At 38.2% G+C, this 256,521-nt stretch overlaps 26 protein-coding genes across 49 annotated transcripts in view; 11 read left to right on the plus strand and 15 right to left on the minus strand.

The window, feature by feature from the left end:
- LOC111324565 (uncharacterized) overlaps nucleotides 1–1,382 on the minus strand; it is a 43,224-nt gene extending 41,842 nt beyond the window's left edge. Inside the window, exons 1-2 of the mRNA XM_088742459.1 lie at nucleotides 91–1,382; nucleotides 1–12 (exon numbers count right to left, since the gene is read on the minus strand). The exon at nucleotides 1–12 is cut by the window's left edge and continues 2 nt beyond it. Coding sequence (XP_088598585.1) covers nucleotides 1–12; nucleotides 91–1,382 — 1,304 coding nt within the window. The remainder of the gene's footprint in view (nucleotides 13–90) is intronic.
- A 4,381-nt stretch (nucleotides 1,383–5,763) lies between these two features.
- Nucleotides 5,764–11,944, plus strand: LOC111324569 (organic cation transporter protein). Its single transcript, XM_088744093.1, has 9 exons — nucleotides 5,764–6,362; nucleotides 7,817–7,963; nucleotides 8,608–8,888; nucleotides 9,282–9,521; nucleotides 9,813–9,947; nucleotides 10,411–10,496; nucleotides 10,906–11,014; nucleotides 11,187–11,259; nucleotides 11,509–11,944. The coding sequence occupies exons 1-9, from the start codon at nucleotides 5,970–5,972 to the stop codon at nucleotides 11,773–11,775; spliced, it is 1,731 nt and encodes a 576-aa protein (XP_088600219.1). The 5' UTR covers nucleotides 5,764–5,969; the 3' UTR covers nucleotides 11,776–11,944.
- A 629-nt stretch (nucleotides 11,945–12,573) lies between these two features.
- Nucleotides 12,574–16,907, minus strand: LOC111324560 (uncharacterized). The gene is made up of 4 exons (XM_022928157.2): nucleotides 16,682–16,907; nucleotides 14,862–15,263; nucleotides 13,469–13,600; nucleotides 12,574–13,041 (listed from the first exon to the last, which is right to left on the minus strand). The coding sequence occupies exons 1-4, from the start codon at nucleotides 16,755–16,757 to the stop codon at nucleotides 12,758–12,760; spliced, it is 894 nt and encodes a 297-aa protein (XP_022783892.2). The 5' UTR covers nucleotides 16,758–16,907; the 3' UTR covers nucleotides 12,574–12,757.
- Nucleotides 16,908–17,274: 367 nt separating this feature from the next.
- Nucleotides 17,275–27,891, plus strand: LOC111324559 (sphingomyelin phosphodiesterase). Its single transcript, XM_022928156.2, has 13 exons — nucleotides 17,275–18,427; nucleotides 19,126–19,249; nucleotides 19,868–19,968; nucleotides 20,162–20,233; nucleotides 20,406–20,506; nucleotides 20,793–20,903; nucleotides 21,773–21,853; nucleotides 22,041–22,128; nucleotides 22,825–23,003; nucleotides 24,423–24,519; nucleotides 25,207–25,293; nucleotides 25,422–25,516; nucleotides 25,983–27,891. The coding sequence occupies exons 1-13, from the start codon at nucleotides 17,963–17,965 to the stop codon at nucleotides 26,149–26,151; spliced, it is 1,770 nt and encodes a 589-aa protein (XP_022783891.2). The 5' UTR covers nucleotides 17,275–17,962; the 3' UTR covers nucleotides 26,152–27,891.
- Nucleotides 27,892–28,774: 883 nt separating this feature from the next.
- LOC111324608 (DEP domain-containing mTOR-interacting protein) lies at nucleotides 28,775–36,727 on the plus strand. The gene is made up of 8 exons (XM_022928215.2): nucleotides 28,775–29,398; nucleotides 30,878–30,998; nucleotides 32,312–32,490; nucleotides 32,796–33,014; nucleotides 33,370–33,441; nucleotides 33,945–34,015; nucleotides 34,548–34,652; nucleotides 35,897–36,727. Exons 1-8 carry the CDS (start codon nucleotides 29,152–29,154, stop codon nucleotides 36,029–36,031), a joined length of 1,149 nt encoding a protein of 382 aa, XP_022783950.1. The 5' UTR covers nucleotides 28,775–29,151; the 3' UTR covers nucleotides 36,032–36,727.
- A 9,318-nt stretch (nucleotides 36,728–46,045) lies between these two features.
- On the plus strand, nucleotides 46,046–47,470 carry LOC111324585 (protein yippee-like 1). The gene is made up of 4 exons (XM_022928183.2): nucleotides 46,046–46,375; nucleotides 46,487–46,530; nucleotides 46,621–46,729; nucleotides 46,952–47,470. The coding sequence occupies exons 1-4, from the start codon at nucleotides 46,274–46,276 to the stop codon at nucleotides 47,039–47,041; spliced, it is 345 nt and encodes a 114-aa protein (XP_022783918.1). The 5' UTR covers nucleotides 46,046–46,273; the 3' UTR covers nucleotides 47,042–47,470.
- Nucleotides 47,471–51,001: 3,531 nt separating this feature from the next.
- Nucleotides 51,002–70,730, plus strand: LOC111324570 (two pore channel protein 1). Of its 10 annotated transcripts, none has more exons than XM_088744084.1 (30): nucleotides 51,002–51,185; nucleotides 52,104–52,154; nucleotides 52,269–52,333; nucleotides 53,074–54,280; nucleotides 55,847–55,960; nucleotides 56,492–56,622; nucleotides 57,247–57,335; nucleotides 58,050–58,084; nucleotides 58,335–58,393; nucleotides 58,500–58,599; nucleotides 59,209–59,282; nucleotides 60,020–60,062; nucleotides 60,479–60,542; nucleotides 60,745–60,805; nucleotides 60,981–61,032; nucleotides 61,168–61,237; nucleotides 62,862–62,906; nucleotides 63,622–63,678; nucleotides 64,094–64,162; nucleotides 64,625–64,697; nucleotides 65,282–65,374; nucleotides 65,447–65,518; nucleotides 65,888–65,977; nucleotides 66,412–66,491; nucleotides 67,116–67,162; nucleotides 67,491–67,559; nucleotides 68,041–68,128; nucleotides 68,506–68,600; nucleotides 69,325–69,396; nucleotides 69,568–70,730. In XM_088744084.1, the coding sequence occupies exons 4-30, from the start codon at nucleotides 54,137–54,139 to the stop codon at nucleotides 69,748–69,750; spliced, it is 2,169 nt and encodes a 722-aa protein (XP_088600210.1). In that variant the 5' UTR covers nucleotides 51,002–51,185; nucleotides 52,104–52,154; nucleotides 52,269–52,333; nucleotides 53,074–54,136; the 3' UTR covers nucleotides 69,751–70,730. The 10 variants fall into 10 exon arrangements, with proteins under 10 accessions (XP_088600210.1, XP_088600214.1, XP_088600215.1 ...); XM_088744088.1 differs by having other exon boundaries at nucleotides 53,086–54,280; XM_088744089.1 differs by having other exon boundaries at nucleotides 53,100–54,280.
- Nucleotides 70,731–71,667: 937 nt separating this feature from the next.
- Nucleotides 71,668–75,057, minus strand: LOC111324633 (uncharacterized). The gene has a single exon (XM_022928239.2). The coding sequence runs from the start codon at nucleotides 74,977–74,979 to the stop codon at nucleotides 72,238–72,240; it is 2,742 nt and encodes a 913-aa protein (XP_022783974.2). The 5' UTR covers nucleotides 74,980–75,057; the 3' UTR covers nucleotides 71,668–72,237.
- Nucleotides 75,058–76,667: 1,610 nt separating this feature from the next.
- On the minus strand, nucleotides 76,668–78,770 carry LOC148718237 (uncharacterized). The gene has a single exon (XM_088744094.1). It carries the CDS (start codon nucleotides 78,706–78,708, stop codon nucleotides 77,659–77,661), a length of 1,050 nt encoding a protein of 349 aa, XP_088600220.1. The 5' UTR covers nucleotides 78,709–78,770; the 3' UTR covers nucleotides 76,668–77,658.
- A 2,036-nt stretch (nucleotides 78,771–80,806) lies between these two features.
- On the minus strand, nucleotides 80,807–83,945 carry LOC148718238 (uncharacterized). Its single transcript, XM_088743475.1, has 2 exons — nucleotides 83,783–83,945; nucleotides 80,807–82,034 (listed from the first exon to the last, which is right to left on the minus strand). The coding sequence occupies exon 2, from the start codon at nucleotides 82,019–82,021 to the stop codon at nucleotides 81,380–81,382; it is 642 nt and encodes a 213-aa protein (XP_088599601.1). The 5' UTR covers nucleotides 82,022–82,034; nucleotides 83,783–83,945; the 3' UTR covers nucleotides 80,807–81,379.
- A 980-nt stretch (nucleotides 83,946–84,925) lies between these two features.
- Nucleotides 84,926–87,221, minus strand: LOC111324629 (uncharacterized). Its single transcript, XM_022928238.2, has one exon. The coding sequence runs from the start codon at nucleotides 86,915–86,917 to the stop codon at nucleotides 86,540–86,542; it is 378 nt and encodes a 125-aa protein (XP_022783973.1). The 5' UTR covers nucleotides 86,918–87,221; the 3' UTR covers nucleotides 84,926–86,539.
- A 4,157-nt stretch (nucleotides 87,222–91,378) lies between these two features.
- On the minus strand, nucleotides 91,379–106,175 carry LOC111324591 (uncharacterized). 3 transcript variants are annotated; one of them, XM_022928189.2, is made up of 3 exons: nucleotides 105,999–106,175; nucleotides 105,833–105,880; nucleotides 91,379–94,978 (listed from the first exon to the last, which is right to left on the minus strand). In XM_022928189.2, exons 1-3 carry the CDS (start codon nucleotides 106,028–106,030, stop codon nucleotides 91,579–91,581), a joined length of 3,480 nt encoding a protein of 1,159 aa, XP_022783924.2. In that variant the 5' UTR covers nucleotides 106,031–106,175; the 3' UTR covers nucleotides 91,379–91,578. The 3 variants fall into 3 exon arrangements, with proteins under 3 accessions (XP_022783924.2, XP_088599613.1, XP_088599614.1); XM_088743487.1 differs by lacking the exons at nucleotides 105,833–105,880; nucleotides 105,999–106,175 and adding an exon at nucleotides 102,248–102,455; XM_088743488.1 differs by lacking the exons at nucleotides 105,833–105,880; nucleotides 105,999–106,175 and adding an exon at nucleotides 97,447–97,853.
- An 873-nt stretch (nucleotides 106,176–107,048) lies between these two features.
- Nucleotides 107,049–109,694, minus strand: LOC111324543 (bolA-like protein 2). The gene is made up of 2 exons (XM_022928130.2): nucleotides 109,553–109,694; nucleotides 107,049–108,161 (listed from the first exon to the last, which is right to left on the minus strand). The coding sequence occupies exons 1-2, from the start codon at nucleotides 109,664–109,666 to the stop codon at nucleotides 107,967–107,969; spliced, it is 309 nt and encodes a 102-aa protein (XP_022783865.2). The 5' UTR covers nucleotides 109,667–109,694; the 3' UTR covers nucleotides 107,049–107,966.
- On the plus strand, nucleotides 109,681–125,696 carry LOC111324544 (RING-type E3 ubiquitin-protein ligase PPIL2). Of its 2 annotated transcripts, none has more exons than XM_088743490.1 (26): nucleotides 109,681–109,834; nucleotides 109,992–110,041; nucleotides 111,055–111,103; nucleotides 111,821–111,883; nucleotides 112,205–112,256; nucleotides 112,912–112,963; nucleotides 113,054–113,145; nucleotides 114,510–114,599; nucleotides 115,276–115,351; nucleotides 116,018–116,118; nucleotides 116,253–116,303; nucleotides 116,542–116,617; nucleotides 117,211–117,258; nucleotides 117,695–117,753; nucleotides 117,936–117,996; nucleotides 118,291–118,319; nucleotides 118,482–118,515; nucleotides 118,710–118,772; nucleotides 118,870–118,924; nucleotides 119,358–119,414; nucleotides 119,599–119,668; nucleotides 119,890–119,952; nucleotides 120,476–120,520; nucleotides 121,085–121,188; nucleotides 121,464–121,565; nucleotides 125,558–125,696. In XM_088743490.1, exons 1-25 carry the CDS (start codon nucleotides 109,803–109,805, stop codon nucleotides 121,549–121,551), a joined length of 1,560 nt encoding a protein of 519 aa, XP_088599616.1. In that variant the 5' UTR covers nucleotides 109,681–109,802; the 3' UTR covers nucleotides 121,552–121,565; nucleotides 125,558–125,696. The 2 variants fall into 2 exon arrangements, with proteins under 2 accessions (XP_088599616.1, XP_088599617.1); XM_088743491.1 differs by having other exon boundaries at nucleotides 121,464–121,574; nucleotides 125,558–125,690.
- Nucleotides 124,247–126,382, plus strand: LOC111324572 (BTB/POZ domain-containing protein KCTD21-like). Its single transcript, XM_022928170.2, has 2 exons — nucleotides 124,247–124,312; nucleotides 125,558–126,382. Exons 1-2 carry the CDS (start codon nucleotides 124,247–124,249, stop codon nucleotides 126,380–126,382), a joined length of 891 nt encoding a protein of 296 aa, XP_022783905.1.
- On the plus strand, nucleotides 126,378–129,975 carry LOC111324542 (uncharacterized). The gene has a single exon (XM_022928128.2). The coding sequence runs from the start codon at nucleotides 127,172–127,174 to the stop codon at nucleotides 128,255–128,257; it is 1,086 nt and encodes a 361-aa protein (XP_022783863.2). The 5' UTR covers nucleotides 126,378–127,171; the 3' UTR covers nucleotides 128,258–129,975.
- Nucleotides 129,025–136,408, minus strand: LOC111324573 (lysophospholipase D GDPD1). 2 transcript variants are annotated; one of them, XM_088743492.1, is made up of 11 exons: nucleotides 136,193–136,407; nucleotides 135,826–135,868; nucleotides 135,331–135,391; nucleotides 134,992–135,066; nucleotides 134,186–134,231; nucleotides 132,905–133,029; nucleotides 131,948–132,037; nucleotides 131,612–131,745; nucleotides 131,160–131,210; nucleotides 130,972–131,023; nucleotides 129,025–130,493 (listed from the first exon to the last, which is right to left on the minus strand). In XM_088743492.1, exons 1-11 carry the CDS (start codon nucleotides 136,326–136,328, stop codon nucleotides 130,305–130,307), a joined length of 1,002 nt encoding a protein of 333 aa, XP_088599618.1. In that variant the 5' UTR covers nucleotides 136,329–136,407; the 3' UTR covers nucleotides 129,025–130,304. The 2 variants fall into 2 exon arrangements, with proteins under 2 accessions (XP_088599618.1, XP_088599619.1); XM_088743493.1 differs by lacking the exon at nucleotides 134,992–135,066 and having other exon boundaries at nucleotides 136,193–136,408.
- Nucleotides 136,409–144,305: 7,897 nt separating this feature from the next.
- Nucleotides 144,306–173,564, plus strand: LOC111324551 (uncharacterized). 5 transcript variants are annotated; one of them, XM_088743486.1, is made up of 10 exons: nucleotides 144,306–144,499; nucleotides 144,946–145,188; nucleotides 159,654–159,801; nucleotides 162,759–167,458; nucleotides 167,976–168,213; nucleotides 168,593–168,669; nucleotides 169,081–169,297; nucleotides 169,646–170,958; nucleotides 170,995–171,138; nucleotides 172,329–173,564. In XM_088743486.1, exons 1-9 carry the CDS (start codon nucleotides 144,467–144,469, stop codon nucleotides 171,127–171,129), a joined length of 7,104 nt encoding a protein of 2,367 aa, XP_088599612.1. In that variant the 5' UTR covers nucleotides 144,306–144,466; the 3' UTR covers nucleotides 171,130–171,138; nucleotides 172,329–173,564. The 5 variants fall into 5 exon arrangements, with proteins under 5 accessions (XP_088599612.1, XP_022783880.2, XP_022783882.2 ...); XM_022928145.2 differs by having other exon boundaries at nucleotides 169,646–171,138; XM_022928147.2 differs by lacking the exons at nucleotides 144,306–144,499; nucleotides 144,946–145,188 and adding an exon at nucleotides 156,223–156,361 and having other exon boundaries at nucleotides 169,646–171,138.
- A 5,329-nt stretch (nucleotides 173,565–178,893) lies between these two features.
- Nucleotides 178,894–192,924, minus strand: LOC111324604 (protein moonraker). 3 transcript variants are annotated; one of them, XM_088742941.1, is made up of 19 exons: nucleotides 192,299–192,924; nucleotides 190,120–191,002; nucleotides 189,228–189,287; nucleotides 188,445–188,690; nucleotides 188,071–188,203; nucleotides 187,785–187,888; nucleotides 187,509–187,604; nucleotides 186,961–187,218; nucleotides 185,784–185,866; nucleotides 185,527–185,560; nucleotides 185,021–185,076; nucleotides 184,669–184,756; nucleotides 183,682–183,765; nucleotides 183,444–183,520; nucleotides 182,878–182,971; nucleotides 181,960–182,041; nucleotides 180,828–181,016; nucleotides 180,507–180,726; nucleotides 178,894–179,336 (listed from the first exon to the last, which is right to left on the minus strand). In XM_088742941.1, exons 2-19 carry the CDS (start codon nucleotides 190,999–191,001, stop codon nucleotides 179,213–179,215), a joined length of 2,910 nt encoding a protein of 969 aa, XP_088599067.1. In that variant the 5' UTR covers nucleotide 191,002; nucleotides 192,299–192,924; the 3' UTR covers nucleotides 178,894–179,212. The 3 variants fall into 3 exon arrangements, with proteins under 3 accessions (XP_088599067.1, XP_088599068.1, XP_022783945.2); XM_088742942.1 differs by lacking the exon at nucleotides 192,299–192,924 and adding an exon at nucleotides 191,788–191,936 and having other exon boundaries at nucleotides 185,784–185,863; XM_022928210.2 differs by lacking the exon at nucleotides 192,299–192,924 and adding an exon at nucleotides 191,788–191,936.
- A 143-nt stretch (nucleotides 192,925–193,067) lies between these two features.
- Nucleotides 193,068–200,879, minus strand: LOC111324588 (uncharacterized). Of its 2 annotated transcripts, XM_022928185.2 has the most exons (8): nucleotides 200,123–200,879; nucleotides 199,736–199,786; nucleotides 198,373–198,429; nucleotides 197,781–197,931; nucleotides 194,728–195,088; nucleotides 193,986–194,098; nucleotides 193,824–193,889; nucleotides 193,068–193,485 (listed from the first exon to the last, which is right to left on the minus strand). In XM_022928185.2, exons 1-8 carry the CDS (start codon nucleotides 200,487–200,489, stop codon nucleotides 193,344–193,346), a joined length of 1,308 nt encoding a protein of 435 aa, XP_022783920.2. In that variant the 5' UTR covers nucleotides 200,490–200,879; the 3' UTR covers nucleotides 193,068–193,343. The 2 variants fall into 2 exon arrangements, with proteins under 2 accessions (XP_022783920.2, XP_022783921.2); XM_022928186.2 differs by lacking the exon at nucleotides 199,736–199,786.
- Nucleotides 200,880–201,020: 141 nt separating this feature from the next.
- LOC111324586 (transcriptional adapter 2-alpha-like) lies at nucleotides 201,021–213,726 on the minus strand. Its single transcript, XM_022928184.2, has 20 exons — nucleotides 213,585–213,726; nucleotides 213,401–213,513; nucleotides 213,071–213,130; nucleotides 211,839–211,930; nucleotides 211,670–211,710; nucleotides 210,402–210,464; nucleotides 209,631–209,690; nucleotides 208,290–208,378; nucleotides 207,814–207,886; nucleotides 207,657–207,720; nucleotides 206,878–206,921; nucleotides 206,759–206,789; nucleotides 206,412–206,491; nucleotides 206,036–206,107; nucleotides 204,969–205,057; nucleotides 204,065–204,108; nucleotides 203,858–203,901; nucleotides 203,209–203,282; nucleotides 202,583–202,820; nucleotides 201,021–202,214 (listed from the first exon to the last, which is right to left on the minus strand). Exons 1-19 carry the CDS (start codon nucleotides 213,601–213,603, stop codon nucleotides 202,629–202,631), a joined length of 1,344 nt encoding a protein of 447 aa, XP_022783919.1. The 5' UTR covers nucleotides 213,604–213,726; the 3' UTR covers nucleotides 201,021–202,214; nucleotides 202,583–202,628.
- Nucleotides 213,727–214,643: 917 nt separating this feature from the next.
- On the minus strand, nucleotides 214,644–216,520 carry LOC111324541 (uncharacterized). 3 transcript variants are annotated; one of them, XM_088742944.1, is made up of 5 exons: nucleotides 216,293–216,520; nucleotides 216,021–216,110; nucleotides 215,748–215,869; nucleotides 215,455–215,574; nucleotides 214,644–214,850 (listed from the first exon to the last, which is right to left on the minus strand). In XM_088742944.1, the coding sequence occupies exons 1-5, from the start codon at nucleotides 216,336–216,338 to the stop codon at nucleotides 214,728–214,730; spliced, it is 501 nt and encodes a 166-aa protein (XP_088599070.1). In that variant the 5' UTR covers nucleotides 216,339–216,520; the 3' UTR covers nucleotides 214,644–214,727. The 3 variants fall into 3 exon arrangements, with proteins under 3 accessions (XP_088599070.1, XP_088599069.1, XP_022783862.2); XM_088742943.1 differs by having other exon boundaries at nucleotides 215,748–215,917; XM_022928127.2 differs by lacking the exon at nucleotides 216,293–216,520 and having other exon boundaries at nucleotides 216,021–216,235.
- A 2,258-nt stretch (nucleotides 216,521–218,778) lies between these two features.
- Nucleotides 218,779–226,795, minus strand: LOC111324623 (uncharacterized). Its single transcript, XM_022928232.2, has 14 exons — nucleotides 226,580–226,795; nucleotides 226,353–226,488; nucleotides 224,973–225,145; nucleotides 224,538–224,645; nucleotides 224,263–224,356; nucleotides 223,253–223,302; nucleotides 223,073–223,154; nucleotides 221,946–222,031; nucleotides 221,518–221,633; nucleotides 221,094–221,172; nucleotides 220,760–220,855; nucleotides 220,082–220,324; nucleotides 219,403–219,488; nucleotides 218,779–218,972 (listed from the first exon to the last, which is right to left on the minus strand). Exons 1-14 carry the CDS (start codon nucleotides 226,688–226,690, stop codon nucleotides 218,867–218,869), a joined length of 1,566 nt encoding a protein of 521 aa, XP_022783967.1. The 5' UTR covers nucleotides 226,691–226,795; the 3' UTR covers nucleotides 218,779–218,866.
- Nucleotides 226,796–227,262: 467 nt separating this feature from the next.
- Nucleotides 227,263–229,142, plus strand: LOC111324540 (coiled-coil-helix-coiled-coil-helix domain-containing protein 2). Its single transcript, XM_022928126.2, has 3 exons — nucleotides 227,263–227,571; nucleotides 228,363–228,603; nucleotides 228,894–229,142. Exons 1-3 carry the CDS (start codon nucleotides 227,362–227,364, stop codon nucleotides 228,902–228,904), a joined length of 462 nt encoding a protein of 153 aa, XP_022783861.1. The 5' UTR covers nucleotides 227,263–227,361; the 3' UTR covers nucleotides 228,905–229,142.
- Nucleotides 229,143–230,346: 1,204 nt separating this feature from the next.
- Nucleotides 230,347–232,019, plus strand: LOC111324628 (putative coiled-coil-helix-coiled-coil-helix domain-containing protein CHCHD2P9, mitochondrial). Its single transcript, XM_022928237.2, has 3 exons — nucleotides 230,347–230,625; nucleotides 231,233–231,431; nucleotides 231,884–232,019. Exons 1-3 carry the CDS (start codon nucleotides 230,464–230,466, stop codon nucleotides 231,892–231,894), a joined length of 372 nt encoding a protein of 123 aa, XP_022783972.2. The 5' UTR covers nucleotides 230,347–230,463; the 3' UTR covers nucleotides 231,895–232,019.
- Nucleotides 232,020–237,273: 5,254 nt separating this feature from the next.
- On the minus strand, nucleotides 237,274–250,871 carry LOC148718239 (uncharacterized). 2 transcript variants are annotated; one of them, XM_088743924.1, is made up of 2 exons: nucleotides 250,537–250,871; nucleotides 237,274–238,584 (listed from the first exon to the last, which is right to left on the minus strand). In XM_088743924.1, the coding sequence occupies exon 2, from the start codon at nucleotides 238,571–238,573 to the stop codon at nucleotides 237,458–237,460; it is 1,116 nt and encodes a 371-aa protein (XP_088600050.1). In that variant the 5' UTR covers nucleotides 238,574–238,584; nucleotides 250,537–250,871; the 3' UTR covers nucleotides 237,274–237,457. The 2 variants fall into 2 exon arrangements, with proteins under 2 accessions (XP_088600050.1, XP_088600049.1); XM_088743923.1 differs by lacking the exon at nucleotides 250,537–250,871 and adding an exon at nucleotides 242,235–242,395.
- Nucleotides 250,872–256,521: the final 5,650 nt, after the last annotated feature.

Here is a 256,521-nt window from a genome sequence, read left to right on the forward strand (position 1 = left end):
AAACCAACTGAGCTATACAGAGGATTGGACGTTGTTCTTTGGGAGTTTTCGAAGTATGTCCGTGAAGTTGAAGGCTTTATTTTCACATGCTAGTCGTGTTTTCTGACCTCAAAAATCTCTCTTTTTCTAAAGGTCAAACTTTTGCTTTTCATGTATTCTCGCCTATGAAGGCTTTTGAATTTAATGAAAGTTAAGTACAAAATGATACATTTTACACTTCTAATTATCTTCATACCCAAATTTTGTCTCTTGACCGGTTCTTCATCTTCGTACTCATCCTCGTCATAGTCTCTAAAAAACTCGTCGACTTCTTCGTTGTTGTAATTTCCACTGCCATCCTCGCCCTGGCTTGCCGATGTGGAGGTTGTGTTTCTTTCATCTGGTTCTTTTCTGGCGTCGCTACTTTCATCACTTTTATTCCTATCGTCTTTGTTTCCATTTTTCACTTTGTTCTCCGCGTCATCATTATCTTTATAATAAAAATTTCCTGAGCCAGAGCTTTGGTCAACCTCCTCCTTGAAGTAAGGTGTTCCAACAGTCTTATGAGCATAGGCTGTATCGACAGGTTTGGTTTCCAGTTCTCCTGCGGCATCATCCTTTGGCTCCTCTGTCTCGTCCATGCGTTCGTCTTTCGCGCTGCCCTCGGCCGAGCCTTTGGGCATGACGTCAAGTGTTAATGGAGACATTTGAGTCTCTTCAGATCCAGTGCTCATTGTTTCATTCGGCATTTCGCTCACTTGGTTGGAATCAGTTATACTGTAACTACTGTTGGAAACATTTTGTGCGTTTTCGTAGCTGTCTTCAGCAACATTTGGCACGTATTGGACGCTATTATTTGCAACACTTTGTGTGAATTCGTAGCTATTATTGGCAACGGCTTGTGTGTTTTCGTAGCTACTGTTAGGACTTTCCATATTCTCAGTGCTGCTGTTGGTAGGACTGTCCACGTACTCAGAGCTGCTGTTGGTCTGACTGTGCATATATTCATAACTGTCATTAGTCGGACTGCGCGAGGTCGCCTCCAAAGAGCTATCTGGAACAAATGATGGGTCATTTTCCTTGGACATATCAGCCACGTGATTAACACCGTCATTTGTGGTATACTCCGTGATGTAACTACTGTTATGTTTTGCATCGACGTCACCTATGTCTCGTTTTTCACGAATGTTAGACGCAGAGTGCTCCGACAGATAAAAAGATTTTGATTCAGCGGCTGAGCTCTCTGCCTGCCTCTTGTTCACAAATGAGGGCTGTGAATCCTCCACAGTGTCTGGCTCGTAATATACAGGTCCATAATTGTCTTGGCTGTACCATTCTTGGGCAAAAGAATAGTTCGCTACAAGAAGCAACAGCGTGCTTCGTAGCAATAATGAAATAATCATCTCAGCCCTGCAAAAAAAAAAAAAAAAAAAAAAATTCAGCACCTTAATATATTTTCAACCTTTCTCTTCAACTCAGAAAAGACAACCTGGACGCAGGAACATTCTGTGTAAAAATTTGACGTCTTTGGATCAAGACAGATAATGGACGAAGCGTCAATGATAACTTTTATACATCACTGTGTCTCTAATGCGACATCCTGAAGCGGAAATATCTTCTCTAAAGTTTTCTGAATCGGTCGATTTGTTGTGCTTGTTGATGTTTTTGTTTGTTTGTTCTAAGAGCTATGTTGGGGTCCATGACTGGCAAACCCGACTATGAAGCAAGCCGAGTCCTTTTGTCGCTGCATGCCGCCGCCTATCAAGACAATTACCAAACTTAGCACAGCGACAAAACACGAGGTGGCGAGACATGGCATTTTTCACTCTAGTAGAAAGGTGTCAGAGCTTTGCCGTCAAGGTCAAAATTCAACTCCGAAACATTTCTTCTTGTACTTTGGCAAGTAATCAACATCAATCACTAAACAGAGGTTTCGGATTCTTTAATATTTTATGCACTAGAACATTTTTTACAGTAAGTGTTGATTGCGTCACTTTACAGTACATCGAATTTATCTCATTGCTTGTGGAACATAACACTTCTAGGCGTTCCACCTGTCAAGATTTCGCTTTAAATTATAGACAATAACTTAGTTATAATACCAAGATCTAGACCGACCTGGAGGTCTTTCTTGGGCGACCTTTGGAGTCGACTTAATACCATTTATTTCTTTTTTTAAGTACGATCTCTTCCAGACAGACTCTAAATTTGCAATGACTAATTTGTGTCAACTTTTTATATTAGTCTATATCAAGCAAAACATTATTACAGCATAAAATGCTGATAGGTATTTGTTTGTTTGTGTTAATGTGAACATTTTTTTGACACTGACATACAGGTTCTCAGTTAGAAGCGTAAGGATACAATCTTATAAACGTCAAGGATAAAACAGGTAATTATCAGTCGAATGTTCCACAGAATTATGTCATCCCTGAAAATTAACCGTTATCCTTTCACTACCATCTACGAGAAAAGTCCGAAAACTAATTTTGTGAAATAAAAAACAATAAAAGGCACGACACAGCGTATAAGATTTGGAGAATTTCGCCTAAAGACACATTATAATAAGTAAGATCTTTTGACAGGGAGCCCACGTCACAAAGTGTGGTTTTCAGTGAGGCCCTGCATAAATCTAACGTAAGGATAACAGAAAATATAAATATGGTTATCAAGAAAAGGATAAAAGGGCATAATCAATAGAAGAGACTACATATTTTTAACAAGACGTCTAAAAACTGAAAAAGCGGAAATGTTCCTAATGCCGTCTGGGAGAGCGTTCCAGTCATCTACTACATGACAAACAAACCGATGCTGACCCCATGTACGCTTTTTTCAGCTCCATGATTGACTTTGTGGGTCACAGGATTAATTTCAAAAGTGCAATGAAAAAAGAAAAACCTTCCATGTAGCATGTTGTTACGTAAAGCGATAATTTCAAAACAGATTAAAATCGAAGAATCTAGAAAGTTATGTAACTTTTCAAAATCCGTATCAGTTGAGAGCTTATGGAACACTTCTATGTCAAACACCGATTGAAGCAGATAGGTGAAAATGTACGTATTCAAGTATATTCGTCATATCTTTTGGGTGTCGGAGGCTTTGCAGTAGCTCAGATTATGACTAAAGCCGGTTTTTTCAAGTCTAAACACTGCTCGGCCTGAACAACCACCCACGGGTAAAAAACGAAAACAGACTACAATGGCAAAACCTCAAAACGTCCTTGCCGGTTCGACATCGCCAAGGTCATCTCATTTTCTTCAGTATCCTAACACCTACGCCCCATCATAGGAAAAAAATCTGTACAAGAACTTAGAATAAACTTTAAAGACAAAAAATGAACTGATCACCAGGAGACGTTTCTATTTTCCTTTTTCTTTCTTTTTTTTTTTTGTCTTTGGCTTGATAACGTAAACTTTTCAAAGGAGTTCAAGGTCATGCGTTTTCAAAAAGTTACAACGTTGATTTCGTTGCCATATTGCTGGTAATTTTCCCGTTTTCGTGTCAAGAAAAGAGATTGTATAGCCTAATGGAGATTTATAGAATGTTCAGTCGGTTGATTTTTGATTTGTTCCTGCTCGTAATCTGATTAAAATTTATACTATAAGAGACGAAACAAAAGAAGCGAGGATCTTGAGGATGTTGAACCTCAAGACTGATAGCACATTAGCTGTGATGAATATAACTCGTTTAAATTACAGCCGAGGAGGATGAGTTCTACCTTCCATGATAATCGAGCGGTCTTACAAGCCAAGTTAAATTATTCCAAGCATTTACTTAAATTTGCAAATGAGACATCTTACCGTTGTCGTTCATTAATGTGCCAGTTTGGGAGGCTGTGCTCTATTGTAAAGAGATCCTTGATGTAAAGTTGTATACAAGGTTTTACAAAAGGGCAACTAAAAAATTCATGTCGGTCATGTTATGGTCATGTCACCAGTCTGTAAGCACTGCTCATGCCTTGGATTTCACTGTTATAAAATAGCTTTTTAAAAAAAAAATAACTGGTATGTCGAAAAACTTTTCGTATCATCGACTCGGTGATGGTTACGCCTTGATCGTCTTAATCACTTTTATCTGTGCACCGATGGGTGAAAGAGAAAAAATGAGAGATAGCTCGACTGTTTCGAGCTAGCTTGGTTTCAAACAGGCCTCTTCTTCTTCAGATATCGTTGCGTTGTTTATAAATATTATCATTTTAGTTTGGTAATTTATTTTTAGTACCAGCCTAAACGAAATAACACGGAAATTCCTAAGTCACTTTTAATCAGTTCCTTTTGAAAGTGAAAACACTTACGAAACTTGAATATATATGAAGCGTTAATAAATCGGGCTTAATATCACGAAGTTTTTTTTATAATATCACCTTTTACAACCCTTGATTCTGACCTTGACACTGTCAAACCACCAGATTACCTCATTACCATATATTCAAATTGATTTGATTTGTTTCCTTCAGTCGACAAATCGCTTTAGTTTCCAGTGAAGATGGACTTAACTTTTCCGAGGCATCGTATTCACTCGTTGAAAAATCTCTTCAACAAAGGATCAAGATAAAATATTCCAAAGGAATATTGTCTTCTAACAACTAAAAAATAATTTTCAAAACTTCATTTTAGTGAAGAATGCAACTGAAAACTTGGGAAAATAAAACAGTGTAAGATCTAACTCAGACAAATTTCTGCAAATTAGTTCTTAGATGAAACGTTTCCAAAGCGTTTTTCGTTTTAATAATCTTCGTTTTTCCAGTTATGTGTGAAAGAATAGCCTTGGGACCTTTGAACAGCATTCAACACACACCTCGCACACCCACCACTAGCCACTGTCTTAAAGCCCGTCTCGGTAGCATGTTAGAATTATTTTGACTGGTGGAAAACGGTTAGCTTTTGTTTTACCTCTTTATGCCATATTCAGGATAACGCATTATCAAACAAAGGTGAAATATCAAAATGGATGTGCCTTTAAAAGCCATAAAAACGCGTACGACAGTGTGTTTTATACTCTACACGCAAAAATGAGACAACTCAAGTCATTCTACGAAAAGTAGGCGAAGTTCATTTACTCATTACGCAGCCGACCCAATCTCCTCTCGTTTTCTTCCCTTCTCTACTAATATTGCACTTCGTCGTCTGAACAAGCTCGAACTTTATGGAAGTTGTACGTTGCGTTTGACCATCTCTGCTCTTGATAAACCCTGACAAGCCAGTAAAATTGTTAACCAGGAAAAAAGAGGTTTAATGAGTGAATTAAAAAAGTATCACTTAAGTTAACGTTAGCATTGCGCTGTTATCAGTGTCCTGTTGTTAAAACTTAATGGTGTAACACGACACGGGTTGTGGATAATGTGATTTTATTTTCGAGTGGGCATTTTTGGGTTTTATTACCCCTTTAAAATGGCACATGGTACTCTTTTTCCAATCATCCAAGAATTTCGAAGAACGTGTTTTCCCATTAATCTTCGGCTGTTCTTCCATATGTCAATAGTCTGCAGAGCAGACGTAATTTTGGCGACCGAATTCTCAGAATTTTATCTGCCATCTTTGATTTTCAGAGCAGCAGAAGGGTGGCGAGAGAAGAAATTTGAATCCAGGGGTTAAGCGACAGTAACGGCTCCCCGCCCCACCGTCCCCTCTAACTCAAACATGGTCCGTCGAAAAAACGATCGTCAACCCGCCCCTCGCTGCAGGCTACTATGCCTATGTCACATGACACCATAGAGATGACTGATTTCAATTTTCATCGCGTGACTGACGGTTTTGGGCGCGATCGCATAATCAACAGTACATTTTAATTTCTTTGTTAATTTGACAGTAACATTTAATATTTGCCACGCTGACATAAATATCGCTTCTTGAGTCAACCCTCTGGCACGTTCAATTTCAGTTGACACTTGTCAGTGATATTAAACTGTCTGACGTGACATTCAAATTCTCAGTTTTTAGGGTTGTCACTTTCTTTGTAAATCTATTGACAAATTTCCTGAAATTTGGTACATGCTCGATGCCAGTAAGATTTTTACGATTCGTAATACAATGCACACTGATGGTAATAACAGCAATAGTGGCAGCCTTGATATAAGTCACGATACGAATGACTTCCAAGCCGATGCAAATTCATCGTCAAAGAAGACCTACGAATTTGACGATTTGCTCCGTCTGGTCGGCGGATTCGGTCGATATCCCATGCTGTTGTACACCTTTATGTGTTTGATGACAGTACCTATCGGCCTTCAACAGCTAGTGCTTGTATTTTATGGCGCTTCTCCGTCTTTCCACTGCGTCGCTTCGAGCTCCACGATAAACAGTTCGGATTGTGAGATTGACAAATGCTGCGCTAATTGCACTGAATATGAATTCAGAGGTAAATATACAAGTGCTGTGTCTGAGGTAAGTTTTGAGTTTGAGGATGTTTAGGACAGTTGACCCCCCTTAAAAATAGAGTCTTTTCGTAAGGGTGTATGCTAAAGAAATAACCATAACACCAGGTAACAGTAAAGGAAGCTTGATTTTAACAGCGGGATTCGATATTTCCTTTACGGAGGCTCTATCTGGGAGTATGCCAATATTTGCCGAAGAGCGGTTATAATTATCACACATCTGATAAATGTCCTCTATCACAGAAATGTTTTTAAAAAGCTTCTTTTAATCTTTGATTAGTTGTTTTCGTTTCATTCGACTTTTCCCCACTAAAGACGTTTATGGAAAACCGTAATCAAAATTTTCTAACGCATTTGGTTTTAATCAGTTTGCGAGGCTGAATGCACGACACGATACTTCAAATACAGACGGTCAAGAATTCTAGAAACACCCTTTGACTCCCATGATCGAACTTGAGGCAGTTGGGAGCAGGTCTTGTATGGCGTTCCTGGGTTTAAGCCCTCTACCCTACTTCTATTCAAAACTGAGCTTCTTGTCATATCATCTCATAACCATGCTCGACCAGCCTTGTCACTTATTCATGTCTGTGATGAGAGAGTGCTGGCTTCTTCAAGAGCAAGTAACATTGGAGTTCTTTTTGATGAATCTCTAAATATGGCTCTTCAAGTTTGCCCTCAAGCTCCTCAAGTTTGCTCCTCAAGCTCCTCAATTTGCAAATCGGCATTCTATCATCTTCGTAAACTTAGTATCATTCGAAGATATCTCACCGCTAATGCAGCTCAGCTTCTTCATGTTCATGCCCTAGTCACATCAAAACTTGATAACTGCAACTCGCTATTATGTGGTTTACCTAAGTATCTGATTAAACAGCTTCAGCGTGTTCAGAATGCAGCTGCTCGTGTTCATACTGTTTCACCAAAGTTTTTCCATATTACACCTGTTCTCAAAAAACTCCATTAGCTTCCGGCCGATTGATCACCGAATTGAATTTAAAATACTTACTATTACCTACAAGGCTCTTCATGGTCTCGTTCTAACTACATTAAAGACCTTCTCAAAAACTATCAACCACCACGCAACCTTAGGTCTTCAACGAAGAATCTACTTGTCGTTCCTGCCTTCCACACAGATAGTTATGGTCGTCGTGCTTTTTCTGTTGTCGCACCGCTTCTCTGCCGGAACAGTTTTCCTCAGCATGTTAGGGATGCTGGATCACTTGACATTTTTAAAAGACGGCTTAAAACTGCTCTTTTTATACGTGCTTTTTAAATTCATGAAATGATCTTGGTGTTTTATAATCTTAACTAACTAATTTTGATTATTTTAAACTATTTTTGAACTGTGACTTTGTGAATAGCGCCTTTGGACCCATGGGAAAGGGCGCTCTATAAATGTCTTATTATTATTTCACAAAATGAGAATCTATCAACCTCATACCGAAACAAAATAATTTTTTTTTTCAGTGGGAGTTGATCTGTGACAGAAATCATCTCAAAGCGTTGTCTCAAGCAGCATACTTGGCAGGACTTCTTATTGGTTCTTATGCCTTTAGCAGCATATCTGACCATTTGGGACGAAGGATCGCTGTTTTCCTCAGTATCGCCTTCTTGGTGAGTGCATCTCGCAATGAACACTCTGGTGGCGGATCCAAACTTTGAGCTAAGGGGAGATCCGGTTTTTGTGTGTTTACCCAAACTAAGTGGGGACGGGCTCCTCTCTTAGATCTGCCACTGCACACTTGATAACTAGTCTGTTGGAGTGACCACACACACACACACACACACACACAACCATGTGATCCCCCTGGCTCCTTCTCTTCCCCCCCCCCCCTTTTTGGTGAAAATTAATGACTAGTCCCTCAAAAATCTGTCTTCTGACATAAAGTACGCGGATGTTTGAAGACAGACAAAGACTTGATACTTTGCAATTATCATAAACTCTACCCGTTGACGAAAATCGGAGATTAATTTCTGCAGAAGTGCACACTGGGAATTCTCGCCCAAGAAACATCATGTCTCTTCATTTTCAAAGTCATTTTTGCCAACAAAACTAATCTCCACCCTGTGGAAGATCCAGTGCAGTATACATCAGTGACACACTCGGCTGCCCCTTTTGTGTCACCTTTTTTTTTTTCTTACCCCATTTTGACGTCATCTGTGAGCTATTACTCAACAAACGCACGGCAACATGGTATCTACTTGTTAAATGTATCATCAACAAAGCTGGTTATGAGCAGGGCTTGTCCCTATTTCAGGCAGTGTGTGGCGCCGTCTCTGCAGTTGCAGACTGCCTCTCTCTTTTCGCCTTGTTCCGTGTCGGTGCAGGAGCAGCCGCCGCTGGATGTCTACTCTCTCGCTTCGTTTACTGCGTGGAGCTGTCAGTTACGTCAAACAGGACTGCTGCGGGGTTTGTCAGCAACATCTTCATGACTGTGGGTTACGCTATTTTATCTTTACTGGCCTACTTCATCAGAGACTGGAGACATCTGATGCTTGCAGTCTCGGTACCAGGCGTTTCATTGCTCTTTTTCTGGTGGTAAGTTGTTTTTACTGTAATGTGAAAGTAGGAAATCATCTAAAAAATTTCTCTACTTTTACCGTCATTAGCCTATTAGCCTATTAGACCAATTTTCAATTTTTCCAATTGAGTGTCGAAGGTAATCCGGAAGTCGTCTATTTGTGCTTTACTTCGCTTTGTGATTGGTCCTGAATACTCACGTCACTCTCTCAACCAATCAGATCCAAAATTGAAACCAATCGCGACTTGGTTGCACGCCTTTTTCCCCGTTTAAAGCAGTTGGTCGGTTTTAACTTTGAGTTCCCATTGACTCTTAAAGGTTGTTTCCTTTCTCCTAATTGACCGTTGTGTTTACTTTGGTTTGGTTTTACTATTGCTAAAATAGCATCACTTTCTCTTGACATCACAAAGGTGGATTCCGGAGTCTCCGCGCTGGCTTGTTGCTAACAATCGTCTAGATGAGGCTCATGGCTTGCTCATGAAGTACGCCGCCAAAAATGGCGTCATTGTTGACCCTAAACAGTTGAGGCACGTGATCTCGGAAGTAAGGAAGGCTGACGTCAGGAAAAATGACACTCGGAAATACGGGACTTTCGATTTGTTTAGGACACCAAAGCTGAGAAAGAGAATTATTATCTGCTGTTTTAATTGGTAAGAAAAACGTGATCGGAAGATTATTTATTTTGTGTGTATATATATATATTGTGGAAGGAAAAAGACAAGTAAACTACAAGTTCAAGATGAACTTGTAGTTTACTTGTCTTTTTCCTCCCACAATATATACTTCGCTCTACTTCTATGTATTGAGCACTGTTCTACGAAAATCAAGTCACACTATATATATATATACAAAAAATATATATTTTTTTGTGTGTGTTTCGGTTCTTTGGTGTGTTTATACGCTTGAATGGATCCATTTTGTGTTTCGTTTTTGACGTTTAGGTTTGTAAATGCTCTGGTGTACTTTGGAATAAGTTTGAACGTGAAGAATCTCGCCGGAGACATGTACCTCAACTTCTTCATCTTGATTATCATCGAGTTACCCAGTGCATTGTTGGCGTGGTTTTGTCTTCAGAGGTAAGAATATTTGCAGATACAATTTTAGAAACCACCGCAACTTTATGTTTCCAAAAATGCGCACAAATCGTTACACGAATACATTCATTCCATCCATGTCCAATCGGTAGAACTTTTATACGGAGTTTTTTATACAGTCATTTTATATTACATGAAATTATTATTTTATAAATGTATAAGTGAATTTCTTGCAAGTCGGCCTTAGGAGTCTGTGAATTTGAATATTTTTATTAACTATCTATCTATCTATCCATCTATCTCGTTTTGGACAACGGTCTACAAACTAGTCAGCAGAGCTTTCCGACCAATGGTTATTGGAAAAGAAAACTTCAGTAACAAACTGACTCTACAAATAATGTGGGCATTCAGTTGCTGACAATTATCGACGTACGAAAAAAAAGAAAGTTCCAGGAGCGTATAAAGATTGGTTCAATTGTTTAATAAAACAATTTTTTTTTTTAAGGTTCGGTCGCCGCATTCCTTATTGTGCCTTCATGTTGATTGGTGGAATTGCCGGCATGCTGGTGTTAGCTGTTCCAAGCAAAGCGGGTAAGAGGGCTGAATTATAAGTTGTCGAACGTACTGCTGACGAAAATTATGGTTAAGAAACTATTAATCAGCTTCACTTCACTGCCTTCCAACGCAGTATAACAGTTTCCTTGACAAACATTTCTAGTTGAGTCGGTCAGCCAGTCATTCTCTTTTATTACACCATCCACTTACAGTATGTCTGCCCGCACATTTATCTTTCCACCCTTACGTTCCATCATTCGTTCGTCGATCGGTCCGTCCATCAATTAGACAGACAAACTGTCAGTCAGTAAGGAAGTCGGACAGACACTTGATCAGTAGGTCAATCAGTCTGACAAACAGTCAGTCAATCATCTACATAACAGGCAGTCGGCCAGAAAGCTATTTATGACTATCAAAGCTCAACTCTTGATCGTGTTGTTCTTAGGCTACCAAGCAGTGATCACAACTTTGGCCATGATCGGAAAGTTCTGTATCTTATCCACTTTTCTGACCATCTACGTTTTCACTGCCGAACTTTTCCCGACCGTCATCAGGTAAGTAAGAAGTCAGAACGATACCAAACTTTCTTCATTTAACAACATACATGATTTCATTGCAATAAATTAAATATGCTATTTGTCGAAACTGAGATTTTATTCTTGGTGACTCGCGTTTACACCACTTGATTATCTCTTCAGATTCTATTTGTTCAATCTATATCGTTAGGAACACTGCTGTGGGTGTCTCCTCTATGATGGCCCGTATTGGAGCAATATTGGCACCTTACATAGTTCTACTGGTAAGATATCTATCATCCTTAACCTTTCATCGACAAATGAATAAAGGCTGATAGTTTCGAAAGAAACTGTTTGGGACTTCGTTGGTGGGAGTAACGAAATAATTTGGATATATCAACAAAGTTGAAGTGGTAAATTGGCCACTGTAACGATTACAAAAGCTGACGTTTCGAGCGTTAGCCCTTCGTCGGACAAGGCTAGCAGCCCCAACTTATATCTTTTTTGTTAAGTTGTATAATTTCTCCCTCAAGGCGGACCTTCCAAATCTTAATAGAACGCTTCCGCTGGTCATCTTTGGAGTACTTGGAGTAACCGCTGGTATAGTGGGTTTATGGCTGCCAGAGACGCTATTCAGTCCCATGCCCCAAACCGTGGAACAGGCCGAAGCCTGGGCTGAGGACTATAAGCTTTATTGCTGCAAGAAGCCTGGGTCTAAGAAATCAAATGAAGGGCCGAAAAAAGTCAACAATGGAAAAGAGGAAGCACAGAATCTTTGCAATATTGAAAGTCAGGTGTAGTGCTAAAGTACAGAACGTAGTTTTCTTTTAAAGAAGTGTCTATGATATTTTGGAACATGCAAAATTACGTATGTATAAAGGTAAAACCACAAATTTCTTCTTTGTTAAAGTAAAAAAACTCAAAACTGGGAGAAATAAACGGTAAAGGATCGATCTTCTTCAAATTGAACTTTTCAGTGAAGTGTTTTGTGTTGTCCTAATCTGTTTAAATAAGCTTTGGGGACCGATGCGTTGATTTTAAGTCAGAAAAAACTACGCTAAATCTGTGTTGTTGACCCAACAAGAGAGGAACACCCCTTGTGCAGCCAGCAAGCGCGTTTATTTTTTGTTCAGTAAATCATGAGCTGGGAGTCTCTAACCCTTGGATATGGTTGGACGTGAGGCGAAGTCATAGGTGAGAAAGGTCTGTGGGGCAAAGAGATGGGATTAACTTGGACTGCGTCACAGTGGCTGGCTCGGCAGATAGCTTTGTAGGAGGTGGTGAGTGAATTTTCCCGATTCTATCATATCGTAATGTACCAGTGCCGGATCTAGGGAGGGACACGGGGGCTGGCCACCTCCCCTTATTTTGGGTAAAAAAGTAGATGCAGAGGGAAGAAAAGCCGGGGGGTGAACACACACAAACAAGAACGCCCCAACCCCCACCCCACCCCACCTCCTTAATTAGCTCAAGGTCTGGATCCGTCACTGTGTGCAGTATGCAAATGTTCGCAAATCGATAAAATTGGATGAACTGTGAATCATCTCACCCCGAAGTACATGTATTGAAAGCGGGTGATAAACAAACGTTTGGCGATGGAAAAAAAAAGTGAGAGCAAGGTTTGTTCCCAATTTATTTCCCTCGTGGATTAAAACTCGAAAGAATTCAACCGCACCATACAGAACAATTATTTCCTTAATATCTTATGGGGTAACTTACAGGTTTGAATAACCATACTGATCGATCAGTTAAGATTTAGATGTGCTTATATCTTTCAGCAAACTAGACATTATCATTAATGCAACTGTTTTCATACGTTGCGTTAGTAAGCCGGGTGTTCTGATTTCCTAAGCTTTCATCTTGAGGCATTGGTGAATTCACCACTGCGGCATTAAGTTGTGCCTTTGCTCGTCTTCTTTGCTTTGAAACTCTTCTGTAGAACGACACCAGAACCAGCGCCATTGGAAGGAGAAGAATAAGTGATAACAACTGTATCACGAGTAGAGCCATATTGTACGAACTGCTGGCTTTTTGTTGAGCTTCTTGTGACCAATACATCCTAGGATCTGTGCGAAATAGATGAAAAAAAAAACAAAAAACAAAAGTTTTCTGGAGGAAAGTTTCAATATTCCACTTGACCTTCTATTATCATAAACACGCTATCCTTGACTATATGCGCGGGGCCACACACGCCTCTGTCTTGTTTTACTCTCTTTCTCTCCAGGGCTCTGAGGAGACTAAACGTTCCTATCGTGAAATAGGACTTGTTTTAATGTTTGACGTTCTGGAAGCCAACATCCTTGAGACCTTAGAGTGTGCTTTCCTAGCCATTTTAGACCTGAGATCTAAGCATAGTAGGGGGTGCTTAACCATCTTACGAACTGTGCATAGCGCGACAAATGAATATTGCAGTAAGCCAACACTTCATTATAGATATGACCTACTAAGAACTTTAAATAATAATGAGCCAAGGCTTTCTACGTGAGCACTCACCTAAACATACGGCTCCATTATTTTCAGTGATAAATCCATCTTTACACTTACAAACTATGCGATCATCTGATGACAAACAGAAATGTTGACAGCCGCCGTTATCTTCTGTACACGAAGGCAAACCAAGAATTTCTGTTGAAAAAAAAAAGGAAGAAAGAACACCTTCCCACTTCTTTGGAAAGCTAACACGTTATTGTTTTATTCAGCATTTATTTATTTCTCAATGTTTATAAAATCCTGTGATTTGATTGGAGAACCGACTGAGTAAGCAACACGAAGCCCTACACGGGATTATCCGCTTTGAGATACAATGAAATATATGAAGTTCATATATTTTGTACTGCGGTATTAGATACATATGATGCACGATCCTCGCAGTAGATAGCGCTATTTAAGCAATAGCGAAAATCAGACCTGAAAAAAAATGGCCTGTACGGGATTCGAACCACTGACCTCTGCGATACTAGTGCAGCGCTCTACCAATTGAGCTAACAAGTTAACTGGGAGCAGGCCGTTAAGTTGATTCGTAATAAACCCGTGAAAGTGATAAATGAGATACAATGAAATATATGAAGTTCATATATTTTGTACTGCGGTATTAGATACATATGATGCACGATCCTCGCAGTAGATAGCGCTATTTCAGCAACAGCGAAAATCGGACCTGAAAAAATTCGCAGAGGTCAGTGGTTCGAATCCCGTACAGGCCTGATTTTTTTCAGGTCTGATTTTCGCTATTGCTTAAATCGCGCTATCTACCGCGAGGATCGTGCATCATATGTATTATCCGCTTTGTTCCTGCAAAAGCGAGATATCCTTAGATGTAATCTTTTGGCCACAGAATAAACCTTCAACTGATACCTAAGCTTGTTCGATGGAAATGGTGACATATTTGCCAAGTTCTTTTTTGTCTTTTGTTGACCGATACGGTAGATATTAGCTACGTAGCTTTTCTGCGTTTCTATAAGAAGGCTGCTTAGAGATCGGTCAAATGTCATTTATCGCCCGGGGGGCGAAGGATTTTGGGTTGTGCCGTGACAAAATTTGCCCGATCCCCTTATAAGACTCTGAAATATTCCTATGACGCCCCTCCCCTTCTCATTGGCAGTTAATTGGCTGTCAATTTTCTGCCCCCCTTTTTATACTCTGTTACCGATGACTGACACTCCCCTTCTTACTCCCTGAAAATCATGTGATCACAAAATCACCTCCCACCCCCCTGCCCTCCCCCCAGGCGATAAAAGATGACTGGTCTCTGACGAAACTACATGTGTACCCCGTACACTTTCTTCTCGTAGGCATTCATCGGAGCAAGAGATTAAAGTTCGTTTTTGTTAAACGGCCGTTATCGTAGAGATGGGTTGTTATTAAATAGAATAGTTTACACCTTTACCTTTCTCACAAATGAAGCTTGAAGCCCGGGAGCAGTTTAAGTCATTCCATTTCACCACACCGTCACGAACTTGAAGAACATACATCTCCCCACAAAACTCTTCATGGCGATAATTGTCAGGCTGCCCCGAGTACCAGTCCTTGAATGTCACTGGGGATGCGTCGACCCAAAACCACTTCGAGGGACTGGAAGGTGATCTATGTAAGCCGAGCCAAAAATGCCTACTGTGTTGTTGCGTGGTGACGAATTCTCGAATCAGGAAAGAGTTTTCTCTTGCGGTTGAGACTGTAACCAGGTGAGCGTTGTACTTACTGCAGCTGAACTGAGCAGCGCGCCAGTCTAGGGATGACTTTGGTGATAAGTAACACGACTTCTCGAATCTTTTCCAGTGTTTCGGACAACCTTTTGGAATCATTTAAAGACAACCGTGGTGTTAGCTCTCGAAAAGCGTGAGCAAATAAAGCGAGCATGGCAAATAGATACAAACACTTGTGAGAAACACAGATTTAAAAAAGGGGGGGCTGGTCTTATTGACAGGGTATTGATACGGTTGAAGATGCTCAGTTACTTCTTACGCAATTCAGTGACGGAGGTAAAATGAAAATTCCTCTCATATTTTGTTAAAATGACTTAATTCATGTCCATGAACACCTGGTCAAACTGAAGAGCCATACCAAAGCAACTTTCAGTTTCTTTCGGAAGCAAAGTCTGGCTTCCTCTTGCTGCATCTTTCAATTAGTTAATTTTGATAGGAAGGGGACGTTAAAGAACCCACATCACGAGATTACTGTGATGTGGTCTGGCCTGTTTACTGGGAATTGGGGGGAGGGGGCATCAGTAAAATCTCTCCTTTGTTGATTGTAAACTAGCACTGGCAGTCTGGTAAAGTCCCCGCACAGTGTTGTAAAGTGCATTAGATCATTACATGGTAAATGCGCTATAGAAATTGATAAAATTATTATTAGGGACCTTAAGCAGTCAGGACGGCAACGCCAAGGAAGACTCCGATTAAAAAATGAATTTCTACTCTTAGTTAGAATTTCAAACATGGCTGCTGGAGCTTACTGTCTCATATGGCGCCACAGCTCAACTTCAGCATGACGTATAAAAGTAGCGTTGAGTTCCAAATGAAAATTAAAATAATTTGCCGTCGCGGTTTCGGTTCGCAGACGACGCAAATTTTGGCGATTTCACGTTGTTGTTTTGCATAGGACGGCTAAGAAATGTACAAAGTTTCAAAACGCACGTGCTGAGCTACTGTTCTGCCAATTAGATCTCTTCTTTTTCCACGTCCTCGTTGCCGTCGCCGTCGTGGTTGCTTAAGGTCCCTACTATTATTATCAGTACGGGGACCTGTGAATTCAGTAGCACTTGGTGCGTTCCTACATTTTGTCGTTCAGACCTATGAACCAGTGCCGTAGTTCCATCTTATACCTCATGTTTTTGTTTGAACGAGAGTGAAAACGTTTTAGCAGCTGCTAAAGAACCTTAACGGCTACCTGTCGGGATTGGAAATATTTTGTTCTCAACGAGACTTAGGATCCCAATTTATCTTGCCCGTCTATCAAAATTAAGAAGGCTTTTAAACTTAATGACACGTAGATACTGGCGAATTAGTATCGAAGAAACGATAAAAACTTGTAGTAACGATGCTCTGTTGACAGGAATTTGCTGGGGTAAACTGCTTTAGACAAAAAATATCCATGCATTTACCAATGGCGGGTACCTGTCGACAGTAATACTCTGTTTCTTTCTTTGGCGTAGAGCGATCTGCATAGACTGAGGCGTTAGAAACTCTCTGAATAAAACCACTTACTCACCCAGTTGCTTATTTGAGCAAAATGTCCCTGCTGCATGCAGCATTATAGCAATTCCAACGATATTCTTAAAATGCATTAATATCTTGCTGTATTGATAGCCTCAAAGGGATGCCTTTATGTCTACTATTTTCCTACGATGTGGAGGATGCGGCTCTCAAAAGTTTCTTTTTCTTTTTAAATGATTGGCGAGGGATCCTTAATTTCAGTTTTTGGCAGGTGTTCTATGCCTAATATTAATGAGTCAGGTGGCAGCAGGTTATGTACCATAAGCTAATGAGGTCACATGTCGGTGCATCTAATTAAACGACGTACAAACCTCGTCTACGCCAATCTTGTCAAATATGAAAAAGCTTTCCGTCTCCGCTACTGTTTTTGAATCGTTTTTAAGAATTGCACTGTGTACATCACTCCGGTCTGTTTTGAAAAAGAAATTCAATAATCGATTCCGAGTCCCAGTCTTCTAAAGCCCCCGCTGCCCTTCCCGCTGGAGAAGGAGGGGGCGGGGAATGAGACTGGCCTCAACTTAGCAATGGGGAAAGCCTAGCAATAGAGCATGCCATAATGATCGTAAGAGAATGACATTTATTCAGCTGAAACAAAACTAGATATGCCACTCCCGACTCCCTTGGGAGTCCGAGGCTTTGCCGGTCACATGACTTTTGGCTGGAATCGCCATGTGCTCGGGTTTGCGGATGTTTGTTTAGTTTTTTATCCATTGAAGAGAGTTTTAAAAAGAGCGTTATTGTGTCTTTCGTTGGCTTAAGCGAATGGTTCGGTGAGTTAATATTTGTTTTTTTTGTCGTTCAGGCAGGTATTTGGAGTTTGATGCCTTCTTTGTTTGTTATTTTCAGAAAACCTTACTTACTTACTTTCACTTTCATTGACCGAGGCCGTGCGGCCAATGTATGAGCTCGAGTTTTCGACGTTTGTTTGAGATAAATAAACACAGTACTACGGTACGAACAAGATATTTAAAATTTTTCATAGCCAGCCTTGGTAAAAACAATTTCGTTTTCACTCTTCTTTCTGATATCGTTCTGTAAGGCTTTCCATTAATTTTTTTTGTAGTTCATTCTCGTACAAAGAAAAGGAACAACGGTTTAAAAAACATCTGTTGATTGCTTTCGCAAGCTATTCCGAAATTTAGAAGGACAATGCGCAGAAGTCGCGGTAGTGCGGGCGCATCGTTAGAGTCACGTGCTCAATCATACGATCTCCACACCTCCACAACTCCCACAAAACAAACGTCATATCAGTAAAGGTGAAAGAGAATCAGCGGCGATGGCTTCCAAACTATTTCTAGTTTTTGTTCTTCTCATTTCTTTCGCGTTATATTCGTTTTCAAAACCGGCTCATGAAGAAAATGGTTTCACATCTTGGGTGATGCGTTTAGAAAGCGAGGTACGGAACGGAATATTGTCAACTGGCCTTTGTTCAGCTTGTAAACTATTGACGTTTGTAGCTCAAATTGCGCTCTTGACAAACAAAATCGAGGCGGACGTGGTTTACGAAGCCCAGTTAGTCTGTAAAAAACTGAAGATTGAGGATTCCCGAGTTTGTACAGCTGTTATCTTAGAGTTTCGAAACGAAATATTGACAGTCGCCGACAAAGTGTTCCTCGACCCGATTGAAGTTTGTGGAAGTCTGTTAGGTCCCTCATGTGCTCATGCCAGAGATCCTGGGAAATTTTGGAATTTAACCGTGCCTGGAAATAAGCCACCAGTTAAACCTGTTCCACCTCCAAAGGTTGGTTTTTCTACTTATTGATTTCGTACAAGTGAGTCTTATATACTCCTATTATAGGAGTGTCTCTGTAACGGTTTCAGTTTTTGTTTACAGACGCTTATCTTGTTTCCTACATTTGTGGATGGGAATTGTCACTCAAAATCTTAAGTTCTGCGAAATTTTAATAAAATTTTAAGAGTATCCCAGCCTTAGAGTTTTTGCAAAACCCATCCGTTGTGTGATTTTGCAAGGCCGAACGGGCAAGTAACCGGCGAAAAGAAGTAAAATGATATCTGAATCAGGTGACATGGAAATTTCAGTCTTGTAACTTGTTCAATTACGCCGCTTACGTAACGCATCGTTCTCAACAAGAGTTACCTACTTGCAAAATTTACTCGGTAAACTACTGAAAATAACTATACGACCCCTATAACGACGATTTGGCACGTAAAATGGCCTGATTCTCTGGAAACAAAGAGAATGATCACATGACAACTGAAATATTATCGTAGATTAATTAATTTTAGAGATACTGACCCCTTTGAAAAGATATTGTGAAATTTAATTCAATTTTTGTGAGATTTCATTTAAGTATATGCTTTAGACTGAGATTTTAGTTCTGATCACTCAGGAATGAAAGGGTTATTTCAGTTTTCTGATGTAGATATGTAGATGGAGAGTTATAGATTATTGAGTGAAAGATTTTTCTTTCTTCTTAGCCTGGCTCACCAATTTCCCGTGTGCTACACTTTTCTGACGTTCATCTTGATTATTTGTATCAAGAAGGAGGTAACCCTGATTGTGGCGAGCCTCTGTGTTGTCGCAAAAATGATAAGCCTCCAGGTATGTTGTGGTATTTCCGACATTCATGACTGCTACAGATCAGTTCCATACAGTCTCTAAAAGATGAGACAAATAAATGCAGAGTAGATTTACCATTTTGTATAATGTGAAAATCAATGAGCCTAGCTTCTGAGAATAAGTGATGGTTTGATTTGGCACCATTGGTCTCAAAAGGCTCCCTATAATGTAATTTGGGGAAATTCACCTTTCTGCTCAAAATTTCCACAACTGACAGAGAATATAATGACGTTGCCAACTCTGAATTGAAAGTTTCCTTTGCTTAACCCCTCACACCATAGTATCAGCATGTATATTCTTGATACTCTTCTCTATATATTTCTTTGGGTACAGACAAGGAGAATTTGTTTAACAATCAAGAGCTTGTTAAGTTGGTGATCATTTCCTCTACTCTCCTGACCTCATTGTGTGATTCAGGGGTGATATTGTAAGGAGAAATTAGATGCTGGTCACTCTTACTGGTCAAAGGGGGTTAAATAAAGCTCAAAGCTTTTCTAAGGTGATTTTTGTGTAGGAAAAAAAAAACCCTGAAACCCCGTCCTGCATTAGTCTTTGATCTACAAGTCTGCATCATCTAGAAAGATACTGTTTTGATTACAGCACCTGGAAAGCCCAAAGCAGGAAAATACGGAGACTATCTCTGTGATATTCCGCTAATAACTTTCGAAAGTATGTTGCAGCACATCAGCAGTACACATCAGGTAAAGATATACAGAGTTCTAATATAATTGTTTTATCTTCTCATTTTTTGCTAGAATGGACATTGCCTGTATGCATTAAACACATGCTTCCTTTTTGTGGAAGGAAAGCTTTGATTTAAGGAATCAATTTATCGAGTTAAATGCTGCATTTTATATTTTTGTTCACTTATCTTTGCTGTTGTTTATTTTACAGAACATTGATTATGCGATATGGACAGGAGACATTCCCCCGCACAACATTTGGAATCAGTCACGTGTGGATCAGGTGATGTTTACCTAATGCTTATATATACTAATAATGATGATGAGGTGTTACTCAAGGTCAATAATAATTGATTGCTCAAGGTCAATGATAATTGAAGGTCAAAAATAATCGCATTACAAGACCAACTGAATATTGCCCATGAGTAATACATGTAATTATCTTTTTTGTGCAGGAAGAGGCAATAAACCATGCCAGTCAACTCTTAGAGAAATATATGCCAGGTGTGAAAATATTCCCTGCTGTGGGCAACCATGAGGGTGCACCAGTAAATAGGTGGGTTGAAATTGTTAAATAACTATTATAATAATTATTGTTTAAACTACCAATGAATTTAGAAATAAGAACTGTGCACTTTACAAAGTACAAGTACAAGGTGCTGTGCCATCCAGAAATACTAATTTATTATATAACACACAGTTTTTGCAAAAAAATAAAAAAAGATATTTGTCTCTGGTCCTGTAAACTATTACTTATTCTGTTCTAGTTGGTATCTATTTATGACTCTATTATATAATGTTACGAGTGCTAAATTTTTCATTCATTTGTATTTTGTTTACAGCTTTCCTCCACCATTCATTACTGGTGACAACTCAAACCAGTGGCTAAGAAATACTTTAGCTAATGACTGGATTCACTGGCTTCCAAATGATACAATTCCTACAATTCACAAGTGAGTCATTATCCATAATTATTTAATTTTGAAATTTAAATGAATAAACTTTAGAGTGAGCTAAGGTGGATGGTTTTGTTAAGAATGACAAAAGGGTTAGCTGTGAAAACAAGTGACCTATCCTTGAGGGAGCTTGTCTAGGGTTATGAAGTAACTAGGAGTGTTGCTACTCCCCTTGGATGTTAGAGCATTGTGGGTCTAACTGCCATGTTTTGTGAGGTTTTCCAGGCAGTGAACTTGTACCCATGTTTTCTCGTGGCTGGAGAGAGGTGCTGTGAGTTTGGGATACTAATAGAATGCCCTTGCTAGGTTTCCAACTGAGATCTGTTAATGTGTAGTCCAGTGAATAAGCCACTGAGCTACCAGCTACTGTAAATGTGGATCCCTTCCTATTTAATGTTTAATTCTTGGCAAGGTAATTTTGGTTTTATCAACCAAGTTGATATATAAATGTAAATTGACCACCATAAAGAGTTTTGAAGTTGATGCTTCAAGCATTAGCCTGTTGTCAGTGAGAGCAAATGAAATAAACCTGATGGAGGGCTAATGGTCAAAACATCAGCCTTTGAAATTCTTTACAATGGTCAATTTACATTTTTATTAACTTAGTTGATATAACCAAAATTTCGACCTTACCTTAAGCACTGGCGAAGGGCTAACCCTCAAAACCTCTGTCAGTGTTTAAACTTTTTACAGTGATCAATTTACATTATCAACTTAGTTTATTAAACCAAAATTACTTTGTTATACCCCCCCCACCAACCTTGCAACACAGTTTCTTTTAGAAACTTACCCCCTTTATTAATTCTTGGTAAGGTTAGATACATTTGTCATGGCTGTAATTGCTTGATATTGTTCTCTACCCTTAGAGGAATCTTCTACACAGTCTATTTGTCCAAAGGATTTAGGATAATTTCAATCAACATGAACTACTGTAACAATATGAACTGGTATGTCAACCATTTAATATTTGGTCTAACAATTTTTTTTATATTTGATATTTATTTGCCCATATTATATTCATTTGAAAGAACAACACAACTATTTCATAACTGGTAATTTTTTACATGGTTCAATTGTTACTTTGATTTCCCGTCATGCATAAATTCACATAAATTCTGTATTAACCTCTTCCAGGTGGCTTTTAGTTGATAATTATGACCCTGCTCATCAACTACAGTGGTTGATAGACACTCTACAAGAGGCTGAAGACAATGGCGAAAAGGTTGGTTTTATCTAAGAGAGAGAGAGAGAGAGAGTGTTAAGCATTTCAAAATTAAAGTGAATGACACATTTTGTACCACACCTTCTCCTTCAGCTGTGATACCAATACACCACATTTAACAAAATGGTAAACACCACAACATGTACTATCGAGTTGTGGATGCACGCAGGAGGTTGCTAAACACTAAAGAAGTGTGAGAGCTGCATGAAGCAATAGCCTAGAGCAACTCTAGTTCGTTGCAAAAATGGCAACCCTTTCGATGAAACCAGTACCATTCAGCTTGAGAAAAAATAGATGGGTCTGAATGGAAAAGTTGTGAAGTATTTTGGGAAGTGACTTATCAAGTGTACTTTTCAAATTGTAGTTGTCTTGATAAATTTGAATTTTTCTCCTTAATCTTTTAACTCCCAGAAGTGATTAACATGTAACTTCTCCCTTTTATATCCATATATATATCTAGCAAACAGGTAATGAGAATACTCAAACTTATCAGGTAAAAGATGCTATCTTGATCCAACACCAAATTCTCATAACTACTTTACAAGGAAATGTGTAGTAACTATAGGAGAGAATTAACAATCACATCTTGGGAGTGAAAGGGTTAAGCTTTACTCTAACAAGACTTAACAAGCATGCAGATGTCTGCTTATTTGATGGAGCTAAAAAGATATGAGCAAGATGTCTTCATGATTTCAGGTTCACATTATCGGCCATATTCCTCCTGGAAGTGGTGATTGTCTCAAGCCATGGAGCTGGAATTACTACAAGATTATAAATCGTTATGAGAGTACAGTTACAGCACAGTTCTTTGCTCATACTCACTTAGATGAGTTTGAAATATTTTATGATGAAAAGACCAGGAGAAGACCTACAAAGTAAGAGGTTACCAGTATATCATATCTTTTCAAGCAACCATCTTTCAGTCAATAAAAACATGTAGAAGTGCAGAGGATCAAAAGTTTAAATTAATTACTAGGGAGTGGTCTTCCAAAAAGCTTGAGATTGTTAAAAAATTCTCCTTGTCAGCACTCTAAGAATGTATGGAGAACAGTAGGGAGAAAATGCATACTGATGTTAAGCCACAAGGGTTAAAGGAAGTGACACTTAAACAGAGACAGTTAATTGTTGTACCTTTTCGTTTAATCTACTGAGTTGATAATGCATACATACATACATACATGCATGCATGCATGCATGCATACAATCATACATACATACATACATACATACATACATACCTACATAGGTTAGTTGACCACTCCCCGTGGGGACTTTTCAGGGCCAATTCCCACCCATCCCACCCCAGTGGAGGACATCTACGACACAGTAATCTCATACATGGGAAATTAACGTCTCCTACCCCTAACCCTGCTGGAGACGGGGCCTACGTTTTATTTGTTTGTATCCTAGAAGACTAGAATATCTATCCATTTCTTGACTATAGAAAGGTAGCAAATTCTCACATATTTTAAGACCATGATTATTGGTCCGGCCGGGGCTTGAACCCTTGACCTCCCGCTCAACAGAATCCGGTGCTCTAACCAAGAGGGTAATTGGCCATGGCAAAGGGTTTCAAAGCTGATTTTTCGGGTATTGGCCTTCCGTCAGAGCGAATGACAAAAAAAAATGAAATATTAGCAAAGGATGAAATCCAACCATCTCCCTCAAACCGTAGCTTTTATCCTAAGCTGAGTGATATAAGGAGCCACATGTAACGAGCTACCATAAAGCACAGATTCTCAAAAATTGATCAAGAGAATGTGGCAGAAAAAGTTATCCAGTGGAAAGCATCTAGCCCGGAGGACTTCATCTACTTCCAGCCATGTGGAGATGATTGTCTCTTCAGCCACAACAGATGGAGAAGACCACACTACAGAACAGGATCCCAGCACCCTTCTGTTTGTCCATCAAAGTGCCTGGCAGCGCAGACTCCTGAAAAGATATGGCAACATTTGTCTACTGGATGCCACATACAAACTACCCGTTATGCTTTACCTCTGTTTTTCCTTGTGGTGGGCACAAATGGTGACTACCAGGTAGTTGGATCATTTGTGGTGCAATTCAAAAAGCATTCTGATAAAAATCAAACTGGGCTTAGTTGACAAAGGGCCAATGCTTGAAATGTCAACTTTGAAACCCTTTAAGGTGGCCAATTTCCATCATCAACTCATGTGATAAAACCAAATTACCTTGTTACCCTCAACATCACGGCACCACAGTTTCTTTAGAAACTGACCTCCCTTAATGGTTGTACCTATCTGGCTCACTGATAAACTGTTGATTATTCTTGACAGCATTGCCTTCATTGGACCAAGTGTTACAACTTACAAAGGCCTTAACCCTGGATACAGGATTTATGAAGTGGATGGTGATTATGCAAACAGTTCCAGGGTAAAATGAACTCTTCATTTTTTTTTTTTTTTTGTGCCATAATTTGCACCACCCTGCAAATGAGGCCCTTTCCATCAGTCACAATTTTCAAAGTAAAACAATCATTTTATGGAGTGGTTTACATGCAGACATTATATCTAAAGAATAATTATGTCTGGCCATGAGTTTGGAAAAATTCAACAAGTGCTTTCCCTTAAAATTGGGTGCCCTCTGAAACAAGCATTTATCTCCTGGAAAAAGTACACAGTCAGGTGCTTTTTTAAAATTTCTGCTAAAAGAAGCAGTGCTGATATGAAAGTGGTCACTTAATGTAGGGGGGCACTTATTTTTCTCTTGTACTGATTCTGCTGTAGTTGAAGCTTTAAAGTTATTAAATAAAGTGACAATAGAAACAGGTTTTCTTTTTATCTCTACTATTTATGAAAGCAAAGGAGGAGAGGGCACCTGTCTGATATTATGACCAAAGGTGTGGGCACTTATTAGAGGGGAGGAACTTATTAAAGAAACGGTACATATGCAAGGAAAAATGGTATTTGCCTTGGGCACCAAATGAAGGATTTAAAAGAGAATAATTTGGAGGAACTTGAAGTGGTGATGTCTCCTCTGTTTCTACATTGATTATGTACCTAATTTGTATTCCTGAGATTTGTTTTTCCCATTGACCTTGTGTTTTTTTTTTCCCCAAAGGCTATCCTCAACCATGAAACTTACATTTTGGACTTGGTGGAAGCAAACAAAGGGAATGTCGAGTGGAAATTGGAGTATTCTGCCAAGGTATAGTACAAAGATAGTTGGAAAAAAGTGATGTTTATCTATTTTTTGGGGAGAAGAAATGAAAGCATCATTTTTATGACAGCTCTGTTGATTGTTGTCTTTTTCTTTTGTTATATTTACTTCATTAGGAGGCTTATGGAATGAAATCTCTTTTGCCTGAAGATTGGGACAAATTGGTACATCGCATGGCAAGCAATACAACCTTGTTCAATACCTTCTACAAGTAAGTAGTGCAGAAAAAAAATTGTGGGTTGAATTTTCTTTTAATTGGTAGTCAGTATTCTTGTTTGTGTTTACTAATGGTAGGTACGGACGTTTTCAAGTTGTAAACCCAAAAGGGGAGGGGAGATTCATTTCTCTTAGGTGTAATTTTTCTTTACAGGAATACTGCTGAGTAATTCATTAAGATTGTGAGAATAAAGAAAATTATTGCCAACCTAAGTAACCTTGATTGTTAGACAAATTCTTCTTGTCACCACCAAAGGAAATGTATAGAGAACAGTATGGAGAATATGGGTACCGATGTAAGGGTGTAAAAGATTGGAAAAAAGTATGCCTGTGATATTTTAGTTGATTGTTTGATGTCAAGGCACTTCAGAAGTGGGTGATTTCTCCCTGAATGTCTCTGTTTGAGGTCCTTATTAATGATTTATTTCCTGGACTTAAAAGATTTGTTGAAATTTGTTTAGATTTTATTCAAAATCTGCACCATCTGAGTCATGTGATGATAGTTGTCGTAAGTACACACTCTGCCGGCTGATGACTGGGCGTTCCCATGACGACAGTGCTTGCACCCTTAAAACAGCCCTAACTCAAGAGGAGAAGAATTTCTTTGATCAATCTCTGAAATTTTGCTAAAGTTAGAATCTCCATACAATTTTCTTGCAATTACAAATAATATAATACTTTGAAATTATTATTTAAAGTATGAAAAAAAATGTTGATGACATGATACCATTTAGCTAAATTAATTGTCAGTTAGTTATTTATGCCCCAATTTTTCTTTGCTTGACCATGCGAAACTGTAATAATTTGAGTATATCAACTTACATTAATTTGAGTATATCAACTTACATGCTGGCGCCTGAGTTGGTGGCGGTGGGGGTGGAGTAGTATAAGGAACAGACGGGCGTCCTGAATAAAAAAACTATCATTGGTTAGCATTGCTAAATATAAATGCATTGAGCTTCATGAGTAAATCGTTTACATCTCTATTTTGTCAGTAATAACTACATACAATTCGCACAAGATTCAAGTTCAATCAAAATTTGGGCTGAGAAAGTGATGGCTGCTCTGATCTCCAAGTGTTACTCCAGGAGTACCATGATATCTTGGTTTTTATTTATAATAATTTGAATATATCAACAAAGTTGAAATGGTAAATTGGCCACTGTTACAATTATAAAAGCTGACATTTCGAGCGTTAGCCCTTCGTTGGAGCGAATAGAGGAATTGTGGGTTGTATGTGCTTTTAAAGGCAGGAAAAGGAGCTACATGATTGGTGGGAACATGGCAACAAGAAAAACACGAATAAATTAGTGGAATGAAAAGCGTTCATTGATACCTGTGGGATTTAGACTGCCACAGGCTTTTCATTCCACTAATTTATTAGTGTTTTTCTCATTGCCATGTTCCCACCAATCACGTAGCTCCTTTTTCTGCCTTTAAAAGCACACACAACCCACAATTCCTCTATTTGCACTGATGAAGGGCTAACGCTCGAAACGTCAGCTTTTATAATCGTAACGGTGGCCAATTTACCATTTCAACTTTGTTGATATACTCAAATTACGTATGATGCACAATCCTTGCAGTAGAGAGCGCTATTTATGCAATAGCGAAAATCAGACCTGAAAAAAATCAGGCCTGTACAGGATTTGAACCACTGACCTCTGCGATACTAGTGCAGCGCTCTACCAATTGAGCTAACAAGCCAACTGGGAGCAGGCCCTTGAGTTGATTCTTAATAAACCCGTGATGATAATTCAGATATGATGAATATATGAAGTTCATATGTATATATATATATATATATATATATGTGTACTCTAGTTTGAGCACTCTGGCATGGCTTAGACGATACCACAAAGGTTGGATCGTTTGGGGTGACCATATTGGTTCTCCTCCATCCTAGCATTAGCACTGCACTGATGAGGCCCAGAAGGCCGAAACAGTACTGTCTGCAGTTATATATATATATATATTTTTTTTTATATATATATATATTTTTTTTTTTGAACTTCATGTATTCATCATATACTCAAATTATTTCGTTACCTCCACCGACACAGCCCCAAACAGTTTCTTTGGAAACTATCAGCCTTTATTCATGCGAAACTGTGTTTATATTTTGAGAGTTTTCATTTTCTAGTTGCACTTGGTTGATCTAAATGATACTAAAAAAATAAGATATCTAACCTTTGAAACTCGCCATCTTCTCATTGTGAGAACATTTTGTATAAAGGAGGTATTTAAACGGTAATTAAACCATGGTCAGGTTAAGCTATTAAACTAGAAATATGAACTATTTTAAACCTTGTGGTACTAAAAATTTCTTATTCATTCGTCACAATGAAAATAAATGAAATATCTTTTTTGCTGTGTGTGTTATGTTCATTCCTTCAAAGTATGCAAATGGTTTCAAAGTGATCAGATTTCTTGTCCAATAAACAAATAACAGGGCTGTGGTCTGGCAGTGCCTGGTGGCCCCTGGTGCCTTACTTTTTGCTCTTGGGCAACTCACGAATTTTAGTTTTTTTCGTAAAAGCCTCTGCTGGGCACCCTGGATTTCACAAATTCAGGGCACTGGGCTCCATTCAATTTTCCTTTAGAACACAGCCTTGATAACATTTCATTAGTTATTCAGCTGAGGGAGCTGCAGAACGTTAAAGGGCATGTTGCTTGAACAACACTGGAATGTTTTTGTGTTGCTGTCACATGTTTTTACAGCACAATACAAGTTGTGGCAAAAACTTTTTGGCAGAACTAAGAGTATGTTGCTTTCTAAAGTCAACTCTCTTCTTAAGGCTACCCCTGAGGGATGGGGAAGGTGGATGTTGTAAAGAGTTCACCCTTTTCGGAAGGGGAGCCAGATGTGATATGACAACTATAATTTTGGTATTGAAGGATGAAAAGCTTTTATTAATAAAAAGGAGCTCTGTTTCCAAAAATGCTTCAAAGATGTGGGAGAGGGGGAGGGGCAATGACTGAAACCAAATGACTGAAACAAACAACTTGTTCAGTAAGATGCTGTTTGATGCTACAATACAATCATTACTAATCAATCCCTGGATGAGTGTAATTATTGACATTACAGCATGAATAGATCTGCATAATTGGTAAGTTGTGCATATCTCATGCATCTGATGATTCAAGAACCATCTAATTAGGAAAGATTTTAAACAGTTGAACCAGTGAAAATGGGGTAAATTAACCAACAGAGTCAGAAGAAAAATTATTTGCAACATGTGCTAGTAACTCTGGCAGTCAAGAACAAAGTCATTCAGGCAGTCCATGACTCCCAAGTGTGTGAGTTGTTCAGTAAGCCTGGTCGCCTCGATAGTCAGCTCCTAAGCTAGGCAGTCTTTCAAGCACTCAGACAGTAAGTCAGTTGTACAGTTAGTCAGCCAGATCAGTGAGTTAGACCCTTAGTCCTTCGCTCGGTGACTTAGTCGTATCACTCGGGCGGTATGATGGCCTGATCCTGGCAGGCAGGAGGCGACTTCACCCCAGTCCGCTCTCCTCACCTGTTTCGGATTCCACACGACGAGAACATGTAACAGCTTGTAGCAGTGCTGGGTGGAGTTTGCATAGCTCTTTTGGCTATGAGGCCTATGTGTGATCTTTCCATTAGTGAAAATGACCGATCAACTCTCTCTAAAAGCTTTGCATATCATCATGGTTGGCGAGCACTTGAGAAGCCGGTTGCACAGCGAAGAAGAACCTCCAATGATCCGAGACCGGCGTTATCACCTCCGTATGTACCCTTGCTGTTTTGTGGGTCGAGACGTTGTTGACTGGTTGATAAAAAATGGTGACGCTAACAGTCGTGCAGGAGCTGTACAATGCATGGATATTCTTTTGGAAAATGGAGTAATCCATCACGGTAGGTGAAAAATAAGGACACTTATTCTGTGCTTCTTCAAAGCGCTCAAAGTGCATCAGCCCATGTCGACCTGGTAATCCAAGGCTAAGCTGCTAATTAATCTTACAACTTTCAAACAATACAATTTTTTAACAACACAGTACTTGCATTATTTTTCGGATTCGGCGAGAGGGAAGAATTTACTCACGCTATTATCGGTAAATTAGCCTGATGTGAAAGCACTTAGCTGAGAGAGAGATGTTTTGTGACGTATTGTGCTGAATGGCCTAAATCCAACTAACAGCCATAACAATGCAACGAGTATCGGATAAGCGTCTTTTCCAATGTTTTCACCTATGTATAATTCCATACAAATAGAAACTTTACTGTCTTTACCATAGAATTCGCTCCGACGAAGGGCTAACGCTCGAAACGTCTGTTTTTACCATATCTTGGTTTGGTTTATACTGCATAGCACCTCAACTAAACCTAAGTCTTGACTTAATATGCCCGACGTAAGCCTGACTTAGTTAGTGTCATTTTGACATTTAGCACTGTCGTCCGTTTTGAACTTAACCGTAACCGATTAACGATTTGACAGACACGTTGTATTCCTTATCTTGCATTTGTAAGATTGATTACAGTTCTGGATCGAATGATTATCTTTAAGGCTGACTTTAAGGGATCTTTAGCAATGTAACATGTGGAATCTATTGGTTTAATAATTAATTTGAAAATCTTAATCATACAAGCATTTTGATTGGTTTTTACTAATGATCCATTGGAGGACAGACGCATAGATAAAATCACCATTAGAAGATTTTTTTTTCACATTAGACAAATAGATTCCATGTTGCCATGCATCTGTTCAGTTATAGTTAACAGAAGACATCAAAATCTGCTAAGAATGTTAGGGACACACTTGACTGCATCTTGTGAGCCACTTTCTTGTTCTTACCACATTTTGACATAATTAATCTGTGATACATCACTGAACAGTTGTAGGGTAGGTAAAGGTAAAGCCTGCTTACAAGCCAAGTGGCCCATCGGGCTGTTGCTGAAATCTGGTTTCCGTAGCATGAAGCAACTAGCAGTATTTCTACTCCCCCCTAGATGGGATGCTAGTCCATCACAGGGTTACCCCCAGCATTCAGTTAAATTCACTGGAATCCATTTATACTCCTGGGTGAAGAGAAGCACTGTGAGAGTGAAGTGCCTTGCCTAAGAACACAACACAATGTGCCCAGCCAGGGCTTGAACCTGGACCACTTGATCCAGAGTCGAGTGCACTAACCATGAGGCCACCATGTCTCCTTAGACGTAGGGTATTATAGAACCTATGTGTTAAACACTTGAGGGGTTGATTTGGCACACCAAGTTCCCATGTCATTTGATGCAACTTCTAGAATGCTGACCATTTAGCCATGTCTCCAGCAGCAATTTTGCTTTTAAAGACTTAACTATAATCTAACTCCTCTCTTCTCTTTTCCTCTTTGACAGTTGTCGATGACCATCGTTTCAAAGATGAGATGTTGTTTTACAGATTTCGAAGAGATGACAATACAGCTGTGAAAAACTCTGACCTTGAAGTGATATTTAAGGGTTGTGATATTTACTACAGGTGAGGTGAAATTAATGAAAGAATTCTTAAAGCTGGTCATTCATATTTTGTGACAACTCAGGTCTCTCTGCTTGAATTGAATATGATAAATTAAGTGCACTAAGGCAATGGATCTTTTGTCCACCAGTTCTCCCTTCTTGTCCTTGTGGTTTTTAAGGATGTATAATAGTGTAGGACTGAAACAGTAAATCTCTACCCATAGGGTGTATATGTTACAAAAAAAAAAAAAAAAATGGGTCTTCACTGGATATTGATTAGTGTGTTTATCTGTGGGAGTTTGTTTTCATATAGCCTGCAGTGCTGGCTTCTTATGAGGGCCAGTTAATGGTATTAGCTCATGATCGTTTATCCGGTTATCCGGTTAGCTCAATGGATAGAGTGCTGGACTGTTGTGTGGGAGGTTAAGGGTTGGAGCCCCAGCCGGACCAACACTCAGGGTCTTAAAGTAGTTGAAAAGAATTTTTTGCTACCTTTCTATAACATCAAGAAATGGTTAGATATTCTAGTCTTCTCAAATAGGGATGAATAAATGGAGGTCCTGTTTCCTGCAGGGTTGGGGTAGGAGACGTTAATTTCCCACACACAAGATTACTGTGTGATGGATGTCCTCCCCTGGGTTGGGACGGGTGGGTTGTTTAGGAGTCTCATTACTGGAACATTAGTTCTGTGAGATCTCTCCTGCCAAATCTGGCAAAGTTTATAAATATTAAATACTAAAAAAAAAAAAAATAGATTCAGAGTGGATGGTGGGGGCAGGTGGCAGGGGATAAGGGCAAGAAGAATCCACCACCCCAGCCCCTTACCTTATTTCTGACCATCACCCATCCTCTTGGAAAAAATTTTTCTCTCTCTCCCCAGCCTTCTGCTGCCTTTAATATCAAAGATGGTCAGTGGACATTTATTGCTCAGTGAAAAAATACTGAGCACTGGCTCGCCCAAATTACCCCTGCTCGACCTGCTATCCAACAGATAGATCGCTATCCAGTGGACAAGTGATAGCAAAATGTACTGCACTATCCACTGGATAGAGATTTATTCAGTGAACAGCATTCTCCAACCTCTGAAACCTTGGCCTGATAAAGTAATTCCTCCATTCACTCGCAAGATTTCAAAGAGTAAAGCTCATCCCATTTGTAAAAAAACTAACCTGGAAACAGCAAGATTGCCTAGTTTGTGGTTTTGACATTGGCTTGTATATCCTAAACTTAATTGTGATAGGGATCAGTACATGATTGATCGATCATAATCAATCAAAGTGTTCATGGTTTTCTGAGTCTCACTGTAACTGACTCTTTACTTCTATTATGTTGCAGGGCAAAGAATGATGACAGCCACCTAATCAAGTCACATCCTTGTCATGACTTTGTTTATAGGAATTGTTTCACAGGATGCGAGCTGGTAGACTGGTTAAAACAAAAGAATGAAGTTCCTGACAGAACACATGGAGTTGTGCTTGGAAGAAAGCTGTTAGACCAAGGAATTATTAAGCATGGTACTTAAAAAAAAAAGACTTAGAATGCAGGAAGTTCATTTCTCCTTACAATAATACTGTTGAATCTTTCATTGAGACCACAAGAATAAAGGAAATGATCACCAACCTAAGAAACTTTCAACAAATTCTCCTCGTCAGTGACAAAGAGAATGTATAGAAGATGGTTTGAAGAATATCAATACTGATGTTTGGGTGTAAGGGATTAATTGTCATTTTGAAAAAAGAGGAAGCTCTGTGCCTGTTGAGAGAGTGCTCTGCTTTCGTTACAGGGCTATTTATAATCTTCAATATTCCTTCCCTTTCAGTTACGGACGAATTTCACTTCCGCGATGAAAACATTTTTTATCAGTTTATGATTGACAAAGTAGTAAACAAGAAAATGGTAGATGCTTTGGGAATTGTTGACAATAAGCAACCAGGCTCACCAAGAAATTTCCGAAGAAGGAATCTTCCTCCTCTGAACACACAAAGGTCCAGCCCAGTTCCTTTTGCAAAAGAAAGACCAGGATTGGATGAACAATTTGGTGAGAGAAGGGAATAATTCTGTGAGGGCAAATGTTGCCATGGAGTCATTTCATCTTATCTTCAGTTCCAATGTAGTAGTCTCCGTTGTCCCAAAATAATGAAATGAACAATTGACTGAGGGCTAGGTGCAGTTTCCCACTCCAATTTAACATCTGTATCATAGTCAAGCCAGTATTTTGGGTTGCTTTGTCTTTCTGAAACATAACTGCTCTACCTTCAAGAATTAACTGGCCTGGCTAAGGTTCTGAAAGCTTTGTCTGGATTGGTTTTTCCTTGACTGACTTCTTCAGTGTTAGACAAACATGATATAAATATCTTATAATTTTGCCTGAATTATTATTTAATTAATTGCAGATTATGAAAGATCTCCAGACAGTCCAGTTTTTTTTCCCTCAAGTGGTAGTCCACGCCAATCTCCCAGACCAGGTACAGAGTGTGACTAGACAGTGAAGAGAACAGTAAACTCAGTCAGTGATGTGACCCATTCATGAATTTTGTATTGTACTTTTGCTCACCACCCTTACGAAAACAGTCCTATTTTATCCATATTTTATAACTATTTTAATGCTGTCACATATATTTTTTCCCTATTTTTTTCCCACTGAGCTATATTTTATTCATACTTTACCAGATTGAGAAAATAGAGCATCTATTATATTTGTGTTTTACTTTTATTTTAAATCTATTTTCTACAGGGTAGTATATTTTATCTCAGTCTATTTTTATCATGACATTCTGAAAAAATAGCCTGCAAAACAAGCTATTTTAATTGTATTTTACATTCTGATATCAGTTTTGTGGTATAAAAAAGTCTATTTTATTTATATTTTTCTGCAGAAAGGAAATGTGATTGCAGCACAAATGTTACTGAGAGGTAGCTCTGTATAAGGTATTAATGTTGTTTTTTTTTTTTCTCTCTTTTTTTAAAGTTATTGTCAGAGAAATAACTACAAGAGAATTAATGGATCCAGAAGGACCTTATGTCATGAAAAATATAAGTGTAAGTGATCCATCCCTTCTTATGGTGTATGAATAGAAAAAAGTATTTTGTTGGCAATGCTTGCAGAGCAGAGATCAACTGAATGTCAGTGTCTGAGCAACTGAGTCCCCACCCCTCCCCTTGTTCAACAACAAGTGAGGGTTAATTTGGGTTTGGGGAGGGCAAGATGTAAATCCTCTAATAAGCTCCCTGGGGGGGGGGGGGGGCTTATTTATTTCAGTACTTTGGGTGGTGGCTCTCTAGAGAGGGGGGGGGGCTTAATAGAGGGGGGGTGTTGATTAATTTAGCCAAATGTTCACTACCAGGATACAATAGGATATGATGTACCTTATTTATTAAAAAATTGTTCTCATTTTATATTTTTTTGCAAATTTCTTACTTTAAAGAGGGGGCTGGCTTATAAGAGGGGGGCTTAGAAAAATTAATTTCTTTCTCTAAAGAGGGGGGGCAGCTTATTAGAGGGGGGAGCTTAATAGAGGATTTACAGTAACTTTGATCCCAGAACAGCAAGTCTTTTTTTTGGGCATTATAGGTTAAGAGTGACGCAGTTGGTTTTGGCTTTGTTGTTCGAGGCTCCAGTCCTGTCTATGTACAAACAGTTGATCCTAATGGTCCTGGAGCTGCTGCGGGTTTGAAGGTAAGAACATTATGACTTGTTTGTCATAGCAATATCCTTCCATCCTCTGCTGCTTCTTTTTTACCTCTTAACATGTCCATTTTTCCCTGTTTACACCAGTCACAGCTGAACACGACCTACCTAAATCAGTTTGTTTTGTCCAGAGCCTGTCTTTGCATTGGTTGCAAAAAGGACATTCAACAGTTATTGCTGTTCTGGGTCAATGTCAGTGTCTGGGCAGCATTGCACCCACACTTAAAACAAGTTAGGGTTAATACTGGGTTATGGGAGGGGTGGGTGCTCAGTTGCTCAGATACTAAGATTCATCAACTCTTCCTTATGAGTGTGTTATGGAATGTTTACACCCATTATTAGGATTTTGCTTGTTTTATATTTCCCATGATTAGCGACGCACTAAGTGAGTTATTGGTTCTTTAATAGAGACCGGTAGAATGTAACCAGAAATATTGACAAAGAATGAGTAGAACGATCGACAAACAATGATGTAATTAACTAGATAATTGCTGGTGAAACCGCGTGTTAAGATTAACGATAATAAGATTTTTCTAACAGACCCATGCAACAGGAATTAGTGGGATCAACCGATTAGGAAATTAATAGACAATTAAGCCCTATCCGACCACACCAGACCTACATATCTGGGTGTGGATATCTGTAGCCAATAAAAGTGGCACTTGTGATCCTAAGTTAGTTAGATCGTAGGGCGGAATGTGAATGTTGTGAGCTGAAGAATAAAAGCCAACTTAAAAGAGAGTATACAGTCCTCGTTTGTTGAACCAGCATGTGCGGAGAGCAAATTCCGCGAAAGAGTGTGATACTAGTCCAAAGCAGTTACCCTCTCCCTGGCACTTTGGGAGGACATTATCCTGGCTGGAGGCAATCACTGCAGAATAAAATGTAGAATAGGTTCAGCTCCCAGCTGAACTTATTTCAAAGTCACATGTTTTATCTCACTTTCACTTTAGACCATGAGCATTTAAAGTAATAGCAATATTGCACCCTGCTACCTAACTGCTGAACTCAAATCGCCAAATGGTCACCCATGCAGCAATTTAGTCTCCAATTTTTTTTTATTCTCCATGGGGGCTGAAAACAGTAGCAGCTTGGAGTATTGGTACCACAAGGCAATGGCCTTGAAACAGGGCTTGGTCCATCAATTCATTGTTGAGGATGTGAACCACTGCTTCCTCAACCTCACCTTGATTGTGTAACACTTTGATTAAATGAAAACTTTCCTCTTGTAGGTACGAATGTTTTTAAAATCAGTTAATGGCAAAGATGTCCTCTACTGGAACCACAGACAAGTGTCTCAGGAGATTCTGAGAGGACAGAATATCGTGAACTTAGTTGTTATGACCCATTTTAAGGGTGTAAAGTAGATGCTATTTGACCTGACTCGAATAACCTGTAAGTACACCCTCATTAATAGTGCTTCAGTAAGAGTTTTTTTCACCCTTGAGCAATTTTAGCCCAGGAGAGGTCATACATTTAGTACCAGATTACTTGCAGACCTCTCATGCCGCAGCACTAATATTGAGGGCCTGCTTCAACCCTTCTACACCCTAACATCAGTATGCATAGTCTCTATACTGTTCTCCATATATATCCTAAGGTTTTGATAAGGAGAATTTGTTTAACAATCAAGATGTTCATGACCTCAATGTTTGATTCAGGGCTGAAATTGCAGGAAGAATTGATACACTAGTCACTCTTAAGTGTTTAAGGGTCAAAGCTATGACACCACTCACCCCCCCTCCCCATATTACAATGAACAAAACAGCTATAACTACTGACTGCTTTCATTGAGTGTTTCTTTTACACACTATGGACTGAATCAGTTTTATTCTACAGAGGTGATGTTGATGTGAATGTTACCTGGTACATATCACAGCTCATAATTTGTTAATAGTGATTTTTATACAAGAAAAACCAGATGATTAATTTATGAAAACAAGAATTTTATTACATTTATATGAAAATTTGATGGATATATTTTATTTAAAATGTTTATATAATTTTATTTATAAGTATTACCAACATTGTAAACTGATGGTAATAAACAAAAATTGAGAAGGTTTTGAATCATTGCACTCTGATAACTACAGTGTTTATTCTTCTTTTCATGTGTTAAGTTTCACCAAAAATGTTTTTCTCATGTGTATATTGCTGGCCCATGTTTAAAAGTCTTACCAGAAATGTTGTGGTTGCAGGTCCTGTTTGACCCGAGATTTGTGTTTAGTTAACATAATCTTGATGTCAACACAAACTTTATTTCAGTGTCATTGCAGCTAAAATTATACTTATACTGGTACTTGCAAAATATTATATTTAACAATTATTCGCCGAAGGCGAGGTGAATATCATTGAATAATCCCTGAGACAAAGTTGAGGGGACTATTCGACATTATGATATGATTGTGTCTCACAAGGACTGGGAACTACCGAATTCAGGAATTTGATTGGCTGAAATCAATATTGAAAGCGGTCTAGATTTTCCCATCTAGACCGGCATCTAGACCCGTCTAGAAAAAAAAAGGTACAAAGAATATAAAAAATTGGCACAGCCATAGAATAAACATCTTATTAACCAAGCTAGGTCGGTCTGTTTGAGAGAATCGTGACCTCGGTCACTGGTACAGACTTCACTGCGTTCAGTCTGTACTGGCGACCTTGGTCAAGATTCTCCCATACAGACCTTCCACTCGGTTAATAAGAACTAAATCTTGACCTCGGTTGCTGGTACAGACCTCACTGCATTCGGTCTGTACTGGCAACCTCGGTCAAGATTCTCCCATACAGACCTCCCGCTCGGTTAATAGGATATATATATTCACCAAACCTGAGGCGAATAGTTGTTTTAGTATAATTTCAGAGCTGAACAACAGAGAAATTTCTAAAATCATAACATTTTGGTAACATTTATTAACATTTTATTTTAAAATTTTATATAAACTGCGTGGAGTGGTTTATATAGTGTCATATAAGGAACCGCTCGACCAATCAGATTGCTGGAAACTCTTTGCTCAGCTCTGAAATTATACTAGAAATGAATACTTCGAGTATCATTTTGTTCAACTCTGTAAGCTTCTTTCCCATGTTCACAGACTTGCATGGACAATTTCAAATTTAGGCTTGCATATCAAATGAAACTCAAAGTAACCCATTAGTGATGAGAAACAAATGTTATAGGAGCAGAATTTTTCTAGCCAGTTGACTTGAGTTTCTAGTTTAATAGAGATATGTATTGCATGATTCAGATCATAATAATTTCTTATCTCAGTTTACTGGATACATGAGCTTCACCTTTCACCCCAGCCTTCAAATTATTTAGTGAAGTTAAAGTAATTTCCGGTGAGTTTTTGGCACCAAAGAAACAATGTTAGGAGTAATACCAGTAATCACATTTGACATGCTCAACAGTGGGTGGTCTCTGGGAAGAATTGGTGGGTCTGTGACATCCAATGTTGCTGCTTTGATAGCACCCTTCTGTAATGCGGTAGTAAGATCATCATTACTGACAGTTCCTTCATGGCCAATGCTAATAAGAGTTACTGCAGAATTCATAGAAAGTTCCTCAGCAGAAATGAACTTGATTGCTTTAAAAGACAGAGGCAAGCATAGAACCACTAGGTCAGACTCTTTCAAGAGCTCTTTTAATTTTGAACAGAATGTAGCACCTGAATGAAGAGAAGAAGTTAACACTCACTCACATAGGGGCTCACTGCACCTATTTTGTCAGCACAATTTTTTGTCCAACATTGAACACTTAATTGAGTCTAGAAATGGATACTGAAACCTAAAATAGAATTCTAGTGTCTAAAATTGGGCTTTATTGTAAAAATCATATGCTATTGTCTGAAAACAGACACCAATGTCTAAAACAGACTCTCCAGTCTAACAAAGGGCCTAAACTCAGACATAGTCCCAAACATCAGATGCTAGTGTCCAAAATTGGACATTAGTGTCTAAAACCATACACTATAGTGTCTAAAATGTGACACTAGTGTCCAAAATCAAACAAAAACTAGACACTTCTATACAAAATTGGATAATAGTGTCTAGAATTGGAAATGAGCGTCTAAAATCGAACAATAGTGTCTAATATCAGACACTAGTGTCTAAAGTGGGCTACTAGTGTCTAACATTGGACATGAGTGTCTAAATAGGGAAAACTGAAACCCACATCAGATACCAAATCGAAAAGCCAGTACAATTTTTGACAAAAACTGAAAACTAATTGCTAAAGAATGGAAAATGTGGAAACTGTAAAGAACATCAAATCCAAAAATCTGAAGTTTTTGGGCCCAACAACTGAAAAAACCGATCTAAAATAATAGCTAAAACTGCAAAAATGAAAATTCCAATGCCCCCTTCCTGTAGGTTGAAAAAATTAATATAGCCCAGCCTTGAATAAGCACGTATATTCTCCCCTTTCTCTCTCGTAAAACATTTTTAAATTCCTGTAAGAATTCTTGTTGGGCAAAATTCACCCAGCAAGAATTTCAACACTTTGGCTTTATTAAAAGATGTAGATTTAAAACCAAAGTTTGTCGTATTCTTATGTGGGATGATGGGCATGTTGATACCTCTAATGTTTTCATATCTTTTACAATAAACAAGTTGCTTATATATTCTGGTAACATGCCATTTACAGCTCTGAAAATTTGTATCATTTATAATGGCATTGTCCTGTAGTCAACAACTGGACAAATTTAAACCACTTGCTGAACTGAAAATGGTGGAGATTTAAAGAGTGCCCCTCTTACAGGGTATGCACTTAATTGAAGTTTGGTGCCTCATTTAATAAATACAGTACTTTTACTTTTCTAGAATCCTGTTGACTTGTTCAATCCTTCATAGGTGACTGGTTCAACTCTAGTTAAGTTCCTTCACATAAGATCCATTCTAGGCTGAAATTTCAATTATATATGTTCTTTTTTTAAGAATAAAGATTCTTTTCAAATATATTGTAGTAAATCACATGCAGTGCAAAAAGAAAAAAAAAAAAAAAACACTGACAGTGTCATAAGATCACAATAATGTACAGTCAATACATCCAGACAGGTATTTGTGCAACATATTTAACTGTGTGTATAAGTTAACCATATAAAGCAGGGCACTACCAGGCTGGTATACAGTGCAATGTCACACTGACACCCATCAGTAGAAGTTTATTTTTTTTCAAACAAAAATTAAGAAACTGATATAGAACTGAAGAAGACTGACTTCACAGTAAACACCATTTATAGAAGAACCTGTGGAGGCTAACTTGGAAAACCAAAGTTCTTATATGCTAGTTTTTACTGTATTAAAACAGACTGTTGAGATATCTGGACTATCTGGAGATCACGAATCACACATTAAGCTACCCAATAAGCCCTGTAGTGAAATTTAAACCCTATACAAAATAGTGACAGATAGGCTAGAAAAAACAAATTCCAAGTTAAATCAAATTGGATTTTTATTTTTCCTCATCTTCAAGACATTTACTATCATTATGTTGAAAACAAGTACAGTCAACTGCTTAAATGTTTCCATGTTAGGGAAAAGAGTTCCATATCACCCCATACATTAATTATGCATTTCAATAAGACTGTGTGAAAGGAATACCATGCAACAGTGGATTTAAATATTCAAGTATGAGAGTGGACAGAGAAATTATGGACCTACTAGTCTACTACTGAATTTAAAAGTGATCAGTACTCCAAGTGTAGGCATGGATCGCATTGATGTAGAGGAAGCTACCACGCATGGAATTCCTGTGGGTTATTTTCTGGGCCATTTTACCAGCGATTTTATCGCAGAGTTTGCTTTCAGTTTGCTGTTGGCATCTGCGAGGTCAATTATACTTGCACATGAAATAATAGCAAAGTTCACTGATGCTGCAAAATCAGCGGTAAGGTAAAAAAAAGAATTCCAACGACTTACAGAAATTTGCAAAAATGTCCCAAAGTCTTTTAGGCTGTGGAGAAGTTGAGGGAACCAGAGACAAGTGGACATAAAGACATGGTAAAAGATTTCCAAACACATTAAACAACAAAAAGTACTGTGATAATATTAAAAAAATATGCAGTCTATGACTACACGTTGAAATGGTAAATTGGCCACCGTAATGATTACAAAAGCTGACGTTTTGAGTATTAGCCCTTTGTCGGAACTATCCAAATTATTTCATTACCCCCACCGATGCAGCCCCAAAAAGTTTCTTTAGAAACTATCAGCCTTTATGACTACATTTGCCTAGTGATATGAAAAATAGTATCATCTGCAATGATTATATAATGACTTTGAAGGCCAAGTTTTAGAAAATTGAAGGACCATTTTTGGAAAGGTTTGCATAAGTGATTTTAAAATTATTTATTATTATTTCTCAGCTTTTCCATGAAAGATTGAAAGCACTGTAATTTTTAACTTGAAAATTGTTAAAGAAAAAGCCCTGCAAAAATGAAGCCCTAGTCCTCAAATTCAACTACTTTCGAGGCTTTTTATTTTTAAATTCTACTTTTTATTTTTAAATTCAAGCACTTTCAAGGACTTTCAAGGCTTTTACAAACCCTGAGTGGGTGATGTATTTGCCTTTAACCACAAGAAGGGAATTTTTCATCTATTATTGGTACTGAGTCATAGTTTATTGCCAAATGTTCACACCCAAGGGAAGTTGTCACAAATCAGTAGATTGGAGCAGTACTACTGTTCAATAGTTCATAGCTTTTAATAGAAAAGTCTCTGAATATTGAGTATTGCTGACGGCTGCAACAAGAGAAGCAGTGCTGTTTACAGTTTTAGTATATTCAATTAAAGGCAATTGACTTTCATTAAATACCAAAAGGGAATACACATACTTTGACGTTTTTGTGGGTTTAAAAATATGTCATACAAAAAACTGAAAACCACATCAAAATCCCCATACATTCACTATTATTTCTTACAAGATTTTCAAGAATTGATTTGCTGTCAACTGAATCAGACAATATTCCTTCACTGTAATCACTTTTAGGATCTAAACTCACTTCAGTTCCACAAACATCAACAGTTTTTGGCAAATCATCTGATAGTAAATACTTGTTCAAAGATGAATTTTCGTGTAATCTTTCGCCTCACTGAATAACATTAGATAAGGTGTTTGAATTCCAATAACTACATGATTTTATTACCGAGTAGCTGAGTGAATAGACAGCCACAACACAACTCACATTGAACTTTCTGGTTTCACAGACATGACTCTGAAAAAGGGTACTATTTTGAACTATATTAATTTTAACCCCTTTCAACTCAAATATATCATTATGTATACTCTGAAAATAATGTACTCAGCTATTCAGTGATGATACTTCAAGCTGCACACATGTACCTTGAGGATGGCTTCTACCATAAATAACCCTTGCATGAGAATCAAATATTTTCAAGCCCACATTACCTCTACAATAGATAGAAACTACAGTACATCCTGTTGTCAAGACAAAATTGTTGAAATTTTCAGATACAAGTGATTGAAAGGCTCTCTCTAAGGAGGTACAGTACTGATATCCTTATATTGTAGCTTCTTGATGAATAGTACCAGTGTAGCTTTCACTGTATTGAAGTTCATAGTCAGTCTCAAACACATGTAAAAGTGTGGATAATTTTGTCTGCATTAAAAATGATTGTCTGGTTAACTGAGACAACCTTGAATACAACTGATTTCCAAATTATATTCATTATTGACACGAGATCATTAGCAGAATTGATTCCTTGTTTGTTATTGTAAATCAAAGAGCATAACCTCATTGCAACACATTGTTGTCCTGAATTTTGTCCAAATATCAACTCATTAGCTTGGCTACATGGTGCTGTTATTGTTTTGTTAGGGTCAATGTACATTGGAGTAGGACCAGGGTTTGTCTCTATATCTGAGCTCAGTTGAAATTTACAATATAATTTGGATATATCAACAAAGTTGAAATGGTAAATTGGCCACCGTAACGATTTCAAAAGCTGACGTTTCGAGCGTTCGCCCTTCGTCTTTCGCTCCGAAGAAGGGCTAACGCTCGAAACGTCAGCTTTTGTAATCGTTACGGTGGCCAATTTACCATTTCAACTTTGTTGACATATCCAAATTATTTCGTTACCCCCACCGACGCAGCTGCAAACAGTTTCTTTCGAAACTATCAGCCTTTATTCATTTGAAATTTACAATCGTTTGATACGTGTCTCTGACTCTTATAAAGACACATGGGTCTATTCCAAGAAAACATTGATAAATACTGACTTGCTCTTTACACCTAGACGCGTCATTTCTTAAGTCACGCTATTGTCACGCGTTACGTACCTTTCTTTAACGCTTTGATTGACAGTTTTGTTTACGTCACCCTAATCAGATATTCTTAGAAAAGTACACAAGTGTTTCTACTTCTATCGATACTACACACATCTCTCTTCATCGAAAGCTTGTGTTTCATCATCTCTATCGCGATCATCCAATACCCTCACAGAACAATTCAACAAATACTTCTTCTCAAGTTGTGTAACTTTATTTAATCTTACCCTCTTCGTATCAAGCTTACAAACATTCTTTGTAACTCTTCTAACCTTCACATAACGACGTAGCCATGAAGACTTCGGTATTCTTGGAAGCTCATAAACAAATTCCTTCAGTTTTCTGCCCTTTCTCCTGAGACGTTTCAGAGTATCTTCTGGTATTCTACTGGGTTCTCGATCACGTCTAAATAAACGGTTGTGTTTACATGTAAACATAATGAGACAGCTCGTTTCGCTTTATATTTCTCGATAGAAGGTTCACTCGTAAAGGATCGCTCGTAAATTGATCTCTCGTAAAGTTCGCGGAACGGCCCGTTCCCAAATCGCTCCACAAGTTTTAGTGCGGTTCTTCCGCGAACGGTGTGTGACAAATGGCTTTTTATATACATTGGGCGTAATAGCCAAAGAATTCCTTTCGGGTACACTTAGCAAGAACTTGTCCACGAAGGCTCTATGCACTCTAGGGTTTATTCTACGCATGCGCTCACATTTTACGCATGCGCTGTAGTGGAGTAAACTCGAGTTATGAACACACACGTGTGCACGATAACAAAAACACACAAAACAACAACTTTATTTATACTCGATCAATTGGAGCTTGTTAGGCTCCTAGCATGTACAGCTAGTGTGTCGAGTTAACAAATAAAATATATAAATTAACTATGAAATAAAGGTATTGAGTCAACAAATTGTCTAAAAATATTATATATTAGGAAATGATTTACAACTAATTAATTATTAAGAACATATTGATATAAAAGCAAGAAGATTGGCCTTGGGCTCTACGAGCACTAGGCACAAAAATGATTTGATGTGGCTCCGTTCGCGTGAAAAACGCAAAATACTATGCCTGTTTTGCAGGTTACAGACTATGACTAGTTTCAACTAGGCACTGCAGTACGTTACTATTTCTCCAATTGCGTGACATCCGGTGAGTCTGGTTTGTAACAAAAAAAAAAAGCAAACAAAACAAAACAAACAATGACCTCTGACGTCCGGGCCTGAAAATTGGATAAAACCGCACTCCTCCGCAATTACAGAGTCTGCTAGTCCGTTAAGATTTTGATGTTTGTTGTAAATTAATCTGGGACAAATCTTTTCCAAACTCTATCGATCTTCAACTTATTTAGCCCCTCTTTTATCTAACTCCATTCTTCACTATGGTGGCTTTTTCTTTCTGAGAGTTCGCACATACATCGAAAATAAATTATGAAGCCTAATTATTGTCAGTCAAGTTGAAATTGTATTTTTTAAGAAAGTATGGCAGCATATTATATTTTCCGGAGAGAAACTTATTTCAAGAATCAAGTTGTTTCGGAATTTTGACACAGTAGAATTACTTTACCTTAGTCTCCTTCAACGGAAGGCTAGATAGAATTACTTTGTTTTGATCCCCTACAAAGACAGTATGCTAGCGCGCGTATGATCACTGGAATTTGATTTGTTAACAGTTGCAGCTCTTCCGTTACCCCCTCGTTTGTAGTTCAAAGTGCTCAATAAGAATTGATTATGGTAAGCCAGCGAGCAGGACCTCTGCGCCCGCGAGTAAGTTTAAGGCCATGAGCGAATGGCTAGAGGGAAGAGGTCTACGTGGAACCTGGCACCTCTGACCTCTCGCCGTTTACTTCGAAGGCGAAGAACTACTCGTACCGAAGGACTGATGATGAGGGCCAACCCGTAGGCTAGAGAAGGATGCAACAGATCAAAGAAACAAGAGCCCAATATGGGGTCTTATAAAGCGCAGTTGCACGATCATGGAAACGATTAATAACTGCATATACAGTCTCACGAAAGGTCTATTCATCTGTTCCCCAATCTATAAGTAGCTTGGTATACTCAACCAGAATCGCTCTGAACCGTCGATATTGTCACGGAATGAATAAAGGCTGATAGTTTCGAAAGAAACTGTTTGGGCCTGCGTCGGTGGGAGTAACGAAATAATTGGGATATATCAACAAAGTTGAAATGGTAAATTGGCCACCGTAATGATTACAAAAGCTGACGTTTCGAGCGTTAGCCCTTCGTCGGAGCGAAGGGCTAACGCTCCGACGAAGGGCTAACGCTCGAAACGTCAGCTTTTGTAATCATTACGGTGGCCAATTTACCATTTCAACTTTGTTGATATATCCAAATTATATTGTCACGGAATGGTTTCGCTCGCACGATTCAAGTTTCAACGGAAGTTCAGCTGTTAACTATCTTTATCCCGATCTTTATTTTATGATGGGTGTATCTGATGATTTAAAGTAAGATTTGAACGATTAAAAACTCGCAAAAACGACAATTCCAGCACATAACGTTCACGAGACGAAATTGTGTTGTTAATGGTAACGGTGATTTTCAATAACGAACTGCAAAAATTCACACGATCAACATCAACGATAACAAAGCCATTATCTAAATCCTTTTTGTTCCTAAGATGTGATTATCTTTATTTTAAATTTCTCAAATTGCAAAGAAAAAAGTGGGACTCTGTAAAATCGTGTACTGAACTCATAAACTCTCCCAGTTGGACACCTCATGAACCGTGCCGTCCGTCACGCAAATATAAATCTGACAATGGATCTTACACCTGTAAAATTAATAAAGAGTTCCGACTGATTAGGGAGAAAAAAAAATATAATTTCTGAACACGAGAACAATCTTTGTTGTTAGATCACCCCACCATGTTTCCATGCGGAAAAGCATGACGCAACGGGCTCCGTGATTTTCTTATTTCCGGTCGTTCTTTCCCTCTTTCGCTTTTGTTATGTATTTTTATCGAGTGTTTTGATTGGTGTATCTCGCTCAGGTTATCTAAACGCGCAATTCTAATTGGTGGAAATGAACAAAAACCCAGCTTGTTGTCACGTGTGTCAGGAAAACAAATTTCCAAAACAAATTGGACTGCGACAGAAAATTTTTACTGCTCGGAGGGAAAATGTGAAAATAGTGCATTGGATAAGGCTCAATTTATACGACCAACCGCTGTTGATATTTCTGGCTGAGACGTGCTCGGGTTTTCTAGGATTGAAGTTTACTGAAAAAGCTAAGTTGGGTGTAGAATCTTTCATTTTGGAAATTATTTCGTGTAAGGAGAACTCTCTTTCGTTTCCTTCGCCACTATGGTTAAAACGTTTCAAGCGTATCTCCCACACTGCCATAGAACCTATAGCTGCATTCACTGTCGGGCTCATCTGGCGAACCACGACGAACTCATTTCTAAGGTAGGCGAAATATCTTTATCGAAATTAATTGACTTATACGTTTGAAGAGATGATCGTTCGTGGTTCATGACAACAACACAACCATATTGATTCAATCCATTTTATTTTTAGTCGTTCCAAGGTAGTCAAGGGCGAGCGTACTTGTTCAATAAAGTGTGAGTATAATTTTGAAGTTTCGTTTTCGATTTATGATTTGGCAATCGAATTTCGTCTTTGATTATCCTTCACGATTTGTTTTTCCACAGAGTGAACGTCGGCTGCGGTCCAGCTGAAGAGCGAGTTTTGTTGACAGGACTGCACGCAGTTGCCGACATTTATTGCGAGTGTTGTAAAACCACCTTGGGTTGGAAATACGTGAGTAGAACTCTTTGAACTTCGTTTTCTTTCGCTTTTACGGAATCCATCATGTTTTTTGCATCAAATTTCCGCTCGATAGTTTTGCGTGGGTTTTGCGCGGGATCGAAACAAAACAACTCTGATATGCAAATTTTGCCAGGTTGAAAACATGACAGCAACTAAAGGTCTTTGAACGAGTGGTCTAATTATGGCTAAATTTTATCTTTACTTTTTTCTTAGGAACACGCCTTTGAGAACAGCCAAAAGTATAAGGAAGGAAAGTTCATCATCGAAATGGCCCATATGATCAAAGACAATGGATGGGAATAACTAAATGATAAAATAAGACCATTCTACAGCAGACTGAAAAATTTTATAAACCCCGTGAACAGACCTTGGATTTTGTACAGAGATTATGTTTTATTCATAAAGTTATATGTAAAAGAGCTTTTATACTTAAACAAAACCATACAGACATTCTGGTGTACGAACAGAACAACTTAGAACTCTTTCGTAAAGAAATCGTGGTCGTTTTCTTTGTAAATAGAAGAAATTTCTAATCTCGGGGTTGGTATTGCGCTGGGAGATATCTCGTGAAAGTCATGAGCCTACTCTAAGCTTGTAATGAGAAAGCTTGTACAGTTAAATTCGCTAATATACTTGAAATCTTGTAAATATGAAAATCTTATCGTAGGATATGTTTTATTTGACTTGTGTGCCGAGGAAGACAAAATTAAAATTGTTTTGTGTTGGTACAAATTTATGTACATTGACTGATTCAGCTTCGAAAGCTGTGTAATATTCATACGGACGAGGAAATTATACAGCGATTGATTTCTTATCTGTAAACAAACCAAATCGGTCAAATTTGAGGGAGGGTTTCATTTTTATCGCCCTCCTCTCGTTTTGATTGCGTATTCACGAACTTTATCCCTTTCCTTTAGATGCGGTAGGGCTTTTTATGATGGTAACTTCAGATTGAAAGCAGAGCGTTTAAGGCTTAGCATTTGCATAATGTTGATATTTAAAGTTATCGTTTTCTAGAAGAAACGAAATTGAAACCGTGTCATTTATCTAAGGGAATGCGATGTACATGTATTAAGGTAGTTGAGAGCGGAGGCGGAATGTTCCCATTTTTTTCAGAAAAAATCGGTCGCTGTTCATGGCAAATTAACGAATCTTTCGAAGGAAAAGTGGTTTGGATCGAATTGCCAGCGAATTTATTTTAGTATTGAATGTAGACATGTACTCTCGAAAGGAAAATTATTTCCCTTAGATGCCGATTTTCCATTTTGTTTTCGGTTTGAACCCTGATTGCTGCCGAGATGCCGACAAAATTTACCCAACAGGGGAGGGAACGGAACTGAAAAACGGCAGAAAACAACCTTCATTAATTTAAAAAAATTCAAGAGGATTAATCCCGCTTTTGTTAAAAGACTAACAATAAAATGGTATTTAAAGTTTCATTTCAACAAGCAGGCATGCTGAGCGAACTCATTTTTCAAAACAGTCTATGAAATATTTATTTAGGGGTTCAACGAGTACGTGATGTAAACAGAAAACGCTTAGCAATGCAAAACATTTTAAGATCCTGCTTCCGGAAACTCCATAAACCCCTTCAGTCTCTTCAGAGTGAGAAAGAAAGTGAGGCGACCCAATATTTTTTTGAACACGTTCATAGGAATTGTTTTCCGGACGAACAGGAAACCGCAACAGTTGCTCAATATGATAGTGAAAAAAGGATGAAAGAAACAGAATTACGAAAAAAATAAACAGTCGTTAGTCTATCAAGGATTTATTTCGCCTTTTTCTCTGGTTAAAAGTAAGCATAGAAAATGAAATAAAGTAGCGTCAAATTAATTTTAGGCTGATTAAAAGGTTGATGAAATCGGTTTTATACCTCAGGCTTGAACAGGTGGTTTCCCTAAAAAAAAAAAAGCAACTTCCGCTGTCGGGTAACAAGTGCGCTGAGGTCAGCTAGTGGGCTATGACTTCCGGTCGGTGGTATATTTTTCTTTTTCCTAAGGTGGTATATTTTTCTTTGTTTCAAGCCGTAAGAGTTTGTTTGACTTCCCGAATAGAATGGACTTCATTTCTGACTTTCGATAGGATTTGTAGCTCTGGCTAAAACACCCCAAAGATATCATTTAAATAGTATAACCATAGTAGTGCGTGAGATCTCCGCTGAAAGCCAATACTATGCAAATGCAAGGAAACTGTACATTTGACTATGTATGGAAATCGATGCGTTTCAACACCTTTTCCCTCAGGATATTATATTCGACTCGGCAAAAAGTTGCCGGAAAACTTTTGTCCGGAACTTATCCTTCCATTACGGTTCACTGCCTGTCTCGAATGGAATTGATCTTGAGGTCAAGAAAAAAATCACTTAGATAGTGGACCTACTCACGTACTTTGCAGTCCCTTCACCCGTAAAAACGAAACATCAGTGCGACCCTCCCCTCCCTACTTCATCTTTGCGATGAAAAACCCATGAAGCTGTCACAGCCTTATTAGTTCAAATAATTGATGGAAAGATTCGTTCTTTTTTCCCCCTCCTTTTTCAAACTATCTTATGGTCATCATTTGAGATTGAATTCAAATTTCTTTAGACGACATAGACAGAGAAAACGCTTTTTTGTTTAAAATTGTGACACACCTCAGTAACTGACCTTGATATAGCAAATCTTAATATTTTCTACAGTTACGTTTTCACTTTAGTTGCATAGATATATCTTTTTTAAGATAATATTTTGTCTAGATATAGACTTGCGTTGAGTATGATGAAACTGTTTTGAACATCAAAGGAAAAAACAATTAATAATATTGACAGTAACTATAAATAATTGTCCTCAACCGTACTTTTTTAGTGGCTTAACAGACTAAATGAGCGGTTCACAATACATTATGTGATTTTTCACATATTTTAGATTTCAAACATAAAAAAAAGAACAACATAGGCTTCAGCAACACCACATCTTAACAAGTTGTAATTTGGTTTTATTTCATAAGCAACAAACTTGTGGTCCCTTTCCCCTCTTATGATCTTCAGAATTCTTTTAAAAATGGTTTAATGACAATCTTTTGATTTTAAAAGGTGTTATTTTACAGACGCTATGGTCGTCAGACCATCCCTTCTCACATCCCTTGGGGGCCAATTTGTAACCTTTACTCTACTCAACATAAAAGTTTCTAAGATAGCAATTTTTGAAATGAAAGATAAAAAAAAAAAAAAAAAAAGAGAGAGAGAAAAAAAACCGGCACAGAATATTCACTTATCCATTTCCCCACGAAATAACACAATATTACCGATTACCATTATCTTAAAGTTGCCACCAAGCTACGATCTATTTATAATTATTAAAAACTGGATCATTAGATAATGCAATTGAAGACTTTTATTGGCTTAGCCATTATGGTATATGAGCCAATATACCATAATCTACAAATATGGTAAGCGTAAGCGTCAGCTTAAAATTAAAAGGAAGCTAAAAATTTAATAAAATTTAATAATTTAATTTAACGTTTTAAATAAAACAATTATTCCACGAGCGCTTGTTGGATATGAGATGATTATAGCCAACTAGGCGCTACGCGCCTCGTTGGCTATAATCATCTCATATCCAACAAGCGCTCGTGGAATAATTGTCAAATATAACGCCTTAGCCCCCTCGAAAGTTTGGGGTGCTAATTGAAGAACTAGATTATCGCGATATATTGCAACTCTGAACTGAACTGGAGATATATAAGGTCCTATTTATTATATTTATTGTAAGGTCCTATTTATTATCCTGTAATCATTCCCTCTTCCCCACCTCTCTGCGTCTTTCTTACAACTTTCTTGTGATGAAAGAAAACAAAAGAAAAAAAAAGGAAGATAAAAGTTAATTCGATTATAGTACTTACTGAAACGCGGACGGCTGTGGGGGATTTTCTGAAAAGTTTCTACGGTTACCCAACAGCTTTGTCAACCAAATAATAGGTTTAAGACAAAACTCATGTTCTAGCTATCTTCCACTTAAATTTGATTTCGATCGAAGTCAACCAACTGATTAAGCCGGTTGGAATATTATGCAGTAAGTGGATTGAATTCATAAAATAGTTAAAAAAACGTGACTTTGTGTATTGCGTTGTGATCATTCTTCCTTCGAATGCACAGCATAATAAATTTTCATTCTTTGGAAATGAAGTCATCTATATATTTTGGAAATGATCAATATATACGATCACGTTTTTCCTCTAACGATACAAAGAAGCCGATAGATATGCAAGGAATCGATATCTTGAGTGGCAGTTCGCGATGAAAAATAAGCTCTAGATCTAATAGGGTCAGCCTTTAACAACTTCTGCTTTACTGTTTCGTTTACCTAACAATCGCCAATTTTTTTGCTCGCCACCATTGAAAAAGAACGGACTAACAACAGTCAATATAATTTGAAGACAGTCAACCGCAAAGTGATAATCTAATGTGCAAGTAAGCGTTGTTGTAAGACTTAAAAACCAATAAGAGGAAATTTTATTACTGTACCACTTGTCTCCTCAAAACTACCACATTATTTCATCGTACTTTCAACATTTTTTTTCTGAAAATACCAAGCAGCGAGAAAATCACGAGGGAGTTTTATCAAGTATAGCTGATTTTATTTCAACGCTTTCCGGGAACAAATTTATGCGGCTTGAGAAGACTTAGAATTCCAACCAAAAGCTAATCTTTGCGATTTTCTGTTAAAGCGACAGAAAGTCAAGCATATGTTCAAATTTTCCATCTTGGCCATGAATCGTACTGGACGGGAGCTATTGCTGTAGATGATTCGTAGATTGATATTTCGAGTAAGTTCAAATAAGGTCAGGCACTCAAATCGCCTGTAAAGTTTCCATTTTCTAATTTTTTTTGCGATATTTCGTTGTGCAAAAATTTCTTTTTATGTAACTCTACCAGTGGATCAATGGCAATCCGCCTGCAACTTAAAAAAAGTTAAAACGCACAAAATGTTATCGTTTAATACAAGGTAGATCCTACTGAAGATAAGATTGATACAGAACGGAATAGGGAACTTTTCGTTACTGAATCGCCTCATACATCGCAACATTATAGTGCAAACTCTCCCGACAAAGTTTCGTGACGAGACTAATTAAAAACGGCTGCGAGGGAGACTAGTTGGTGTCCGAGGATGAGGTAGTCTCCTTTGCAGCCGCTCGGGCAGGAGTCACGCAGTTGCGTGACTCCGGCCCGAGCAGCTGCGAAGGAGACAAAGGATGAGGCGGGTTGATCCTCCAACACCACATTACAATTACACAACTATTTACTATGCAGTTATGTCAGCGGTCTTCACTTTAAAAGAAAAACAAACTACTACCATGAAAATATTGAATCTACGAAATATCTATTAAGGATGTGGAAAGCAGCTGAAATCATTTATTGGAATGTTTAACATACTTGAAGGTAAGAGGAGTCTACGATAAACATCCATGTAGCTACTGCGAATTCATGTACCTTACTTCCGGTTTTCGCTAGAAAGGAACTTTGTTATAAATAACAGATTCATTTGCAATTTAGAACAAAGGCCGGCTGGTGTGTTGCACAAAGACATGGATGAAGGGTTTTTAAGCTATCGTTATCAGGTAAGTTCAGCAATTAGCTGACAAATATTTATCGAACGTGTAGCGAATTAAATTAAGCCAGGTAAAAGCATATGGTGAATTAGATGTTTTGCACTTCCTTCTACCAATTTTAACCGACATGGGGGAATTGGAACTCGGTGGAGGTAGACTTAAGAAAGAGTTGGTAGGTTTTGCTACGGTAATAGAACAAGAGAAGGCACTAGAGTCCGTTTAGAGTGATTTTAACCTGTACAAAACTGTTTCAAGTGTCAAGTTGGAACGTTGCTTCTGGAAACTGCTGTGAGAGAAACATTCATGTTTTGACACATCATAAGCTTATAAAACAGGCTTAATTAAAGCTTGTAATTTGGATATATCAACAAAGTTGAAATGGTAAATTGGCCACCGTAATGATTACAAAAGCTGACGTTTCGAGCGTTAGCCCTTCGTCGGAGCGCCGTTAGCCCTTCGTCATTCGCTCCGACGAAGGGCTAACGCTCGAAACGTCAGCTTTTGTAATCATTACGGTGGCCAATTTACCATTTCAACTTTGTTGATATATCCAAATTATTTCGTTACTCCCACCGACGCAGCCCCAAACAGTTTCTTTCGAAACTATCAGCCTTTATTAATTAAAGGTTGACTCCGAACATGAGAATGTGCCCCACTGCAGAAACCGCGGATGAAGTAAAAGCTTTTACACTTTGGTTAAATCTTATAAATATAGATAATAATTATCATTTGTCAATTGGCGTTTACAGTGGATTGTTCAGATGTGTCTTTTCAGAAAGGCATGACATGACAAGATTTCTACAGAGTGGATGAGAATGTGCCCCACTGCAGAAACAATGCGTGTTGTGAACGCTTTACACTTGCTGATGTCGGATTACATGCACGCATATATATCTAATCATTATTATATGTCAATTGAAGGTTGCAGTTAATTTCTATGAAAACTGTCTTAACTTCCACGAAAACCGAATGAGAATGTGCCCCTACTGCGGAATTAATGCATGTATTAAAAGTTTTCACACTTTGGTTTATACTTGTTGACGTAGGCATATATTTATATGCAAAACAACTTTTAATCATGATGGAGTTAAATTTCAGTCGATGGTTATGGTGAATTCTTTAGATGTGCCTTTTTTTAGAAAGTCATGACATGACATGAGTGTCTCATTTTATGCAAAAAGATTTACTTTTTTAGCAGTTTGATATGTGCTGTGTTTCATGTATTAGAAACAAACAAATTCCTCTGTTTGCTGTATTAATAAAGTTATTTACATAAAAAGTGGCCTTTCTTGAGCACAAAGAGCAATCAATTCTGTATTTAAATAATTATAAGTAATTGTGATAATTAACTTTGAGGGTAGCAAGGGGAGGTGGGGGTCCTGATTCAATTTTGAGCAGAAATTTTTAGAAAAATTTATGGTTGACCTGTTCTGCAAACAGTATATCACAGGACAAAAATTCAAAAGAGAATTTTTCTAATCTCACCTTGCCTTGCCTTTCTGTAAAATTCACACTTCATATGCGAGGCTCTGCTCTAAAGAACATTGAATGGAGCCCAGAAACTGTGAAAAACTAAAATCAGCAAGTCACCCAAGAGCAAGTAAGGCACCAGGGGCCACCAGGCACTGCCAGATTGACCACAGCCTTGATATATTAATTTTGAACTTAATCAGGAGCCACTCATAAACCCTATGCCACCCTCTAACACGATTAATGATTACCAAACAGCAAACTCTTTCATAGGATGCAGCAATATATCTCCAGGAGGGAAAGAACAATGACCGCTTTGCCACCCATCCCACCCCTCAAACAATGCGATGGTACCTTCTAGCACATTCTAGGTATTACTATGTTTTGGAGCTGATGGCTGCATTGTTTCTTCTTGCCTTGGGACTAACTGAAAAACCACCAGCAGGAGCATCGACAGACGTCAATCGTTTGACTCTTCCAGTTTATGTAAGTGTATACTTAGTGCATAGGCTGAGGTGTCAGGGGAGAATTTGAAAAACAGAGCAGGGGTGGGGTGGGGCAAGGGAGGGAAAGGGGGTCAAGTAAAGTCCTACAGCATATGACTTTAAAAAGTAGGAATAAAGGGAAAAAGTTTCAAAGGAAACTGTGTCCCAGCATTGGTGGGGGATTAGACAAGATTAAATTTAGTTATATCAACTGAGTTAATAATGTGGATTGACCACTGTAAAGAGCTTCTAAAGCTAACATTTCAAGCGTTAGCCCTTCATCAGAGCAAAAGTATGATCCTGACATACAGTAAAAACCTGCAAGTAAGAACCTACATTTTTAGGAGTTAGCCTAAACAGGTTCTTATGTACATGGTACTTAGCAAAATTTTAGGCTATTTAGGTTCTTAAAACAGGTTCTTATTCTTGGAGAAAAACACACCTGCATAACAAGTTGGTAATTGTCCTATATTTTAATTTTATTCACCACACCACCCCTACCCTACCCCACCCAACCCCCCCCCCACACAAAGGGAAACAATATAAATTTGTATATTTACGTCTAATTATATGCTTTGCCTAGCTGTACTAAGCTTTAACTGTAACATTTACCATACAGTAGTATGGATCTACACTTGCTTAGTATGCTTTGTAACTACATATTTTGCACTCATTTTTCTTAAAAAAATCATGTTTTACAGCAATGGCAATCTGGTTTTTCTTCGATTATGATTACAGTAAATAATTTCAGTGTACCTGTAATGTACTATATGATTTTAGAAAATAAGAACCTATTTTAATTTTCTTAGGCTAAATAGGTTCTTGTTTATAGGGGGTATAAATGGCAAATTTTTAGGCTAATAGGTTCTTAATTTTTAGGTTCTTACTTGCAGGTTTTTACTATAGTGTCTCGAAGCCAAGAGAAGATTCCTGTTTTCCACTTAAAACACTTTATTGGTCTGTGACCTAACTTTACAGTGGTATCTTAAACTTTTGAAAACCTAACTAAATCTTACGATCTCGAACCTCATTATAGCAGTTGATTACGTCATACCTATTTTAGCAGTAAGAAAATTCTAGATGCTAACGATGAGATATCCTTAAAATAACCCAACAGAATGTTCTGGAATAAGGAGAAGTTTCTAGCACAGCTTATAAACATGGTGATGTGGTAATCCAATGTTATAAATTGTTCTCTTGATTTCTGGAAACTTTGTCACACATAGAAACTTATAAAGAGAAAATATGAAGATGAATATCTTACCCAGCCAATTTTATACCAGAAAGTGTGCCCTGACTTGAGGGCAACTACAGCTCTCCCCTCTCCCCTGGCCTTCCCCCTCTCCTTTACAGCTTGAATTACACTTAGTGATTATGGTGCATTAGTATTTTTAAATAAATGCAAAATTAGTAAACTTTAAGTTGTCTTGTAACATAATGTCCTTATGTACAGAAGAGCATTACTGAACAATAACGAGTGCTTATTACTTTCCATGGGTAATTGATAGATGAGGTAAATATTTTTTGTTATTATTTACAATAATGAGCTTTCAATAATGTTTACTAGGTTCATGCAACCCTGGAAGTCCTCTCACTAATAATTATCTTTGCTGGACTTGCTGTAAAACTGAAATGGCAGGGAGGAAAACTTTTCTTCACCCATAAGAGAACATCTCTCAAGGTAAAATACAGTCATGCGTTACTTTCAAAATTAATTAATTGGTATAAGCAGTCATTTTCCATCACAGAAGGTAGATAGAGGGTGTTTCAATTTAAAATATTAAAAAACAATACCAAACTAATTACAGCAGGCGGTCAGAAAAATGGAAAAAATTACCAGAAGCCAATCAGAACTTGAATTAAGAACAAACAAAATTCTCGGAGGATGGAAGTATAAAATTGCAATTGGTTGAAGTTTTACATCTAGTCGACTGAGAAATTTTCTGTTCCAATCAATGCTTGATTAAAAATCTCTTTATCTGGACAAACTGGGTGTGGATGTTTAGCAAGATAGTAGCACCATCACATAATTAGTGACAAGAGATTTGAGACTCAATACAACTTGGATGCTCTTTTTCAAAGAGATTCTTACTATCTAGAACTCCCTTAAACCATTATAGATCATTGTTCATCTGGCTTGTGCTTTTTTGCTTTCTAAAATACCAATCCAGTTAACATGTTTACTCAATTCAAATGTTTCACTTACCATCAGGTTATTATCTGGTGTGTGGTATTTGTAGAAGCCATTGTGGTGCTGGTGAGAAGGGAGAATCATTTCCGAGTGACAAGGTCTCTAAGACCACTCTTTCTCATTGACACACATTACTGTTTTGGGGTGAGAAGGTGAGTCTCAATCTTTATGATAAGATTGTTACTGTACAGTAACTGTGGTTTGTTTTGATAAAGTTATTGTTTATTGCTCTTACCTCAGAATTATCAATTGTGTTAAAAAATTGGTGATTGAGAATTAATCCACCAAATTCCATATCTATGGTGAAAAGCTACCAATCTCAAGGGTAGATGTCAGGGGAGGGATCAGTTTTGGTGTTCACTAGCTGTTTCAGGGCTATCGACCAGGCTACTTCTGGGATCATCCTATAGAGATTACCACTCTCTTTTCTCTGTTACCCCTGTTTGGGAGTAGTGACATATCCTGATGACATAACCAAAAGACATTGGCCTCGTGTCCAAGGAACTTTTGGAAAGTTCTTATTAAATAAAGGTCAGATGAGGGTGTATGATAGAGCGTTGCGTTGGTAATCTTAACAGCGCTAATTGAATAATGATGAAGATGATGATAGAGGCCAAGAGTAGTGTGTGATTCCCCCCCCTCCCTCACACACACACACACACGCACGCCTTGGCAGAGTGCTTCTATCAATTCAAGACAATGGCAGGTCCATAGCTTTTCTGACTTTGCTTCCAAATATAAGAATGAGATTCACTATTTTTGCTTTTAAATTTCAGGGTTCTCAGACAAATTTTACTTTCACTTCCCCCAATCCTGGACATGCTTTTTTTGTTGTTGTTTGTCATGGTAATCTTTGCTATGTTAGGTAAGAAATACAAAAAACTTAATCAAACTGTGTGCTTTAGAAATCTTATTTTAGCTTTTATCTCATTCAATAAAGGTATTTGATAAAGAAATTTTACTTGTTTGATTATACCAATTTTTTTAGATCTACTGTAGAAGAATAGCCAGACCTTTCTTACAGGTTGTGTACAAATGATTGGTGCATTTGTCATAGCTGAACTACTAATTTGCAGAATTAGTATTCAAATTAGAGCACCTGTAGTTAAACCTTTTACACTTGTGAAGAGTAGCTTAAAAAAATGTCTGGTTCCTCCTTGGAATTGTAAAACTTTATAATTTCTAAAATTCCATCAAATACTAAAGGAAAATTCATTACCTGACAAGGGAATTCTACTTTAAAATGCACATGGAAACCGACATTGCATATATTGTGAATTGATGATTGTAGTGTCGGTTTTAAGTCAGATAATGGATTTTCCTTAAATCACATATTTGAATAAAAATAAGAAAAAATGGAAAACAGCAGTAATATTGCCTGTTTTTATCCTGAGTGCAAAACAAGAGATGCAGAGCAATATCAGTACATAGCCATGCATTCAACTCACAATTCCACCCAAAATACCTTGCTTTGTCAACCAATCAGAATATCTTTTAGAGGTGGCGAGACATATTAGCTCAGATCTTGAATTCAATTTATTAAGGAATGTTTCACTCCAAGTCTCTCTATTTCTCACAGGGTTTTATCTGTTTTCTGACAATGAAAAAGATGAGGTAATTTTATTTTGTATTAACAAAGATTTATTAATATATAGACAGGTAAAAACGAGCGATATAATATCCCGCCGTTTCGGCGACTTCATGACGCCTTTATTTTATTTTGTTACTACAAAAACTTATTGAACATGTTGATATACTTGATAGATCAAGCTTCTTTCACTATTATTACTCCCAGGTCACATGCTAGCGGATTATTTAATTTAGGAAAACTTAATCACTAATTATCTCTTTTTTGCAAAATTAGTCTTTCAGAAGCTTCTGGAGAAGTTTTATCAGCTTATTTGTGTTACTTACAACAGCAAAGTAGGTGAACTTAATGTTATTCATGTGTTAAGAGAGAATGACTTTAGTTCCTTGAAATATTCTCACTCTCATTAATTACACTAAATTTATGAATTCTATTCTACAGTTATCCTGATGTGATGATGCCAGCATATAACAGATCCCGATGGTCTGTTATCTTCTTTGTTATATACATTGCAGTTGTTCTTTACTTCCTCGTGAATCTGGTAAGGTTTCAAAAGACTGCAATACATATAAATTGTAGCACAGACATACATCAAATTGTTGTTGATACATATCTCCACAGGCCTCAACCAATCTGTCAATTGTATATTAATTGCCTCTCAGTTGTCTTTACTTGTTCCTATTAAACCTTTAACCTCTAAGACTAGGATCTAATTTCTCCATACAATATCACCCCAGTCTGAGTCAAATTGAGGTCATTAGAATAAAGGAAATGATTGTGAGTTCAGGAAGCTCTTGACTATTAAGTAAACTATCCTTTTAACCACCATTAGAAACATGTAGAGAACAGTATGGAGAACTATGGAAAGGGGTAACCCTTTCACCCCCAGAAGTAACCAATCAAATTGATTTTTCCTAAGAAATATCTTTATAGTGTCAAACAGGCAGGAAATAAGAGTAAAAATTACAGAAAAATATTGATTAGGGGATGTCTTTTCATTTTACCAGCCAGACCATAAATCATTCATTTCTTTTTCATAACAAAAAGTTTTGTACCGGTAATTTTTTCTCTTTTTAATTTTAGCCCTAACCAATTTTATTCTAAGTAGCCCATGATAGTAATATAATGCTTTCTGCCTTTGACATTGCAGCTTTTGGCTGTGGTGTATGACACCTTCACAAACATTGAAAAGAATAAGTTTAGAAAACTCTTTCTTCATAAAAGGTAAGAAATTCTGTAAAAAAAATCTGTTGAATTCAGCCCAGTGTACGTAGCTAGATGGACTTAATGATCTGAACTCAATCCCATTCACAAGATGATAAGTTATCTCACACTGTAGAGCCCTGAACTGCAGTGCAGGAGGTCAAGGGTTCAAGCCACAGAGCGGACCAACACTCAGGGTCTTAAAATAACTGAGGAGAATGTGATGCCCCATCCTCGGAGACCCAGGTGCTGAGTCGATTTCAAGTTAGGCTCTTCATGCCCTAACTTGAAATCGACTCAGCCCCAGGGTTTCCGAGGATGGTGATGCCCTTGCTATGACATCTGCAAATGGTTAGAAATTCTAGTCTTCTTGGATAAGGATGAAAAACCATAAACCCTGTCTCCTGCTTCTCCTTTGTACTGGTTAGCAGGAGACGTTAAAGAACCCACACACTTATCGCAAGAGTAGGAAATGTAGCTCACGGTGTTGTGGTCTGGCCTTCTTATTGTTTAGACAGGCCCCCATTTAAGACAGCTTTGAGCATAACTGGGCCAGCTTGCCTAAATATCGTTTATATATATGGTATTACATACAAGATCTCTTTCTTTTCCCTCTATTCTCCTTCTCAAGGGTCTGGGTAAGGAAGAGAGGGTTATCATAGATCTTGGGAAACTGACTTACCCAAAGTACACAAAGTTTCTCAGACTTACAATGTTTATTACAGTCTTGACTGGCAGTTTTTTTTTTTTCCTTTAAGGCAGGGTGTGAGAAAAGCTTACAAACTTCTCCACTCTGAATGTGTAAGTTATGAATAAGTTAGTAAGGTATCAATCCATTATAATTAACTAATCCGTAAGTAAGTCAGTCAATCAATTGGGCTGTTTTCTTTCTGTCAGTGGAGCCATGAGCCAGGAGGCACGTGGGCCATGAGTCAGTTGGCCAATAATTTAGGAATTAGGTAATCAATCTATTGGCCTGTGTGTTTGTCATTTAGTCACTCAATCATTTACCTGATGTATTAATTTAGTGAAAAATTCCACTTTAAAATAACTAAATAAATATATCAAAATTTAATGTGATAACTTCAGTCTTGAATGGTAGTTAATGTTATTAATTGAAGATAAGGAATGGTTTATCCATCAATAGTAAATTTGCTGTCACAACAAAATTAATTCAGATGGTATAAAAATTAATTATTTTATACTTTTTTTAATAGCCTCCGCATAGGATCTCCTGGGATACTTTCAAAGGCTTGATGTCATATTACAAACCCAAAAGGAGTAAGTGCTTTTACTTCTAGCTCATAAATAAGTATTGTGTTCAAAGTGTTGATTACTTTTCATGATTCACAGTTAACTATAATTATGTTTTTTTTCCATTGTTATTAGCCGTCAGTCAATAAGAACCCAGGATTGTCTCAAATCTTCCTAAGAGCAGAGAAATGCACCTCTTGCAGCATTAATAATATTACTTTTTCAACAGCTGACTTGGAGAAATATCTTGTTTTCAAGTCACTAAATACAAGTCAAACTGGAGAACTGAGGTAATGTTCTCTTTTAAAATGCATTATTTGTAAGTTTTTCTTGAGATCTGAATTAGTCATTCGTTTTTCAGCTTATTTAGTCTGAAATTTGTTTTCTCTCTACACCCGGTACCTTTGTAGCTTCATTGTGACTCCACATGTATACTTACTGGTAATTATTAACTTTTATTTCTAGCCTGGATGAATTTTACAATGTTTTTGAAAACAGTCAGATGAAGTGGAAGCGGGTATGTGCCTATTGTTTCATCAAAAGAAATTGAAGGACATTATTTTTGGCAAACACGATTTGAAAACCTGCTATAACTGCTGTGAAATCATTTCATGATTTATCTCACATGGTTTCTGTTGTTGTTTCACTTAAGGTAACAGAACATTACAATCAGTGGTTCAGCTGTTTTCAGTCCTGTAACTGTTTGTACCGCACACTCAAAGGTAAGAATTACATGTAAAACCCTGAGGGACACCCTGACGCCTCTTTACACCTCGTCAGAAAAAACCGGCAGCTAATTAGTGAACGTGTAAAAGAGCCTCTTGTTGCAACGATCAGATCACCCCCGATGAAGGCACTGGACAGAGTGTCGAAACGTTGAGTCGATGAATTGTAATTTCGGTTACATTCATTAATTCTTTAAACCAGAATAGCTTCAAACCATGTCTGATTGTCCACCTGGTTGCTGTGTGGACTTAAATATAATTAATACCCCTGTTCAGTGTACTTGAACTGTCTTTTTTATAGCGCTCCTCGATTGAGTGTCGTAAAACCAAAACCGAAGAAATTACAACCGCTGATCACAAGAAATGAAAATACTCTACAGTGCTGATGAGAACTCAAAGTGAAAACAAGCAAACCGCCTAAAGCGCGGGAAAGCGCTGGAATGTGCGGGAAAACGATTGGTTTGAGTTTTGAATCTGATTGGTTGAGGAAGTGGCGCGAGTTTTTTTGGATCAATCACCTAACGAAAGGAAGCAAAACTAAACCAATTCCGAATTACTTTCGACATTCTCAATTGAAAATTGCTTTATAGGCGAGGATTAATGGTTAAACTAAGACAGGGAAGATCACGACTATGTAACAGTTGATTTTACCTCTGGTCCCTTTGTCCTTTGATAGCTCAACAATTGTATCTTTTTCTTTCTCGGTTCTGATTGGTTAAAATGAATGCAGTTTTCAGTTAATTCAGTGCAGAAGAGGGTTAATTCAGTGCAAAGAAAGAAACAAACCAGACATTCTGATTGGTCAGAATGATTGGTTAATGTCAATGTCAAGGTCAATGTCGAGGTCGATGTCAAGGTCAATGTCACTTGCAGAGTTTGAATAAATTATTTTTGCACATGATGCGCGCGCTTTTCTTCTGCGTAGTTATGAGAAGCTACGTCGTATTTTTTCATGTATATCATTAATAGATAATCACATGATTTTCTCGTGCAATTTGGAATAAATAAGCACTTGTAAATTTTTTCAAAGACCATAAATTGCACGAGCCCTACGGGCTCGTGCAATTTTGTTACTCTTTGAAAAAATCTACTCGTGCATATTTATTCCAAATTGCACTCGAAATCATGTGATTACCTATACAAAACGGAGAGCTGTGAATAGTTGCCAGAAAATTGTTCATCACAACTTTTCTGACAAGTAATTTCTTTAATTTATCTTTATCCACTTCTAGTGCGCTTTTTGACAGTTTTTTCAAAAACATTTTGCTTGACTTTTTTTGTAAGTCTTTTCCTGTATATCGCCCTGGATTTTTAAAGGGCATTTTCTTTGTAATTCTACCTTTGTGGGTTTGTTAAAATTCTCCTGGTTGAGCCTTTTAAATATAAACCCATTCGTAATTTGCTGAAAGAAATATGAAATTATTCAAATAATAATTCCGCGAAGAGATTCGAAAATGCTAGGAAATTGCTCAATTTCACGGTTTTTGCCAGTCTTTTAAACAGTCAAATCACGAAATTCATTTTGGCACAGTCAAAAAGCTTTCTCTGCTTGAGTGTTATAGTTTTAAAACTTTGGTGGGTAAATGAGTTATGATTATTAAAGTCTAATTTGTTTTCACAGGTATACGCTGGCTCATATTACAGAAAGCTTTTGAGTGCGTCATCTGTAAGTTTCTCAGAATGTTAATTTTTAAATCGTAGAATTGCGTCTATAAGAATGTATGCACCTCTTTACGCGAAATCTTGGTACTCTGTTGATCTGGCGATTTTGTTTTATTTTCACTCGAAAATAGCAAATTCTCTCTCACTTTGGAATATTGTCTCTTACTTGGTAGCGATTCCAAGAGCTGAAACTTTGTGAATTAATTCAAATGTTTTGGGGCCTTGTTCAAGACTACTTACCTACTTACCGCCTCCCGGTTAGCTCAATGGATAGAGCGCTGGACTGATGTGCGGGAGGTTGAGGGTAATTGAGAAGAATATGCTGCCTTTCTATAACATCAAGAAATGGTTTAGATATTCTAGTCTTCTCGGATAGGGACGAATAAATGGAGGTCCCGTCTCCTGCAGGGTTAGGGGTAGGAGACGTTAATTTCCCACGCACGAGATTACTGTGTGATGGATGTCCTCCCCTGGGGTGGGATGGGTGGGTTGTTTTCTTGCGTTTCATACATGAGCTTCTGTCTTGGGCAATATGGGTAACCATGCCCCACGTAAAGACATTTAAAACTTTGATTGATTGATTGATTAAACCCACGAACAAACAACACATTTTTTAAAGCTCTGCTTTCAAGCGTTGTTGAGTCTAATATTGATGCATTTAGTTAAACATTTTTAGCTTAAAGTCAGTAATTGTCTTTGAATTTCTTTTCCTTTTACAGATGGAATTATTATTTTAAATGGGATTTCGTTTGTTGTGGATATCATTGTGTTTTCCAGTAAGTTGTTTGCTTTCCTTTTATCTTTAGTTTATCCAATTATGTCGCTAAGGAGCTGTTTACAACTTTGACACCTCATTCAACGTAACATTAAAACTTAAGTAATTTGGTAATATCAACTAAGTTGAAATTGTAAATTGGCCACTGTAAACCTAAGGTGAATTCACGTGATAAATCATGTGACTAATGCCAAACGCGAGAAAAACGGGTGCTTGCAAGTCGCGCCTTGTTTTGGTTTTGCATCTGATTGGCTGAAAAGGTGGCGTGAGTTTTGTAAGCCAGTAAGAAAACGCAGTGTATAACCGTGAAAGAAATTCTGGGCAACCGCACGTAATTGATAGGTGTTCTGAGAATTCTGTCCCAAAAATATGTTAAACTTTTCACGTTAAAGATTTGATTTGCTCCATATTTGCAGACACTCCTCAAAATGAGCGGGAAAATAAAAGAAGAGAGTTTCAGTGGTATCATATAGTCTTCATTTGTAGTGAGTTGATTCATCAGAGTGACATTTATTTTTTTCGTCATAATTTTGTATTTCAATCAATCAAACGTCAATCAATCGTTTATTTACCCTCACAGCGTCTAGTGAGCCAGAAAGCTCGTTCAAAGTACGTACAAAAAAATACGAAATAGCTTTAGACATACAGAATTAAAAATGTATTATGTATGTGTAACAACTAGGTTCGTTATGAAAAGCTAACATGTACAACTGCAAATGTCACTGTAGGTAAGATTGGGATGGTTAAAAACTGATTCTAAAATACAAGATAAAAAGAAATGTATAGCTCGATTTTGCGCTTGATTTATCTTTATAAAAGGTTTAAGGTTGGTTCCTTAAAATCTCTGGACTATTTTGATAATTCACGAAGATTTCCTTAGACTAAAGTATCCCTGAAGCTTTGATGAATTCCTTGAGATGTTCACGTTGCAACTTTAATATTTCCAGTTTATGTAGCAGAAGCCTTACTCAAAATCCTTGGTCTCGGGTTAAGGAAATATTTCCTTTCTGGCTGGAATATGTGAGTATTCAAAAACGGAGCTTTGGCCGTGCTTTCTTGTGTTACATTTAAGGTTATCGTTATTCTGAATCGTCACTAACTTTTTCTCGGAGCTGCGCAATCGCTCAAACTCTGAACAACCGTGAATAACGACACTGGCTGGTCCACTGGTTGCATTTCGCACAGTGTACAGCGCTGTGCATTAAAATAAACAGACATTAAAAGGAAAAAGGATAGATACATTGCCGATACTTGTTTTTATTTATTAATTTTTTTGTTTTGTTTCTTTTAAGGACAAAACTTTGAAATATGTCAAACTTTTATTTACAAACTCCCACAGCGGCAGATGTTAGCCAAAGAAAGTAAATATGTTCTGGAAGAGTTTTCCTCGTCGCAGTAGTTTTATAATCTGGGATCAATGTCATTATCTGTGCACCTACCCCTCCCTTAACTTAACAACAATCTTACCTCAAGTGTTAGTAGTTGACTGTGGTCGGGTTGGGTGAGGGGTGGGTGCGCAGGTGCTTCAATATTCAATATTCAATATTGATCCATATTCTGTCTTATCGTGAACTAAACGATCCTATGTTAACCCTATCCTATAGATTCGATTTCTTTGTGACTGTTGCTGGCTGTATTGGTGCAGTTTCAACATCCTTCAGTTTTATCGTCTGTTTGAGGCCCTTGAGACTTCTCCTGTGAGTACTTAGTTTTTTTAAAAACATGTAATAGAGTTCTTCATGTTACTAAAGCAATTATATTCTTTGCAGACTTTTTAAATTGAAAGAAAGATACCGTGACGTGTTTGAGACAATGGTTGTCTTATTACCTCGAATGGCCAGGTAATATGTTCTCTGTTTTGGTGGAATTGAACATTGTTGGGTAGGCGTGACATTGTTACTTCATGGTCGAGCGCGACAATGGAGAATGATACTTGTCACGAAACGTCTTCATTTTAAAACTGCAGAACAGACGTTCCAGTCTCGAGCCCGATTCGGATTATTTCTCTTGTATTCTTTAGCTGGACACTTTGCTCTTTGTCTTGGACTACGCGGAATTATGGGTGTAGGCGAACTGTCAGAGAAACCTAAGAAAAAGCTGGGGATAGGGATACTTCTTATTTCATTCTCGCTGATCAGGATTAGCTCCTGTGAGGTGGACATTTTCGCCCAAGTTCTGGCGTTACTTACAAGAAACGATTATTCTCTCAGAGTTGCCATAGTCATCCTTTTGATGTACTACTCATTTGGAATCATTGGAATAGAATGCTTCTCTGGACTAAAACTAAAAGACTGTTGTGTGTAAGTATTCTTCGTTCCGATTACAGTCTTCAATAAATTATTCAGTTTTTTCTCATGCATCCAGCGGAACTGACGGGTCAGAGAGGGGGAAGTAAATTCCCTTAAAGCTATTTACGAGTAGTCTCTCAAACGAACTATGGTTTTCCGAAACGACCGCATGAAGACTAAGCTCGAACTAATGTTCCACGTGAAAAGAATATAATGTAAATCGATCGCCGGGGAAGTAGTATTCCGCTTCTGTCTGGAACCAGAAATAGTAGAATCGACGTACCCCATCATCCCTGGGAAAAGCGAAAAAAATCGCTCGCTTGACAAGCATTTTCAGAGCCACTGATACCTGAAGGAGAATGAGTAGGACGGTTCGATTTGTGTGTTGGTATTTCTGAATGTATCTCTTATCTTATTAAATGTATATATATTTTTACTTCGCACAGGAACACATCGTGGGAAGAAGAATATAAAGAGGGTGGTTATTATTATTTAAATAACTTCGATGATTTGTTGCATTCATACGGTAAGTGTCTTTAAATTTTTGTCTGGTTAAATCTTACCACAAATGGGGAAGAACCAGAAATAACTAAGTAGAATGAAAGAAGAACTTTGATGTAACGAACCACCGATGTCTAGTGTAACAATGGCTAGTTTCCATGTTATTGATAGCTAAACCACACCGTAAAGGAAACCTTCTGTTCAGGCTCAATTTTTCTTGTTTTCCCGTATCCAGTGTTCGTTCGAACCTCCCGTCGGGTGAGCGCCATCTCCTTTCCCAAACAGCGGCTGTTAACCAAGCCTAACCGCAATCACCCCGCCGCACTACAAAATACTTCTTTTTACCCTCCAAATGTAAATGTCTGTAAAGAAACTCGAATGTGCATACACTTATTAAAAATATTTCATGACATCACTAAATCATTTAATAGAAATAGTCCATCATGTTAAAAATTTTGAGCCTTTTACTGACACGGTGGGTCCACGGTGGTAATTTGGAATTCAAAAGTTTTTCTCCAACTCAGTTATCACCCCCTCCCCCCTTTCTGCCCCATACTTGCAATATTCTCAATTTCATCAAAATGGCCGCCCTTCCCTTAGAAAAGTCTATCAGATCATATATTTCCATTTTTATTACGTTTCTTCCCAGTGACTTTGTTCGAGTTGACAGTGGTTAACAACTGGTTCATAATAATGGTAAGAAAACACGATGATTGTTTCAGTATTCCATTTGCGTCGTAAGCCTCCGACAGTGTTAAGTTGGAGTAGCCTTTGTAAGTCTGATTACGGAGGCGCTGTGAGAGTAAAGTGTCTTGCCTAAAAACACGACACAATGTCGCCGGCCAAGGTTCGAACCCGTACCACTCGATCCGGAGTCGAGCTCACCAACCATGAGGCCACAGTTTTTCCCACATCAGCCTTAGTAAATGTTTACCTGGTTACCCTGCGGTCAAATTACTTAATTTTTGCAACCTTTTTATTAATTCTTGCCTTTTCATGTCTATCTTTTCATATTTATTGATAGGAGGGGATAGTTTTCATGACATCAGACTGGGCCAGAGTATTCTTTATGTCATTTTACATTGTCACAATGGTAGGTCTTGAAAACGTCACCGATTATTAAAGTTACATAATTTCTAAACAAGGATTGATTAAATGGGGCCTTGGGGAAAGGGTAGGTACTTAGGTCAGTTTTTGCTGGGTATGTGCCGCTGTCTTCTAAGGACCCCTCCCCCATTATCGACTCTTCTGTGAACAATTGTAGACTTCATCCTAGTCACTTTTGGACAAATGTAAGTTAAAAAGAACTACTCTTTAGAGAGTTACTTGCCAGGTTCATATGCGACGCGCTTCCCAGCAGGAATGCAAAAAGTGTCGAGGAGATAGACAGAGAATGAGAGAAATTTTGGCTCTGTTCGTTGAGTGAAGAAAGATTCAAAACATTTTCGAAACATTTCAGGCTTTTGTCGCTTCTCTTATTTTCTTCTATGTGCTTTTAGAGAATAATTCTTTTATCATAGTTTTACCAGTTCTTGATAATCAAGGATCCCCTTTTTCTATCTTATTTTGACCAGGTTGTTATGACGATTGTTGTGGCGTTTATCCTGGAATCCTTCCTCTTCCGGATTCAATATAGAAAAGAACATCTTACGAATGAGGGAGGTGAAGAGCTTCAGATATTACTGTAATCGAGACTGTTCTGAACCACTCCGCTATAAAATAACAACATTGAAGTGTTGAGAACGTTCTCCGTTGTCTCTTTTCTCATTGAACTTCTAATTCTTACTCCAAAGATCACGTTTCTTAGACCGTTCGTGGCATCACAGACGTTGTACAGCGGAAGAAATCCGAGCGGCGTGCGTCATCTTTTAACTAACCAAAAAAAAAAGAAAACTTACCAACAATAAAAGAAAACGGTCGCAAAACGCACACATCCTATGAAGTGGCATCAAGTTTTTGTTTTGTTTGTTAGAATGGGGGATAGTTGCGCTCAGAGGAAAATTTATATAATACTCACAAAATGGTTTATCTCTCGACAGAGGATATGAAGATCAAGATGGAAATCTCTGTGACCTACGAAGAGCTACTGGACTTAGGCGAAAGCTATGTGACAGATCTGCAGCCTAATCAGACCGTAAGAATAACAATGTTTCATTCAACAGTTCGACTCTCAACTCTTTGTTATTAAAGGAACGTTTCTTGAGCCATTAAACACCAATTCAGCGACTTCAACTCATATTCCTGGCCCATTAAGGGACTAATCAGAGATCCCACAAGTATCATAATGATTGTGGTGACCTTGCCACCTTGCCCTGTATCACCGTTAGAGTTATGATGTCCATTTACGTAACATTCCATTTAGAAGCTTCGAAAAGTAACAAAATACAAAGCATCGTCCAGGGTTCCACAAAATAACTTCCTATGCTCGTCAGATAACATTAAACGGCTGAGACCCACAAATTATACCGTAAGTTTTAAGCCTTTAATCCCTTAGAGTGACTATTTCTCCTTACAATATCACCCTTAATAACCTATTAAGGTCATAAGAATTAAGGAAATGATCACCAACTAAAGGAGCTCTTGATTGTTAAACAAATTCTCCTTGTCAGCACCTTAGTAAATGCATAGAGAGCAGTGTGGAGAACATGCATACTGATGGTAGGGTGTAAAGGTTTAACGGGTTTCGTTATTTCAGGATTCTTTTCCATGCATTTTAACAGTTGTTGGGCTGCATTAGGTTGGTCGTTATGCCAAGGTCCTGGCTGCATAACGTTCGGTTGTATTGAGGTTCAGCTGTTTAAATACAGTTTGAGATTGGCATGTTACTCACGTACATTCATTTCATTACACTAATGCAGGTTAATTATACAGGAAAACGTCCCAAGACAAAAATGGATTTGAACATAAAAATGTACGACGATGAAGTACAGGTATAAACTATTCATTGATCAGTTTTTGATGAATTATTCTGTTGTAAACCAGTCAGTTAGACAAAGAAGGTTAAAGCGATAAAGTCATGTGATTTTGTCATCGTGTGCCGTTTTGTTTATTCTATGAATATTATCTCGTTTGTAATGGAACTGTTCCGCTTTTCCTTGTAGCAATGGATTAGAAACGAAAGGCCTCCCGACAGGGGTGAAACTTCAGCGCGCGCTTCTATGATAGAAGATACAAGACGAATGCCTCCTACAAACTCCCCCTCACCGCCAGTCTCCTCGTCAGGCAATGGTATCGTGACTGATGAGATAATGCTGGGAAACAGAAACACAGCGTTAGATGAGTAATAATTAAATTATGATGTCACCTTTTGAAAGGATGCGTGGGAAAAATAGAGGTTGTGAAGCGGATACCCTCCAGCAAGGGTTCAACACATGAAGCGATTAAGGCTGTTCAAAGGTCGAAAAGAATTCCTCTAACGAGGATTTTTTTAAACTTTATATTAACCTAAAATAAAGTGGTTACCTAAAGGATTATTTTCATTCTTAAAATAACATTTCTATACTCCATGAAAGTCTTCAAGACAGACCAAGAATAATGCTATTTGATATGTTTTCTTGACTGGTAGCCCAATCGAACACCAAGTGTTCCTTTCACCGTGCGAAAACAACGAAAAACAATTATTTGAGAAAGGAATATAGTAAAGTGAATTAGTTAGAAGATATCAGAAGACCGAAGGGGTCTTGCTTTCGTCATGCTGTGTCACGCAAAGTTTACTTATGCGTGGCGTGACACCTCTTAAAACGTCTACGGACAAGGTAGGAAAAGATAGATATTCAGTTACGCCATTATTTATTACCTCGAATGGGTAATTGATTGCAAAGTCAGTTGGCTGGGTTTTACCAGCGATTTTGGACTGAGGTTTTTGGGATAGGAAACAGTGTTTTTCATTCATATTTGATGTTGTTTTGATTTGTCATCCAAATATCGACTACCTTGATGAATTGATAAAATTCAGGAAATTTTTTTTCCTGAATTAACCAAGTTGACAAGCCACAAATTTATTTTTTCGAATTCCGTGAATAGATTTTCACAGATGACTACAATGATGAAAAAATTTTAAACGAATTGTCAGTTTTACTATTATAAACAATGCATCGTCATCAAATCCAGGAAAAGGAATGTTCTAGAGTGAATTTTGCAAATGAAAGAAATATTATTATGACGATACTCATGCGACCAGGTCATGTGACCCAGCTGTAAATATATTCATGAATGTTTCCAAAAATATACGGCTAGACGAAATAAAAACTGACAGAAGGTTCCATTTTTTGATTAGTATTTATTGGCCACAAAAGAAGAGACTATTGTCAAATCATCAGCTTCGTATGAAATTCCAAAAGGACGACGAAATCTCCCTCCCAACACTTCCCCCTTTGATCCTATTCGGAACTGAAACCACACAGTGGCTGTTTTAAAAGTAGTAATTATCTTAAAAATGTGACACAATTATCAACCAAATAGAAAACTCTGGATCTCCTTAATGACCTTAGTATTATATCGGAAAAGAAACTAGATATTATCAATTGAAACAACAGTACAAGTATTTTTCCTTGCGAGGTGGGGAGTAGGGGGGGAGGAGGCAGAGCACGACAGTGGGGGAATAGGGGCATTTATTATCCAACTGTGCTTCGTATAGTACAAATAACGCCCAAAACGAGTACAGATATCTCGTGGTATTTTGTACTGCAGAGAACCGGTGAGACAGGTTTTCTCGCATGCGCATGCGACGAATTGGATTGAAGTTACGAAAAAATGGCGAAGAGTCGGAATGGCTGGCGAATATTGATCCAAGTTTATCAGGTAAATCGAACGAAGAAAAGCAGTTAGATCACAGTGAAGAAAATAGAAACAGCAACACGACAAATTCCGTTCCGCTTCGCATACTTCTGTCCCAGTAAATAAATATGCGCGAAATTTCGCCCCGAACTGAAATAACAATTTGGCGTGCTGGATAACAAATTTCTTATTAAAAGTTTTTTCGCCTAGTATCGTTGTGAATTTTTAATAGTTGCTTGTATTTTGACTCACCCTACGACTCGTCAAAATACGGTACAACCCATAAAAATACTCAACGAATGCTACACAACAAAATGTTCCACGATGACGAAATGTAAGCTATAAGTTTCTAGTCTGCGTTCCGAATTCGTCATCAAGAATTCCAGTCCAGAATAGAAAGCGAGTAAACATAAGCTTTGAGAAAGTTGTTTGAACACTTTTGAAATTTAATTTACATATTTCCGACAAAACTAAGCACTGGGTTGTTACTGGATTGAACCAGCTTGAGAATATGCCATACACTTAATTTTTTTTCCTGCTCGTATGCAATTAAAGCGAAAAAGAAAATAATTATACAACCTCAATATTAAATAATTTTACAATAAATATTTCTTGATTCCGTGTATTTAAATGTCTAACTCTAATATATCTCCCAACGCGAAAATGTTTTTTTTTTTCATTTGATATTTTCATCTTTACGAGGTAAACTTAATATTCGCATACAAAACGTACTTATGAGTTTAGGCACAATCCACGTTCCTTTTTTTTTTGTCTCTTTGCAAGGTTTTTTTTTTTTTTCCGAATTTTTTTCACTCTTATTCCACTCGAAATATCATCACTTAATGTCTAAGTCTTTAGACTTGTTGATGTATTTTGAAGCGCCCTCTCAGTGACTCCAGAAAGCAGTTAGTTCGTTTTTGCGGCATTCAAACCTAATTGCTGACTAACGGATATTTTTTCAACAATTGCACGCTACGTAGCAGTTCTCAACACAGTCACATGACCGTACAGCAAGCTGCATTCCTCCTCAGCCTACAAATTGGAGTGAGCACGGTCATCAGACGCCTTGCGATCTCTTCAGTGATGTCGAGCCGATGTACCATAATCCATTCTTCTGCAGGATTCTGACATGAACTTTGTAAACTCTGCACAGCACTTCCGTTCTTTGATCTTTTATCTTCGTTTAGAGCGCGCTCTTCCTCTGGCGTCAATGTACGTTCCAACTCATTGCTTTGGGTAGGAGTTATCGCTTCATGTTCGCCCTCAATAACTAGTTTCTCACTGCCTTCGTTTCCGTCTCGTAGTACCCCTTTGTCGGACGATACTCCTTCGTTAATGACTCGTACTTCTTCGTCTTCGGTATCGGGGTCGGTATTTGTGTTTTCTAGTGCCTCGTCTACACGCGATGTCTTAGTTTCCGGAGGAATAACATGTACTTCGGCAATGGCTTGCGTTTCGTCATCTTCGGTATTGGCATCGGTTCCCGATGTGTCGCTTTCCGATAATTCATCGTCTTCGGTAAACGGATAAGCCAAAGCAGTCACTACTGTAAGATCCGAATCGTATCCGTCAAGATGGCGGTGACGACCTTCAGATCTCGTTTCACTCATCTGCCTTTGGATTCCGGTGAAACCTTGGATTTCGGTGAAGGTATTTCCCTCGTCGCTACTGCCCTTGCTTTCTTCCTCGTGAGTTGCTTGTTTATCTTTCTTGGCCTGCTCGTCAATAACAACTCGTACTTCGACAACATGCCCTCCTTCAGCTTTAGCGGATGTTTCTATTTGTTTGTCCTTGCGCACCAAAGTCTCTTCTGGAATTTCAACTTCAGCTTTCACTTCCTTCTGTTCGTTGGTATTGTTTTCTTGTGGCGACAACTCGTTGTTCTCTTTACAATTCAGCTGACCAGCGTTCTTTTCTTTCTTTTGATCAAGCTCTTTTGTTGTCACATTTTCCAAATCGTCCACCACGTTTGATTTCGCGTCGGTTGTTTTTGTGTCTTGCTTTAATTCGACAACAACAGCACCAGCTGTTTCTCCGAGCGCATCTTTGTCTTGGATCTCAGTTTCATCATCTTCTTTCTGCTTCTTCAACTCTCGATTGCTGTCTGTTAACTCCTTCTTTCTCTTCACTGCCTTAGAATTTTCTTCGCATTCGGTCAACTTTTCTTCATTTTCTTTTCGGGCGACACTTTGTACGTCAACGCTTTCCTCCAATCCAGAACTTTCACTCTTGTCCTCTTCGTCTATCTTCTTTGTTACTCCCATATCTGCGTTGGCAGTATTTTTATCCCCTTTCGATTTTTTCTTCCCTTGTAGAGCAGAACTTGGATTCGTAAACTTCCTGAATGAACGACGCAAAATATTTTCCTTCTTCTTCTTCTTGAGTGAAAGTTGTCTTGTCGCTTCATGCGCCTTGGCGGAATCGTCTTCCTTTTCTGTGCTGTTCTTTTCTTCTTCGAGAGAATCGCCCTGTTTCTCTTCAACAGAGCCCGATTTCTCCTCTGCTGTTGCCTGTTCCTCTTCCATTGCAATCAATTTGTGTTCTTCTCCATTGCCTGGACTTTTTTCTTTAAAGTCAGCTTGCTTGCGCAGTGCATCACCATCCATAACGCTTATGTCATCAGTTTCTTTGCCCACATCGATGTTGGTGCTCGGGTTGATTTCACTATTGTTTCCCTCATCTTTTTTAATTGATTTTCCTTTTGGTTTTTTCAGACTGGGTTTGTTACGCTTGAAGCTTAGAACCGTCACTTTTTTCTTCTGCTTGCTGGTCTCTTTCTTCGCAAGGTCAACTGTTTCTTCTTTCTCATCTTCTTGCTCATTCGATTCACCTTTGTTAGCGACAACAGGTATCTTCGACGAAGTCTCTTCTATGGCCATCTTCTGAGGATCTTCAGAGCTCTCGAATTTTTCAGATGGTTGCCTATGGCCGTCGCATGCGTCAGTGTAAACGGTTTGACTGAAAGTATATTTGCCTTTTGTGGTTCGACGGAAACTTGGAAATTGCTTCATATTCAAGCCTTTGTTGTCCGTCGCTGTGGACTTGTCGTCTTGGACTCCCTCGGGAGAAGTAAACGGTTCTTTGTTTTCAATCTTCATCGTACTTTCAACAGTCTCGAATTTCGCTTCGTTAGCTTTATCCGCTGGTTCGTCACAAATCTCTTTCGCCCTCTCCTCGACGATCTTCGGATCCTCTTCGATAGTTTCACATTTCAAAATTTCAACACGTTTTTCTTCTTCGAGGGAGGTTTTGCGTTTGGAAATTTTCCCTTTCTTAGAACGGCGAAAACTCAATCTCCCTTTCTTGCTGCTGTTGGCTTGATCGGGTTTGAAGGTTTGTTTTTCATTGCTCTTTAAGTCTTGAGTTATTTGAGTGTCCTGTTCACCTTGGCTTTCTTTGTTCGTATTTTCTTTAGCTGTTTCTTCTGTCGTTGCGATTTTCTCGCTGTCCTGTGAGGTGCTTTCTTCTAAACCGGTCGCCGTTTCGTCTGCCTCTTTCCCCTCAACGATTTCGCGTTTTCCTGCCATTTTCATCTCAGAATTATCAACACTATTTTTTTTGTCAGAAGCAAAATAAGAACTTTCCTGACCTTTAAACTCGCTCTCCAAATGTCCTTTAGGTTGTGTTTTTGTTGCCTCTTTTCCACTCTTCGTTTTTGGCGTCGATTCTCGGCTGTGTTCGTCTTTGGCGCCGAAAAGCTGCTCGTCGATTCCACTTGTTTGCGAACTCTCTGCCATTTTAAAACGAAATTTGAGAAAGATCCTAACGCTTGCGTTACAAACTTGCCTTTGCAAAATGATTAGAATTTAAATGAAAGAGAAATATCAAATCTGTCCAATGATCGTCACAGTGACAGTCACGTGATGCATATGCACGTGAAATTAACGAGTGTTTTGTGTGAGACCTTTATCGACAGGTTGACATCGAGCTTTTCGCGTCGTCAATTTAAGTATTGTGCGTTTAACTTTTATCACTGAGATGGTTTAGCTGAATTTTATACTTAGAGGAAAAGGGAAAAGTGTAGGCTCAACAGTGTAACAAACCAATCAGAATAATTTCAAAGGCGGTTCCTTTTTTTTCTGCCACATGTTGGCAAGGTGTAAAAACTAGCACGGTGGTTTAAACACGAATGCTGCGTCACGAGTTTATTTGTGATTAACATGTGTAAAGAACGTGAACAACTACATCAAGACACAATCTGATTTCCTGAATAAAACTTTGATATGTCTTCTTTTCGCGTGAAACGAAAATTTCCACCGAAACAACTCTTAGTCCAAACAGTAGCTCTCTCAAGAGTTCACTTTGGCGGAGCGTACTTAAAGCTCTTTTTTCAGCGCGCTTTTATCGAAATATTTCCTTCCCGAGAGCGATCAATACACGAACAGTTTTCTTCATCCTTTTCTTGGTGCTCATTATATAGCGCTGGGGTCAAGCTCCACATTTTACACGAACTTTTGGCAATGGAGTAGATATTGGCGGCAAATGGCAAAACATTCCGCATTTCCTGAACCATTTTGGTCGCTGGAGAATGTATTTTTTGTTTGCTTAATTAGAATATGCTCTTCTTTACTCGCTCCTTTTTTGGATCTGCACGAGGATTCAACAAGTAAACAAGATAAAGTTCGAGCTTAAAATCCCTTATGACTCTCATGTGAGTTCAGTTAAGGACATTACGTCATGCTAATCTGTTGTTACGAGCCAAGTTACTTGAACTTAAAGGAAAATGCCCTGAAAATATCAGTTTGATAAGATTGAAAACACCAAAATGAACAGAATAAACCAGAAAAGGTTGAGGGTAATTAAGAGTGAAAAATATTTGTACAAATTGCAAATTACGGACTGAACTATTGAGGCTAAATTTTTGCGATATGTGAAGTATAACGCACTCGGTGGGCAAATTGTTGCTTTTTTTCTACGTAAAGTGCGGGCGTGAAAAACTTAAGATTTGCGACAGAGGAGGCTAAACGAGCTTCTATGATTTTCAAGCGACTCAAACGGACTGAATTACTAGAGAAGTAATAAGGTTTTGATTTTCATTGGTGTTGTTAGTTCGACTTTTTTCATACTAAACACAAAAATCGAAGTTAGTAAACAGGGCTATTTATAGGTGCAAGTTATCGATTATTCATTTACTGTAAGAATAACGAATCCGTAGTTTCGATAAGAAAGGACCCTTGATGAAGTGATCTAGAATTATGGCTACCTTGAATTTGGTGAAAATAAATTGAAGTTTCAGAGGTTAGAAAATAGGGTGGTAGCTGATCCCTTCGAGGGCTTTGATGATTCATCGACATTTGTTTTATAACGTTCTGCATGTGTAATGAAGTGCGGACAGGTTCCGTCAAATACTCTTTGGCGGAGCCGTCAAAACTTCAAACGCACGATTTTCCCCGTTTGAAAAAAATAATTGACAGACCTGGAAGCATTTGTTTGATAATCGTTTAATCTCTTGTTATGTTTTTACAGTTTAACCAGTCTTCACTCGAAATCAAAAGAAAAAAAAGGCATTTGGCGGTCTATAGAATAAATATTTGAGCTGGTTGTCTAAAATCTGGTACATAACGAAGACGGTGTGAACTTTTTTACCAAAATATTTTTCTTCAAACGATGCTTTCAAAACCAAACACATTTGAACTCTTCTTAACCTAGACCATCTAAGTTTCTTTACAACCCTAAATATTTTCAACATAATATTTGAGCGTGACAAAATTTGGAGAAATCATATGATAGCGTAATGACTTAAAGTTACGTAAAAAAAAAAAGCAAGGTAAAAAAAAAAAAGTCTCGCTCTTGGAGCTTGAAAGGTTCAGAACCGAACAAATTGCTGCGACTATCTATAATATTTTTATCACTGTGTTAAATGAAATAATTCTTATTTTTCTGAAACAAGCAAGGATCAACCTCGACAAAACGTTTCAGCAATATGATTATTTTTTTTCGCAATAAATTATTTCCAAAAGATAGATTTTTAAAACAATAAAAGAAATGAATTGAAAAATCAAAATATGAAAGAGTCGATTCCTCTTTTTGTGAGCCAATGTCGAGGATTTTCTATTACATAACGTGGTTTGATTTCTTCAGAACGCTCAAAAAGGAACCCCATGACAGCATAGTGACTTCTTTAGTTATGTAATGAGAAAATTGTTAGAACAGTTCAAGTCAACCGGCTTGGTTAAAAAATCCGATACGATGTAAATATGAAATATTGATTTGATTGTCAAGTTTTCTACGAAACAACAGTAAAGTTAACGAGTGGTTGCGAAACAGAAATAGGATCCAAAACATAGCTATTGTTCTTTGATCGTGTCAATATCCTCATTTTTTTTTTTTCTTTAGCTCGTGATGGTAGTTCATGCGCGAGATTCGTGTAACCCAAGTGAGCTACTCAAACTGTCCTCCTCAAAGTTCATTACCTCTCACAGAAGTGTCTCTTCAATCGGTTTTGCCGCTTTTATCTTCTTTTTAGCCTTTTGGAGCATTTTTCGACGTTTGATCGCACTTGTGAAGTACTGAGGGTATTTCTTGATCAAAGGCGCCATGAGATACACCAGAACTTGTCTAGTGGCTTCTTTAGCTTGTTGTGCACGATTCATCAGGGAATTCCAGAGAACGTCTAGCTTCACGAGGCCAAAACCATAGGCACACAAGGACATTTCATACTGAAGTAGGGAAGAAATTGAGTGGGTCAGAAGCGAATTATCGGTGCTTAATCCAAGACCTTTGAACATCGCGTGCACTTCCAAGTAGGTCCCAGTTGAAGGCACGCCAATCTTCTCTTGTAATTCCTGGAGACTCTCAACTTTCTTGATCGCTTCCATTAATTCGTCATCATCGGGGTCGATTTTCTCAGAAACTTCATTTTGAATCTCTTGGATTACTGTCGAAACATCGGCCGTCACATCTGGGACTTCGATGTTTTCGCCCATGGCGTCTGTGACTCCTTCTAATCCAATATGAGGGCTACCTTCGCCTTGACTGACCAGTTGTGGAACAGCTTCCTCAACGTTTAGTTTGTCCACCGGCAGGGCGGCTACTGGAATGGTCTCTGTCGGCAGAGGATCTTGTTTTTCGTTTTCGTCCCGTCGCTTCTTCCTCCTCATTGCAAATGATCGTCCAAGTGTCAGGCCACGTCTGAGTCGACTCTTAGACTTTTCCTTTTCGTCTTCCAGTGTTTTTGCTTGTCCATCCTCTGTTTCTAGTTCATCGCCAGAACTTGGAATGGGCAACTCGCTAGCAGTGACGAGCGAACGATGGCGTCTGTGTCCCTTTTTGACCTTCTTCTTCTTCTCTGGTTTAGTGATTTCCTGTTCAGGCGTTTCTGGTTTTGAATTTTCTGGTTGAGGAGTTTCTTCTTTAGGAATTTCTGGTTCAGAAAACTCTTCTTTTGAAGTTTCGTCTTCTTTTTTATCACTTCTCCAGGGAAGTAATCCAACGAGGCCTCGCTTGACGGAAAAGCTCTCTGCCATGTTCACTTGAATAGCTACAATGACATAATGACAACAGCTGAACTTTGTTAGAAAAAATATATGAATTCGTCTTTATATAGCTGAACGAGTTCAAACGTGTTAATTCTCTTACTGATGCAATGTCATAGCAAATAAGCGTGGCGCTCACCAATGCAGCACGTTGATTGGACAAACATACGATAAGTTAAACAATGACTCCGTTTAGGTTGAGCAGTCTCGATCAAAGTTCACCGGGTTTGTAGTCGTAACGAATTTGTCACTTGAACTTTAATATGAAAATAAAGTGAACATTGTTCGTTGCGTGGTAAAACGCAGAATTATCTCTTTGGGGCTTGAACATACCTTACGCTGTGATCATGTTTCTCCCAAAGTATTCAATCCGATTGCGAAAAAATGAACTGAAACCCTTTGTAGCCCCAAAAGAGTCTTTCCTACGTCACCTAGCCGTGCACAATCAGGACGTCACGTTAGAGGCAGAAATTTTATTAAAGCTAGGTTTATTATAAGTTTTTTTTCGCTCGCTGGAAAAAAAATAGGACACAAGATTGTGTTACATTGCTTTGAGCTGCTGTCACTACCTTTTGTCAGTATCGGTCCAATTGAAAAACGAATGTCAGGTCAAGAGAGTAAAGTGAGAGTTTAAAGTAAATTCTTACAACCAAAACCACAATGAATGTATGATGAGAGTTAAGGAGAATCTGTATCTTGACAAAAGGGTCCAAAGAACTACAGTCGATCTAGATTTAGTAAACATTTCGTGGTTAAAGCTCAACGTTTCCGTTGGAACATGACCCTTGGGAATATTCAGGTGTTGAGGTAAATGTTGATAACTGCCTCTTATGTCACGAACTCAGAAAAAAAAACAAAAAAACGCAGTCGTCTGCATGGAATTCCACACGCTTTTACCTCGGACTTTTTTCATTTATTTGAGTTAAACGTATACGTGAGGGTAATAAAATGTTGTGGCTTACTCGTGGAATGCCTATAGTTGAAGCCAGTATATTTACGTACAATGTGGGAGGCAAACCTTTGAAACGCAGGGGTGCTCATGTACGGTAGGAAAAAAAGCAAGGTGGGCACGCGACGAGCTCGAGTCCAATATCATATCTTAATGCGTTGACCTTTAAAAAATGTTTATTTGGACGATTGCATAATATGTGGCTGTAGTTAATCTCGGGGGTTTAAATAAATGAATGCTTCATCGACTGTTAATCGTGACCGTTCGATTCCTTCACCGGAAATAGGGTAGAACTGATTCAGCCATGTGGATCCCGGTATAGGCCGGGAGGCCTGGAATGTAGCTTCCTCCTCCTCTCCAATCTTTTCGGTTAGAAGTAACATGCACGTTCTGGGAAACGTGCCCAAGATCAAGACCCTTTAATCTTGATCTACAACGCTAGGGCGGATCTAGGGGTGGTTCGGGTGGTTCGGTCGAACCCCCTAAATTTTCTCTCAGAACGCTGGAAATCATGTTTCCGAAGACCTAATTTTCAATATCTTAAACCCCTCAGAAGGGGAACAGTTCTCCGAACCCCCCTTGACTAAATCCTGGATCCGCCCCAGCAACGGTCTTTTTTTTTCTTCTCCGACCTTGTGATTGATTGTCACTTGAAGCTATTGAGCGATGTTAGCTGTGCGATTTTGGGCGCCATCACTGTTATATTTCGATCTTCCCACCTAAATAAATTTTTGATAAAAGCGATATATGTTATTATCTGCAATTGGAAAGGGAGCTCTTGGAATAAATGAGAGAAAAGTACTTTTTTGGACTGATAAATTTCTTTATCGCTTTGGTGACATGAAGTTGTAGGAAATAATTTGTTCAATGAAAAAGCCAGAGGCCCTTTACAATCTAGCCTCCTGCGCTGACGTTCTTAGGCATCATCACGCAATCATTCCTCCCCCACGAACATGACAATTGTTCGTTACTTCCGGTGTGCATTTTCGTTAAGTGATTTGTTCTTCAATTCTCTCGGTGGTTTCGTTGCCTTCCTGTTCTTTCGTTAAGCTTAGTCATCAGTCGACCGATCTTTGAACACCAATACTGCATTCAATACTGAGAAAAGAAGTGATGGCATGAACTTCACAGAAACACTCATTGAAGGATACAGGTGTTATTTATTTCACAATTGTTTTTTTTAGGTATCTTCCGTCACACAGGTTTCTAATTACTTCCATCTCAAATGACTTCCGGTCATCTTTTGAAGTGCAACTCACGGGAAAACACTCTACTATGCTTGTTAAGCTAGATTTCAATAGAAAGTACATTCCTAGAACAAATTCGGATTCCTCAAAATTCCGTCTTAAAAGTCTGACTTTGCTAAAACAGGATTAAAACTAATCCTTTGTTAAAATGTAAACGTATAATCTGGTGGTTTTGAAAAAAAGAAAAGCATTTTGAACAAAATTTACAAAACGTTGGCGTGTTTTGCAACAAGTTTTGTTCGCTCAAAATTCTCCAAATGAACCCATGGCTAAAGTGGCTAAAATGAACAAACTGCATTTCATTTTCGACTGATCCTACAGTTAAACTCCCAACTTAAACTAAAACTATGCTTCTTTTCATAATTTCTTCATTCCCCAGTGCGAAATACTATGAGTATGTGTTCAAAATAGTTTCGTAAAACTCGATTGTAATTTATGAGTTTCTCTCAGTCAACCAACGAGAAGTTTAGAGAATATGACAAAAACGCTCCGGTTCAACTTCTTTGTATGGTGTGCACTTCCTTCTTAAATAAAGTGTTCGCTTTGCCTCTTCCTTCTCGAAAGCTTGAAGATTGAGATCAACTATGGTCCATTCCCCGATTGAGGAGAAAAATACGGGACTCTCAGCGATTCCAAAGACGTAATTATCGGGATTTGGAAGCGATCCACGGCAAGCATTGGAACTTTTAGAACTGGCTTGGTTTTCGTCGAATGTATCCTGTGTCTTTCCATAATAGCAGTTGGGTTTGTGTTTCTCCATTTTGTGTCTCACGCCGTCCGATTTCTTTCTTTTCCAAAAATGAAGATTAAGACTCACATATTCAAAATCTCCGTTTGGGGTATTAATATTTGGATGTTTGTCAGTTTGTAGCTGTGCGATTTCCACCGGCATCAAATCGTGCGTAGTCCGAGTTTTGTTTTGGTAATTAGCTATCTCTGTTGGTGTGACTACTACGCTTGTTTCGGTAATTAACCCATCAGCTCTCAAAACGTGGGTTTGATCCTCATGAAAGTCGTGATTCCACTCCAATTGATAACGACTCGGGGTCGCTGAACAGTCGCAGCGTAAGTTGTTCCGATCGCTGGGTGGGAACTGGTTTCTAGTCATGAAATGGAGAAACCTTCAAGAAAATGAAAACAGAACAGAATGCAGATTCAGTCGCTTGGAATAACCACGTGTAATGTAAGTAAAAAATAGCAACAAAGAAAGTGAAAAAGATACTTCTTTTAGTTGTTGATTACATTGTTTACGGTGATTTCCAATTCGATTTCTCGAATCGAGTTGGTTCTTAACATCTCATTTGGGTGATGCAGTGGCAGAACTGTTCTTTTTAATTGAAATGGTGGATTAAAAGCCGCTTGTAATCAAACAGGAAAAAAGAACAGGACAAAAACTAGTGAACCTTTAGTAGCAATTGGCCATTTTCGATATATTAAAATTCTAACATGGCTCCAGGGCTAAGGGGAATAAAGCAAAAGAAATAAGTTATTCATCCCTCAACCTCGATGTGATTTCCGGTTTGTTTTATTCCCCCAAGCCTCGGAGGCCTACTGACTACCAGCTGCTATAAAGTAATGGAGTCCAGGCTTCCACCTTCTCCTCTCCTAGGGGGGGTCACGGGCACCCCAGGACCCCCCCTGGCTACGCCCTTACGGTGTAAGGGGAAATTAGATACTAGTCAAAGCTTCTCCTGGCGCTTTTTCTATTGCTGACTCCTTTTGCTCAGATTTAAGTTTTACATCGAAAGAGGACGACATTTAAATGGAATAAAACTTGATGACTAGGTACATAAAAAATGTATCGTTTTCAGGGGCGCATCCAGGATTTTTCAAAGCAGGAAATAACTAAGGAATTACGTAACTGACAGGTGTTGTAAAATAATTTTCAAAGCAAAAATAATGGCAATATTTCGTTAAGATCCGATCAAGGACCGCAGGGGAATGATCAGGGTGGCTGAATCGTTTTACTCAATAGAGTAAGCCATGAAAAACGTCTTTTTACAATTTCGATACAGTGTCAAGCAGAAAGATAATGTGAAGATTGAAGAGGACACATATATTGGACATGTTGATTGAGAGCTAAATTCTTAAGCTTGAAATCACAGGAGATATATGGCAGACAGGTAAGAAGAAATTATATAAAGATCTCGGGAGGTGTCAAATTGATGATGGTCTCGTGATCGCCCACCTGAAATGTCTCCGTTCTAAAAATACTTATTCGGTGATATAGCAGTATTGCGGTAGGTGTGTATGATATTATTATTTTATAAAAATAAAATTCAAGGCTGCCCTCAAGTAGAGAAGGATATCATCACAGACAACTGTTTCAACTGATAAATTAGGAGACAAATGTTGACCATTGTCATTTGATTTGCAAGATGAAGGTCATTTAAGTTCGGTATTGTACATAACGTGTCGTGATACTTTAAAAAAAAAAAAAACAACAGCAAAATACTTTCGATCAAGTCCTATTTCACTGCTAAAAAGAATATTTTTCCAAATTTTTCAATCTTAAAATTCAACATACATGTTGGACTTTCTGACGCGAAGTTTGAACTGAAGTTTAACCCGTGAAAGGTCATTCGTTTGGACTGGAAACCGTATCAAATGTGCGTTCGTCACGACGAAATAATTCTGACTAAACGACTCTTTTCTAAAGAAGGTTATTACAAGATTTTTAAAGATCATGATATCGATAGACATAAGCGTACCTGTACGAGACGGTTTGGGCGATATTTTCGACGTGCACAATATACTACTTGCAGTATCCTGATGCAATGTTGGCGAGTTTCTACTTAAATTACAAACTTTTTAGCTGCCGTTTTCTGAATCATTTGCAGAAACAGTCTTATGTCTTTCACTGCCATACCTTATTGGTAAATCACTTCCTTGTTTGTAATACACGAGTGGAGGGGTAAAAATACGAAATGATTCACCCACTCTTCGTTTCTGACTCGTTACTGTCTCGTGATTCAATCGTTTGTTTGCATTTGGCACGAGATCTTGGCGCGTCTTACTGTCACTTATACGAAAAAAAAAAAACTCAGATATTTCTCAAATTTGTTTCTGTACGTACCTTTTCTTCCTATATAATTTCCTTTAGACTACGACGACCAGCCACGAATTCGTTCAAATACCCACAGAGCGAACTGAATAACCTCGGGTGTAAACAGGAAGTGAACTTTAGGCGAGGGAGGGTCGCGCGCGTAAAATTTTGTCACAACCACACACCACAGGTGAAACGCGCGTGTCACTGACGTTACGGGACTTCAACTTTACGTTGAGAGTACAGACGAGGCTAACGTCTTCGAAATAAAGGGCAAAAGGAATATCAAAAAGAAAAAGAAAGAGTTTTCTAGTTTTCTGTAACTTCAGTTCAAAATGTGAAACGTGATTTAACCAAACTTTGATGTCAATATTGTTAATGAAATCATTGGCTACTCGTAATTTCACAATATTTCAACGGAACTTTACAATCCACACTTCACTGTGCACTTAAAAAACCCACCAGGATTCGGTATGCAAAAGCTCTGGAGTGAAAACTTCCCCAAAACCAAATTCCTTCCCCTCCTTCCATCTCATTCTACAGGGAGAAAAAAAGGGTTTGTTGCAGAAATTCTTAGATGATTAGGGTGAAAAAATTTAAATAATTTCTTTTTCCACATTGCCCATGAGGGCAAAATACAAACTCTTAAGGCAAAGGGTATGTGAATTCAACTGTCTTTTAGTGTGTATCTTCAACCTTGCATAATCTAACAACGGCATGCACATTCTCTATACTATTCTTTATACCTTCTCTAAGATGCTGACAATGATAATTTGCATAACAATCCAGAGTCTCCTTAGTTGCTGATCATGTATTTCATTCCTGTGACCTTCTTGTTTGATTTAGGGGTGATATTGTAAGGAGAAATTAGATGTTGGTCATTGTTAGGGATCAAAGGATTAAGGCACAAGTGGGTGAATTCAACAGTCAGTTGGTGTGTAAATTTTAGCTTGTATCAACACAACACAGTTTAAACTTTTTTTTAATAGGGTAGTTTAATTAAAAGAAATTTACAGAACACATCAAAGTCAAATTCCGGCCTGGCTTCTTGCTATAGACATTATAGTAATTTTACTACAGTCTACCCTATGACCACATTCAGTAATTTCCATTTCAGAGCTTGGGTAACTATCTTTGTTACACAATTTGAGTAATTCTAGAATATCTTATTATGAAATTTATGTGGCCACTAATATTCACCACTTAATGTGATCAATAGGTGCATAACTCAATAATGATTAACACGGCATATAATAAAACTGTGATTTTGTTACCTCAAGGACTTATGTGAACTTGATGGTTTTTGTTGAAGCTAGCTATTTCCCTGGTACAATTAGTGACAAAATAATTTTTTACTATGTTCCTAATGTGCATGGAGTTGCAAAGCAGATGTGATTTTTACTCTCCAACATGGAACATGAGAATATAATAAAGTAAAATTAACAATTCCCTCAATAAAGAAAACTGTACCCTCTTGAAAATTCTACATAAATAGTTCTAAGCAGTTGTCTGAGAATGGGTGTATTCTAGTTGTCAGCAAAACCAGAAGACAGAAGAATTTCTCAGACAAAGTCAAGCACCTACAACACATTTAGAACTTTCACTGAAAAACTGATTGGTCTCCTTAGAAAAAAAATGGAATCCCAGTAACATATTTTCTTGCTTCAGTTAGAATGACCAGAGCCACTCTTATCTCTCTAATCAAGATGATTCTAAGAATTTCGTTTGAAGATTACAACTAAATTCCATTCATCCCAGATAAACCAATTATTTAGTCACTTGTAGCATTGGTCTCAGTTAATAAAACCAATAGGAAACTACCTTCAGGAGAACTAATTTAATAGGGCTGAATGGGCTATCAGATAATTAAAATCATGTGTGTTCCATGAAACTAGGTAACCATGAATTGTGTCATATTTATATTGCCCAATCAAGGCTGCACTCTAAGAAAGATTAAAGGGAGCCCTGTGCACTGAAACTGTGAAATCCAGGGTGCCCAGCATATGCCTTTTATGAAAAAACTAAGATTCCTAAGTTGCCCAAGAGCAAAAGTAAGGCACCAGGGGCTACCGGGCACTGCCAGACCACAGCCCTGCCAATTGAAATCCTATATTTCCCCTTTGGGGAAATCAAGGGTGTAATAACATGAGTATAAACTAATTTCAAGTATTATCACGTGCTCTGTAATGGGATAACAATAGGACAATTGTCTACACAAACTCTTTACCCATCAAACCCTTGCTGCCCTTTCACAGAACTTGCTTGACAAATTATCAGGAGAGCAAGCAATTACCTGCAATAAAATGCATACCTACATATTTTTACCCTAGAAATTTCTCTGCTTTCCCTGCCCAATAAACGATACACAGGGCTGTCCTTTCATATCATGCATGATATAAACTTCGTAATGTATCTACTTTAATTCTCTGACCGTGTAATGTACATATTGAAATGAATTAAACTGAAACCATCTCCTAACACTTTCTCCCACCTTCTAAGCTTTGTAAGCTACACAATAGAAATCAAGGAATATTTCGTGGCTTTCATTCGATCAAGAAATAAATTAACGCCTTCTCTAGTTCACATAACACAACAACATACTTGATCCTTTCCATAAACTGAACTCAAAAGAAGCAAGTCCTCTTTCACTTCGTGGGTAGACTTGTTCATATCCACATAGATCCATTCTTCGTACGCCTTGTTGGCGTCAGGTGAAAGTTCTGTTGATCTTTCCATCGACGATTCTCGAAAGTCGGCAATATCCTGATCTGTGATAAAGACTGGCTCGTCTCTCCCAAATCCAAATTCAAGCTCTTCGTCATCACTATCAGCTTTTAAGGGAGTCGTTTCTTCCGTGACTTGTTTTACGTCGATATTAATGTGGTCCTCCACTGGATTGTCGTCGACTTTAAGATCAATGTTTTCGATAGTTGGCGTTTCTGTTCCACTCGCTGCCATGTATATACCTTATCAGTGCACAGCACACGTATGTTTGTACTTTCGCTTCTGGTATGATCTCGTCACGACTTGCCCTGGCCTTTACGTACAGTACTTTTACTTTCTGTTCGCTCTCAAAGCTTAAAAAACCTCAAGTAGTTTTCTCCTGATTCAAAATACTTCCCACAAAAGCTCTCTAATACTCAAAAAGAGATTAATCTTAGATCTTTCTCCATATAATGATTTACTTTCTCTTTGTCGAAGCTCAGGAATACCCAGCCTCGCTTTCAGTAGCCTGCCAACAGGCTCTCGGTTTGGAGGGCGCGAATATCTACCCATAATTCTATTATAGGACGCAAATTGACGCATTTTAAAAAATTCGTAGCTTCAATTCCATTTGATTTTCCAAAGAACAGACCACCAGAATTTTTTGGGTGACTTCGTGTCTAACCTAAAGATCTAAGTCAGTACAAAAACTTTGAACCTCAAACAGCAAAGGTTTATGGTATTATATGTAATGTTTTAGGGATGAAGTCAGCTGAATTAATTCCTCACAACAAATCCCTGGATTAAGGAATAGACGACAAGTCACAGGACAGTACAATATTCACTACAGGATTTTGGTGGTTTTCGTCGCTTTCGCTCGGTTTGAGGAGCGTTACGTGGCATATTAAAAACCGTCTGCGAAGGAGATAAACCCTACCTCTCATTTAAGATCAAAATTTTTGTACATCATTTTTTTCCATTTTCGTGTTCAGTGTGTCTCCTTCACCTACTCTGCCAAATTTCAGTTTAGACTGAGCATCAGAAATATCTTTTTTCGGGCCGTTAAATTCACGATTTCGCGTCCGCCATTATTTGACCATGTTCCGGAAGTTGATCGTTAGACTTAGAGGAAGTGACGTCAAAGGCTTAACGCGAAAATCTCACATCGCAAAATGTCAAGCAAATTAACATAACAGAGTGCTTTACTCTATTCTTACAATAACTAAACAAAAATGACTGGGCATCGAGGCGTAATTCAAAGCTGAAGTAATCGTGCAGACCATGCTGCAGGTATTTCTCTGCATCGGAGCCTTGCAAATAGATCAGAGCGGGAAAAACGGATGCGATTTGTGCGACCTCGCCGAGTAAACTTCAATCCTACAGAAATATTTGTGATCTATTCTGAACACTTTTCGGAGGACTGTTTCGAGAGATCTGTTTACTTTGAAGGATATAGGGGAAGAATTCTGTCGGGTTCAGTGCCTACCGTTCAAGAAGAGAAGGGACAAGAAAAACCATCCTCAGTGCGATCTCGACGCCGGAAAGCGAAGTCTACGAACCTCCACGGATTTTGTCACCTTTACATATGAGCTGATCAATATCCACCTTTAACAACCCTCTGGCAGAATACCTTACAAAAAGGAAAGTACTCGGTGAACATTGTAAATAAGAATGATAAAATAGCCGAATTGAGGATTGAGATTTCTGACCTCAAAGAGCTCACTTTTATACAAAAGAGATGAAAAATATAATTGTGTGCTCTGATTCTAAAAAAAGCTGGCTTTAATATCAGCGAAAGCAGCACAAACAGCTTAGGACACAGAGCGTAAAACACTTTAAAATGTAGGCTTGCAGCCAAAAAACCGAGAAAATGAAAATTTCTTTAAACTATCAACCATCTGACAGCCAAGTCAGCGTGCTATCAAAGGGTCTAAAATTCATCCCAACGCCAGTGACAAACGAATTTAAAATCAGGCCAACTTTTGCTAGATTTATTCACAAGACGAATGCGCCTCCGTTACACCTTTCACGGACAAAACAAAGAACCACTTCTGTTTCATATCAAACTGAATGCCACCGGTTCAGTCTTCTATCGCCCTTCAGAGCTACTTGGAAAATTGTCATAACGCTACTTACAGACTGCATCTAAGCCAAAAAATACTTTGTAACGAGGTCACGGCTCTAAAAGAGTTGAAACAAACTGCTTTAAACCTCACCGAAGCAACACAACAATAGTCATCATGAATAAAACAGAAAAAACAAAAGAGGCCAAAGTGCAACTCAAAAACAGAGTTCACTTCAAACCTGTCAAAGCACCGATAGTAAAAAAAACACGTAGGAAAGGGTTAATGAGATCATTGACCAAATGCATCGGGAAAAACACATTGATGGCTTAGAAATAGCTTTCACAAACTCCCAATATCCGCTTTCGGATACATAATTAGCCATTGTCGAAAATTATTTTTACTAATCGCCCGATCATTTCTTACAAAAAAGGAAAATCCCTCACGACAAGCAAAAATACCTTTCGAAGGCGATAAAGCGATGCTACCACAAAAGCCACATGGGGAGTCCGTGCCGTTCTGTGTATTATCTTTATTCGCATGGCAAAAATTTATCGTTTGTCGGCGCAAAACTATCCACAGAAGCTTCAGATGATTTCTGTGACAATTCATCGTCTGAAAAAGTCGACATTTCCCGACTGACAACGAAACAGTTCTCAAAAAAATAATATGTGTGATTCTCTGTGCAGCGAACAAAGAGAGTCGTGACAAAGCAAAGCATAAGTTTGTTGAGCCTTTGACGTCATGATGACGTTTTTGCGGGCTCGGCTGGAACATGTTTTCAGCAATGGCGGACGATTTTTGAACGACTTTGATGAGGTAAAAATTGGCCATCGAAGGTTTCTTTTGAGTTTTTAATGGCAGAAAGGGTCTTAACTTGACCCAATTCAACATTGTGTAAACAATTTAGGCCAAAATAAAATAGTCAATTTTCGTCTAAGGGGCACTTTAAGCCCTGGTCAAACGGCGCATGATAGTTAACAACTATTCACCGAAGTGGAGGTGGTTAGTGGTGGATATTTAACGAGCCGCGAAGCGGCCAGGTAAATATCCACCGCTAACCACCGACACTGAAGTGAATAGTTGTTTAAGTATATACTAAAACAGTGAGATAACATACACCACCGTCGTTAATTTGCGGTGATTTCTTCGCTTGTCACTGATGCAAACCGGAACGCCATTTTTTCCCGAGTTACTCGGAGGTAAATAGCAAAGGATATTCGGAGTTTGACTAGTCAATCAGAGCGCGCCTTCAACGCTATCCACTGTTTTAGTATATACTAATTGATGATGGTTGATGATAGTCGATGATAGTTGATGATAGTCAATGATAGTTGATGATAGTTGATGATAGTTGAAGCGCGCGCTTCCGTTTGAACACCAACTATCATGCACTATCATCGATTATGGTTCACCACTAAATTTTCTCCGGTTCTTATTGGTTTAAATCGATCACGTGACGCGATAGTGTTTATCCGTGGAGAGACACTAACAGCCCATAGTGCCCGCCCGCGGAAAATACCCGGATGGATAGTGCCCGTCCGCGGAAAATACCTGGATTGATAGTACTCATCCGTGAAAAGTTTTGAATAGTTTGACGGCCGCGAAGTTAGGCAGATCGGAAAAACAGTGACTTTTCAGTTCTGACAGGTATTAACGTATTATTTAGCCAATGTACGGTTGCATATTATTGACATTTGTGACAAGCTGTAGGCGCGGAAGAAAATTTAGTGGTGAACAATAAAAATAATAGAGTGTTTGTCTCGGAACTATCGGTCTGATAGTTGTTCCTTGGAAATTTGATGTTCTTAAAACTAGCATATTTGTTTTAAGAACATCAAATTTCCGCGGGGCAACTGTCAGCCGATAGTTCCTCGACAGAAACACTATTGTTTAGCTATGACCAAATATCATTCATTTTGAGCTTGTTGAAATTCTTCATGATAGTCGATGATAGTTTCTCTCGTTTGACCACGCGTATGATAGTTCATGATAGTTTTTGGTCAGCTGTTTCTCCGAAAATCGGCGAGCTCGTTTAAAATGGCCGCCAAAAGCTCCTCGCGAGGCTCAGCTTCAGCTTCAGAAATTCGTTTTTATACCCAAGATAATAATGAGAAAGAAAATACTGAAAACCAAGAATCTGGTTTTCAATTTCAACATCCCCCTTTCGTTTCTCCTTTTAATCCATTCCCTTGTCCGTCCTCTCTTCCCCAACGCTCTCCAGATTCATCCTCCGTACATTCCTCCAACAAATCGAGTACTAGTCAGCAAGCTGCCACCCTCTTTCGTCGTGATAAATTCATACACAAGTTTGTTTGTCTCAGGCGAAGCCACGTTAGTATTCACATTTTACGCGGAAAGAGCCTGGAACTAGCTGCTCGCGTGACTTTGCTCGCGCGACTGCCAGTGAACTATCATCAACGTTTTTGGCGATTTGACCATGCGAATGATAGTTGATGATAGTTTGAAGACAATCAACTATCATCGACCATCATGCGCCGTTTGACCGAGGCTTTATCCCATTCAGAACTTCAAACTTTCCTACAAAGGGCCATCTTATCTCCTGCCCAGTTCTCTCACATTTACGCGGAAGCCACAAAACCTTCAGAAGACTTTTTAAAGTTGGTTACAAGTTCAGGAAATGACACAAAAGTACGATTATATAATTTTTAATAGCAAATTTTCATTATAAACTCATGCTATCATTCAAACCCAGCTACTTCCGAACACCAACACGAAGGAATATAAATGTTTTATTACGAGATGACACTTGAAATGCATGGCGGTTACACATTAACACTAATTCGACTATGAAATCGAAAATAAACTCAGAATGCCTAGCTATTGTTCCAACTACATTATGGAACACTTTCCACCTCGTCCACATCCTATGCATTTTACAGTTTTTTCGTCGAGTTCGTCAACACTCCGCGTAATTTCTCGCCTTTCGTTCTTCAAGCTCTGTTCCAGCCTCAAATCAACGTCTTCAAACTCTGCTTCCCCCAAGCTAATGGCTTCTTCAACCGGCGATTCTCCCTGTTTTAATGTGTACGTTTCTTCCACAATTTTATTTTCGAACACAAGCGCGGAAAGTTCGGGTTTGAACGAAGATTTTACGACATCATCATGAACACTATCTCGTGAGTTGACACTCTCATTCGATTTCCGAGTGGCATAGAAATCTTTTCCGAGCGATGATTCAATCACGAACTTCGGCTTGTCGTTCTTTGATTTCGATTTCGTCGATTTCGAAGCTTCTTTAGGTTTCTTCTCGCTTTCAAATGGAGCTGTTCCGAATTTGTCTTTGTTGATGTCCTTTTTGGATGGCTCTTTGATGTTTTCCGCTTCGTGTGGTTTTTCAGCTTCTTTTTCAATTTCCTTCTCAGGTTCTGAAGCAAATCCAGGTTCTTCTGAATCAGGACTTATAACTTTCCGTTGTCGACTACGCGACCGCCTGGCATGCTGGGCGTACTCACCCAATGTGTCAATCGCAGGTCCTTCGTTCTTTGTTCCCTCTTTCTCAGCTCTTTCGTCAACTTGTCTTTCAACAGCTTTTTCAGTTGGCATTAAAATTTTCAAATCTGGTGTCTTGCTCTTGTTTTCTAATGTGACGGCTTCCTTTTCCTTGACTTTAGTTGCTTCTTCTCTGACATCTGTGCCATTTTGAACAACATTTTTTCCAGCTATTAAATCTTTGACACCCACTTCGGCTTTCCCCACATCCACATCTTCTTTCGTTGACGGTTTTTCCGCGATTTTCGACTCCTTTGGTGGCTCATTTACGGTACTGGCTGGTTTAAGAACAATGTCATCGATGTTAACCTTCTCTTTAAAGTTTTTGTTGTCGTCCCTCACAGAGAAAACGTAACTATCATCCAGTTCTAGTTGGTTCTCTGTATTGATGTCGGGAGCATAGCTTTTCAACACTTCACTGATTAAGTCCTCTGCCTCTTTTGAATCCAGCATCTGCAGGTCCGAATCATGCGATGTCTCTTCGAGTTCCTCGATTTCTTTCTCTTGTCTCAAAAATTCCTCGTCCTCTTCCAAATCCGCAGCCGGTACAACCACTTCAATGGGCTCATCGCGAAATATTTGTTCCATTTTTCTCGCCTCGGAGAAAATGTACTTATCCAGGGGCGATTCTGAAGAGAAATTTTCTCGTATTGGAGTACTGGGAGGGGTAGCAGGCTCCTTGTCGAAAGAAGGCTGCTTACCACCAAAAGTTGGTATTCCTGTTCTGGGCAACTGTCCGTTGGGTGAGTTCGCCGGGGACTTTGGCGTGGCTGCATGCTTCGGGAACGAAGGAGTTTTACTCTTAGTTTCCACGGGTGAGGATGCCACTGCAGGTATACCCGTCGGCACGGTCTCTTTCTCTGCGCTTGAGGTTTTACGCGTTAATTTGTCGCCAGCATAACCTGGAATCTTGCTCGACGGTGTCAATTCGCCAGGCTTCGGAATCCCACTTGCCTTCGATGCGATTGGCAGGGAACTTGGTGGAGACTTTGCGGCGGTTTTAGGTTCTGGAATCCTGGACCCTCCAGCTGTAGGGACCTTTGACTCAGGGGTCGCGCTGGACAATGTGGAAGGAAGTGTTGGAGTGCGTGACGAGTTCCCAGGGGGTCCATCTGGTTCCGTAGCTTTGGACCCTCCCACAGTGGAAAGCTTTGATTGCGGTGTTTTAGTTCCAGAGGATGCTGACGGCGATTTAGCAAAGGATGGAATGCGGCTGACCCCCATGGGGATGCCGCTGCCCTGCGAGGAGGAAGATGCATTGGGCATCTTACTTTGAGAACCAGTAGCAGGAGAATGTGTCTCTCCTCCGTTCTGCGACGCCTGCCCTTCATTCTGACTGTCTTTGCGAGTCACGGAAGGTATTCTAGACTTGGGAATACTAGACTTGGAGAAAGACGGAATTTTGCTGACTTGCTTGGCAGGCTCAGGACCATTTGGTATACTGGTAGGATCTTTATTTTCCTTTGCTGAATCAGGTTTATTGTGTGAGGATGCTATGGATGGAGAGATTTTGCTTCCTGCCTTGTCTTTCTGCAAAGCGCTCTCCTTACGTCCTGTTGTGGGTATCTGGGATTTATTTGAGGACGGAATTTTACTCTTCGGAGGAGTGCGTTCCTCAGCGCCATTTTTCTTCGTCATTGAAGGTATGCGAGAAATGTGCGAGTCTGTTTTTTCAGCGCTTCCTGGCGACCGAACAAGCGATGGAATCTTCGACATCTCACTGCTGCTTGCCGAGCGGGAGCGACCACTCTCTATTGAACTCTTAGAAGGAGACTTATTCAACGAGCTTGAAGTTAAACTTCGATTACTAGACGTTTTGCATATATTGCCTCCTGTATCCTCGTGAGTTACAGTTGGCGAGTTAGTTCTCAATTGACCGCGCGGCCGAACAATGTCACTTTTTTCTCTCCTTACACTCGGCGATGCACGATTTTTAGTGACGTCACTGCGTTCACGTTGAAGTCCAGCTGGTGATTGTGAACGCGGGCTCGACGCAATCCCGTTTTCCCGTTTTAGACAAGAGGATGAATTTGATCGCGCGCTAATCGGGAGAGAATTGTTATTATTAGCTGATAATTGGGTTCGACGTGGTCTAACAATATCGCTTTTCTCACGACGAAGGCTACCGTTTTTCAAAGAGTCTTGAGCTGTCTGAGGAGACCTGGAGGGTGGTCCTGGTTTTTTAGGGGCAGAAAAACTGGCGCTGCGTCTCGGCCGTGCACCCTGCTTATCTTGGGCGTTGTCCTGTTTAAAACCGCCCTGGTTTGACTTGGCGACCGGTTTTACGATGCGTGGTTTATTTGTTGCTTGGCAACCGTTGTTGACTTGTATAAAAAGCGGATAGCGGCTTGAAAAATCGTTCGGATCGTGGGAATGCTCGGGTAATGAGCACACACTATCAGCTGTAGTATCAACACAATCACTACCAGATCCGCTGCTTAATTTGGACTCTGATCTATTTAACGTTGTTCCGTTACAGTTCACTCCGTTAAGACGATTTTCACTTTCGCTCTCGCTGCGTTTTCTCTGAGTCTGACTGAAGTCCCCTGACCTACGCCTGAGATAAGGTCTTTTTCTGAGCGCTACATCACTATTGCTTCTTCTGACTTTCTTTGGTTCTGGAACTCTTTTGAGCGGGGCTGGTCTAAATTGAATCTGGGGTACAGGTGATATTCCAAAGCTGGGGCTGGCACCAAAGATGGCGGACGCGTTCCGTGCTCTGCTCGATGGCTCAGGGAGACTGAGAAAACATACAAAGGCAATTAATTTTGTTGGCTGGCAAGAAATAATCATGGACGTTTGCAAGTCGTTCACTTAAAGGATCAGTTAAGCCTCTTTCATTAAATTCCTTTGTTGTTTTATTTCTTTATTTTATCCCAAGCAGTTATGAGTTTATAGATTTCTGATCCTTTGTCATAACAGCTGTTTTCTGATGCTAATAATGGCTTGGAATAAATCTCAGCCAAACAAACAATTTTGCTCCCGAACCTAAACATAGCACGCAAGTTCATTAAAAAATATCACTAAACTAACAATAACACTGAGATAAATATCTCCGATTTTGGGGATAAAAAAAAGAAAACTCAGAGTATATACATCATTATATCGTTCAAGTAAAAGGAGACTCCAAATATAGTCTCTGAAATACAACCACACAGAGGTACAAAGCTTTTCTGTTGATTTTCCAAAGGACTGGAATAAATGCACGCGAAGGGTTTATTTGTTTTGTGCATCGGTGGTTTTCCCTTACAAACAATTATTGTAAAGTTCTGTTGTGTGTTTAGCTATGAATTATGCAAAGAAACAAGAGAACTGGCAAAAATTAGGCGATCAACAATCTAAAAGCGCTCTCAAGCTGTTATGCTTGCTTTAAAAACGTGCCAATCTCATCTGACAACATTTCTTGAAAATTACGTGAAAAGACCATACCAGCGTTTAATCACTGAAAGAGTTTAATTCACTTGAGTAAACTACTGCTTCGTTAAGAAGGCGTAACTTCGATAAAAGTTTTGGAAATAACTCGAAAAAAGTTTTTAAAGAATATCGCTAACAGGCGCTCCTATAGGGCTGGATCTTAATTGATTTGCGGCAATATACCAAAATTGAAACACGTGGAAAAATCCCATAATTACGTTGACAATGGAAGCATGTTGAGCTGGGTAAAAAACAAGAACAATATCCAACAGTGAACAAAGAACGCAGCGGTCTGTATTGGAAGCCACGACAATGATCTAATAATAACTTTGATCGATGATTCTAAAGTAACCTAACAAAATACTAATCCCTGAAATCTATGAAAGAAATTGCATTTGTACATTTGCATAAGCGTGCTGTTTTCTTTGGCGCTGAAACAAAAGCGTTGGTGGTTAAAATCGTTCCGCCTTCAGTCAAACACACGCTTTCTTACTAGAATTTACACAAACTCGCCGACAAAGTCAAAACTCATTTAAGTTGCGTAATAACTGCTTCGTATAAATCTAGAACGAACTTTGCACTAGTTATAAAATTCGTCGAATATTATAATTACAATATCTACGGTAAGCTTGATAAATCAATCGCTTTGTTTTTTTTTATATCAAGAAAACCATAACTTTGGTAAACAAAGTTAACAATTGCTACGAAGAAAAGCTTTTGCATTAAAATTACTTCATCTATTGTCGATGATGAGCTACAATCTTGCTTTCAGCCTGTCTTTTAAATTTATCATGCATCAAAATTAAAATAAAATAAACCATGTTGGTTATATTGATAACGTCTGAAACGCGCTCTAGAAAAGTGGAGCAACTAATTTGTAATGAAAAGGGATAACTCTATTAATCTTCAGCATATTCCATTACCAGCAAAAATTAACTTATAACGTTGATTGAAATTTTCTCTATTCATTGAGAGAGGTGAATAATGTAAACAGTTTAAACCGCATAATAAATCTGTCTTCGTGCCCCCGTAACTTAGCCCCACAATACGATTTTAAACACTATGGTAATTCTTATATTGTAGGGATGGAAACCTTTTTGGCTGTTATCAACGCCTTTAAAATTTATTTAAAAATTCAATCCATTTAAAGCACAAGAACTTTGGCGCATTGATTTCGCCAGCCCAACGGCCTTCTCTCTCAGTATGAAATATAATGTTCTAGCGTTCTAATCTGGAAGAAACAGTGAAACCTTAAGGGAGTTAGGTCAAGAATATCTCTTGTTTTGGAAACAAACACATCTTGTAGAGATACCCTAGCAGTGTTTAAACGCACGAGGATTCCAAGAATAATAACTTAAAAATTGACAGAATTCAGGGCATAGAAGACAGCTGCCGATAAAAAGGCTTTCAAATTCAAAACAAAATTGAAACATCAGCTTCGTCAGTTTCCGTAAATTTTGAAAACCTCTTCTGTCGCCAGTCAAAAATATCAAGTACTATTATTTCTGAATCTCGACTTTTCTTCGAGTCGATTTGACGAAACCTTTATAAAACTATACATAAAATAGAGAGCTATGTAAAGAAATTATCAAAACTGTACATTTTCAAACCGGATATGTGTAAGTCAAACACGCTTCAAAATTCGCCAGCCTGTCGAAATTTCTTTCCAAATATAAACTCTCAAACAAAATTGAAGTTTCTTATTTAACGATCAGAACTGTCAATGATGACCAAAATCTCCCCTCTCGCTCGTGATAATCAGAAGCGCTGAATGTTTTATCATCTGATACTTACGGCTGCGCCAATTTTTCCCAGAAGGACGCCATTTCTCCATGCGACTGTAATTCGCTCGCCCGAGATCGTTCGTACTTTTGACAGGTAAATGACACTCCAGAGCGCCGATCATCGAATATTCTTGCCGTTCATTGCATTCGAAACAACGTTTGTGCCATCACGGACGTACTTTTTAAATTCGTGATATTAAAAGCAAGTAGAGCGGTGGTGACATTCCCTCATTCTGACCATTCTGACGTTTCTCCAATAAATACACATACAACCTCAACCACAATTCAGCGGTCATAGACAAGTTATATAGTATTGGCTTCGAAAAATTTCAGGGCTGCGAAAAAGTCATTTGAATTTCCTTCAAAAATCCACCCTTGCGATTGTCTGGCGGTTTTTTCTAAATATATACAGATGACTGAATCAAAACTGACAAACTGAAGACTTATTTACATTTGTCGATGATTTGACTTGCTGTAAGTACGCCTGGCAACAGAGCCTATCAAAACCCAACAGAAGACAATACTCATATTTTTTGACCATTTGGGTGCGACCGACCATGTGATGCATAATTTATGAGCGCCCAAAATAATAACAGTAATAATTACTGGGTCGCGACGACTGCGAAATTTTCTGAACTAATCATTCGGAAGGGAGGCAGAAAATTTTGTTGTGAGCGTCTAATCGCTATAACAAATTAAATACTGGGTGTTCTCTGCGAAAGATGTCTTACTAGACAGTTTTAGAGTAGGCTTTAATACAAATATCCGTCTGATTGTAATTTTGACAGGTGATGGATTTCACCGATGTTTGATAGAGGGCATATGCTTAAGCTAAAAGTAACATTTTTCACCAGCTCTCAAAAAATGTTTCCACAGTACTTATTTATATAAGAAATTTCGCTTTCGCCTGTGAGTGTATTGGTTTGATTTCACATTAAAGGGATGTCGGCTATTCAAAAAATTTTCACCCACCTAACACAATTTGCATAGGGCATAGAGACATTTGTTACAAACGATTCTACGCAGTTATCCATACATGTGAAAAGGGGAAAAGGATAAGAGATAATCTACGTTTCTTTCTGCCTTGAGGCGGAAAGCGGAAAGTTTCGAAAGCACATTTCGTAACGTTTTATTCGGAACGCCTCCCAGAAATCGCAAATTTCGTCTCGTTATTTTCACTCAACCCCATCTGTAGATCCTTTGTAAACGCACTGACAATGTTTACAAGCATGTGCGTCGAACTCATCTTCGCATCAATGTAAACACAAATTCGATAGCAATTTCCACTCTTTCGATTGCACTTTACAAACGTTTCACAATCTCAAATAATCAGATCTCCCAAACAAAAGAAAAGATTTCACATACGTCACAGAAGCATTCTATCCTAGTCGATTAATGTACCAGCTACATTTCAAGAACTGTTCGAATAACAAACCAAGCTACATTTCCGTTACAAAGACTCACAATAAAATTTGGACGCACTCGAAATCGTTCAACTTGCCAGCGTTTAAGTGCGAGTTAGATGTCATCTGCACACACAGAAAAGGCGTTTAAATCGATTCTACTTAAATTCAAACTATCTAGACGCAAAGAAAACAGAAGTCTGAATGAAGTTTAGAAGTTTACACGCGCCCAAACATTTGGTGTTAAACGAAAGCGGGTGTCACTTACCAATGGCTTATTGTGGAAGCGCTGAACGGTATCCCACGATTTCACACAAAAATTTCGCAGCCGATCTCCGTGACTCAGATCAGGTCGTGAATAACAGCGGGTTCATTGAAAAATTTTGCTGAATACATGCTGACAAAGAGACGGGTTATGCAAATGAGAGGTTTCCGCGACAAATTTTACTTCCACTTTGGCACAGCGGAAGCACCATCACCTAAACGCTGTAAAGCAGCCAATCAGGGATCAGCTTTTCCTGAAGCTGCCTCCCGTCATACGAGTTTCTGTTTGTTATTGTTTGAAGTACAGGAAGTTTGCAATTTAAAAGCTTTTCACGATCAAGCGCATTGTATTCAAGGTACAATATCGCCATTACACAATCTGTTTCATAAAGTTAGTCGCACTTTTTCGCGTGACGTAAGCTACTAATTTACAAAGCATCGTAATAGTGTGAAATTTCTTGCGTTTCCTACACGACGTAGGTATGAGAAACTCTATCCCTGCTTGCCATCCTTCTAAATTTTTTCTCATCCCACTTGAGACTCGAAGCCAACACAGCGGTCTGATAACATCTTCAAAATACTGATATTGTCTACTCCAAACAGATCTTTGACCTGCGTGTCCACGATACAACAGCCTTCCACAATGAGAATCAGTGGCGCGCGGAAAGGGTGCACAGTATAATGATAACGAAGTTTCCATTTCATTTCAGAATAAAAAATCATTTGCAAATTCTAACAGCGCCAAATTTACTGGGAGACCATTTGAACTGGGTACAATCGAAAACAAATATCTTCATAAATGGAGTATACCTTTTACTACAGTTTCAAGTTATTGTTCAGGTTGATTGTGCTCCGAGTCAGTGTTTAAAATTGATACGCAAATGACTCGTGATTTGCGTGGCTCTTAATTATATCTGACTTAAAGAGCCTTTGACACGAATCATGAACGCATCCATCCACCAGAAGCACGTACATCACCGAAACAACTGTAGCAAGCAAGAAAACAATAGCATTAAAAACAACAGCGCCAAAGTTATTTGGAGACCCTTTGAAACTGTGTACAGTCGAAAGTAAACATCTTCAAAAATGGACCATGCCTTTCATTAAAGTTTCAAGTTTTTGTTCAGGTTGGTTGCACTCGACTCTGAATATAAACTCGATATGCAATTGACTTGCGATTTGTGTGGCTCGTAATTGTATTTGACTTAAAGAGCCTCTGGCACGAATCATGAACGCATCAACCAGAAGCACGTACATCAACGAAACAACTGCAGTATGGAAGATAGCAACAGCTTTAAAAATAAAACTTTGATCTCTTAAGAGTTAAAACGCTTTAAAATGCCAAAACATACCGAAACAAGTTTCTATGACAGACGCTAATATTTGGCAAAATATTCCATTTATTTTATTTATACGGCTCCTTCATTTTCTGATTTATTTGCAACACAACAAAAAATACGTCCCAAAACTAGTGAACGACCTTCATTAAACTGAGTCCTCCATTTGAACGCTTTGTTTTTTTTTACAATTTTTCAGTTTTGATAAATTATGAAACATGTACTTTCTCCAAACACCTGATCAAAATGGCGATCCAAATTAAAACATTTGAACTGCTGCCAGTGGCATTTTAGAAAGATTTGAAGCCAAGATTCTCTCTGACTTGCAGTAGACAAGTAACAAAACATCTAGCTGAATATTTCCTCCAGGGGTGGCCGGCAGAGGTTATGCGAGAAACCACATGAGAGTTTCAGTCTGCAACCCATTTGCAGAAATGGCTTGAATAACAGCTACACAGTTAGATCTTTTAATTTCTTTTAGTAAAAATCGTTTTTTGTCTGCAGTTAATTAGATGATTACTTCACTCCTATATAAAATCTGCAAGAGCAACAGAATGTGTCTCACCCCATTCCAGTAAAAAACATACAAAAGCTAACTTTAACCCCACCCCTGAGAGATGACAAGATACTTTTTTTTTTCTCATACACATTTTCAACCAACCACCCCTCTCCTGGGAAAAACAAGAGCCTTTGGACTGAGCGAAAAAAGTGTTGACTGCTCAACCTAGCCAATAAAGTCATCCAATATTCACGAGGGTAAAAAGAAAAAAGAAAAAAATTGTTAATTTGTTTTGAATTTTTGACGGTACGATGGACATGAGAAAAATAAAAACTGTTGTTGTGAATAGACCACTTTCATAAATGGCTGCCGGATTAATATTCTTTTGTTTAAATTTAAGTTAGCCTTTCTGGCCTCGTTCTCTAGTACAAAATTCAAAAGAATACATTATCTCAAGCGAGGCCAGAAAGGCTAATTTCAATTTCAACAAAAGAATATTAATCCGGCAGCCATTTTTGAAAGTGGTCAATATCAACCAAATTTGAGCAGATCAATTCAAGTCTAGACATGCATAGTGTCCGGTGATTTTCATATTTCACTGAAAGCTGCGCGGTCAGCGAGTCTTCATTATTAGTTCAAGCTTACGAACTGAAGATTGCAAAGTGGACAACATACATGAATTAGTCATCAAAATTGGAGAATCGAAAACTTCCAGACTTGCACTCGTGTTTACCCTTCGGCGACTGCACACATGATGTAATGTCTATTTTGTCAAAAAATGTAATGGCGTAAAAAGGTTGTGAGTCATCGAAAACCAAACAAAAAGTGAATGAAATTGATTAGTTACATTACACCTAAGTTATTGCACACAATAAAACTGAACAAGTTGTTTTCTGAAACCGCTGTCAAGACTCTCTGATTCCTAATTTATATTTAGAAAGTTGCATCGATCTTCTTTTTCGATTAGGGATTCATTTCATCACAAATCCGATCTATAAAAAAAAAAAAAACAGAGTTGAATGAAAGTCCCAGTTTTAGCCGAAGAAACGGTTGAAAGTGTATCTGATCATAAAGAGAAGAGCGAAAAACGGGAAAAATGACGAGATATGCGAACGGAACGGCGACGAGATGATAAGATCTAAATACTAGTGGCGATGAATATTTTAAGAGCGATCCTTGACAGCGTTTTCATACACGAAATAAAACAAAACCGCGCCATTCCATTTCGACATTTCAGATGAACAAAAAAAGAAACAGCTTTCTACGTAGACGAAATGTAATAGTTAAAATCTACCGCATTACTCTAACCTTTGTGGTTCCCTTTCACCGAAAGAAGCCAGCATATCACTACAGATGTTTGGGCGAAGAAAAATATAACGTATAGACTGCTGACCAAGTTTTTAACGGAAGTGCGGTCGATATTATCTGCCGTATGCGATATTTTTTTGCCCCCAAACAATAAAACCGCGTCTGTTAGCGAGTGGACCTCTATATAAACTCACGAACTGGATCGGAAGAAAAACACCAAAGTTGCCACATGCTTTACTTTGATCGTCCAAACAATCGGATTTACTGAAATGTGATCTGTCTCATTTTTATTACTCGTCACTTTTATCATAATCTATGGTGTCAAAATTAACACATCCCATATGAGTGTCTCAAGTCCGGAAATTTCCAGACGCATCGAGTAAGGTGGTCGAGGGAAAAATCTACGCTTTGCGCGAGAACTCTGGATTTTTTTATCTTCTTTTAATCCAAAGAAGTTATCATGCTCTATCAAAGCAAACTGTTTCCCTCGAGAAGAAGAGTTTTTCAACGATGAGGAAATGCATGCATCGCATGGCTGCAATTTTGAATGCCAAAGATGCCACTCGTTTTCATATCCCAGATAAACTGAGAGGTTTGAAATCGGACGGAAAGGTCCAGTCACCTCGATTTAACCCTTGGCTACATATCGCTTAAAGCATGGGAAGGAGAGAGAGAGCGGATGGCTTTATCTAACCCATGTACCAAACGTCCGTTTTAAAGGAATAAGATAATGGATTTAGTGAATTCTTGGTGAACTCAGCACCTGTTTTCTTCTTCCAGCCGGGGTTTAGCACTTTAAAATAGCTCCAAGGTTGAAGTAAGTTAAGAATTTCAAACACGAGCGCAGTATTCAGTTGTTTTAGAATCTTACATCTCGTGATCTTGTGAAGTGAAATAAACAAGGCTTGACTTTGAGTAATTTTTAAAAAGGGCTGAGCGCAAAACTTGTGATCGGCTTTGAAGAAATCCCATTATTTTAAAGTAGTCATTTGATATGTATGGTCTGTGGTCATGGGCGTAAAAATCATACGAACACAGACCACGCGAAAACGGAGAACGCCCTTAAATTCCTTCACTTAGCTCAAAAGTTATTTTATAAGCTGCGCATCATCGTATCATATACAGCTGGCCTTTCAGAAAACCATCTTAAACAAAATTATTAACACAGGAATCGCTTTAACTTTGATAAAATCTTTTCTACATCAAAATCGACACCGATTTTGACACCTCTACCGAGCAAACCAACCCTGAACACTCATCTTTAAAGGCTAAAGTCCTTGAGCTCATAAAGCGTGGATGGTGAAATCCCGCTCTGATTTGCCAAATTATTACTCTTCTTGTTGTTTCTTTTTCCATTGCATTTGTCCAGCTAGGTTCCACATATAAACCCTGCTTGATTTTTAAGGACCTCGCCTAATCTCAAACGAAAAGGAAAATTAATTAAACTTGTCCATGTCGTTTACGTATATTTCCATGACAATAAACCACAATTTTCTTCCGCGTGAACACGATGAAAAGTCCAGATATGATGGGTGTACGTGATCGAGTTCAATCCCTATTTTCAATAGATTATAATCCACTCAAATTTCATCTTTAATCAGCGCTACTTACATTGAATGTTTTAAGAGGAACAGAAAATGATATGAAATTCTCTGAAATTGAGTATGAATTATGTCTATTGAATATCGAGCCTCCTCGACGACAAATTCTCAAAAACTGAATAACTGCCTAATAGACTAAATTGTCGGCGTGAAATTTAGTTTTAAAAATTAAAGCCATTCATTATTCATGTTTGAATGCATCTAAGTTTTCCTTTCCTTCGATGCTTAGCAACATGACTAACAGATCCCACATCATTAATATAATATCTCACGTTCGAATTCACATTCACGTAGATTAATCAAAGCTTGGATATTAAGAATGTCCTAATTCTCCGATAAACAAAAAGGTGATCCGACCTAATCTAAATATCTTCCTAAACGTGATTTGCAACAGTTAGTAAACTTAAGCTGGAGCCTTTCAGAAAAGTTTGAGGGATATCTATTGTTCTATTTTGTTGAATAAAATTGCCGTGGAGATTAGTATTGACGATAATGAAACAAGAGATTTTGAATTGGAACAATGTGGTAGTAAAAACAAATATGTCAAAAAATGCAATAAAAATTTTTTACTGAGAACGCGTAAGAAGTCAACAAATTTACTATAGAACTAAGTTGTAAGGATTCTCCACAGTATGAAATTATCTTTTATACTTCCTTGCTTACTATGAAACCATAAACAATTTAGCGATTGTTTTCAATTAAGAGATGATGTCACCATGCCTTTATTTTCTTTCGTTTCAGTTTCCGAGTTCACTTTGCCATTTTTCAGGGCACTCAAAGAAAAATTTCGACTACTGCTATGGCAATTGATGGTTTCAGTGGGAACGTTATCATAAGTGAACATTCTTGTTATTTTAGTTGCAACTGAAAATATTTATATCGAAAATAAAGTCTAGTTTTGTTTAAACAGATGTCATTCAGGTTGGAATTTGGAACAAATTTCAGAAGTTCGCAATAACAAACTGACAGCTTTTGTCGTAAAATATCAACTGGATAAGCGTGACTTCGAAGAAGTAAATATTTTTAAAAAATTGAAGGTTCAAATACGAGCTAAGGAAACTAATACAACAGCTTATTCTGTCGATAGTCTAACTTTAGTCAAACACGCATCTTGCGATCTTCATTATATTGTTACTCAAACTGTTACATATAAATGATTTAGAGCGAATCAAAGGTCTTCCCGTTATGTTTCGAATCTACAGGCACAAAATGTTTAAAGGAATAGTATTTTTCTACAAGTCGTGTAATTGTTGTACATAATATGCAGCGGTTTACTCGCTCGAAACCGATGTTGACTATCTTACTTGAATCTAAATATGGAGCACGAATGGGGTTTGACAAAATTACCGATATATCCAGTCCCCGCCGACTTTCAAATCTACTGGGAGCGACGAACACTGTTTTCTATGTTTTCAAACTAGCGTGTGACAAATTTTGTAATTATCAGTCATAATTTTGCTCGAAAGTTCATGATATTTATCACAGATTTATAAAAATCTAATTTTTCTTTATTACCAGGCAACAGATCGAAAAATAACATTACAAATGCTTGATGGTTTCTTGTTTAGTTCCAGACTAGCTTTTAAGAAAAGGATGTATTTAAAAGCGTTCGTTGTTCTGCTCATTGTCTCGTTAGCCTTAAAAAATCGTAGAATGAAAGTAGATGATGGAGATGTTGGTCTTCAAAGCCTTTGATACGTAGAGATTTTGACAAGTACTTCGGTGAAAACATAAAGACTTTTTGTATGACACTTAAAACTACTTTGAAAATATATTTTTGATGGGTTCAGTTAGCGTAAAAAGCGAAGAGAAGCAGTTTTAAATACAAATGTTCTCTAACACCTGCCACTTTCGAATCATTCATCATTCCCGCGAAAAATGAAAACATTCGAACACACACCCTATTTCAATCCCAGGTTTCGTTACAGCTTGACATGACAAAAAAATACTTGAAGAAACCTGTACTATCATAACTTGTACTTACAGAGATGGATCTTTGCGATCAGTTTGCTCCCGAGGCAAATCCAAAATCCTGCAAATGGAAGAGGTTTGAAGATGTGAACTGCGCGAGTAACATTAAACAATACGCCACTCCCAATCCACCAATGGCGATTATGTATTCGAATCAAGCCAATAAAGTTTATGTTTACCTCTTGCGTTCTTTAAGCCGTAAGCCTTCCATAATGTTCTAGACGCTTCGCGAAGGAACGCCGGTTTCTTCCAGTACCCTATGAAATTCTTCGTCATGCGGAAACCGAAAAATAAAAGTTATCTCGATCCTATTGCTGTTTACGGCGAAAAATTCTGACGAGCAATGAACTTAGATGACTTTCGGTAGACGAACAGGTGAAAGAAAAAACACCAACAAAATTTATGCCAAATCCCTCCTAGCGTCCGTTCGAATTATATCATATTCTTCGTTATGATTGGACAGGCGGCAAAAAGATTCATACTTAATTGTATTTAAATCACAAATTTAATGAAAAAATATTCGTAATTCGAGTTTGGTTTCTTGAGGACGCGGCCAGATAAAAAGATCAATTAGATTACACGAGTGCGTCTGAAATTATTTATAAATTGTTTTAATTTTTTGCCCTCAGGCAGACGTTTTTAAGAAGAAAAACTGTTTTGAAATTGAAAATAGAAAACCGTTTAATTGTGCAGAAGTGGATCGCCAAACACCAGAGTTCTCGGATCTTTTTTTCAGATTAGTCCGACATTTTACCTACCAGTTTTCAAAATATTCAATACAATTTTTTCTATTGATTTTTTTTTGGAAAAAGCTAAAACGTTTGATAAGAATCAAAGGTCAAAGATCAGTGCCTGTGTTTGTATAATACCTTTAAGACTTCAAAATTCTTGGTTACATTAATTTCCAGCAACAGCTTCCCACCTTTGCTCCAGAGTCGCTACGAAAGTTTAAAATTCTAGAAGTGTTTCTACAACAAAAAGATACTTTCTGATAACTTTGTTTTCTCTTTTTTGTTTGACTTAAAAATATATGTAGTGATAAATGTGTGCTATTTACAAGGAACAAATTCATTTTCAGGTGAGACGAATTTCAAGTCATGATCTGTAATCGTTTTTGCAACAAAAAAAAGCTTCATTACAGCTCACATTGGGGAGTTCCCAATCTGTGAAAAGGTAAATTTTGCAATTAATCCTATTGTTCCCATATTCTAAAAGTGATTTCTCTCAACTGATAAAAAAACAAAATTTAATAATTTGCTGGTCATGCAAATTTTGTATCACATCCCAAAAACGTCATCTGGTTGATAATCTTTTTAATTCGCACTACCTACCTATCTTTTGACATGCTGTAAATCATTGTGAGGTGCTGATTACACCTCTGAGTCAAAGGGTTAAAAGATTACAATAATCAATAGCACCACAGATTATTCACAAATGAGAAAAAAATTATTAATTAATGAATTACTTAACTCTGAATAGTTTGAGAGAAAATAGAAAAAAAAAAAAACGGTAATGCCAGGCGTCTTTGTAATCAAAATTTTGTATCCATTTTTCCAGATATTCCAAGTTCAGAATGGCTGGAGTGAGTTATAGTGATACAAATTTCTAATTGCAATGTTTGTGAATCTCAAGAAGAGCTGTTTTCTTCCACCAAGTAAGTTTGATAAGAAAAAAAGGTGGATAATCAATCAGTAGAAAATCTTTTTATCGTTCAAAATTGTTTCATTTTGGTCAAACATTGACATGAAATTATTACAAGTACCGGGGCTCAACACTAACTTTTCAACTTACTAGCCCAGTGGCTATTAACAACTTAGATGTTACTGAACAACAATTTCAGTTTGTTTACTTGCCAAACTGGCTGGAGGAAATCCAAAACCACTAGCCAAAACTGAATTTCTACCAGTCTGTGGCTAGTTGGCAACTGTTAGTTTTGATCCCTGAGTACCTTAAAAACATTTTTTTAAAAATACATCAGAAAAATAAAATAAGTTAAACAGTTTTCTTTCAAAGACTTATATTTTAGATAGTTCTACATGTGCAACAACATCACTCAGGTATACTGAACCAACTCAAGTCTTCTTTCATTCAAACAGGGCTATCATTAGTTTCTAATTGACGTCACTGTCCCAGAATATAATTATGCATTAGGTTTCCTTCTGTTTCTCCCACTGTGCAGGTTTCATTGTTTTCAGAGTCAGTGCGTGAATAGTCTTCAATTCCTCCGCTAAGCAATCATTCACCATTCGATGCTGGGCCAGAAGAGGTTTCCCTTCAAATTTGTCAGAAACAATGACTACTGAGAACTTTCCTCCACAACCATCTGTTAGGTCAACCACTTCCTTTATTTATAAAAAAAATATATATATTGTAATGCTCATAAAATAAGATTTCTTCCAAGGTATTAAGCCTTAAAACCTGCAAATTTTTCTTTGCTCCAGGCTGATCACAAGAAAATTTCTCCTGAACCCTCTCAGCACCCAGGAGTGACCAAAAATGAATTTCTCCTTACAATTATTGATACAGTAAATTCAGACTAAGACACAAAAATTAAATGTATTACTTATTTCTTTGTTTAAAACCATCACCCATACTTCATTTTGCATACAGTTTTTTGAAAATAGTAAATTGAACAATGAAAAAACAAAACACTACAACAGGGTTGAAGATAGGAGACATTAATTTCCCACGCACGAGATTACTGTGTGATGGATGTCCTCCCCTGGGGTGGGATGGGTGGGTTTACTGGGCCTGCAGTAATTGGCGCAAGCTGTAGTGGTGTCCCTGCCAGTTGGCGATGCTATTAAACTAAACTAAACTAAACTAAACTGAACTAAACTAAACTAACAAACTACCTTTAGGACTCTGTGTTCAGAATAGTTGGACATTATACAGTAATCTTTTCCAAGGGTTCTGGGTTGAATCTCAAGATGAACGATTTATAATGGTAATTGAACTGAGTGGAGTGCAATTTGGGCTAAAATCATACGCATGATTTCAAAATCACAAGTATGATTTCAGACCAAAATTGCATGACACGAGGTTCAATTACCACTTTATTACATCCATTTTGAAGTCGCCCAAATACAGGAGTTAGTCAATTCAAATATTTTACTGATGCAGTACTGAGCCAGTTTTTTAAATAAAAAAACGGAACCAGAAACGCTTTTACATCTTATTTTGTATGCAAAACAGAAAGACTTTGACGTCATGTGTCAAAAACTCAGTCAAGCATAAAATGCTGCAATTTAGAGCAAAAAATGGTGCAATATTTGTGAATAAATCGCACCAATTAGAGCCAATCAGATTACAGGAACCACCAGTGATTTCAAAATGGATGTAATAAAGAAGCATAATGAAAATCATAGAGAATAAACATATTGGTTTTGGTGAACTTTACAGTTTGCAAGTCAGTTCCTTGGCAGACTTAATCGACAGTTAATGGGAGGTTGAGGTAAATGAAATACCAAATTCGCCACATAACTCCTCTCTATGTATAGAGTTTCAAGATGCTTTACAGTTCATCGTATTAGGGAACATTTTGAATGATCGAATGCTTATTTGAAGCAATTTCTTTCTAAGTTTTCTAAACTGAAATCGAATTCATCTTGTGAACTATACAGCAGGAAGAGATCAATGCTAATGGTAAAATAATTCCTTGAAATAAAAATTACCCCTTAATTAATAGAGAGTAACCGAAAAAATTATGTGAAAATTATTTAAATCTTCTCACCACGTGAATAGGATTTAGCTCCTTTTGAAGCTTTTCCTGTAGAAACTCACAACTGATGCCGCTCATGTCGCGTTGTCGGACCAATAAAGGAATCCGCGTGAGCCTACATGACATTGTTTCTTACATGAAGATTTCACCCAGCTCTCCGCTGATTAATTATACTGGAGGCGTCTAGCAAAGTCTGAAGAAAGGTCTGAGGGAACTGAACGATAAATTTGAGTCGGAAGTTGTCCAAAGTTTAGGCTGAAAAATGGGAAAGAAACAGCATCAGAAGGATAAACTGTAAGTGTAATTGCTTAGGGATTTCATTGTATTGCTTTTAGTGGAAAAAAGAAATATTAGAGCGTTCACCCTTACGTTGAGAACGATAGAATCTGCTGGGGATGATCATAGAAATTATATTTGAGGTTTGATTTTGTTTTCTGTTTATTATTTCAAGGTATTTGACAAACAAGGAATGGAGAGAAGAATGGGGTGGGAAGAAGGCAGGTGAGAAATTATACTGGTGACGTCGGCAAACAAATGCCTCGCGAAAAAATTTTTTTCTCGCGAGTGACTTCAGCATTTTTCATTAAGAAAAAACGGGAAAAACTTCCGCAAAAAAGTTAAAATAGACATGGCAACAAGCGAACAAGCCGATGAAAATCTGCCTACTCTTTCTTTGGGAGTGGATTTATTAACTCCCGAGAAAGAACTCAGAGAAAAGGAAAACAAAACAATAACGCCGGTTTCATCTCCTTTCGCAACTCGAACTTCATTTCCACGCATGAATTCACCTGTCAGTTTTTGACCAGTCTGAGACAAGGTCATTGAAGCATAGCGAAATACTTATCCGAATCAAATAAATAAACAACACATTGAAGAGAGGAGAGGGAATTTCTGCCTTTTATACATAAACTACAGCATTGAAAATGTTATAAAACGATTGGTTCATACGTCAGCTGTGTGTTCATCGCGATATGAAGCACTTGGGAAGTTTGGAGAGCACTCAAGAAGCTAGAGTTGCTCTCGGCTATGCCTTGGGAAACTCTTGCGCATCTTTCGTGCTCTCCAAACTTCCCGCGTGCTTCATATCTCAATGAACGCATGCTGACGTATGAACCAATTGTTAATTTGAGACATTACCTTCATTGTTTCCCCTCAATTTTCGGGGAGCCATTTCCTTACCTACGTACTCTAAAGCATTCACTCATGGGTTTTGTCCCTGGGGTATTCTAATTCTGCAAATATGTTGAAGATGCTCAAGGATGAGGACTGTACCATATGTTTACAAATGACTTTGGAATCTGTCAAGGAACCAACATGGGCAAGCCGATAAGGGTGCTGGATTTCAACCTAGTCATTCGGGGTTCAAACATAGGTGGTTACTTTATAATGGTCTATATCAAAGAAAAACAATAGAAATCTTTAAAAAATGTGTGATGGTTTTAAACAAAGAAATAAGCAATGCATTTAATTTTTGTATCCTGGTCTGACTACTGTAACCATTTTTTAAACCCAAGATGTCCCTGAAAAAGCAAGTTTTAGAAGGTTGCCATTCTATTGCTGTAGGTTAGTTGATTTCATTGTGTTTTTGAAACCTTTTTATTTTTAATAGTAATTGAAAGTTATGATAATTAGTTTTACCTTAAAGTATTGTTTACTAATAAGTAGCCTATATACAGTAAAATATTTTCAGGGCTCAACACTAAATTTTCAACTTACTAGCCAAGTGGCTAATTTAGATATTACAACAATTTCAGTTTGTTTACTAGCCAAACTGGCGTGTGGAAATCGTAAACCACCAGGCAAGACTGAATTTATACTAGTCTGTGGCTAGTTGGCTACTGTTAGTGTCCAGCCCTGTAATTTATAAGCTGGTTTTACCCTCTTCATAAGATATTAGCTGAAATGTCAATTCCAGCCAGGTTGTGAAAGAGAAACAATGAGATTAGGAAATTATACATGGATTCTACAGATCAGAAGTTTGAAATACAGTACTAAGCTAATGGATGTAATAATTATGCAAAGTAGAGTTCAAGATTTTCTGTAAGTTATGAAATGGTTGGATGCCACTGAGTTGTAGGAGCTGGCAAAACTCTGTGCTAAAATATAATATGATTGATATTTGTTTAAAAAAAGTTTGCGTCTGACGAGTCTGGTCATAGGGCTTTTAAGGGCTGCACCAGTTTCTAGCTTTGGTCTTCATAGCTAATATATATTGCTTGATTCTATTGTATGAACTTTGGGTATTTGAAAACTATTTTTTATTATATTATTAATTTTCAGCCTTTCCATGCAGCCATTTGAACATCCTCTTTGTACTAAAGATGGTGTTATATTTGATTTGCTGTAAGTTGTATAATATATGTTCATGCCTAGGTTATGCTTCAGCTCTTATATATATTGTGGGTCAATTTTTATTCTTTGCTTTAAGTTTTTCAAACTGGTGTGAAATTGTCAAACTGGTTTAGAATTTTTAAACACACCACTCAATTTCATTTATTTGTAATTTTACATGTAAAATACCGATACTATACTCTGTGTAAAGTAGACTTGTGCTGTTTCCACTGGGTTTTCTTATATAGTCTGTTTTTTTTTTTTTTTTTCATACTGGGCTGTTTTGCAAATGGTTATACAAATGAAAATGTTCTTCTCCTCATGATTTTGTAGAAACATTGTTCCATATCTGAAGAAGTATGGTAAAAACCCAGTCACGGGAGAGGTATGCACTAATACATCAAGTATATATGATGTAAATAATTTTCATATCCAACAGTTGTACAATTAGATAGACTGTAAGTTATAATAAACAAGCATCTTTCAGTCCCTGATTGCATTGTTAGGGTTACTGAACATTGTTCTCTCCAACATGAACAGGGGAGAAGTGGAAATAGATCTAGGAAAATCTGAAAAAATTCTGAGTATAACTTGCAAATAAGTGGTAAATCAATAATCCTTCTGAATGGAAGAGATAGTCATTGCTTACTTCATGGAAAGAAAAATATCAGCAACGAGTTTAAGTCTTGTAAGCCACTGAGAGGTTCTACCTCTCACACCTCTTCAAATATGTTGTGACCAAAAATTCATTTTTTTTTTTTTATAGTTTTTTATTGATCAACAGAATGTGTGGACTTTCAGTGGGGTTTCTTTAAGTGAAAATTTGTGATAAAAAAAATGTGAACCAATGGGGAATTCAAAGCAAGTTGGTGGTGGTCGGGTGAAAGGGTGGGGTTCAAACAGAATGACTTCTGTAAGAGGGCTGTGTTTTTTTTTTTCTAAAAGCATGCTGTTACGGGTTATTTGAGAATACAATCTATTGTATGAGTGTACAGTCTACTGAGTGCAATCACATAATGATATGAATTCCTTCTCCACAGCCTTTGCAAGCCAAAGAGCTGACAAAACTAAATTTTCACAAGAATGCAGAGGGTAAGTGGACTGATGATTAATTTTGAATAGTTTTCTTCAAACAAAGATTTAATCACTGTAGTTTATTTCAGATCTCATTTTCTTTTACAGATAAATATCACTGTCCTGTTACATTCAAGGTCTTTAATAGTAACACTCATATTGTAGCTGTTAGGACAACTGGAAATGTCTTCTCCTTCGAGGTAACTTTGACTGTGTTTTCCATTTACCATCAGTGTATAAATTCAAATGTGTTGTGTCCTTATCAATTAACCTTTACAGCCCAACATCACTATGCATATTCTTTGTACTGTTTACTGCCCTTTTGCTAAGCAAGAGCATCTTTAGATTGCTTTACCCCCTGATATCAGTATGCATATTCTTTGTACTGTTTACTGCCCTTTTCCTAAGCAAGAGCATCTTTAGATTACTTTACCCCCTGATATCGGTATGCATATTCTTTGTACTGATTACTGCCCTTTTCCTAAGTAAGAGCATCTTTAGATTACTTTACCCCCTGATATCAGTATGCGTATTCTTTGTACTGTTTACTGCCCTTTTCCTAAGTAAGAGCATCTTTAGATTACTTTACCCCCTGATATCAGTATGCATATTCTTTGTACTGTTTACTGCCCTTTTCCTAAGTAAGAGCATCTTTAGATTGCTTTACCCCTGACATCAGTATCCATATTCTTTGTACTGTTTACTGCCCTTTTCCTAAGTAAGAGCATCTTTAGATTGCTTTACCCCCTGCTATCAGTATGCATATTCTTTGTACTGTTTACTGCCCTTTTCCTAAGCAAGAGCATCTTTAGATTGCTTTACCCCCTGATATCAGTATGCATATTCTTTGTACTGTTTACTGCCCTTTTCCTAAGTAAGAGCATCTTTAGATTGCTTTACCCCCTGATATCAGTATGCATATTCTTTGTACTGTTTACTGCCCTTTTCCTAAGCAAGAGCATCTTTAGATTGCTTTACCCCCTGATATCAGTATGCATATTCTCCATACTGTTTCCTTACATTTCCTAAGGTGCTGACAAAGAGAATTTGTCTTACAATCAAGAGCATCTTTAGATAGTGATCATTCCCTTTATTCTAATGACCTTAATTTTTGATTCAGGGGTGATGCTGTGAAAAAACTTTTGATACAAGTCACTCTCAGGGGTCAAACTAAGCCAACAAAAAAAAAAAAAAAAAAAAAAAATGAAATGAAACTGTTATTACATGACAAATTCAACTTTGTTTAATTTCTTCTTGTTGCCTTGAGCTATTCATAAACTATTTTGCTGTTTGGTTTCATTACATTTAGTAATGTTAGAAATCATTATTTATTCCTCTTTCAAAAAGAACCATTTCTGGCCCTCCCTCTTCTTAAAGATTCAAGTAGTATTGAAGGTGATATTATTTTGGCACATGGATAGAGATTGTCTAATTTGGTTTTATGAAGGAGAAGGCAAATACCAAAAGCACAATTTCTGTGATACCATTGAAATCCTATTAGAGTGAGACAAATACTTTGCATACTACTAATTGTTACAATGTCACAATCTCTTTTTGCTAACAGGCTGTAGAACAGTTAAACCTTAAAACCAAGAACTTCAAAGACCTTTTGACAGATGAAGCATTTACTCGCAAAGACATTATTACTATTCAGGTAAGCTTTACTATTAGGACTGAATGCCGTAGAAGAACTGCTAAGAACTGCTAAGAACTGCTAATAACTGCCTTCCGGTTAGCTCAATGGATAGAACGCTGGACTGCTGTGTGGGAGGTCGAGGGTCCAAGCCCCGGCCGGACCAACACTCAAGGTCTTAAAATAATTGAGAAGAATATGCTACCTTTCTATAACATCAAGAAATGGTTAGATATTCTAGTCTTCTTGGAGAGGGACAAATAAATGGAGGTCCCATCTCCTACAGGGCTAGGGGTAGGAGACGTTAATTTCCCACACACGAGATTACTGTGTGATGGATGTCCTTCCCTGGGGTGGGATGGGTGGGATTTATTGGGTGGACTACTCGCATGGTTCGCATATGATCCGTTCTAGTCCTACCCTACTGCGGTAATGCAGTGAAAATTGTTATAGAAATATTAGAGAAATAAGGATTGGATGATCTTAATTGGAGATCTTCCGATGAGTCTACCAATGTTGAGAGACTTAGTGGGATGGAGTTTTAGATAGTAACAACACCTAAAGGTCCCTCATTACTGCCAGGTCAAAGCATCCAATTAGGAATTTACATGCATTAAATCATTTGCAGTCAGTTGATTGCTCACTCACAAGAAGTAAACCATATTTTATCTTAATTTTCATTTACTTTTCGATGTAGGATCCAACAAGTCTTGACAAATTTAATCTTGCAAATTTCCATCATCTAAAGAACAACTTGAAAGTAGTCAATGAAGGTAAAGCCTGCAGTTATTCCTGGCTTGGTGATGTAATGACCTCTATCAGCCAATGAACTAGTTCTAATTCTCTATCTAGTGCCTCCCGGTTAACTCAATTGGTTAGAGCACCAGATTGTGTTGTGCGGGAGGTCGAGGGTTCGAGCCCCAGCCAGACCAATACTCATGGTCTTAAAATAACTGAGGAGAATTTGCTACCTTTCTATAACATCAACGAAATGGATAGATATTCTAGTCTTCTCGGATTAGGACAAATAAATGGAGGTCCCGTCTCCTGCAGGGTTAGGGGTAGGGGACGTTAATTTCCCAGGCATGAGATTACTGTGTGATGGATGTCCTCCCATGGGGTGGGATGTGTGGGGGGAAAAGGTGAGGTCGCTGCATGGACTAGAGCAGCTGCCAGAGGCGCCTGATAATGCTGACATCCAATCTCAACCTTAGTAACACTGTAGACCTTAGCAATTCAGCCTATGCAGCTATTAAGGTATCAAATCATTCACTTTCACAATCAAAGGAAATACATAGCTCTTGTAATAATGGCCCTGTAACAATGGCTATAATGATGATTTCCATGAAAAATTATGACAACGATGACGAATTGCTTGTTGTATTGCTTTCGATTAAGATCATCAGCCTGATATATTTGTCGTTGTAATCATTCCTTAGAGGAGGAAAAAGCGAAGAAAGACCCTAAGTACTACTTGAACAGAGCTAACAAAGACACCCTTGGTATTCTGAGTGAACTGGAGAAAACTTACAAAGAACCTGTAAGTCATCTGTGTGCCATTTTGTAGTCTATTTTACTGTATGACAACAATTCTAGTTATGCTATTGTTTGCCATTACAAATACAAGTAACATTTCATAAGTGCATTTAATTAATAAATAAATTTTTTTTTCAGGAGAAGAAGAATGCAGGGAAAGCGACTGAATCACTCACAGAGAGGAATGCTGTAAGTTTGTGGTGAAGTGTTTCCATATTACCCTTGAAATACTTGCAGTAAATTCTAATAATTATATCCCATTGAACTCTTCAAAAAGGCTTGTTGATGAGGCACCTTACTTTTTAAAAAATTGAGGTGCCTCTGCACCTAGTGTTACAAAGCTTGACTGTGGGTGTAAGACTTAAACTTGCACTTAGATCATTATGTTGTAGTATAAATATTAACTATTTTGAATTGTGTTATGCAGGCTCACTATTCCACTGGTGCTGTAGCCAGCTCATTTACATCAACTGCACAAATACCTGTCACTCAACAGGAGGCAGGTATGTTCATTAAGATTCATCTTACTAGTTACATGTATGTCATTTTTTATACCTAAGGGTTTGTACAGGTCCTGGGAAACCTGGAAAGTTATTTTGACATTCTCCAGGACTGAAGAGTCCTGTAAAAAGACCACAGGTCCAGCAAAGTCCGGGAAATCTGCTTAGCTCAGGTGATAAAGTTTTCAGAATTAGCACTGTAAGAAATGTATGTTGACGGTAAGGAGACTTCGTTTGGAAGTCTTTGGAATGCAAGGGTTTTTAAGGTAGGTAGGCAGTGGGGCCAGGTGTGAAGGTCTTGGATTCAAGCCTCACATTGGTCCTCAGGTGGATGTGTTGCTTGGTGTTCCAATTGTAATGCAAACTGATTTGCTTCCTCCCATTGGAGTTTTTTTAAAAAACATGCTTCATTTGATTTAGATGAGTTGTTTGAACTCATTTGATGGGGTGTTTATAATCTGCTTGGGCCACAGTGCAAACTACAGGTCATGATCAGTGGCAATATGATTATCCTTTACAGTCTTTTCTTTCTCTCCCAGCTGATGATCGCTTCTCGTGATTTTTATCATCTCTAAAAAAATTTTATTTATTTTCAGCTATTGTTGATCAGGATATAGTTAGATACAGAGAAGTTAAAAAGAAAGGTATGGCCATGACTTGTGTCTTTAACTTTGGACGTTTTTCTCGTATTGATAACAAATTTGAAGTATGTTGAGTGACAAAGTCGACTTCTCACACACCGCTGGTAGCCATGTCAAGCTGACTGCCGCAACCTGACCTTTATTGGAAATTCAAAGCTAATACAAGAAGCATACACTAAGACCAGAAATAATTAAAAAAGTTCCAGGCTAGTACATTATACTGGTATTGTATAAACATTTAAAATCTTTGGGTGGGTGGGTGGGAAAGTGAGCAATGGTGGACGCAACAAAAACAACTGCCTGCCCCATAGGTCACGTGACCTATACCCAGACCCCAGCGGCATGTGAGAAAAACATTTTTCACTTATTTCGTTCCACTCGGCCAGTGAAAAATTACTCTTGTTATTTGTAGTAACCAGTTATGTTCTTCTTTGTCAAGGTTATGTGAGACTACAAACAAATCATGGTGATCTTAATTTGGAACTTCACTGTGAAATGGTGAGGGCTGTCAACATTCTGAATTTCATAGATTCATTGATAGACTGATTCAGATAGTCTCTTGATCAACCATTCATTCATTTAATATTTATTCATTTATTATTGCACACATTTCCTCATAAAACAAACTTGCAATACATGTGTACATGTTTTGATCAATGATTCTTCTTAATATGTTTAAGGTTCCAAAGACATGCGAGAATTTCATAAAGCTCTGTGCCTCTGGTTACTATGACAACACAAGTGAGTTCACTGATCATTTTTTTAATACCAATATTTAGGCAGGCTTGTTTGCATCTCACCTTTTTGCATCAAAATAGGGGGGAAAAATTACACTCAGTTTAGGTGTAAAAGTTTGAATATCATACATGACAGCATGGCAGTGTGACAGCTATTTTTTTTAAAAAAAAATGCGAGGAAGTGTTAAGCTTGCAATATTGGTTGGTGATCATTTTTGTGGGTTGTTCATTTAGCATGGATATTGTTCTTTCATTTTGTATAGCATGCTGGTAATATTCCTTTTTTTGTCTTTGTTAGTCTTTCACAGATCCATTAAGAATTTTATGGTAAGTGGTGCCCCAATATTGAAAGCTACCCCCCTTGATTACAATACAAATTGTCACTTCATGTGATTTATTACTTGTTCTTAAAATTGATTCGAGGATTTTAAACTTGTTCTTTACATAAAAATCTTGACATTCTCTCTTTACTCAAACTGTTTTTCCTAGATTCAAGGAGGGGATCCTACTGGAACAGGGCGAGGTACAGTTTTTGATTGACGCGACTCTTAGACCAAAAAAAAAAAAAAACTACAAGAAAGGAAACCCTTCATATTTCTTCCACAATTTTGTGTCTTCTTTTTCATATTATCTCTGTTCAAGATTTGGTCTTGTTGATGATGTGCCTAAGTTTTTCATCATTTAGTAAATTGCTCTATTATCGACTTTGGTTGGCAGGTGGCGAGTCGGCCTGGGGAGAGCCATTCAGAGACGAGTTCAAACCCAATTTGATACATCAAGGTGAGAATACTGAAGACGTGATTTTTCTACGACATAGGGTCAGTTGGTTTCATGGACGTAAGGTTTGACACCAAAAGCAACTTTCTTTTTTCATCAGGGAGAGGTATTCTAAGTATGGCAAATTCAGGACAGCATACAAATAAATCCCAGTTGTAAGTATCGCTCTTTGAGAAACCTTCTACCTTTTTTTTTCTTGTCAGGAAATCTTGAAACACTGACCAGAAAGCTCGCAACCTATTTGTCAATATACCATACATATATTGTCGGATAGTGGGCTCGAACCTAAGTTGAGTTTGCTTGACACTGCACGTGAGTGCAGTGGTACTTGTCGCTTTGAGTGTCTTTTTTCATAGAGAAGGTGCGAGAGAATAAAACGAAACGGTTGTGTTTATCGAAAGAAAACCTGAGATTGTGACTTCGGAATACTAAACTTCTACTGCCACGGAGGCATTCCCGGTACTGTTGAAAAAGAACTTTTTAAAAAATGAGAAAACTCATATTCTGATTTGTTTTTCCCAGCCTAGCTTACTTCCTACGTTCATTCAAAAATTCCTCTATACAAAAGTCTTTTCTTCTTCCTTGTAGCTTTATTACATATCGCTCCTGTCGTCATTTGGATGAAAAACATTCCGTGTTCGGCAGGTAATTATATCACTGTTTCTTTATCCTGCTGTGGTTGTTTTTGTCGTGTGTGTGTGTGTGTGTTTTTTTTCCATCCGAGGTTAATATCTCGGGGAACTAAGGACTTTGATGTTTTATACCATGGTAGACATCCAATTGCGTTCTGAGGTAGCTATTGATTTATTGTTATTTTTTCTGCCTTTAGATTGGTTGGTGGGCTCGAAACATTAAGCGCTTTGGAAAGAGTTGAAACTGATGAGAAAGATCGACCCAAGGTATCAGTATGTAAAAGAATCAACTAACATTCAAAGAAGTTTAGTCCATGACTGAATGTTAAACACGGTTGCTGACTGCTGAACGACGTTACTTGGCTTGGCCTCGCCTCATATAGCATCAATATTTTGACAACTAGTTTATGTGTTTCGTTTCTCACCCTTACATAATGTAGTCTTGCATCAGGAAGCACACCTTATGTTTCATACCCTGTATGTTTTAGGAAGTGATCAAACTTATCAAGGCCACGGTGTTTGTGAATCCTTTCGAAGAAGTGGATGCAGTGGTAAGTGGCATTCTTGCGCTTTTTTGAAGAAAATCCTAACATCTAAAACAAAATAATCACAACAGCCATCCAGTGTTTTCCCTTATTTTATGCACGAAAAAGGTAAAAGAGATTTTAAACCGTTAGAGCTATCCTTTTACCTGTTCAGTGTCCGATTTTAGACATTTGTGTCCGATTTTGGACACTAGTGTCCGCTTTCGAACGCCAGTGTTCGATTTTAGACACAAGTATGTGATTTTGGACACTGGTGTTCGATTTTAGACACAAGTATGTGATTTTGGACACTAGTGTCCGATTTTAGACACCAGTGTCTCGATTTTGTACACTAGTGTCTGATTGTAGACACTAGTGTTCAGAACAAAGGGAAATATTACAGAGAGGGATGATGGCTCAAATCACGATTGGCTTTAGTTTTTTATTTGACTGGTCGGGAAAATGCTTTGAAGTTCTTAGACCAATCACAGGAGGTTAAGTAAACCAAGGTTATCCGGGATTTCGGAAATCGTGTTTATATTATTTTCAGCTTCAAAAAGAGCGAGAGAAAAAGGAAGAAGAAGAAAAACAACAGGTAAATTTGGAAAGTGTTTTGTTCCCAACAAGTCCTGGTTTGGTTTATACAGTTTATAATCTCTTGGTCCATTTTGTTTCCAAGTTTTTTTTGTCCTATCAAAAAAATCGAATGAACGCAGGTATAACTTCAAGCTTAAGTAGAACACTTGGATTTGATTGTTAATTCTCCCCACTAGCATATCTCTTTGTAAAAGTTATGAGAATTTCGTGTTGGATCACGTTGACAATTTTCACGTGATAAGTTTGAGTATTCTCATTACCTGTTTACTGGATAATGTATGGACATTATAGGGAGAAGTTACATTTTCATCACTTCTGGGAGTTAAATGGTTAATGTCAACAGCTGATTAAGGATGAAGGTTTCCCAGGTTTGTGCTACAACGAGCGGTAGATGCTTGTTTGGTAGTCAAACAACTATTGATGATAACAATGGTAACGAAATTAAACACCTGAATAGTGGATTGGAAAATGAACTTTGTTTAGTGATCACTGTACAGTTCGTCTACAATTTGTTACTCGAAGCAGATCATAGGAACTATCCTTCTTTTTTTCATGCGTTTAGGAAGAAGCCGCCCGCAAAAAAGAAGCAGCTGCCACGCCAGCAGAAGCACCGAAGGTTTACCGGTCTGGAGTGGGGAAATATATTAAACAGAAACCAGCCTCAAGGTATGATACGATATATTCGTTTAAAATTTTGTTCAAAATTAGCTGGTGAGCTTGAGATGTTGTTGAAAAGTAATCATACGTTTAAAACTCAAAATACTCCCATCGAAATGCAAGATTGCGGCTTCTAGGTTTAGAAAGGAATTAGGAAAGACAATTCTTTGTCTACTTTCGAGAGTATCCAGTATTTCTGGAAGTTGCTTCAGCCTTTATGTTTCTTGCGAGAGACACTACCATCGCAGTTCTTTTTATTCAATATTTTTGCCCAATTTTTTCAGGGATGCTGATACCGCTGACCTCACCCCGCAACAATCAAAGAAGAAAATTAAAGTATCTGGGGGATTCAAAGATTTCAGCTCGTGGTAACACAAGGATGGCAGGTAATTCCGGTAAAGACATTCCACTCGTTCGTCCGTAAATTAAGGTGGCTGAACACAGTTTTCGCGCGCGCTTTTGCTGATGCAATTCAGCGCGCGCACAAGGATTGGAAAAAACAAACATGCCGTCAATAGAGCAGTCATTTTATTTACTCAAAACGTACCCGCACTATCTGTGCTATTTTTCTCTATAGTTGGCGCAGTGTATCGAGGGCTTTGATCTTTATTACAAAGATATGTTAGAAAAGTTAACGATGCAAAGAACCCAGCAATTCTCAGCTTTTTCGTTATTACTGAAAGAACCCAGTTAAATGCAGCGCATGCGTAGTAAGTAAAAAAATTGCGACTAAATGGAAAATTGCTTTCTCGAAAATATGCTTATTTCTTGAGAACCACTCTTTAGAATTTCACGAAATTTGGCACGAAAATACTTTAGGAAATAAGTAACTGGAGTATTGAAAAAATTTGATTTTAAACGAAGGAAATTCTAGAAAATCGAGTGAACCTTCAACAAGGGATAATTGAAGATCTCTTTGTTAAATTGTAAGCAAAATGGTGTTAACTTGTGAGTATCGTTACAAGCTTGTTGCATGCAAGTTATAAAGAAAATCTAATGACTAGATTTTCTCCAAATAAACAAAACCGATTTTAATTGCCTGTTTATATCTATTCCCGTCGCCATGGCGACGGGACATACGTCAGCTGAACTATCAAAAAAAACAAAGTTTGTGTTGTTAACTTGCTGCCAGTTTTGGTGACCGAGAGATCAAGGGTTTTAGAGAAAATGGTGAAAGAAACAAATGTATCAAAAACTGTGTTCAGCCACCTTAAAAGAAGTACATTTGCTTTCCTGCTGCTAGTGGAAAGTCGGGGAGTCAGGTTTTTGCAGTCTTTTGCTATCAAACCTTGCAAGACTGGGAGCCATGGAACATAAACCGGAAGTGAAGCTTACCACGTCCATCAGGGTGGTTACTTTGAGAGAGAGCTGTTCAACGGCAAAAAATCTTAACCAGCCAAATTTAATTACAAGTTATGGGTGGTTTGACGGTCTATATCCTCAAAGAAATTTTAGTGGCTTCTTTTGATAGGATGTGTGAACCAGCCTCAAAATAAACTGCTGTTTACGTCTGTTCGCTTTGTACAACTGTAAAACAGTATTTTTTCTTTAAATCTTGCCAATTTGATGATTAACTTTTGTCAGTTGTGAATACTCAAGCTGTACAAAGCTATATGTAATAGTGCTCTTACTGTACAACTTGTGATTATTACTTAAGTACTATCAATTTTTTGTTACATGCTATGACAAGTATTCCATTCAGATTCATCTCCCAAGTCGTGCCAGGTCAATAGCTAACTGGCCATCGTTCAAAAGATCTTGCAAAAAGTAATCGTATGTCTCCATAAGTTGGATGTTTTTTTTTTTTTAGTTTTTTTCGTTTGGCCTGCATGCTAAGAAAGCAGCCTTCGGGAAAGGTGATCGGTTGCGGTCCCTATTGCTGATTATTTCCTCCCAATCCTTTATTCATCTCTTCACGTATAATTTAATTCGAAGCGAAGAAGTCGATTTCAGGCGAAGATTTATTTTTAAACACTTTTGAGATTATTTTTCGGTTGAAAAGGCGCGATGGTTCGTGAAATGCTCTCTAGACGCGTCTTAAACGCAGTATATACTCAGACATCACGCGCGCAAGATTTGAGTCTCCCCAACACCCACCATGCTGTTTTTCAATACTGTAAGTCAGTCACCCGAAAGCTTATCTTAGACTTATATTTTTAAAATAAAAAACCTTAACAAGATGTCAATGAAAAGTTGACTATTTATAAGCGTTCTGTGTTCAAGTCAGCTAGAGGAATATCGTTATTTCACCTCATTTTACATTTCGTGATCAAGCGGCCAACTTCAGAGTGACGTGTGTCACGTCCTCTAAGCCACAAAATGTAAATTTCGCAGAACGTGGAATTGATTTAATTTATCTCGTGACTGAAACTGAATTTATTTACACAAAACCGTGTAGTTTATAACTTCATTTTTTTCAGTGAAGCGTGTCAGATTTAAAAGGATTGTGAGAGATGATTGCAGTAAAACTCTTCGAGAAATAAAAATAGCGTGCACTGAATCACGTATTTACAACAGTGCAAAAAAGAAACAAAACAAAACGCTGGTTGATGAAGACATTGAATCCTTTCTACTTTAGTTCCTTCGAATGTTACTGTATTAACATTAAAAAAATTCTTTAAGAATGAGGAAAAGCGTAATCCAAATTAAATTGTGTGACTTTTTCAGGCCAGGAAAACTATGATCACTGTTGCGTGTATAAGGAACTTTTTTTTAAGGGGATTCATGTTTTGAATCACTCTAAAAGTCACGCTACTGTCACAACGGGAAATGTCACGTAGACACCAGATATTTTCGTACAATTTTTTTTCGTTAACTTTCATGTCAAACGTATTTTTAATTGACCCTTTTTTAAAAGTATGGGTTAAAATCAAGGAAATTAGTCGAATATGATACATCCTTTGGTGAAATAAACGCAAATGCGTTTTCGTGATTAAAAAATCGTGTCGGTTTCGTGATAAACCCGCGGAAAACATCTCAGTTTTGAAGGGGTTGCTTTAGTATGCAAATTACTCGTTTACTTTAAATGTATGGCTCTGAGGAATAAAAGTTTCAGATTACCTCACGCATGAACGAGTCAACCTCGTTCGACTTCTGGGCATCAACTTCCGAAGAAACCATGGAACAGTTGACGGTAAAATACCACATTTTTTGTTGCTTTATATCCAGGAAATCGTTGTATAAAACGGTGTTTATTCGAATTGCGAGCTGAATACTCGGATTTTTCCTCCAACTTTGAGTTAACCTTGCAATCGCAAATTCGGCTCGAAATTATTCTGAATTTTTCCCTCGGAAATTACTCGGAAATTGTTAAACCTTTGTAATGAATATGACTTCCTGGTTAATCTGGTTCTCAATTTTTCTCTTAAAAGAAGTTGTCGTTTTGCTGTTTTGAAAATATTTCTCGTTCACTACTAAATTTCATATGTATTTAGGTGGCTGACACAGTTTTTGATACCTGTGTTTCTTTCACCATTTTCTCTAACACCCGTGATCTCTCGGTCGCCAAAACTGGCAGCAAGCAAGTTAACATCCCCAATTTTTTTTCGATAGTTAAGCTGACGTATGTGCCGTTGCCATGGTGACATGAATAAATATGAACAGGCCTTTAAAATCGGTTTTGTGTATTTGTAGAAAATCTAGTATTTAGATTTTCTTTATAATTTGTATGTAACGATACTCACAAGTTAACACCATTTTGCTCACAATTTAGCTGAGAGATCTTTAATTATCCCTTGTTGAAGGTTCACTCGATTATCTAGAATTTCCTTCGTTAAAAATTAATTTTTTTCAATACTCCAGTTACTTATTTCTTAAAGTATTTTCGTGCCAAATTTTGTGGAATTCCAATGAGTGGTTCTCAAGAAATAGGCATATTTCCGAGAAAGCAATTTTCCATTCAATCGCAATTTTTTGACTTAGTACGCATGCGCTGCATTTAACAAGGTTCTTTCGGTAACGACGAAAAAGCTGAGAATTGCTGGGTTCTTTGCACAGTTAACTTTTCTTACATGTCTTTGTAATAAAAGATTAAAGCCCTCAATACACTGCGCCAACTGGAGAAAAGTAGCACAAATAGTGCGAATACGTTTTGAGTAAATAAAGTGATCGCTCTATTGATAGCTCGTTTGTTTTTTGAAATCCTTGTGCGCGCGCTGAATTGCATCAGCAAAACCGCGCGCGAAAACTGTGTTCAGCCACCTTAAATCAGAGTAGTTGAACATAATTGTCACAGAATAAAAGAATGTAGTTAGAAGAAAACCAAAATAATTAAATCTGAACCCCTCATTCTATATATTAAAGTGACATAGGAACCCGAAATTGAAACCGTGTTTCAAAAATTAATGACAAATTTATCTTGTATTGGCATTTCTCTCAGCTCCCGACGATAGTTTCTCTCAATGTTGGCGGACATTTCTTCACCACTCGCCTTTCCACGCTTTTGAAGGACGAAGGTTCCATGTTAGCTGCCATGTTCAGTGGGCGATACAAAGTTGAAATGGACAAAGAGGGAAGATATTTTATTGATCGTGACGGAAGATACTTTGGATATATCTTAAATTACTTACGTGACGCGTCACTTCCAAAACCATGCGTTGCGTTACAAGTGTACCGCGAAGCGGATTATTTCCAGTTAGAGCAACTTGTTCGTGAGCTTGAATGTTATCCATCACTTATCCCACATATTGTTATAAAAGAACAGAAAAGAGACTTAGCAGAAAGTTATCACCATTGGAAACGCGTCCTTTTAGAAACTACACAACGAAAATTTCACAAATTTGTCAAATTCGCCGTTGGTCGTGATTGCGTGATAACTGTCACGCGATACGCTTCTAAAAAGGATTGCAGTCGTAGTGAAGGTGTCTGCAGAAGTTTTATCTCCCTTAGTGACGATACGAAAAATTATCAAAGTCATCAGTTCTTCAGCGTTAACGACACTGGAGAGAAATTAGAGTATTACATTGGTTCCCATCTTCCAGCGGTTGATTTTATTGTCCCCAATGAAGAGATATCAGATTGTCATCAGTTTACGTCATTGGTAGAAAAAGATCTGCGCCTGGAAGGGTTCTGTGTCAGCGGAAGTTTATCGCATGCGTGGAAGTGTGTTCTGTGTGATATGACAGGAACTCTTCACCAATTAGCTTTCAAGTGGGTTCTTCCATATCCGAACACGGACAGCGAGAAAATAATGAAACAGTTTTAAAGAATATTTTTCAATAATGACTTTAAGGAGCAACATTTTAAGTTATGCAAACAAGGACATCTTCAGAACGCTAAACCATTTTATTTTGCTTGATTCCGTTAAAGAACTAAGTGTGGAAAACTTTGAAGGATTTTAATCCTTAAAGCTTGTATGCGTAAGTTTGCAAGCTGGTTCCAATTGTAATTTTCAGTGCCACGGAAAATGTAAGCACTAATTTTTTAGGCCTGATTTCCACCTCTCGATTTCTACCTCAATAACAGAAGCAGTTTGACTATCTTGCTACTTAGCTATCTCTTTTGAGATCAATCTCGTTTTCAGAGCCTGGGTTCCATTTTCCAGCGGGGTTAAAAAAAGAGGACTCTGGCAATATTATCGTTTTGAAATAAGCTAAAAAATCTCCAGCTCAAACCAGAAAAAAGAAAAAAACAAAAACAACCAGCACGATGTCACTCCTCGCTGCGGTAGTCTGACGGGCTCAAACTTGCCCAATCGGTTACCCAACCGGAAGTAAAAGCTACATTTCTCCAAGTAGGGGTCGGGTGAGTGGAAGGATAAGAAGTAAATATTCTAAATCTTTGAAATGGTCTCTAATATAAAGCGAAACAAAATTCAGTAACTTGTGCTTGCAGGTTTTTAATATGCTATCTTGGTTCAAAGATTTATTGCTTTGATTTCCCAAGTTTCGCCTTACCTTACCCCTCCCCTGGAAGTGAAACATTTTGTTGCGCGAAAGCGCGATATATAAACATGATAATTTTCTGAAGCCGACACAAACGTCGAAACAGCAATATGGCAAGCGTAGGGAGCGTCTGTTCTCGACGGAAACTCGTAATTTTTGCAAGCGAATTAGCCAGTGCCATTGGACGGCATAGATATCAATCCAGAGAAGAAACATTTCAGCGAGTTTGGCTTCGATCGCATCAGCAATCATTCGTTTTCGCGTTTGCTTTGAGGTTCCAAAGAGACGTTCGTCCGATCCTGGCAGGTTCAGAGGAATTGTTGATTCAGTTTCCATCTTTGGAAAAAGAAGACGACATCGTCGATTTCGCTACCGTTGTAAGAAAGGTGATCTGTGACATTTCTTTCAGAAGATTGTATGGGCAGATTCTGAATTTTTTGAGAGAAAAGTTGTTGAAAAACAACAAAGAAGAACAAATCCTCGTGTCAGCAAAAGTGATCGAAGAAGTTCGAACTGAGGTGAAGACACTTTGTGAGAACGAAGAAAAACTCGTGGAATCTGCTGTGAAAGAAATTTGTGAGAAACAAGGACTCAACACGAAAGAAGTTGTCAAAGCAGTGGAATCCAGAATTACTAAGGATCGCGGAACAATATTAGAAGGCAGAGCTGTGCAAGAGTTTGAGAAAGCGAAAGGGATCGAAATCGAACGTCCGGTCGCACCCCATCTGTTCTACAGGGATATGGAGTACAACGGAGTACAGTGGAGTGTATGTGGTAAAGTGGATGCCGAGACAGAAGATAGCGTTATTGAAGTTAAAAACAGAAGAAACCGATTTATGTGCCCAGAGTATGATTATATACAGCTCCAAACATACTTATTCATAAGGAGTAAGTCCAAGGGTGTCTTGCTGGAGAGATTGAAAGGTGAAAACAAAGAAACCTGTTTTGAATTTGATGATGAGCTCTGGGAAGAAGTGACCATTGACTTAGCTGAGTTTGTTGCTGAACTGTCAGATGCCATGAGCATGAGTAAAGAGGCATTGTATGGGTATTCATCACCAAGGAAACGAGGTCATGTTCAAGTGGGAGAAGCTATCGAAAAAGTTGGTAGGCAGGCAACAGATGAAGCGCAAGTGAAGAAGATTGCTGTGGAAGAAGCTGCCAATGTTACTGAGATAAAGGATAATAATAATTAGAGATGTTTGAGAAAACAGAGCTCCTTTAATTTTACACTTTTATGTCACTTGAGTGAACTTGAATCGTGTGTAACTGAGTGTACCCCATCCTAAGACCCTACCCCATCATCTCAATTTTACATATCCTTCTGCACTAGAGGGCACTTAACAGGGTGTACTATTCTTCTGACGCCCCGAGAAAGGCAAAAGTGAGTATCATTACTGTAGGTTATATAGTACATACCAGTGGGATTTCTTTGATTGAGATTGCAAACGTTTTTTCATCATAATCAAGAAAAAAATTTACAATCTATACTGATCAAAGTGAGTTGTAATTCTGTTAGAAATTTTTGCCTAGAGTAGTTTGTTATTATTTAAATCCATTAGCTTGCATCATAGATAAACTCCACTGCAAATCTGCCAGCTAAAAGGACTTTGGTTGACATTATTTAATTTAAAAAAAAAAATCTTTTACTCCTGGACTTAATGTTACGAATTTTTCAATTTTGGCTGGGCAAATGACATAAATTAGCAAGAAATCACAAAGTTAATGAGAATAGTTCTTTATTTCTAGACCTCACATGCACTGCAGAGATATACACCCTGATCATTTTAACTTATTGTTAAATGGAGACTACAAAATCATAAATTCATCACATCACATAGTGTAAGCTATTTATTGTTTAGATTTACATGTAGATGATGTATTTAGAATTCAGATTTAAAATACAACTTTTTAGATTTTTTAATTCTAATCTACTTCAGGAAAATGTGTTGCAATGAAGAAATGTTAACAAAATAATTTTGTCTTTTATTAAATAAAATCACTGTAGGCTAGTAGTTTACAATATTTTCAGCACATGAATTATTACAGTATGGTTACACAGATGTTCTTAGGAGTAAATTCTTTAGAGTGAATGATAATCTACTTAGAAAGTTCTCCAATTATTCCTAGAGGATGTGTTCTACTTAAAAAAAAAAATGCTTATTAGCTTCTTTAAACATTTTTTTTACTCTACTTGATAGATGCTCTTGACACAACAAATCTTAAGAGTATACAGGATACTTGTTACATATAAGTTCAGTACATGGCCTAACTCAAAAACAAGCTCTTTGTAACTCAGTGAGATCTTCAGACCACAAATCTGAAGGTCTATGTTTCAGGCACTCACTGTGGACTCAATTGTTTTCTTTTTCATTTTTCTTTATATTTGTTGTTATTATATGGGAAGGTAGTCTTGAGGTAAATCTGAGTGTTTTGATTGGTTCTTACTTGGTCTGGATTTTGCCATACAGATTGTTCCCACAGAAACAGTCATGAGCCATGTATTTTCGTTCTCCAAAGTTGGCAAATTCAAAATAAAAACATTTAGTAGAAGTGCCATAAAATAAACTACTAACTATACCCCGGTAAGCTCACTTGCTTGGGCCATACTGGGCAATATTTGCCCTCAGTTGTTACAGTACAGTTTGGCTCTTGTGCTCAGTAAGTAAGAAGTTATTCTAAATTTCTATAAAATATTGTTTAGTCACTTATTTTGAACCACATGGCCTTTTTGATTTGTGGCATTTTTCTCAAAGTCTGCATTTAGTTGGAATCACACAAGTATATTTAAATAATTGTTAAACTTGGTTGAATGAAATTTCCAAGCCCTCTAGGCTGACCCAACAACCTTAACCATTATTTTATACTATTTTACATCTGTATTGAATAAACATATCAAAACTTCAAGTCAAACCACACCAACCAATGTAGTTTTTGTTTGACTATAGCTTAACATCTAAGCAAACTAGTGACTATCAATAAATAACATTTTAACTGCCATGAGTGATCAAGACAGAATTTCTCCTTACATTATCAATACAATATCAAGCAGATGATTAATGAGAAAGAAGAAATATATCAACTGAGGGATTATTAGATGATCCAATACTAACTTCTCCAAACTAACATCAAGAATTGTATGGCAGACAGTAAGGAAAATTTACTAATGAGATCATGGCAGTGAGAGGGTGAAAGTTACATTGAAAATGTCCGACTATAGTTTGAAGATCAACTCAAATCTGTTTAATCCTTTTTAATCAGTTCACTCCTTTCACTTCCACTAGCAGCTGGCACAGGCTGCCCAGGATTTGTGTTGCTAGTGCACAGATAGTCTCGGAGTCGTGTGGGATAATCTGTCATGACACCAGCAACCTTGAGCTTGTTAAAGGCAAAATCATACTCACTGTCTTCATTAAGTACCCATAAGTAGGTCTGTTGAACAAAATATAATAATGTGAATTAGTAAAAGTCTCTATTTTATATACATTTAGGGAATTAAATTTGTACCTTGAGGCCTGTTTTGGGTGACAAATTTAGTGAAGGAAGGATTACTTTGTAGGTTCTAAAAGTACAATGAAGATTTTCTTTTAAAAATGTCCACAATAAGTTTGAAGTGAAATAATGATCTGCATATTCACTGCCAGTAAATTGTTTTTTTGTTTTCTTCAAAGCCCATAACTATCTATGTTAAACCTGATTATTCTTCCTAGTTTAATTCTTGTTGTTGACATGTACAGTATTTATTTGTCAAAATCTCTGAGAATCAAATGGTAAAAGGTTTGGCAATCCTTGTGAACTGGGGTACACAGCTGGCCAGATTTTCATTCCCACTTAACTTAAAAGTAGGACTGGATATGTTATAAGATGAATTGCGTAGTTATTATTTTACCCATTTTATAAAGTTACAAACCTGAATTCCTCTCTTATCCAAATGTTTAAAAAGGATTGGGCTGATTAAAAACCTAAATACAAAAAATAAAAGTTAATTTAATAGAAACCAAGCCAAAATAAATTCTCCCATGTATCCAAAGTTACTTAACATGTTTTTTTTTCTTTTTGTTAACTAATTAACATGCTGATATGTCCTCTTTCACTCACCAGTCAACTATATGACACAGGATCTTCATAGTGCGAGGTACTTCAAAACGTCTGTGGTATAACAAAAAGGATGATTGAAACCAAAAAGTGTAAATTGTACCAACAACTTGTCTATTCCCAAGCCAGAAATTACAAACTAAAAGTTACATGTAAAAAGGTCTCCAGAAAATTCTTACCAGAATTATAGACTGGAATGTTTGATTGCTCTTAACCACAAAGAGTGACAAGCATCTAATACCATTACAATACCACACATTAAGGTCATAAGATTAATGACAAATGATCAACAACTACAGAAACTCTTGATTTATAAGCAAATTCTCCTTGTCAGCATTTTAAGAAATGTATAGAGAATAGTGCGGAGAATATGCATGCATCCTGATGCTAGGAAGTAAGGGCTAATACCACCCTTTTCTCAATGTACTTTCCTTTTTTGCTCAACACTTGCTTACCTGATCATTGTGAGAGGTAACATGATCTCTAGGAAAGATTCCTTGATAGGAATAAATGGCAGTAGTCCAGAATAAAACAAAAAGACCAATGTGGCACAACGCTTCATTGAAAACATGATGGGAATTTCTGGATCCTGATTGGAATTAAACAAAAGAAACTATTCATGATTGAAAGCACAGCTCCTAACTCAGTAGAACAAGGATATTACATCTTGTTTTAAGGGTTAAATATCCAATTTGATATCAAATGCTAGTGTTAGTCTAAAAACTATAATTATAATAAACATTTTTGGAATAAGTGGAAAGTTCAAATCCCAGTATTGATGTTTTACACACCTTTTTGTAACACTTTTCAGTAACATCTGCAGAAAAATTTCCCCAAACTGTTAAATCCTTCCTGTCGTGCTTGCAGATTAGTTCATGAGTCTAGGAAGAAAGAACAAAAAAAAGTAATCAAATAGTGTATATAAGTACTTAATAATGCAGTTTCAAAAACGCTCTGACTTGAACCATTCCATATAGGCCTGTACGTCACTCAACCACAATTCAACAGCAAACCATTACTCCAATCTACATTCTACCAAATCCCAAGATCTGATTGTTAATACTACCCTCTAAATGCTATACATTCCCTTGTGAGTTAGTAAGAAGAATTTGGTGTTAGATCAAAATAGTAACTTTTGCATAATAACTTTGGGAATTCTTGTTAATTTTTAATTTATTAGATTCGCCGACAGGCGGGGACACCGCAACAGCTTGCGCCAATTACAGCGGTCCCAGTAAACCCACCCATCCCACCCCAGGGGAGGACATCCATCACACAGTAATCTTGTGTGTGGGAAATTAACGTCTCCTACCCCTAACCCTGCAGGAGACAGGACCTCCATTTATTTGTCCCTATCCGAGAAGACTAGATTATCTAACCATTTCTTGATTTTATAGAAAGGTAGCAAATTCTTCTTAATTATTTTTAAGACCTTGAGTGTTGGTCCAGCCGGGGCTCGAACCCTCGACCTCCCGCACAACAGTCGAGCGCACTATCCATTGGGCTAACTGTTACCTGTTTGCTGGATAATGTATGGATATTTTTGGGAGAAGTTACATGTTAATCACCTCTGGGAGTAAAAGGATTATATCTACTGTGGAAATATAAAAATCTGCAATGATTTTCTGCTAGGGTATTGTAAAATTCAGAATGCACTATGTTGAATTTAAGGAATCACTTTTAAAAACTGACACAAAGCATCTAACCTAATGGAAAAGAAATACAATTATAGCTGTCTTCACACTCACCTTGTCTATCAGTAGATCAGAGTTGGTTTTGATATCCACATTTATTGGAACATTAGGAAATGCTTCAAAAACACTATCCAGCAGTGGAATGTGACAATCATTATTTTTCATAACACATGACACACCTAATAAAAGAGCATACAATTTAGAACTCTGTCAAAGGAATTCAAGACAGTGTTTGAATGTATTTCTCTGAGTGTGGCAAACCTAATATAACTAATCACAATACCTAGTTAGAACCTAGTAAGATTAAAGGGGCCAGTGAGAATCCAGAGTACTGGTAAAACAAGAAAACTGCCTTAAGTACTAAGAACATTTGAGTAACTGATTAATATCAATACCAATCCAAACTTGATCACACAATTATAAAAAAAAATGTCAACTTTTAATCTGATGTGTTCAGATAGTAAGTGAAGCCTCTGGACCAGTCAAAGAGCAAATTACTTGCATTACTTCATAGAGATTTTCTCTGACAGTTGATACTTTTGTAAGACATTAGGTGGCCTGCTCCAGGCATTCAGATAGTAAAAAGAAGTGCAATAGTAAACAGTGTAATAGTAGTGGTGAAGGTTTGGGTGGGGTCGCATAATGAACGCTACCTGATCCAAACCTTCCTAGTATGTTTTTGCCTTGTGCTCTTATTGCACTGTTTAATATTTCTCTCCCCATCAAACTACCCGAATGCCTGGCACAAGCTAGACATTAGGTAACTTCAGAACTACCAGGATCATTGCCTCAAGTCCTATCATGACAGCATAAGTAGAAGTCTCTCTCCACTATTGCAATGACTTCTCCACAGGTTGTTGATGATCCTTGGGGTCCCCCACTAGATTAGCCTTTGCTATTTGGATGATCCTAACTCGCTACCTATTTTATTGCTAAATTTTTTCTCCTCATTCCTTTGCTGTACTGTGTTTAGTTGCTATGTAAATTTAACCTATACATTTTGTAAAACTGAGCTGAGTTAAATAAAAAAATAAATCATCAAATAAAAAAAAAATAATAATAAACCATTGACATGTCAGTCACTAGTACCAACAACAGTCAACAAACCTTTAACTACCATGACTGATTAAGACAGTATTTCTCCTTACAATATCAGTACAATATCAAGCTGACAAGTGATGAGAATAAAGACAAAATATCAATTGGGGATCATCAGTTGATCCAGTACCAAATTCTCTAAACTAACATCATACGAATTGTATAGCAGACAGTCAGCAGAATTAGTAAAGAAATCTTGGGACTGAAATCGTTAACATATTCATTGTATCAAGTCACCTGGTTGAAATTGTACAGGAAGTGTTCTGCTAAGTGGAGGTAAATCCTAAATCAAAAGATAGAAAGAAGCAAAATGAGTCATTTCTTGTGTAAATATTTTCAATTTTAATGCATCTATTCAAGACATGTAACTCAAGAGACAAAGATTTTGAGACTTATCAACACAGTCAGCTGCTTATCTTTTTTAACTCAAGAAATTGTTTCAGAATTCCTAATGTTACATAGTCATTTGATCATGTGATCAGAGCAGTGTGGGAGAGGAGTGCTGTTTATGACTGAGGCATCAACAACCTCAATGAAAGTCATCATTGACCCATTTACCCCTAAGAGGGAGTAACATCTGATTTCTCCTTATAATATCATGCCTGAAACACATGTTAGGTCATAAGGTCATGGGGTCACAAGTCAAGAATAACAGAAATGATTGCCAACCAAAGAAGCGCTTGATTTGTTAAACAAATTCTCCTTCTCAGCACCTTAGATATAGCATAAAGAGTACAGTATGGAGAATATAATTATATGCTGATGTTAGGGTGTAAATGTGTGAAGGGTCACTGTCAGAGACAGGAATCACTTGACTGCAACAATGACTTCTTGGGTTGTCACAACTTCAGTCACTACTACTGACAACTAGACTACTCGCTGGAACCATCAGACCACATGCTCAATTGATCCTCCTCTGATCAAACCAGTCACTGTGCTCCATCGTCTTCCAACAAATAATGAAAAATCAGACAAAAGCAGTATGTATTTGTGAGATAAGATCAGATATGAAGATTGAAGATTGAAAAAATAATATTTATTACCGTGAAATTCAAGTCACAAATTTTCAAGTCTGTATTTGTCACACGGGAAAGTTCATCATCATGGCACACAACAACCTGGTGGGAATAAAAAGATGACAAGATCTAATTCAGCTTGGTTCTTCATTTTCCTTTGTGTAAATCATACAAAATCAAACTTCCTAAAGAAAGTAAGCCTCATTGAATCATTCTCTGTTTATTTTGAAATCTGCTTTATGTTGATCAAATTATACACTAAATAATTGTAAATTGGCAATACATTTATTATCAGTAATAAGTAAACTTTAACTATTATAAAGCTGGATGCTGTCCTTCAAATTTCTTTTTCTTTTCTAATTTTACCTGTTTATCTGCTGTCAGGCGAACATCTAATTCAAGCATTTCTGTTCCCATTTTCAAAGCACTTAAGAGAGTAATAAAAACAAAATGTATTAACCCTTTAAATTACAAATATGATTGCTAATTTTCCTTATTAGCTACTACACATTTCTTTGTAAATTAGTGAGGAGAATTTGGTGTTAGATCAAGATAACAACTCGTACCTGATACGTTTGAGCAAATCTCACTACCGGTTCGCTGGATAATGTACGGATGCTAATGGATATTACTAGGAGAAGTGACATTTTAATCACTGAGGAATTAAAGGGTAAAGGTTTAGTTTTTGGATGAGTTTTATTAAATTTTGGCAAAATTTAATGAAACTTAAAAGTTACCAAAAAAAAAGCCAAATTGAACCATTGTCTGATAATCAGATTAAATTTACTTACATCACACTATTCGCAAATTGTTGTTTTGTACAAAATATGTGGATGTATGTAATTACAAAGTTTTTCTTACTGATGATATGCTGTCATCGTATTTTCTAAATTTTCGGCAGCTCCTGAAAAAAAAAAAACACCAAAGAAAGAATAAAAAAATGTCTGTTACTAAGAAAGAAGAGGCAAAACAACAGATTACCTGTGGGGTTACGGCTTTGTTTTAGATTGGTATGGGGTTATACAGAAATCTTTCCTGTTTGCTTGGAACAGCTAACATGATTCAATTACGATACATTTCATTTCTGTCTAACAAAAAATTCTGATAAGGTCATTCTTAAAAATTCCTACCCTGGATAATATCAAAATGAACCGATTGACCTTTCAAATTGATCAGAATACTGTCGAATGATAACGATCGAAGTGGTAATTATGAAAAGCGAATTCACCTCCTCTATGACTTATGTGACGACAACGGAACTTGCTCTGTTTCTTCTTATGAACGAGCCAAGGAAAGTTTAAAAGGACTATGGAAGTTACAACATAGGTTCCAATTACTGGCAAAGCTATTGCCCAGCCTAACATCTTTGGATCAACAAATTTTAAAGGTTTTCGTCCCCTTATGAATTAGTTTCCTGAAATTTAAGTAAACGCTAGGTAACCGCGTTCTTGCTGGGTTATGATGACTCACCACAGGGTTACCAAACAGACCAAACAGGAACCAGTTGCACTCCGCTGAGGGACTACTATTATAATTTCTCACCTGGGAGCTGGCAAGGGAAGGGAGTTGGGAGAATTTTGGTTTTGCCACGATAAATTTTATAGTTGGTTGTAGCAGTTAACTGGCAGTCAGTTTTTTAGTCAGTTCTCAATAGTGAAATAAATGAACCAATGAACCTCAAAATCCTCAACCACACCCCCCCCCCCCAGGGCGATATATATAAAATCACCGGGGCTCATCTACAGACTCACCAGCCAAGCTCATATTAGCATCGACTATGGTTAGTTCACTTTCTCCGCCACTCTACCTGAATCATCTTTGAGTAAAAGCTTTCTCGCAGGTTCAAGACTGCTAATTAACAATTATTCCACGAGCGCGCGTTGGATATGAGATGATAGATAGCCAACGAGGCGCGTAGCGCCGAGTTGAATATAATCATCTCATATCCAACAAGTGCGAGTGGAATAATTGTTTTATTAAAAACGTTAAATTAAATTATTAAATTTTATTAAATTTTTAGCTCTCTTTTAATTTTAAGCTGACACGTACGCTTACCATATTTGTAGATTATGGTATATTGGCTGATATACCATAATGGCTAAGCCAATAAAAATTCTTGAATTGCATTATCCAATGATCTAGTTTTTAATAATACAGGTTAACCACCGTGATTGAGTACTAGGCTCCCGGAGAAAATCCATTTTTACAATTAACTTTTTTTTTTTAATTTTTAAGTTTAATTTAATTTAATAACTTCTAGAGCGCATTTTCATTCAATGATCAACAGCGCTTAACAACTGAGAATACTACAGTAAATTCAAATTTATAAAACTAATTACATGTACATTAATATTAACAATGTATGTTAAAAATAGAATAATATGGAATATCCATAATAAGGATCTTAATTAGGAATAAGGATCTTAACAAGGAACTTAATTAGTAATAGTAATAAAAGTAATTGTCAGAGAAAGCTGCACGAAATAAATAACTTTTCAGCTTACATTTAAAAATGGAAAGTGATTAAATATCACGTAATTCAGCTGGCAGAGCATTCCATAAGTACGGGGCAGCAGCAGAGAATGATCTGTCCCCCAACGTGGCAAGCATTTTCCCCTTACTTGAGGGTCAAGTAATAAACTTTGATTTGATCTAAGATTATATACAGACCTAGGCTTGATGTTAATTAGTTCGATGATATACCTAGGCGCCCATCCATGAATAGCTTTATATGTTAAAATTATGATCTTAAAATGAAAACGATGTTGTACTGGTAACCAGTGAAGTTGACAAAGCGCAGGAGAAATATGCGAATATTTACTTAAACTCAGTACAAGTCTAGCCGCAGCATTCTGCACACGTTGCAATTTGGTTATTTGCGACTTAGGAAGGCCATACAAAAGTCCATTACAATAGTCTAAACGACTAGTGATAAAAGCGTGAATAAGCGTTAATAACGAATCGCAAGATAAATAATTCTTAATCCTCCTAACATTATGTAGGTGATAAAACGCGGAATTACAAATTTTATTAACGTGCGTTGACATTGACAACTTATTATCAAACCATGCACCGAGATTTCTAACACAGGAACTAGGATAAATATCACAATCACCTACGGAAATATTCCATTCATCGTTGATCTTACCTAATTGTTGTCTAGTTCCTATTAAGATCAACTCAGTTTTATCGCCATTAATCATTAGCCTATCCCTAATCATCCAATTTCTTAAATCACAAATACATCTATTCATAGCACTGACAGCTTCATCAAGACTAGACTTATCATCAGACTTGAAACTAAGATACAATTGCGTATCATCAGCAAAGCAATGCACACTAGGAAGGTGTTTCTTTATGATAGCAAATAGCTTTGATGCATAAACTATGAATAATAAAGGTCCAAGGCAAGAGCCCTGTGGAACACCACAGTCCAATTCAAAATAATTGGACAGAGTACCATGTATAGGGACCCGCTGGCTTCTTTGAGAAAGATAGGAGTGAAACCATTTGAGAGCATTCCCACCGCGTAAACCAACATCATTATGCAAACGATCGAGCAACACATCGTGGGACACTGTCAAATGCTGCGCTAAGATCCAATAGAACCAATAACTTTACATGTCGGGAGTTCATCTTTAAAAGAATATCATTCATTACTCTCAGTAATGCAGTCTCAGTACTGTGGTGTTTTCTATATGCAGACTGGAATAAGGGATAAATGCTATTTGCCATCATATGTTCATTCAACTGATTGAAGACAGCTCTTTCAGTAAGTTTTGACACATACTGAAGATTACTGACTGACCTATAGTTCTTAAATACCAGATCAAGACCGATCTTCTTTAATAACGGATTAACCAGTGCACATTTCCAGTTTGATGCGAACGAACAAGACTCCAGGGACAGATTAATGACTTTAGTAATAACTGGAAGAAGCTCGTCAATACAGTTAATCACCAAAGACGTTGGCATGGGATCCAAAATACAACTTTTCTTAGGAAAACCTTCAATGAGTTTACGCACATCTCTTTCTGACTATGGTTTAAAATGATCCATCAAAGCACCAGACCATGATTCAGTATCATCGCTAAAAACTTCTAATAAAGCTGAAGATGTTAATTTATCGAGCTTAGCGTGAATCGTTCTGATCTTATCAATAAAGAACGTGCCCATCTCATTGGCAAGAGTTAATAAATTATTTGATTGTGGAAAAGGAACAACATGATCATGCTTCAGTAGTTTCTTAGTTGCCGTGAACAAATCCCTCGGATTGGAACAGTTCTTATCGATGAATTCCTTAAAAAATCCACGACGCGCAGTATTCATAAGATAAGTGGTGTAGTTCCTCTTAGATTTAAATTCCAAAAAAATCATAAGCACAGCCAGTTCGGCGCCATTTGGTTTCTTCCCTTCGCCTTTCCTTCCTCGCTTGTTTAATATCATTATTAAACCAGGGCACAAGAGGTCTGATTTTAAATCTCTTAGTTAACAGCGGAGCATGACGATCAAGGAGTGAAGAAAGAGTTGAATTATAACATTCAACAAGATTCTCTATGGTGTTAGGACTATTCAGGCACAACTTAGAGTCCGCCAACTCATCACGTAAAATTTGCCGATCAGTATCTTTAATTTTCCTGTAGGATATTTTTTTTGTTGGTAAGGCCGGTTTCTCAACATTGAGATCACATAAGATAGAACAATGGTCTGATAGAAAGTAGTCAGTCGTGGGAGCACTAACCAGAACAAAGTCACATTGTCATATTGTCACATTTTTTTTTTTTTTAATAATTTTATCTTCTAAATATAAAAGGGCCCACCAAAGATTTATCAAAATCCAGCTTTCTATTACCAGGAATAACTAAGGCCGGATGTTTTGACACGAAACTCACACTAATTTTAAGCGTAGGCACAGACCGATGGACGGTGATTTGTCGTGTTTCACCGCGGCCTCATTATTTAATGCAATTAGCTAATTATCTTTATGCAAGCGGAAAGATTATAAAGTAAAGCACAGTTTAGCAGTCTTTTATGCTTTGACTTAATATAATGAGATCAAAGATCTACCATCTCTTTAGCTCTGTTGCCGCATTCAACTTTATTCGTCCTTGAGGGATTGCTGAGAAAAACTTCGTCAGATCTCGGTTCCACTCAAGTCCTGTTGAAAATCCTTCAAAACGAACAAATTCTAGTACAGCATGGTTATCTTTACCTGTCTAAAAGAAAGGTAGTTTGAACAAAACTGTCAGAGAAGCTTTACTTACCGGCAAAACCCGCTGATCTGACGTGTGTCCTCCACCGGGTCGGCTTAATTGAAAAAAGAGGAACCTAGTTTAACCCTCAAGATTCGTGATTTCTGCCTTTTTTCCCCAGCCCAATAAATCATGATCATTGACCCTTTTTCAGTCGAAATTCATTTTTAACTACATTTCGCAATTCACGATTCCCGAGTTTTAAACACCTCAAGATTCCTTCTTCCTTCAACGTTATGATTCGTGATTCAAGATATCCCGCTTCAACCCTGATCCCTCAGCGGGACAACAGCAACGACTGCTGCACTTTAGATCTGTACGTGATTTGCACGTGAACTATACCGTGACACTTGTTCCCTTCGATATGAACTTGTATCTTTCCTCATCACTTAACACTGGAATATTGGGCCTTGATTTAGATCAATTAATCATTCTGACACTGTTTGTAAACTTTTATTGTAATCCATTTTGTTCAAGTATATATAAACTTTGCACTGAATAGTCTCGCTCAATCATTGCAGGATTTTTTTTGCAGATTCCTCTCGTAGTCTTGTGAGACGTTTATCCGTAGACGCTGTCAAAGTGAAATGACGGATTAAAACGCTTTCACAATGATGCATAACCGCCTAAGGGCGAATTCTAAGCCGTGGTTTGGAAGTTAGCTTTTCAAGATTTGAAACCCTTATTACGCGTTTGATTGCCACATAACTTTCAAAAGGTAACTAAAATCTTTTACGTTATGTATAGTAGCGATCGTTACCACCAGCAAGAAAATAAGAGAACTCATTCCAAGACATATCAGTTAATTGATTTAAAAAAAAAAAATTGTTAAGAGGAAAATATGTCGTGAGTAATGCGAGTCCTTAAAGTGCTGTTATCAGTCTGGTTATCAGTTACAGTATCTGCAAGTTCAACAACTTGAGCGGAAGTCATCATTAGAGTCGAGTGGGAAGATGTTTGTGAGTCGAGTGGTATAAGTCTAGTGTTTTGTAATATGATTGGTCAGTTTCACCGAAATGTTATTTGGCTGTAAGACTGAAACCCTAGTTTCAGTTTTTCAGTGAACTTTTCATGGCAAACATCTCTTGCGTATGTCATACGGAACCTAACTTGAAACTTACGGATGGGCAATCTGCTCGAAAATTTCTAGCTTCATACCTCTCTTTCGCTTATGATCAGTCCTGTTAACTTTTTTTTCTGCTCTCAGACAGATTTTTTGTTTCAGAAAACTGTCGCCTGGCGTGATACTTAAACCGAAGTGAAGAGGAAATATTCAATTAAAAACTTTACCTGTAGCTTTATCGTTCTATAAGTTTTGCGTTCGGGCAAATATGAAGGTTTTCTAACCGCTATGTTGGGTAACCTGTGCTCCCTTAGTGGGAGATTGTTTATTCAGTTGGAGGAAACATCAACTTCATAGGAGGTTGTTTGGTGTAATTTTCAACTGGTCCCCTTGCTCAGCCGTTAAAAGTCATGCAGGTGAAATCCCATCAACAAATATTTTTTAAACATATTTGAGACGTTTGTCCAAAGAGCAAGTATGCTCATCTAGAGAACTCATGCAACATCGTGGTGGCCCAGCCCAATCTAGTCATTGAGACAGGAAAAAAAAAACCCTACGATAACCTTCTGGCAATAACAATCTTTATTGACAATGTCAATGAGGAAATTGGTTTCAGCCAATTGTATCTCAAAAATGTACCGATTCTTTGTGAGATTAAACATTAAGAATTTGTATACTTTTCGTAACAAAGAGTGGTAATTCTATTAAGGGATTTTATCAGAAGCGTCCGTGTTTGTTCAAGTCCACTTAACATGGAATTCAAGGCAGTTTTTACCGGATATTATTTCTAAAGACGAGGCCACGAATTATAAGTTTTCATTCCGTGTGCCGTTTATCGGCCTTTGAGATTTGCTGAGGGTATTCCAAGGCGAAACTGCATGAGTTGCGTCAAACACCAATGTCCTTTGTGGCGGAGGAAAAGGGACTCGTGTCCAGGTTTGAACGAAGGCGTTGTCGGGTGCGTACATCGTTTAAATTCATTTCCGAATGAGTCTTCATCTACTAAATATTTAACATTATTACGTGCTTCTTTCGGTGAAATCTATGACTCAGGACATGCGCCTAATGATGAGTGCCTTATTCGGATGGTGATTCGCAATGATGATTTACTTTAAACAGACGCAATTTCATCAAGAGCTGAATCCATTGTCAGACGTAGAATTATGCCGCAGCAGCTTCCAGTCCAAAATTTTCACTCTGGAAGTATACTACTTTGCTCCGAGCACATTCGTAATCTAGTGCGGTGGAAGCTAAATTAAAGAACAATAACGTAAAAAAGGAGCTTTTGTTAAGACTATTTTGAGAAAATCTCGTTTTATAATTAAAACTAAACTTCCAGATGGACTCTGTCAGATTTGCACATTCCCGAAAACGGGAGCCTTCTCTAGTTACAGATACTTTTTCTGCACCCCAATGTTCAAGTTGTTTCCTCATGGGAGCTTCGACATATCATTAAAAAAAAAAAAATCACCCTCATTGCCACCCCTTTCTTCCACTTACCCTCCCCTACTCTCAAAAAACGTAAATGAATCATTCTGACCAGCAAAATTTTATAAGTTTGCTGTTTAGATAAAACACTCCAACTCCCTCCCCCAAACTTTACCCCTCCTCTCTCCCTCCTCCCCCCTCGCTTTTTCTCATCAGAACCACTAGGGAGCTTAATAATACCATGCACTTCTAAGCTTTACGCATTTTCATGATGCGTTCAGCAAAATGCAGTAGTCCGTCAAATTAATCAAAGAGAGGGTACTTGACAAATTTTATTTGCCATTCATTAGACGTAATGGTATTAAATTAACTCATTTTAACCTCCCCTCGCTTGATGATCGTAGAAATGTTATGGTTATTTGTCTTTAAATTTTTAGGTCTTTTATGATAATTTGTTTTGCGGTCGGTCGGTGGAGTTGTTTATTTTCAAGCTTTATATGGGACAGGAAACATTTTAGCAACGCTTCAAGGTCCTTCAAGGACGTTTTTGTATTTGTCCAACCAACCCTTGTTCAAAACAGCTGGCTGGGCCAATATTTCTAAACACACGATGAATCGATTTTCGACAAAATAAGAAATTTTTTACCTCTAACAAAGACAAAATTCTATGAAAAACACGTGAGCTTCTTTTTCTCACCAAATCGTCTGCTAATTATAGGAGTTATTGTTAGTTTCCCTCCTTTCTTATTCTTCTGATAGTCAAATTATAGCGGTGCTATGCACGAATGCAATTGAAACAATATCTAATTTGCTTTTTTGGTTAATCTTATTTCTAATTGTTTGCTTTGCACGTCGACAAAATTTCGAAGACTGCGTAACTATTTCAAGTGTTTATCGAGTATGGTGATGTATAAAGGTTCCCTTGAAATCGACGAAAGTGTTAATTTCTTGTCGAAGAAATTGTTAGTGATCAATTTCATCAAGCGACCATCACTTAAGTTTTAGAGCGTGCCATTCAGGTTAAGCGAAGCTTAACACATTTACTAACTGCAAATTCATTAGCGCGATCCACCTTTGTTGTTGGTTTTCTTCTTGAGGTAACTTAGCCTCTGGCAAATATCGTTTTTGCGCAATTAATACTGCTCTTCTGTGCCTCAAAGTTAATGAACGTTTTTCTGGCAAGTGATGGGGTTTGGAAAAAGATTTCTTGACAAGATACATGCGTGGAGAAAAAAACATACCGCAGAAAGCTACAGTAAAACCTATTAATTTTCATTCTTGAGGCCAAATAATTACGCTATTAAATTAAAATACCCCAAATTTATTCTTTACAATTATATGCAAATTTGGTTCGCGACAGAAGTTAGTCAATATGTTTTTTTCAGAAGCCCTTATATGAGAATTCACCCTTAAAAGTGTTTAACTTAATTATTTTTCACTTTACTGAATGTTTTTATTTCCGATCTCGAAAAAAAAGAAGGGATTTTCGTATTTATATATTTGTTGATGCACTTTGCTAAGTAACTAGTTCAATTTGAAACGATCCAAGTGTGACCTGTTGACAGTTACACGTTATGACGTCACTGGAAGCTGGGTCGAGTTCTTCACCCAAATCGTCTCGAAAATGGTTGACTTACGGCGATTGTCCCGCGATGTAACATAATGAATCACAGATCTTGTATTGTATATTTGGTTGAAGCGAATGTTATACACAACAGGAAATACCTTAAGCCTTTGGTTCTGCTCCCCTGTGAGCTAAATGGGTGAAGCCTCAACGGACGACAAATTGCAGGTTTGACAATGCACTAATTCTGTGCATATTTGTAGGCCGCCAGAGTAGTTGAGTATATCGGATTATTTCGGTAAACTCGTGGCGTGTTTTGCGAAAGTCCTCACTCTTAACTAGTGAGAAACTGCTATGTTTTGAAACTGTTAACGCTGGAGTGCTTTCGGCCCATACTTCACCTCTAGTGATACCCATCTTGTCGTGGAAGTCTACAGTTCTGAAATTACATACGTAGCTGAAGATATGTAAGGAAGCGACAGTTTATAATTCACTATACTAGCTGGGTGTTGTGATATCGGTAGGTATTTTGGACGTACCTAAACTGAACTACAGGGAATTTTTATCCCAGATGTACCGCTTAAGTTTTGGGGTAAATCTATGATGGACTTCTTGAGTGTGTGGAGAAGTATGCGGTCATGAAATCTCACTTAAGTTACATTTTCATCTTTCAGCCGCAGCCCACAACAACTGAAGCCCGCTCGGTGTTTTTGGAGAAAGCAAAGCTAGCTGGAGAAGCTTGCTCGAGAGGAGAGTTTAAAAACGCTGTTGAACTGTATACAGATGCAATAAATCTCGATCCTCAGAACCATGTTCTTTATGGAAATAGATCTGCTGCTTTCATTCGAACACGGCAGTTCGAACGCGCACTCGAAGACGGCAGATATGCTGTGCAACTCCAACCAAGCTGGTCAAAGGTAGGAAATTAGAGAGGAAATAAATGTGGCGTTACGCATCGACAGTATGCTGAAACTATGATAGCGTTAATTTCAAGCTACAAGGAAATCAGTCATTTTCATTTAGCTTGGCGTAAATACTGTCAAGGCCGATCGCATAGTTAAAATGTTTTATATCTCAGCCCTTTAGAGCTACTTGTAATGTTTTCAATAACCGCAAGCGAACAATGAAGATAGCTATAATTTTTGGCTTTCATGTGAACAGCACAGTCAAATACACTTTTTAAAAGAGAATGTATTTCACAGATGTTTTCAAGTTTGCTTATTTTCACCTCAAAATAATTGAGTACGTGTTTGTACTTTTCTGTGCGATGTTTCCTCACAAAGAAAATTACGTCCATTAACCTTACACAATGATGAGAGTTTTCTGTAATTTATAGCATTTAGTACTATTTTGTAATAGCGTGCCCACTCCTGTTATATCATCAGATTTTCAAGTATCAAAAACAATTTTCTTTCAGCGATCTTTGTACTATAATTTTAGAAAGATGTAAACAGAAACTGCAACACGCGATGAAAACAATGTTTAAAGTTTGTTCTTTTAGTCGAGCGACTAATCGGCGTTCAAGAAACCAAATACGTTCATTCACTCAACAAAAGATCGTGCAAATTTTTTTAGCCTTTACGGTTAATAAGATTACGGGATCGTTCGTGATGTACAGAGTTAAAGAATACAATCTCGTTTAATAAATATGTCGTTCGGTAAACATTCATTTCCGCCGAGGTATTTTCAACACGGTAAATGTTTATGCTGAAAATAGTTGTCCATTAGCTGGACCCCATGTGGTAAATTCTCTGTTGCGTGAACAAAATCTTACCTCTTCTGTGCGGATTTAAAATTACTCTTGAGTTGTAAGCGCTAAATCGAGTTTCCTGATTGACAAAAGAGTAGATAGATTCAGATGACCTAAATGTTTCGAAACTTGCTTTACGTAAATATTTGATGAGTAATGTGTTGCAGTCTAGAAAACCCGTTTCAGCCTAGGAGCGGTTTTAACATGTGAAGTAGAATTGTATCTGCCAATATTTCCCACTCACATAAGTAAAGACGGGAAGAATAAGGATGATTAATATTATTGCGTAGTAACCCTGGGAAAGATCGCAATTATTGATTGAAGTAAACGGGTTTGTAAATTTCAATTTGGCAAACTTATTGTAAATGGTACCACAAGTGGTTTCCTTAACTTAAAGTGAGGCATAATTTCTTAATTCGAGAGTCGGTTATCAAAATATTTTTTGGGCAGATTAAAAAAATAAAAATAATGAAATTAGCGACAGAACATAATTAACTGATATTGCATTGCCGTTTGAGATGACACAATTTTCAGAGCACAAAATTCAAATTTTGTTGTTGTTGTTTTTTTTTATAGAATACTTTGGTCTCTAAGATCAATTATACTTCAATTAATCAATTCGCCACAGGAGATCTGTTGCATAAAGGAGGTTTAGAAGAATAATAAATACTTAAAGAATCAAAATCCTGGAACCCATCTGTTGGAATCCTATACTACTTTAAATCATGCATTTGTTAAGACTACTGATGCAGTTGGTAGTCATTTTATTCCATGTATGCACACAATATGTATGCACACGTTTGGATGAAAATGTTTAGAGCTCTTCTGAGTACCTTAGCTTCATAGATTTTTTCACCCATGTAGGTCTGACTCATTAGTTAAGTACAAGTACATTGTGCTGTTTTGAGCTTCATTGTGATTTCAACATGTATCAGGTTTGATACTTGCACAATACCACTCTTATCTTATTTCAAGAAGTCAACACCAATGCTATTTTAGGTATTTTGGATTTATCCAGTTATGTTGGTTTTGTGTCAAGCACAAAGGTCAAATGCACCCAAGAGCACTTCAAATTGATTTTCAAAACAACATTTCTGACTCATTGTAAAAAGGCATGTTTCAGGCCATTGGTACTTGTCATTTAATCTCAATTTACAATAACAGCAACTCAGACAAATTTAATGCAGTCATATCATCTTTTATGAAATGATTCATTGTAAATTTCCATTGTGGTGATGTAAACGTGTTTTTTGTTGTTTTGATAAAGATCCATTGATATAGCATATAGAATCTTCTAGAGTGGTTGTCCAGAATAATTTTGATTGCACTTGTATTTTGCTAAGAAATTGTTAGAAGTAATATCAAACAAATTTAATGTCTCTCTTTGGAATTTAAAGTAGAATTCCACTGCCCTCTACACTTTGTGGCAGTTGAATGTACCTAAAAAGGGTCTCTGTGATATAAATAAGATCAGCAAGATTTGTTTGATACATTTTTTCTAAAAATATACCCAAAGGCAATGATTTCCCAGGCTGAGTATTCTGTATTGTTCTGTTTTGACTGAGGTAAAGTGGAAATAAATTAGAAATGTCTGTCCAAATCAATCAGCGGGGAATATCTTGTATAACAGATTACAAGCTTGTTTCTTGTATTTTTACCCCCTGTAAAGAGATTTTAACTGGCTTGAGTGACTTTTTAACTCCTTTTGTGAATAATTATTGCTTTGTTAACAAACTGGGGTTGATAATTTGTGAATACTTCTATCTTTGTGGAAACATGGAATTAATACATTTTAGTAATGGCTCTGGGTTAAAAGCCATTGTACAAAGCTGTTATTAGTTTCCTTTTTTATTGTTCTTCAATTAAGTATGGAATATCAATATCTTTTGTGAGGGAAATTAATCATCAAGAGCTCTCCCCTTAAAGTCATGGCTGTTTATCACGTGACACATCTTGAGTTCTTCAGTCAATTAAGCACAGCTTTCTGAGAATGTTTTAGTCATTCTTTTTGTTTATTGAAGAAGAATTGTCCTGAAGTAACTCTAGAATCATTGATTATTGACACTAACATCTGGTTTGGATAGGTAAATGCTCCCTAAAGATATCTTGATAAGTGATGGCTTTAACGGCTGCAAAACCATCTTGACTAAAGAAATCTGTATAGCGTTCTTTGTAGTGTCACCAGAAAATCTGTTTTAGGATGCTAACACTAAAATTAAAGAGATCTGATTTTAGAATCCAAAATACTGTTTCAAAAATTTCAGCAATTGGGGATTTCATCAAATTTGTCTCTGCCAGTGATAAAAGATCTAAGAAAAATGATTTTGAATGTCTAACCACTTGCAGTAGAATCTGAAGTTCATGCAAGATTTCAAAGTTCACTTGACTAGATTTCACATAGGTCTTCCTTATTCTTAGATTTAGAAGTTAATTTTTTAGTAGCATTTATATATCCTCTACTCTTCATGCTTTGAAAGAAAGTAAGTTTGTGACATTTTATCAGGCAGAGTCTCATTACAGTCATGTGTGTGACTGTAAGTTGTTAGTTTTGAGAGATATCCAAACCTCTTCCATGGTAGTTTTTTTCACCCCCTAAGTTTCCTGAATTTTGGTTTTAGCTTCTGCCCTGCACATTGTCATACAATGTTACAACTTGTTCTGGACAGCTTTCCCATGTGTTTCAACTCCTCCTTAAAGAAGATTGTTATCGACCAATTATTGCCGCCTTAAAAAATTTGATTACCTTAAGTTTGAAGTGACTACACTGTGAAAACAGGAAAGTGATATATTCCATCCATCTTCACCAATAGCTGTATTTGACCCCACTGATGATTGAGTTTTACTTTAACACAAGTTTATTATCTGTCGATAACTCTGACTTTTTCAACAGTGTTTCCAACCCATCTCCAGTGAAGTGTCAAAGGTGTTATTTCATAGTTTTAAAAGATAACTGTTGCATAATTTTGCTTTCTTCATTAAACCTCTTGTTTGCATGCTATTGTTTTCAGAATAATTTTATGTTATGGGAAAGGTCTTGATGTAATGAATTAATTTATCTTGTAAAGTTGGAAAGATAAATGGTAATATTTGATGTTGTGACCCTCTAATAGTTTTCTTGAATCAAATTGTGCACTTATGAATTCATATAAATTGTTTGGTAGCAGAAATAAGTATTCTTTCTGAAATAATACTCAAATTGCATCACTGTAAGGAAGTTGTTTGTGGTTGTCCAAAGGCTGGATAATACTATCCATTGGTTAAATCTTTGTCCAGTGGTTAGCATAGTGTATTTTGCTGTCACTTGTCTGCTGGATAGCAATTTATCTGTTGGATAGCACTTTCCACCCTTTATACAACTGGCCCGGTTGTTTAAAGGGTGGATAATGCTATCCACAGGATAAATATCTATCCGGTGAATAGCGCAGTACATTTTGGTAACACTTATCTGCTGGATAGCAATTTATCCGTTGGATAGCGTTATCCGCTCTTTGAACAACCGGGCCCTGGACCCAGTAATTTAACTTAATCAGTTGTTAGTTCAAGGAGTAGTTATTATTAAGCACGGTGAATCTTAGAAAAGGGTAGAATTTTTAAAGCAACACCAGACAAATTGCCATAGAAATTGTAAATTTAACCCGTCTTCAAGAAAGTCTTTTGTTTAGGAGTCTGACTGTTGATCCATTGGAAAGAAAGAAATTACTAGTAGTTACAATAGAGAATCCCAGAAACAAGGATGGACACTATATAGAGTTAAACATGTTGTCCTGCTTATGGGTTGGGGAGTTTCTCTTTCCTTCAAAATGTATCTTTTTCCATAATTTACAAACTGTTGTCATCCTTTTCTTTTTCTTAAATCTATTAATCCTGTTATAAGGTAAATTTCAGTCTTCCATGACATGAGTTAAGATACATGTACACTGTGATGGTGAAATAATTTGTTGTTATTAAGTGCACGGTAAAGGCTTTGAACGTAACAAAATGAAACAGTAGGCACTCACAGAAGTGCATGGAGCGAGAGTGAAAGGTAACTCAAGGTATTTTTGCACATCTTAGATGGATGGACAGTACTCATTAAATCAAGTATTTCTCATCAAAGTTTGTGTTACAAAGGTTAAAGGTGACTGAAAGAATTCTAAGAGATCTTGAAGTGTTTTCGTGAGTTTACTTGAAATTTTTCCAAAAGTCATGGAAACATCTAGTCTGATGATTATCATACAACACTGCAGAATAACAGATGCTTTTCACAGGCAGTCGACACTACAAGATAAAATCCTGTGTGAATCAAATCTACATATGCAAGTGTTTTTCAGATTTAGATGCTGAAATAATTCATTGCCTCTAAACTTGCTGTAAAGGTTTTTCAGTGTAAAATTTATTGCTAGGTGTTGTTTACACCAGAATAGAGGGCTAAACTGTGAGACCATGCAATGATATAATTCTTGAAATACCACAATTACCTGTTATTGAATATCACAACTAACAGTTAATTAACACTCTGCACATTTTTCTCTAGCATGGTAACTAAAAGCCCAAATGACATCAGCAACTATTTGATGGTCTTTTTTTGAGAAGTTAAACTGTTGATTCAAGTAGCCGCTTCTTGTTTATGTTGTTGTCTAAAACCCTTCATTCTACACTCAGTTTGATGTCTAAGCTGTTTTACCTGTAATGAAAGGCAAATTCTATCTAGTTTAGGTTACTTCTACCATCTGTTTTGCGAGGATGGGAGAATTTTGTGATTCTTGAATTCCTTCAGTCAGTGACTTTCTGTCACCTTTAGTTTCGTTCACATTGTAAATTGCTGCATTTACAAGGTAGAGCTTTTGTAAACATAAGTAAATCATGGAAGTTAGTATTTTTCTGTTAAGGTTTGGCAAGTTTGAATGTAGTGTCACCTTTCAACCTACTATTTTCATATAGAAGCTTTTGCTTACAGTAAAAACATTTTACATGTGCAATGTTTATCAGATTGTCAGCTTCATCTCAGAGCCATTAGTGATAACTTTTGGCCATAAAAAAAGGGAAGCTTGTTCTTTTCCGTCAGTTTGATGATTGTGCGGCAATCTAATGGATCTAAGCCTTGGATGTGTCTGCTTTTAGTTTTTGCTTTAATTTCAGATAAATTTATTTCCCTTATAGAAAAAATGTCTTTTATCGCAAGTGTGCTTTAGAAAGTTTATTAAGTAGTTAAAGGAGAGAGTCAGAAACCTGGATGACCTCCATCAAAGAATTGGATAATTCGGTGGAAATTTCTGCCAAGGTAAGCATATTATGTGCTCAAGTTATTCATGTCCAAACAATACATGGCTGTGTGCCTATTTTCTTTTTAACATCTAAACCATGAACTTTCTAAGGGATTTATAAGGTCAAACTGTCTTGTTTGTGAGCATATCTAGCACTTCAATTCCTAACTCGAAATCTGCATTCTAGCAAAGCAGAGTTAACTACTAAGCTTCCTGGTGATTTGAGAATTCAATTTCATTTTGAAATTAAAAGAGAGTTTTATTGTTAGCGAGCCATTGATTTTGTTCAACTCTTTAATTTACCCATGAGTAGCAAATGATTTATGAGTTTCAATGGAGTCTTTGTCTTCTCAGACGCATTTATATTAAGAATGGCACAATTTCCGATTGATACATCTGCTTTCAAAATCACGTCCTAAACAGCTGTTTTTGTAATTATGTGCATCTGCATCTCAATAGGAATCGCAGATGTGCAATGGCAACCACAGATGTTGCCCATCTTTTAATTTGTATATTGCAAAACTTGCAGTTTACTCTTGAAACATCGTTTTTATAAATATCTTCTTGTCCCAACGTTTCCTATTTCCGTTTTCACAGCTTGTAATCGTTTTTGAATCCCTGTTTTCTTAGAATTCTCTATACGGCACCTCTTTTGATAAATTTCTAGGAAACAGCATTCGCATTAAACCTAGAGTCAGGTCGTTTACGATCAAATACAATCTGTCATCGTGTAGGGAGTTAGAGTGAATTGTAAATTAAAGCATTTTAACAAATAAGATGTCACATACTTTTCATGTCCTCTAGGTGCAATTGATTTAGCTTTTTTTTCATTTGGCTCTGCTGTAAATCCTTTTAATTTCAGTTCAATTACTATTAATTTCTTCAGGCATGTCTACAATGCTCTTTCTTACAACTTGCTGAAGTTTTTTTACCCTTGAGCTCTCGAGATATGACTGTTAAATCTCCCCTCTAGCTGGTACACATTTCACACATTTCCTTGTAAAGTAGTTACGAGAATTTGGTGTTAGATCAAGATAACTTCCTCCCGATACGATGGAGTATTCTCGTTACCTGTATACTCTAAAGTGTAAGGATATTACAGGGAGAATTTGCATGTTAATCACTTCTGTGAGTTCCAGGGTTAAGCCAACTCCCTGTTGATAAAAATGAAAGAAATTTTCCAGGCAAACAAAGAAAAATTCGTTTAATCTATTCGCATCCAATCTTATTTCGGTTAATACTCATACTAGAGTAATTTGATTTACTGCTAAATTATCGTGAACATTTTAAGTGACATGCACGTAGTGACCGAATTGATTTAGAATTGGAAAGTTATTTAGGTAACTAGATCACCGGCTTGGTTCAATAAGATCTGTTTTCACTAAGAATAATTTCAATTAAGTTTTGCTGTTTTTAGATCCAAGTTGAATACAGAGAAAATAGCGGTATACTTGAGCAATGTTTTTGCAAAAAGATGATCACGTCTGTCAACGACGTAATTCATTCTAAATGTTCAACTATCGGATGCAGTGATTTTGAAAATTTAATTAAAGCGTGCACGTTCGATACCTGAGCACAATCTCTGAGTACCATTTTGACTCCCTAGTCAATGTATGGACGTTTTCGAAAGACTTTCCTTTCAAAGGTAACGCGAAAGCGCGCACAATTTGAAGTATCAAAATAAATTTCAAACTCGCAATAGTACTTTTCAAAGACATGCTTCGGCATGACTCGTGCCATCATCCCGTTATTGTGTTGTATCTTTTAGAAGTATGCTGTAAAACTGTTGGAAGGATAGTCATGTTCCTATCTAACTGGAGCATAACAAGGTCCTTGAATTTTGAGGCAAACTGAGCTGTAATTTCAGTTCAAAAGAAACAGATACAATAGTAGTTTCCTAAACAAAAGATCCGCAAAGAAATTTTCATTCGCCACTGAAACATTGATAAGAGATTAGAAAATAAATACATTTCCTTTACTGTCACCGGAGTTGCTTTTATTGAAGGAAGCAATCACATGATAGGTAACCAAGAAGACCAAATAAGGCATACATGATACAGAATTCAAAAGGAATTCAATGCTCACTTTCTGTAATCCGATTGGACAGTTTTGTAAGTGACCCTGATGACAGAATTCGTACTGTAAACAAAATTTTGCTCAGTAGGTCTTTCCAAAACTTTCATTTCACGCCTTTTCTCGTCGTATGATTAGGAAAGTGACGAATCTTAAATTACATGTAAGCTCTGATAATCGCGCTCAGCCTCCCCTCCGTTATTGCTTCGTCTTTTTGCACCTCGTCACTCAGAACTCTGGGTTGGAGATTACTCTCAGAGAAGAGAAGGAGTTCTTGAAAATAAAGATTGCTATTTTTTTTTATGCGCATATGGTTTAGAATACAAAGTTGTCTTGGGTTGTGAGAACAAAGCCTGGATTACCCGCGTGGTTCATAACTGATCCGTTTTAAGCACGTGTTGCAGCCACGAAGCTGTCTGAAGATAGTTCGAATGTTTCTACGTTTACAAACGGCGATATTTGTACAACTGGTAACAATCATGTCTGTATAAATTAGATGTGGATAGCAAAAGGTAAACGAAACGAGAAGTAAAGTAGGTGCTGTTATCTATTGTGAAACATGTCTGATTTTAACAGCAATCAACGAACAGGGGAAGACTTGGATGTCTTAATGAATTCAGTTTTGAAGAGCCACTTTCGCCATGTCTAATCCCGTATAATCTTACCTATTCTTAACCACTCTTTCAGAATGTACGTTGTTGTTTTTTCGGTATTTTTCTCTCGAAGTATCCTGTCATTGTGAAATTTCTGTATCTTTTTTAAAGGTAATTGCTTCCGCCTTTGTTTGATGCTTCCTCCAAGACACGCAACACAACTGTTATTGGAGAACTTTGAACAAATATGATTAAAGTTGATAACATTGACATCTGCTGGTTGCAAAACGGTTACAAAGTTCCGTTTATATATCCAAAGTTAAGATTATTCCGTGAGATTCGCTTTGATACTCTCAATGAGGAGACAAAAAAGTTATCGCACGGTTCTTTGTCGCCAAATCGAGGTTTTTTTTTTATTTTGCAACTGGGTTTTCCAATCAAATTTTTCGTTGTTTTAGTGATGATACCAACGGCCGAAGCGTTCATTCGTTCAAGTATCTGCCATTGCGTTTCCAACACTAATTTTGTTACGCTTTGGAAAGGTCAATAATAGTTCATATTCTTGAAATCCTGCTGATATTGTTGACGCGGTGGAGCTATAGGAAAAAGAAACGGGTTTTGTTGTTTTAATCTCCACAAACGTACTGCCCTTGAGTTTGTATAAACATTGCTGAAGCATGAGCTCTGTGAACTTGTTTTGACTGTAGACTAGCTTAAACGCGAATCGATGTTCTGTCGCGTGTATGATGGTTTTCCATTCAAACGAAATTGCAGCTGTCTATATGCGCTTTAAGCCTGACCATTGTGAAGGAAAGGTGTAAAGAAAATCGAATATTAAAAGAACAAGAGGGTACTTTGAGATATTGAAAAAGAACAGGTCGATTTTCTTTGTGCTATATATTTTATTTCGGTGTTTCTCGATTATATTTGCGAGTGTCGTTGCTTGAAATATTTGTAGGAGCACAAATTATATTTTTAAGGGTAGGTCTTTGCCGGAATTGAAAGAAAAATTAATGCAAATTTATTTCAGTTTTTGGTCGATCTATGCTTAAAGAGAGAGGAGAAACTTAAAACAAAATCTTATCTTTTTCTGGCTTTGTATTTCATTTTAGTGGCTGTTCAAAGTATTTTATAAGAAGTGAAATTTCATAAACTGTAAATTGACGAAAAATCGTTGAATTGAGATAACAGAAAATATCACGGTGTAAATTTTTTTGTATTCTGTTTTATTCTGATGTGAACTTTTTTTTCAGCGTAACAGGGAACATTTCTTTTATTTGCTTTTGTTTCGGCGTTATTGTTAGCACCACTGGTGGATACAGTGTTTATTTAATTTTCCTTTAAGAAAAGACATTTACAATGAAGTTCTTTTGTCCTCTCTGACATTTTCCGCCCTCGGTTTATCATTGGTTCTTTCGGAGACAGTGTTGACAATTTTTTGGCTGCCTGCGAAGCTACAATAGATATATGGTGAGCCAAGGCTATAAATACCTCCTGGATAAATTTGAATTATATTTTCCGTCATCAAACTCTTTATGAGTTTTATTAGGTGTTATGAGTGTTTCGTTACGCTTCGCTTCAACAGTTTTTTCGCGGCTGTTGAGAGTCATGATAAATTAATATCCAATAGCAGCTATTTGTTTTGGTTATTTGCTAACAAGGCTCTTGGCCTATAGCGTTTTGCTCTATAAGCTGGATTCCATGCGGATTTGGTTGTTTAAACTAGAGCGTATTCAAATGAATTGTGGTTGATCTTACTCGTTGTAGCTAGGCGCTCTATCACCTCTGTTTTAACGCCTCAATCGACCTGCCTGCGTTAAGGACGAAGTGTTGACGGGAAAATTAGAATTTTACTTCAAGTTTTCAACAGCAACTGTCTTTGAAGAGTTGAGAGTTGATTGAGTCGACGGTTGAGAGGACCTGTAAATACAAGCTCCGAGTCATGGCGTTATTCTTCTCCGTACGATAAAGATAGAAACGACGAGTACAATCAATTGAGTTAATTCTTATTACACGAGAGGTTTGCGAAAAGGAATATCATCTTGGCTATCCTTGGTGGATGTAGTGAAAGCTTACTTCGACAGCAAAGTCGAGGACAACGAGTTTCACTGAAGGGCTCGGAGTGACAAAGCTTGGATATTTTAAGTTGGTACCGCAAATTACTCGAACTCGAGAGCCAAAAAACCACACATATTAGTGACTCGTTGAGGAATCTATCGTAGGTACGCAACGACGAATAACTTACCGTTGTAGCCATATTGTTTCGAATTTTCTGGCTTCAAAGTTCACGCAGTAATTCGAACACATGTAGTGACTGGAAGATCTGCGATCAAAGCGCCATGAAATGAAACGACATGCTTTCGTGAAGAAGAACAGAGTTCCTTCGTTGAAACGCGATGATCATGGATATGTTTTTGGTGTTAATAGTTGGGTAAGTCAAAACAAAGGCAGTTTAAAGTGTCTCTCATTAGAGGTTTCGTGCAATAAAGGCGTAACGTAGCTCATTACAAGCAAGATGTAAATAACCCATGAAAAAGAAACTTGTCTTCAATGATTATCGATTAAGGTAAACCTTTTTGGATTTTACCACAGACTAGCATAACGAAGGATATTTTTCTTTTGTAATGGCTTCCCCAAAACTGATTTTCAACTGTGTCCTTGCTTAGATTCTTAGAAATTCAATTTAAGCATCGTGACTAGGTGTTACGTTTCCACTGAATTATTTAAAATGTTTTTGTGAATTCTTTGCTGGGTGCAAACGAAAGTGTGAAGGTAACCTTTTTACTGCCCCACAGATTATACAAGGAAATCGTTGTAGAAATTTGGGAACTCACCACAATTTCGTTCACCATGAAACTACTGCTGACCTCAGTTCATTTGAAATGCCGACTGAAAATGTCATGCTGTCTCAAAATACAATTTTATTCTACATATTTTAAAATTTCCATCGGTGTAAGTGGCCTCTAAGAGTCTTTTTTTTCCTTCGATTTTTTACATTTGTATTTGGTGTAAGTATGATTTTTTTTTTACATTCCTACATTGTTACTACTTGATGCCAGTGAAATGATAGCAAAATTGAATTATGGAAATTTTGATACGTTAGGTAGAGTCGCTATTGTCTGCATTTTATCCGTATTGTACAATTACTATTCACGTGAATGAACATTGTTCATTTCAAGTACTGTGTTCTCAAAATTTCCGGGCAGCAAATTCAAAGTCTTGACTTGGAATGCTTTTAAATGTTTTGTCTTGTTCAATAACTAAGGGGGATATGAACTCTGTAAATATTTTGACATAAATAGTTGCGGGTAACCGATCTTTTTCAGGCAACTTTTACCGTTAAGGACTCTTGGAAGCTGTTTAGAGTGTTTTTAAATTGCATAGAAGTAAAAACATCGAGTGTTTTTTTGTATTTTTGTTTGTGCTCCTAGTTAGAAGAATTTTAGTGGTATCTTGAAAATTAGACGAAATTTGTGTAAGGTGGTCTATCGACGGTGACAAATCTCTCCATTTACTGAATATGACTATTTTTTTAGAAATACTGAACAGAAACATTTCAGGTTTAATCGTAAATGAACTTCGCTATAGTTATATGATGTAGGTAACTTTGAATTGAATTCAACTGAAGAATTAGTGTTCTTAAAAAACCCGTGAGCTTTTATACAATATCAATTAATTAAAGATATATGAACCGCACGCAATTATTTATGATCAAACTTTGGAAGTCGCATTTGAAAAAGTAAGGGGATCTGTTTCATTCTGGTGAATTTTAAACTTAGTTTCAAGATTCATTATTCTTTTCTGCAAACACACTGAATGTTTTTCCAGTTCTGTTGTTCGTGGACGTATTTTTAGCCAGTAATATTGCATTTGTCCTATCGTAATGGCCATTAAACCAAGTGCAATATCTGAAATTTGGCGCCGTTTCATTGTCACTACTTCAATATCACTGAAGTTTTTCTGTCAGAAAAGTTAGGACGCTACCAGAATACGGAATGAGTTGAATTTTGATCATTAAAATATTGCTTTTATTTTTATTTGCACGCGTCCACACTTCTATCCAGTAGCATGAATCTTATCGCGCTCGATGTAAAAAAAAAAAGCAAGATTCCTCATATCTATCAGATTTATTCCCTTTTGATGGAAAGTTATGAGATATATTTCGTTAGTTATTCGGTTTCTATGTGAACAAAAAGCATGGGAGGTTATGAATGAGGATCCTTTGTTTATCGCACTTCAGGTAAGAATTGGAATTTCAGGTTATGAAATTGCAGACAAACCTTTATATTTTTGAATTCTTAGATACCTACTCGCCTTATAATCTCGCCCCACTTATAAATGGCTTTCCTCGCGAAGTCTATTAAATGGTATTTAGTAGATTAGTAACGATAATTGATTGAAGACAGTCAATTTCTAAACAACTGCTGCTTTCATTATGTTCTTAAACGTGCAACTAGTTTATAATCAGGAATTATTTCGAGCTTGATGGAAATTATAATATGTGCTTTCTTCTCGTCTGTGTTTTCCTGTGCGATGTTTTGATACACGATCTTACAATGTTTACGCGTAAGTGATACCAGCGGAAGCCAAATCGTGCAGTATTTCCTATCTCCGGAATAAGAACATTTCAGAATCTCTCCGTCTTGGTTCAGTTATGACATTGATCGTTGTATTTATGTAGTTTCTAGACAAATCCTTAGCTTCTTTGAGAGAACTTTCGAGATTTTTTGTGCAACGGGTGTAGGGAAAGATCCACTGAATAAAATTTAGTGGAATTGTTATTTCTCGTTGAAAATTAATATCTTCTTCAGCAAAGTGCCTTTTACTTTGTGTCTGTATGATTAGGTTGTCACTTACCACAGAAGTTCGCGGTACAGGAAGGAAATAAAAAGTAAACTTCTATAAGTAGTGACAAAATTTACCAACTGGGAGACTCAAGCATGAAATATAAACATGTCTAGTTATGCTGTGTTTTCCTTCGTTGCTTGTATGTCAACAAAAGCGAAAATTTAATTAAAATTTCCCGGCTTATCTCTTAGCAGTTTGGGTGGCAGGTTATGCGGATAATGCAATGTTATATTTAGCTAATAAATATTCCATTACTCCAGTGCAAATGCGCATCAGTTTTCGTGATGTAATGTCGCTTAGAGCGCAAATCTATGCAAGGCTTTAGTCTGCTAAGGGCAACGTTAAATCAACTTTGGTGGTATTCTGATGAAATGGAAGTCCAGGTTTGTGTTGGTACACTCCTAATAAGTTTCTACGAAGAGATTTTTATCAAAAGTGAATCTTGCTGAATCACGAAAGGGTCATCTTAAGAGTTTTGTTCAAAGTGAGATTTATTTACAACGGAAGTTGCGAATTTTTGATACGTAGTTCTTTTATTTCGTCAGTTTTTTTGCGTGTTGGGGTCTGTTCGAGCATGAAATAAGATGAACGATGCTTTTAGAAGATCAGAATTAAGGAAATGTTGTAATACAGTCAACAGGGATGGAAAGGTGTCCGTAACTCTCGCTTTTTATTTCCACAAGTCAAAGATCGCACATTTAAAATAATTTGTGGAGGAATAGGACCTACGGCAACTTAGAATTCATTGCGTTATTCTGCTTGATTTTGATTTAACTACTATTCCTTTTTAACAAGTAGCGTCTTTTGAAGTCATATTTTAAAAGAAAACGCCTCTGTAACGCCCATTGTGTCTGACGTATTGTTGTCGTTTCCAGGCCTATTACCGTCAAGGAGTGGCGCTACAGTGCCTGGGTCGGCATGCGGATGCCCTTGGAGCCTTTGCGTCTGCGCTTGCGCAGGATGATAAAAGCCCTCAACTGCTGAACTCTCTGACTGAAGCCGCGATGAAGTCCCCACTGAGAGGTAAATATCGTATTTCAAGAACTCACAAGAGTATTTATGAATATGCAACTAGACCCCGTGGAGCGAAAAGAGGGACAAAGTGTTTCCGAAAATGTGTTCGCTCCGAGTTCCATAGCAACACTTTCATAAATCTACTTGCTTGCAGTTCGTGATAGGACAGGAACCTGAAGACATAAGCGCTTCAGTTAACAACTGAGACATTCCTAACTCCAATACACTCTTTTTTTTTTTTTTTTTTTTTTTTTTTTTTTTTTAAGAACATCTAATTTGGTGTTGTTTTTGGTTGAACGTTCTTATTTTATTTTCTGTTAATATGTTCTTAAAGATGTTTGGTAATTACTCGTTTCGGACGTGACCAGACTAAGGTCGACTACAAATTTTGTTGTTTTTTTTTCAGCGTATCGTGGCATTGCCTCTAATTATTTGAGTTGACTGTCCTTTTAGACCACAGTTTTTACATTTTTTTACCTTTATTCATACTTCTCACCAAAAAAAAAAAAAAAAAATGAGCAGTTCTCAACTGGCTCTCAGTCTGGCGGCTATGTTCCAACGGCGGAACATAGCGGCTCTGTGCCAACGGCGGAACATGGCGGCTCTGTGCCAACGGAGGAACAACGTCTTAGTTTGTTCTTAAAATGTTGGTTAATCTCAGCTTGAATGTTCTCATAAAAAGGTTGTTATAAAAATTAAAGGAAAAAAAAGGGTGTACATTAGCGTTTAGTCCCCCTCAAACACTGACCTCTGCCATTTATAAACTATATTGCCTAAACTCCGAAAAAAGGTCCCTCTTCGGGCGGAGCAATCCCGTGTGATTCACCATAGGAAGTATTTCCCAGGCCCCGATGGAACGAGCGCAGTCATGACAAAGTTCCTTGCTCGAAAAACAATATTCGTCAGCCCGGCCTAAATTTTGCATTAAAAAGTATGGAACAGAAAACGAAACATCCCTGTTAAGAAATTGCAGTACTGACGAACACGATCCATAAATCAAAACCACAAATATTTGCCCCAAGAGTAGATTATTGTGCCTTCACGCGACTGAAATTAAATACCAAAATCCTTTAATCCATAGGTATTCCGTTGCAAAAGATTGCAATACGATTAGTTCTAAGGCTTGTAGGAGCAATGCAACACTGAAAATTACAATAATAGCACACAGTTGTTTTTTAAATTCTCAGAGGTGTTTTCATTTCAGACTCTTCTGAGTATTTCCTTGAAAATCGTGAGAACAGACGCCTTTTCCAGTCTTGTGTCTTATCTCGTAACCTTTCGTCTGACCTAGAGATGGTCCTTTATCCGTTTCTCTAATCCGCTTATAACGGCAAGTGCGCCAACAGGAAGAATCATAGGGACACCTTGAACGAGGATAGGATTTCAGGACGACAGTTCTGCCCTTGCGCTCTTAAGGTCATTCTGGCGCTCACTGGTAAAGGAGTCTTGTTCAGCAAAACTCTTCATTTCTTTACAATTTCTGAGAAGCTGTGGTACACAATATTGTGGAAAGGTCCGTTGTATGCCCCTCTGAGTGAAAATGGATCTTAAAGTCATCTTGTGTGAATTTGAAACGGTGTCTGATGGAGAAGACATAGACGATCATTGAACTAATTAAAGCGTAAATTCCACTAATCGTGTAAAAAATATCAGTAGTCGCTATGGAATCACTTGTCTCGTGGAATAAAACATGGACAGAAGCGTTCAAAGCTGGCAGAAATTGTTCGTTGTTTTATTCTTGAACTAAATGCAAAATCTACGCCGTAGAAATTTGCTGAGAATAGTTATTGATTTGTCATACGATCAAGTCTTTATCAAGCGTATTCTTTCGGCACAACAAACGTCTACGTGACTTCATGTCAGTTGAGCACATATAATAAATGGCGATTTTTTTGATATGTGCTCTTAGAGGTACTTAAAAAAAAACCTACTTTACTATGCCGAAATATACATTACTACATCTGTCAATACTTAGACCTCACTGAGAAGAAAAACATTACTTACAAAAAAGGCCGAAAAATACTGGGCATCACAGCTCTTTTTTGTGTTTGCTTTTGCGCAAATCGGTAGGAAAAAACATGCGATTGTTTAATAATATTCAGTGTAATCCGGCAAGAAGTTGTTGTTTAAGTCAGTAAGATGCTCAAAAGTTGAAGAGATTTTCCCAAGATACGCTATCTTAATCCTTGAGATACTTCACTATCGGTTCCGTTACCCTTCCCTTTGTTTCTTAGAAGACATGTTCAACTGTCGAACTTACGGCCCCGACATCACTAATTTGTTTTTAAAGGGATCTGTTTTCGTCTCAGCCGAAACGAAAGAAAATATTGTCGCCAAGTTGTTGTTGTCGCTTTCTTTTCATCTCTTGACACTGAAAATTTGCATGCCATGCGTTTTCGCCCTAATTGCTGCCGGCCGTATGGGATGCTTTTTTCGTCACCCTTTTCACCTGTCCGCACTAGAAATGGAGCGTGTCCAAAAAGATACGTTGACAAATTGTTTCACTTTTGAATCATTCTCCGTTTTCATCCAAGTGATTGAGGCAAAAAGGTGGAATCATGTAGTACGTATTTTCAAATGAAAACCCATACATTTAGAGATGAAGGGGCCTCAGTTAAAGGATGCATGACTTACGCCTACACCATTTCGAAGACTGTTTACCCATGCAATACTAGTTTTATTGACCTCTAATAAATTAGTGTCGGAATTCGCAGTTGATTTGGCCGCGAAGCCAACATTCGCCACATCTGGTTTAGTCGTAAACATTCATCAAAAACCACAATGAATGTTAAACGTAATGAAAAGACGCCTCTCTTACTCTCATCGCCTTACTCGGTGTTGACCTTGCCAGACGCAAGCTCAGAGAAGTAGTTCTCCCAAAGTACTGCCGTAATTTTGTTGTAATCCAAGTTGCGAGAATTAAGTGCACTATATCTTAGTGTTTTTTTGTTTTTCTGTCTTCACAGCTACTCTCGAGCCAATCTACAACCAGCTTAAAGGCATGAAACTTGACAAGAGCGCCTTTGTAATGATATCAGTTATCGGACAGGAACTTCTCTCTGTCGGACATGTAACTGCAGCTATAGATTGCCTCGAGGCTGCTTTGAAAGTTGGGACTTGCGGATTACGTCTCCGTGGTTCTGTCATCTCGGCCCTTAGTACAGCTTATTGGAAACTTGGAAATGTTAAGAAGGCGATGGAATACATGAGACAAGATCTAGAAACGTCACAGTCTTTGAACGACAAAGGCGGCGAGTGCAGAGCTTATGGCAATCTAGGAGGGGCGTATTACTCACAGAGAATGTACAAAGAAGCTGTGGAACATCAGAAAAGCCAACTAGATCTTGCTTTGACAATTAAAGATCGTAAAACAGCTGCTAGTGCCTTGAGTTCTCTAGGGCATACATATGTCTCGATGTCTGATTACACAAATGCTATTTCGAGTCATAAACAATCAATGCAAATCTATAAGGAGTTGAAAGACAAGCAAGGCGAAGCGAGAGAACTCGGAAACATCGGCGCTGTACATGTCTTGTTATCGGATTATGACAACGCGATAAAATATCACCAAGAACATTTGAAAATTGCGGTTGAGCTGGGAGACAAGGCAGAAGAAGGTCGGGCGTACAGCAACTTAGGAAGTGCTTTCCATTACAAGAGAGACTTCGACAAAGCGATCCAATTTCACAAGCAGGTCCTGGACGTGGCGAAGAAGACCAAAGATTCTTTTATGGAAGCGCGAGCTTATGCTGGTCTAGGACATGCTCTGAGATGCAAAGGTGACTTAGAACAGGCAGTATCTTTTCACGAATATCAACTTGCTTTGGCGATAAAACTCAAAGATCGAGCGACCGAGGGGAGAGCGCTTTCCAATCTGGGAGTTATTTTTCAGCAGAGGGGGCTTTACGGACAAGCCCTAAAGCTCCACAAAAAACACCTGGCTATTTGCAAGGAGTTAGAGGACCGAGCGGGACAGGGGCGAGCCTATGGGAATATGGGCTGCGCTTACAGCGCTTGCGCTAGGTATGAACAGGCTATTAAGTTTCATAAGCAAGAACTGATGATTTCTAAAGAAGTGAACGATCGGCCGTCAGAAGCCTGCACGCATGGAAATCTTGCAGTGGCTTATCAAGCGATTGGAAGTCTGGACAAGTCTTTGAAACATTATCAACAACATCTAATTATTTCGCAAGAAATCGGTGATCAGTCAAATGAAGCCATCGCTCTGAGTAATTTGGGGAATTACTACAGTTCTTGCGGAAATTTCACAAAAGCTATTCCTTTTTACGAAAACTTTTTGTCCGTCGCGAGACATATGCGGGATCGTGTAGGCGAATGCAAAGCTTGTCACAATCTGGGATTTGCTCATTATTCGTTGGGCAATCACTTAGATGCAGTACCCTACTACGAGAGAAACATTGAAATAGCGAAAGATCTGGAAGACAGGACAAGCTTAGGACGTGCGTATTGTAATCTAGGACTGGCCTACAGTGCAATCGGCGTACAGGATAAAGCGCTGGAGTGTCAAAAAGAATTCCTAACCGTTTCACAGGAGGCCATGCAAGTCCAAGGCGAATTTAAAGCTTGCGGAAACATTGGTGATATTTATGTGACGCTGGGTAACACAAATCAGGGAATACGGTTCTTCCAGGAACAGCTACAAGTCGCCAAGAAAGCGCAGGATACTGCTCTGGAGAGCGAAGCGCACGGAGCCTTGGGTAGCGCTTTTCGGACTGCGCGTGATTTTGAAAGGGCGTTGGCCTGCTTCCAAAGGGAGTTAGAATTCAGGAGAACTGCGCATGATTCTGTTGGTATTTGTAAGGCGTTAAGCAATCTCGGCTCAGTTCACAGCAGCTTACAACAGTATCACGATGCTTTAACGTCCTATTCTGAAGAGCTTTCCATTGCCAATGAACTTGATGACTGTATTCTACAAGCAGAAGCTTGTGGTAACCTGGGAATCACAAAAATGAACACTGAAGATTATCAAGAGGCGCTGGGATTTTTTGAAAAGCAGATCGCCACGTTGGAACAGGTCACAGGTGCCGTACTTGAAAGCGGCCGTGCATACGGGAATTTAGGTGAATGTTACCACGTGCTGGGAGACCATGAAGAAGCCGTGAAGTGTTACGAAAAATATCTTGCTGCTGGGCAGCAAATGGAGAGTGCTGCTGACCAGGATAAGGCCTACCGCGGACTAGGGAACACGCACAGGACAATGGGAAATCTGCAACAGGCTCTGGTGTGTTTCGAGAAGAGATTAGTCGTTGCGCACGAGTTGACTGATTTTCATTCCAAAGGAACAGCTTACTGCGAGTTGGGAAACATGCACAAGATTCTTGGCAACTACGAGCAAGCGCTTGCATGCTTCGAGCAACAGTTGTCCTTGGCGAGGGAGTGTAATGATACCATTAATGAAGGAGACGCCCTCTGTGGACTGGGGCTCGTGAATCAGAAGATGGGGGAGTACGAAAAGGCGTTGAAACTACACGAACAAGAGATGACAGTCGCCGAAAAACAACGAGATCTCGGCCGCCGCGGCCGGGCGTCGTTTCATCTCGGAATGACGCACGAAATTCTCGGAAATTACGAACAAGCGGCAATCTACCAAGGCCAACATCTAAACATCGCCTCGCAAATGAACGACAAAGCAGCGAAAGCGCAGGCGTACAGTTCACTGGGAAGAACGCATCATGCCCTGGTAAACTATTCCCAGGCTATTTCATACCTCAACAAAGGCCTTGCGATCGTGGAGGCTCTTGGGAGGAGTGAAGACGAGGCACGAATACGTCATCGATTAGGTTTGTCACATTTGGCTGACAATCAGCTAGACGCATCGCAGTTTCATCTTTTCCGCGCGGCGGAATTATTGGAGAAATTGCGCGAAGAAAGTATTAGTAATGGCGAGTATAAATTGTCTTTGTATGAGCTTCAAGCTGCGACTTACCAAGTTTTACAGCGAGTTTTAGTCACTATGGGCAACCACAAGGAGGCGTTGGCAGTCGCCGAGCGAAGTCGGACCCGAGATTTTATCGATTTGCTTCAAGAACGGCAGGGAAAAAATCGATCAGAGAACGGGATTCCTAAGTATTTGGAAAATACGTTGACGACACCTGAACAAATTACAGACTTGGTACGCAGTCAAAAGGCAAGTGTGTTGTACTATTCCATAGCCGCAGGACACTTGTACAGCTGGCTCATTACTCCGAACAAAGGTATTGTGAAGTTTCACGACTCTCTTCTCTCGGATGGAGACCATGACAACGAGATTTCAGTTGATTTAGATCAAAGTAGCAGCGCAGCTTACTCGCACACCTCTACTCTGTTAGATTCGTACATCACCCAAGTACGGGACGCTCTTGGAGTTGAACCGCATTTAAACTTGAACCGTACAACCAGCTTGTCCGAGAGTGAAGTTGACGACACCTGGGAACGAGACAGTGTTTTCAGTGCGAGCCCTTTGTCATACATGTCAGGGGATGATGATGATACCATAAGCGTGTCGTCTTTGTCACTTGGCGGTCACAGTTTCCGGTCAAATCCGAGAAGTAGCTTCCTGTCGGCGAAGAACGTCCGAAAATTGAATGGGGTAAGAAGTAGTAACAAGAAACTCGGCTGGTCGGGGAAGCCACCGCTTCGTGCTTTGTACGAACTCTTGATTGCTCCCATGGAGGATGCTCTACCTGCTTCTTCGTCCTTCGAAAGCGAAGATTCCGAACTTGCGTTGGTTCTTCAAGGTGATCTGTACCTGGTTCCGTTCCCTGTTTTAAAAGGGAGCCTTTCTAAAGAATATCTTTTCCGTCGGTTTAGACTTATCATTGTTCCTTCACTACAAGCTCTCGCCTCGAACATCAAAACACTTATGTTGAGGAAGAGTGGACTCGATACATCTTCGGTAACGGTCATCGGAAACCCGAAGGTCCCGACGACGTTCGGACAATGGGAATCGAACCCGAGCGCTGAACACGAAGCTAAGATCGTGGCTGAACTCTTCAACACGAAACCGCTACTCGGCGGTGTTGCGACCAAGAGCGAAGTCGTCCGAAAGCTACCGAAAGCGGAGTGCATTCATTTTGCCACTCATGTCTCGTGGAAACTATCGTCTCTTATTCTTTCGCCTCAAAATTCCGATGACAAATCGGTCGCGCCTGCAGGATCACCTGAGAGAGCGAGTCTGGACTTTCTTGGTGACATGAGTCCTGACGAGGCACCGGCTTTGTCTGAATTCCTTCTCACAGCAGCCGATATCTTAGACCAGAAATTATCGGCAAAACTCGTTGTCATTGGCGCCGCGCACAACCACTCGTCGCGCAATCGGATAACATCGGATGGTGTGATTGGATTAACGAGATCGTTTTTGTCGGCTGGAGCACAGAGTTTGTTGGTTGCCCTGTGGCCTGTCCCAGACCTGGCGTGTAAGTTACTGCTGAAAGCGTTCTACGGCGGACTCCTTCAAGGAATGATGGCAAGTCAGTCTTTGTGTCAGGCCATGCAAGTAGTTCAGGGAACAAAGCAGTTTTCACATCCGTCAAACTGGGCTGGATTTATCCTTGTTGGTGGAGACACAGCTCTGACGAATAAAGAAGCACTAATGAGTAGCGCTATTTCCAAACTGTTGGACAATCCTGTGAATTGCCGAGATGCACTGAAAGTCCTTGTTCATCTGGTACGTGAAACTTTGTACTCCCCAACAAAGTAACGTGTTTGTCATTTGGGCCTTGTATTGTCCTGACAAACGACCATAATGATCAATAGATTAGTTCTGTGTGTGCATATAGTGTAAGTATAGTCTAAGTCTGTACTCGAACCCAGTGTCCTACCCAGCCTGGCTTATCCCGGTTTTCTTGACACGAAGCAACTTGGAGTAATACTACTCCCCCTTGGGTGGGATGCTAGTCCACCACAAGTCCCCTACCCCCACCCCCTCCAACATTTCATCAGGCTTCCTATGAGTTTCTGTTACTGCTTCTCTCGTTCGTGGGAACAGCACTCAGAGGTGTGTGACCGTTAGAATTTCTTCATTATGAATCGTTGTAGTGTTAAGATTGAGAACGAATTAGGAATGTATGCATTCTCAAAGTCAAAATGCAAAGACGTGTGAACTAACTTGATGCCTTTGTTCGGCCTTCAGTGAAGTGCTTCCAGTGAACTAACTCACTCGTTCATTCGCTCTTTGCCTTTAGGTGGACAAGGCGCAACAACGGATTCGCTCGGGTCAGCGGTCGTCCATGTACACAGCAGATGCAAGCATCAATGCTAAAGTCAAGGGAGCCAGCGGTTGGCGAGAATTGCTCAAGCTTCTTGGCTTCCGGTTTCAGAAGGCCGCCAACGGACTTCCGGACTCAGTCTTCTTTCCAACAGTATCCAGTGGAGTGACAGACAAGCTGGCCGATGCAAGTAACCATCTACACGCTCTACTGGGTGAGTTAACACTCGGTGGTAACAAAGATTATTTTTATAATAAATTTTTTGTAAAAGTTCCCTTTTTCTCTCTCTCTCTCTCTCTCTCTTTTTTTTTTTTTAGAAGCTTTCTTGAACTTTTTCTCGTGTTTTTTTTCTAGAAGGGGAGGAGGACGATGGTTGGGGACGCTTTATTCTCACGGGGCATCTATCCCCCAGGGGTTTAAATGATTATACCCAGCAGTAGAGTGGTGTCCCTTTCAACAGAATGATACGTCAGGGTCGTTCTTGTAAGAGCAGCCGTAGAAGATCTACTCAACTTTTGACCCTCTCCCTCGAAAACTTGACAATAAAGTGAATAGTTTTCCTTGAAAAACTCGATATTTTTTTTTCCCCTCAGGATTGAGTCCCACCACTCTGCAGGCGCTGGCCAAACTCGTGAATGCGCGCACAGTGAACACAGCTTTAGTGGCTTTGGTGAGTCAAAAATAGTTTTTTACTGATCAATGTGCGCAGTACAGCGTCCTGCGTTAAAAACACCAAGCTGCGTGCAGGTTCTCATCTCAAACAATTGGCTGAAAATAGGCATAACTAAAGGAGCGCTCACAACGAAAAGCAATTTACGAGAAAAAGAAATATTCTTCACTTCTGCGTATTCTCGATGAGGAATTTCAGTTTGTGACCAGAGGAAATTTTGAGAACTGTTCTAAATCTTGCCGACTGTGTGAGATAACGTTCAGTTGGTAATGTGTCTTTCCTGTAAGTGTTTCGTTTGTCAGTTTGTCAGTACGCATATTATATTAACATATTTTATATCAACGTGTGACTTGAAGCTGTTATTTGTTTTACGAAAACATTGAGTTTGTTTTTCCTCTCTTTGTGTTACAGTTTAGCCAGGTTTTGTCATGTTTCGCCCAAGGAATGAACAATGTACAGGTGCCCCTAAATCTTAAGTTATGGCGTACGTCTGGCTGTCACGAGCTGTTGGCCTCTCTCGGCTTTGATCTGATTGGTGTGGGCAAAGATGAAGTGATGCTCAGATCCGGCAAAGCCAACAGCAGACGCGCTGTACAATGCACTGTGCAGGCCTTGTGTGCTCTCACAGGTAAACATACAAGTTATGGTAATTTTACCAACGTGCTCGGCTGATCTTGCAACAAAGAAAGCCTTGTTAAACAGGTTTATTTTCAAGCTGGCATTTTTGCGGACGGCTTGCATCTCAAGAGAATAACGTGGCATGTTGTATGGAAACAACGTTGTAAACATGCTCTGTGATTGGTTACCGAAAAGCATGCGCTGTTATTAGTCAATCGGAACGGGGATGTTGCGCTTTCAGATAATTAGGAGGGTTAGGTGTCTCACGTTTGGCACCCTTAGATGCACCGTCAGTATACTTGCGAGAAAGGCGAAACTTACTATGAACACAACCTTATTTTGTTTTGTTTTTTTTCAGATTCAGAAAATCCCGCAGAAAAGGAAGATCCTACCTTTAAACTGTCTAAAGTTCATTCCGCTTCGACTGTCATCTCCAACTTATCACTCAAATCAGCTTCTATCGACTCGGATCTTGATACAAAGTCCAAAGATTTTGACCTTAGTTCCAACGATGTTAGCAATTTAAGGAGCTCTAGTAAGGGTTCCAAAACTACAATCACCTCCAGGCCAGTGAAAACTGAGGCTCGTCCTTCCAACGAGTCGATAAACTCGGCAGCAGTAGAGGAAGCCGAGAGAAGAAGCTTTCGCGCTCTCTCCAAATCACAGCCTTTGCTTGTAAACAGGAATCATTCGAACGCTGTAAACCCCTATTCAAGTTTCAACGGACACGTGCGCAGTGCCGTCAAGCAACAGTCAACCTCGTCTGTCGTGGATCATACGCGAAATTCTTCAGTAGCCGACCCATCCGACTCAGACGTCGATAGTTACTCGGACATTGTCGGTCAGCGCTCGTGGAAGGATTCGTCAAATCGGCAAACTGTCGATCTTACGGAGGATAGCTCTCTGTCAAATACTAGACAATCAATTTTAAATGGTGTTTCGCTCTCAAGGGTAACTAATTCCAATCCAACGGGGAGTGTTGTTGCTTTTCCGATACAACAACGTCGAGCTAAGGAAAATCAAGCAAGAACTGAAAAACAGGTGGTGGCGAGTACACCGAATCAAAGTCACAAGCCGGGTGTTAATGGTACGAGACCTAAGCCTATATCTGGGTATCTACCGGATGCTTCTTATATCAATGGGGACAGGGTACACCGAGGGGAGTCCCTAAATGAGGAAGGCTATCAACGAGGAAGGCCTCAGGGAAGGAGTCGGAGCGAGAGCCAGGAACCTGTCTCTAAAAACGGACCTTATAGCCGATCGAAGTCAATTCCAAGGCAGAGAGAGAATGGGTCGAGTGATGAGGAGGAAACTACGCATGCTCGTGACAGACGTTGGGCGAAGAGTAGTACAGACTTGAGAACTCATCGTGTAGTAACTGCCATTGATATCGGTGGAAATGATAAAGTTAATCAAATAGGGCGCTTAAGAGTTTCCAGTGTGGATTCACCAGTCAGCGATGATGCTCTGAGGTCTTCAAATCAACGGACTGCACCATTAAGAAATGGCGAGTTAAAAACAAATCACGCCGATCAACTTGCAGCCCAAATGCAACAAGGACGAAAAGAATCCCTACAGGGGAGGAGACAGTCGCTGCAGAAGTTTCACGATGACTCTCAGTCCTCTCAAGATAGTACTGACTACGAGTCTCGTCAGACTAAAGCAGAGTGGGCAGCGGCTGCCTTAATGAATAATCACATGACACGTGAACCGACCCAACCGCTGGCCAACAAGAAAACATCCCCGCAGTTACTTGAGATGAAGGATACGGGAGCTGAAAAGAGGAGACTGAGGCGAGAGCATTTGGCAAACTTAGCTAATCTCCACTCCTCCTCCTGCTAGCACTGGCTGGTAAGAATATTTACAATTTCTTGAGAATTAACAATTAAGAATTTGTACAAGCCTGAAGTCTGATAAACTTCAGGCTTGTACGGGAGTTGAACCCATTACCTGTGCGAAACTGGTGCAGCGTTCTACCAACTGAGCTTACAAGCCAACTGGGAGCTGCTCGTTTTTTTCGAAGGGAAACATTAGAAGCCTATTTTGATGGTACCCGTCGAATTTGTAGCACTTTACCAGCCTTTAACACAAAATTATGTCGAATGAATCATCCACACAAAACATATAGTGATATTATAAAAAGTGTTCGAGAACCCCTCCGACGTGTTGTGCGGCAATGTTCAAGCATCGCCACCAACAAACGTAGCATGACAAAAAGACTGCACCTACTGAATCCTTCCTAACATTAAGACGAGGCAGCGAACTGTGAAGGTAGATGTAAAATAATTGACATTAGCTGAGGGTTTTCTCCGTCGTTCATTCTAACAACAACAGTTTCGAGGAATAATTCATATTGCATCCCTGAATGACAGGATGACCTCTAGTTGTTGTTAATGCTATTGCTGAGACTTTTTCAAATACACAAAAAATGTACGTTTTGTGTCAGTTTCTTAGCAACTACTTACGTACCCCTCCCTAACCCAGCAGTAACTCTAACTTGTTATCAGTTGAATGTTGGTGGGTTAGGGGGGAGGGGTGGGTGAGCAGTTGCTCAATAGCCCATTTGCGAATAACCCTTGGCCTCATTTTCAAAACGAGGCCTGGTGCTCAACCATTCTTGCGAAAATGAGTTTAATTTGCATGTGAATGAAAACTTATTATCCTATGAAAGGATTAGCACGTGGACTCGTTTTGAAAATGAGGCTAAGGGTAATTCGCAAATGGGCTATTACTTGCATTGATCCGTTTTGTTTAACTGTCAAATCTCCACAACGAGGCTCCAATCGTAGTCGCTGTGTAGGGAGAAGTTGGGAGGGAAGAGTGGGTGGGGGAGAGGGTGGGGAGGAGCGGGTGGGGAGGAGTGGGTAAGGAAGAGTGGGTAGGGAAGAGTGGGTGGGGAGAAGTAGGTGGGGAGGAGAGGGTGGGGAGGAGCGGAAACGGGGAATATGATAAGAACTACAGCGCCAAAAGTTTTACTTTGCCAAGCATAGTATTACCTTATATTGATATGTTGCTGTTTTTTTTATTTTTTATTTTCACAGAGGACCTCTTATTACCCGGGTTGATATGGACCAGCAGCTAATATTTTTTTTAACAATTTCGTGTCTCAAACAAGAAAATGTTTCCTAATGATCTGAACCACATTGGTTCTCTACCTTGTAAAACAGTGTCGAGCCTTCGAGTGTTGCACTGATTCATAGTTATCTATTTTGGGACGTGTATCTTGAAATTTGTTCAAAATTTTCAGCAAGAGGTAACGTTGAAATATCAATTTTCTGCCAGTCGTTAAAGTACATTTTATTTTGTTTACTTCTAAATTTATGAAAACGTCAACAGTCAAATCAGATGTAAGTTTGTGTACGATAATCAACTTCTTCACAGACGAGTTTGTAACGACAGAGTGTGGTATAGGTCGTGAAAAAAGTAGAGAAGTACGTTGAATTTTAAAGGAAACGACTTTTTTATTTGACCAAACGTGTTATGTAACGTTTTAAAAAAAATTATTTGAAAAAAACTGCCCCAGGCTAGCTCGCTATGCACCTATTCGTGAATGCATTTTCATCCTTAGGGTCTTAATTTATCCCATAATTTAGCATGGGAATGAGGACACTTTTACTATAGCGCAAAGTCTTGCAATGCATCGGCTTTTAAAGGTATCGACAAAGTATTTCAGATGTTGTGGTGAATACGCTCGTTGGACGTATCTACAAGGTAATCGTTCAGTTAATCTTGATTTGTGAAATTTTTGCTGAAACTGAAAGGAATCAAGTCTAGATCTCATGCCGAAAAAACTAAGAAACCTGTAATAAACATGATTTTTGGTCACGCGACATTGCGTGACTCAAACATTCTCTTCGTGTCACCTCAACATGTTTCCTTTTAGTAAGGTTAGCCTCTTTTATATAATATAGATTTGTGACAAGCCCTAGATAGATATTATCAAGTGGTTTATGACGGTCGATTTCTACGTGTTCTGCCACCTTTTTATTTATATGCGTTGTATCTTTGTAGGTCAGAACCGAATACTGAAAGCGTGCCATTTTCCAAATTCTCACTGTACTATATTTACCTCAGTCAATTCGTAGAGATGAGATTGGCGTATTTTCGAGTTGCTATTTATGAAATTTGTAGCTAAATCTTGTACATATGTTTGTAATTTCAGAATCATAAACGGGAGGTTTATAATATATAAAATATATTTCAAAGCCACAATGTACATATTTCACCTCCTAGCGTATATTTTTAGTACAATGAATAAAGTTCCAGGTTTTCCAAAACTTTTCTCTAAACTCTTCTTTTTGCAACGTTTTATATAGTTTATGGGAAAAGTTTTCTCTATTAACATTACTGCAACTGAAAACCGTTCACGAAGTGTTTAGACAAGTGGAGTTGGAAGCTATTCTATGCAGCCCCAAGAGCTCATTAAGGAATTTCTTTGTTAAAACATTCACGCACTAATATCTTCGCAAAAATATGAATTTACGGAACAACTAGTAGCTTGTAAGTAAGAGCTTAGATAACGGTCCAGTTTTTGCAAGTTTCAAATTCACAGCCCTTTCGTGAAAAAAGGATTTCCCGGACGATTAATAGCTCGTTAGAAAGAGCGTAGCTAGCTATGTATTATGTACAAGTGTCAAAGCTACAGCTCTTTTATCAGCAGAGAAAATCCCATCTGAGTATAAAAACAATAGATTTTCGTTAATGAGCAAAACAGAGACCACTTTAAGTTGGGTTTGTTCAAAGTCCTTGGAAGCTCATGAACCAATTTCTATTGTTTAAATATTAATACGCCCATATCTCAGCAAGAAAGAGGATTTCCTGGACGATTAATCGCTCGTTAGAAAGACCGTGATTAGCTGTGTATTGTGTGCAAGTGTGAAAGCTACAGCTCTTTTATGAACCGAGAAAAACCCATCTGAATATTAAAACAATAGATTTTAGTTAATGAGCAAAAAAGAGACCACTTTTACTTGGATTTGTTCAAGGTCCCCGAAAGCTCATTAACCAATTTCTATTGTTTAAATATTCATACGCCCATATCTCGGCAAGAAAGAGGATTTCCTGGACGAATAATCGCTCGTTAGAAAGACCGTGATTAGCTGTGTATTGTGTGCAAGTGTGAAAGCTAAGGCTCTTTTATTCGGCGAGAAAATCCTCTCTGAATATTATATCAATAGATTTTTGTTAATGAGCAAAAAGGAGACCACTTTGACTTGGAGTTGTTCAAGTCCTTGGAAGCTCATTAACCAATTTCTATTCTTTAAATATTCATACGCGCATACCTTAGCAAGAAAGAGGATTTCCTGGACGATTAATCGCTCGTTAGAAAGACCGTGATTAGTTGTGTATTGTGTGCAAGTGTGAAAGCTACAGCTCTTTTATGAGCCGAGAAAAACCCATCTGAATATTAAAACAATAGATTTTAGTTGATGAGGAAAAAAGAGACCACTTTGACTTGAATTTGTTCAAGGTCCCCGGAAGCTGATTAACCAATTTCCATTGTTTAAATATTCATACGCCCATATCGCAGCAAGAAAGAGGATTTTCTGGACGATTAATAGCACGTTAAAAAGAGCGTAACCAGCTGTGTATTGTGTACAAGTGTCAAAGCTAAGGCTCTTTTATCCGGCGAGAAAATCCTCTCTGAATATTATAACAATAGATTTTTGTTAATGAGGAAAAAAGAGACCACTTTGACTTGGAGTTGTTCAAGTCCTTGGAAGCTCATTAACCAATTTCTATTCTTTAAATATTCATACGCCCATATCTCAGCAAGAAAGAGGATTTCCTGGACGATTAATCGCTCATTAGAAAGACCGTGATTAGCTGTGTATTTTGAGCAAGTGTGAAAGCTACGGCTCTTTTATCAGTCGAGAAAATCCTCTCAGAATATTATAACAATAGATTTTTGTTAATTAGCAAAAAAGAGACCACTTTCACTTGGAGTTGTTCAAAGTCCTTGGAAGCTCATTAACCAATTTCTATTGTATAAATATTCATACGCGCATACCTCAGCAAGAAAGAGGATTTCCTGGACGATTAATCGCTCGTTAGAAAGACCGTGATTAGCTGTGTATTGTGTGCAAGTGTGAAAGCTACAGCTCTTTTATGAGCCGAGAAAATCCCATCTAAATATTAAAACAATAGAGTTTAGTTAATGAGCAAAAAGGAGACCACTTTTACTCGGATTTGTTCAAGGTCCCCGGAAGCTCATTAACCAATTTCTATTGTTTAAATATGCATACTCCCATATCCCAGTTAAAAAGACGATTTCCCGGACGATTAATAGCTCGTTAGAAAGAGCGTAACTAGCTGTGTATTGTGTACAAGTGTCAAAGCTACAGCTCCTTTATCAGTCGAGAAATTCCTCTCTGAACATTATAACAATATATTTTTGTTAATGAGCAAAAAAGAGACCACTTTGACTTGGGGTTGTTCAAAGTCCTTAGAAGCTTATTAACCAATTTCTATTCTTTAAATATTCATACGCTCATATCTTAGCAAGAGAGAGGATTTCCTGGACGATTAATCCGGCTCGTTAGAAAGACCGTGATTAGCTGTGTATTGTGTGCAAGTGTGAAAGCTACAGCTCTTTTATGAGCCGAGAAAAACCCATCTGAATATTAAAACAATAGAGTTTAGTTAATAACCAAAAAAGAGGCCACTTTGACTTGGATTTGTTCAAGGTCTCCGGAAGCTCATTAACCAATTTCCATTGTTTAAATATTCATACGCCCATATCTCAGCAAGAAAGAGGATTTTCTGGACGATTAATAGCTCGTTAGAAAGAGCGTAACTGGCTGTGTATTGTGTACAAGCGTCAAAGCTAAGGCTCTTTTATCCGGCGAGAAAATCCTCTCTGAATATTATAACAATAGATTTTTGTTAATGAGCAAAAAAGAGACCACTTTGACTTGGAGGTTTTCAAGTCCTTGGAAGCTCATTAACCAATTTCTATTCTTTAAATATTCATGCGCCCATATCTCAGCAAGAAAGAGGATTTCTTGGACGATTAATCGCTTGTTAGAAAGACCGTGATTAGCTGTGTACTTTGTGCAAGTGTGAAAGCTACAGCTCTTTTATGAGCCGAGAAAAACCCATCGGAATATTAAAACAATAGATTTTAGTTAATGAGCATTAAGGAGACGACTTTGACTTGGATTTGTTCAAGGTTCCCGGAAGCTCATAAACCAATATCTATTGTTTAAATATTCATACGCCCATATCCCAGCTAGAAAGACGATTTCCCGGACGATTAATAGCTCGTTAGAAAGAGCGTAACTAGCTGTGTATTGTGTACAAGTGTCAAAGCTAAAGCTCTTTTATCAGTCGAGAAAATCCTCTCTGAATATTATAACAATAGATTTTTGTTAATGAGCAAAAAAGAGACCACTTTCACTTGGAGTTGTTCAAAGTCCTTGGAAGCTCATTAACCAATTTCTATTCTTTAAATATTCATACGGCCATATATCAGCTAGAAAGAGGATTTCCCCGACAATTCATAGTTCGTTAGAAAGAGCTTGATTAGCTGCATATTATATGGAAGTTTCAAAGTTGCAGCTTTCTTTTAGGACGAGAAAATCTGATCGGAATATTCAAAGAATAGATTTTTTGTTAATGAGCAAGAGACCCCGTTGACTAGAGTTATTAACCAATTTCTATTCATTCGCTTACAGTCAGCTGTTTACTGTGTGCAAGTGTCTGTCTTAGCTCGTGAACTAACTTCTATCGTTTTTATGTTAATCTATTTCACAGCCTTTTTGTGGGACTAGAAAATCCGCCGTTGAATATTTAAACAATCGACTTTGTCGATGACTAACACTGAGCACTTTCTTCAAGGGTTTACGGCGATGCATCTAAAGGCTCATTATTCATTTTATTCATTATTGTTATTACTAAAAGGATTAGAGTGTAAATAGGATTTTAATTGAAATCGGAACTACTATTGGGTCGTTTTTTTATTTTTAACTTGTAAATAGTTATTATTATTATTATTCCTAGTATTATTATTATTTGATCAGCAGGGATTTGCTAAAGCAAAGGCATAGAAAAAACCAGGAAAGATTTATTACTCGACGTTTCGGGGTCATCGTGACTCATTATCAAGAGACTAGTTTAAAAACATGCAAATAAGGAAAGGTACAAGAATAGCATAAATTAGACTGAACGGCTTAAACAAACACCTTGGCGCGGATGGAATCCGTTTGCACGTTCAGTGTTGGCTTACGCATGCGAATATACAACATTTCATTAACAAGGCAATCAAATTTGCCGTTACATTTCGTGATGACATTGAATTGCTCGATCAAGCGTTCAGGCATTTCACCATTGTGCTGGAGGTGGTAGTGTTTGTAGATAGAAGATGATTTCCTTGTGTGCCCTTCTACGCGCTCGTGTAAGTGACCACGAGTATAGCCCACATACCCTGCATCACACAGGTTACATTTAAATTCATAAACGATACATTGTTGGTTAACAATAGGGGGCTTAATTTCGTGTTGCTTAAGCTGTTGATCGAGCTTAGGGCTAACGAACACTGGTTGGACAGTCACGCTTAACTTCGAGCTTAGACTGTTCAGTTGTTGTTTAACATGATTAGCTGACGACTGGTCCTTGAAGGGTAACACTAATCTCACAGTCTCCGATGGTACGTCTGGTGATGGACAGGGTTCTGCAGATGAAATCCTTCTCTCAACGAGCCGCTTGATTGTAGTTTCAACCAGTGGCTTTGGGTATTTCAAGTTATGAAAAACCCCTCTAAGGCGGTCACATTCCTCGGAGAAGAAAGACCAGTTAGAAGATAATCGATAAGCGCGATCCACCATGGTGTTAACTAGGCTGCGCTTGTACTTAATGTCAACATGACTCTGGAAATGCAGAAGGAGACCCGTGTTGGTTCTTTTGATGTAGACCTTGCTCTCAATCTTTGGTGCACGGTTAAGCAGTTCAGTTCCTAGAAAGGGAAGGGATCCTTCCCGTTCGACTTCCATGGTAAACTGGAGGGAGGGATGGGTAGAGTTAAGGGTGTCTAGAAACTGGCCAGCGGTCACCCTATCAGGCATTACGGTCAGGGTGTCATCGACGTACCTCCGGTAATAGCGCGGAAGTTGACCGTGTCGTTCGAGGTTTTCCTCAATCGAGCACATGAAGACGTTAGCCAGCAACGGTCCAAGGGGAGAACCCATTGTTAACCAACAATGTATCGTTTATGAATTTAAATGTAACCTGTGTGATGCAGGGTATGTGGGCTATACTCGTGGTCACTTACACGAGCGCGTAGAAGGGCACACAAGGAAATCATCTTCTATCTACAAACACTACCACCTCCAGCACAATGGTGAAATGCCTGAACGCTTGATCGAGCAATTCAATGTCATCACGAAATGTAACGGCAAATTTGATTGCCTTGTTAATGAAATGTTGTATATTCGCATGCGTAAGCCAACACTGAACGTGCAAACGGATTCCATCCGCGCCAAGGTGTTTGTTTAAGCCGTTCAGTCTAATTTATGCTATTCTTGTACCTTTCCTTATTTGCATGTTTTTAAACTAGTCTCTTGATAATGGAGTCACGATGACCCCGAAACGTCGAGTAATAAATCTTTCCTGGTTTTTTCTATTATTATTATTATTATTATTATTATTATTATTATTATTATTATTATTATTATTATTATTATTATTATTATTCTTCTTCTTCTTTAGAACTGTGGCCATAAAGGGGATTTGCAGGGAATTAAGTGCTGGAAACAGGGTGAAACTAGAACGGCTTCGTTCATTTCATTGATAGTTGGTTGTAGTTTATTGAGCCAATAATATAGCAGCGATCCTTACATAAACAGTTGCCATCGCAGTTGAAGTCAGATTTAAATAAGCTGCATTGTTGCTCGATAATAACAGTCCTAGATATGAAGGAAGACATTGATCACGCGTCTGAGCTGACCGAGACAAATTCCTGGTTATACAAGGCCTCGGCGTAGACATCACATACATTGTCTAGTTCATGACCAACTTCTTGTAAAGCTTCTTCTAACAACTCCTCACTTATCCTGCAATAGATCAAGTGCAGCAAACGAGTTAGTCTAGATAAACACATTACAGCCGAACCTCTTCTCTCTGTCCACCTTATGGAAAGAGGGAAGAGGCTCTCGTAAAGAAAGCCTCCTGAAGGGAATAAAAACTGCTCTCTGAAAAGAACTAGTAGGGTTGAACTCTTTCAATACAAAAAGAAAGATAAAGACAGTTTGTGTGAGCCTGGGACCTAATCAAAGTGTATAAATAAGAGAAAATGAAAAGCTTATTTTCAGATAAAACATTTTAACAAACTACAAAGCGAATGAAGTACAGTGAATACATCAGCTTAGGCGACCTTTCCTTTGGGCATTGAAGATAAATGACATCCTCATTAGCCTAATAAAGCTGACGAAAGTTATTCGCACAAGCAAGTTGTCAGTCATTTTACTACAGCAGTCGTCAGTGATTCAGTGGCCTTCCTGGAGAGGTTACTTTAGGAGCTGGGACGCGGTTTAGTGTCTGTTACCGCTGTTCCATTAGTGGAAGTTCGACTGTAATGCGCGAAATGATCGACTGCTTTGTGTATAGAGCTTTGTTTCTAGGCATATTTTGCTTCGTTCAGTTCTTCCTCCCAATGCAGATTATCATGTCTTTCAGATGCACGAGTTTCAGGTAGATTAACCCTTTAACACTATACTCCCTAACATTAATATGCATATTCTCCATACTGTTCTCTTTACACTTCCTAAGATTCTGACAAGGAGAATTTGTTGAACAATCACGAGCTTCTTCAGCTAGTGATCATTTCCAGACCTGTATTCTTGTGGCCTTCCTGTCTGATTCAGGGGTGATATTAGATGCTAGTCACTCTAAGATCTGATTGTTAATTCTTCCCCTAGCTGCTATACATTTTCCTGTAAATTAGTTGGGAGAATTTGCTGCTAGATCAAGATAGCACCTTCTACCTAACTTTTATTGTTCTCATTACCTGTTTGCTGTATAATGTATGGATATCAAAGGGAGAATTCACATGTTAATCACTTCTGGGATTTAAAGGGTTAAGACTGATCGTTGATGTTCTCCCCATTAAACAGCCACAAAACAACATTGCTGGTTACGTTAACTATACATCTGGTTTCCAATAGACCACAGTTAAGAACCAATCAGACTGCTTGAAGAGTTGACAAGCTGTTACACAAACATACCTGTTTACCAGTCCCCACGGGTCAAACGTTCCCTCTTCGTGAGTAGAAGTGTCCTGAAGATATTTGTTGAATCGGTTCCTATAAGACACTATACTAGCTCTCATTTCCTTTGGCACACTTAGGAACACTGTAGGTTGGGTGCCAGAAGTGAGGGGTCGACTTTGTGGGGCTGAGCTATTTTGAGATCTTTTGTAAATGGAACTTTGAGCGAAGGAGCGTTCTACAGATGAAGAACATAAAAAAGGACAAAATTAACAGTGCACCTTTACCAACATTTCATCAACCTAAAAAACAATACTTCAATGGCAGACCATGTCCAACCTTCCATTAGGGAGGAAAAGCTACTGGTTGCACTAATTTCATTCAACAGTCTGAATGGCTCGCTGACACCTTGTCTATCGTCGTCGGGAGGTGCTCGGGCGTTTCCCGGTAACAGTCGGTGGCTTTCGGTTTCCACAGCCCTGGTGAACATGATTGGTTTAGGATCCTTAGCTGGTTGAGTCCTTTTCCCTGTTAATAAAAGGACAACGAGAAAGTGATGTAAACCTATGAAGCAATTTTCAATCGAGTACCAAAACTAGTCCGCCACTGCTTTAGTTTTGCTTTACTTCGCCTTGTATTGGTCCAGGGGCACATTTCTCGACAGTTCTGTACCTTTACGGGACACAAGAAATGTTTCTAAATCTAACTCCGAGGAATAATAGCGAGGGTCTTGGCTAAAAAAAAAGAGTTCTTTTTGTTTCAAGTCCTGATATTTTATCGTTTGTATTTCAAGATTGACAAAATCCCTATCTTGAATCAAACACAGCGAAACAAAAATGAGATTTTCGGGCGCGCAGTTAACGGATCTTCCGAGAAACGGATCCCAGAAAACTCGCGCGGCTTTCTCAACCTATCAGATTAAGAAATACCGCGGTAATTATTTACGACTGAGTCAGTGGCGTTTTCCCGCGCATCAACCAGTTTGCTTGCAATTACTTTGAATTCTTATTGGCTCTCTATGATATTTCCATTGTTCTGATTGGCTGTTGTGATTACTTGTCAGAGACTGGGCCCGAATTGTGTGCAGTGATGCATGTCGCCTTGAGCGTGTTTTTTTATATAGAGAAAGTGTGAGAGAATAAAACGAAACGGTTGTGTTTATTGAAAGAACACCTGAGATTTTGACTTCGGGGTAATAAACTTCTACTGTCACGGAGGCTTTCCCAAAATACTTTGGTTTTGGTTTTACAACACTAAATCGAAATGCGCTCAAAGCTGGTTCGATTCACCACATAAACACTGCAGAACACGTTATGATCATCTTTTGACATGACAGGTTACCACCGCAACGGTAAAACCAGCCCAACATACCCTAAATTTCTTCTTTAATGTCAATAACTCAGGAGTAAGATGAGTAACCCACATGGTTATTGCTAAATAAGGCAGCCATAACAAATAAATGCGCACATACCAGTGGGGAGATTTTCAGTTGATTTTTCAACATCTGCATAATTCACTTGGACCCAGTGTTGTCTTATTTCCTCTTCGGCTTTCTGCAACCAAGGCAGTGTTGTTAATTAAAATGTCACTTTCCATTTCAAACAAAACAGAACCAAGGAATTGTTTAAGCAGGACAACCAATGAAACTTCACCGTGCATATTCTGTGGCTACAACTTAACCATATAAATCATTTGGATATATCAACAAAGTTGAAATGGTAAATTGGCCACCGTAACGGTTACAAAAGCTGACGTTTCGAGCGTTAGCCCTTCCTCGGAGCGATATAAATCATGCACGTTGTTGACTACTACATCGCCTTAGTTGAGCATTGCTACATTACACTAAATCTTTCTCTGAATGGCTATGCTACATAAACCACACCTATGCACAACGATAGAGCTCTCTAATACTGCTAGCATAGTGGTGCACTTTTTAGATTACTAATCGAGGCTGGAATCCTAAAATGACTAACATGCGTTCACATCCTTAGAACTTCGCGGTGTCGACGAACTCCAGTTCATTACTGTATAAGCAAGATTTGATGATTTCATACATGCGGGTCTCACACGTTTCAACCGATTGGAGCAATTACTTTACTATCAGCCAATCACAGGGAAAAATAACAGCAATACCACTTTGCCAAAGAAAGTTCCCAATCGCGCTCCAAGCTTTTGTTATTCCAATTTTAGAGAACACAACAGAGACCCTGTGCTACACGCGGAGTTAGAGGGAAAAAATACTGATCACAACAGGTTTGTTTATTAAACTGGAAAATAAAACACAAATCTTTCTCTGGTAATACTTCTTGTTGCATGAAAGCACCCATGAACCAGCGAGCAGAACTGATAAGATCAAAATATTCTATCGAGACAATCGTTTTTCAAGTACCTCGAAACTCTGAAGTCTCTGAAGAATATTTTCTAAGGTAGAACTGTTTTGTAAATTATCGGCTTGCCTTTGAACGTCATCTTCTAACTCTAATCTGTAAAGCAGAGATAAGAAAACGTTTTCATTTCCGCGTTTTAAAAAAAACCTGCACGCTCTACGTGTCTAAGGGGAAGGGAGAGCGAGGGGAACCTAGGGGAAAGGGCGACATCAACAAAAACGATTATTTCACGTCAAACGGATTCTGGGTCTGGGAACCGTAAAAATTGGAGAATAAATTAAAACATTTGGTAATAAGATGTAATGTTTTGCGATGAAAAAAGCGCCGAGACTTGGAAGGCCAGGAAGCACGAAGCAAGCGCGGAACGCGAGAACAGACTACCTCCCTGGCGTTCAAGTTGGCTAAGTCCCCACCGAAATTGTTTCGCCCACACTCTGGAGATGATCTAAAAGAAAATAGGCCTTTAAACAGACCAGCTACACTCTTTCAAAACAATTTCAAGAAGAAGGTGCCTTGCCATCTTGAGAGAGCTCACAGAGAGCAAAATAGAACGCATCCAGCCACTAACCTTTGCATTTCAAGAACTGTATCCTCTAAAATGTCATCGAGAACTTTTTCGGCCAAGACATCAGCTTGGTTCAGAGTCTGCCGAGAAAGCAAAAGCTTTAACTCTCTTCAAATCACCCAGAGTAAAAAAGAGATCACTTATAATCACGTTTGTTAAAAGGACAGATGACACTACTGCCTTCAAATCAATTATCCATCGTTTGAGCAGCTGGGGCCTTAGGTTGTGTTTGTGCACTTACTGTCTGCGAGGCAAATTTCCCAAGCTGATGCTGCAACGATTTCTTTTGTCCTGCTTCTCTCTTCGCCTCTGTCTCTGCTATCGCCTGTACATAGGAGCAAACAAATTTACCTTAACAACAAGTCTGTTTACTGCTCAGTGCTGTGTCATGTAGTAGAAATTACTTTATTGACTATTTATAACTAAAATGATAAGAATAAATCCTTTTGCATATTAGAATCAGTTTTGAACTATTCCATTCTTAATTACAGTAAGTTTTAGTCATCTTAATCCCTATATAGTGACATTTGCAGTTGTACATGTTATATTTTTCATGCCAAACCTAGTTGTTATACATATATGATACAATTTTGGTTCTGTATGCGTTAAGACTCTTTTATATTAGCTCGTACGTATTTTGAACGAGCTTTCTAGCTCACTACACACTACGTGGGTAAATAAACGTTTGACTGAATGATTGAAAATGATAAGAAAGGACCTTAAGGTGTCCTGGAATAAGTACGAGTACGTTGTCCAAGTAGTGCGTACCAGACAACTCATTCTCATATTGTGCATTTTAACGCCTTTGTATCAGTGACGGTGTTTCTTGTTTCTCTTTTGTTCTCTATTGACGAACGATTTTCACTTTTAGTCTCCGAGCAGTCTCTCACTTTCGGCGAGTCAAAAAATTTCAGCGAAAAAAAAATTGTGATTAGCGCGCCGCACGGAGTTCTGGGAGTTCTTTTCGTGCGCCTCACTCCCAGAGTTCTGCGCGGCGCTCTAAGATAAGTTTTTTTTTGCGCTGAACATTTTTGATTCGCGCGACGGCATCGGACGGAATGCGTGGACGTCAATAATTATTCATAAACGATAAAGCGGCAAATTTGAACGCGACCTTACTTTGAAGAGCCGGAAAGGAACATCTTTACTTCTTTGAACAACGTAAATAATTATAGATCTGCTGTTCCACGATCAAAATTGGAAGATACATATAAACTCTTTCTAATACCTCTGCTCGATCCAGTAGCGGTTTCAGTCGAGATCTAATGGCGTCTTCTGTCTCAGATATCAATCGCTTTGGAAGTAAAACATCTGGACTGAAATATGGGAAAAAGAACGAACTTAGAGGCAATCAACAAGTGACCGAAACATATAAAACGTCTTCAAGTTTGAAAAGCAAGTTATGGAGGGAGCTTACGATTCCCGGGAGGGGAGGGTGAGGATGACACCCGAAATGAGGGAGAATGACACCCAGAGTGGGTTCTATCACATACACGTAGGCTTCTTGGCAAAAAGTAAAGGAAAGACAATAAGGTGGAGTTGGTTGGATCAATCCTCAACTTATAAAAAAAAAAACATACCTTCTTCGATGTCGTTGCATAACCTCAAGTCTTCGCTCTCGTTCCAAATCACGTATCTAATTCATCAAGAAAAAAACCATTTGAAAGAAAAAGGTAATAATAATGGTCTGGAAAGGAGCTAAAAGAACGCTTTTCATTCCACTAATTTATTCGTGTTTTTCTCGTCACCAATTGTCCCCAACAATAGCGTAGCTCCACTTTCTGCATATAAACCCACACACGACCCACAATTCCTCCATTCGCTCTGACGGAGGGCTAACACTAGAAACGTCAGCTTTTTAACTTTTTTTTTAAAATTTACAATTTCAACTTAGTTAACCGAATTACCTTGTTATCCCCACCGACGCAGCACCACAGTTTCTTTAGAAACTTTCACCCTTTATTCATTTAGCTAAAAAAACAACCCGGAAGGTACTAAATGTTCTGGGGCTGCCATACTACCGTTATGAAATTCGTAAATCACCTGGTATAAATTATTACAGTTTTAGCGTAAAAGTGAATTTTACCCTTCGTTCTGCCTCTTCGTCAAGCCATCTTTGCCTGAGAATAAAAGTTACTTACAGTTACGGGAAGAAAATTAAAAAATCGTTTATGCACATCTGACTACCCTACGTCTGAACGTATGAAATGCGTCTGCGAAGTTAACGTATACGCGAGTGGTACTGTATGTCACACTGTACACCAGGCCTTCACTGTCAAGACTTTTTATCAAGAAAGCAACATGCATCCTAAAGGCCTTCAGCTCCTGATAGGATTCACTCACCTGGCCACCTCTCTTTCTATCAGCTCCAAGTCAGTTGGAAGAATTCTGCGAGCATACTTTGGACTTCTTGGACTTTGGAGCTTCTAAAAAGATACGAAGAAAACCGAGTCATTAACTGTGAGGAAAAGGAAAAGTTCAAATCCTTCGTTTTGTTCCTATATATTTGTTTATCTAAGACTACAAATGTTACAACTAGACTGGGTTATCAAAATGACAAACGAACTGAAAACAATTGGGAGAAATTTTTGAAAAATATATCATATAACACTCTACTTTGTGGTATTCATAAATTTCCAGTTCAAATTACTCTGACACAATTTTAAATCAGGAAACAAAGCAAACATCACCTATCCATTTTTGGTAAATTTCTATCATACCAAGAGGGCATTTATCTTGACTTCACCTCACTGTTTCATTTTTGCCTTTATGTGTATAGTAAAGTATGCCTCTATGCGTTGTTACGAGGATCGAATTATTTTTACTGAATCTGTCACGCAATCCCAGACTTTTCTAGAATTATCTGTAATCTGTAATATTCCAGAAACTTCTTTCATGTGACTCAGCAGTTTCCAAAAATAGTACAACTTGTAATACGCTATAAATAGTAATAGAACATTCTAGGTAACTAAAGTAAACGTATAAAAGCTGGCTTGAGAAGTACAAAAGGGATTTTGCCCGAGGGCTTACCCTCGTGGCTAGCTGACTGAACTTTTGGAAGCTATGATGTGACGAGGCTATGACCTTTTGACCTTGCGATATCCGGAGAGAAGATAGAGAAGAAAAAGACGATAGCTGAGAAGGGAAGAAGATAAAGAATACAGAGTTCACTATGAAGTCCTCCGGAAGAATTTGTGTACACGAAAGAAAGTCATGAATGAAGAAAGCCAAGCGCTGTGGTCTTCAGTCGGCGGATGTTGGAATTGGAAGTTGATCAAGACGACGAACACTTCTACGGCATGAAGGATTGTAAGCCTGCTTTATGAACTGCTTAACTTAATCTTTAACCTAAGTAAATTGAACAGTGTAAAACTAATTAAATAATAGTTAAAATGGGTAACTGCTTGTTGTTACATTTTTGTTGCGTGCCATATATCGTACTCGGGAGTCTATTTTCATATCTGCTTTGTTAGCGGACATTTGTTGGTCATTCGTGCACGTAACAGCGTTGACAACAAACCTGAGTTTCACATTGCCTTCTGTGTGACCTAGGGGACAGACTGTGTAAACCTTGATAATGCACTCTCTCAGGAGTATGAGGGCCTTCCCATGTAGGTGCTCTGGGTGGTGTCCTAGTTTGGGCCACTGGCTGATGCCCCACTACTGGAGGAGCCTTTTTCAAAATGGAGGCAACAGTTCCTTTGGCAAAGTGAGCTTGATCTACATCATGATGCAGTTTAACTCTTTTGGCTGTCTGAAAGGCTTTCTGACGCTGAAGCTGAAGCAATTGTTCATAGAAAGTAGATGTTAACTCAATAATTTGGTGATGGCATGGTGAATCTAGCAATTGCACACTGACTTACTGCACATTATTTGTATTTTGGCCCTACAGCCTCAGCAACATGAATAGATGAGAATTTTAAGTGGGTGTGAAGAAAGATCCAGATCCTAACTAGTGTGCTTCACACTCATTTGAACTTCTTTCCCTGATCCCTCCCCCCCCCCCCCATCCCACCCCAACTACCGCTGCAGGTCAAAGAAGAACTTGGTTTGAGTATGGTCACAAACCTTTAGTTTAGCAGGTAACAACAATGATTTCTTTGAAGCCTGTTTGACTGGTTTTTCCACTTGAACAGCAGGTCTTGGTTGAAACTTTGGTTTTACCTTAAGAAAATGTTGTTATAATCTCAAACTTTCTAAATTTTGCAAACCTTAATATAAACTATCAAAAACAAAATATTATCATAGTCATGTATGAAAATCACAAAATACTGAATATTTTTAAAATACTACCTAAAATACAATGAAAAATATTATTTACCAAAGAAAATAGAATGAACATACCACAGGTGTCTGAACTGGAGTGTCCTTCACTCTCAGGAGTGCAGAAAGCCCGGCTTGCAGAACAGCATCTCTTTCAGGGGTGGGGTCAGGAGAACTTGTCACAACTGACAAAGAAAACCAAAGTGCAGATAAACAATGTTACTATTAGGTTTTGATGTGACAAGCAGGTCCCACACATTCCATTTGAGTCCTGGCCAAATACCAGTTATGAATGATAATGACAGAATCTATCAAAAGAATGAATCAAATAGATTGCCACAAAGATGCTTATTACTGTCTTCAAAACCTTGTTTTGGAGGAGATCTTGGTTTGATTGTTCCCCAAGGCTTTCTGTCAGCTACTTCCTGGATAAATGCACTGGCTTTTTCTGGAGTTTTGTCAATTGCTCTTGACACAACCTCTTCTTTCCCAGGCTCATCCTGGTCAATAAAAAGTGGAATAACTATATAAGACACTGAAAAAATATCAAATGAATAATTTGCTGCGGCAATAATGTTAAAAATCAATGTAGTTTCTATTTCATTGACACCAAGCTGAGGATTACTCTTGTTTGACTAAACCGGCTGTACCACATATAAAACTGTCACAATACTTTGAGCTTTGATCCATGTCTCTCTTCAGTTTCGAGGATCATGTTTCCAGTGAAGACTGTCTACTTACTTTTGAGTGGAACTGAACCTTTTCATCGTGATCTTTTTCTCTCTTTGCCTCACCAGAGAAATCTTCCCCATTAATGTGCAACTGCGCTGCCAAAAGTGACAACTGTCTGATGAGGGCAGACAGTTCTTGGTACATTGGTGGCAAGCCATGGCCAACCTTGGGCTGGAGAGGGGCCTGGCTGACAAATGTCTGCAATGCTCTTACTGCTCCCCTATGTGCTGCTGCCAAGCGGCTAAGGGTCTGGCTCTGAGATCCAGCACAAGATTGTAGAGAAAAAAATAAATCTAAGATACTGACGATAAACTGAGTAAATATACTTAGTATTAGTGAGAATGCAAAGACTTGATCTTAACAGTTATACAAACTGCTAACAATTCACCTTGTGCTACGATGTATAACTCACCAATAATGTACCATTATGTGTGTGGAATTAACCCTTTCACTTTCAAGATCTCATTAACAATTCTATTTACTGTCTGCCATACGGATCTTATGATGTTAGTTTGGAGAATTTGGTATTGGATCAACTGATAATCCCTTGATTTCTTTTTTTCCTGATTCTCATCACTTGTCTGCTAGATATTGTACTGATATTGTAAGGAGAAATTCTGTCTTAGTCGCTCATGGGAGTTAGACGGTTAATTCTAGAATCATTGATAAAACTTTTAGAATGAATAGTTATGAATTATTTATTTTTATTAAATAATATTCATTCCAAATGTTCAGTAGCAAATGAACCTGTTGTTGGTGAATTAGGAAAAACAAATTCCTACAAATTCTTGCCTTTTTTGTATGCTTTATCCCTCTTTTCTTCTTGTTTAACTCATCTTCAATTTCACACACCTTGAAGAAAAAGTTTTCAAGTAATATATATCGTTCAGTATGGATATCCTAACCTTGTATGAAGATGTCTGTAGTTGGAGGTTAATCCCAGGTTTTAAAGTAAGAAGTAAATATAAGAATGAGTCTCTCCACTCCTGGTAGGTGGATGCTAGTCCATCACAGATAATCCTCCCCCCCCCATCCCACCCCATCCCACCCCACCCCAATATTTTGTCAAATTTTTCCGGACAGTTCACATATATCCATTTTTACTTCTAGTTAGAGAGAGGCATGGTGAAAATAAAGAGTTTTCCCTAATAACATAACAGAATGACCCGATCAGAACTCAAGCCTACAGTTTTAGAGCTCTTGTACTGCAGTTCAACCCACCAACCATTAGGCCAGCACCATGGTGAAGGAGTGGCGTGATTTGGCTCAGGTAACTACTCCTGTGATCAATTTTTTTCAAGAGTATCCACCCTGAGTGACTAGGGTAAATTATATTTTGTAACTTTTAACTTCTCACAGGAATCTTTCTTCATTTTAAGCCCAAGGATGATTTTTTCTGCAACCACCCAGACCAAAAGTATTCCCTCTCATGGAGACTTATTTTTTTTCCCCACAAAAAATTTTCCCAGTTGGGCTAAGGGAGAAAAAGAGTTTCACTCAATAGGGATGACCTTGAAGGCTGAGCAACAAATTAAATGTAATGGTAATTCTTAGGACAGAAGATATTTTTGGCGAGGAAGATTGTGACTTTCCAGAACGCAGCTGTTTAGAGGACAACTGATCTCTTTGAAACACTCACTCCCTTCCAAATCTTCCCCTAATTAAGGATGTACCCATACATTACCTGTCTCTGAAGTACATAAAGCATCCTTGCTGATCTGGCGGCTTGTTCTTCGGCCCTCACTACTTGCCGCTCATCTACATCTTCATCTCCAAGCCTTCCTTCACCCTCTTTCCTTTTCTTTAACCTTTTGTCTTTGTTCTTCAAGATTTGTGGTCTTTCATCTTTCAAACTTTCCATTTGTTTCATATATTGATGGAGCTCCTTTCGGAGTTTTCTGATTTCATTAGCTTGTGTCCTTTCCCCATCTGATTCATATTCATCATCTTCCCTTGCAGCTGGATAAAAGTACATTTTATACTGCTTCCTTGCTTCTGCCTCTTGTTTCTTCACAGTACTGTGAACCCTTTCACGTAAGGTAGTTTTATCTTCCGATATCGCCGCTTGGGATTTAGATTTCATACCTTTTACCCTATTCTTTTTTCCAGCACCCGAATCTTTGCCTGCGGTTGCAAAATGCCTTTTCTTTGTCTCTTCTTCCTGTGAAACTAAAACATTCTCAGTTCCAATTTCTTTAACCTTTCTAACATCTTTCTTGGCCAGATGAACTGCAAGTGCAAGTCGGTCACTTGTGATAGAGGAGGACACTGAAGGCACAACAGGATAAACAACAGGTGTAGTTGTGCTGCTTTGAGATAATAATTGTGCTGTTCGATTCTGGTCACCTAATTTCTCTATAATGATAGGTTGGGGTTTTCTAAACCTTGTTGTAAACTGATCAGCAGATGTTGGCCCTCCAAGATTAAATTGTAGTTGGTTCATTTTATGAGGAGCTGGTCCACTGTCTGGCCCAGCCATCACCCGCTGAGGAACAGAGACTGGTTGATTCAAGCTTGGAAAATTAAAACCCACTTGAGATGGTTTCTGCAGAACATCAGCTGACATCCTGCAAGAAATATGCATGATTCAGAGGTCATGATCAAGAGGAGCAGGCTAGGGTAGGTCTAAGCCAGGCTTAACCCTTTAATGCCCTAACATCAGTATGTATATTCTCCATACTGTTCTATATAATTTTCCTGTCAGTGGTACTTACAAGGAGAATTTGTCAATCAAGAACTTCTTGAGTTTGTGATCATTGCTTTTATTCTCAATACCTTAACATTTGATTCAGGGGGGATGCAATTGGGATAAATTAGATGTTTATCCATTTTAGAGGTTAAAGGGTTCATGATTTCATGCTGCAGTCTGAAGATAAATTATACGCATCTTGTAAACAGAATTCATAACAAACAGATCAATTCACGGAAAACTGCAACAAAAGGTTAGCAGCAATAATAATATCCATTTGAATAAGTCGATTTGTGCTATGCACTTTGACTCTATTTCAAACCCCGCGTAGACAGAGGTTTTCGATCTCCGAAAATATTAATATTTTGGACCCGTGAACGAAGGGTTCAGATCAGAGCTTCGATAGATGGGGCCACAACGACCATAGATCGATCACATTTAACGGAGAGAAAAAAATAACTACCCCGCACTTTATCGGCCTATGGGCAATTTCCTAATTGATATGAATCAGACTGCAGGAGATAACTAGGAGGAAGTGTTTGATCACACTTAAGCTTAAATATTTCAGATATTAGTCGATGGTGTTTGTTGATGGCCGACTTTACAAGTCTTAAGTCCGAGTTCTTCCTGGGATTAAATACGTATATACATAAGTTGGCTTACCTTTAATTCATTGGCATCCCTCTTAGTCAAAACACAGAGTGTTTTTAGATGCAAGAAATTTATATAAACAAGTATAGAAAGGTAAAGCAAGATCGTCGGATTTTCAAGTTAACCGCCATTTTGTTTTTCAAACGATCATGTGACCGAGGCTCTGTGTTCCAGACTCTCTCAGTCGCTAACAGAATGAAAGCGGGGGGGGGGGGGGGGGGGAGAAATACAAAACAACACCAAAATAAAAGGAAAACAAGAGAGTGAAAAAAAGAAGAAAAAAAAGGAATAATTAGAGGCCTTTGTCCCGCATTTCCCTCAGATTCCTCTCCCTGCCTTTTTTACCTTTTCACTCCCAAACTCTCATTAATTAGTAACTGTCATTAACTTATGATGTTAGTTTGGAGAATTTGGTATTGGACCAACTAATAATTCCTTAATACATATTTTTCTTTATTCTCATCACATGTCTGCTTAGTGTTGAATTGAAACTTAAAGGAAAATGCCTGTCTTGGTTACTCACGGGAATTAACTTGCAGGTAGAACTTTGCCTGAAAATGGAAGGTATATTTCACTTGCTAACACATGTTTAGTCGCTGCCCTTTTACTCCCACAAGTGGCTGGGTAGCAATTTTTTTACTGAAATATCCATGCGTTGTCAAGAAGTCTGGTAATTAAAATAAAGACAAGTGTCAAAGAGGAAAAGTTGTTTCAGCTAGTGCAGATAGTGTTGCATTGTATTTTTATATAATTTCTGATGCAATCTTCAATCAAAAAGTGAAAACATCTTGAGAAAGTGGGAGTTACGGCATAAAAAAAAGGCATCACATTTTTATATTTTGTAAGCAAGTGGAGGCAAGTGCAAGTAAAGCACAAGGGGCGAGACATGAGTAAGTGGAAGACCCCTAAAACATGACATCATCTTTTCCACACTACTTTTCTTACATCTCCCTTCATCACTTAGCTTTTCACTTTACCAGTAAGTGCCCTTATGACACTTAATGAGAATTTTCATTCTGTTCTAGCTTTTCATACCATAAACTTAACAAAACTGCAAAATTATATTTTACTAACTTAATTGGTGGTCAAGTGTTTCTATAAGTAACAGCTATGTGCAAGAAACCCCCTCTGTAAGCCTTACTAGTAACAGCGATAAAGAGAGAAAAATTCAAAATGTATTCAGCTTATTCCATTGTACTGTAAATACAAAATTTCATCAAACAGTTTCCCATAAAATAATTTGTCAACACCCAAACTAATTTTAAAACAGAACACGAGAAAATAACCACTCATTTTACTTTAAATAATTTTATTAAATAATTCTTCACCCCTTGCGTTGTATTTAATGGTACTTCTGCAGTAACATTATAGAATAGAAGAAGAAAAATGTAAAAGGTTGAAAAATCTATCGCTGTGATGAAAAATTAGGTATTTACAAGTGCACAATGAGCAGTATAAGTGACTAAAGACTACTTGGGGAAAGATTCTAGCCCTACCATTAGAAAAATGTATCATTTTTTAAGGAAGAATTTTAATATGATTACTGATCAATAAATTTGACATATAATTTAATAGAAGTCCTTTTTGCCTCTTCCTCGAACTAATGCCTGCTGTCGACGTTTCCTATCAGCAACATTGGCTGCACCATTGGGGCGAAGAACTGGAAGAGATACACTGTCTTGAACAACATGCATTCGCCCAGCTGTCAACCTTTGAAATAAAATAAAAATGGAACTCACTAGCAACCTAATGACCAGGAAATACTCTTTCCTGTCTCACAAACTATACATTCAGTAAAAGGACCAAAGACTTCTCTGACAGCTGATAACAAATCAAATGGCATAACAATCTAACCAAGCTACTAAAAGTATATTTGACCTTGTAAGCTATGATGAGAAAAAAAATATGAGGACCCCTTGAAAAAAGAAAAATTAACAAAAAAACAAAAAACTAAGATATCTTTTCTCTTGCTTAAAGTACCAGTTAGTCTGCAAATAAAGAGAAGTAATAACTAAATCTTAAAAATTTTGTAACATTTAATTCCTCACCTTCCAGAATGCATCTGATCTCTTGAATGCAACCGCGGTAAAGATCTAGAAGCAGGTGTGTTTTGTCTGCAGAGCAATTTGTTTTAATCATTAATAACAGGTCTTTTGGTTAGGTTTTGAAATACATTGTACTGTTGAGGGGAATACTTAATCACTGCATACCTTGTATTGGTTGGTGCATCATCTGTAACATAGGACTTGGTTACAAGATATGTATCTGGTGTCCACTTGTCAGAGTACAGGGCATCATTCAAGTCTGACTTTAGTTTCGAAAGCTAAAACAGTTCAAAGAATTTCTTGTTAAGGAGAATAAGTTCTTCCTAACAGAGCATGAGCCCGTTCTTATTGAGAAATATTTTTAGGTTTAGTAAGCAGTTTGTTAAATGGCACTTGGATCAAACTTGATTATTTTAAATTTGTTGGCTTTTGCCAACAAAAAATACATGGCATATAACTGGTTTGGCTGTATAGCAAAATATGGACCAAGTAAAAACAAATCAGAATGCTTGGATTTTTCTTAGGACTAGCTTAAATATGATAAAAACAAAGATGAAATTGGATTGAAAAAGAAAGCAATTTATTTTTTATTACAACTCCTGCTTTGCATCTGGCTACTTGTGTTTTAAAGGTCTCTCAAGAAAACTCAGTCCGCCAGGAAACACCAAAAGCAACGCTAAACGTGAAAGGATGATTCCTGTCTGTCATTAAGCTATCACTTTTAAGATCAACCTGGTAACTCTCCTTACTGACTGCCCAACACTTCTTGCGTAGATATTCTGAGAATCTGAAGTTTTATCAAAAATAGCATCCTGAATTCATATTCTCGCCACTTCATTACTTTACAAAATGTTGATACCATTAGGAGAATTTAGTAATTCAATCACTGATAGTACAGTGTACATACCTCTTGTTCTTGCCTTTTGTTTGTTTCTTGTTGATGTTTAATGATAGCTTTACACTCCACCAAGGTTGGTGACCGTGGGGCACTGTCTGTCGGCATGTGAACTTTCACATGCTTATCCTTTATTGTGACAAGGAGAACTGATTGACCGAGGGGAATCCCCTGCTTTACTGGTGCAGGTGAAGTAGTGGATAATGTGAGAGCATGAGAGGAATTTGAATTCAAACTTGTTGGTTTTTCCTGCCAATTGTATGATTTTGCTTTCTTTTTTCCTGAACTTTTAGGTTTGATAACTGGACCTTTGGCTGATATGGGAGGGGAGGGTGTGGATTTAGCTGCAAGTGGCATTTTACCAGATCCATGTCTGAAACAAAAGAAAAAGAGAACACAAAGAAAAATTTAAAATTTGGAGGACACTTTGAACTTAAAGTGTCTATACGGCCAACAGGGTTTTTATAGTGTTGGTATGTATTTAACATGTAAAAAAGTATTCTTACATAAAATTGGATTCTGATGAGTCTTCACCCTGAAATCAGGCTTTAAACTTCCCGCTTTGGCCACGCCCATTGAAGGTGACGGTGAGTCGGGGCAAAAAAGAGATTGGGTTCCAGAATGGGTCATGAAGTCAAGTCAGGGACGTGCCAAATCCTACCAGTGGTTCATTTCACTGTTTTTTTCAGTAAGGTAAAAGGGTTTTCGGCAAGATAAATATGCCCAATAGATGTGTCGTAAAAGTACTGTGTTTGTCAAGCAAAGTAACAACACGACGCTCGAGACGCTCCTGGAGTGATGTCACTCATCACCAATCTTCCCTTATGCGGTCAACGTCATCGGGCATGGCCGAACTTTAAAGCTCAATTTTAGGGTGAAGAGGTGTCAGAATCAAATTTTGTTTTAGAATACTTCCTTACAGGTTAAAGAGATACCAAAACAATAAAAACCCTGTTGGCCGTATATATATCTTATTAACCGAGCGCGAGGGGCGTACTGGGAGAATATCGGCCCGAGGTCTTGACAGTACGGACCGAGCTGTGCTCGGTCCGTACTGTCAAGACCTCGAGCCGATATTCTTCCAGTACGATCCTGAGCAAGCTTGGTTAATAAGAGATTTATTATACGACTGAAGTTGAAAGGGACACAAGTGCGGTATCATTCGGGACCATTAGGGACAGTGCCCGGTCCAATACTTAGAGAATATTGGACTGGCAATAGAGCATTTTGATTGGTTGATTTTAGTTATTGGCCCTCTGACTGCCCGAGTCGTGTAATAAAGACACTTAAATGTCAAAGACATATTTTAACGTTTCTAAAAATTTTGTAGTCTCCTCAATGTAAATCATAAGGAGTACCTCATTAATTCAGTATCAATACATTTTCAGTCACATGTTTCATAAATGTTTAACACTTGGATGTAAAGGTTGTTACATGATATACTTTTCTACATTCCTATGTACTGGTAAATATGTGACTGCCAATGACTGGATGATATGGCATGTTTTGTGTCATGATTTAAGTCACAAAACTTGTGTAAGAACTGTGTCTAAGCTCATGTCATACAATTATGGTACTGCGTGAAAATTCCTTTAGCTATTTCAAGCATGGAATTTGCAAAGTGGAAAGTTTTGAAGATAACTCTTCCTAAAGTAATAAACAAGGTTAATTTGCCATTTGAGGCAAGCAGTCCATCCAGCTGCAACCTATGCCAGCTTCTGTAGCATGAAGCAAGTAAGGGTAGAACTATGTACTATGTAAGTCCATCACAAGATACCCCCTCCCCAGGCTTCCCTTACAGTTTTCCAAGACCCATTTCTACTGCTGGGTGGAAAGAGTCCTGGTGAGAGTGAAAAGTGAAAGTGTTTCATACAAAAACACAACACAATGAGCCAACTATGTCTTGTACCCAAACATCTCAACCCAGAGTCTACCATGCTGACCGTTTGGCCATTGCATCCCAAATTCTCCCTACACCTATAAAAAATTATCTGTAATACGACTGTTGGAAACAAATGAGTACTCAATAGTATCATTCTATACTTTCTTCTTAACAATAGCTTGTTAACAGCATCAACTCTAGTGGATTGAAGTGTGAAGTGAGAAAACTAACCAGCCTAGACTTGACAAAATAAATATGCTGAAGCCTATTCTGGTATAGTGTCTTACTTCACCGTATATATGCTATGCTTTCCTAAGTTGTGTCTGTATAAAACTAGTTCCATTTTCATTTCAGCAATTTAGATTCTTTCACACCTCCTCCTTCACTTAACTCTTTCATTCCCAAGATCTGACTTTCAATTCTCCCTAATAGCTGCTACACATTCCCTTGTAAATTGGTTACCAGAATTTGGCATTAGCTCAAGACCACAACTTCTACCTGACTAGTTTGAATATTCTTATCACCTGTTGGCTGGACAATTTACGGATACAATGCCTAGAGAAAATACATGTTAATCACCTCAGAGAGTTTAAGAATTAATAATAATAATAATAATAATAATTGTATTTATATAGCGCTAAAATCCACTAATTGTCCAAAGCGCTGTATACCCACCCAACCCACCCCAGGGGAGGACATCCATCACACAGTGATCTCGTGCGTGGGAAATTAACGTCTCCTGCCCCTAACCCTGCAGGAGACGGGACCTCCATTTATTCGTCCCTATCCGAGAAGACTAGAATATCTAACCATTTCTTGATGTTAAAGAAAGGAAGCATATTCTTCTCAGTTAATTTTAAGACCCTGAGTGTTGGTCCGGCCGGTATTGAACTCTCGACCTCCCGCACAGCAGTCCGGCGCTCTCCCAATTGAGCTAACCAGGCGGCGGTAGGTAATAAACAAAATACCTGTGAATACCTTCATCACTTCTCATAGATTTCTCAGCTGGATAAAGATTATCCTTCAGTAAGAGCAGCTTATTTTCAAGCTCACATACAATTACTAGCATGAAATTTTTCCATGTTATGCGTTATTAATATCAAATGTTTGTAATTTCAGGCATGCATTGTATGTCATAATCATATCAATACATATAAAATCAACAAGAATACTTTACAGAAACCTTTTGTTCCTTTTTGCACTTGAGTTCAACACTTCTTGTGTTAAATTTTTGTTATGTGATTCTTTAACTGTCTGTGCTGGCTGAGATGGCAGAATTTTATCTTCTAGCTTCTCTTTAACACTGAGAACTCCCTCATGTTGATCACCTTGAACTGTGGAATTAATAAAATCACAATTAAGGAACATAAAGACACTCTTGGTGTTTTAACCCTTGAAAACCCTCTCCTTGCAGTAACACAGGTGAATCATTTACTAAGATCATGAGAATAAAGGGAAAGATTGTTGACCTAAGAAACTTTGATTTTTAAACAAATTCTCCTCAACAGAACCAAAGGAAATGTATAGGGAACAGTATGGAGAGTGTGGATGTTAATGTTAGGATGTAAAGGGTCATGGTGAAAATCTGTTATTCCATGGAAGTTACCTGTTACAATTTGTAACCAAATTTTTTCCTTTGGTGGAACAGGAAAAATAATAACTGAGAGAAGAACAAGTAACTCACAGTATACCATTTCCTATTCCATCAAAACTGCTTGAAGAGTTGGACAGGGAGCACACAAAACAATACATTCAATTAATTAATGAAAAACTACCTAAGTCGACAGACCGCAACACATCACTTTCAACTGGGCTAGGAGATGTCTCATCTTCTGATTAAAAAAAAATATATATATATATATATGAGAGAAATAACATTAAAAAGTTCAAGTAGATTTTGATTCTTTAAGATCCTTTATTTTTTTTTTTACCGCTTTGTGAGGTAAAAACTTTCTAAGTTTATCCTTCAATCAGATTAAAGCAATGATCCCAAATTATTATCCAGTGTTTAGCATAAAAGGCAATGGAGATCATTAGCCTATGGTTAGAAGTTCATAAACTGAAACAATGGCAAGAGTGGTATTACATATTTCACTTAAATTCTATGCACAATTTATTTTATGTTGTATTTTGAATTAATGTTTTGCCCCAACACCCACAACACTAGGTATTGTAACCTCCCACCAAAACAATCTGTAAATGATAATTACCTCAAGAAAGTGAAGAATCAACATTCATATAAAATAAGGTACTGGCTGAATTTTTCATGCTCAGATATATAATTAGGTTATTGAGGAACAGTAAAGACACTACTGGTATATTGTTATTCCTCACACTAAAGTAACAGCCACCATCAGAGATTTTCAAGTAAATAGTGGTCAACTTGGCTATAAATCTATTTATCATTAGGTGTATTTCCAATCTTTAATCTTCATGATGTCTTTGTTTGCTCTTGATTTTTCAGATAGTCTTCCCTCCCTTGATAACCTTCCTTACAACCACGAGACAACAATGTCTCTTTCAGTCTAATACTCAGACCCGCTAATTATAGTGTAAACAAATATTAAAGATCATTACCATAGTGAAGTGACCACACATTGTGGCAAACCACAGGAATTCAGTAAGATCACTCTTCAACATGACAACATTTTGAGTGTTGCTAAGTAAATAACTTATTTTGCACGTCACTAATTAACTAAATATGACAATTATAACAATGGGTTATACTGCCAGTATACAAATCTCAGGGCACTGATTAACTACAGATGACAATTATAACAATAGGTTCTACTGCCAACACATAAATCTGTACTTTCTAGATGTGCACAAAATACTATTGATTTAACAGCTCAGCCTATGTAATATTTAAATAGTGATAAAGTAAACTAACAGGTATAATTACTCCACTGTTGCACAAAGAAGGCATGTTTAGTAGACATCAACTCATGACAAACTCACTCTCATTTGGAGTTTGAATGAGTAAGTGAGATTTTAATTAAAGGTTACCAACCTTGTTGTAAACGTAAAAACTGAGAAATCGCAAGTTTTTGGCAGCCACTGATTGATGAATATTTCAACGACAAGTGATAGGAAAAAAAAACAATTAGTGGTAACTTAATTTAGCTTGGGTCAACAAACCTTTGGGTAGATTCACACCCGTGCGAGCCATTACCAGTTTGAAATTTAACTCTAGGACAAAATACAATACAGCGACGTTAACATTTAATATCACAGAAATACATGTAGTTTCGTAATAAAAACTTCACGCAACTATCAAAGTACAAGAATAGGAGGGGAAAAGAAGTTTGAAAAGGAGCGAATAAAGGTGTGTTTTTGTTGGCAAACCGAACATCAGCTGCTCTCGGGGCGATTATAACAAAATAAAAATACCCTTAAAATTCCTTCGACGATTTTCCAACGTGACCCCTTTTTACTGAGAATGATATCGACTTTCGATCGATTCAATGGGCCAAGTACTTGATGAGATCTTTAAACTAAGAATCGAGATTTGCTTTCACTTCTCACCTTTGTTTTCAGCCTTTAATCGTTCTATTTCATTATGTAAATTTGATAAAGTTTCGGCATGTTGCGTGCGAAGATAATCCAGCCTTTTTTCTATGTTATCCAGTCTTTGCGTTTGTTCAAGTCCGTGTCCCCGAGAGGGAGCAGAAACAATCCTTCCAGAGTAATTCGACAACTCGTTCGATCTGTCTTCTGAGATTTCATCCATCTCTTCCCTAATTGATTTTATCGGCTGCAAGCGGTCACGAATTATGGGCCGCCGCTGTTTTCTCCTCCCCAAAGAGTTTCTTGACCACGAAGGAAGATTTTGAAGAGGAGGAAGGTTAGCAGGTTGTGTCGGAGCCTTTGACATGGTTTGAAGTGAATGCATCGCCGCTAAAATCAGCACGTCTTTGGCAGCAGCTGGGGTAGCCAATAGCTAGAGATTGAAGACCAAAAGTGCGGACACATTGCGACGCACAGCGTTCAAACTAAGAAGCATTTCCCTTTCTAGATGTTCTCCGACCACTGTAGAGGATTTACATTTACCAGCTGAAGAAAAAAAACACACCAGATCGTAGGAAAAACTTGATATTTCCTTACCAGAACGCGACAACAAAAGATGTACAAGTTTTCCCGAGAACCGAAGCACGCATGACTACCAAACACCGTTACTATGGTGAACGTATCGTGAATCTAATTTCCAATCTCTCGCGGTTAGAACAACGCGCTCTTTTGGTCAAAATTCGCCTAAAATATTGCCTAAGTTTCTAGGAAACGCAGAAATTATCTTGATTATGATAGCATGTTTTAAGACCAGGATTATACGGGCCGTAGTGAGCTTAAATTTAAAACTTTTGAAATAACAAAATTCAGAAGGGAACGAAATATTTCGTTAACTATATTGGGAAAATTCGAATCGTTCATCGAAAACCTTTTATTTCTTCATTTCCTAGATTAATCAAATCCAAGTGAGCTTTATCATTAACGAGCATCCGAGATCTGGAAGATCAAAGCAATTTTGTTATTTCATTGCGTCCAAAAAGTACGTATTACTCATGGACGCAGGAGATTACCTTGAAAATTAAACATCAAAATTTCATATATACTTCCTTTCCAGGTGAACACATACACAAACCCGAATAACTTCGCTTATTCATAGAGAAAAACAAACTGTATGATAATTTTAAAAATAACGATAATCTTCAAACGAGGAGAAATTCCTGGAAGTCTTAAAATATTAACTGGATTCGAATTAAGCGTGCTTCAGGTTTTTTTTGTTTTCAGCTCCGTTCGGTTTCCAGAATATAGGTGAAATATGACTGTTTCAGGATGGGTTGTGCTATATGGGAGAATTTAAATTTTGCGCATAATGATCAAAGTGAAAATTAAAATTTTCCCAACAAAGAGCAAAATATCGAGACAGATTTCCGGCTGCGCCGTAAAATCCGTATTGGTGGGGCTAATAATCAGGGCCCGCTCGCACGCTAAGGGCCAGGTTAAACTAGGAAACTTTGTTGCGGAAACATTGTTTCCTGTTATGTTTTCCGGGGTGGCTAAATTAGCGGGAAATAAAATGCTTTGCGCCCCAGTGGCTAAACGAGGAAATATTGTTTCGGAAAACAAATGAACTACGCATGCGTGTATGAATAAACTGAGTTCGAGGAAGTTTGAGGATCATAGGATGTTCACATTTTCATTGTATCAAAGCCCTTTGTGGCATTCTGCACAATAATAAGGAACTTCAGCATCATCCCCCCTTCCAAGAGGGGTGGTACACATCGCCTTTTTGTTGACCTGACTTCTTTCTTCTTTCCAGGGCCTGTTCCCTCATAAACTGTGACCTGATAATTTTCCACTTGCTCTTGTAATCCTCCCGGCTGATATCATATTTTTCTGTCATCAGTAGATCGATTTGCGAATACGCCACCTCCTTACTGTCCCTGTTAATGTAGTCCTTATGACCCACGTCCCAGAGTCAAGGCCTTTCCTCATACAGCGTAATTAGCATTTAAATTTCTTCATCTTTCCAATTCCTTTCCTTTCCCTTTCTTTGAACGCAGTCAGTCATTTTAATTGTTGTCTGCTCGCCGTTGATGTAAATAGGGCTATACAACTAATTAATTAAAAATTAAAATTAATTAAAATCAAACTAATTAAAATTAAAGTTGATATGAAACATTTTTCAATGTGCGAGCGGCACTGGAAACTAATCAACATTGTTTTCATCACGGCTAAACTGGGAAACATATGTTTCGGACGCAAATGTTGTGTCCGGGAAACAAAAGTTTTCGTCTGCAGGCAAAAACAATGTTTGTTTCCGAGCAGCAAAATTTGTTTCCGCAACATAAATTTCCCGCGCGGCTAAACTGGGAAACATTTGCCTCCGCAACAATGTTTCAACAACAAAGTTTCCTAGTTTAGCCAGGCCTTAACATAGATCTTGTAATCTAGTGAAACAAGGCACAACGAAACGTGAACTACCGTTTATTCAATTTTCATTTATTCCACACCAGGAGTCCCCGCTGATTTAACTGTCTGGTGGTTTGACCCAGCCTTGCTCCACGAAAAAGTTGTACATCTTTCTTGTCTTGTTGACGTCAATGCGAATCAAAGTGCGAGCTTGAGCGAGTCTTAATGAGCCTTGCTTCTCGTATTCTTTAATGAGACTGGACTTGTAACTCTGGTAGTCATGTGGCAATAGCCTGAGATTACTGCACAACTGATTGAGGCAAAAAGAAAAGGATATGAAGCGTATATGAAGATAAACAAAATACATTTTTCAAAAGTTTCCTGGTAGGTACAGTCGTTATTTATCACCTGAGAAGGGGGGGTGGGGGTAAGGGAGGTAGGAGGATTTTGGTTGCGCCAAAATCAAATTTACCTGAGTCCCCTCTAAGGCTCTATAGTATTCTAACAACCCCCATGGATCCACCCCACCCCTCAATGGCAGTCGGTTTTCAATAGTCCTCCCTCTAAACTTTGTTAGCACGACTGTTTCACTTCCTTTCCCCCGTGGAAATCATGTGATCCCCCCAAAAATACTCAGACCCCCCCCCTTCCCCGTGGTAAATAATGACTGGTCCCTTTTTTCACGTGATTACAAGTACCTCTCTCTCTAGTGGTCTGAGTTGTTCAACTCCTGGAGTACCACTAATGTCCAATCGAGCTGCAGGCTTACGACCTTAAATAATGAGCAGAAAAGTCTTTAGAAATGTAGATTTACTGCCTCGTATTATTTGTTCTTCAGTAATTGACTATTTCGAAGTTTTTCTTCCCCAAAATCGGGGCTAATATGGAAAACCTGGAAAGTCATGGGATGTGAGATGTCATTTGTTAGTCTCGGAATTTCATAGAAGTTGAGTGGAGAACATGAGAAATAGCGGAAACCTTTGGTAATAATTTTTTGGGGGACCAACAAAGTATGAAAAGCTATGAATGCCTAATTTCACGTTTGTGAAGATATGAAAATCATATATGTGAAGAGGTTAAAGAAATAATTATGAGAGCGATATTCATTACGAACCAACATAATGACCAGCTCCCAGTTGGCTTGTTAGCTTAGTTGGTAGAGCACTGCACCGGTATCGCAGAGGTCATGGGTTCGAATCCCATACAGGCATGAATTTTTTTCCCGCCTTATTTTCACTACAGCTTAAGTAATGTTCATTATTACGAAGATCGCTCTCATACTTATGAATGCCTAATTGTTTCAGCCAATACGAATCAAACTTTGCAAACTCTGATTCTACCACCTACCCAAGCTTGGCAGAGAAATGGGCGCTAAGCTTTGCCCCGAATCTCTGTAATGAAAAGTGTTACTGAGGTTAGTCAGAGTGAGACGCTACTTCATTTAAACAACACGATAATACATCATCGTTTTTGTTTTCAACCGAGGCGACTCTGAAGAACTAACACTAGATCCATGGACAGAGTAGCAGACTGTACAACAAGACATAACCTTACATTTGAGCCTGTCTATGAAGCCACACTTGACAGGCTTTCTCGTCCTAAAGAAGAGAAAATGACATGAGCGCTGTTAGGAGTTCGCTTGATCTCATAACCTTACGAACGTTGCGAGAAGAACTTCACGGAAGGTTGAAGTTAATGTTTTTGTGAAGTTCTTCCCGCAACAACTCTGACAGGGGCTTAATACACTTTATCGCCTCCCGGTTAGCTCAATTGGTTAGAGCGCCGGACTGTTGTGCGGGAGGTCGAGGGTTCGAGCCCCGGACCAACACTCAAGGTGTTAAAATAACTGAGGAGGATGTGATACCTTTCTATAATATCAAGAAATGGATAGACATTCTTGTCTTCTCGGATAAGGACGAATAAACCGTAGGTCCCGTCTCCTGCATCTATTAATTAGTTAATTTGGTTTGGCAGGGGACGTGAAAGAACCATGGGGAGTGGTCATCTAACCTATCTATCGATCTAAGTGGGTAATACTACAGGTTTAAAAAATGTTTGTTGCACGAATTACCCAACTTGTCGCAAGTGGTGACACATAATACTGTGGGGAAATGTGTCGTGACGTGCTGTGTCGTGGGGCAACGTACCGTGATGTGACGTGCCATGACGTACCGCGGGGTAACGTGCCGTGCCGTGTTGTACCGTGACATGACGTGACGTGACGTATTGTAACGTATCGTAACGTTCTGTGCCATTGGGCAACATGCCGTGATGTGACATGCCGTTACGTGACCCTTCATTCCGCCACATTGTATGACACCTTGCCGCAACATAAAAGGGCTTTCTTAAGTGCGCACAGAAAACGCCTTTCAACTGATAAATCGAGATTGCGGTGTGAAAAGTAAACGGCCGTATCTCATTTCTCGAGAATATTTTAACGTCACTTCCGGAACTTTACCTGAATATTAGCCAAAATATCATCCAGCATTTTTCTCCGAGATTTGTCTTCTTCCCGACGCCTGTTGAGTCGTTCATAGACCTCTGCTCCTAAACACAAAATCAACGAAGATACCCGAGGTTTACAAGGAACGCTTTCTCTCAAGCGTTCTCCACCTGGTTCCCAGGCTTCAATCTCTTTCTAGCGTAAGTAAGTAAGTAAGTTTATTTATTCATGTTGAACACAAAAGAGCTTACGACAAAAGCTCGTAAGAACGTGCACGTGCTAAATACTAAAAAATCTGTAATAACATATAATAAAAAGTATGAAAATCGTAATCTTTTACAATTTATGATTTATGACCCGTCCCTTCCAACCCGAAAATGTGCAGTAAGAAATCCCCAACTACTATAACTACTACGATGTATAATTCATCATTAATTAACCGTCCCTTCTAACCCGATTTATATCTGAAATATGTAATACTGAAGAAATCCCCAACTACTATAACTATTATAATGTTCAATTAAATATCGGTAGCTCTGTTATCAAACATGCCTCTTAAAAAAGCAATTCTAAGTCAAACTTCTTCAAAGCTGTTTTAAAAGCCTTGATGTTTTCACTTTTCCTAACTTCCATAGGTAACTTATTCCATAGCTTACTGGCCATGAAGGAGAAAGATTTATGCAGCCACTCAGAATTAAAACGAGGTTGAACCAGATTACTGCCTTGACCCCTGAGAATATAATGCGTGAGGGAGAAAGAAAGAGGATCCTGGGAACGAAGTTGAGATTTAATAATCAAACTCGTAGCGAGCCATGCGCGCAAATTTCATGTACTGTCACGTGTCTGTCGTGGTGGAAAATGACGCACCGGAAAACATACCACGCCGTTACATAACGCACCGCACAAAAGAGTGCGCCGCGTTATAAAGTACATAAAGACCTGGGTTAGAAGAGGCCTAAATTTTGCCTTCGACAAGATAACAAAAAATTGAAAATGTACTAATGAAGTTTTTGAGCACATACTGCTTGCAACATGGTTCTCTAGAGGAACTGGTCTCTTAAGTTAAAAAAACTATCTCTTACCCCTTCTTGTACGAATGCCTGCGGATCTGTATTCTTGTAAATTGATAACTTCTTTCTTCAGGAAAGATTCCACTAAAAGAAAAGCAAAAGCAAAAGCAATACTTTCTTCATCTCAAAAACTGATTATAACGTTTTTTTAACTTCCTCTATTTGCAATTTTTAATTTTTAAAGTCCGCATTCATCATGCCAAACTTTATCTATCTTTGCCTCTTTTTAGTTTATGACCTGTTATAATGCATGCTATTTATTATTTCAACCTAACGAAACCATTACTGTGACGTTTTCTCCACCGCCAAGGTAGATTCCAACTAGTTTAAGTAACTCAGGATACTCCAATTTATTCAAGTTCAATGTGTGACGATTTTATATCCTTACTTAGTAATCCTTGGACAAATATTTCATGTGCATCAGGTGAATGAAGACGAGCGAAAGGTCTTAGGCTGTCACGAAGCTCCCTGTGAATCGTAAAACCAAAACCAAAGTAGTCACAATGACCAATTAGAGGAGAGGAAACTTCTTTGAGGAGCCAGTGAGAACTCAAAGGAGAACCAACCAAACTGCCAAAGCGCGGGAAAACGCGGGAGACCGATTCGTGACTGGTTTAAGTTTTACTTCTGATTGGTCGAGAAGGTGGCGTGAGGTTTATACATATTTTTTAATCACATTCTACAACTTCAAGTATAACTTTTCCTACAATTTAAAAATAGAAGATTCTTGGGTACCTTTCTGTTTTCGACTGTCTTCGCTCAAGGGCTAAGAATATAGAGATTGAATAATAAAATATTTCAGTAAAACATAAGAATGAACCTTAGCTTAATATCACATCAAAACTGATGCATACTTTGCCATTTTCGGATGTTGATGAGTCCATATTTTCTCACAATTCTGTGAATAAAAATAATAAGCATATTACTTAGCAAGGACCCAGTTGTTCAAAGGGCAGATAACGCTATTCAACAGATAAATCGCTATCCAGGGGATAAGTGTTAGCAAAACTTACTGTGCTATCTACCGGACAGAGATTTATTCAGTGGATGAACGCTATCCTGGGGCCGCAAGAACAAGCATAATTTTAACACAATTTTTAGTCGAGCAAAACGTTCGTGCGTGACTCGCGCGTACTTCTTCTTGGCTGAAAAAAGGAAATCAGCAGACTTTTTACCGCGCAAATCCCCTCTTCAGCGAGCGACTCCGCATCGTTTGAAAATCAGGCAAATTCGCGTCAAAATTCCTATGCAACTAAATCAGGTGCATCGTTGTATCACCGTTGTATTTATTTAAAAGTTTGTAACAATGTAACAGCTTTCTATTTTAATAGTTAAGAGTTTGAGGACCCGTGAGATTGGCACCCATCACAAAACCCAATACTTAACAATGGAGAGATTATTTTTCGATCTCCGGAGACAGTGAATCTTAATTACGTTGGAAAGGGTAACCAGTCAAGTTGCCCGAAAGTCAAGTCACCCGAAGTCACGTGGCCCCAAACCAGAGTCGTGTAGGATTTTTCACTTTCTAAAATAATTGGGCGATAGTTCTCTGATTTCGGGCGACATAACTTAGAGCGAGATGACTTTCGGGCAACTTGACTGTAAACATTGGAAACAGTGCAACTTCACTTACTGTTTCCTGTAGAATCTTTGCTGTAGTCTTGACAAAAATATTTCAATGGCAGCGATTTTGAGTTCTGCAATACAACAACCACAAGTTCTAGATTCACACTTCAATAGCTGTTGAGCAACGCCATAAAAAAAGAACGAGATACCAGAACATGTCTAACCTTTAAGTAGGTCTGAATCAGAAGAATTGAATTCAATGTCTTTTATGTCAACCTCAGCATAGTTATCATATTCCTAAATGTAACAGTGATAGACAATGTTTAAAGTTCTTCCACAAGTCTACTACTAAAAATAATTGTGTACATTTCTTATTTATGACTAAAAACAGAAATTTAGGTTAACTGCACGTCTTACAACCATTGAAATAAATATGGGAACTTTTTTTTGCCACAGGCACATAAATGTTATGTTGAATTCAATTTTTGTAGAATCAACAGGTCCCTGAAAGCTCTTGCTGCAGTAATTTTAGATGCTAAGCTCTTAAAAGCTTCTATAAAACCAAGTCTACTCACTCAACAAAATTAAACCAACACTGGTGACCCAAAGACAAAACTAAGTCACCTGTGGCACTCCCTTCTGTTAGGGCACAGAGCTGAAATTTATAACTTCATTCCAAAAGAGAAAACTGAGCTCCTACCACATCAAAATCGCCCCTGCACGGCATATAGCCAGACATTTCCAAACTTCTTGCTGAATCCACTGGAGGACGAGGAGGATCTTCCACTGCTGCGTGACCATAAGAAAAAAATTGTGCTTTTATTGAAAAGAGAATGATGCTGTTCCATCTTTTCAGCAGTGTGGGACAAGAAAACAAATCTGAGCCCAAATGAGGAATCAATCCTCAGAAATTTAGGAGGTAAGTTTCCAAAGGAACTGCCATGTTCTGTCAGTGGGGGAGCATAACAAGATAATTTTGGTTTTATCAACTGATTTGATGATGTACATTGGCCATGGTACAGAAGTTTTAAAGCTGACATTTTGAGTGTTTGCCCTTTGACAAAGGGCAAACACTCGAAACATCAACTTTGAAACTCTTTACAGTGGCCGATTTACATCATCAAATCAGTTGATAAAACCAAAATTACCCCAGAAATTTAGGTTCCATATTTTTCTGATCTACCACTAAGCTACATAGAACATATGGCTAGCTAGGGCACTATTAGGTTCATATATGACACATATTTTGCATACTCATGTGCTTGGATTAGTAATGTCAAAAACGTCATGAGAGCAAATGGAAAAAGAAAAATGGTGACCTTTGAGTACACTAGAAGAGTTAATTTTAACCATTCTCTACCCACTCCATTTTTTTTAACCTTTTAACTCCCAAAAGTGATTAATATGTAACTTCCCCCTTTAATACCCATACATCATCCAGCAAACAGGTAATGAGAATACTCTAACTTATCAGGTAGAAGTTGTTACCTTGATCTAACACCAAATGCACATCACTAATTTACATGAAAATGTGTAGCAGCAATAGGGGAGAATTAACAATCGGATCATGGGAGTTAAAGGGATAAGGAACATGGACAGAAGACATGTTAATTGGCACGTTTATCGATTATCCTATGATTTCCAGAATATTCTTGACTAGTCTTTTAGGAAAGTTCTAGTAGTTCCGGCATGAGTGCATGACATCTATTTATAGAAACTCGAGTTGTTTAAAGGTTCTATGATGTAATGTTACTAAAAATAGTCGTGTTGTAAATCTGTAGAATCTTCTAGAAAGATTGTGGGGAACTATACAAGAAGGGGCAGTAGGTTGTTGTGTTTAGAGGAAAAAGAAGAAGAAGAAGAGAAAAAGATAAAGGAAATAAAGGAGTTAGTGAAAACAATTCATTTCAAGGTTTATCACGAAAGCAGAACAAGTGTACTGATATGATTCAGTCATAACAGATTGGTCACATTGGTCAGTTTCTGGGTTATGTTTATTAACATTGAAAACAAGCAATTTACTTAATCATTTAGTATTTACCTTTAAATACAATGCCAAGAGTGGACGATGATGGTGTGCAAGCAGCAACAGGCCTCAGTTCTGAAAACAAAACAAGGTAGCATAATATTAAAAAGACAGTTCAGGCTTGAAAGAAACCACATCAATGTAGTTCCCGTTATATTGGCGAAACTAGTCGCCACCTCTCTACTAGGATAAAGGAGCACATGGAAAGCGATAAAAACTCACATATTTTTAAGCATTTTAACACATCTCCTTCTTGTAAGAACAAATACTCCCTTTCTTGCTTTAATATTCTGGATTCTGCCAACAACTCAATTGATTTAAAACTCAAAGAAGCTTTTTATATAAATAAGATCAAACCTGAACTTAACAAACAATTACAGCATTATAACACTTTTCTAGCAGTTTAGTTCACACCTTTAATTTCATGTTTGTTGTCACGCTGTAATTAGTACCCGCTTTGTATTACATCATACTGAAAATATTTTATTCATCTACTTGTCTGTTATATAATTACTCATTTGAAGATGGCATAAGCATGCTGAAACATGTCTTTAAAAAAAGTTGTATATTTCTTACAATAAAAACATTGCAAAGAAAATGTTTTATACTCACGTAGAACAGAAGCTGTGATTTGGAATTATTACAATTTGTATACATTTGAAGAACAGAGGCAGTAGGGGTAAAGTTTTCATGTTTCTAATTGGAACTACACACTGCCTTTACTAACATTCAGTATTATTTGAATTTAAAACAGGTGAAATTAAAGCACTGATGTCAGTAGCATACCTGAGATCCGAAGAGCTTCACAAGGTTTATCAATATAACATTCTAGGTAATGTTCCTTGCATTCTGAAAGATCACAATGAAATAAATCAAGTATCAATAATGCTGATAACTGTGGAAGACCCAGTGACCTAATGATAAGTGCACTGGACTCCAGGTTGAGATGCACCTCTAGACACTTCACTCTGACAGTGCCTTTCTTCACCCTAGAGTATAAATGGGTAGCGGCAAATTGTCAGGGAAGCCTGATGAAATACTGGGGGGTAACCTTGCATCCCATCCACTGGGGGAGTAGCAATACGTCTCCTGGTTGCCGCATGCTATATGGAAACTGGGATAAGTTCCCCCTGGCTGGGCCAGAAGGCTGATAACTACCATTGCACAATTAACTATGCGTGAAATAAGCTCAAGTTGGCATCATGTTTTCATGTCACTTTGTGGCACTCTTATTACAATGAAATTCATTTGAGAGGTGGAAATGCAGGTAGGTGAGAACTTTTTTTAAATTCAGCTTCCAGTAGATTTTTAAAATTGTCACATAACCCACACCTTCCTAGTACCCACAGTGGTGCATGTTTAATGTAAAGTTAACAGATTACCCATGGGTAGGTAGGTAGGTAGGTAGACTTTATTTAGCCAGGGTGGCTAAATAAAGGCCCATTCAGCAACAAGGCTGATATCCAGAGGGGCCCTGGAGTAAACAGCCGGATATTACGGTAGATGCTAATGTACAAGGATTAGTCTAAACAGTACATTTTTACATTAAACATCAATAGTAACAATCATCAAGCATAGAAGTTACTTAGTACACATCTTGATCACTGATTTTACTTTAGTAGCCATCTCCCATTAACTTTTTAACATCTAAGAATGACTGGCTTCTAATTTCTCCTAACCTTATCACCCTTTAATTAAATATAAAGGGCACCAGAATAAAAAAAAGGATAACAATTCAAGATGCTCCTGATCATATCAAACAAAATTTCCCCTCGTCATAACAAACATACATACCATAAAGTTGAAAATTTGGACAGTTTTGACAAGGGGTTACTTTCCATGAAAATAGTAAAGTTCAGTTATGATAATTTCACTATGGCCACCTAACAAACTTTTGTGAATATTTTTCTGCATGAAACTACTGACAATATTTTGACCAGAATTTGAAGAAATCATGTCAAAACAATGACAAAGACTTTTTAAGGAAACATAGTAGTGTGATAATTGAGTTACGAGCATACCAGCAGACAAACATTAGAAATACATTATTTTACCTTCTTCTGTTTTGCTCTGCACTTGCTTGGCAACCTCTGTCCTGAGACATAAAAAATTTTTAAATCTTTAGTTGTAAGCTTTACAATCACACATACACAGACACAAAAAAAACTAGACTAAGACCTCTTTACAGTAGAAAATGCATCTGAAAATCTGTAACTAACTCACCAGTTTTGAAAGCCACAATCAGAGATACTATTCAAAAGCTCACACTCTTCTTGAGCACTCCAGTTCTTCTCCAAAACTGGAAAATTGTTGCTCTAGACCAGAGACAAATGTATAGGACTATATCAACAGTTTCTTTGAAAGATGAAGCAGAATTGTCTGTGCCTCTGAATTATTATAATTATATACTATGGTTCAAACTTTTCTTGTTTCAGAATAGGGGCCAATGCAATATGATTTTTATTTCCTTTTGGCTCAGGTTATGATAACTGAATTGTAATTTACAATTAAATGTACCCCAGCAAAAAGAAGGTAGTGAGTGACTCTACTTCAACCAAGTAATTCACTCAGTCAGGGGCCTATCCCAGTTTCCTCAGCGTAGAGACTACGATTGTCACTACTCCCCTTAGGATGGGAAACTAGTCCATCACAAGGTTACACTCCAGTATTATATCAGGCTTCCCTGACAATTTACCAGTACCCATTTCTACTCCTGAGTGAAGAGAGGCATTACGAGAGTAAAGTGTTTTGTCCAAGAACACGACACATTAAACAGGCTGCATATCCAACCTGAACCTCTTTACCCACACTCCAGCGCACTAAATATTACTGGCCACTGTGTATCCCAGCCAAAGGGAACTACTAAGAAAATACATTTCAAGCTTTTTCATTCTTCTTCATTAATTTCTTTTGGAAAGATATCCATATAACCCCATACATTAATTATGTATTCTATTTCATAAAGACTAAATATAAAGGTTTCTTTGCAACATGTATGGAGGTTATACGGAAAACTTTGCCTTGGCCCAGTTGTTCGAAGACTGATTAGTGCTAACCCAGGGTTAAATTTTAATCCAGGTTTCTATACTTCTCTGTTCAAAAGCCGTTTTAAGATAATTTTCCCAATTATTCTTAGAGCATCCAATCACCAAATTGTAAACAAATGGAATTAAAGTGCATTTAATTTTAAAGCTTTCAGATCTGCAATTAAATTTCACGGTAACCCTGGGTTATCTTAACCCGCCTTTGAACAACCCGGCCCTTGTCTTTTTATGTTGAAGGGCTCACTTTCCAAATAGCAGCTAGTAATAAAACCTAATTGAAATAATGAAATAGGCAAAGAACAGAAAGGGTTAGAAGCAGCCACGTGGATAAAATAAGACATAGGATTCAACATTTTATGGTCATTTAATATGCATGTCTCTTGCCCTTCAAATGTCCTATAAATCACTTACTATTATTTCATAACTGTGATCACTTCGGTGTTCCTTATCTTCAGCTCCTCTGGAAAAGCACTAAAAATGGAACGTTCAACAGGAATTTTAGGGGAAGAAATTCTGTATGCGTGTGGTTGCGATTTCAACAATGTTGCTTTTTCTTCTTATGTAGATTTACTAGACTCATGCGGCTGTAATTTTTAACATTACTTTGAGACTAAGGGAGCAGCAGTTAAAGGATAAAATGGGTATTGCAAATTTTATTTAAAATTAATTCTTTTCAAATACTTTGTGTTTTGTGTTGAACTGGAAAAGGCGCAGAACGTTGCAGTAGGAGGGAAATCAAACCTCTAAACATATATCCACTGTAGGCCTGCACTGCCGGCATCTTATAAAAGGTTCTTTAACAATTCCACGACACACCAAGCATTCACGACTGTCGTCACACACTAAATGGTTCTCTGAAATGAAGTGAAATGTCGATTAACAAATCAAAAAACACATAGCACTGATCAATAACGTTAACACAAACCTTCGACAAGAACTGCCATTTTAAGATCCGCGCGTTTTGTGGCAACATTGGAGACTGAGGTTTAGTTCTCAGCCTTCTCGCTAATGTGGCGGGGTCGGGGAGACTGGGGCTTCCTATAAAGAGGAAACCCAAGAAAAAGAATGTAACGGAAATGTGCAAAGAAGACAGTTTCAGGGAGGAAGACTGGGATAGAGAAATTTCAAGTTTAGTCAGTAAGACAGCTATGAGCGTATAGGTACCCCAAGACCTTTCTGGATTTCTTTGCCCCAGCGAAATATGAAAACTCCTTTCTCCGCCTTTTGGTTGCACCGTGATCGAGTTCAAAGGATAATGGATGCACACATACTCAATGAAAGAAAAGGAAAATTTTCAAAATTGCAAGATAAAGGAAAAACATGATCGGTGACTTAAGCTTTGCAAAAATACTCCGAAGCGCTAGGCTTCAATGCAAAATTGGCACAGTAAAATAAAATATATCCAAGTCCGCAAATAATGAAAAGCGCTTTCACTCAAACTTTTTGTTCCTCTATGCAAGGATCAAACTTAATCAAACGCTTTGGAAACATGTAGAGATTTATAGCTAATTATGACAGAAATTTAGGAGCCATGCAGTGCGGGTAAATTTCGGCAGCCCCGTCATATACAGCTTTCCTTAACATACTCCTTGCTTTAATTATTCACCCTATATTTGTAAATAATTTTTTTAGTTTAGTCGATCTCTTCACGTTGGAATCAAATCTTCTTTTGATAATGTTGACATGTCGTCTCCGAAACGTCATATTTTAATAGCATAGCTTTTTATTTTTCAATGAAATTTCAAAAAAAAATAAGAATAATTGCAATAACTTCTTGAAATTGATAGAAATAATTAACAGAATTGACGCTACCCACCCAGATCAGCTAATGCTGAATATCATTCTTAATGTGCTCCTGTTTTAATTAAAATATCTAATAATTAAACAAAGAAGATGATAAGCGCTAGCCCTTCTACGCATTGCCAGATTACTTTTTGTAAGATATGTCTTGGCGGCTTAGCGAGAAGAATCATGAGGTTTAAAATTCAGTCATAAACTTGGAGTTATTTTGTATGTAATGAACGTTCCAAGTCAGTAATAGCAATAAAAGAAGACAAGAGAGAAGATGTTAGGTGCTATGATTTTCGTCTCGCACTGAATTCCGTCTACTTCCCAGTGTTCGCCTCAATGTGTTTATTACTTGATTCAATCGTTGGCTGAGAACTCCAAGAAACGGCCGTTCCCGTGAGGCCTAAAAAAAAATGCATAAAATGAAGTATTAAAGAAACTCCGATACAAAATTTTAATTTGAAGATGAAGTTGAGCTCGGTAACCCGAAACAGTTCGGGAAAATGAGCCCGCACTCCTTCCTCGTAGTTCCCTCTCGGGCCTTCTCAGAAGGATCACAGAGCGCATCAGAGAGACGACGAAAATCAAGCAAACTTGATTAAAGGCTAAAGCAAGTCACTTTAGAAATTCGAGGGGTTACAGAAGTCCCGGAGGATTCCTGTCGAGTGAAATCGGTTAAAGATCCTCTCAAAATGAAGATAGGTGTCCGGAAACACCATCTGTGTTTGACGGTGTATTTTGATTCACCCACCCTTGGTAACCCTTCTTCTTCTGTCTTATTCTCTCGTAATCATAACACGCATCAAGATAGGATGGAATGCATTGTTTTCACTGTTTTGAATTGAAAAGGATATCTTGTATTAAGCCAGAAAGCACATAAAAGGTTTACCATACTGGTTAGAAGCAATGGTATATAAAATAGTGTCGCTCTCCTTCCCACCCCCCTCCCTTCCTTACCCTCCCCTCCCTCTCAAAGCTTAGAAATCTATATCGAGAATACCCCTTACTATTTTGATTCTTTCTTCCAGAAGTTTTCGCTTGGAAATTTCTCTCTGCAGCTTGAAACGAAGAATGTGCACATTCTCGGAGAGTCTCTGTTCTTTGGCCTTAGATTCATGTCTTTCTTTCTGCAAAAGATCGCCAGTAGTAAATTAAACAAATTTATTTAGTCTGACCACATCGTTTGGACAAAACAGACAATAGGTCCAATCCGAGAATTAAGTTGGGGTATTTAATTTCTACCGGTATACTCAGTGCAAAGCCTAGATGATGATGAAAACAGCGGATATAATCATGTTACCGTTTTTGTTTTAAGCTTTTCATTCAGTTGAAGAAACTTGCATTCCTCTGCTCGCAAAGCGTCCCTTGCTTTACATATTTCAATCTCCATATTCTTGATCGTATTTCTTTGGTTTTTGTTCTCTACAAACAAAACAGATTTTTCGCGTCTCGTCTTTTTCAGAAGCCGTGCTGCGAAAAGTCAAATCATAAAATATGAGAAGAAATAGCTCTACCACCGAATCAACTCCATGTGAAATAAATTATTCATAACTAACCAAATACATGAACTAACCACATAATTCAAACTTCTTTTCTATATTGAGAAGATCCCACTCAAATTCTTCACCCGATTGTGATTTTTCCTCCATGGCTGGAATCCTCACTAAAATTCATAACACAAATGAATCGTAAATTAATAATAACTTTTTAGAAGCAGACATTGATATTACTCCTTTAAATGAATACATTCATTGGTTATGTCGCGAGAAAACCTTCGCTTGTAAATTAGAATAATACAAAACATAACGGTAAATTCAATTAAACCCAAAAATGATTTTTGCCCACCTGTATGACCTGTTAAAGATCTTTTTAGGGTTGAATTACTTGCCATAATCTATCCACTTTTATGACGTCATCAATACGATCATCAGAAGCGCGCACTAGTCAGTGCCACTAGTCAGCCGCTAGTGGCAGAAACTGCAAATCAGCGACAAGTGGCCAAAATGAATAAACTCAAAATCGGCCACTAGTAACAAAAATCTCAAATCAGTCACTAGTGACTAAAATCGAAAAACGATTGGCTAAAATCCCAAAACGGCTATTAGTGGTCAAATTCGCAAAAGGGCCACTAATGGCCAAAATCACAAATCGCCCCCTATTGGCAAAAATCCTATAAGGGCAACTGGCGGGAAAAATCCTAAAACAGCAACTAATGGCCAAAATTCCCAAACGGCCACTAGTCGCCAAAGTCCAAAAACGGCCACTATTGCCCACGATCCCAAAACGGCCACTAGTAGCAAAAACACAAAATCTGCTACTAGTGGCTAGAATCTCTAATCGGCCAATAGTGCCCAAAATCCCAAAATGGCCACTAGTGGCGAAGATCCCAAAACAGCCACTAGTGGCCAAAGTTGCAAAACGCACACTAATGGGCAAAGTCGCAAAAACGGGTACCAGTGGTCAAAATCGCAAAGTGGGCACTAGTGGACAAAATCGCAGAACGATGGATTTAACTGAGTGGTTGTGAGGGTGAAACGTGAGAGTGAATGGAATGCGGTCGGAATCTTCCTTATGCGACGTTTGTAGTGCTGAATGTCGATCAATAAGTTGGGCGCGGTGGTAACCCGCTTGAAGGACAGAAACAGGGCAACCACGTTTATCGAAAAACTGGCACATTGACTCTGATTTGTGTGGAAATCAGAGTCATCACTACATAAACGACGAAGTCTTAGAAACTGAGATAAAGGAATTGAATTCTTAACGTGAGATCGATGCGAAGACGAATATAACAAGTAATTATGCGAGTCTGTAGGTTTGTAATGCACACTAGTGCATAAACCGTTGCCTTCAATTGAAACTTTGATGTCTAAAAATGATAAAGAATCGTCAGAAATTTCCCAGGTATATTTCAGACCCGGATGAAAAGAATTTACTGCGGTTATGAATTGAGTGAGCTCCTCTCTGGTAGAGGAGGTAGCGCCGATACAGTCGTCGATGCAGCGACCGTAGAGTTCAGGTTTGGAGCCATTGTATTGGCTGAAAAGTTGATGTTCGACAAAACCTACAAAAATATTGGCATAGCTAGGTCCCATTTTGGTGCCCATGGCTACACCATTGGTTTGTTTGAAGAAGTTGTTTCCGAATGAAAAACAATTGAGTGTGAGCACTAGTTCGGCTAAGCGCAGTAGTCTTTCAGATTTATCTTCCTTAACAGTACGTTGATTAAAAACCTTTTTAAGGGCCAGAAGGCCTTCGCCATTAGGAATGACAGTGTAAAGAGACGTAATATCCATGGTGAAAAGAAGTTTGTTTTGGCCAAGGAAATTAAAGTGTCGAAAAATTTGAAGAGCGTGTTGGCTGTCTTTAATCTATGATGGTAAAGTTTTGTTGATGGGAGCCATAATTTTGTCAAGATAGCTGGAGATAAGTTCGGTAGGGCAACTGCAAGCCGAGACAATGGGCCGGCCCGGGTTGTTAGGTTTGTGAAGGTCACGAATAGACTGTCATATATAAAAACAGTAATATTTACTTGATCTATTTATAATATCTAAACTTTATAAAAATAGGTATTTACAACTAAATTCACCTGTAATTATAGCTAGTATACATAAATTTACGTTCTTCCCTAAAATATATATGACCTATTTTCTATAAGTTAAAAGAGCACCGCTACTCAAGGAAGTAAAGCTCTAGTACTATAAAATTCATCACATCCTTACTGTGTCTGTCACGTTTGAAGAATGATTTCGTGCCACGCGGCCACGAAAATTGAGAAAAATTAGCGAATGGTAACAAGAGATTTTTGCAACAAAATCAGCATCAAATTCCAGCGTGGTATAAAGTGATCTACGGTTGCTTAACTAACCAATCAGAGTGCACGCATTAATTATGAGATAAAAAAAAAAAAGCGAAAAAGGAAGATCAGCTCATTTTGTTTCCCAAGTAATTATAAGAGGGAGGTCAAATCGCAGCTGAATAACAATATTATTTCTTGTAAGTACCGTCACACAAAAGTCGGTTAACTGACTACAGCTCAGAAATTCATTCCTCTGATTTCCTCAGTAGGTGCTACACGAACTATTGCTCTCAAGTTGTAAGAATTACATATCCTAACAGAAATTTTCAATTGAACGTCATAAGTGATCCGCCATAGCTTTAGTTATGACTTACTGCACTCCTTGACAACTCGCGCCACCCTCTCAACCAATCAAATCACGCAGAACAAAAACCAATCACAACTTCGCTACCCTAGTTTACCGCGCTTTTCATCGTTTTCTTCCCTCGTTTTCCCGCGCTTTTGACCGTTTGCTTGTGTTTTCTTTTTCTTCTCATTGGCTCCTAAAGATATCTATCTTTACTCTGATTGTCCTTTATGAAGTAAAGAGTAAAGAGCTTACAATTTGGAAAAAATTAACATTATCATGAAGGAGACAAAATTTTTTTCCTTCTCGCACTTTGCGCCTTTTCTTTGATCTTTTCCTTCCGGTCTTCTATCTGTTGCTCTAAAGAACCCATCACCAGTTCACTACAACGAAAAAAAATACGAAAATTGGAAATATTTCTTAATTAAACTTTGTACAGAATTCAATACTTTTTCCACTACTTCCAAACCATTATGCAAATTTTCCTTTTCCGAACTCAAGATCAACTGGACAGAACAAGAGGCGGTTTTCAGGAGTTTTGCCCGAAGACTGAAAATTAAACGATCGAACTGTTTGAAATATTTCGCCTTGTAATTAACGTGAAATTCGGTCACCTTATTAAAAGTAAAGACAGAAATTGAGCATTCGATGTAGCTTGAAAATGAGACTTATTCCCGTCTCTTAAAGACTTTACCTTTTTCTAGGTCTAGAATACTTGAGTGTGTTTTATTTAGTTGGAGTACACTTGACAATGTTCGCACAATGAGTTGAATTCCTAGAAAAGTGGTCACAACAAAAAGACTTGCCACGTACCTGTAATTAATTTCCCCATCTTTGTTTCTGTCTAAACTCTCTATTAGTTTGTACAACTCTGTATAATTCATGTCAATTCCGGTTTCCTGTGGAGACAACCAAACATTAGTCAATGGAGCACTTTTGAACTGAGTATCATACAACCAAAACCAGAGCAATCATATTGGCCAATCAGAACGAACAAAGGAAAAACATCACCGGATAACTAATGAACACTCACAGTATCTTTATTCGTCAAGCGCAGGAAAGCGGAGGCTCGATTACCAGCTGCTGTTTGGGAACCAGAGACCGCGCTCCTCCCCAGGAGGAACGGAAAAGACTGGACCCGAAAGAGCGGTGGAAATCGAGCCTAAGGAAAGCGTGAATAGCAAAGTAGCTGGTTTTGCAGCTGATTGGTCAAAAGGGTAGCGTAAATTTTCATGACCATCCGAAGAGCGAAGTAAACCAAATCATTGATTACTTTCAACGTTCATTTGAAAATTTCTCTTGACAGCTCAGAAAAAATATTAAAATTGTTCCTAAGATTCCTTCTCCTCTCCGAATAACCTAGGAACGAAGTTATTACCGGTGTGAATGGGCTTGAACAAGACCACATTTGGACATACATGTACGACGCCAATTTCTTAGCCAATCTACACCTATAATTCATATTTGAAAATAAAGCAGACATGGATCTCACCTTTAATCCATCAGCGAACTCTTTTACAGTGATATTCATGCTTTTATCCTTATCCAGAGTATTGAAAAGATCCAACAGTCTCATTTGGTTAACCTCTATATAATTCTTTAGTATCTTCATGGGCGTTGGACGAGTCTTGGGTTTAAATGGTGCACCTCCTTTCCCTCCGTGTCTAATTTTCATGGGTCTAAGTTGCTGTACTTCCTTACATAACTCCACAAAGTCATTATTAACTGTGATGTCCTAAAAAGTGCATAAACTATGTAAGAACTTGCGGAGGCGAGGAATGTAATCACGATAGCCTCACTATAGCCACTATCACCATAATATCTACGAAAAGTCGCAAGTTTGTTTTATCTGGTGATCGGTATCTATTGACAAAACTGTCCTAATGCATGTTCTACCAAGAGACTAAATGTAGCCCTGGTTCTTACTCCATTGGCCTGTATAGCCTGCCTCGTAAATCAGACGGTGAAATTCCAACTCCATCCCACCTCGGTGTTTGTTTATTTGATCCGTGGGATAATTTTCTGATTCCCTTTAATTTAAGGAGGAATAGATGGTTAATTAAGACCCCTCTTATCTATGACTTTTTCGCGATGAGAAGTTGAGTCAAATTGTGAAATTAGAAATGTTTATTTTCTTGGAAAAGTTTTTCTTCGTGTCTCTAAGCCTCACCGTCAGCTCAACCTCAATCAGTTTCGATTCTGTGTTATTTTTCATGGCGTTCACAAGAGCATACGCTCCAGGACTTTGCATCGGGTTCTTTCCAATCTAAAACAAAATTTTACATATTTAAAAAACAGCTTTGTAAAAAAAAAAAAAAAAAGAAAAGGCAAAGCAATAAATATTTATGAATCATTGCAATAGAAACAGACGCAGTGGCAGGTGTTCACCAACTAAAATTGAACCATAAGAAAATTTTGTAGCTACCGTGTTTGAGTACTAATTCAAATGGGAATAGGTAATCTTTATTGTTGTGAAACTATAATAAACCAAGATAAGTGCCCACCTTCAACACCTGAAGACAAGTGTTGACCATTAAACCTTTGGCCAAATACACAGCACCTTCCGCTGTTATTCTGTTATTCCTGAATATGAAATGATTATAACATATCTTAGTTTCCCAAATAAAATTCTCCATATCAAAAATAGTTCAATTGATTCATAATAATTTATCGTTTGAAACAGTCTGCTCAATAGACCCTCCCATAAAGCTGGAAAATTGGAGGTAAAGGGACAAAGGTAAAATATACCTATCATTAATAACTACTACTTTCTGCACTTCAAGCAATCAACTTGCTTTTACCTTGAGTTCAGATTGGCCTCCTGGTGACATTTCCCGAGTTCTCGTTGGCTGTTGGGGTCGCGTTTGTTTATTTCTACGCTAAGCTATCTAAAAGCGCTCTCAATGATAGAGCTTATTTTTCACTTACGTCAGATCTAGCTCTCGTAACGTTGTGTTCACTTTTAAAGCTTCACCCATGGCTAACGCCCCATCATTTCCAAATCCATTCCATGCCAGGTTAAGAATTTTAAGAGTGAAATTCTCCTGCAACAGTGAAAACAAAACCCACATTCTATTCACACTTGGCTCTTAAACCCATTGGTAAATAACATAAAATCATGAACAATGCGACTAAAAATACAATCAGAAGAAATTTGTAGGGTATACTATGTTTACTTATTCCTCTTGCGCAAGTCTTTGACTCAGCTTGTTTTGACAGAGGAGAGTTTGTTCATTGCATTCTCCATCATTAAGAAAAATGATCAGAGGAAACGTTGAATGACTAATTTCTTAATCTATAGCTTTTGTATTTCCAACTAGCGTTAGAAGTGGAAACAAAAATCACTTCCATCAAACCTTCAAAGATAATGCCACAGCACAAGCTCCTTTATTTCTCAAGTGATTCCAGCTCAGTTCCAAATGGTCAATTTTATCATTTGCAACTAATGAAGAAAAGATTTACAGGGATACTGTGCTGAGTTACATAGACCAGTCAAATCATTAATATTGCCACAACCTTAAATCCAAGCAGAATCTGCATCTCATTGTTCTCAACAAATCACACTCAGACAGATCCTCACAGATGAAATGTAATTGAAGAAATTACAGAAAAACAAGCTTGAAACAAATCCAGGTTTTAACCAGTTCACACCCTCCCAAGATCTCAATTTACATACATACATACATACATACACTTTATTGATGCTCCCTAAGTGGGCTTTTCAGCTCAATAGGATAAAAAAAAAAAAAAAATTAAAAAAAAAAAAAAATTTACTATTATAGTAACTATCCTTAGTGTCTACCATATGATTCTTACTAAGTTAGTTTAGAGAATTTGGTATTGGATCAACTTATAATCCCCTAATTGATATTTTTCTGCAAATTCTCACCACTTGTCCACTTGATAAGTATAGGTAATCGCATGGGGCCGAGTAAAGTTAAGGATTAATATCACGTGTGTTTTTGGAAGTTGCTGAAATTGCCCAAGTCTTGCAGCGACAAGGGCAATTTCTGCAACTTCCGAAAACACAAGTGATATTAATCCTTAATTTTACGAGGAACCATGTGATTACTTGTTTATAATATAAGGGGCAAAATGTTTTCTTACTGATCTCGCGCAAAACGGGATGCCATTTTTACAAAACAAACAGAAATTCTTTGCCTTGGCAGCCGTTGCTAAGCGATTTTCAGCCAATCATTTTCAAGTAATTTTGCCCAGGGCAATTACAAAAATTAAGAAAAAATGCCCTCTGTCTTGACCAATCACAATTCAGTAATTTTGCCCCTTATATGATAACATATTGATATTGTAAGGTCTGTAAGGAGAAATTCTGTCTTGGTCACTCATGGAATTTAGGGTTAACAAGGTTCAGATTTGTCTCTCTTGGATACTACCTTGTCACTTCAACCAACTGAGCTACATTACCAAATTTTAGGATTATTACTGATGATATAACTAAAGGAAAATACATTAAGATATTTACCTATTGCAGGGGCTAAATACTGGCCTCCTTTTTCTCCCAACTGGTTATGACTCAAGCTCAAATACTTCACTTTGGTATTAATCTTAAACATAGAAGAGAGAAACTTTACCCTTTTTAAAAGTCTTTTGAGTTGTGAAAGAAAAGAAATTAGTTTAAAATTTCACTAAGGTTTCCCCCTACCTTTATAGCTTCTGCCAGAATCTGAACAGCTCTGTCATCAAAACCATTGCCTAGAAGATAACGTTAACAGAAAAAAAAAAAAAAAAACAAAAAAAAAAAAAACAGTGAGATATTCCTGATTTGGAGTAAGTAACAGCTAATAGCACCCCCAACAGTAGTACAGGTAAATGGGGTTAGTTTCTAAAGAGACTGAGGAGCTTTACCCGTGGGGTGTATATATGCGTTACTGACCATGTGTGAGGTAAGGATGGATATTGGCCAAGTTCCTTTTTTGCGTTTTTGCATAAAAACACCAAAAAAAAGAATGAGGCTAATATCCAGCCACCTTGACCGAACAAGCTTGGTCAATCAATAAAGAATTTATAGCATGACAAAAAGATTTTGCTTTAAATTAGAATCAAGTGTGACTTGTTTATTCTGAGAGCCAAAAAAGAAAGCCAACCATGTTAGCAGCACAATAAACCCACAAGGGTTGTTTATGTTTTCTTTGTTTTGACTGTCTTCTGCTGCTTTTTGCAACTTCATTGCTGACCTGATCCACAAGTTACAAACTTTGTAAATCCTCTCCACACACTTTTTTTTCTTGCTTGAGATCAAAATCAGGCTATCCTGAGTTGGCAATCCTGAGCAGGCAAGATGGGCCTGTCTTGACTGCTTAGGTAGCCAATCAAAATGCAGGATTTGCTTCATATTGCCCACAGGCCCTGCCAGCCATATGATAAAACAAAGTTTAAAATTTGGGTTTATCACCTGAGTTGATGATGTAAACTGGCCACCCCAAAGAGTCACTAAAGCTGATGTTTCAAGCATTTAAACCCTTCACCAGAGCGAGTGGATAGTAAAGAGTAGCATGTATAGTACAGATATTTGTCTAAAATGCCTGGCAACTTTCTGTCATTTATACTTTTAATTAGCATCTAGTCTTTCTCAGCTTGAATCTTCTCCTGTGGACTCAACCCACCAATGGGTTGGCTCAAACAAATCTTGTCAGAAATCATTTCAACACTCACCATTTGCAACAAATCTGGTGATATTTGAATTGTGCAGTAAGATGTCTTTTATAGACTCTGCTCCATCTGTACCTAGTTTGTTTTCCGATAAATCCTTGAAGACAAAAATCATTAAAAAAACACTATTAAGATACGTTGATATATCTATGATTGTTACATGTTATAGGTGAGAGCAAATAATACTTGTCCAGAATCATTTAACAAGTGCTATCTGAAACATCCCTAAACATCCCTAAACTTCCACAAAAAAAGTCTGATCTGTTATAATGTCATACCAAGTCAGCAATGTAACAGTTTTCTCGCAGCATTTCAGCAATGTATCCAGCTCCCTCAGATCCAATCCAGTTATCTGCCAGGTTTAACTTGATAACTGATGTATTAGTCTGTTAAGTGAAATAAAAATTGATGTCAAACAAACAGCATGAGAGACCGAACACATCAAGTATACAACTGTACTTTCTAAAGTACCTGAGATGCTATTAAAGCTCAAAACATGAGTTTAAACACACTTTTTACCTATAATAAGATACTCAATTATTCTTTTGAATTATTTCATGAAAGTCACAGAAGACTTCTTCCATGTTTATATCTTAACACATTGAAAGGGGAATAGTAATTACATTTCACTCCCCCCCCCTCCTCTTAGTTAGATAAAGCAATGTTCATGGGTCTGGCACAAGATGACCAGAAAAGTTCAACAGGATACCCACCACTAAAGCTACAGCTATTGCCTTGGCACCCATTGGTCCTAAGCCATGATGCTTGATGTCAATGTCAGCTTGTTGCAAGTTTCGATGGAAATATGATGCTGGGATGACGCCAGACTCCCTGCAAGCTTGGAGATATGTTACTCTTCCAGTTACATCATACTCTTCTTTGCCTTCTAAAATAATAAATAAAGGAAAACAAAACCTTACACAAATTATAGAGATTATATTAAAAAAAATTATTTGAAGCTCACAATTTATGTAAAAAGTGAACTTTTTCAAATTAATGTCAGTATCAGAGCAACTGCACACCCACCCCTCCCCTATGCAAACAACAGTCAACTCATAACAATTTAGGGTTAATTTTGGGTTCAGGGAGGGGTGGGTGCCAAGTTCCTGAAATTGATTCACTTTTTCTATAAATATTTTTTTGGACTTTTCTATGATAGAAGTCACTGTATGTTACATATTTTGTGGGATAACACCACAATGACTGAAAAAAAATGTTTTTGGTAAAAAACGTGTATGTTAAAATTTTTCAGCTAATCCGTGAACACTGTAGTTAGAAACAAAAAGAATTTTTAATAATACACGCCCTTTCTTAACAATTCATGCATAGACGTTCTGAATCGCCATGTCTGAGAAAAAGTCACGGAATTTCATCTCATTGAAATTCGAATAGTTATCCATTTAATTTTACGAAAAAAGAGGCCTTGCTTAAACGTCTAATTCATCAGTTTCTAAACAAAACTTATTGTGCCACGATCACAAATTTCTTCCCTCAAATGACAAACATATTCGTGAGAATAACACTCATATATATTCACTTCTTGTTAAAGTAGTAAGCGTATCGTTCTTAAATTTGCATGTTATTACACGCAAAAATCTTCCAAAACGTAAGGCAAAATTTAATTCAAAAGAGAAAATAAAACAAAACAAAACAAAACCTTGAAAAAAAGTTCTACACGGAATCTGTTTAATAGCCAGGATTTATCCTCGAGGGACTGAGATAATTTGATGTAGACATCCTGAAACATCCCTTCCAATACAACATCTGAGGAACATATTTTAAAAACTCCGCCGAGACCCGATGCAGTATCAAAACTGCTAGGATAAAAACACCTGCTAGGATATTACTGACAGATTACTTACAATACTGTTAAATAAATAAACGGTCAAAAAGTGAAACCATTTCAGCTCATCTGTTTATGAACTTGCAACTTCAAAGTAATGAGCGTTTCGTTCTGAGAATTACTCGTAAATGATTCATAGGTTTTAATTAGCCATTTCTTTTCGTTTCAATTTCATCATTTATTAATCAAACCTTAAATACTTTAGCTTTGACGACAAAAGATCTCTACCGTTCTTAAAAATTTATCATACCTTCGATCTCCAGGTCAGTGTCAAATCCTTCATCGTCTTCCTTATCTTGAGCACTGCGAAAGAAATCATCTCCTTCGGGTGATAAAGACCCTGTGGACTCCCTTCGTAAAATACCAGTCGGAGGGCTGAGCGCAGCCTATAATAAAGCAAAAAATTTTCAATTTTTAGTGTCTCAAAACCTCAAAAAGCTGCAAAGAGGTAACTTCAATTCGAACGCGCGCGTTTACCTTGCGGAAACCAAAGGGCGAACTAGTAGCACTAGCACGGCTAAGAATAACAGAATCTTTTTCTGAAGGCGAGCGGATCGGTGTAGAAATCCTTTCCGATCCTTCTTCCATAATTTATGGTGCAGACACTCCACTAAAGTCATAAACATTGGTAGTTATACATTCTCCTTGAAGCGGTTGAAAGCGTCTTCGGCCGTAAAGGCCTCGGCTACATGGACTGTTCATTTTACTCCCTGTTGCCATAACAACTAATCGAAGTATTATCTGATGCTATTAGATTCTCCCAAGGGAGCTTTTTTAAGTCAATTCACGGGCAAGTGATAAACGGATCGAATGAAACTCATTGAGAAAACTGTGCAGAAGACTTAAAGAATAATAAAGGACCGTTTTTAATTTGCTTCCGTGAAACTTCAGCGAACCGATCTGAGATGTTTTGGTCCCAGAAGTTAAGAGAGAATTTTTAAGACAATCTCAGGTGAGAATAGCTATATTTAGAAAGAACGCTCTAATAGAAGCGTTGCGATAATTGTCCCAAAGTGCAGGCTATATTTTGAAGTTACTAAACTCAATTAAAAATTCTAACAAGTAACGCAACAAGTTAACTTTACTGAGAGAAGATTGGGAACAAGTTGACTAGAACAATGATACCTGGGAAGGCAACGTCATGATGAGCCAATTGGAGGCCGACTTTGCATCATAATTCGACGCCATTTTGTGTTATTCAATAAATTACATAAGTTGTATACTGTTTTATAAAATTTGAAGCTCAAGATTCCTTAAAAATGCCTCGTGGTGGAAGACGATCTAGTGGTCGATCATCTCCTATGTTTGGCAAGCCATCAGCGCCGCCTCGAGCACCTCCGCGGCCAGTTTCTAGTGTCCCAGCCACTAGACCTGCTTCCAGCGTGGCTCAACCGGTTTCACCACAACAGCCTGGACTGTTTGGACAAATGGCATCTACTGCTGCTGGTGTTGCGATTGGATCTACTGTGGTATAGAATGAATGCTAGTGTACTTAAAAGAATTTTCTGAATTTGCATAGTAATAATTTCTACCAAAACTTCTTTACTGTATGTACCTGATCAATATAACTTCAAAATCAGAATTTCATAATTTTAGAAAAGATTACAAACTAATGGTTTTCATCATATCAAAAAATAGATTCTAAATTGCCATAGGTCTGTACAGTAAAAGATCATAAAGACAACAAAATCTAGCAAGAACTTCAGGGTCACAATTGGCAGTGCCTTGTGCCATTTCTTTGTTCTTATCACATGTTGACATCATCTGTGTAGTAATGCGGAACAGACTCACAGCAACATTGAATTTATTTGTTCAGTACCTGATATTGCCATTGTGGGACTTGCTTAGTCCTGGAAACCATCTCTGTTCTTTGGTATGGGAATGATTGAATATTCTTGATCAGAACTAGCATGAAATACACCGAATCAAAATATGGCGTCCAATTTGAATTGTCATTGTTCTGGACTGACTAGCCTCTTACACATGTGATAATCCTTTTGTGTTTCCACGTCAAGACGAGGCTAGTAAGTCCAAAACAATGGTAATTCAAATTGGACGCCATATTTTGATTCGGTGAATGTGTTGTCACTTTAAATAATTTGTGAAAATAGTAACACTTAACTTTTGTTATAAGCTGTATGGCCAATGAGTCGTAGCAATTAACTTCTTGCTTGGGTCTGATCTTCAACTGCAGCAACCAAATTTTGATCCATGATGAATTAAGTAAATTATACAAAAAGTACCTTGCCTATGTCTTTAGGGTCATGCTGTCAGTGGTGCCCTGTTTGGTGGCCATGGTGGTGGATCAGAGCAACCAGCTGGGTATCAACAAGAGATGTCTGCAGCGCCATACCAGAGTTATTCTAACCCACAACAGCAGGGTTTGGGGGGTCCTTGTCAGTATGAATTGCAGCAATTTGTGGAGTGCGCACAGAACCAGGGAGACATAACACTGTGCCAGGGATTTAATGAAGTGCTTAGGGAATGCAAACTGAGAAATGGTGAGGAGTGTTCAGTCTAACTTACTTCTTACATGTGGGATGACATTGTTAGTATAGATTTGTTGTTTATTTGATCAAGGTAGCTTCAGAGGGTTTTGTTATTTTTAAACACCAAATCTTTGTTAGATCATGGCTTCTGACATGATTTCTGACAAACAACTTTTTACTGTTTTACTTTTCCTTTCATCATATCATGTTATAATTTGTAGTCAACTCTAGTTCTAGACACTTTTTGCCTGGGAGCTCAAAGTTCAAAGATGTCTAAACAATTTTTTTGGCACTTCTTTCAGGTCTTTCCTGAGAACAAAATCATTGCTGTGGATTCTTGTGCAGCTGCCCAGATGTTAAGACAAGCAAGATTCAATGCTTTGATCACTGGCTTTTTTAAATAACACAGCTTTTTCGGTGATAACAGGTGCTTGGATACTTGTAAATGGTGTTTGCACTTGGCTATTTGCTTGAACTAAGGAATCCTTGTTGTTACATGAAAGAATCACAATTTAATTGCAGAATTTGAAATAAAAGGTGTTTGCACATTATCTGGTTTGCACTCTGATTATGGAGGGGTGGTCTGAGATTTGTATGAAGATCCACACATGTGTGACTTTCTGTATGTGACACTGCAAAGATTTTAAAAATTCAGACTGTTGAGAGTGCATATTATAAATACCTGTTGGTTTGGCCAGTCATGTTTTCCCACATAGTTTGTTCATTTAGTGTAGAAAGCTATGTTTGATTTTTAAGTCCTTGTCAATTGTCTTGTGTTTGATGACAGCAGATGTATTGGTAAAAAAAAAAAGGTAAACATCATGCGCACCAAAGAGCCTAATAAACGCGAAACGTGCCTTTGAAATATTTTCATATCTCGCCTTTTCTTGACTTAGTTTTATATGCACAATTTAACTTCATTCTCACGATTGTGGGGAAGAAGCTGTTGATGACCTCTACTTCATGAGATAAGCATGCCTGGTCGGAAAATAGTGTAGACGCGAGCGAAAAAGTATGATGGAGCCTGACGTGGATTCCAACGCACAAGCGAGCAGAAGACAGTTACACGCACTTCCGTGTTGATATGCTATCATTGCAGTTGATAAGGCTAGTACACTTCTCTGTATTCACTCATTCAAACATGATCCCGTCACCGGCTGCCAATTACTTATCCGTAACTGTGAAGCGTTGTTCATCAGTGGCTCTTTACCGGTTTGTCTGGAGGTAATTAAATGCGTTTGATCTTATTTTCATAATTTCATTGAAAGAAAAACTTCCAAAAGTTACAGCAATGAAGAACTCAATCCTTAAATAAAGTTGTGCCCCTGAAATGTCACGGTACGTAACCCGTTGAAATCTTAAATTGATTCTCAGCGCAATAGAGTATCCTTGCAGCAGTCTCCCAGGTGGCTACCATTTTATTTCCGTTTCGTTATTTTCATTTCCGGTTGTTTCGTTACGTAAGTTATTCCCACGTGCTTTTAGATTTTGAAGTCACTTGTTACGTGTGTTGTAGTCCTGGTATGGGTCGCTGTATTCCCAATCAGGGTAAAACAGTTCTTTAACGTGCTTAAGGCACGTTTTTTATTGAAATAAGCTGCAAAGGTAACACTCCTATGACTCTTTAAAACAGTTGAACCAATTCGAGAGTTCTCTTTGAAGATGAAGAGTCGATATATTAAGAGAATTAAATCCGTACTCGCATGGAATGACTTTCGTTTAGGACGTCATAGTTCACTTACTACAGCAGTCAACGTCACCAATGAAACGTCATTAATTGATTCCCGGAGCATCCTCGAAATTTTCTTCCGGATCATTTTTACTTTGGTGTGAAATTGTTTCCGTTATATCCGTGCAAGATATTTAGAAGTAATGCCTCGAGCTAAAAGACGATCATCCCAAGGCTCGTCAGAGCAGAAGAGTACGATGCCTGAAAAAAGATCTCCTAATATGGTCCAACCAGAACCAAAAGCTCTTGGACTGTTTGGGCAAATGGCTTCCACAGCTGCAGGTGTAGCAGTCGGCTCGGTTGTGGTAAGGCGCGTCGCTCAGCCAATCCCATTGGATAGTTACCCCTGGACCCTCAGATTGTAGCTTAGACTACCTTCGGCTTTTGCTAGAACCACAGTTATTGATTCCTTGTGCGCCTAAGCTAGCTTCTCGTTTAATTTCCACTTCCCTCTCAGCGAGAATGTTTTTTTTTTTAATTAAGACTGCTTAAGTACGCTTACGAATTAGATATTATCGCAGCCTTAGCACCATCTGATGCAGGGGCAAAAAGTAAGTTGTTAGTTAACAAAGCAACAAAATCTCGTAACGTTATATATCAGCAAACTGGTTGATGACATTTCTTTTCACCGAATCGCAATAAATAATTATCATATGATTATAGAGGAAACTCTCATTTCTCTTCATTTTTTACTCCTGCCTGTTTTGAATTTTCAATGCGGAACAAGAAAAAGAATCATCGAAAACGTGGATCTCCAAAACCAACTACTTGTAGATTGATATAAATATGAGAAAATCCTAGCCTTTGGCATCTGAATGTGCAACCAGCTGTGGGGAGAAACAGAGGAAGAGAAGGAGGAAGAGCTACAGTAGAGAGGTCTTTGAATTCTCATTCTCGCTCATTTTTGTCCAGGGTAATGCCGCAAGTGAAGCTCTACTTGGAGGAAGAGGGAGCACAGAATTAAAGCAACAGCACTATGATCTTCAGCAGCAGAATCATGAGCCATGCCGGCACGAACTACAACGTTTTGTGGAGTGTGCGCAAAACCAATCAGAGGTTACTTTGTGTAAAGATTTCAGTGAGGCCCTCAAGCAGTGCAAACAGGCGAATAGTGAGTGTTGTAGCATTCTCCGGGCATTCGGTTAATAAAACGAAGCGCAACAGTAAAAGAAAAGGAAAGAGAGGAAGGCTTGGGTCGAGCATAGTTAATCGATTGACTATGGGTCGAGTTGGGTCCTTCTTTACCCAACCCGACCCAAGCCTCTCTCGAGTTTTCACTCCGCCGCTGCCACTGCGCTGATTGTTACTTCGTTCCGTGTTCAGTTATATGTCTGTTCTATGAAGGACCTAATTCCTATCATGCAGAGAAAGGTTACACTTGTAAAGAAAAATGCACTGGAATTGCTCAACATTAAAGGGGAGAATATTAAAAATTCCTCTAAAAAGAAGGCTTTTGAAAAGAGTTTTCTTAGGATAGGGTGTGGAACTCAGTGTGTTTTCTGGTGTGATATAGGGTATAATTTAAATTTTTTGAGTTTGTTATGGGTTGATTTTATCCTCTAGATTTTTCCTGAGGAAACCATGGACATGTATAATGGCTTTCAGCAAAAACAAGGTTCAACAAGAAAACAACAGCTTTTGGAATTTTCCTGTGTCTCTTCGCCGCTTCACCAACAAAATAAACATTGATGTTTCACGGTTTCGGCTTGCTCTTTTCTCTGGAAAGCCGAAAGAGAATAATGTGAGAGACGTAAATATTCGCATAACTTATTCTAGAGTGAGATAGAGAATTCAACACTTTTCCGAGATTTTTTAGACTCTAGTCCATACAGCTGATACAAGAAAAGCGCACGAAGAGCGAGGTTCCGATCTGAGAAGTAATGTGATTCGATTACGTAATCCGACAAAAGAAAGGTACAAATCGCGTGCAATATCCTATTTTCAACCACAAAATATTAGCGACAGTGGAATTTTTCGAAAATTTAAAAAAGTCTTTAAAAGGTTCTATTTTTAATGATGCGAAATAAACGATCGTTCTGAACAAGGAAAAAACTCTTCTGTACCGAGTAGGTTGCCACATGCAAAATTGAGGTTTTGCGTAAAAATTTCCGTTTCATGTTTGGCTGCGTCTGTCTGACCTAAAACCTTCCCCCATCGCCACTGCAATAGACCATGATGGTGTTAATAGATTCCTCTGAGATGATACGAAGAATGCGGTAAGTGTATTCTTTGATGTTGGACTCGGAGGTGAAGACCTTTTCGTCGAGCATTGGCTCCTGTAATCAGTTGATGCTTAGATGTCAGGAAGTTAATTGGTGGCTTTGACTTGGCTTTGAATTAAACCTCTTGGCAGGGACGGTAGAGCCTATTTTCAATTGAGGGGGGCTGGAGGAGGCTTAAAAATAAACGCTGGGTGTGCGAGTGTGAGAAGGTCTGAAGCTTTCGTTCCGTTACAAAACGTTGAAATATACAGGTTCAGAAATGGTATTTTCAACATTCTCCACTTCATAATTTTATGTCGAAAAGTTTCCGAAAGGTTTTGCATAAGGCTGTAGCTTTTTAAAATTTTTATTTCTCTAGCATCTATGTTAATCGCGTGAGTTTAGTGTTCCTCGACATAAAGCAATTCATATGTTCCTAATGGCATAGACGCATCACACCACTGACAGTTGACTATTCCAACACCACTTGCAGAACTTGAATGAACCCCACTTCCGTCCAAGCGAATGTAACAATGGGGAAATGAGTAGCAACCATTACTCTCTCGTTTAAGGAAAAATATTTCGTAACTGTGTGCAGTGAACTGACAATTTACTTGATCGCCCCCATCCGTGTCAAAATGGCTCATTCCCTGGCTGTCCAAGCGAATGAAAACACTACTGAATAGGAAACTCTGTATCGCAACCTTGAGGTCAGTTTCCGAAGCCAGCGACGGAGGCACCTCGACAGGAACAATGTAGAATTTCTCATGTCCCTGGTGGTTTGTACTGGCAGTTAACAGTTCCACCTCCGTGGCCAACCATTCTGTGACTCCTGAGCCGTCACAGCAAAGGTACACGTCAGGGAATGCAAAAGACCGAATGGTGCTCAACTTCAGGCATTTCATGAATTTCAGAAAGCGTTATATCATCTCAGTCGTAAATCGCGGAGCAGAGTTGGGGCAGCCGCCACAACTGTGAACGCCGAGGACGGTCCAATATCCATTGTGCCATGTGTAAACTGGGTTTCCACTTTGCCCACCCATCGTATCATTGAAGTAAATATTTTGCTGCTGGTATTCTGGCTTTTCACGTGACGTCACAGATTATGCAAATTTGTTGATCCGCCATGTTGGCGTCCCTCGAAGATTCCTTAATTTGCTGATAATCTTGCGACCTCGCAATGGATTCTGAACTCGAATCTGTTCCACATAGTTCCTCGCGGCTTGTCTCTCAGATACCCACAGTTTGTTACGATCGCTCACAATCCACTTGTATGGAGATGAAGTCACTGGATCTACCTACACGCGTTCATCTCTTCCTCAAACACTCTCTGCGTGAGAAGTACTTCTAACTGCAGGCAACGTCATCATCCTAGCTTGATGTCTGAGCAGAACTGAGAGCTAAGGATGGGCCAATACCGATACCAAATATTCGATACCAGCGATATCGAGGTCGGATCGAAAGATATCGATAATAGCGAAGAGTATCGATTCTTTCGATACTGCACGTGACCTATCCGCGCTGCAATCTCCCGCGACTAACCGCTGACAAGTAGCCGAAAAGACTTCGGGCTCGAGATCGTGTATGTGCGCAATTGTGTGCAATGTTGGACTGTCACAGTGAACCGGTCAAAGTGGCGGTTTCTTCCATTCCCTAGTTCATTTAATGGAACTAACATGAAAGTGTATAAGAAATAAAAAAACTCTTGTAAGTTACAATTCTCCTTTTAGGAAAAAATATCACTAACCGAAACTACATAATTATATGGCTATGAATAATAAAATTATAATGTGCTCTTTAGGTAGTCTATATCTTACTTTAAGTCTCTTGACAAGGGAAATGCAAAGTCTTCAAAAGTTCAACGACAAAGAATAATAAGAAAAATTTACTATAAAAATATTAAAAATAACCTATAACTGATGAGTTTAAGGAAGTCTTGCTCGACCCTTCTCTACTTCCAGATCCCTGTCTTTAATGTCTAAGTTCCTCCTTCTCGGGGTTCTAGATCCCCTTAGACATAAGAGCGCGCTCCTATGTCAATTTGAAATAGGACCCGATTTTATTAACTGTTAATGTAAAGTCACTCAGTACAACGGCAACAAAATCACAACTCAAAACAACCCAGATATTACAAGGACTAGGACATATCTGGAGCAACAAAAATGAGTTGAGAACTACTATGCCTGCTTACTAAAGAAAAAACCTCGAGCGAGAAAAGAACTGAGAAAGGTTAAATAGTTCCAAAGTATGGCATTTCTGTATGGTCCTGTATGTCAGGGAGTCGCTGATGTATCGAGTATCGAGGCGCAGGATCCATAATAAGTCGGGCAACCGTGTTTGGTTATTATTAGTGACCCGTGTAGTAACTGATAACCTTTCATTGTACACCTTATGATCATGAATGCAAGTGAAAGTTGCGGATTGCTTAATGTAGTAAGTAGAAAGACTGCATCATTGCGGTCTTCTTCATTTCCTCGGGGAAATTAGATATGAGTCTCAATAAATTGAAATTTTGACTTGCTTGATTGTCTTGTTGATGCTGCTATAGAGACTGAACAGAAAACCATGGGAGAGTGCCTTCATTAAGGTAGTCAATCAGATCACGTGACTTACCGTTAATTTCAATGACGTCACAGTATCGGTATCGATATCGAATACAAAAGGAAATGTCGTACTCGGTATCGTATCGATTGGAAAATGCCGTATCGGCCCATCGTTACTGACAGCAATCTCTGTTCTTCTTGCCCCTTCAAAACATCACACGTTTAGTTCTTGCCAATCATGATCGATATAATAACAATGCAAACCACGCCCAACACGCTGAGTGACGCTTATTGAGTAACCTTTCGAGGGTGTTTTAAGGTCCAGAATCAAAGGCACTAAAGGTAAGTCAGCTAAACGAAGGATTAAGGATTTTTTGGTATTTGTCAGGTTTCAAAAACTATGGAATCGAGGAGTGTTTTCTCCCTTGCCTGTACGTGTTACTCCACCAACGTCTTAGACGTTTTATCCATCACGACGACGAGCGCTTGCATGATGTGGTCTGATGTGAGCTGAGGTTTTTTTCCACTTTCGACTGAAATCTTTAACGAAATTCCTTGGTATTATCTACACAGGCGTACAAATCTGATATTACATATTTTTCATGCCTGAGCGTAACGACCTTTATCTTAAATCCGATCTTGCTTTTGATTTCAGTACAGTTTTGTGACGTTGGATCACTCCAGAGGTCAAATCTTTTGTTTCGAAAACACGTCTTCCTTGGCTTAAAAATGGCAAGACGATCCCTATTTGTTTTCTTCGCGGTAGTGACTAAGACTTTAGCAATTTAGTTCACCGACAAGTGCAGTCGAACCTAAATTGAGCGGCACCGTATAAAGCGGTCACCTTTTATCAATTGGTCGGTTATCAAAGTCCCGACAATTTTTTTTGCTGACGTACTATAATTTTTTAAACCTCTAGTTAGTTATCAACACAACGAAGCAAGGAAATAACGAAACAAACTGCAGCCATGACCTACAATAATGACACATGTTGTAGAAACTTACAAAACTACATTTCCACAAATGTTTAATTTTTTCCACCATCGAAGAGTGTTTTGCACAGTTTATGATAAGCACGGTTAAGTCAAGTGATAAATTCTAAAAGTGAGCCAGTTATACTATAGAGCAAACTACTTTTACTTTTCAACTCGCCAAATATGTAAAGCAAAGCCGGATTACTAGTAATGCGTTCATAACGCGTTTTCAGTTCCATTTTTTAATTGAAGAGTTTCAAAACAGGCTTGCTATTGGCCGTGCTCGATTACCACTGCTCTTTCGCGAGAATGCTCTTAGGGTGGGGAGAGAAGGCATTTTACAACCCGGGCCGTATGGAAGCTGCAAATAAACTAGGCAACGTAAGTAACCCAGATAATTATCTCTTTGTTTGAGCCGTTGTGGATAGTCTCTATATAAAAAAGTTTTAGGGACATCTTAGAGACGTTTCGGCTAAGAAAGGTGTAATTTAAGTCTGAACGAAGCCAATTCAACCAGAACTGAGAAACATAGGGCCTGTTTACCGTTATTTAACGGAGTCTAACCCAAACCGCGGTTTTACACAAGCAGTGGCCATGGGCCTCAGCGATTCTCTATTCGGAGGGCTGATTTAATCGAATAAATGTCCTTCCACTACTGGCGAACCTCTTGACACTGTTCACAAAAATAAATGTTTAGATAAACGATTCGGCTAAATTGAATGTGGCTTACAAAGCGGTTTAGTTAAATAACGGCTACATTATGTTTAAACAATCAGTTCATAGTCTTTCATTTTCATCTCCGAGGTTCAAATACCCTCTCTATTTTCATCCTTGCTTCCGATGTATAGGTGTAAACGATTGATAACAAATTTAGTATAAAATCCACTGGTAGTCAAAAACACAAACTATGTGAAAATCATGATATCAACTCCTTTGTAATGTCAACCGACAGGCCAAATAAGAAATTGTCTCTTCAAGTTATGTAAGGTGATATGGTGAGGAGTCCACGGTTGGGTGGTTCTAGATTTTATCATTTTATTTTTGTTGACAAAAATGTCCCCTATACTTTTATGAGGGATTTCTGGAATATTTAGGCTCCTAGGAGTACATAATATTAGAGCTCTCCCCAACTGTAAGAAACTCTGCCCTTTCACGTTCTCCAATTGCATTTTCCTGAGAAGAAGTTATTGATTTGGAACATGGTACACCATCAAAATGGAAACAAGACTGCTTCATTTCTCAAGAACTGTTAAGACCTTTAATTATATGACAACAATCACATTTTCAAGAGTACCTGAGGGTTGCCTTAGGTCAAGTCAATGAACGTACACGAAAGGCTACTACAAGCATAAGGTGGGGTAATTTCTCCTTATTTTGACAGAAAAAAAAGGGCAACAAGCAGTGAAACAGTTCTGTAACTTAGAGTTCAGTGTGCGCCTGGGCAGGCTCAAGATCTCCTGTGACATCCACAATCCCACCAATAGGGGTTCCAACTTTGATCTTCATCTTCTGGTTCGTGGTCACTTTGTCAAGATGCACCACGCGGATGGTGAGATCTTCATAATTGCGAAAGTACATTGCCTTGTTGGTGAGGTCCTTAACTACAACCCAAGAGGTGTAATCGGCCATACTTTCATGATCATGGGATGCAGCGACTCCGTGGGGAATATCAACAGTGTTCATGATGTGCAAAGCCAAGTTCACCGCCTCATCACTTTTCTTGGCTGGATCTGCAAAGTGCACCATGGCTGCAGAACGCACCAGTCTCGACGGGGGAGTGAAATCTCCTGGGATACCAAGAAGTCCACTTCCTTGGCCAGTAGCGTTGAACGTTGTTTCACCCAAAACCAAAGGATCATGGGCGAACTTCGAAAGATGAACGTAATTGCGGAGGTTCAGCATGTGGAAGTCATAGGGTGGGGAGTTGGTCATGACACCAATTGTATTATCGTACAGTTTTGGTCCCTCTTTGGTGTACTCAATAATGATGCCGTCACCACTTTCGTCGGTAATTGAGTAGTGCAATTCAAAGGTGTTTTCTTTCAGAGGTTGTTCCCACACAAGTGGGAACGAGTCCTTTTTCCAAGCCTCTCGCACCTCTTGAGCAGTTGCAAAGTTGCCCAGAATCCAAAACGTAAACTCCAAGTTGGAAATGGCCGAGCCACATTTGCTTTTGGGGACGGCCTGGTATTTGCAAAAACCAGGAAACAGGAGAGCACCCACGGAAAGTCCAGCGTCATTTTGGCCGTCACAGCCCACGATCGAGTCCCAAGCATCAAGGTATGCGATCTTGTATTTATTGGTCCAGGTCATTGCTGGGGAACCACGGGAACAAGTCTTTGGCAGAGATGCAGTGTGACGGTAATCCTTGGGCTCCACCAAGATATGCGACAAAAGATCCACCATAAACTCCATGCTACGTCCCACCACGACTGTTTTGTCCTCGGCTGTCACTCGGATCTCGGTACAGGCGTCGGTGACAAGAAAAAGATTGAGAAGTATTTGAAGCACTAGAGCCGACTTGCAACTTATCATTTTAGAAGAGTCTGGAAAGAAAATTTCAAAAATATTGTCAGAACTTCTATGTTATTGATGAGTTAGGGTTACTGCCCACCTTCGCGGGTGTCCTTCGGGAAAAAATTCGGCCGGTACTTGCTTATTGAGAGGAACTTTGTTTTTAACCTTATGTACGACAAATGTTAGCTCGATTCCTTACATTTTGTTTTCCAGCCTTTTTTGTTCACACGACCTCAGTCGCTTGGGAATGTTCTGTGTACCGAAATCGTTTTGGTCAATCGCTTGGTAGTTGCGTTTGCCTTTTGTATATTTCCTTTGATTTTGGGCATTCACTGGAGTAACGAGGTCAGAGAAGCACTTGAGAAAAACATTAAAGAGGAATTTGGTCAGTACAACAAAGGTAGATGTGATGGCGACTTCTTTGTTCGTAAATTGGAGCATAGTTATTAACAATGTTTGGAGCGTGGAGAGGAGTGCCAATACTGGCCTCTTTTCCTGACAAAATGGCGCCTTTTCCTTCTTCTTTGGGCCTTTTTTTTCTTTGCCTTGGAACTCCTCTCTAATTCTTATTTCTGTTTTTTATCCACAAGAAATGACTTTCTACCAGCAGAGAACTTTCACTTGTGTATTTTGTCAAGTGCGCGATGTGAACAAAATAGACAAATAACACGAAATTGGCGCGAATATTTACCCTGGGGGTCGCCCATCATACCCTGCTTAGCTAGATTGTGACACCCACGTGATTTATTAACTTTTGTTTTAAAAAAATACGTTATCCTAAATAAGGCCCTGTTCGAACTAAGCCGAAAAACTTGGTTTGGTATTTGCAAAAAAAATTGAAAATTTTGTAACGACGAATTTTTTGTTTTCGTAATAACGTTCGCACCGGAAACGTGTGAATTATTTGTGTAACCACATATGTCAGTCAATCGAAATAGATACCGGAGATAAAATGACAGTGCGTTTTCTCTCATGTCGCTTCTGGTCAAGGACTGATCGCAAAGCAGAATGCCCCCACGAAATGCTTTAATCGCCCTTCTTTGCTGTTTGCTTGCCATGCAAAACCTTATTTCGGCTATAGTCAACGCTGCCGTCGACCTGTAGAATCCTGGTTTGAAATCGTAACTTCCCCGAAGTCTTTTTCCGTAGATATTTGAAAAAGGAGAGAAAGTCATTCGACAACTTTCTAAAGCTTCTTTCAATTACGAAATATGATGACCATTTGTAGAGTATCTGTCAAGGATCGATAGATTTTCTCGAGTTTGACTAATGGTGGTGGGTCGTGGGTCGTGGGTACAAGTCGTGGGTCGTGGGTGTGGGTGTGGGTGTGGGTAAAAGTCGTGGGTGTGGTTAATACTTAGTAATAAAAATAACCATTTAAAATATTAAATATAATAATACATAAATTTTATACAACCCTGTCATTTCTTCTAGTTACTTTCTTCTAGTTATTTTATTTTGTTTATTCAATTTACCCTACTTTACGTCTATTTTTATCTGTTATCTCACTGTCAATGAAATTATTAGTTTCAGTTTCGAGACAGGAAGAGAGATAAATCTTGTAATTACATTAAATTAGTTTCACAACACGATAATTCCGGATCTGTCACGAGCGCGATCGCCGACGAGCGTCCATTGGTCGGCTACTCTGGGATTTGATTTTTCCCTTTTTCTGCTTTCTAGGGTAGTTGTCAAGGGAAATCCACAGGACATTCTTTTGTCCTCTTGCGGTTTTCAAGCCTCAGACGATAAAACTTTCCCGAGGTAATTTTCTTAGGGAAAAATCGGTCACACTTGCAAATTTGAGTTTCCCTAGGGAAACTGTCAACAAGTCAAGTTTCCCTAGGACAAAACCCTGTAGTGTGACTACAGCTAATATCGCGTTGACGATCCTCCACTGTCGAGTTACCAGTCTGGCAGAGGTTATCTGTGTGCCTTTTGAGTCAGTCGACTTGTGTACAATCAGTTTTTCTTTGTGTATACAGTGTGTAATTACCAGATTTATCTATCATTCTTTTGTCATTGATTTTGTCAGACGAGATCTCGGAATTTCTGTTCCTTGGCCCCTGACTTTAGCCGCAAATATAGAATTCACGAGCGCTGTCGCAATTTTAACGTTATAGTACTACTATATGAAATCATTTTTGGTACAATCGTACAAAGCAACTCGGGTGTCTCGTTAACACAGACCTCGAAAACGCAGAACGCAGACCGCAGACCGCACAGCTCGAAAAACGTGTACACAGTGTGTAATTACAAGATTTATCTCTCTTCCCTTTGTTATCAAACGAGATCTCGGAATGCGTCGCGAAACTGAAACTAATTTCATTGACAGTGAGATAACAGATAAAAATAGACGTAAAGTGGGGCAAATTGAATAAACAAAATAAAATAACTAGAAGAAAGAACAGTTAAATTAATGAATGACAGGGTTGTATAAAATTTATGTATTATTATATTTAACATTTTAAATGGTTACTTTTATTATTAAGTATTAACCAAACCCACGACTTTTACCCACACCCACACCCACACCCACACCCACGACCCACGACTTGTACCCACGACCCACGACCCACGACCATTAGTCAAACTCGATTTTCTCGCCCGACAAAAAATTGTACGCCTCCAAATCTAATTGACGGCATCTCTGAAGTTTGGTGGCACGTACGAAAATTTTGGTGGGTCAAAAAAATCGTCGCATTGAAAATAGTTTCGCGTTGACAGATTTTTTGGCAAAACAAAAAAATATTTCGCGTTGACAGATTTTTTGGCAAAACAAAAAAATATTTCGCGTAGTGCGCACAGGCCCTAAGCCGGACGCTTTTTGAGATTTTAAAATTTTTCTTTTCGTTAACGTTAGCTAACTTCAATTTATTAGTCCAATAAAATAAAAAATTATTTTTTCGGCCTCTGAAAGTGGGAAGTAACCTTAAACCCTGTCACTCCTAGAAACAAGTATATCTGTTCCTACAATATCGAGACACTTTCCAGGAGACAGGCGATGAGAAAAAACCCAACAATCAACTGGCAGATATTGTTCGATCGACCTTCAAAACCGTAGAGCTGAAATTATATAAAAAATTTGTGGTAGACAGTGCGGAAATTTGATAGTAACTCTTGAAAGTGAAAGGATAAACTGAAAAGGATCCTGTTACAGTGGCAGTTTTAACGATACAAAACAACGCCCCAGTCATACTAGCTATGAGCTACTTTCACAACTAGTTTATACTGCTTTGTAAATCGCCAACAGATTTCAAAATAATTCAAAGTAAGAGTTTTGTAGAATACCGAGGAAATTCGAAAGCGGTACGGGTAAACAAAAATAAAACAAGGATGGTCAAAAATGATGACAACTTTCTTAAAGACGCTCGAAGGATTACGATATAAATGCTTCGAAAACGATAGAACGAGCAGAAACGTGTATACTAATATAAATACGAGCGTGTTTGGAATGAAAAGTGTACAATGCCTCGTCAACCTTAACGATTCCCCAGCCACCGTCCTAAGATATGACCAAAACTCTCCAGGACAATTCAAGGAGAGATAAAAAACAACAACTAAGTTTCGTGGCATCTAGAGAGCTGCAGGTAAACTCCCTCATGGAAACTGTAATCTTAATTATCATCAATGGCAAGGAAATTACTTGTGTGTGTATATGCAATGCCGGTTTACTTACCGAAGAACACGCCAAAAGGGAGCATGCTAGGTGACTTTAGAGAAAGGGTGGAGCTTCTTCCAGAGTTACGTCCAGGGAAACGTTATGGCAAGAAAACCATAACTACAAACAAGTTTGTCTTCTTATATACGGGGCGCTCTTGGAAATGAAAATAGCATTATTGTTGTCTGAAATATCAAAGTCTTCTATATTGTTGTCTGAATTGACAATCATGTGCTAGATCACCGCATGACAGATTTCGAAATGAGCAATGTGATTGTGTTTACCAGAGTGAGCATGCAATCGTGATTTCTCAGTTGTAAATTGTCGTGAATTTTCTCAAGGCAGGCGAGCCATTCGCGACATTGGTCTTCTACATAAGAAAAAATTTTTTTAAAATGCAACCTCCAAGTCACGTCTATCACACTTTTTCTCGGGTATCCAGGCTGGCATACGTGCAAACAAGTTTGTCTTCTAACATACGGTGTGCTCCTGGAAATGAAACTTTGATAGCATTATTGTTGTCTGAAATTAGTCTCCTATTGTTGTCTGTATTGATAATCATCAATCAATCAATCAATCAATCAATTTATTTAACGTGGTCAGAACGCTTAGCTAAAAGCTAGTTTACAGGTACGCCACGAAATAAAAAGAGAACAGGAAATTATAAAGCCTTGTGAAGGTATATAAATTTAAATAAATTAAGAATTAAGAACTAGCTAATATTGAAATATAAGAATTTAACAATGTAGTCACCGAGTTGAATATATAAAATGTAATAATTAAAAACAGGAAATATAATTAAGGATGGATCCTCACCGCGCTAGAGTCCCGTGAGATCTAATGTTTTTGAGTAATTTTTAAAAGTAGTATATGTTTGTATCTTTCGAGACTCGTCCGGTAAAGCGTTCCATAGTTTCGATGCAGCATATCTCCATGATCTCAACCCGAAAGTTGTTGATTTTAATTACTGTTGGGAGGTCCAATAGTGTGGTGCCCCCTAAGGTTATAAGTGGAGCACCTAACTGTTATATAATAAGATCACGTAAGCTTTTTGGTCCTGCATCACTGCTTAATATCTTAAAGACAGTGGACAATATTTTCGCTAATCGCTGTTCACGAAGACTTGAGAGACCGATATGCTTACAAAGTTCCTCATAAGGCGAGGACTTATCTCTAAAAACAAAACGGAGTGCACGTTTGTTCACCAACTCTAACTTGTCAGCTGACTTCTTATTACAGAAGTGCCACGTTTCGGAGCAGTAATTAAAGTGTGGTAAAATGAAGGCTTTGTAAAGATCCCTTCTAGTCTCAAAAGACAACATTTTCTGCATCCTTTTTAACATGTGTTAGATCACATGACAATAATTGTGTTTATCAGAGTGAAAAGACAATAGCGATTTCTCAGCTGTGAATAGCCCCTATCGCATCTACGCCCACTGTACGAGAGCTCAGCGGACTTTGAAGTTTCGAAACGAGGCTATCGGGTCACACAGGTAAAACTTTCAAGTAAAATCGAAGCAAACGGCTACGTTTGGAGGCATTTTTATTCATTTTCTTAAGGATACAGTGTGTTCTCGTCATGGTTAGACATTGTATTGCGTACGGGTGCTACAGTCTATTCAGTGAATCGGCAACTGACGAGATCCACTAGATTAGGATCGAAACCGCGGTCTTGCCAAACACGTTCAACTATCAAACTAGAGGCGAGCAAAACGCACATAAAAAACCTCTCAAATAAAGAGATTACAAACGACCAGATTAATTTACTGGCAAAAGGGCTTAAATTCATTCCAACACCCGCTACAAAACAAAAACAGATCAGACAACAACTATTGTGTGACTTTGATCAGTTCGCAAGGAGAATGCGTCTGATTTACATATTCCGAGGGGAGGACAAAAAAACCCATCCCTGCCACGTCAAATGTACATCGATAGCCCTTGAAAGCTGTTTAGAAGAGGTTAAGAGTGACCTTTCAGAAATAGAAATTACAAAGCCAAAAGAGAATTTGCTTCCCGCCGAACCACAGGGGGCCCACACAAGCGACGTGTCTGGTTGTTTGTTCGAAATATAAAGAAATGTATGGGAGAACATTGAAGAGTCGTATGATGCACGATCCTCGCAGTAGAGAGCGCTCTTTATGCAATAGCGAAAATCAGGCCTGTACGGGATTCGAACCACTGACCTCTGCGATACAGACTGTTACTCTACTGTAAGGAGAGTAACAGTCAACGCAAAATCTACCAAATCGCTCAAATTCGCCATTTAGAACCACAGAAACGACAATACACAGCAAGTGAGGTAGGTTTATATTTATTTTGAGCCTTAACATAGACATTCCTCGTTATAAGTTTACGATATTACGACTCTTCAATATTCTCCCATACATTTCTTTATATTTCGAACAAACGACCAGACACGCCGCTTGTGTGGACTCCCTGTGGCCGAACGCAAGGCGCTGAGGGCCTTGAAACGTGACTCTGAGTTAAACCTCAAAAGGCCGACAAAGGAACAACAAACGTAGCCATATGCATGAACAAACGCGACAAAATTTTGCCGTTGCTTTCCGAAATGACAGCCATTCTTTCAATCTTCCTTTCGTGATGCCAGGACAATTACCACTAAGAATTTTAACCTTTTCCTCGGCAGAAAAAAACGCAGATTCCAGAGTTATATGGTCAGACATGGAGTGTTTCTGGTGTTTCTCGAGAAACGTTGACCCGATAGCCTCGTCCTGAAACTGTAACTCCGCGGACCCTTTGCATTGCAGACACAAATGCGATAAGGGCTATTGTCGTGAATTTTCTCAAGGCTAGCGAGCCATTCGCGACATTGGTCTTTTACATAATAATGAAATTTTTTAGAATTCAACCTCCAAGTCACGTCTACCACACTTTTTTTCGAGTATCCAGGCTGGCATTGTAGTGATGTTTTCCCGTGAATATCTTTTACACCTCGGTGCTGGCGTTGAAATTAGAATTTCTGACCCAAGTATGCATAGGGCTATTCGGTTCATTTCCTATAACTATAAGAAGTAGAGGTGATGTTATGGCGGAAAGGCGGCAAACTTCCGTAACGAAAGAAAAATAAACTGGTCTACAATTTACTTCTAGGGTTCCCCGACCGTGCCGAAACAATCTTTCGTTTTCTGTTCACACATAGTGACTGGATAAATCAATGGCAAGTTTTAAAGTGGAGGTAGGGGACCCCATGTAGGTGAGAAGAATTCACATTAATAATCAAGGAGAAGGAGTTAGACAGAGTCAATTCGTTCAAGTATCTGGGCGTAATTATCAATGAGAATCTGACTTGGGCTGATCACGTGGATTACATTAAGACCAAAGTGTCTCAGAGGCTTGGCGTTTTACAGAGAATAAAACATCTTATGCCAAGAAATACAAGGGAACTCTTTGTAAAAGCCATGGTGCTGCCAATCCTTGATTATGCTGATGTGACTTGGGGGGATAAATCCAACACCACTCTGATGAACAAGATCCAATTACTCCAGAATAAAGCAGCTAAATTAATTTTAGATATGCCAAAGCATTCATCAGCAACAGAAGCTCTTGATCTACTTGGTTGGGATACATTGGAAAAAAGACGAAGATCTCATCGTCTATTTTTGGTTTTTAAGTCCTTGAATGGACTAATTGATTGGAATTTTAATTTTAATCATTTTAAAGACATGCATGATTATAACACTCGTTTTAATAACAACATTTGTAAACCACAATCAAAGCGTACATGGGGTCAGCATCGGTTTGTTTGTCATGCAGTAGATGACTGGAACGCTCTCCCAGACGGCATTAGGGACATTTCCGATTTTTCAGTTTTTAGACGTCTTGTTAAAAATATGTAGTCTCTTCTATTGATTATGCCCTTTTATCCTTTTCTTGATAACCATATTTATATTTTCTGTTATCCTTACGTTAGATTTATGCAGGGCCTCACTGAAAACCACACTTTGTGACGTGGGCTCCCTGTCAAAAGATCTTACTTATTATTTAAAATCCACGTCCGTCCGTGGCAAATAGAGAGCGCGACCTGAGCAATATCGCGCACTTTCTTTTTTAATTTTATCACAAATTTTCTGTTAAATTTTTATTCTCTGACAAGTGTTGACAGTTACCGCTGTCATTCCTCTTGTCCAGCTCGAGTTTTCTGAAATCTACCTGCCCCGCCCAACCAGTACGGCGTCTTTGATGTTTTTTTCCGATTTTCGAAGTTTTTGCCAACTGGAAAAGTTGGAGTCGCACAAGGCACTGTCCCCCGATGACAGATTTTGGCTGCAAAGTAAACAAACTCCAGCAAAATTTTACCAAGTGCGACCCATGCCTAGGGTAATCCTGTCAGTTGAAGTGACAATTTGCCATGTAAAGGTCTCAAGGTGGAGTGGGGGGGGGGGGGGGGGTAATCCGCTCAGCCGGGGTCGCGTTCACGGCGAAAAGGTCAAAAGCGAAACACGTGGGTTTTAAAATTTTGTACATTCCCTAACCGTCCTGCACAGAACTAAAACGTTAAAACTTCAACTTTTACTTCCTCTTATAGCAATGAAACCTCGGAAGCAATTTACTCACATTTTTTCTTTGAACTCAACCCTGCATTCATGTGTTATCGAACTATTAGCGAAAATCTTAGACCATCCTTTGGGGGGAAATATATTTTGTCTCATAAGACGGAGTATGATAGGAATAACAGAGATGGCAAAGGAAGCCTAAAATGGCAGAGATCAACAGAAACCGCGATGGATACACAAGAATGGTAAAATGTTCACATTTCGGAATATTTAGCGATGTAAATCGACCATATTTCGTTTCTCATACTTTCCTCATTACGGTTCTAATAATATACATGAAAAAAATTCTCAGTTCTGATTGGTTAAGAGGAATGCAGTTTTCAGTTAATTCAGTGCAGAAGAGAGTTAATTCAGCGCAGAAGAGGGTTAATTCAGTGCAAAGAAAGAAACAAACCGAACATTCTGATTGGTCAAAATGATTGGTAAATGTCAATGTCAAGGTCAATGTCACTTGCAGGGTTTGAATAAATTATTTTTGCACGTGATGCACGCGCTTTTCTTCTGCGTAGTTATCAGAAGCTACCTCGTATTTTTTCATGTATGTTATTAATAAAAAATCACATGATTTTTTCGTGCAATTTGGAATAAATAAGCACTTGTAAATTTTTTCAAAGACCACAAATTGCACTCGCCCTACGGGCTCATGCAATTTTGTTAGTCTTTGAAAAAACTTACTCCTGCTTATTTATTCCAAATTGCACTCGAAATCATGTGATTACCTCTACAAATTGTCGCGCGTAACCTAACACCGTGTAACACAACGCGTGACGCTTTCATGTAAATACATACATGTCTGAGAATTAATCGTTCGTCTTTCTCGAGACGTGAGCTTGAGACGCCTTTGGAAACTCCCTAATTGCAACGCAACAACAACCTCGAGTAACTTCACGCCAGCACCACCTCGAGCGACTCTTACGCTTCTTTCGTGCTTAGCAACCTCCCGCGTACCTCTATCTCTGCAATAGTGTTCGCTATAGTATTTACCATTTGTTAAACGTATGCAGGCAATTCATTAAAAAATAACTATCGATTGCGTTTTTCAAGTATGCTGGGCAACTTCTTTTTAACTTAGTTACAGTCAAACCAAGACAAGCGTATATTGCAAGATTACATTAATAAATTGAAGATTTGAATGTTAACCCGCTAGTCAGGTTTCAAGAATGCAAAAAGTAATGAATTAATCATATGATCAGTGAACCCGCTTGTCGTTTCAAGAATGCAATAATAGATTGATTATTCGGTGAACTGATAGAAGCCGTATTCGTTTTGAAATGGCACGGATCACTGTTCAAATAAGAAGTCGATTTCTGAAACAAGTTCATTGGAGTGCCGACTGAGTAAGAGCACCTGCTCACGTGATTGCACTAGAATGCGGTTTGGTTATTTCTTTTTTAACATCAATAACAGCGCAAAAGCCGCGAAAATGCGATTCGTTATGCCTATTAACTCGCACAAGACGTTCTGTTTTCTCTAATGAGGGAGATGGGTTTATGAATGGCGTAGCAGCTCATCAGTAAATTATTGCTTGGGTGCGATCGCAGCCATTTGGAAAATTGCGAAAGTTTTGACAAATGTCTCCTTGCGAAAAAGTAAAAAAATATTTCTTATGCGACTCAGCCCTAAGCTAGAGCAGAGACTAGCAAAAAAAGCTCTTTGTGATTAGAAGTAATCGATACGTCAAACGGAGCTTACAAAATGATTATGTCCTCAGCAAACTAAACTCTGGAATTAGCCCGCTCAAAAGGTCAACAACTTTCCTATCTCTGTGGAGGAAATCATTGTATCATACCCTTACAAAACCATCTCTCGACAGGCTGTTATGCAGTGTGTGGCGACTGTTTTCTATATATATAACGTTATTTATTGGAAAAATGGTTGATGACATTTCTTTTCACTGAATCGCAATAAATAATTATCATATGATTATAGAGGAAACTCTCATTTCTCTTTATTTTACTCCTGCTTGTTTTGAATTTTCGATCTGGAACAAGAAAACAAAATAATCGAAAACGAGCGTCTTGAAGAAAGTCATCACCATCTTTGACCATCCTTCTTTCATTTTTGTTTACCCGTACCGCTTTCGAGTTTCCTCGGTATTCTACAAAACTCTTACTTTGAATTATTTTTAAATCTGTTGGTGATTTACAAAGCAGTATAAACTAGTTGTAAAAATAGCTCATAGCTAATATGACGAGGCGTCGTTAAAACTGCCACTGTAAACTATTTGACGAGGCGTGGTTTTGTATCGTTAAAACTGCCTCTGTAACCTGTTCCTTTCTTATCCTTTCACTTTTAAGAGTTATTATCAAATTTTCGCCCTGTCTGCCACACATTTTAGATTGATATAAATATGAGAAAAGCCTAGCCTTTGGCATCTGAATGTGCAACCAGCTGTGGGGAGAAACAGAGGAAGAGAAGGAGGAAGAGCTACAGTAGAGAGGTCTTTGAATTCTCATTCTCGCTCATTTTTGTCCAGGGTAATGCCGCAAGTGCAGCTCTACTTGGAGGAAGAGGGAACACAGAATCAAAGCAACAGGACTATGATCTTCAGCAGCAGAATCATGAGCCATGCCGGCATGAACTACACGCACATACACACACATACACACACATACACACACACACATACACACACACACACCTACATACACACATACACACATACACACACACACACACACACATACATAACACGTACACACTTACAACATCAACATCATTATGTAAAAGACACCGTTTAGTCCTTCTCTTACAAGGGTAAATATGGGGTCTTACATCTCAGAACTAGACGTTGACAGTGCTTTTAACATAGGTGAAACTGAAAAGGTCGAAAAAATCATCTGCCTTTGTTATTGAAATAAAACCCTATACTTTCTAGGCACCAACGTTCCTTCATTGTCACCGAATACAAGGATTTCTGTTTACTAATCTCCTGAACATTTAGGATTCATCATTAAATCGTCATCGCTGCATTAGCGAGTAGTTGTAGTACACTGGCTTTGTATAGCTCAGATATTTACCCATCCAAGCGCAAAAACCGCGAAATGACCCTGACTTTCATGAGCAACATATGAATAATCACCTTGATGATATATTGACGTCAATGGTAGTTCGCCATGAAAATAAGAACGATTCAGGGCTATTTCCCAGCCATTTAGTTGTCGATTCGTTTGAAAAGATTGAATATGATTCATGTCACGATGGACACAGTTTTATAAAATATGAAATACAGATTGCCGAGTACAAGTTTAAAATTACAAGACATTTCTTATCCTCAATGGTTATGGCGATCAATCCATTCTACACTGAACTGCGCAAAACTGTTTAGGCTCAACTGGTTATCGACGGATCTTAAATCTTAAATAATAACTGATTGCATTGTAAATTTCAGTTAGCCTATCTACCAACTTGCTTGAGGAAAACTCTTCGGGAATATGTCCACCAGGGGACGCAATTACTATAAACGCAAATTCTAGTGAGCTAAAGGGTCTGTCATGAAAGTTGAAAGCGAAAGTAGCCCTCGCACAATTATCACTCTCAATATGAGGCAGATTTCCCACTTTTTAGATTAGCAAAAGGAAAACCGGAAGACCTATCAGTCACTTCTAAAACAAAAGCTTCAAAATTCTCTAACAATAACCGCATTACTACACTTATTTGAGGGGATGGTATGTTACAAACACTATGGCAAATATGCTAGGCGGAAGTTGTTCAGCTAAAAGCAAAACGAAACAACAAGAGGGTACCTTTGTTTCTCAGTTTGTCAGGCTATATCCACTCACTTTCACAAAGCAGGGTCGTCGGACGTTAACCTCGTGAACTGACTGACAGATGAAGTAAAAGCTTGCGCTGATTTAGTTGCTATTTGCCCTCGGAATATTCTCAAGTTCGGAGCGAGACAATTTTGTTTATGGCCGAGGAAGATTTGGAAGAGAGAAACTCCCTTCCCAATTCACGGGGTCTGTGTTTCAGTGGAGCCTTACGGGCAAAAACCGATGAATGATCCTGGTTTTTTTCCATCTGCTTAGGGAAATTGGACTTACTGCGAAGGCATTTCACATGTTTAGTTTACAAAAAAATATGCAGAGGAGTTTTCGAAAAATGTTTGCTAAATCGAATTAGAAGCTTTTGTGTTTATACCAAAAAAACATTGCGTGACTCTGTCCCTAACAAGAATGTAACGAACTTTGTTCGATGTTCTGATTGATTGCTGCAAAGTTTATTGTAATGAGGCAAATAGAATAGTTCTCTCCGAGTGTCACGCGATCTAACTCCACACGGAAAATAATTCGAATTCAGAGAAAAAGTCACACACATAGGTGAATCATGTCAGCCATTTTCTTGTTCAAAAGCGCCTCGCGCTTGCCTCCGTTTGATTAAAACGAAAAGGAAAAAAATACGCCTGTTCTGCAAGCTACATTGAAGCGAAGGTAGCGCAGCCTGGCATATTTGCTCCCTCAGAGCTCAACGGAGTTAACACTGGGAACATCATGGTTTGTGTTCAAGAGTTACTTTAATAATTACATGTCAATTAGTATTAATATCTTTTTAATACCTTCAAACAAATTATTTGGACGTATTGAATGATATCGTAACGTTCAGTTGGTCATGTGTAGTTTTCATTCACTGCACCATAGCAAAAAGATTTATGGATATCATGATCCAAATCTTGGTTGCCATAAGCTGGGCGCTTATGAGAAACATTTGGGTTTTCTTCATAAAAATTCTAAACAGGAGACGTGCAAATAATAAAGAACGGAAAAAGCTGTATTAGTTGCATGGGTTTACTGTAAAGATGACTTATACCTTCTCAATACAAAGAACAGTAAAGTATAGTGGCAAGAAAAAATCAGTTCGCTAAAATAATTCCAATCTAAATATTTTCGTGAACTTGCTTCTGAGATCTGTAATAGTACTTTATAAACAGGCGAACAACTAAAAGACAGCTAAAAAATTTAACAAAACCTCCTAAGTAAATCCTTCTGTTGTTCCATAAGTCCAGGTTCGTCACTTTGTTGTTTCCACAAGGCAACAGGTTCTTGTACCTAAAAAATATCACGAAGTTTGGACGGTTTTAAAATAAAGTTGGAAACGCTGAGAGAGAAAACGAGAGAACGTGGCACATGCCTTGAACGTTCATGAGCCTATCCAGTAGGAGCACATGTCATAAATGAGGGACACGGTACTAAGACATTTACAACAGCCAATCAGAACAACGACAACAGTACGAGGAACCAATAAGAACGTAGAGAAAATTCACGGGAAACAAGACGCCTGTGATCAGGTTATGAGTGGAGTGACTGGTAAAGTCCAGGATGATCTGGTTGAGTAAGAGGACGAGAGTCTTAATGAATCGCAAAGAATATTCAAGGAAAACCGGAAAGGAAGAAATTTCCCACTTTTGAACCCAAAAAATATTACTCTATCGGTTTTGATAGTCTAGTCATGACAAAGATAAACAACAAACAATACACGTGCAGCTACTAAGGGAAGGTCAGGGTATTTTCGGAATTTGATAAATTGATCTTAAGCAACATTCTTAGTATACTCATTTTAACAAAGCCATTCGCTCTTTCGAAGGACGAACGCTCCAAACGTCAGCTTAGATACTCTTTACGGTGGCGGCCAATTTACATTATCAACTCAGTTGACGCAACACCAAGTTATCTCATTTCACAAATTCAAGAAAAATCTTTAGGAGTTTGTTGAGGGAAATAGACACTGCCGTCATCAACTTACGCTCTCCTTGGAGATATTTTCTCGAGCATTTGAGCCAGTTTGAACTCCATACCCTGAAGGACATCTTTTCCCTTTATAAGGTCATTGTTCAATTGTTCTGCATCAGATAGCAACAGATCTTTTTCGGCAACAACTTGTTTAAGCTTCTCTTTGAGGTCTACCTCCTTCTTTTCACCTTCACTGTCCTTATCCAACAACTGCTTTTCCAGATCTTGGATTTGCTTTTCCAGTTGTGCACAAACTTGTTTTGACCTACTAAGTTTATCTTCCAGTGGATTTTTCTGTGCATATAAATTATCTAAGTGATCAGTAATTCTAGCAAGATCTTGGCTTTGTTCAGATGCCCACCTTGATAAATCAGCTGCAGCCATCAAGGATTGCCGCAAGAGTTTTTTCTGCTTTGCCAGTGAAGATGGAAGTCCTTGAGATTCACATACTTTAATCACCATGTTACCAACTTCAATAAGATTTTGTTGTGTTCTAGCACAAGCTTCACATGGAATAAACGCAGTGTCATAAGTCTGTGTTGATGACTCTTGACAAGTCTTTGCATGAGTAACATCTTCCACAGCAAGAGTAAGCTCCTGGGAGGGTGTAGAACTTTCTAGAGATAACTCCTGAGATGGAGAGGGAATCAACTTCACAGAAGTTCTATTAGCACTTTGGCTTTCAATTTTGCCTTGGACAAGAGAAGATTTGCCTGATTTTTTATCTGAAGCTTGCTTCAAGAGTTTAACCGCACCCTGCAGATCTGTTATGGTGTCTTCCATCTTTGACATTGTTTTGTTTTTGGCTTCGCTCTAGAAAACACAAAACAACTTCCATAAGTTAAAATCACCACAGGTGATCAATACCTCATTTCTCTTTTTTTAAACACAAGATCAAGGAGATCAGTACTAAAAAAAAAAAAACTATGAGGAAGGTAACACAAACTATTATGTTGTGGGCTTAATCTTACCACCTCCACTTACAATAGAAACCTCCATATCTTACTTGTTCATGTTTCTCCAAGGTCTTATTCCTGGCCTGCGTTTTTCCCAATTCAATAGAAGTGTCTTTGAGTTTCACTTGTGAGTCATCCATTTCTACTTTCATCTGTTGCACGTCAGACTCTACCTCTTTAGACTCCTTGTCTAACTCTGTTGACAGCTTGTTGTTTTCTTCACCTGGGTGAAAGAAAAAACATTTATGAAGCAAGCAACAATGATCAATTTTCTGTGTTGTCTTGTGTCTGTTTTGGTGCACTGAAAAATAACCCCTTCATGCAGATGCATATTTAGTCCTCTCTCCATTATTTCCTCAAGTTTGTCATAAGGGGACCCTGTTTGATTTGGATTCCCCTCCGAGCAAGTTACCTGCTGTTTCTGTTCGTCTGAGATCACAACAACATATACCATCAGAATAAGAATACGATGATAAATTTTGAGCTCAGCTATGAGTCTTGAGCGTGAGACAAGAAAAAAATTGTTTTCATGAGGAATTGACCCTCAGACATTTTTGGTTAAGCATTGAAGCGCGGAATCCAAAGGTCTTGGGCTATATCCCTGCACTTATTGGCTAGCTCTTACCAGTCTTACCTTGAGCTATTGTTGTCACTTTTTCGACAATTACTCGAGAGAGGATTCTTACCGAAAACAGCGCTGCGCCATTTAGCAACAAGATCATTACACTGCCTTTCCCAGTTGTATTTTTTTTTGTAAAAGGTAAGCAGATTGGTTACTTTCTTCATGACCCGTTTTCTCGTCTTTCATCCAAGCCTGTTTTATTTTGTCGGCCCACACTGGGATCCTGGGAATCAATCACATAGATTGAACCAAATGGGATCTTGCTGAGTGCCTCTCCAAATCCCGTGTTCCGACTCACAAGGACAGGTAGGCCAGCAGATAAAGCTTCAAGCGCTGTTAGTCCAAAGCCATCCGTCCGGGAAGGCATGATCGCAAGATCCACTTCACAAAATAACCTGATAAGATCATGTTTGGTCTCAAGGAAACCTCTTACATCAAGGTTTTTGGGAGAAATACCGCACTCCAAAAACCTATCAGTAACCTGTTGAAGGTCTTCCTTGCAAGCACCGGCGAAGATAAGTATTGTGTCACTTAGCCTGGCAACCGCTTTAGCTGCGACGTCAAATCCTTTCAGTTTGAAATCTTCCTTATCTCCACGGCCAAATGTTAAAACTCGACACCTTTTGCTCTCTCTAGGTACGTGTTCTATCTCAGAGTATTCGTTAAAAATTCCAGGTATGAGAATTACAACAGGAATTTTACACCAGCCAATACAATGTTGAAATAACTCACCCAACTTTGGCCCAACTCCAACGACAAAGTCAGCCTTTTCACACAGTTCAACTTCAATTTTGTGCTTATCATCACTTCTTGCGACGGAACCCTGGTAGGATTTGCACATGCCCAGTTCCTTTGGTGCAGTGTGAGCAACTTGGACCCACTTGCACTGGTGTCTGTCTCTGATAACTTTTGCGTGAGCGCCAAGGACAGCCCCATGGCCAATTACTAAGTCAATTTGGAGATCATCGGGTGGAAAAAGGAGCCAAACATGCTCCTCAAGGCCAAGCTGCTTTGTTGCCTTAACAACCTTGATGTTATTTAAGATGGCGTCCTTCTTTTCCTCTTCACTGCATTCAAGAAGGAAGACTGTAACCTCGACCAACGGGTGTTTAGCTAACTGTCTGGCAAGTATTCTGTTCAGTGTTGACATCTCTCCCTTCCTGGACCACCACTCAGATGACAAAAGCAAAACGTTCAGTTTCTTAGGAGGTGAACTTGCGGCTTTCTGTAAGGTGGACAGCATGTCAGCACCACAAACGTACGTAAACCTAACAAGACAACAAAAACCCAAGGCACTTACAGCTGATCTGGGGAACGGGCGGGTGATGAATCTCCGGGGGGGGCAAAGCTGAAGGAACTAATCATGCAATGATCGATCCATTAGAAGTTTCAAACCCCCCCTCCCCTTCCCCAGAATTCCCCCAGCATTAGAACTTTTGAACTTTTAAAGATTGGTTTGTTCAAATTCAGATAAGTTTCCACCCCCGGGCAAAAATTTTGTTTAAGTGTTCTACCGAATTCTTTTTGTAAGACTCGACCGTTGACCAAACTTTAAAACCTAGCCATGCGCTCGCAAAAGTGAAGTATTGTACTTCACAATGTGCAGAAATCTGCTGAAATATCGAAAAACGTTCTGTTCTTATTTGTAACCTCCAAATATTACTAATATAGCGGAGAAGACAACTCGAACGCACAGTAGAATTCACAGTTTAATTAAATGTGGTAGGTAATCAAAATTATAAATGAATATAAAGAAATTGGTGTGAAATCACGGATGAAAAGGGCGAAGCAGAGATTGAAGATTGCAGAGTTTAAATTGAAGGTTGTAGCTGAATTTGTGTGGCTGAATTTGTGTGGTTTGAACTAAAAGAAAATACAGCAGAAACTAAACTAAGAAAATATCCCTGAGAAATGTAACACTAGCCTAATTAACAATGAAGCGATTATAAAGTGAACTAACCAACAAACTAACCAGCGACAAAAAGGAAATATTTGAAATGTAAAATAAAGAAAGACTTTCTTTGGTCTAGCTCCCAAAGATAGTAGGTAACTCATTGAGAGCAGATGGTTCCTAGATAGCAGAAAAAAATTTGGTAATATCAACAGGAACTAATGGCGATGAAGAATGAAATAATAGTAGACGTGCTTAAGGTGGCTCGTACCGGTTTTCATCTTTTTGATGGTTTGTAACTTTGAAAGAATACAACAGAAAGACTGACCAAGGCCAGTTGAACACTTTTTACGGGGTTGAATTACATAATCATTGGTTATCCAAAAATAAGTGTCATTTCGTCACTAGCAGTTTCCATGGCAACGCTTTCATAGGCTTATTCAGACGCATTTTTTTGCTTGTGGCTTAAATAATTCGAAAACTAACCCGGTGACCCCCTGATTTTTTTCAGTGATTGCTTTTGGCACTTGACAAGG

Source organism: Stylophora pistillata, chromosome 13, assembly GCF_964205215.1.
Source record: "Stylophora pistillata chromosome 13, jaStyPist1.2, whole genome shotgun sequence".
In the NCBI taxonomy this organism is placed as follows: Eukaryota; Metazoa; Cnidaria; class Anthozoa; order Scleractinia; family Pocilloporidae; genus Stylophora; species Stylophora pistillata.

What these genes read in the sequence shown, in the direction of transcription:
- LOC111324559 (XM_022928156.2), top strand. Translation starts at nt 17,963, where the DNA reads ATGGCTTCCAAACTATTTCTAGTTTTTGTTCTTCTCATTTCTTTCGCG. An exon ending in ATCAGTCACGTGTGGATCAG is followed by an intron (nt 20,234 to 20,405) that starts GTGATGTTTACC and finishes TTTTTTGTGCAG; the next exon opens with GAAGAGGCAATAAACCATGC. An exon ending in ACAATTCCTACAATTCACAA is followed by an intron (nt 20,904 to 21,772) that starts GTGAGTCATTAT and finishes CTCTACCCTTAG; the next exon opens with AGGAATCTTCTACACAGTCT.
- LOC111324588 (XM_022928185.2), bottom strand. Translation starts at nt 200,489, where the DNA reads ATGCATTCACTTCAAACCATGTCAAAGGCTCCGACACAACCTGCTAAC. An exon ending in AGTGCAAAAAGGAACAAAAG is followed by an intron (nt 195,089 to 197,780) that starts GTTTCTGTAAAG and finishes CTTTTGTTTCAG; the next exon opens with ACATGGATCTGGTAAAATGC. An exon ending in ACAAAAGGCAAGAACAAGAG is followed by an intron (nt 194,099 to 194,727) that starts GTATGTACACTG and finishes GAACTGTTTTAG; the next exon opens with CTTTCGAAACTAAAGTCAGA.
- LOC148718237 (XM_088744094.1), bottom strand. Translation starts at nt 78,708, where the DNA reads ATGGCAGAGAGCTTTTCCGTCAAGCGAGGCCTCGTTGGATTACTTCCC.
- LOC111324591 (XM_022928189.2), bottom strand. Translation starts at nt 106,030, where the DNA reads ATGGAAGGCTTACGGCTTAAAGAACGCAAGAG. An exon ending in CGGCTTAAAGAACGCAAGAG is followed by an intron (nt 105,881 to 105,998) that starts GTAAACATAAAC and finishes TTCCATTTGCAG; the next exon opens with GATTTTGGATTTGCCTCGGG. An exon ending in GATCGCAAAGATCCATCTCT is followed by an intron (nt 94,979 to 105,832) that starts GTAAGTACAAGT and finishes ATGTTTTCTCAG; the next exon opens with TCTCCCTGAGCCATCGAGCA.
- LOC111324586 (XM_022928184.2), bottom strand. An exon ending in GATTGTGGCTTTCAAAACTG is followed by an intron (nt 211,711 to 211,838) that starts GTGAGTTAGTTA and finishes TTTATGTCTCAG; the next exon opens with GACAGAGGTTGCCAAGCAAG. An exon ending in ATTTGTCCAAGGATTACTAA is followed by an intron (nt 206,108 to 206,411) that starts GTAAGGATATAA and finishes CTTTTCTTTTAG; the next exon opens with TGGAATCTTTCCTGAAGAAA.
- LOC111324560 (XM_022928157.2), bottom strand. Translation starts at nt 16,757, where the DNA reads ATGCATTTTAAGAATATCGTTGGAATTGCTATAATGCTGCATGCAGCA. An exon ending in TTGCTCAAATAAGCAACTGG is followed by an intron (nt 15,264 to 16,681) that starts GTGAGTAAGTGG and finishes TGATTCCAAAAG; the next exon opens with GTTGTCCGAAACACTGGAAA. An exon ending in TAATGGAGCCGTATGTTTAG is followed by an intron (nt 13,042 to 13,468) that starts GTGAGTGCTCAC and finishes TATTTCGCACAG; the next exon opens with ATCCTAGGATGTATTGGTCA.
- LOC111324542 (XM_022928128.2), top strand. Translation starts at nt 127,172, where the DNA reads ATGGCAAGCGTAGGGAGCGTCTGTTCTCGACGGAAACTCGTAATTTTT.
- LOC111324570 (XM_088744082.1), top strand. An exon ending in TCATATAGTCTTCATTTGTA is followed by an intron (nt 64,163 to 64,624) that starts GTGAGTTGATTC and finishes TAATATTTCCAG; the next exon opens with TTTATGTAGCAGAAGCCTTA. An exon ending in ACATCTTACGAATGAGGGAG is followed by an intron (nt 68,129 to 68,505) that starts GTGAAGAGCTTC and finishes ATCTCTCGACAG; the next exon opens with AGGATATGAAGATCAAGATG.
- LOC111324543 (XM_022928130.2), bottom strand. Translation starts at nt 109,666, where the DNA reads ATGTCATGTAGGCTCACGCGGATTCCTTTATTGGTCCGACAACGCGAC. An exon ending in AGCTAAATCCTATTCACGTG is followed by an intron (nt 108,162 to 109,552) that starts GTGAGAAGATTT and finishes TTATAAATAAAG; the next exon opens with GAAGTGGTTGACCTAACAGA.
- LOC111324633 (XM_022928239.2), bottom strand. Translation starts at nt 74,979, where the DNA reads ATGGCAGAGAGTTCGCAAACAAGTGGAATCGACGAGCAGCTTTTCGGC.
- LOC111324623 (XM_022928232.2), bottom strand. Translation starts at nt 226,690, where the DNA reads ATGGAAGAAGGATCGGAAAGGATTTCTACACCGATCCGCTCGCCTTCA. An exon ending in TTCTGGCAGAAGCTATAAAG is followed by an intron (nt 223,155 to 223,252) that starts GTAGGGGGAAAC and finishes TCTATGTTTAAG; the next exon opens with ATTAATACCAAAGTGAAGTA. An exon ending in TGATTGAGGTTGAGCTGACG is followed by an intron (nt 220,325 to 220,759) that starts GTGAGGCTTAGA and finishes TGCACTTTTTAG; the next exon opens with GACATCACAGTTAATAATGA.
- LOC111324572 (XM_022928170.2), top strand. Translation starts at nt 124,247, where the DNA reads ATGAACGAGTCAACCTCGTTCGACTTCTGGGCATCAACTTCCGAAGAA. An exon ending in AAACCATGGAACAGTTGACG is followed by an intron (nt 124,313 to 125,557) that starts GTAAAATACCAC and finishes CATTTCTCTCAG; the next exon opens with CTCCCGACGATAGTTTCTCT.
- LOC111324628 (XM_022928237.2), top strand. Translation starts at nt 230,464, where the DNA reads ATGCCTCGAGCTAAAAGACGATCATCCCAAGGCTCGTCAGAGCAGAAG. An exon ending in TAGCAGTCGGCTCGGTTGTG is followed by an intron (nt 230,626 to 231,232) that starts GTAAGGCGCGTC and finishes ATTTTTGTCCAG; the next exon opens with GGTAATGCCGCAAGTGAAGC.
- LOC111324540 (XM_022928126.2), top strand. Translation starts at nt 227,362, where the DNA reads ATGCCTCGTGGTGGAAGACGATCTAGTGGTCGATCATCTCCTATGTTT. An exon ending in TTGCGATTGGATCTACTGTG is followed by an intron (nt 227,572 to 228,362) that starts GTATAGAATGAA and finishes CTATGTCTTTAG; the next exon opens with GGTCATGCTGTCAGTGGTGC.
- LOC111324608 (XM_022928215.2), top strand. Translation starts at nt 29,152, where the DNA reads ATGACCGATCAACTCTCTCTAAAAGCTTTGCATATCATCATGGTTGGC. An exon ending in CCAAGGAATTATTAAGCATG is followed by an intron (nt 32,491 to 32,795) that starts GTACTTAAAAAA and finishes CTTCCCTTTCAG; the next exon opens with TTACGGACGAATTTCACTTC. An exon ending in AGGATTGGATGAACAATTTG is followed by an intron (nt 33,015 to 33,369) that starts GTGAGAGAAGGG and finishes AATTAATTGCAG; the next exon opens with ATTATGAAAGATCTCCAGAC.
- LOC111324569 (XM_088744093.1), top strand. Translation starts at nt 5,970, where the DNA reads ATGCTCGATGCCAGTAAGATTTTTACGATTCGTAATACAATGCACACT. An exon ending in TCCTCAGTATCGCCTTCTTG is followed by an intron (nt 7,964 to 8,607) that starts GTGAGTGCATCT and finishes TCCCTATTTCAG; the next exon opens with GCAGTGTGTGGCGCCGTCTC. An exon ending in CTTTTCCCGACCGTCATCAG is followed by an intron (nt 11,015 to 11,186) that starts GTAAGTAAGAAG and finishes CTATATCGTTAG; the next exon opens with GAACACTGCTGTGGGTGTCT.
- LOC111324585 (XM_022928183.2), top strand. Translation starts at nt 46,274, where the DNA reads ATGGTTAAAACGTTTCAAGCGTATCTCCCACACTGCCATAGAACCTAT. An exon ending in GCGTACTTGTTCAATAAAGT is followed by an intron (nt 46,531 to 46,620) that starts GTGAGTATAATT and finishes GTTTTTCCACAG; the next exon opens with AGTGAACGTCGGCTGCGGTC. An exon ending in CCACCTTGGGTTGGAAATAC is followed by an intron (nt 46,730 to 46,951) that starts GTGAGTAGAACT and finishes CTTTTTTCTTAG; the next exon opens with GAACACGCCTTTGAGAACAG.
- LOC111324544 (XM_088743490.1), top strand. Translation starts at nt 109,803, where the DNA reads ATGGGAAAGAAACAGCATCAGAAGGATAAACT. An exon ending in CAGAGAAGTTAAAAAGAAAG is followed by an intron (nt 117,259 to 117,694) that starts GTATGGCCATGA and finishes TTCTTTGTCAAG; the next exon opens with GTTATGTGAGACTACAAACA. An exon ending in CATACAAATAAATCCCAGTT is followed by an intron (nt 118,925 to 119,357) that starts GTAAGTATCGCT and finishes TCTTCCTTGTAG; the next exon opens with CTTTATTACATATCGCTCCT.
- LOC111324541 (XM_088742943.1), bottom strand. Translation starts at nt 216,338, where the DNA reads ATGGCAAGTAATTCAACCCTAAAAAGATCTTTAACAGGTCATACAG. An exon ending in ATCTTTAACAGGTCATACAG is followed by an intron (nt 216,111 to 216,292) that starts GTGGGCAAAAAT and finishes TATGAATTTTAG; the next exon opens with TGAGGATTCCAGCCATGGAG. An exon ending in AAAAGCTTAAAACAAAAACG is followed by an intron (nt 215,575 to 215,747) that starts GTAACATGATTA and finishes GATCTTTTGCAG; the next exon opens with AAAGAAAGACATGAATCTAA.
- LOC111324551 (XM_022928145.2), top strand. Translation starts at nt 144,467, where the DNA reads ATGGGTGAAGCCTCAACGGACGACAAATTGCAG. An exon ending in TCCAACCAAGCTGGTCAAAG is followed by an intron (nt 145,189 to 159,653) that starts GTAGGAAATTAG and finishes TGTCGTTTCCAG; the next exon opens with GCCTATTACCGTCAAGGAGT. An exon ending in TGAAAGTCCTTGTTCATCTG is followed by an intron (nt 167,459 to 167,975) that starts GTACGTGAAACT and finishes CTTTGCCTTTAG; the next exon opens with GTGGACAAGGCGCAACAACG.
- LOC148718239 (XM_088743923.1), bottom strand. Translation starts at nt 242,259, where the DNA reads ATGCTCCCTTTTGGCGTGTTCTTCG. An exon ending in CCCTTTTGGCGTGTTCTTCG is followed by an intron (nt 238,585 to 242,234) that starts GTAAGTAAACCG and finishes TTTTCTTTCCAG; the next exon opens with ACTCTTCTAAAATGATAAGT.
- LOC111324573 (XM_088743492.1), bottom strand. Translation starts at nt 136,328, where the DNA reads ATGTTAGGCTGGGCAATAGCTTTGCCAGTAATTGGAACCTATGTTGTA. An exon ending in CTGATCTACTGATAGACAAG is followed by an intron (nt 132,038 to 132,904) that starts GTGAGTGTGAAG and finishes CTTTCTTCCTAG; the next exon opens with ACTCATGAACTAATCTGCAA. An exon ending in TTACCTCTCACAATGATCAG is followed by an intron (nt 131,211 to 131,611) that starts GTAAGCAAGTGT and finishes GTTATACCACAG; the next exon opens with ACGTTTTGAAGTACCTCGCA.
- LOC111324604 (XM_088742941.1), bottom strand. Translation starts at nt 191,001, where the DNA reads ATGTCAGCTGATGTTCTGCAGAAACCATCTCAAGTGGGTTTTAATTTT. An exon ending in GGATAAAGCATACAAAAAAG is followed by an intron (nt 188,691 to 189,227) that starts GCAAGAATTTGT and finishes GCTGGATCTCAG; the next exon opens with AGCCAGACCCTTAGCCGCTT. An exon ending in ACGAAGAGGCAGAACGAAGG is followed by an intron (nt 185,077 to 185,526) that starts GTAAAATTCACT and finishes TTGATGAATTAG; the next exon opens with ATACGTGATTTGGAACGAGA.
- LOC111324629 (XM_022928238.2), bottom strand. Translation starts at nt 86,917, where the DNA reads ATGGCAGCGAGTGGAACAGAAACGCCAACTATCGAAAACATTGATCTT.
- LOC148718238 (XM_088743475.1), bottom strand. Translation starts at nt 82,021, where the DNA reads ATGACTAGAAACCAGTTCCCACCCAGCGATCGGAACAACTTACGCTGC.